This window comes from Crocodylus siamensis, chromosome 6 (genome assembly GCF_052110815.1).
Source record: "Crocodylus siamensis isolate JL-2025a chromosome 6, ASM5211081v1, whole genome shotgun sequence".
NCBI lineage: Eukaryota > Metazoa > Chordata > Crocodylia > Crocodylidae > Crocodylus > Crocodylus siamensis.
The window spans coordinates 28,989,462-29,259,477 of record NC_143400.1 but is presented as its reverse complement, the minus strand read 5'-3'; the positions used below and the strand labels follow the sequence as shown (position 1 = coordinate 29,259,477).

General features: G+C 55.0%; 7 protein-coding genes and 1 pseudogene across 39 annotated transcripts; 3 read left to right on the top strand and 5 right to left on the bottom strand.

The window, feature by feature from the left end:
- Window positions 1–12,388: 12,388 nt before the first annotated feature.
- LOC149862077 (interleukin-1 beta-like) lies at window positions 12,389–20,634 on the bottom strand (annotated as a pseudogene). Its single transcript, XR_016443187.1, has 7 exons — window positions 20,587–20,634; window positions 17,624–17,679; window positions 17,118–17,164; window positions 16,429–16,632; window positions 15,914–16,002; window positions 14,516–14,744; window positions 12,389–14,138 (listed from the first exon to the last, which is right to left on the bottom strand). The product of XR_016443187.1 is annotated as an interleukin-1 beta-like (transcript).
- Window positions 20,635–22,156: 1,522 nt separating this feature from the next.
- IL36RN (interleukin 36 receptor antagonist) lies at window positions 22,157–26,183 on the bottom strand. The gene is made up of 3 exons (XM_090053860.1): window positions 26,156–26,183; window positions 23,206–23,333; window positions 22,157–22,369 (listed from the first exon to the last, which is right to left on the bottom strand). Exons 1-3 carry the CDS (start codon window positions 26,181–26,183, stop codon window positions 22,157–22,159), a joined length of 369 nt encoding a protein of 122 aa, XP_089909986.1.
- Window positions 26,184–30,165: 3,982 nt separating this feature from the next.
- On the top strand, window positions 30,166–99,006 carry OGDH (oxoglutarate dehydrogenase). 5 transcript variants are annotated; one of them, XM_090054882.1, is made up of 24 exons: window positions 30,166–30,304; window positions 39,722–39,977; window positions 55,284–55,472; window positions 61,947–62,049; window positions 67,214–67,258; window positions 71,985–72,100; window positions 74,572–74,726; window positions 75,265–75,411; window positions 76,118–76,208; window positions 83,514–83,693; window positions 86,377–86,505; window positions 88,367–88,546; window positions 89,816–89,968; window positions 90,695–90,797; window positions 91,354–91,482; window positions 91,830–91,980; window positions 92,152–92,279; window positions 92,374–92,552; window positions 94,400–94,471; window positions 94,924–95,049; window positions 95,575–95,647; window positions 97,004–97,167; window positions 97,528–97,682; window positions 98,202–99,006. In XM_090054882.1, the coding sequence occupies exons 2-24, from the start codon at window positions 39,756–39,758 to the stop codon at window positions 98,320–98,322; spliced, it is 3,111 nt and encodes a 1,036-aa protein (XP_089911008.1). In that variant the 5' UTR covers window positions 30,166–30,304; window positions 39,722–39,755; the 3' UTR covers window positions 98,323–99,006. The 5 variants fall into 5 exon arrangements, with proteins under 5 accessions (XP_089911008.1, XP_089911011.1, XP_089911009.1 ...); XM_090054885.1 differs by lacking the exon at window positions 55,284–55,472; XM_090054883.1 differs by lacking the exon at window positions 67,214–67,258.
- A 1,110-nt stretch (window positions 99,007–100,116) lies between these two features.
- ZMIZ2 (zinc finger MIZ-type containing 2) lies at window positions 100,117–114,051 on the top strand. 4 transcript variants are annotated; one of them, XM_090054888.1, is made up of 20 exons: window positions 100,138–100,272; window positions 100,802–100,887; window positions 104,610–104,710; window positions 105,105–105,219; window positions 105,442–105,644; window positions 105,973–106,165; window positions 106,376–106,615; window positions 107,063–107,236; window positions 107,381–107,446; window positions 107,597–107,756; window positions 108,165–108,309; window positions 108,428–108,638; window positions 110,193–110,298; window positions 110,457–110,614; window positions 110,733–110,800; window positions 111,055–111,123; window positions 111,391–111,641; window positions 111,790–111,965; window positions 112,069–112,296; window positions 112,663–114,051. In XM_090054888.1, exons 3-20 carry the CDS (start codon window positions 104,661–104,663, stop codon window positions 112,768–112,770), a joined length of 2,721 nt encoding a protein of 906 aa, XP_089911014.1. In that variant the 5' UTR covers window positions 100,138–100,272; window positions 100,802–100,887; window positions 104,610–104,660; the 3' UTR covers window positions 112,771–114,051. The 4 variants fall into 4 exon arrangements, with proteins under 4 accessions (XP_089911016.1, XP_089911013.1, XP_089911014.1 ...); XM_090054889.1 differs by having other exon boundaries at window positions 100,802–100,973; XM_090054890.1 differs by lacking the exon at window positions 100,802–100,887 and having other exon boundaries at window positions 100,117–100,272; window positions 108,168–108,309.
- Window positions 114,052–119,897: 5,846 nt separating this feature from the next.
- PPIA (peptidylprolyl isomerase A) lies at window positions 119,898–123,947 on the top strand. Its single transcript, XM_090053194.1, has 5 exons — window positions 119,898–120,052; window positions 122,489–122,519; window positions 122,661–122,749; window positions 123,059–123,231; window positions 123,590–123,947. Exons 1-5 carry the CDS (start codon window positions 119,984–119,986, stop codon window positions 123,723–123,725), a joined length of 498 nt encoding a protein of 165 aa, XP_089909320.1. The 5' UTR covers window positions 119,898–119,983; the 3' UTR covers window positions 123,726–123,947.
- A 26,642-nt stretch (window positions 123,948–150,589) lies between these two features.
- CAMK2B (calcium/calmodulin dependent protein kinase II beta) lies at window positions 150,590–216,159 on the bottom strand. Of its 25 annotated transcripts, none has more exons than XM_090052718.1 (24): window positions 215,873–216,159; window positions 207,481–207,575; window positions 191,054–191,113; window positions 189,718–189,772; window positions 186,719–186,784; window positions 184,397–184,469; window positions 176,787–176,889; window positions 176,621–176,704; window positions 176,011–176,105; window positions 174,119–174,241; window positions 173,696–173,779; window positions 172,811–172,853; window positions 171,803–171,877; window positions 164,796–164,836; window positions 164,443–164,514; window positions 161,702–161,746; window positions 159,384–159,432; window positions 158,235–158,342; window positions 157,166–157,294; window positions 156,070–156,198; window positions 153,267–153,342; window positions 152,792–152,886; window positions 152,109–152,343; window positions 150,590–151,546 (listed from the first exon to the last, which is right to left on the bottom strand). In XM_090052718.1, exons 1-23 carry the CDS (start codon window positions 215,935–215,937, stop codon window positions 152,111–152,113), a joined length of 1,998 nt encoding a protein of 665 aa, XP_089908844.1. In that variant the 5' UTR covers window positions 215,938–216,159; the 3' UTR covers window positions 150,590–151,546; window positions 152,109–152,110. The 25 variants fall into 25 exon arrangements, with proteins under 25 accessions (XP_089908844.1, XP_089908848.1, XP_089908843.1 ...); XM_090052722.1 differs by lacking the exon at window positions 184,397–184,469 and adding an exon at window positions 179,333–179,405 and having other exon boundaries at window positions 156,070–156,195; window positions 215,873–216,150; XM_090052717.1 differs by lacking the exon at window positions 184,397–184,469 and adding an exon at window positions 179,333–179,405 and having other exon boundaries at window positions 215,873–216,148.
- Window positions 216,160–218,433: 2,274 nt separating this feature from the next.
- Window positions 218,434–264,005, bottom strand: NUDCD3 (NudC domain containing 3). The gene is made up of 6 exons (XM_090051883.1): window positions 263,711–264,005; window positions 257,093–257,373; window positions 233,853–233,985; window positions 225,817–225,960; window positions 220,190–220,378; window positions 218,434–219,243 (listed from the first exon to the last, which is right to left on the bottom strand). Exons 1-6 carry the CDS (start codon window positions 263,906–263,908, stop codon window positions 219,133–219,135), a joined length of 1,056 nt encoding a protein of 351 aa, XP_089908009.1. The 5' UTR covers window positions 263,909–264,005; the 3' UTR covers window positions 218,434–219,132.
- A 3,123-nt stretch (window positions 264,006–267,128) lies between these two features.
- LOC149862070 (phosphoglycerate mutase 2) lies at window positions 267,129–269,165 on the bottom strand. The gene is made up of 3 exons (XM_090054397.1): window positions 268,712–269,165; window positions 268,399–268,579; window positions 267,129–267,332 (listed from the first exon to the last, which is right to left on the bottom strand). The coding sequence occupies exons 1-3, from the start codon at window positions 269,123–269,125 to the stop codon at window positions 267,163–267,165; spliced, it is 765 nt and encodes a 254-aa protein (XP_089910523.1). The 5' UTR covers window positions 269,126–269,165; the 3' UTR covers window positions 267,129–267,162.
- Window positions 269,166–270,016: the final 851 nt, after the last annotated feature.

The window sequence follows — 270,016 nt, the reverse complement described above, 5'->3', positions numbered from 1 at the left end:
CTGCCTCCCTGCTGTTTCTGAGAAGAACTGTATATTAGCAACCTCTTACAGCAGCAAGATGCTCCCTGTCATGCCCCCCCTGCTTTCCCTGGGGCAGGGTTGGGTGATGCCTGGTGCTGTGTCAGACTGACGGTAGTTTTGTTCAGAGGTTGGACAATAGGTTTGTCCAGGCTGGTTTGAACAGGGCTGATCCTGTTTCAGGAAGGGGTTTGGACTAGATGCAATCTGGAGCTCCCTGCCAGCCCCACCTGTCTAGGATGTTATAACTCACTCTGTAGCCAATCACACATCTGGATCGCCCAGGGTGAAATGCCATGTTTTGTGATCAGCTAAGGTGACTACTGGGGTGTTGGAGACAGACTCTTAATTATTTTAATGAGGGATGTTAATCCTATAAGAATCTGTCACAGTGAAAGGTGTGGTCAGCCCAATGTCTCCAACTAACTTAAGTCTACAGCCCGGCCCTAGTTAGCAAATGGGTAATTAGAAAACCCCCAAAATCCAAATGAAATTGAACAATATGGAAATATATTATTAACAACTAACAGAGACTTTGACACAGCGTCGCATCCAAGTCTTATAAATGAACTGAACAGCTGAAATGTAGATTATTACACGTCCAGTGGGTGGAAAACTGGCTTATGGGATGCATCCAGAGAGTGGTGGTGGGTGGGTTGGTTTCTACCTGGAGAAATGTGGGCAGTGGGGTTCCCCAGGGCTCTGTACTGGGACCAGTACTGTTCAGTATCTTTATTAGTGACTTGGATGAGGGAGTAGAAAGCACTCTGTCCAAGTTTGCTGACAACACCAAACTATGGGGGGAAATAAACACACTAGAGGGCAGGGAACAAATCCAGGTGGATCTGGAGAGGCTGGGGAAGTGGTGGAACAGGATAGGATGCAGTTTAACAAAGATAAGTGCCATGTGCTGCACCTGGGGAGGAAGAATCAGCAACACTCCTGCAGCCTGGGAGGTATCATTCTAAGTAGCACAACTGCAGAAAGGGATCTTGGAGTTGTAGTCGACTCCAAAATGAACATGAGTCACCAGTGTGATGAAGTAATAAGTAAAGCTAACGGCACTCTTTCTTGCATAAGTAGGTGCATCACAAATGGATCTAAAGAGGTGATACTACCCTTCTAAGCGACACTGGTCAGACCGCAGCCGGAGTACTGCATCCAGTTTTGGGCACTGCACTTCAGGAGGGATGTAGATAACCTGGAAAGTGTTCAGAGGAGAGCCACTCGTCTGGTTAAAAGCCTACAAGAAAACCCTACAAGGACCTGAATCTCTTCAGGGTCTGCAAGAGAAGGCTGAGAGGTGATCTTCTGGCTGTCTACAAACTCACTGGGGGGGTCAGCAGGAAATAGGGGATATGACGGGGCTCCCATCGGGTAACCAGAAACAATGGCCACAAACTGAAGGAGAGCAAATTCAGATTGAACGTCAGGAAAAAATTCTTTAAAGTGAGGGTTGCCAAAATATGGAATACGCTTCCAAAGGAGGTGGTGCTTTCCCCTGGAGGTATTTAAGAAGCGATTGGACAAACACCTGGCTGGGGTCATCTGACCCCAGCACTCTTTCCTGCTCCCGGGGGGGGGGGAAGGGGGGGAGGGGGGGTTGCCTTGATGATCTAATAGGTCCCTTCTGACCCTAGAATCTATTAAATCCATGAACTGAATAATATAATACAAAGTTCAATATAGAAGCTTACAGGGAAGATGAAAACACAAACAAGGAACAGTTAACAATGAACAAACATCAAATATCCCTCTCTCCTTTTGCAGGCACAGTATAACTTAAAACAGTCTCGCTCACCACCCAGGGGCAATTTTTCTCTTTAGTGCTCCCCACCGTGCACCAACTGGTCCAGATACAGAGATGGACTCAGGCACCCAGCCAATCAATCACTCGGGGGCTACATCAAACCTTTTTCAATCCAATCACTTCAAAAGATGCACTTGTCACTCAAAACTGTGAATACATACTTATCAAATTCTCAGCCATCAACTAATTGTCTTATTAATTACCACAGAGGGTGATTTACTTACTTTTGGTACCAACATTGCTCCTAATTGAGCTCTACTGGACATGTGCAAGACTAGGAAAGTGGGTCGTGGTTCAGGAGTTCACTGTTTCTATAGCTCTCCTGACCCAACCTCTACTGAGCATGTTCAAAGCTTAAGAAACTTAATTAACTTCGGAAAACTTCTTAACTTACGACAGATTACTAGCTAGGCTGGGGACACTGGCTTGTGGCCTAACAGGGGCCTGACATCCCACCAGCCTCACACGCATTTCCTTCACGTGGCCTTAATGTATGCCAGAATCCAGCCTTATGCTATGGCTGCTCCATAAACGTTTTCCTGTAGCTGTAACAACATGGTTTGTTAGCAGTCATCTCTGTCCTGGTGGTGGGGTCTAGCCTGGCATTGACTAAGACAGGAAAATCAATCTTCCCATTAGTTCTCTAGCTCTTTGATTCAGGAAATCCCCAAGTGGTTGCATCCGCCAGAGACGTGTCAGTTTGCAGGCAACAACAGGGCCTTTTGTGTTACAAAACAATGACAAGAAGTTTCCCCCTTCTAATGAACCCGAGGCAACACTCTCAGTAGAGTCGTGTCCCCCAGGGCCAGCCAGCAAGAGACTCGGATGCCCTTTAGAGGCCACAGAGGCTACTTGAATTACTTTTCTAGTCTTTCTCCCCTTAAATGGAGCATGGGAAGAGCTCCAAACTCCAAGGGGCCTGCTTTGCAAAGCAATACAGGACACTGGAGGACTGTCAAGCTTGGGACACCCACATAACAACTTTTGACTGAGACGTACCATACTAATTTCGGAGGAATTCATGCTCTCATTGCTGAAGGGCTCTGACTCAGATCCATTTGTTTGGTGCAAAGTGGATGGAGTCACGTGTGGTGGGCTTGCCAGACTTTGCCCAGCTCTCCGGGCTTAGAAGACAGCAAGCGCAATTGGTGGGGCAAAACCCGGGGGAACAGCCAGGAGGAGAGTCCACTCCCCCTCTACTCCAAAGAGGGGGCAGGAGCAGATTTAACTGGGAACTGCAGTTGCAGCCCGGACCCCCGAATTGGTTCATTTTCAATCTGGGGGGGAGCCCCGGAAGGGGATATAAACAGCTGCGTGTGCAGCGCAGTTGGTGAGGGATGAAAAAGGAAGGAGAGGTCCCAGGGCCAAGGAGAGCTGCCCAGCGGGCGTATCCAGCTGCCCAGAAGAGCCCGAAAGATTCTGCTGCTGGACAGAAGTGGTGGGCGCTGTGGGTGTCACTGCAGGGAGGGTCTGCGCGGGACCGGGACCCTGGGAGCCAGCAAGGAGGCTCAGATCCCCAATCTCAGTGTAAGGCTGGGCACAGGAGCCAGTGCTACCGTGGGGTGAATCATTGTGGGGCGTAGGGCCCTGGAGATGGAGGGAACGGGTGGTCTGGGACCCATTCCCTGCAAGGGCCCTGGGAACGGAGCAGTTCCTGAGTGCGGGGAGCAGCATTTAGAGCGGCATGGCCCTGAGTATGCACGAGGCGGCCCAGGCCCACAACTCCAAAGGATTGAGCCACTGGGGTATGTGAGCAAGTCACGTCAGTCCCCTGAGGCCTGGAAATGAGCTCTCTTGTGGAAACATTAGCCAGGCCAGGGAGCTTATGACCACTGCTCCACCCTTCTCCTTGGGGCACGTGGGTCAGTGAGGAAACGGATCTCCCGCCAGGGAGCAACACTCGGGGAAGGTAGCCTCACTAAACAGGCAGGAGGGAAAGACCCCCCTAGAAGAAGGGAACCCCTGGAGAACTCTTGCCGCTCACTTTTTGGAGCGTGTATTACTTGTTGGATGCACGCTGCATTTTGGAGTGTTTATCGACTGTTAACTGTACGCCTTGTATTTTATGAGTGCCATTTATTATTGTACTGGTCTGTTCATACCGTTTGGGACCATTATGCTTACCTGTTTGTATTTTGGTGTGTATTTAGTTACAGTTATATGTATGTGTAACCTGTAAATACTCACTTTAGTTCACTACCTTTTATATACACATATTAAATTTTGTACCTGTTTAATACATCGCTTTCTGTTCCTCCTCTATTGAAGCACGATAGGTGGGAGGGAACTGTGAGCAGACTGCAGTTTCCACCCCCAGCATGTGTTCCCTGCTGGCTTTCCCCTTCTGTTGGTGAGGGGAGACACTCACTTTGGGGACACCCGAGTTGCACATGCACGGGGCTGAGAGAGGCCAGGTTTTTTCCCATGGCTGTAACTAATCAGCAGCATGTGGGAGGGGAGAACGGCAGCTGGAAATTTTCGAGGCAGTGTTGATTGGAGGGGTTGACGCAATGAGGAAAGCAAACAGCCATCTTGATTAAAAAAGAAAAGCCCCAACATCCGGGTGAAGAGGAAGTTCAAGCAGTGAGGAATATCATCACTGCTTTCCCTGCTGGTCTTGGTTGGGGTGTCATATGCATGCCTGAAAGACAGGGATGATGCTTGCAAGAAGGGCATACAGGTAGAGTGAAGACATAGGCAATTGATAAGGGAAGCTAAAGGGCTGCAATATGGCTTCTGTGGGGCGCTGCTGTCACTTGTTGTGGAAGGAGGTGAAGCCTCTTGGAGACCCTGATCTCCAGCACAGCAGGGGCAGAGATCTACAGGGCACTAGCAGGGGGGCCCATGGGACAGTTTCATTGCCTGGCTTCTGGAATGGGTGTTTCCTGAGGGTGCTCCAGACCTATATCTGTCCCTCCCATCCTCTCCTGTTCTGCCACTGTATTGCTTGGAGACATCTGGATTTGGGGACAGGCTAATCTTTTCCCCCACAGTCACCTTGCTGTCACACCCAGCACCTTATGGATCCCAGCCACTATCTGCAAGACCTCAGCCCTGTTTGAATAGCCTCTGGAGGGAGCTCACACTCCCAGAGGACTCCCTTCTTCTGACTAGGTCTTGCAGTGGATGACTTGACTACACTAGGGCGCTGCACTTCCAGTTAGACTCCCTGGCTCATGGGGACATGCTTCACTACAGGATTCACTATCTGAGGGCTCCACCCCCCACGTCAGAGCCCAAATGGGATTTGTGCCACATTGGCATGTGGCTGATATGCAAATGAGGCCTGGTGGCAGACAGAGCTCAGATCTTGAAGTTGGAGTGGAAAGCAACCAGCGCTGGAGGGGTGGCTACAATACCCTCCTACCCCCAACTTGGATCTGTGCCTCAGCTAAACCCTCCCTGTGGAGTTGGGGCAGCAGGCATGGAGTGGGTGCTGTGGCTGAGGCCTGAGCAGAGGCATGGAAGGAAGGAAACCACCAGCTGGCACTGACCTGGGGGCAGAGACACCCTGGGTTGATATATGGCTGGTTCATATAGCACAGCTAAGGCTAGGCTCTTTACTGCTGATGGCCATAGGTTCAAACCTTGCCAGGTATATCAGGGTTGTAGGCTGGGGCCTGGGTGTGCTATCAATTTTTTAGGACGTGGTCGAGCTAAGCTGGCTGGCTGAGGGGGCTCATGATGTTTGATACCTGAGAGTCCTCTCCTTAGGTGCTCCCTGTGGCAGCACAGCCAGGGTTCATCCCCTGTGGCAGCCCACAGCCAGATTCGCCCCACAGCTCACAGCAGCAGAAGGCTGTTATCTGCAGATCAATCAGGGGATTGGCATAGATTGGCCACCAGCTGCTTCTGCTGTTACCCCTTATATTACATCCGTCCTCCTTTCCCCTTACAATGAGGACTGACATTCTCAGTTGGTCCTCTCTGATCTGTCACTGTCTCTCTCTTCCTTCCTCTCTCTCTTTCAGAGAGGTTTTCGTGGGTAGAAAGGCACTGTGGCCAAGCCATCATATGAATTGTGTGGGCCAGAGGCTGGGGCTACTTGGGTGAAGGCATGTTGAACTTCCTTCTTCCCTCTTCAGCTTGTGCATCTTCTCTCCCACCTGAGGATGGTAGGAAAGTCAGGCTGGAAGGGGCCTCATGGTGTCATATCTAGTCCAGCCCCTTGCTCAGAGCAGGACTAAACCTTCCCAATCAAGTGTCCGTCCAACCTGGTCTTGAATGCTTCTAAGGATGGAGACTCTACCACTTCGCTAGGCAGCTTGTTCCAATGCTGGGGCAGCCTCATGGGAAGCTCTTCCTCATTTCCAGTCTTAGTATCCTCTGCTGCAGCTTGAGGCCAATTCTCCCAGTCTTATCATAGGATCATAGAAAATGAGGGTGAGAGGGGACTGCAAGAGGTTCTGCTCCAACTCCCTGCTCATAGCAGCCCCAACTCTACCGCTGTCCCTGAAAGCCACACAGAAAACCTGCCTCTATCCTCTCTGGCATCGTCCTCCAGTCTTGTTTTACCTGGATTCAGTCACCCCTAGGGTGGGATCTGCTAAAAAGTAGCACCAAATGAACCTTGTTTCTTGTGTCATCTGATGCAAAAAATCCCTCATGTGGTTGGCAGCCTCTCAGTAAGATCCTTTTCCCAACAACATCCCTGGCCCCTGAGTTTCTGGAAGAGGTGGTCAGCTATTCCCAGTTAAATACCACCCCCAATCCCAAACGCTATCTCAGCCTGCCTTTGAAACCTAGAGACGCAGCTGGATGGTTTTAATTACTTTCTCCCTGGGTGGGCTGGTTACTCTGAGCTAACAATGAGCTGGAAACATGAGACGGTGTGATAGAGATTTACTGGCTTTGTGGAGGCCATCGGACACTGGTGGTTAATCAATAAATAATTTCATTGCAAAAAATAATTAAATGAATACAGTGCATTTAAATAACAACTCCTTTCTACAGAAGTAGCCAACAGGAATGTGCAGGAAACAGCATCTGGTACTGACATGACATTGAGTTTTTATATAATAAAAACACACCAGCTCCTGCGTCTCTGGACCTTTGTCTGCCTCCAGTATTTCCAAGTTTTCTTCTAAGCCTGCGTCAAATTGTAAGCAGGACCCTGAGAGGTGATGATATAGGAACTTGCTAACAAGACCATAACTAATAGTGTAGAAGTTAACTATAAAGCAGACTCAGAGCTTCAAGGACAGGCTGATAAGACACAGGCCTAGTCGCCTTGAAGTCTGAAACAATCAAGAATGCAGCCCCCTCCCTATTAGTTAGCATGCAGCCAAAAACCAGTTTGAACCAATTAAGGGTCTCTCAGACTGACCTGATATCTTGTTTTCTTTCACAGTGGAAAATTCCCACCTGTGCGTGCATCTTGTCTGTAAACTATAAAATGCCTCTAACAGTTTTATTCGGGGCCTGTGAGCTTGCTCAGGGTGCCCAGCATGCTGAATAAAATTTGAGACTGACAGCGACTCTGTGTCTTTGGGAACAGCTCTGCAAGGGGTCACGAACTCCTCAACAATTTGGGACCCCAGATGGGACCCCTTGTGTGCTGACTTGGCTGCTCGTTGTTCGGACCAACCCTCCCAGCCAGCATAGGTGAGTTTGTCACCATTCGGAGGGCTTGGTCCAGGCGTCGGGTAAGTGGGGCCCGCCGTGAGGAGTAGCTGTTCCTGGGAATTTATAGACCAGAGTGCTTAAGTCTCGGGAGAATGGGACAATTGGCTTCAAATGTCCCACCGGGATCTCCTTTAGGGAGGCTTCTCCAGGTCTGGGGAGAAGGGAATCTGCCAGTGCAGTCTGGCATGGGCAGGAAGCGCACTTGTATTTTGTGTACACAGGAGTGGCCTGCCTTAACTGAACAAGGTGCTCTGGATAAATGGTGGCCGAAATCTGGCTCATTTGATCGGTCTCATTTGGCATTCCTTCGAATGGAATTGGTAGCTTTAAAACCTCAGCAGATGGATTATTGGTACCTGTGGGCTGAATTGGCCGAAAAAACCCCCAAACCGGATATACTCTACCACTCCGCCCCCTTATGATCCTCCGATTTCAGTCTCTGTGGAGTCTGAAGACAGACCTGAGCCTCTACCCTGCTCTCCCTGTCCCCGGTCAACCCCTGCCCCCTGATGAGAGCACTGCAGCTCCCGTGGTGTCAGCGCCAGCTCTGAGCTCCGAGCTCTGGACCCCCTGCCTCCAGAAGCTTTTCTTTGGTCTGGACCTGGAGCCGAGGTCCCGTGGGAGAGGCATTTCCACCCAGCCAGGGGAAGGAGCACCTGAATGCGGTGGTTCAGGCTCCTTTGTGAAACTACCCAGTCCCGTCTGTGGATGGCTGGGGCAGCTGCCAGGTTCACCCTACTCTAATTCATGTGCCTTTCACCCGAGGGGACCTCCTCATTTTGCAACAACAGACCCCCTCTTTTCGGGAAAAGCCTGATGAAGTAGGACGGACTATTCGGCACATAGTCCATACTTATGACCCTTCTTGGTCAGACATGCAGGAACTCATGGATACCCTGCTGACCCCAGACGAGTGGACTAAAGTTTTAGACCGCGCCAGGGCTGTTGCCTCAGCAGCAAACAAAGATCCTTGGCCTTCTAATGAACCTAATGGGGATTACAACACCCCTGGGGAAAGGGCATCCCTGAGGGAAGCCTGGAATGATTTACTAGCAGGTTTTGATGAAGCGAGTAAAAAGCGCGTGAATTGCATGCAAACAGGGACCCGAGGAGCATCTGGATGCCTTCTTTACCCATTTGTGTGAGGCACACGTTTGTCTTGATGTAGATAAACCAGAGCATGTGCCTTCGCTGGTATCAGCCTTTGTCAACCAGAGTGCTCCCAATATCAAGGAGCATTTCTGCAAGTATACTCCAGGGTGGGAAGGAAAGAGTATGTTAGAGATAAGAAACATAGCAAGCTATGTGTTTGATGAGAGAAAGGAGAGGGAAAGAAAGAAGGAGGGAAAGGAAGATTTTAAGCTAGTAGCCGCAATGGTTGAGGGAACTGTGCACAGCATGTCAGGAAGAGGACGGGACAGGGGAAGGGGCCAGGGAGGGTTTCAACGAAAGGGATTAGGTCAGAGAAATCAGGGCGAGGGGTGGTCCACAGTTCAAAAGGCCAGCGAGGTATGTTACTACTGTAAACAACCTGGACACTTCAAACGAGAGTGTCCCCAGAGGAAGGGGATAAACATCGGAGCCATCTCAGAACGGGGGCCCCCTCCGGACCAGTGACGCGAGGAGCTGGTGTCAAAAACTACTCACAGGAAAGAAGGACTTAATCACCCGACCAACCACCCTCACCCAGTCTGCCCTGCGGTAACTATAAATTGTAATAAGAGCGACCGACCCTGTTGCCTCAATTCAGGTAGGAGAGCAACTATATGATTGTTTAATTGACACCAGCGCTACTATGTCTGTGTTATCTACAACTCCTGAGTGTGGAGGTCTAATTAAAGAAGGAACTGCGAATGTGATGGGAATGGGGGGAGAATTGTTCAAAACCAGCAGAAGTGCCCCTACTCGAGTCCAAGTGGGACCCTTGTCGTGTGAACACTCCTTTTTGTTGTCTGCCCATGCTCCTATGAATTTGTTAGGACGGGACTTATTGGGTAACCTGAGGGCCACTCTACGCTGTAGTCCAGAGGGAATAACTTTAGAATTACTGATTGACAAACTGCCTTATTTCGCCGGGGCATTGGCCTCGGGGTGGGGGAGGGAGAGGGAAATTTGTCGGTGGAACTACAATTGCCAGCCACATTGTGGGGCTGGGAGTCCACCGATGTAGGACTGCTGAAGTCTGCCACTCCGGTAGTTATTCAAACCAAGGGGGGAGTCCTGTCTTGCGTGCCTCAGTACCCGCTGAATAAAGAAGCAGAAGAAGGTTTGCAGCCCCTTACAGATGAATACATCAGGAAAGGGATCTTAGTGGAGTGTCAGTCTCCTTGCAATACCCCTGTGTTACCAGTCAGGAAACCTAAATTAGCAAAGGATGGCAAGCCTGTTTATCGTTTTGTGCAAGACTTACATGCTATAAATGATTATGTGATTCCCAGAGCTGCCACTATTGTTACCTCCATCCCGCGGTGGGCCACCCAATTCATAGTAATTGATTTGTGTGCTGCCTTCTTTTCAATTCCAGTTGCAGCCCAGTCTCAATACCTTTTTGCCTTCACTTGGAAGAGAAAACAACGCGACTTTCCCAAGGATACACCAAGAGTCCTACTATCTTCAGCCAAATCCTGATGAGAGACTTACAAGGTATCATACTTACCTTGGATACAGTGCTCGTACAGGATGTAGATGACCTACTACTAGCATCATGGACTCAGGTAAGCTGTCGGACGGACACTTTAAGACTATTAGAAGGATTAGCTGAAAGAGGACATAAAGTATCCCCGGGAAAGTTACAGTATTGCCAAAGAAAGGTTACATACCTGGGGCATGTGATCTCAGAGGGACTGCGGGAATTGTCTGATGAAAGGGTGAAGGCTATAAAAGACTTGCTAAAGCCTACCACCAAAAGACATATGTGAGCCTTTTTAGGAGCAGCCGGATTTTGCCAGCCGTGGATCCCTGCTTACGGAGAGATGGTTAAGCCTCTGGTAGAGATCACTCGGAAGGGAGAACCTGAAGTGGTTCAATGGACCCCCGAGCTAGACCATACTTTTCACCACATTAAACACCAGCTATCGCAAGCCCCTGCTCTAGGACTCCCCAACTATGAGAAGCCGTTTGTGTTGTTTGTCCACGAGAGACGGGAAGCAGCTTCAGGAGTCCTAACCCAGAAACTGGGACCTCAGCTACGCCCGATCGCTTATTACTCTGCCACTTTAAATCCAGTGGCAAAAGGGGTAGTTAGCTGTCTGTGTGCCATTGCAGCGGCAGCACTGCTTGCTGACCGATCGAAAGAGCTAGTCATGGGGTACCGCCTCGAAGTCAGGGTTCCTCATGAAGTTGAAGCCCTAATGACTGAAGAAAAGACTCAAGCCTTCTCTCACCAGCGTTTAGCCCGGTACGAAGTGACTCTTCTAGCTGCCGAGAACGTGCGCATCTCACGCTGTATTAGCCTCAACCTGGCCTCGCTTTTGCCTCATCCAAGGATGGAGAGCCATATCACGACTGCTGCACCGTTGTTCGCATGATGGAAAAGCCCCGAGACGACCTCACTGATGTGCCCCTGAACAATCCTGACTTAGTCTCCTATGTGGATGGGTCCTCCTACATAGAAGCTGGAGTTTGTTGGACTGGGTATGTGGTCGTCACTGACTTCAATGTCGTTGAAGCAAAGCCCTTATCTCCCCGGCTGAGTGCACAAGCAGCTGAACTGATTGCTTTAACTCGTGCATGTGAACTGGCAACCAGGATGACTTTAAACGTATACACTGACAGTCGGTATGTGTTTGGGATTTGCCACTCCACCAGGCAATTATGAAGACAGCGAGGCTTCATTACTTCCTCCGGAGCAAAGATTACAAACTCCACTCAGGTTTCTGAGCTCCTGGACGCCATCCAGAAACCCAGACAGATAGCCGTAATACATGTCGCCGCACACACCGGCAGGAGCACATCTGAGGCTAAAGGAAACAAGCAGGCAGATGCTGCTGCCAAAGCCGCCGCTCAGCAACCCCTAAGTCTCAAAGCCCTTGCTCCTGTGTGGGAGACACCCAGAGCCTTGGAAGGATATGAGCAAGCATGCAAAGGAGAAGAAGACTGGAAACGTCTCTATGGGGATTATTCAAAGGATGGACTGTGGTACACTAGTAATAACCGCCCCATCTTACCTAAAGCACTACAGCGGCCCCTGTGCCAAATAGTCCATGGGCAAGGTCATTATGGGGCAACTGCCATAGCTGAAACCATTCTCCAAGTTTGGTTTGCCCCTGGGATCCATGCAGTGGCTAAACAAGTGACCAGCGTCTGCCCCACTTGCCCAGCGTTCAACTCTGGCCCAGAGAGAAAAGCCCCACCTGGGGGCTGACCTTGGGCATATCAACCATTTGAGAGACTGCAATTAGACTTCGTGGAACTTCCCTCGTGCAGAGGATACTGATATGCCTTAGTAGTGCGAGATCAGCTCACCCATTGGGTGGAGGCGTTTCCTGCCACCCATGCCTCTCATCAGCAAGTCGCTCACGCACTTCTAAAGGACATTATTCTGTGGTTTGGCATACCCCAAGTCATTGACTCAGATCAAGGAGGTCACTTCACCTCCCAGGTCTTACAAACAATTTACACATGGCTGGGAATCACTAGGCAGCTTCACACCCCTTATCACCCTCAATCATCTAGAGGGGTGGAAAGGGAAAATCCGACTCTAAAAACCCTTCTAGGCAAGGCAAAGTTTGTTTGGAAATTCAGCTTAAGTGGCCTGAGGCATTGCCCCTTGCACTGTTTGCTATGCGAAAGGTGCCTAGAGCTGATGTTAAGATATCTCCCTATGAGCTTTTGTTTGGTCATCCACCCCCCATTACCCGTGGTTTCCTTCCGCCAGCTACAGGATTGCTAGCAGGGGATGAGAATTTAACCCATTATGTGATTTCTTTGCAGAAGCAGCTTACTACTTTACAGCGCCGTGCTGCCGTTCAGCAACTTGTACACTTTGATTGAGAGATACACCCCTTCAGTCCTGGTGACGACGTGTGGGTCTGTGTTCCACGACAGAAAAGTTGCCTAGAGCCAACGTGGGAAGGACCATACCAAGTCCTACTAACCACCCACTCTGCAATCAAAATCGCCAAAAGCAATTCGTGGATCCATCACACACACCTGAAACCTGCTGTATTTACCCCAACAAAACCTCATCGTGTACCTCCCCTTTGGCTGTGGAGATCCAACAGTCAATGGACAATATGTGCCTTGCAAGTACTGTCATAACTATATTTGTATTAGTGGTCTGTCTGCCCACATTAATCAGGTGCCCCTGCAGTCTCACTCAGTTTGCAGGCGTCTATCCTGGCACCCAACTAAAGTATTCTAATACCAAACAAGTTCAAGTGCTCTCAGATGTTTTTTTTATTTTAACCTGTTGTTGTATTCAGTGTATTGGAACCTTACCTTCTGTATTATCCACATGTTGTAGATGTACTATGCATAACATAAAAGGATGTGTTGAAATGTCTAAAGCTGAAGTGCTGGAGTGCCAGAAGTGTTTAGATGCTAAGTATGGTAGAAAGTGATCCTGGCCTTTGAAGGCCAGGATCAAAGGGGGGAATTGTAGGAACTTGCTAACAAGACCATAAATAATAGTGTAGAAGTTAACTATAAAGCAGACTCAGAGCTTCAAGGACAGGCTGATAAGACGCAGGCCTAGTCACCTTGAAGTCTGAAACAATCAAGAATGCAGTCCCCTCCCTATTAGTTAGCATGCAGCCAAAAACCAGTTTGAAACAATTAAGAGTTTTCTCACACTGACCTGATATCTTGTTTCTGGTCTCACAAAGGAACTGTCAAGTCTGTCCCTAGAATCTGTCATCAAACGGCAGAAGGCACCTGTTCTTGAGAGTTAGACTTTCTAATGCAATATAACTAATAATATATAGTAATAAGGAATGCAGCCATAGCATGGATGTGTCACGGTCATGTGACTATTCACATAAAACACATCTGAATTTTGGGGGGCATCAGGAACGGGAAGAGATTCTGTCTGCAGTGTATCACCCAGGGTATAGATCCCCGCCAGCTGTTTTCAGGCCAGTTTGCTCATGTGTTGCTTTGCAACTGGTCTGGAAGGAGCGAATTCCCTCTGCCTGCTGCAGCCAGATGGGGCTGTGAGCTGGTAGGCTGGAAAGGTGGGGGTGTCTACACTGCCTGGCTGGGCTGATTTAAATGTAACATCAAGTGTTAGCAGTCCAGAGTTTTTTGGCAATGAGTGAACTCTAATATAGAGCTCACTAGCTGCTAGAAGGTTTCACAGGATCGGGTGTGGATCATACTGCCTGGGGAGAGGACACACAGCATGGATAGGGGGAACCAGACACACATGGGAGACACACCTGGTCACATAACTCGGTGGGGGAGGGGATGGATGTACATAGTACATACAACGCTGTTGCCTGAAACAAGTGACTGCTGGTTTGGGTTGGGAGGGGGCTCAGTGCTTGGGCCTGGTGAGGTAGTAGTCAGTGATGAGGTCCTTGCTGAGGTGGTTGGTGATTCCCACAGGCTGGCTGGGTTCCTGGAAAGTGCAGATGTACCATCTGGGGTGAGAAGTGAACTCAAACTTGGTCATGTTGTCCACCGGGATGCAGTAGATGAAGCACCGGAGGTCATCTCCAGAGACGTCCCTTTTGACTTCTGCTTCCTATGGCCAGAGGAAAAAGAAAAATGGTGAGAGGGAGCTCAGATCTGCAGGTGCTGGTGACCATTGGGAGGTCAGGGGTGGGGAGGGGTAGTCCATCTCCTCCCCTGGCACTGGCTCTCCTGGGTGACCCTGGTCATGTCACATAGCCATTCTGCCCTTCTGTGGCATGACCTAGCATGATCCACTTTGAGCACTAGTTGCTTGGTCCCTTATACACTGGTTTGAGGAGAGAGAGAGAGAGAGAGAGAGAGAAACAACTCCCTCCTTCTCATATAACCTCAGGCATGGCACTTAGCTACTCTGATCCCAGCTGGGCTGAGCTATCAGAGAGCCTACACCCTGCTCCCCATAGGGGGATGGAAATGTACACCACTTACCTCCAGCTGCAGCATGGGCTGGTCACCACACAGGTATGCAGGAGAGATAGAGGCCCTTGTCATCGGTGCCCAAGGCAATGGGCAGCTTGACAAGGAACTGGCTCTGTGCCACGCTCTGCGGTCTGTTGATTGTTCATGCATGTTCATGATGATTGCAAGGCAACAAGGACTGCAAGTCAGGGAGGTGGCAAGAGGCAGGGGTGGGGAGCTAGACACAGGAAAATTCCAGCTAATTCCTGCTAATCTCTCAGTCATCACTCAACCGGTAAGAATGACTGTCCTCTCATTTCTAATGGCCTTCCCTTTCTCTTAATCAACCTAGCCTTTCTCTGGCAATGTTGCTGCCTGCTAGCTATTCCTGGTAATATCTCTCTTCTATCTCCAAGCTCTACAGCCTATATCTGTATATCTAGTGTATATATATCAATATCCAATATATATCTATATCATACCTATTTTAAGCCTAGCTGGTTTTGTTATTTAAACCTAATATATAAGATGCTGAATTAGTGCATGTTCCAATATATTTATATAGTGTGTGTAAGTGCGTGCATGTGTGTATACATAAATATATATATGTATGAAACTATGAAACTATGAATGTATTATATATATTATATAAGTAAGATATATTATATGTATATTTTATGTTATATATTATGCATATATAGCTATATAGGTCTATAATCTAGATATCATATCTATATTGATAGATAGAAAGATAGAATAAATTTATTTGTGCTTTGATCTTGAACTGATTTATAGAAATCCTGGAGAGGAGGGGCTGGAAGGAACCTTCAGGGGTCACGTCTAGTCCAACCCCCTGCCTGAGGCAGGATAACCTCTATCCAAACCAGGGGCGGACAATTATTTTGGGCAGAGGGCCACTTACTGAGTTTTGGCAAGCCATCGAGGGCTGCATGACAGGCAGCCCAGGGCATATTAATATTAATTTTGTAAATTTTTTAGGGGCCTCACGGGCCAGATAGAATGGCCTGGTGGGCGGCATCCAGCCCCCAGGCCACATTGTGCCCACCCGTGGTCCAAACCATCCCAGGCATATCCATCATCTAAACTCTTCATAGAACTACTATTAGCCCTGACTTAACATGTCACAACCAACCCTGGCACAGGGAAATCAGGGGGGACCTCAGTGGCCAACGCCCTGCTGTGGTAAAAGGTTGCTCACATACACTAGAGAGATCCCAGGCAGAGGCCATGCTCCCACTACAGAAGAAGGCAAAACCCTCAAGTCCAAACCAATCTGACTAGGAAGGGAAATTCCTTCCTGACCCCAAATGCAGTGTTAATCTGAGCTGGAGTGGAGGGGCAAAACACCAGCCAGGGAGGGTTTCTGTCCCAGTAGGACAGAAACGGGGCCGCATCTTCCTTGGCCGCATCCTGGATGTCAAAGGACAGGCACTGATGGAAGCAGAAGCTGGTGTCGGACCCATAGGCCGGTTGGCAGTTTGTGAAAGGCACCGGTTCTGAAAGAAGAAGCATCTCGCAGTGTCAGGTGCATGCCACAGACCCGATCTGGCTGCAGGGCTCCAGTGGGGATTCTCCTGCCTTTCCAGCAGCAGAGGGCTGTGGGAGTGTGTGCATGTAGTAGGGGTGAGGGTTAAGTCCTGCCCCACGTGCCTTGGCCAGCAGGATGGATGCAGCTTCCATGCACCGTTATATCAGGGCCCTAATGGGAGCTGGATGGGAGTTGGATGGTAACACACACAGAGAAACCCCCAAGGCATAGGGGCCTGGATGCTGCTATTGGAGGCTGTGACTTGACTTATCCCAGCCCTCGGGTGGCCACTTGATAGGGAAACTGAGGCATGGAGGGAAGGGATGTAGCCTGGAAGGGGAGTGTGGCCTAGAGATTATGTCCTCGCCCCCTCACAAAGCCGCTGTGTCCATACCGAAGACTGCATTGAACAGGTTCAGCAGGTCGCAGTCACTGAAGAGCTGGGGGCTCCACGGCATCCTCTGCATCTTTTCCACTGCCACCACCAGCACCACAGCTGTGCGGAAGCCACTGTGGGTCTTGGGCTCTGTGAACTGGAGCTGGACATTCAGCCCACAGCCAGAGCCCCCCGGGGATAAGGGCACCGCACTGTAGCCCTGGGCACAAAGAAGATGCCATGAGATCCACTGGCTTCTCTGAACGTCTCCAGCCCCGATGCCCTCCCGCCCCAGCACTGGAATGATGCTAGAGGCAGTCACTACCACTCTCTGTCCCCAGCCCCGCCCACAAGCCAGTCTGATCCCTGCCCTCTGTAGTGGTGGATCCCAGCTGGGATCTACCCGGGATGGAAGAGGGGAAGCAGACAGGATCCTTACCTTCCCCTTGCCCCCCGGGGATAAGGGCGCCCCACTGTAGCCCTGGGCACAAAGAAGATGCCGTGGGATCCACTGGTTTCTCTGAACGTCTCCAGCCCTGATGCCCTCCCGCCCCAGAACCCATTGCATCCTAGCCTGGGATGATGCTAGATGCAACTGCTTACACTCTCTGTCCCCAGCCCTGCCCGAAAGCCAGTCTGATCCCCGCCCTCTGTAGTGGTGGATCCCAGCTGGGAACTACCCAGGGTGGAAGAGGGGATCATTATCTTTACTATGCTGGGGTAATCTACCTAATGGAAGCCTTCCTCATTCATGCTGCAAAGAGCAAGCAAGGCCGTTTGGAGCAGGGCCAGAGAGTGATCAGGTGTGATCTCCTGGATTGCATGACATGAGGAACCCCTGGGAAAATCAGTGGCTTTGTGGTACTGGTGAGGACTGGAGGGGGCTGGTGGAGGGATTGCATCTATACTGGAATAGTTAATGCAGATTAAGTCATGCTGGGGCGGTTACTAGGAAGTGTGCTAAGTCCTACCCTAATCAGAGCATAGGCAGCATCACTGCTGATGATTAGTGTGCAAGGGGTTCAGGTCCAGCTACCCTGGTTGGGGCTTTAAACACCCCAGCCCATTTCAGTCCCCAGAGGAGCACTACAATGGCAACTTTGCTTTAAAGATACATGCTGCCTGAATGTAAATGGGTTGCGAAGGCACCCATCGGCTGGGGAAGGCCTGCCTGCTTTGTATCTGGAACAGCCGCAGCGCCCATAGACCCCACCAGCCTTGGAAGATGCCCGGCCAGCCATGCTCTGTGCTGTTGGATCCCCTGGAGATCTGTGGGTTAGAGCCACCATCACAGACTTATAGGGTGAATTTCACCCATGCCTCCCAGTCCCTCCCGTGATCCCACTGCAGACAACCATGTTATCAGGGACCTCAACCATGGTACTTCCAACCAGGGAACCTAAGTGGGAAGAGAAATGCCAGCTTTTTCCTCTCCCATCCCTTGGGGCCATTGGCAGCCAGGAAGGAAGACAGCAGAGCTGGAAGGGAGCAGCCCCTGGAGGAGCTGAGCCAAGCAGCGGTAGCCGAAGCCTGGCAAAGTCTTTTGGCTGTGATGGGGCAGCATCTACTGGTGCTGGGTGGGCAGAGGTTGGGAAAAGTAGAGGGAGAATAGCAGAAATGAGAGGGGTTCTTGTGAGAGCAGTGGAAGATAGATAGATAGATAGATAGAGGGAGGGAGTATGGATGGACAGCAGCCCCCCTGCATCCTGGGGAAGCAGGCAAGCGAGACCCCTGTGCTGACAGCCAGTGCAGAAGCAGCTGGCTCATGGCTGGTTCCCCAGATCATGGTGCCTAGGACTGGTGGGGGTCTCACAGGATCAACCCCCCAACTGGCACACCTTGCCCAGCCCGCGTCCCAGGCCCATGCCCGCCCCCATCCCACCCGCCCAGCAGCTCCCGGGCTGTACCTGTCTCTCTGCCTCCAGGGGCTGACTGACTCCTGAGACCTGCCCTGTGCCCTTATATGCAGGAGAGGCAGGAAGAATCAGTTCTTCCTTTCCTCCCCCTTGGGAATATCTCCACAAATGAGAGGAACTGATGTCACAGGGACAATTTCATAGCCCCAAATGGAGAAAAGTTGCTTCAGGCCCCTTTCTTAGCCTGGGCGATTTCTTCTTTTAACAGGCAGGTGAAATCATGCTCAGACCTGGCAGGGAGCAGGTTGCTTCCTGGCTCAGCAGGTGCCGTGCAGCTGATCTGAGACAGACCCAGAGCAGGGTCAGGCTCCTTGGCAGATGCCCTCCTATGAATCGAAGCTTCTGGTTAGGCTTAAGGCGGCCCTGGGAAATCTCCGCTTGGTTCTTGGCCTTGGAAACAAATCCCAGAGGTTCTTCTGTGGCCAAGAGAGTGGCAGGACCCCAGCAGGCCACGCTGGACTGCATAAGCAGAGAGATCGGAGAGCTCTGAGCTTCGCTTGGGAATCACGGCCTTTTTGAAAGCAGCGGGCGCCAGGCTTTTTTGGCTTTCGGGCAGCCAGTTACAGACAGTGATCCTCTTCCCCTGCCCAGTCTGTTTCTCTGCTTTCTGCTCCCTGCCCCTTCTGCCTGTCTCCTCCCCACCTTCCTCATACTGCACATAGAGGCGCCCCAAAGGATCTCACAGCATACAGTGCTTAGAGCCAAAGAGTGATCCATTCGCTCCTCCTTTTGGAGACGGACACAGGGAGTGTATGGGGACAGACAGACAGAGAGCAGATGGATCCTGATCCTGAGAATGGGAGATCACCCTGTTGCTACGCGGCTTTCCCAGCAGCCTGCTTTTCACCGAAATGTCTGAGCTCCTTCTGGATGACTTGTGGAGATATCAGACTGGATATGGGGCTGCTTGAATCAGGAGACTGGATCAGAAACGCTTCATCAGATCCTGGTGTTGTCTGCAGGCTGAAATTTGGGCAGAAATTCCAGGCCGCAGGCAGAGATGTCCGGGGAACAGGCTTCAGCAACCTAATATAAGCCCTGGTCTCGGCCGTAGTGTACAAGAGGCTCAGAAACCAGAGGTCAGGCACTGCCCAAGGGAGTTGCTTTGAACATCAGAGCTGCCAAAGACTGGGGCAGACCCTCGGTCCCTCCTGCTCAGGCTCCTGTGTCATGCTGGCAAAGAGCGGAGTGGGGAAGGGAGAGTGAGCTGGGTCTGAGTCGAGTTTGTTGCCCTGCTCCTCTCTCACTTGTAGCCTCTAGCGTTTAGGGTCTGGGAAGCTCTGATTCAAAGGCCATCCATCCATCCATCTCACTCCCGTGTTCATTAGCAACTGCTGTCCCTTTCCTCGCAGAAAGTGTTCAGTCCCTCAGTGAATCTGGCTGAAGTTTCACCTTCCCCTACATCTGGGAGCAACAAGTCCCAACCCCAAATGACCGATTGGGTGAAAAAGAGCTGCCTCATGTTGCTTTAAATTGATGGCCTGCTCATTTTGTCATGACCAACAGTTCTTATTTGCAGAAAGACAGTCAGTAATAAATCGCTATTGATATTCTCTTCACCATTTAGTAGCTTGGAAACATTTCTCATGTTTCACCCCAAGCACCCGCCAAGCTAAATAGGCCTGGCTGTCCGTGCACCCACCCCACACTCTATCTGCCCAGTATCCATCTACCCCACTCACTATCCTTCTCTCCATCCAATCACCCCACACTCTATTTATCTACCTATCCATCTCTCCAGCCCACAGAGATGCATAGATACTAGGGTCGGAAGGCACCTCAAGAGAGCATCGAGTTCAACGCCCTGCCCTGGGGCAGGAAAGAGTGCTGGGGTCAGATGACCCCAGGCAGGTGCCCATGCGGCCTTCTCTGAAAGACCCCCAAGGCAGGGGAGAGCACCACCTCCCTTGGGAGCCCGTTCCAGCTTCTGGCCACCCTTACCGTGAAGAAGTTCTTCCTGATGTCTTCTAACCTGAATCTGCTCTGTCAGTTTGTGACCATTGTTCCTTGTTACCCCAGGAGGTGCCCTGGTGAGCAGAGCATCTCCAATGCCTCGTTGCTCCCCGCTAATGAATTTGTAGGTGGCCACACGATCACCCCTCAGCCTTCTCTTGCGGAGGCTGAAGTGGTCCAGGTCCAGGTCCCTATGTGTCCATCTAACCTCCCCACACTCTATCTAGCCATCTACCCATCCACCCCCCACAATCTCTGTCTACCTATCCATCCACCCACCCCACACTCACTCTCTCTCTCTCATTACCTTGGTTAGTCTCTCCTCATAGCGAAGCTCCTCCATACCACTCATCATCTTTGTTGCCCTTTTCTGCACCTTCTCTACTTCTTCTACCTCCTTCTGGCGACGCAGGGCCCAGAGCTGGGCACAGGACTGAAGGTGTGGCCACCCCAGGGATTTATAAAGCAGCATCAGGTGCTTCCTGTGTTATTCACAAGTCCATTCTCCATCACCCCTAACATTGCGTTTGCCTTTTCAACGGCTACCGAGCACAGAGCAGAATGCTTTTAGCCAACAGTCCACAGTGACTCTCAGATCTCTCTCCTGTGTGGTAACGGCTCGTGCAGAGCCCTTCACCCTGCAGGTTTAGCCTGGGTTATGTTTGCCCAACACGGATAGCCAACGAGATAGTGCATCTCTTTACACAATCCTGCTGTGTCTGCTATGTAGTTGCCCGTTTGCTCCATGGTGCCAGCCCCTTCTGCATTCCTCACAGTCTCCCCCGCTCTACCACTTTGAATACCCATTTGAGGGGGGATCTCAGAGCTTTTGAGAGGCTGAGAAGTAACACTGCATCTCTTCGGTGCTGGGGAGAGCTGGCTGATCCCACAAGCGGGCAGGGAAGCAGGAGGCAGGGGGCAGGCTGGGGAAGCCCCAGCGCAGGCAGATTGGTGACTTCTCTGTGCCGCTGACTCAGATCCACTTCCTTCCCCTTCAGCAGGTCCCGAAACAGTTGGACCCCCTTGTGCAAGCCCGGCAACCCGAGCCCTGCAGCTTCTCCCCTTCTTGCCTACATGGGAGGCAGTGCCCCCTGGTCGTGGGACACCGAAACCACAGGGCGTCCGCCTATCGATGGTTGTATTCAACTCATACTGCAGCTAGGCCCAGGTCTGTGCTAACTGAGTCAGCTCAGGGGGGTTAGCCTAGAAGTCCCATGTCCCCAATGCCTGCTGATCCCCTCTGACTAGTTTATAATTTGTTCTGCCTTTCAAAAAGCACCTTTCCCCTCTCCAAAACCAGGTTTGTTGTATGCCGGGGCATGTTGTATTTGAGAAATTAGAGTAGCTATGCAGATGGAGGTATTCACTCAGATACCAGAGACACTGTGGTATTGAGGTATGTCCCAGCCTCAAAACCCAGCCCTCTAATATTGAGGTGTGGCCAGGGTGTGTCTTAAGTGGGGAAGCTGATTTTCTTTATCGGAATAGAAGCATGGAGACACTGGGTTTCCTTCCCAGCCAGCAAGCAGCAGGGTTTAGTGCCTACTTTTAATCCTCTTGCAGCTATTGCCCAATGCATCATCCCTTTGGGCTGAGCTGCTGAACACTGTCTCCAGTGCAGCCAATGAGGGTTAACCCTGTGACTTCCACCCAAGTACCCAAGCACCCAATGAGCTGGTGAAGGCTGATCATGCTGCCATTCACTGTCTCAGACTCTGGAGAAAGCTGTTTTGCCTCAGTTCTGCTTTCCAGAAAATAAGGTTTATGTCTTATGGAGGGAGGGCGTGAGGTATGTGAGGGAATTGGGTAATTTGGGGGCTATGCTGGGGGAGCATTGGGGCTACTTTGGCTGGGCAGGCGCGAGCTTCTCTTGGTGCCTAGTTTTTGTGGCCGAAGTAGAAGTCAGTGATGTTGACCTGGCCCAGCTGGTTGGTGAGGCTCACAGGGTCGTTGCTTTTCTGGGAGGTGCAGAGGAACCAGCCGGGGTAGGCGGCTGACTGGAAGCGGTTGGTGTTGCCCTGAGGGGTGTTGAAGAAGGTGAAGCATAGTGCATCACTTTGGCTCCCAGAAATCATTGTAATCTCCTGGTCCTGGAGGGGGATAGAGAAATCAAGAGGAGGCGGCACCAGAGTCAGGAAGATGGGCCTATGGCAAGGGCCATGAAACAGGCAGAAGCACTGAGGGCTGGCTAGTTATGACTCATTATCCGTTCATTTGTCTATCCAGCTACCTAGCTGTCTATCCATCCATGCATGTATTTATGTATTGATCCATCTATCTACTATCTATCCATCGATCCATATGTCCATCTATCTGTACATCTATGTATTGACCTAGCTATCTATCTATACATCTATCTAGTTGGCTATCCATGTGGTATATATCAGGCAATTCATCCATCCGTTCATCTGCCTATCTGTCTATTTATTTATCCATCTGTCTGTCTGTCTAGCTCTCGAGCTAATTATATATCCATCCATCCAACTGTCTGTCTGTCTGTTTCCCTGTGTCCATCCATCCATACTTCCACCCTATGACCCACGCTTTTCTGTCTCACATTATCTATCTATCTATCTATCTAGCTAGCTAGCTAGCTATCTACCTGTCCAGGTGGCTGGGCACCAGCTGGACAGGGGCACTCAAGCCTCCAGCAATTATAGCCACTGGCTGGGGCTGGAAGCTGGTGGTCCGGGGGTGGGGTGGGGGCGGGTCAAGGTTCTGGAGCCAGTGGTGAGGGGTGGGGAGGTTGAGTCTGCTTCTGGCTCACCTGATTGGAGATTTGGAGGGTGCCTACCTGATTAACCCCTGTCTGCCCCACCCTCCAGCTCCCAAAGATGCCCAGCTTGCAGGGTGCCTATGCTCAATTTCTGCCCCTGCCCCATACAGCCACCACAGGGGGCAGGGGCCTTCACAGGCCTGTGCTCACCTCTAGCTGCAACTGGGGCTCTGATGCCATCCCACACGACAGGCAGTTCTTCCCTCCCTTGATGCCCATGGTGATGGGGTAGTTCTCCTCTTCCAAGAATTGGCTGGGTACCATGCTGATCGTATCTGCTGTGGGTGGGGGGCAGATAACCTAGAGGTCACCAGGTTATTTAATTGCCTCCCACTACATGGAATTAACAGTCATAGGTAGTATTGCCTACTGTAAATGATGGTAGCAGGCAAACCTGATCTGGCAGTAAATGGTGAGGCGCATCCTCCCATAGAATACAACACCTGTTTTTTGCCCACCAAAAAGAAAATAGAAGTTTTACTAAGACATTAGGAGCCTGGGGCTTTACTATTCAGTTTAAAATCTGAACAAAAGTCAAAGAGCAGGACAGAAGCCTGCAGGTGCAGGTTACCATGGCAACAGGCTAATGAGCAAATTAGCCTGCACCTGCACCTGGTCAGCTGACTGGAAGAGGCAGGGCAAGGGCCCATATAAACCCCAGGGCTGGGACTGGAGGACGAGTTCGCTGCCAGCAGCCGAGGGGGACGAGCTCTCCTAGGAAGAGGCCTGACTGTCTGTTCAGCTTCTGGTAACACTAAGGAACTTCAGGAGCCTAGGCGGCCTGTAGTGCTGGGCAAGAGTGTTTCTTTTAAAGGGACAGAGCACCCCCTGAGCTGCCCAGGGGCTCGTGTTTTGCTTTCTGGTTGTAAGGAAGGTGGATTGGGCTGAGGCTACTAGGGAAGGAGGAGGCCTTATTGGGGGCCCACTACAGTGTGGGGACCCCAGTGCCAGTGTGTGGTCGCAGTGACAAAGGGGGTGAGCAGACCCCAGCACCGAGGGGTGCAGAGAGAAAGAGGGCTGTGGAGAGCCCAGTGATGACCAGAGGCCAAGAGAAACTAAGGCCTCGGAGGCGCAGTGTGTCAATGCCATCTGGGAGGCCTGGGGCATGGTCAAGGGGTGGTTTGGAGCCATGCATCTAGCCCATAAGGCTGAGGGTGTCTGGAGACATCCATTTTGGAGTGGGACCCAAAAGGGGGTCCGAGAACCCATGGGGTCCAGCAGGACTGTGTCCAAACAAACTCGAGGGCAGCCTCCCTATTTATTATAGTTATACCAAGATATGGCAGGCGAGAGAGGGTACCTGTTGGGCAGGACTGGTACGGTCAGGGAGCCCTAGGGGTATCATGGCCATCCTCGGGGACCCCATCCTGTGACAACTAGATTTAAATGTAAGAGTTTTTCAGATCCATAAAACAACATCTAGCCTTCTTGGGCCTCTCAGCAGTGCCTCCAATGCTTCCCTCAGTTATTTCTGCCTGTGAGTTCATGTTCACCTGAGTTAAGGTTTCCACCCCTGAGTTAACGTTTTTAGAAGATCAAGAGCATTTAAAAAGGAGAGCAGGTCATTAACATCTGTGGATTGAAGAGTTTAGAAGGAAAGTGGTTGAGGTCCTTTCCAGCCTCACTTCTCTATGATTTATGAGCCATGGAGTCGAATGACTCCCTCACTGCTGCCTAACTAGAAATGCTGCTGCTACTGACAGGCACTTGGTTTTAAATTTGTGGGGGACCAGGAATCAAGCTTGGTAGAAAGCTGCCCCCTGGATCTGCCCCTCCTGGCCAGAAGGCTGCATCAGCTGCAGGATGGTGATACAGAACAAGGCCAGTCCTTTCAGATCCACTTTGTCCCCCAACTTCACTGCAGCTTCCCGGAAGCTTTGATCTGGCTTGGATCTCTTCCCCTGCAAAGGGGCATTGAACATAGGGTGACAGTCAGGATAGTAGGGCCTGGCATAAGGGACCCTTGGCAGCTTTGGCTGGTTTCCAGGAAGCTCTTGCATCTGAGGGTGGTGACTTCCCAATATCTGGGTTTCCCTGCCTCTAGATGCTCTGGGATATGAGCTTGGGCTGTTGGCAGACACAGCAATGAAATATCCATTGCCTTGTATGACTCTAGGATGATTCCCTGCCCTGCCTGCTTCTAAACCTGTGGAACCTGCCTGGGTGGTGGCTTTTGCTGCCTCTTGCTTTCTTTTCCTGAGCCTAGACATGGGAAGAGTGACAAGCCCCATGTATCACTGGGGACAAGTTTTTATCTGCTGAGATCGAACCTTGGTATTCTTTCTCATGCTAGAAGCTAGTTCAAGTCCTCTGACATTATCTGAGATACCTGTAGCTTTTTCACTGGGTACTATTGCCACAGTCAGGGCTGCCCCGGGCCCTGCGCTTTTGGGGGGGCCCACGGAGCTTGGCGGAGAGGCTGCAGCCCTCCTGCAGGGCCTGCTTGGAGCTGGCCGCTCAGCCCTGTGCCACAGAAGAAGCATGGTGCCCCCCCACCCCCCACTTTGTGGGGGTACCACTGCCCCATGTAGCGTTAAGGGGACCCGGCACAGGCTGATTTGCCCGGGGTCCCACACCCTGCTAGGGTCGGCTATGGCCACAGTCTCTATTGCTCTGATAGATTTCAATCAGGCTAAATAAAGGAGCGCTCAAATGCCCCTTGGGTGAGTGCTTCTACTGGGACACCACCCAAAGCACTAACCAACATGCTCTGAGTAGAGTGGGTTTATGGATTTCCCTTGGAGACTGATGGTGATCAAGTTAATGTGTAGAGAAATAACAATAACCACAGTCATCATTATAAGAATTTTAATTAGAGTAATAATAATAATACCGGGAGTTTTTAAGGGTCACCCTCTGGTCTGTTCTGGGGGTTTCACTCCCTCCTCAGCTGTGACATCAGAATCCTCCTGCTTTCCCAGGGATCTGTAGACAGGCTGGACAAGACCTGGTTTCTGCTCCTGCCTCTCTGTTCAGCAGATAATTGGCCTCTGGTTGTAAGGTCTAACGCTTTCCAGGACATCTTACTGTCCCAATAAGCCTCTTCCCATCCCATAAAAAACTCCCCAAGTCCGAGTGCCCCATTCAAGTCTGTGCTTACCTCCTGGCGCCCCCTGGGGATCACCCATAGCCACTGCACTCACCCTTTTCCCCACTAGTTGGGACTCCAGTCCTTCTGGATACTGTGGGGTGTTTGCTAGCCCCTGGGGCTCAGCCAACTTGTAAGGCTTCATGCAACAACATAGAGAACTAAAGGCTGGTGGAAATCCCCAGGCTACAAATGGTGATTTTTATTTTATTTTTATTTTATTTCCCTCTGGACTCTCCCCATCTCTTTCCAGAAACCATGGCTGAGAACGAAGGGTCCAGCCCTGCCGGGTGCCCTGCATGCCCATCACTTCCCAAACCTCCTGGAGCAACTTCCAGTCCCACACAGGGCAAAGAGCGGAAGGGGCATGATCATGCCTCTGATTGCTGTAGGTTGTGCACTCTGCCCCTCAGTTGTGTTCCTACACACCAGGTGCTGTGTGGGGCCTGCTGATAGCTCAGACAACAGACCCCTTCTTTCCCAGTGGGTCTGTGCTGCCTGGGAGGGTCAGACTTCACACACCACAGTATTGTTAGAGACAGACAGATGGACAGCTATAGATGGATGTGGTATATGAGGATATACTTGGAGTGGGTAAGGGGATGGATTGATGGATGGAGAGAGAGACAGAGGGGGTACATGGGGATGGATAGATAGATAGGGTCTATGAAGATAGGGTTAATGGATGGATGAACAGATGGAAGGGTGGATAGGTAAATAAACAGATAGACAGGGTGTATGCTTGGATGGATGGATGGATAGGTATGAAGGCAGACAGATAGCTAAGGTGTACTGGGCAGGCTGGAGCTGGGGGTATCCAGGCCTGAGGCACTGCCAGTGCCTGCGGGAACTCCTCTGTCCCCAAATCCCTTGGGCAGACACCCATGGGTGCAGGCAGGCCTGGTGCTGACCATGGAGCTTGAGCCCTGCTGAATTGTGCAAAAGAGGAAGCAAGTGATATCACAGGAAGTCTGTGACACAGATATCAGGCAGCCTGGACCAGTGGGGGCAGTGATTGCAGGGGAACTGATGTCAGGATGGGCTCCCCACTGGCGTCATGGCCACAGATGCTGGCAGCTCCTGGGGGCCTCCTTTGCAGCCTGGAAAGTGGGAAACTCCGTGCTGATGGAAGCTGGTTCCCTGCCTCTTGCCTGCTGCAGGGCTGTGGTTGAGCTTGAAACCAGGACCACACTCAAGCCCAGGGTGGACATTGGGGGAATATCCCACCCAGAGTTTTGGCTTTCAGTGCTGACATTGAGGTGATACTGAGATCATAAAGAAGGCATCTAGGTCATCAAGAAGGTTCTGAGGTCATGAAGGCAGTGCTGAGGGCATCAAGCCAGCATCCTGGTGCCCATGGCACTGCCAGGCCAGACAGAACCTGGCAGCAGCCTCAGTGCCCTGCTGGCACCTCTCTCAGTGCCCCACAGCCTGCTGTCCATCTCCTTATGGGTCCTGCCCCATGCCCAGGTCTTAATTCCTGCAGGGTGGCTGTAGCTCACGGGTGCGTAGCATCGTGCCAGTGGACCAGGCCATGCCTTCTCTATTGGCACTCTCAGTCACCCTTGCCAGAGCTTTTTAACTGCTTTTTTCCAGCCACAGATCAGTCCCAGAGATGGCATTCCAGCTTCTCTGGGTTGGGTGATCCTTGGCTCTGGAGAACCAGAAGCCCCTTGATATGTCCAAAGGCATCCAGCCTCCTCGCAGCCAAAGGAGAGGAAAGAAAAGTAGAAGAGAGAGATGGCAAGTGGAAGAGCAGGGTTTGTGGGAATCAGATGGAACCAGAAGGCCAGTGGGGGTCTTGGGGTTATATCTAGTCCAGGAATGATTGTCCCCAGTTTAGTCCTGCTGATATGTCAACCCAGAGAAGCTTTTGGATAGGCACCCACTGGTGCAGGGGGATCTTAGACTCCCAGCTCCTCCTAATACCACAGACCAGCCCCATGCACAAGCTGGGAGCCTCTGCCACAGGGAAGGAGGGCTGGCTGGGGGGGTCCATTGCCCATTGCTGCAGTGGAAAGCAATCCCTCCACCTTCTCCCATCTATGTCTGTCTAAGCAGAGGGTGGGGAGATCCTTTCCTGATACTCACCGCAGCTCAAATCTGGTGAACAATGCCTAGCATCTGAAATCTTACCTACATTCAGTAACTATCAGAAAGGGAGGATGAAAACGGGAACTACAAATAATACAGGAAGTATCCTGTTGCCTGGTACCTGCACCTTAAGAAGGAGACAGAAGAATTAGAGAAGGTGCAGAGAAGGGCAAAGGGATGATAACTGAAATGGAGGGCCTTCCCCTATGAGGTGAGTCTATGGAGGCTAGTGTGAGAGAGAGAGAGAAAGAGAGACAGAGAGTGAGAGGGAGTGTGGAGTGGATAGACGGATAGATAAATAGTGTGGGTTGGATAGACAGACGGGTAGATTGTGTGAGGTGAATAAATGGATAAAAGGACAGATAGCATGGGCTGGGTAGACAGATAGATGGATAGATAGAGTGTGGGGTGGGTGGATGGATAGATATTCAGTTTGGAAATGAGACACTTGAGGGGGGCAGGATCAGGGTTTCCAAAAAACTAAATGGCGAAGAGAAAATCAATAGGGATTTATTACTGACTGTCTCTTCCCAAACAAGACCAAGGGGTCACAACATGAAAGGCGCAGGTATTCGGTTTAGAACAGACGTGAGGCAGTTCTTTCTCCCCCAGAGGGTCATTCAAGGGTGGGACTTGTTGCCAGCAGATATGGGGGAAGCCGAGAGTCCAGCCAGATTCATGGAGGGGTTGGATTTGTTCATGGAAGAAACCACGGCAGTGAGATGCGCACAGCCTCTGAATTGGAGCTTTGCAGATCCTAACTGCTGGAGGCTGCAAATGAGAGAGGAATGAAGCCTGCTCAGACCCAGCTCAGTCTCCCTTCTAGCCTTCACTCTCTGCCGCCCTGTGACACAGGAGTTTGAGCAGGATGGACTGATGGTCTTCCCCCCAGTCCCTGGCAGCTCTGATGTCCTTAACTCTACCCCAGTGTGTGGTAGAGATCCCCTGAAAACATCCCCGCTCCTCAGCACTGAGAAACCAAGCGCTAGAGATAAGGATGAGGCCTCTGTGGGCTGCCAAACCCCAAAAAGGAAGTTCCAGTTCTGGTGATTTGGGGTGAAGCCCTGGCGTCCCTGGCTGGATTTTCTACCCCTCCCTCAATAAAACTCCCTTTCTTTCTTCCCAGACCTGGCTTCAATGGGTTAGCCCCACTGAAAGGGACCCCCACACTGACTCCTGCCCCTCCTGGTGTAGGAGCTGGGTGTAGGGACATAGCAGCAGCAGCAGTCAGGGATTTGGAGTCCCCTGGGCCAGAGAAGACAGAGCCCTGCTGTCAGGGGCAGAGGTTGCAGGAATGTGGGAATGAGGGCTAGGAGGGTCCCCAGCAACAGCCGCTTCTCTCCCATCTAGGGGACACAGGCCAGGACATACCGTCCCCTGCCCAGACTCTGCTCCTGCCTCACTTGCCATCTCCTCTGTGCTGAACAGCATTGAGGATAATAAGTGGCTCTGTTACTGGGGGTGGTCATGTGAGCTCCCAACCTCCACCCCCTTAACATGGGTTAAGGTGACATCTGTCCGTGCCTCCAGGTTGGGGGACTGAGGTGCCAGGGTGGGAGCCCAGTCTCCTGTGCAGGGGCTGCCCACAGGTGCCTGGCGTGGCCATCATGGATATGTCACATGTCATAGGGAGGTCGCACACCGCATGGGGAAACAGGCAGGCCAACATTCAGCAGGATCAAGAGGGAGGGGCTACTGGACATCAGAAAAGCTATTGCCACGCAGGCAGTGTCCAGGCCCCGCCCCTCCCGCGGTAGCCCCGACCACTTACTCATTGGCCACGCCCATCGCGGTCTCCCCGCCCAGTCACGGTGAGTGGGCGGGGCAGCATGTAGGGGGCGGTGCAAGCTAGCGTGTAGGGCGGGGCTTGGATGGTGACGCATTGCGTGGGGGCCGTGGCCTACACGGTGACGCAAAGATAGGGGCGGGGCCCCGTCAGTGACGCGAAAGCGTAAAGGGCGGGGCTGGGCGGTAACGCAGGCGCAGGGCGGTCGCGCGGGCTGCAGTTGGCAGTGACCGGGAGCTCCTGTCAGAGTGGAGCTACGAGAGGGACGCGTGTGACGCCAGGTACCGTAGCGGCGGGGCGCGGGGGGGGACCCGCGACGGCGGCCGTATGCGCACCCCTTTCCTCCCTCCGTCCCCGGCTTCGAGTTGCCCTTGTCCGGGGAGCGGGAGAGTGGGTGGGGCCTGGCGCACCGAGCGACAGCCGCTCGGGCCAATGGGGAGTCGGCGTGGCGCACGTCTGCTCGTTTACTGGTTGCCCCGGTTGGCGGGCCGCGCGGGTTGGACGCCGGCGCCCGGGGGGGCGGGCGGGGCCGATCCCAGATCGCCCAGCCGCGCCCGCCTGCTGGCCTCCTGGGTTCCCTGCCCATCCCCCACACCCCACTCCCCTGGACTCCTGGGTTCCTTCCTTCCTTCCCCCCCCCCCCCCACACACTGCATGGGTTGGGAGGGGACTTGGGGGGGCTGTCGGCCTCCTAGGTTCCCTGCCCCTCCCTCCATTGTCCCCCCACTGGGGCATCCCCCACATTCCCGGTTTCCCTGGCCTCCCTGCCCTGGCTCCCCCTGTGGGGTTCCGCTTGCAGGCAGGGCTGCCGCTGCACTGGGCTTGGGCAGACCTTGGTGCTCTCAGCTGTGGGGCAAGAGAGCAAGTGTTCCCCAGTCATGGAGCCTGGGGTGAAGTTGGCAGAGTTCAGCCCCCTGCTCTGTGCAGCGTCTGCCTGTCAGACCCTCCCGCTCCTGCTTTTGGACACTTCCAGGGATGGAGACTTGGGGGGAGGACTTGGGCAGCCTGGACTGCCTCTCAGCCAGGAAGTCCCTTCTTGATGCCAGCCTTAGTTTCTCCTGCTGCTGTTGAAGGCTGTTTGCTCCTTGTCTTGTCCCCACCCCCATCCGTTCTGTCATTGCCCTTTGGGGGCTTGAGGTCTGGGATCCAATCCCCCGCCCCCCCGGGGCATCTCTTAACTTGACTTGGTCACCCCAGTTCTTCCAGCCACCCTTATCAGTCCTGTGTCCTGGGCCCCTGATCTTTTCTGTTGCGCTGTGCTGGACTCTTTCCCGCCTGTCCACCTCCTCCATGATGTGCAGGGCCCAGAACTGGCTGCAGGACTCCAGGCAATACCACCTCATCCTGGGCCCTGCTTTTACCCCTGTTCTTGTGAGTAAAGCTGGGGGGGCTTAATCTCACAATAGGTGTTGAGATCCCCAGTGCTGGATGGAGCTGTTTGAGCTTGTCAGGCCTCTTGGGGTGACAGTGGAGGATGATTGCAGTGAGGAAAAACCTGGGCTCTTTCCCCCAGGCTGGACCCCACAAACAGGCCCTTAGGGAGCTCCCTCCTGTGCCCTTGCTTTGGTATCGGTCCCAGCTGGTGCTTTCTCTGTCTCTGTAGATTTTATTTAGTCCATCTATAAGGTGTGTCTTTACTCTGGCTTCAGACTAGCAGGACTAACTGCCTCTTAGGGTTTAGCTCTGCCCTTGATGGAGCTGCCTGGCTGGGACCTCTGCTTCATGTCAACACTGTGTGACCTCCCAGGAATGTCACTCCCTGCCTGGCACCTCTGAGACAGGGTGGGAGAGGGGTGTTTCAAAGGCAAAGCAAGGAAGTTGCCAGCCCAGCCCTTTTGTTGCCATAACAGCAGATGCCCAGTTGTTGGTGCCTTGTTCCTCCCTACCCTTGCTCTTCTGCTGGTAGGGAGTCCATACTACAGCGTTGAAGGCACTCTGGGGTACACTGCACCCTAATCAGGGGTGCCACGCTAGCCCTGTGAGGTGTGCAGGCATGAGCTTCCCCTCCCTTGTCTTTCCTGTTCTGATCTCTATTCTATGCTTCTTCTTGTAGGTCCTTTCACAGCAATTGGTGAAAAGAGCTTAGGCTCGCAACAGTTTGTGGTGCATGTGTAATGTACACATGCAAGCACATGTGCACACACTACATATGTCCTTACTTCTGTGTATGTGTACATATGTGATCTACATAGTTACTATGTACGTATATATGCATGCCATGAGGTGGCAGGTTCTAGAGGAGAAATGGAACCCCTGTAAATGTGTGCAAGGCATGTATTTTTTTGTAGTGGTATCTTTTTATTGAATTGGGGCCTATGCATGGCATGGCTGGAGTAGCTTTCAAATGCCAGGCATTCTTCTTCAGGACAGGTGTGGCCAGATATAACATTTATCATAGCTGAGGAGGTCATTGGGTGGCTAATACAAGACCTTATCGCTTTGTAACTTTGGTCTTTGCAGTACTTTATATAACCCTGGATGGGACTGGGATAACCCAAGAACTTTAGAGCAGAGGTAGCATATAGATATGGCCCACAGGCCCAGTCTAGCCTACTGGATTTATGTGGTTGCCATGCAATTCCTAAAGAGCTGCCATGTCCTGGGTCAGACCCTAAGTCCATCTTGTCCAGTCACCTGTGTCACAGTGGCAGAGAGTAGATGTCAAAAGGGGGAGTGATCTGGGTATGACAAGAGGCTTTTCCATTCTTCCTCTCACTTATAGTCCCTGGCATTTAGGGTCTAGGAAGCTCTGATTTGGAGGCTGTGCCACTCACTCTTGTACTTGTTAGCTACTGATGCCCCTTTCCTCCAAGCATATGTCCAATCCCTTGGTGAATCTGGCTAATCTCTCAGCTTCTCCTACATCTGGTGACAATGAGTCCCCACTCTTGAATGACCCGCTTGGTAAAGAACTGCCTTGTATTGGTTTTGAAATGATCAAGGTGTTGGTTTATGTTGTGACCTCATACTTGAGTGGTGAGAGACAGTTGATAATAAATCCCTGTTGACTTTTTGCCAGTTAGCATTTTGTGAAACCCTGATCCTGCCTCCCCTTCGAGCTTCTCTTGTCTAAACTGAGCAGACTTAACCTTATTAGTGTCTCCTCAAAATTAAGCCCCTCCACAAAAGGATTTTTATCTGGCCTGGTGTGAGGAAGTGATGTTGAGGGGGAGTCATGAGTGGTTAGGATTGTCTGGGCTGGCAGCATGTGGCATGGAGAGCTGGCAGCCTAACTCAGCGTGGTGGGGCTGGGAGGTTAAGATCTGGCCCAAGGGTCCCAGGCTGGCAGATGTTTGGCAGGAAGTGGGCAAGGGCTGCCGTGGCATTGGAGAGTCTGACGTGGCACTGACAACCTGGCAGGGACTTGGCAGTGTCCTATCTACCTGGGCATCAGGACAACCCTGTTTGTTTCAACCAGGCCAGGATGCAGGGTAGCTTTTTGCCTTGGAACAGAGATGTGCTAATCTAGCCTGTGGTCTGGAAGCTACACCATGAAAACTTTAGGCCCTTAACTTTTGACCTTGAGGTTGTTTCTGGATCTTCCTTTTGGATACTAGAAGGTACCGTGGCTTTGGCCTCTTAAATGTTTCCTGGTACTTGGACAGCAGCATGCAAAACCTCAGCACCAAGGCAAACCTGACCAGGCCTCTGCTGTGTCTCTGGCTTTCAGTGTTTTCTGTATGGACCTGTTCAGGTTGGCTGTTTTCAAACTTGAAACAGGCTGAGAAGGGCTGGAGAAATCAGTTCTCTCAGTGATCAGATAGATTGAAGGCAGCAAATTGAAAAAATGCACATGGACCTTCCTATTCTTTTTACAAGTGCAGCTTTATAATCCAGTGGTCATCTGACAGCTCGGGGTATGCTGAAGTTTCTGCTGGTTTGATGGCTGTCTTAACACCTGAAAATCATTAAGACTAAGGCATTTGACACTTTTTTTTTTTTTTTTCTTTTTTCTTATTCAAAACCCCTGCCCCCACCTCCCCAAATAACTAGATTCTGTTTGTGGGAAACTTTAGAAACTTGTTTAGATTCTACACACAGAAAACTTTATATTATACTGAGGTAATCTTGAGTCCATTCCTCCCACCATTGCAGTGGGACAGGTATTTGGGGGCAGGTGATATGTGGAGGTAAAACAGCTTGCTCCCTGCTTGGGTCTGCCCCTCTTCTCCTCCAGCCTCTGCCTCCCCCAACTCCAGCCTTTGCTCCCCATTTTACCCCACCTTCTTATTCTTATGTTATGAAGTAGGCTTCATCCACCTTCTAGCCAGGAACACTAAATACAGCCCTAGCCCAGCCCTGCAGCTGCCTGCATGGCTGATACAGGAGCTGGGCTGGGACCATGTTCTGTTCCCCAGGCTGCATTGTGCACAGAGCGTGTCACCTCCTTAAATTCAGGGTAGTGCCTTGGATTTCAGTAAATACAGCATTTCCTATCACAATCCACCAACCCCTGCTCTTGATTGCTAAGTGACCCTGACTCGGAGCCTGAGTTGCCTGACCCTACACTGCCCTTGTACTTGATTCTAAGATGTGGGGCTTCTTCTCTCTGTTAAACGGGAAGGGGACGTTGTCTTGGAATGGAGTAAATATGGTACTTGGCACTTAAGACTGACCCCCCCCCCCCCACTGTGACACTAGCAAGCTGCAGTTTTAATCCCGCTGAAGTTATTTCCTGTTTGCCTTTCTTGAGACAGTGACTTTCCCATCTCCTTCAGCTGAGGGCTTTTTTTTAAATGAACTGCTCTATGGCAGGGGCTGGTTGCTCTAAGCCTGCCTACCTGTGTCTCTGCAGCCAGGCCCTTCACTTTTACACTGAGCTCCTGCTGAGTGCTTTGAGGGGATGCAGTTCACTTATGGACTAGATTTCGGGTGTTGCCTATGGCTAATAAAGCAAGCTGAAGCCCAGAGGCCATGGTTACAATATATTTGTAACTTCATGCACATAATGCACTCCCAAATATCAAAAACAGGTTGCATATTATAGCTTAAAGGGGGGAAGAAAAATTCCCATGTTGTGGTATGGATAAGTAATTGATCTGGCTAGCTGGGGCTACATACTGCTTTGATCTGAGGCATGGGGCCATGCCATCCAGCTGGGAGGTTCCCTAGGGGTCTGGAAGCAGTGGCAGAATTAAGTGTCACAGCTCCCAGAGCCTCTGCAGGGAATACTGCCATCACTACCCCACTGCCAAACTTCCAGGCCATAGTTCTCATGTATAATATGTACCTCAATCTGCAGCTGGTTTGTGGTGTGGGGGATAGGGTGCATGTTGTATGCAAGACAATATGGTATTCTTTGATAGGTCACTGTGGAAGAAAATGCAAATGGGCAATTGATCAGGACAAAAAATAACTGACACTTGCAGTTGATTGGGTAGCTTCCAAGAGAGAGCTGAGCTATAAACTTCAGGAAAGCTTCACCTGAGAGAGCTTGTTAGGGTCCACCTTTCATTAAAGACATGTCTGATTAATTAACCTGGCAATCAGGTGGGGAGAAATTGCAGGTCTGCTCTTATCTTGGATTGGGTAGCTGAGGGCCAGCCAGTATCTGTGACATGGGTTTTGTGTCTGTACAGCATGGTGGGAATAGCTGGCAGCTTCCCTCTGCTCAGGTTGGCCATGAGACAATTGACATGTTTCTTTACGGGGAAGACTGGCTCTGAGGTCTTGTCCTGGGTGGTCAGAGGAAGGGGAAAATAAGATTTTTCTATCAACACCTTTCTTTCTTTGGTATCCATTGAGCTGATGGAGGCAATAAGAGCCTGTTGCCTGCTGTATTGCTACCCTTAACTTCCAGTATTCAAATAACAGCTGGTAGGTTTTTAATTTGCTTTACATTGGGAGCTGATGGACTGTCCTTTTTATGCAGTGGAGCTGCTTTTAGTTGCATGGGAATGTAACAGCATAGACCCTAGCGGATGTGGGGGGGTGAAAAGCTGGAGAGAGCATCCAGGAAGGGCAACAGATAGCTCTAATTCAGAGGCTGGCAGTTATTTTGGGCGGAGAGCCACTTACCCAGTTTTGGCAAGCTGTCGAGGGTCGCATGGGGTGCCCTGCCCCTTGATGGGTGCCCTGCCCCCTGGTCACCATCTTGGGATCAGTGTCCCAGGGTCAGCACTGGTGGGGCCCAGAGTGGGGCACAGGCTGGCAAGGGTCTGTGGAGCTGGGCTGGGCTGCACCAGCAAGGAGAGGGGGGAGCTGGCCTGGCTTCATAGAGCCTCTGTCAGCTGGGATCCCTGTACCCCTGCTCTGGACCCTGCTGGTGCTGGCACCAGGACACTGGTGCAGGCTCTGTGCTCCCACGCCTGCTTACTCTCGGTGCCCCCCAGCCCTGCAGTACAGGTGGGGAGCTGTGTGCAGCTCCAACACACTGCTCCCTAGCAGGGAACCAGCTGATGTGGAGAAAAGCAGCCTCTCACCTGCCCTGTGGCCAGTGCTCCCTGCTGCAGCCACCTGCAGTCTGCACAGGGCTGTCTGGAGCAGGCACAGGCAGCCCCAGGCAGGCTGTGAGTGGCTGCAGTGTGAGGTGCCAGCCATGAAGCAGGTGAGGGGCTGCTTTTTTCCCCATGCTCTGCATCAGCTTGTAACCTGCCCCTGCTGCCAGCCTAGGCCCTGCATGGCTCTGGGCTTGCCTGTCAGGGCTGTGCTGCAGCGGCAGCAGCTGTGGCCCCCTTCCCCAGCTTGCTGCACGGGGCAGTGTTTACTGCTGCCTGCCTGGAGCTTGCATGATGGGCAGCCCTGAAGCAGTGCAGGCAAATGCTACCTGGCGCGTGGCAAGCAGGGGACAGCAGCTGCTGCTGCCACACACAGCCCTGACAGGTGAGCGGGGAGCTGGCACAGGGCCCAGGCTGGCAGCAGGGGCGGGTTACAAGCTGGTGCTGAGCACTAGGAAAAGCAGCCCCTCGCCTGCCCTGTGGCCGACACTCTCTGCTGCAGCTGCTTGCAGCCTGCCTGAGACTGCCTGTGTCTGCTCTGGACAGTTCTGTGCGGCTGCAAACAGCTGCAGCAAGAAGGGCCAACTGCAGGGGGGGGGAGGGGCCACTTTTTTTCCCCAGGCTTCTCCCTGCCCCCCCCCCCCCCCTTGGTCCCACTGGGCTTCCCCTGGGTCCTACTGCCCCTTGTTCTTGTCATTTTGACAGGAACCAAAGATGGATGAATATTAATTTTCTAAATTTTTTTTTTCTGTGGCCCGCCTCTCCTGTTTCTGGGCTAACAGCCTGCCTTCTTGCCCGCCACACCTTGTTGGTAATTAATTAATAGATGTTAATCAAGTGGGAGGCTGCCTGTTACTCTGCCCCAATGCCAGAGTGCGCTATCTGCAGCTCCTATCCTCCCCTACACTGCAGCCCAAGCCTCGCGGATGTTCTCACCATCGCTGGGCCCTGTAATCCTAGTGTTGAACCCCTCTATGATCCCTCCATTCCGGCGGCCTTGTCTACCTTCACCCCGGGCAGCATAGCTCCCTGAACTGCTTTCCCTTTGGGTGTGGTTCCCTCGGGGACCTTTGCCTCACTAGCCCAGGCCCACCTCCTGGCCAGTTGCAACCCCAGGCCCTCAGCTCTTAGGTGTTGTTCGTGGTGGGCCCCCGGCTCTTCCAGTCCTGGCCCCAGCATGGGCCAGTCAGAGGAAGTCCAGACAGGCGTGAGTCTATGGCCTTACTCTCACTGTCTGGGGGTCCACCCTCCAGACCCTACGAAAAGGGTAACCCACCCAGTTGTGGGGGCTAGGGGTTAATGTGCCCTGATCCACCTTTCACCAGGGTGGTAACTGGCCTGGCATTTCCTGGGGGCTCCCATGCCACAGAGCTCCTCCAAGCCACCCACTCCTTGCAGGGTGAAGTTTTAGGTCATGCCCAGGACCAGGAGCCTCCTTACTATCCCCTACAGCTCCTCCCTTACCTCCAGATGATACCAGCAGCCCTACAACCAGGCAGTGTTGTTGCCTGGCCTTCCAGCAGCAAAATGCCCCGTTTTATATGGGCAGCCCTGAATCTAAAATGGTTGCCTTAATTGGGTACCTGCTGGCTGCTGTCTTCTGCTGGAAGATGCTGTGCTCATGTCTGGCCCCTGTACCTGCAAAAGGATCTAGAAGTGCTTGAGAAGGTCTGGAGAAGGGTAGCAGGGATGAGTGGTATGGAGGAACTAATGATGCCAAGCCTATTCAGTTCAGGAGAGAGAGAGAGAGAGAGGAGTAGGACAGGATCAGAGTCCAACAAAATGCTAATGGTGAAGAGAGAGTCCATAAATCCATAGGGATTTTTTTTTTTTTTTTATTGACAGTCTTTCACCAGACAAGTGTGAGGGACCACAACATGAAACGAGCAGGCTGTTGGTTTCAAGTAAAAAGGAGCGCCTTGTGTTCCTTTCACCCAGTGGGTCATTCAGTGGTGAAACGTGTTCCCACCAGATATGGACGGAAGCTGAGAAGTCAGCCAGATTCACAAAGGGACTGGACACGTCCTCGGAGGAAAGGAGCATCGGTAGCTGAGCACAGGAATGAGGGGCACAGCCTCCGATCCGGAACATCTTAAACCTTAAATGCTGGAGGCTGCAAGTGAAAGAGGAACAGGGGAAGAAAAGTATGCTCAGACCTAGTTCACTGTCCCTTCCAGCATCCTCTTTGCTGTCATGTAACACGGAAGACTGGGCATGGTGGACTTAGGATCTGGTTCAGGATGTGGCAGTTCTTGTGCTCTTGTGTTCTGAGGCTAATCCTGTCTTGGCTAGATGTGACCTGGTGAGGTCACTTACAGCCCTGTTTTCCCCTGACCCTATAACGCTGAAAGATCCCACTGAAAACTAGAGCTGCAGAATTTGACCTGAAGCTGGTTCGAGTCAAATCTTTGGCTCAAAGGTGAACATGCCAGTTAGTCGACTTTTTTTTCTTTTCGTCACCCTTTTGGTTCCTTTCTGGCTTGGATTTGACTCTCCCTTGGTAATAACAAGGCTGACAGAACTTTGCTTGAATTACTGGAAAGTGCCTGCACTTGCATTTCCAGGGTAGAAATCTTATTAAAGGAGGCAGAGAAGTGACAGACATGGAGAGCCCTGGCCCAAGACTTAGTGCCATTGTTGCTGGATGACCTCAGCTACGTGGCTTTGCCCCATGTCTGCCTTGGTTTCTCATCTCTTTTGACTAGTTGTAGCCAAAGGTTTTTTTTTTTTTCTGGCAAGCTGGGCCCAAAGGATGTTAATGACACCACTGGGATGTGGTGACAGTGGATTCCATAGCAGGTACCCCCACAGTCTCCAGGGGGATCTCCAACCCCTACCCTGCCCCCTGGGTGCCTCTCGGACTCCTACAGTCTCCTTTTTAACTGTGCTCTCGAGGCCCGCATGCTAGTCACACTGGCTGCCTGTGCCACTGGTTTTGGTGGAGAGACTCTTCTCTTCTGTTAGGCTGGGCGGGGGGGTGGGAAGTTTAATCCAGAGTTGATCCCAGGTTTTGGGACAGTTGCTTCCTGGCAATTAACTCCAATTAGCCTTGTTTGTCCCATTCTTTTGGTTACTTTAGGGGTACTTCTGTTGAGCCAACAGGCTTGTAAAATACATGGATTTTTGGGGGGTGGGGAGAAATCCAAGTCCATTTTCAGCCCCAAAGTGCTTTGGGATGGGCGGGGGGAGGGGTTGATCTAAAGGGCAGATTCAGGAAGGCTTCCCTTGATCTGAATCTCTTCTCTGCTCTTATCCCAACAGGACTCTTTAGGAGGCTGAGGCTGCAGGACAAACCATGTTTCACTTAAGGACTTGTGCCACTAAATTGAGGCCGTTGACGGCTTCACAGACTATTAAGACAGTTTCCCAACACAGGCCGGCAGCCCCAAGGACGTTTCAACCCATCAGGTGCTACAGTGCGCCTGTGGCTGCCGAGCCCTTCTTGAGTGGGACTAGTTCAAACTATGTGGAGGAAATGTACTATGCCTGGCTGGAAAATCCCAAAAGTGTACATAAGGTAAGGAGCAGCTCTACCAGGTCTCCACCTCCCACTGCCATGGTGGTGGGAGCCGGGTGGGGCATCCGGGTAAGTGAGGGTAGATTCCTGTCTGAAGAACCCTGTGAAGAATGGACTGTCTACTCACTAGCAGCACATGGCTGAGCTGAAGCCCAATGAGAAGATCCCTTCCCACTCCAAAATGCATTGGACTTTGGAGTTTCTCCAGGACGCACCTCTTCCTGAACAGAACCAGGATACGAGTGGGAATAGTGGAGTTTCCCACCTTCTCTAAGAAGCTGCTGGTTTTTTGTTTTTGTTTTTTTCCTCCTAATAAAATCTTGGGAGGAAGGGAGAGGGAGGATTTCTCGGGATGGGAGGAGAAACTGTGTTCAAGCCCCCACTTGTCTCCTACCCAGAGCTGAGAGAAGGGGCACATTGCCTTGAGGCTTGTTGCTTTAAAACTCATATGAAGCTTTGTGGCTCTGTGGCAGGCAGTGGTACCCTGCTTTGATTGACTGTGTACTGAAATGCTTGGCATCATGAGAAGGCCACATGCTCCTGTGCACCAGTCTTGGTTGCTGACTCGTTCAGCATTCAGAAAACAGCCTTGCTTATGAGGCGAGCAAATAATCACTCTAGTCCAGTGGTAGTCAATGTTTTGGTTCTGTGGGTCAGGTGGATGGCAGGGTGGTCTGTCTGGGCTAGATCAGACCCCACATGCCAGGATCAGGGCCCCATGCTGCCCACGCCCATCCCTGTGTGCCATGATGGGCGTTCTAGAGCCTGGCATTACCTCCACCCAGCTTGACATGCCAGGCCTTATGCTACCTCTGCCTGGCCCCACATGCGAAGATTGGGGCCCTGCTCCATCTCTGCCCAACCCTGAATGCCAGGATTTGGGACCCATGCTGCCTCTGCCTAGCTCCATTCAGCAGGATCAGGACCTGCATACCTGACCTAGTGCACATGGCCACAGCTCACAGGCCAGATTATTCGGTATTGAGGCCCTGATCTAGCCTGCATGCTAGGAGTTGAGCACTTCTGCTCTAGCCCTTTTCTACCCCTTGTCAGTACCCTGCAGTTAGCTGTCCTGAAATGAATGGCCACCAGTTTTCAGGTGACTGGGGGACAAGTCTCTCTGTAAAAATATACCCTGTATTGGGGATATAAAGGTGAGTGGGAGGTTCCCATGGGAAGATTCTGCCATATTTTCTGGTGTAGAACATCGAAGGTGCTTCACCCCACTGTACAAAATCATTGGGGGTGGGGGAGAGTGGAGGGGCACAAGCTGTTTGGATCCAGATTTAAATTTGGGCTGACAGTTCTTTATTTTAGTAGCTGTAATGTATTCCTTGATGTAACTAGTATATAAGGAGGCCTGCCTGATAACCTAGTTTCATAGTTTCTAGGGCCTGAAGGGACCTGAGCAGATCATTGAGTCCGACCCCCTGCCATGGCAGGAAAGAATACTGGGGTCAAACGACCCCAGCAAGATGTTCATCTAACCTCTTCTTAAAGACCCCCAGGGTAGGAGCCTGCACCACTTCTCTTGGAAGCTGGTTCCAGACCCTAGCCGCCCTGACCGTGAAGTAGCACCTCCTGATATCTAACCTGAACCTACCCTCTGCCAGTTTGTGACCGTTATTCCTAGTCACTCCTGGCAGTGCTCAGGGGAACAGTGACTCCCCCAATGCCTGCTGATTTTTTCCCCCCCCCCCCCCCCGGACTAGTTTATAACAGGCCACAAGATCCCCCCTCAGCCTTCTCTTTTGGAGGCTGAACAGGTTCAGGTCCTGTAGCCTCTCCTCATAGGGCCTGCTCTGTTGTCCCCTGATCATATGAGTGGCCCTCCTCTGGACCCTCTCCATGCTGTCGACATCCCTCTTGAAGTGCGGCGCCCAGAACTGGACACAGTACTCCAACTGCGGCCTGACCAGTGCCGCATAGAGGGGGAGGATCACCTCTTTGGACCTGCTCGCAATGCATCTGTGGATGCATGACAAGGTGTGGTTGGCCTTCCTAACCCTCCCCACACTGCCGGCCCATGTTCATCTTGGAGTCAGTAATGACCCCAAGATCCTTCTCCGCCTCCGTGCTGACAAGAGGGGAGTTACCTTACCTGTAGGTATGGTGCCGGTTGTTCCTCCCGAGGTGCATCACCTTGCACTTGTCTGTGTTGAAACCCATCCTATTCTTGTCTGCCCACCCTTGTAACCTGTCTAGGTCTGATTGTAGCATGTGCCTTCATCCCCCCACATCTTGGTGTCATCAGCAAATTTGAACAGGGTGCTTTTTACCCCCTCGTCCAAGTCACTGATGAAGATATTGAACAGTGCGGGCCCGAGGACCAAGCCCTGGGGGACCCCACTGCCCAGGTCCTTCCAGGTTGAGAAGGACCCATCCACCACCACCCTCTGGGTGCAGCCCTCCAGCCAGTTGGTGACCCATTTGACTGTGGGTGTCTACAGCCCCCCAGTTTCTTAATGAGCACAGGGTGAGAGACGGTGTCAAAAGCCTTCTGGAAGTCCAGGAAGACTATATCCACTGCTATCCCTGCATCTAATGATCTGGTGATCTGATCGTAAAAGGCTACCAGGTTGGTCTTGCAGGACCTGCCACTGATGAACCCGTGTTGGTTGCCCCTAAGCGAGCAGTCCCCTGCTGGCCCCTCCTGGATGTGTGCCAGCATAATTTTCTCGAACAGCTTGCCTAGGATTGAGGTAAGACTAACCGGCCTGTAATTTCCCGGGTCTTCCTGCCTGCCTTTTTTGAAGATGGGGACCACGTTGGCCCTCTTCCAGTCCTCTGGTACCTCACCAGAGCACCATGAGTGCTTGTAAAGCCGTGCCAGGGGACTTGCAGTGACCTCGGCCAGTTCCTCTAGAACTCTAGGGTGGAGATCAGCCGGGCCAGCTGACTTGAATACGTCCAACCCCTCCAGAAGCTCCCTAACTAAATCCTCGCTAACCCGTGGCCCTGAGTCCTCCATTTCTTGGGTGACTGCATCTTGCACAGCAGAAAAATAGCAAATCTACTTCAAGCAGTTCTTTGTTTAATATTAAAAGAAAATGTTTGGCCAATTGCCCCACTTGCGCTCTTGAAGGCTCTCTCTACCCCCTTCTCTCTGGCTTTATACCATATATTTTGACTTTTCTGTGTAGCCTTTGAGCTTTTTTTCACATTGGGTGACTTTGGTTTACAGGAAGCTGATGTCTGGATGGTGCATGCTTGAGCCATTCTAAAGGCAGGTCCTGCTGGGGGAGCTGGAAAGCCCTCTTGTGAGGCTAAACTGAGGCACCTGTGGTACATTGTAGATGGTCTTAGCTGTAGAAATAGTGTCATTTTGGAAGAATGGGTGGGTGGGGCCAGGACAAAAATGTCCAGTTTGTGGCACAGGCAGCCACTGCAGGTGGCACACCGCTGATCTGGCTGGGGATGGGCAGCAGAGCAGCAGATTTTGGAAGGGAGCACAGGCAGGGGAATAGAAAGCACAGCAGCAGACTGTAACTGAAGCACAGCGGGAAGTAGAAAGCAGAACTCCTGACTTATTTTTTGCTGTGTGGAGCTGGCTAAGATGCTTTTCCCTATCTGTGAAGGGACCTCACAGGGAGAGCAAAGATCAGCTCGTGCTACTGGCACTAAGGAGCAAAGTGCCAAGCATGTTACGTGGCTGAGTTACAAAGTCCTACAGGCCCATATACGACCAGGACACTGGCTTGGCTTATCTGACTGAACAGGCCCTGCTGCCTCAAAGCTGAAACGTCATGACTTGCTCGTTAGTGGGTGTACCTACTGCTGGTAATTGGAACTCATGGGTGTCAGGCACCTGCTTGGGTGAAATACTCCTTTTGAGGATGGGGAAATTCCAGTGTGCTTCCAATTTCTCAGGTCACTTCCAGATGACAGGGTGGCTTGGCTTTCCCTGCCTCTTGATGTCAGCTTCTGTCTAAACCTTCCTATTTTGGGAGCTGTTTTAACTGATTTTAATCCCCCTTTCCAGTGGCAGCTCTTTGTTACAAGTGGAAGTTTAGAGAGTGGTGTGTGCATTATGGAACTAACCAGAGGTCCAGGCCACAGGCTTGAGGCCTGGCTGAGTCCATGTATCTATCCCAAGTACTTCACTTTCCCCCAGGTGCTAAGAGCCTTAGGACTCTTCGTTTAGCATTTCTGTCTGCTGATGCCTTTTATTTGTGCCAGGACAAGAAATGACTGGCTTGCAGCATGGATGTCAGTGGGATATACAGCAGAGTCAGTGAGGATATATAGTCACCATATCACCTTGCATATGCATGCTGCCTGCTGTCTTCCTCCCCCCCCCGAATCCAGCTGTCAAGAATTTGGGGTGCACATAAGTGAAGAAACACAGTACCAGCCAGGGGAAAATAAAAGCAAAGCTGTAGGTGGTTCTCTTTTGTTCTCTTCCCTACTCTGCCCCAGCTGGAGTTCTCAAGAAAAGATGTCTTCCCCCTTTTATTTCTCTCTCTTCACCTCCCTCCTTCATTCTATGTTTCAAAAACCAAGCACGGGGCTTATTTGGTGGGGAGTGTGTGATTCATATAATGTGGTGGGTTAGACCATAGGTCCATCTTGCTCAGTCTCCTGAGTTGCTTGGCAGCAGAGAACAGATCTTGTCAAGAAGAGTGAGCTGGGTCTGAGTAGGGCTTTTTCCCCCCTGTTCCTGTCTTGCAGCCTCAAAGCATTTTAAGGTCTAGGATGTTCTGATTTAGAGGCTGCTCCCCTCATGCCTGTGCTCAATAGCTCCTGATGCTCCTTTCCTCCAAGAACGTGTTCAATCCCTTAGTGAATCTGGCTGAAATCCATTTCCACATCCTACATGAATGTCAAACCCAATTGCATTGTTGTTACTATTGCAGTAATGCTTACTGTTTTGCACTATCTTGTGCACTGTTTTTAGGATTAGGTCAAGAATGACCTTTCCTCTTGTCACTTTCAGGATTAACTGCTCCAGGAAGCGGTCTTCTATTGTGTCAGAAAACTTGCTCTCTGTATCCTGGCCTGAATGTTTGGTTGATCCAGTCTGTTTGTGGATAATTGAAGTCCCTTGTTTTTACTGTTTTGCTGTCTCAGCCTCTCATCTCCCTTAACACTTCTTGTTTGCTGCTGCCATCCCCGGACTTTTTTTCTTTTGAAACCTGGGCTTTATCCACCAAGATTTTTATAGTACCTCTCTTACCAGTTAATCTGCTATATTTGTTTTGCTGGCATCTTTTGATGGGGAGTATGACCATGCATTAGTATGCATTAGAAAAAGGGGGAGGGGGGAAACATGAATCTCCCTAAAGGAGAATTGGCTCCTTTAGGGACTGGGAGTCCAGGGCATTGGAGCCTGCCACTGGAAAGCTGGGGGATGGGTGTCCCTGCCTTAGCCTATGGGGGTACAAAGAGCTTCCAGGTGAGATTTAACCTTGGAGTTGGACTTAATTGCAGTATAGTTGATGCCTTGTGACATGCCTGCTCTTACTTTGGGGTGGAAACCCAGTTGGCCACCTCCTTCTCATTCCCTGAGGGGTTTGTTACCTGCCAATTATGGCAGGGTAAAGGCATAAGCAGCTAGGAGGTCCCCACCTCCCTCCCCTGTGGTGTGTTTTTTCTGCCCCATATCTGACTGATTTGTGATGTCATTCTCTTCCTGGATAGGCTCTTGCCCTGCTAAGGTGCACAGATCTGCTGGTTTGGTGGGGCCAGGATCTGCTAGCTGCAGCTTAAGGAGGCGAAAAGTGAGGGTGAAACTTTTTTCTCTTGGGGGTTTAACTGCTTGTTGCAGTCATTTGCACTCATTAACACAACAGGTTTTTATTGCTCACTGTTCCAGCACAGTGTGTTCTGAGCTCTTCTGGGAAGCACTGGGCACTAGTGTCCCTAGTAGGCTGAAATGCCCCTCCAGCTGTGGGATGGGTACACCAGATTTCCCCCCCACAGCTGATCGGTTAAATGTGGCTGGCAGAGAATAGTGCAGGCACCAAAGAAAACCTAATTCTCCAGTCTCCCACTGGCCACAGCTCGTCCTGCCTGTGACTGGGGCTTCCTCAAAGTCTCGGGGGCTAATTTGCATTGAAATATTTTGTTTCCCAGGGAGTTCTCTCAGTCTCCTTACCCATAGAATAATATCTTGGACACTCCTGCGGGCAATTAATAACCCTACTCTGGGCTTTCAAAGCCTGGCAGTCATGTTTCACTCGAGCTGGAGTAGATCTTGAGGATGAGGATCTTCAAGGTGACTGGCATGGAGTCCAGTGTCTGCTTGGATTCAGGGATGTCTTATTCTATATGGGACATTTTAGTGGATGTGGGTGCTTCACTTATAAAGAATGAAGCCCCTCAGTGCTGGGTTTCCGATTGGGGAGATTGTATGGCTATGTGGCTTCTGTCTCTAACCCAGGGATTCTCAGCTGGGGCTTCAAGTGACTTGGTAACAAGTCTCCACTGACTCTGTCCTTAAGATGCTGGATAGAAGCCAGACAAGATCTCTGTATAGGCCCCAGTTCTCCCGTGGTGCTGGTGGGGTGTCTTGTATCCTTTGAACTGGACTCATCTGTGTAACACCCTTCCTTTTGAAGGCAAGGGCATATGGGTTCATCACACCATGGGGTGTTTTTGGCTGTCTGCCCCTGTATTGTCCCATCTTGCATGCACAGCCAGTAAATAGCTGTAACGCTGACTCCAGTTTGTCAGAGCCCATACCTAGTCCTGTATCTCTCGCGTGTTATGCAGCAGCTGTGTGCTGTGTTCTGCCCTTTGAGTTCAGGAAACCAGAATCCCCCTGGAGTTAACTTGCATCTAGACTTGCTTGGGGAATCTCACTTCCCCGAGCAACGGCATTATGGGCTGTTCTATTTATCTTCAGACATGCAATTGCTTTCATGCTAATTTCCAAGTCGCCCTGTAATCCGTCTTTCTACCACCATCTTGCCACTATTAAAACTAGTGCTTGGGGAAGTGAGGGAAGAGCACAGGCTGGGATAAATCATAGGGTGTGTCCTATCTTCCTGCCACTACGCCGCTGCCCCCACCCCAGATCAGGTCTCAGTGGCTTTTTGCACAGTACAGTTGCACCTGTGGAAAGGAATTCTTTTAAAGCCTTCACTCCTCCATAATGGATGTAGTAACACTTACAGCTTGATTCCCTTTCTGCTTTATAAGCACCTTCACATTTGTGATGCTTCTTACTAAGGTACAGTGTGCTTTGTCACAGCCCAGCCTTGTGGCTGACAAAAGGGGAGCGAATACCATAGAATAACACCCATAAACTGCAGGAGTGGCCTGCGCTAAGCTTCTTCCACTCCGTGGAAGGTGCCTCGCCTTTGGGCTGAAGGATGCCAGGCACTGAAGTGAGTTAGCAGTAGGGTACCTGTGGATGGCGTAGCTTTGGAGGAGAAGACTGAGACTTGCAGTGAGTTCTAGTTAAGGGCACCATGCACGGATTGGGTATGTGCTGAAATGGCAAAGGCTATGGGGAAAGCAGTGCAGCTTTTCTTTGCCTAGATCAGGGGTGTTGAACAACTGCCACTGCATCAGGCCGGGTATAAATTCGGATCTGCAAGGCTAGTGGCAGCTGTGGCAGGTCCAGGGCTACAGTAGGCCTCGAACCTCGAATTCTGTGCTGGGCCTACTAGCCTCCACCCCCACCAACTTCTGATAGATACTGGACTACTGGTGGAACAGCCAGTTCTAGCTCACAGGCCATATATTTGACACCACTGGAATGGACAAAAGTCTTTGTTGCTAGCGAGCTCAGTGGAATTGTGGTCTCTGTGTCCCTTGGCAAAGACTGCTTCCCCCGGCATTTTAGGTCCTGAGGTGTGCCTCAGAGCATGGGGTCCATACATGCTTCTCTCTTTTGGTGGGCAAGCTGTTTGCAGCTCCCTGGATGTCTTGTGGTCTCCCTTTCAAGCAATCTGACCGGAGGTTGACACCAGGGAACTTCAGCTCAGACAACCTGTGTAATGGCTGCAGTGTAACCAGTGCTTAGTTAACCAGTATTTGGTTAAAACAAACAATGTTGTGCCCCAAGACCAGTTAGAGGATCCTGGGTTGAGGGTCTTGCCCCTCTGCTCAGCATCATCCTGAGGATATTTTTGGGGTCAGGAAGGAATCTTACCCCAGTCAGTTTGGTATAGAGTGGGGTGGGGATTGCCTTCCTCTGTAGCAGGGGCATGGCCTCAGCCTGGAATCTCTCTAGTATATATTAACAGCCTTTTCTCTACAGCAACAGGATGCTGGCTGCTGTGGTCCCCCTGCTTTCCCTGTGGTAGGGTTGGGTGTGATGTCTGGCACTTAAGGCTTGGCAGTGTAGTTTTACTAAGAGGTTAGTTGATGGATCTGTTTGGGCAGGGGGGATCCTGCCTCAGGCAGGGGTTGGATTAGATGACTGCTGGAGGTCCCTTCTAGCTCCTCTTCTCTTTGATTTCTAAATTCTTGTAAGCCCCTATGGCATGTGTATAGTGAAAATATCTGGGTGCCGTTACCTTGTTAGACTTGGGTGTGTGACACATACCCAGAGCAGACTTTTTCTTTTAATCAAGTCCTGCTGAGTGATCTGTAGGAGTACACCCAATGGAGTCGTAAGCACTGATGTCCTCATCCTGCGTAGCTTAGTTTCACTTGGCTAGAGTCAGTGCTGGGATCCACCCTGCTCCATGAGCTAGGGGTGCAAGTCAGTGCAGTGCTGCAGTGGACTGTGGGGTTGAGTGGAGCATCCTAGTGCTTAGCTATAGAATCAGAGAGAGAGAGAGAGAGCTGGAAGGGACCTCCAGAGAATACATCTCGTTCAACCCCACTGCAGAACACAGGAACAGCTTTGAACTCTTCTGGTGTGGAGATTGAGATAGCAGCATGGCTCCATGTTCAGGCAGCAAACGACTAACTTTAGTCCTGGGATTCCGGAGGCTGGGTTCCTACTTGAGCTGCCTAGCTGGGTTGCATTGGTGTGCAAGTGGGGCAAGTGAGGTTTTGAATCAATTTAGCTAACTGATAGAAGCCCCAGAGCAGACAGCTTGGCTTTGATTGCCTTCTGCTTTCCCCATTCCATTACCATCCCACTACGGTATCCTAGAACTGTAATGGTTTCACTGCATCAATCATACGGCTGCAAAATCCTGGCAGGGTCTGGAATGAATCTCTCAATATCCACTGTTCAGTTTCTCTTCTGAACCACGTCATGAGAGATGCTGATTTCTGAATTAAGCGCCTAGGTCACTTGTCCCTTGAAGGGTCTGATTTCTGAATGGAAATGGGCCTGTGTCCTTGTTGTGAAAGGCTGACAGCATACTGGGCTGCATTAGTAGGAGTGTTGTCAGCAGGTTGGGGGAAGACATGAATGACTCATGCCCCTGGTGGCTGGCAGTAAGCAGAAGAGCTCCCACAGATGCCACCAGCAGTAGCGGGGGTAGTGATGGGTGGGGGTGGTGAGCACCGACCAAGGGTTGGTGACCACCCACAGTCACCATTGGCAGCGGCTAATGGGTGTCACAGGCCATCCATGGAAGCCCCCAGCACTGTCGGTGGCAGGGTGGTGAGCGGCAACCATCCACAGGCACCGCAACCACTGTCAGCGGTGTCTTTTTGTAGGGGGTGCACCACTATGCTCAGGGGGTCCATGTGTACCCCCTATACCTCTCCCCTGAGGGAAGTGGTTGTTCCCCTCTATTTGGCACTAGTGAGGCCACATCTGGAGTCCTGTGTCCAGTTTTGGACCCCTCACTACAGAAAGGGTGTGGCTGAATTGGAGGGAGTCTGGCAGACTGCAACAAAAATGGTCCAAGGGCTGGAGGACATGACTTAGAAGCTGAGGGAACTGGGCTTATTAAGTCTGGAGTAGAGAAGACTGAGAGGGGATTTAACTGCAGCCTTCCAATACCTGAAAGGGGGTTGGAGCTGGACTGTTCTCCATGATGGCAGATGACAGAACAAGGAGCACCAGTCTCATGTTGCAGCAAGAGAAGTTGAGGTTAAATATTAGGAGAACCTTTTTCATGAGGACGGTAGTAAAAACACTGAAGCAAATTTATTCAGAGAGGTGGAGGAATCACCATCCTTGGAATTGTTTAAGACCTGGCTAGACAAAGCCTTGATGATCTAGTTGGAAATGGTCCTGCTTTGAGCATGGGGTTGGACTAGATGTGACCTCCCCTTTTGAACCCTCACTTTCTAGGATTTTTTTTTTTTTTTTTTTTTAATTTCTATGGGATGACTTAAATTTGCTGATGATACCAAAATTTGGGGTGAGCACACTAGTAGGGAGGGAAAGACTGCAACAAGACCTGGATAGGTTACAGGGGTGGGCTGACATAAACAGGATGTGTTTCAATACTGACAAGTGCAGGGTGCTGCACTTAGGCAGTAGAAACCAGCAGCACACTGATGGAATGAGAAACTCCCTTCTTGAGAGCACCGAGGCAGAAAGGGATCTCGGAGTCATTATTGACTCCAAGATGAACATGGGCTGACAATGTGAGGTCATGGTTGGCAGGGCTAACTGGACCTTGTCGTGCATCTCAAGTAGAGCCAGGGAGGTGATCCTCCCCCTCTATGCGATGCTGATCAGGCCACAGCTGGAGTACTGTGTCCAGTTCTGTGCGCCCCATTTTGGGAGGGATGTGGACAACATGAAAGGGTCCAGAGGAGTTCCACCTGCATGATCCGGGGACTACAGGGCAGACCCTACATTGAAAGACTGCGGGACCTGAACCTGTTCAGCCTTCACAAGAGAAGGCTGAGGGGGGACCTGGTGACTGTCTATAAACTCACTAGGGGGGACCAGAAGGGTTTAGGGGAGATGCTGTTTCCCTTAGCATCCCCTGGTATGACGAGGGACAATGAACACAAGTTATTAGAGAGTAGATTTAGATTAGACATCTGCAAGAACTACTTCACAGTTAGGGTGGCTAGGAGCTGGAACCAACTTCCTAGAGAAGTGGTGCTAGCTCCTACCCTGAGGGTCTTTAAGAAGAGGCTTGATGACAAATGAGTCCAGCCAGGTAGAGTCCAGTCTTTTCTCCTGCCCAGGCTGGGGGTCGGACTTGAAGATCTACAAAATTCCTTCTGACCCGACTTCTATGATTCTGTGACTTCTTAATTAAGATCTTAAGGACCAAAAAGCCTCATTCATGGCCCTTTCTGCTTGGCTCAGTTCTAAAGGCAGAACGGGCGGTCATTGTAGAACAGCGGCTCTGTCTCATTAGACTACAGTCCTCCTCCTTCCCCCCAAGTAAAATGCTAGTTCTTGAGATTTGACTCTGGGTTTTGTCTGTGGGGAAAAATATTAGAGCCTGCAGAGAACTCAATAAGCCCATGACAGGACCAGAGGGTTTGGCTACTCCTAGATTTCTATTGGAAATGCCTGGGTTTCTCTTGTTCAGGCCACTGAAAAACGTTGGCACATCCAGCACTGCTAATGTTGCTTGGTGCCCTTAGAAGAACCTTGCAGAAGTGCTGTGGCACCCTGGTTTTGACTCACCAGCCTTGAAGCTGCATATGAATCCTTCAGGAGCTGCTGACTGGCCTGTCTCTCTTCTCCCATGCTGTCTTCAGCATTCAGCTGGATGCCATCAATCCAGGAGGAAGTCTTTCCTGTTAGGTTTCCCTCCTCGGTATTTGGTGTTTCCTGTGCTGATTCATATTTCCCTCTTCTCTGAGGGAGCAGAGCCTGAAATGCCCTTTCCCATCCCTAACGGCTCAAATGCTTTTGTATTGGTTTTCATCCAGTTGGGTAGGGACTGGTGCTTTCGGGGTTGTTGGTATAGTTTTGCTCAGAGGTTGGACAGTGGACTTGTCTGGGATGGTTTGGACAATGGTGATCCTTCCTCAGGCAGGGGCTTGAACTAGATGTTACCTCTGGAGCCCCACTTCTCTGTCTCTTGGTCTAGTCCTTCCTTTCCTCCAACAGTGAGGAGCCCTTCTTAGGTTCCTTCTGGATGCATGGGATTGAAATCTGGGTAGAACCCATGTGTTGCTCTTGGCTTGTGTCACTGCTATGTGACTCGCTTCTAAATTTAATCACCTTGTGACCAACAGGCCTGGAAGTTGAACATGCTGGAAATAACTTCCCAGTAGTACAAGATCAGAGCAGCGTCAGGTGAGCAGCAGATCCTGGAATAGTCCTGCTAGTGGGGAAGGGGTATCTGCTGTCTGCAGGGGCTGGGTTGGGCTGGCAGAGGTGCACTCAGGCTTCTGGATCATGGGAAAGTCAGACTGGGAGATCTCAGAGTCATTTAGTCCAGCCCCTTGCTTGGGGCAGGACTAAACTCTGCAGCCTGTCTGCCCTACCCTCAGAAACTTTCCAGGGATGGAGCTCCCACAACTTTTTCTGCTCTTTCAGTGTATTCTGCATCTTTGAATAGGGAGCACCCTGTACTAACCTGTTTCTCCAGCAGCCAAAGATGGAGTCTTTTTGGACTGTCCTATGAGATGAGGAGGTGACATGTACTCTCCCCTTCAGGCTTGGGTTGGGGCTGGATGCTGTTGAGATGTCAACAAGCTGTTTAACCCTTAAAGAAGGGAGGGTGAGGGACACAGGTGCCAAGGATGATGGATCCAGGCTGCCATTGAGTCACTGAGGCTATTGTTATGAGTTGGGCTGCTACCTTATGATTTTGATGGAGAGAGAACAGCTGGCCAGCCTTGGCTCCCTCTGAAAGTGCTTAGTTTTAAAGGTCACAGTCTCAAGTGAACAGTAGGATAGCCTGAGAAGAGGTGAAACGTTCATGGACCTGACCCCCTTAGGAATTTCTCTCTACTGACTGAATGCCTGTAGGACTCCGCTCTTGCTTCCCAGCCACTGGCCTGAGTGCTCTAGCATTGGCCTTGGATACTGACAGCTCCTGAGACTAACTGGCAAAAGGCAGTAGGTCAGAAAGGGTTCATTGAGCACAGCCAGGATCTCTGGTGGGTCCAGGTCAGAGCTGCGGGCAGTCCTTCCTCTGGATTGCACGAAATAACATAGAAGGGTGTATGAGGCACGGGATATGCAGTATGGGCCTGAGCAGAGGCAGATGTGCGGAACTATGGTGTCATTTTTTAGAGGAGGAAATCAAAGGAGGAGAGCCTGGTCTCTCTTCTACAGAACTAGGGTGATTTGTGGGCTCTGAACCACATCCTACAGTAATGCAGTAAGTGCTTGTAGAGATGGAGACTGCTGATACAGGACAGTCCAGAACACCCCTCTTGGCCAGAGCCAGGTCCATGTGTCTTGAGAAGAACATGCCATCTCCACCCAAATGCACCTTTGTCCCTCAGACTCTGGCCCTGCTCTCTGGTCAGGGGAGCCTTCTAGCTGCATCCCATACCCTTTTATCACCCCTCTCAAAACTGACTATGTCAACCTCTTCCCCTCCCTGCACCCATAATTTGGTGGATCTGCTTGGGGGAGGGAGCAAGAGCTTTTCAAGGCAGAGTCTGGGTTACCAGCTCAGTGCTTGAGGCAGTGTTGATTTGCTTATTCCCTATCTTTTTATTTTTTTTTTTATTTTTTTGTGGTGTGTCTAACTTTGCTGGCTGTTCAGGCCTGAACTGCAAACTCAGCCCCTTTAAGGCGCTTTTAGCTCTCAAAATCCTGTTCTCCTCTGGTTCCTAGCCTTGGAGATGGGAGGCCTGGTTTTATTGATTGCTAGGTAGATGACAGCTGAGCAGAGAGGAAGTTTTTTAAACTAGCGTCAGCAGGGAAACCCTTTAAGCTGAGGGAGGCTTTTTAATAATGCTGGAGTCAGCAGGCTTTGTGCCTGACTCGCTTGGCTTTGGTCTCCTTTTGGTTTCTGGTTTCTCTAGCAGGGTTTCCAACACTGCGCCCCCCCCCCCCCATTGCCCACATCTGGGCAGACGTCTGTCAGCTTTTTCCACTGGGGACACATGTGGCATGGCTCCATAACTGACAGTGCTGCAAGCCAATGCTTGCTCTCCTGCAGTATCCATAAGACTTTCCAGTGCTCCCACAGGTTGTTAGTCTTGCTGAAGTCCCTGATGCCTGTGTGACAGTGCTGTGAAAGACAGGTATTGGTAATATCACAGTGAACCCCACCCTCTTGTATTTATTGGCATACTACATGCCCCCTTGGAAAATGCCAGTTTCCATTCTTTTTATTGACTTTCTTATACAGAAAAAATACCAGAGCAATTCATTTGTGGCAAAAAACCTCCAAAGACCCTGGCAGGTCAGAACAGTTTGAATGCTCCAGATTCATATTGGAAATCACTGGGTTTCTCTTGGCCACTGTGCATGAATATCTAACCATGCCAATATTGTGTGGTGCTCTTCAAAGGGTCTCGTGGCATCCTTGGGCACCACAGCATAATATATAAAAATGTAAGGTACGGGATCATGTACTGGGTCTGACTTGTATTTTGGCTGCTATGTGGAGCAGGCAGGATATGGTAGCTGTGCCCCTTTTATAGATGACCCCTTATAAGCTACCAGCTGTATCTGTGTGGAGCAGATGAACTGAAGATGTATAAAGAGCATAAGAACTATCGTGGCCTGGGTCGCTCCATAGTTCCATCTTTCCCAGTCTCCTGCGTCACAGTGGGCAGATGTTGGACGGGAGACCTGACCCTGGGAATGACCAGGCTTTTTCCCCATTTGTCTTTCACTTGCAGCCTTCAGCATTTAAGGCCTAGGATGTTCTGGTTTTTTTTGTTTTTTTTTTTAAGAGGCTGTGCCCCTCACTCCTGTGTTCAATAGCCACTGATGCCCCTTTCCTCCAAGAACATGTCCAATCCTTTAGTGAATCTGGTTGAGTGCTCAGATTCCCCTGTGTCTGGTGGCAATGAGTTAAATGACTTCCTGGTTGAAAAAGAACTGCCTTATGTTGGTTTTAAACTGACTGCCTACTAGTTTCATGTTGTGACCCCTGTTCTTGTATGGGAAGAGACCATCAGTAATAAATCCCTATTGACTTCCTCTTCACCACTTAATATTTTAGAAGCCCTACTCATTTCTCTGTTCAAGCATTTCTTCTAAAATGAGCAGGCCTGGCCTCATTAGTTTCTCTTCATAGGGAAACCCCTTCATACCAGTCATCCTGTTGCGCTTAACTGTACCCTCTCTAGTTCCTGTCACTGGCTAGTGAATTGTGGTGATAGATGGTTGGGGAGTGGGGCCAGCTGTCTCTCCAGTTACGTCCTGCCCTCTTTAAGCTGTCCCTGGTGTCATGTAGGCTACATACAAATTGTAGTTGTGTGGAGCAGCTCCCAACAGCTGGGTTATCCACTGAGTCAGAGGAACTTGTACAGCTATGGCATTGGGCGGATCCATGCATTTGAATAATCCATGCAGCAGATGGACTCATTCTGCTCTCCCTTCTATCTCTGCAGTCATGGGACATATTCTTTCGCAACGCCAATGCTGGAGCTGCTCCAGGCACTGCTTACCAAAGCCCCCCTCCACTGAGTGCCAGCCTGTCTGCACTGACCCACGCCCAGGCCCTTGTCCAAGCACAGCCTAATGTTGATAAGCTGGTGGAAGACCATCTCGCCGTACAGTCGCTCGTCAGGGCCTATCAGGTAAGAGGTGGTAGTGATGAGAGGCTGGTTCCTCTTTGCCTGGACCTGGCTCAGGGCAGCAGGGAATCCAGCCTGGCACTGTACAGTCGGTCTTGGGTCCTGGGCTATGCTTTAAGTAACTTGGCGAAAGCAAACTCTGTGCTCTGTTGTGTTGGAGAGATCCATCCAGGTCAACCTGTGAACTGAGGCAGCTGTGTCCTTTCTGACTGTTCTGTGTCAGTTGATGAGCAAGCTGCTAACCTTGGCGGGGGGGCAGGAGGAAAAAATCAGCTGATCCTTGCTAGACAATAGTAACATTTTTAAAGACATTGTCAGCTGACAAGGCAGTTGGCAGAGTTATTAACTCTACCCTTGCAGCTACCACTTTGCTCCATTCAAGCCCCCTGGTGAGGTTGTTCTCTGTCCCATTTTCTCTCTTTTCCTGCCCCCCCCTGCTTTGTCACCCATCTCCTAAAACTCCAAGTTACACCCCAGGGAATTATGTGCATTAAAAACTCAAAATGACAGACAGGAAAACTCAAAATTATGCTAAATTACTTTTAGTTTAATTTGTAAAAAATATATAGATCTATAACACTATTTGAACTTTCTTTAGAAAAATATATGCAGGTACTTTGTATGGTTGGCAGGTGGATGGGGAGTTGCAAAGGGGGTGTGTGTGGATTCTGTGGGATGTATACTTATTCAATTATGCACCTGTGCACATAATTATACAATTCCCCAGGGTGTATCAAGTGCAGGAAATATACCTCTATCTCCCTGATGGCAAGGGGCTGGGGACCATGTCCTTGCTGGCTTCTCCGATGTAATGGTTGGATTAGCGTAGACCTGGCTGTCAAAATCTTCCTTTCAAGAGGTGTGTGTCCCTAGCTGCAGAAGTCTGTGCACACTTTAAGTTCCATTGTCAAGGAAGCAACAGGGGACAAAAAGCTCCTCTTGCTCAGATCTTCCATTCAGCTGTCTCTAATTGCTATCTGCTTTGCAGTGACTCTTCAAAAAGGGCTAACAACTACTGTATTTGTTTTCATACAACACATCCACAGACTATAACACACACCTTGTTTTTGAAGTGGGGGGCGGAGATCTTTCCTTGTAAGGAGGGAGCAGAGCCTGCTTCTTGTCCTGCTTCCAGCGGGTTGCTGCAGATCTTTCTTTCGGTTTGAACTAACAAGTGGTAAAACCTGCATATAAGACTCTTCGATTTCTAGCAGCTGTTTTTTTGGGTGGAAAAGGCATGTTACATGCAAGAATATACAGACTTCTTATCCCTTTGTGGGCAGCCTATGCAGTAGGTTAACAAGTGCTGATTACCCTCTTATATCTCTTGCCACCTGTAGTAGGTGTCTGGCACTGTTGCTCAAGGGGAAACTCATCAGAAGTTATCTACAAGGTGGGATCAACCTTGTGCTGTTGATAATGGCCAGCTTTACTTCCTCAACTTTTCATAGATTTTCATAGACATTAAGGCTAGAACAGACCTCAGATGATCATAGAGTCCAGCCCCTCTGCCCCTGGGGCAGGAAGTTGGCTGGGATCACAGGATCCCAGCAAGATAAACATCCAATTGACTCTTAAAGGAGTCCAGAGCAGGTGATTTGGACCACTTCTGGTGGCAGTCTGTTCTGGGCGTTGGGGGCTTGGACAGTAAAGAAGTTCTTCCTTGTGTCCAGTCTGAAACGGTCTTGGAGGAATTTGTGACTTTTTGACCTTGTCATCCCATGAGGCGCTCTGGTGAACAGGCATTCCCTGATATCTTGATGTACACCCCTTGTATACTTGTAGGCAGTCACCAGGTCCCCCCAGTGGCTTCTTTGCAGTCTTCCTCCTGAAGACAAGCCAGGTAACATGCAATGATCTCCTTCTTGCCATGAGGCAATGCAATTCTTCTGCAACACGTTTGAGTCTTTTGGTTTTGCAGCATGAGAGACCGAGTCCAAACTACCAGCCTTGTCCTGCTTAGTGATAGATGAGCAGAAAAACAGGCTGCCGCTTGAATCTTCTGAGTCCATTTAGAATCTGTTTCCAGTGTCTTGTATGGCATCTCATCGCCATGCAGTTCCCTGCCATCCCTGGCTTGAGGAATGACCAAGCACATTTGCTATTTAGAAAAGAAGCCTCATTGGAGTCCTTTAGAATGAATGACTCATGTTTCTCAGCCCTCTCTCTCTTTTTTTTTTTTCTTCCTGGTCCTGATGACAATGCTGGGGAGGAAATCCAATAGAAGAAGGGCCAAGATTAGAGGTTTTAAGGTCCTCTATGTGTAAGTGGCTTGGTTTGTAGAGGTTTACTTTTAGCTTGGTAAAATCCATATTAGCAATGTTCCCATGGTTTTTCCAACCTTGTAATTCTATACAGACAGCCTTAAAAGCTATGGAGGTCTGTGCAACCAAACGTATGGGATGGTTGCCACTTTCAAGCACCTGGCAATTAATTGCTTTGACTGGATGGAGCTGGGGTGCCTCAAGTTTTAATCTTCCCTTAGTCTGAATATGCTTATTCATGGCTTCTGCATCACCACAGAGCAAAGTGCTAGTTCTTCAAGGGCAGGGAAACAATCCTAACCCCAAGAGGGCAAATGTCACGTCCTCCACCTTGGTGAAATGTTACACTTTGTCTGCCTGCAGATTGAAGTGTGCCTACTGGGGATAAGAAGAGGCCCATCTCCTCCTTCCTCTTGCTCTGAGCTGCTGAAGAGCTTCCTCCAGCTAAGCCAGGGGTGGGCAAAATGCTGCCTGCAGGGCCCTTAAATATAGAAAATTAAATATTTATCTGCCCCTGGCTGCCTGTCATATGGCCCCTGATGGCTTGCCAAAACTCAGTAAGCGGCCCTCCACCTGAAATAATTGCCCATCCCTGAGCTAAGCCAACCCTCCTTGGATTTGTGGCTACCACAGAACAGGACTGCTTCCATGGGGACCCAAGACCACATGGGGTTTGGCCAGCTGAGCTTATTGCCTCTTTGCAGGTTTGGTTTCATATAGCCTCTTACTTTGCTGCTGAAATCCAAAATTCGGTGGCAGTGCTTCTCAAGCTATTTAGACTTGAGGCTTCCCCCTTGTTAAACTCCAGAGCTCCAGCTCCCCCAGAGGGTGCCTGCTCTTGGCTTTTACGTGTTTCTTGACTACAGAAAAATATTAGAGCAATGCTTCTATTGCAGAGAACGTAGGTCATAAGAGGGCAGAATGGTCTTTAATACTCTGGGTTCCTATTTGAGACTTCTACAGATGATTCATTAGAAACCCAGGTGTTGGCAGGTTTAAAAGGGCTGGTAATTCATACACCCTTTAAAAAGCTCTCTCAGCACCCCATGGGGGGGCCCCCAGTTGAGAATCACCACTTTGGAGGCTTGTCAGCTTTAACTGGGGTTCATGTACCACTTAGTGAGTTCCCCTCACTTCATCGAAGAGCCAAAACAAATCAGCCCTTGAACCAAATTGTGACTAGGGCTCCCTGAATGCTCCTTTGGGCACTTTACATGTTCTCCAATGCGTTCTGATTGGAATACCCCTGTATGCTGCAATGCCTCATGTATTCAGTGTCCCCATGTTTCAGAAGGGTGGCAGAGGTGCTTAAACTAAACCTCATTGAACAAGCTTTAGTTAAAGTGTCTTGCTGTCACTTTGAAACGCCGGTTGCTGAATACACAAGATGCTGCAGGAGTTTTTAATTAGAGCAGCTCCCAAGAGCCAGTAAAATTAAAAAAACAAAAACAAACCCCTCTTTTTTTTTCCCCCCCCCCCTGCACATTTGTGGGTGCCCTTTATATATATATATATATATATATATATATATATATATATATATATATATATATATATATATATATATATACAAGTTGTCCCCCTTCCACTCACCCAGGATAAAGCAATATATAACCCCCATTACTGGGGGGGTGGTTTTGTGTGTGACTTCCATAGAGGAAAGGCAACAAATGCTTCTGGTATAAATCCCTCTTAGGCCCATATTTCACTGCTTTCATACCAGAAGCAGCTGTGCTGTTTTAAGGTTTAAACAATCACATCCCAGAAGCCAAGTAGAATGAGCTGCAGGGACTGAAGCAGAATGAGCTGCTAATGAGACATGAGGGCCACAGCTCTTAGAACTGCAGTCTCATTGGGGAATCGGTGCAATGGTTTGCAGAGTGTGGCTACCTAAATAGGACTAGAGAACTCTTTGGCAATGCAGACACTACTCCAGAGTCCCTGAGCTTGCTTCAAAATCAGCTGACAGCAGTTCAGTAAAAAGTGGTAGCATCCAAAACCTTAGTCGGGCACCCCTCCATCCCCTCTGGCTCTGTAGCTTCTAGAAGCTATCTTCTCTGTTGGGTAAAATGGCAGACCCAGAAAATTAAAAGCTTCTGACTCCGGTTGTAGAGGAGCAGCTGAGGAAGCATATGGGTGTGGCCACCACCTAATAGGAAGCTGTGGGCATGGGGAGTGGGAAACCACTCGCTTCTGATTTGGTGGGAGAGGAAGTGACATTGCTGATGATGTAGGCCAGGTGTTGGGTTGCCTCTGACCTTTGCAGCCCCCTTGTAGGTAATAACTGCACCATAGTCCCAAGTACAAGTGAGACGCTCAACTCAAAGCCTTAACAGCCTTAAGAGACTGATCTGTGTTGTGGTTCTTGCTATATTGGTACCTATTGCTTGGTGGCTTTTAGCTTGGCATGAAGGTCCAAGCTGATGTGAAATATTTTCCCTTTGTGGGTATCCTGATTCACTTGGAACAGGGCTTCTTGCTTCATGCTGTTTAGGAAGAAGAAGCTTATGAAACTTGCAGTGGGACCATCCTGAGTGCTTGAGGACACCAGTCCTGTTCTGCTTCCCCAGCTGGAACCTCTTGAATGCCCAGAGGCCTAGCTCCTTTCTTCCAAGACCTTGACTCCTGACCCAAATCTCCCTGCCAACTCCAGCAACTCCTGCCACAGCTTATCCCATCCCTCTTTGTCCTGTTCTTTGTATCATCCTTAGATCAACATTGAAAGACACAAGGTTGCTTGAGTTGCCAGCTCAGAGAGAGGCAGATGCATGGGGATCTACGGTGACTTTTCATTGACTTTGCTAATATGGGACAGGTATACTTCGACTTGATGTTTCCCATATGCTCTGTGCCTGCCAGTCTGAGAGCACTCTTTCCTACACCCCTGGCTGCAGTCTTTCATTTTATGAAGGCCCCAGGACAAACAGAATAGCAGCTAGTACTCTTGTCCTAGGAGCTGGTCCAGAAAGGGCTTTGGCCCTTTGAAGAATGCTTGTTTTTAGCTCAGGGCTGTGTGAAACAGGTGCCTCTCTTCTCTTGCTCCAGGCTGATAGTGGTAGTGCCACCTTTATCTCAGAGCTGATTTCTTTGAGAATTTTCCACAGGTCTTAGTTTCTGTACAAAGCCCCCAGTGCTGCATATTTCTCCTCTGCAAACCAAGTAGATGCAGGTCTAGTTGGAGCCAGAGACCTTATTTGTCCTAGATGGCATGTGTTTGATTCATGCTTCCTCCTTTCCTCCCAGCTTATGAAAAAAGGAGTTGGAACTGTATTACTTTGGGGGATCAACCCTGTCTTGGCATTCAAGCTCAGCTAGAGTGGCCTGAAAAAGACTGGGAGTGGCTAATAGAAGCCTTGAAGAGTTGCCAGTCAACATACCATACTGTCTCGCATACAGCACACCCTGGAATATAATAAGCACCTTTGTTTTTGAAAGGCAGAAGGAAGTGGGGCAGGCAAGATCTTTCCTTATAGTAAGTAACTGAGTAGCATCAGGGCAGGAGCCCAGCCTGGTAGGTATTCTGCTCCCTAGGGATTGTGTGCAAAGTTGCTTTCACTTTGCCCAGCAGAACTGGTGGTTACTATACATATTCTCACAGTACACACTCCAGTTTCCAGCCATTGATTACTTTGTGGGGGAAAGAAAGATGTGTGTGGGGAAAAATACAGTAACTCCATCTGCATTTTGCTTCCAGCTGTTAATGGGATTACTTGCCCCTGGACAGGAGAGAGGGGTCGTATCTGAAAAATTTGTGTCAGATGATTTCAGATCCTTGCCAAAGATGCACCATAACAGTGATTTGTGATAGTCTTATGACTCATTTATGCTAGCGATTTGACCAAGTTGGGACCTTCTTATTATACAATAGACAAATTGGTTTGACAAAGCAGGGGGGAGTGTGTGTGTGTGTCTCTTCTGTTACCATGGCTTTAAAATAATTACTAATGTATGTTGTTGCTTCCAGGTCAGGGGTCATCACATTGCAAAACTTGATCCTCTTGGCATTAGCTGTGTAAATTTTGATGATTCGCCAGTAACTGTTTCTCCAAACGTCGGTGAGAATTGATCTGCCAATTTAATTTGAATGTAACTTAACTTTTTTACCCCTCCCCTCCCCCTGCCCTTCCCCACCCCTCTTTTTTTTGTTTCTCCTGTCCCTTTTGGTCTCCACTCTCCTCTCCTTTCCTTCTTCCATTCCCGGCTCATTTCATAGATTCGAGGGCACCATGTAGCACAGCTCGATCCACTGGGAATCTTGGATGCTGATTTGGACTCGTCTGTTCCAGCTGATATAATCACATCCGCTGACAAACTGGGTGAGGGCTTCTCGAGAGCAGTTTGTGCTGCATCGCTTGAGCTCCTCTCTCACTTCTCAAGGCTTTGTAGGTAGAATGCTTCACCAGGGCTGGCCGGGGGGAAAGGTCTCAAGTTTCCTTAGAAATGATCACTCTCCAAATTGTCTAAGTCTGAAACCTTGGCTTTACCACATGGCTGCCAGGGAAGCCTAGTGACCCCTTCTTGCCTCAGGGAATGCTCCTCTTCCCCAGATGGAGAAGCTGGTTGTGTGCTTCCTTCACTGCAGTCATTAAGCGGATTGACTAATCAACCCAGTGGGACCAAAGCTTGCATTTCCATGGAAATGCCAAGTGGTTCCATGATGATGGTTCTCTGGGATTCTTCCCGTTGCTACTCGGTTCCAAGGCAGTGCAGCTACTGTCTTGCCGATGGGCTGATTGCCCCTGCAAGAAGAAGCCCATGGTGGTTGAAGAAGATGGGAGCTTTGCTGGGGTCCTCTATGCCAGGAGAGTGTAGTCAAAAGACACCTTTCCTTGATGTTGCATTCTCTAGTTTCATTCAGATGCCCGGCTCTGACTCCTTATCTGCCAGTGATCATGACAAGGAAGCTTTGGAAGGCATTTCCAGATTGACAAGAGAGGGTTAAAATGGCAGTGCCTCTAGATGGGAGATGCATGCATGTGGCACAGATGGATGTGTGGTGCCTGGTGCTGGCAAGTCTGTTCAGAAGGTGCCTCTCACCATGCTCTGTAACCTGCTGCCCTTCTAGCCTAACATGGGCTCTGGTGCCTGAGCGCTCTATCCACTCGCTGGTATTTTCTAATGGTTCATGGACCAGGTTCTGTAAGCACTTCTAAACGGCATGCTTTTAACTTAGACTAGAACTACCATAATGACTACTAACCTTTGATGTAATCAAAATATGCCTTAAGACTATAGCATGCATGTAAATGAGTTTGATCACCTAACCAGGGCACACCTAGAATCGCTTCCTCCTGGAATCTACTGGGGAATGGGCAGATGGGGGGAGATTTATTGGACTGTTTGGTGTGTAAGAGATCACTTCAGGGGTAGTTGTATTGTGGTATTGACGGTAATACAGCGTGTCTGAGATTTGACTATTTATTTTTGGAGCTACAGTGGGCAAGAGTGATATTGGAGTCATGTTACTGTATTCACTAGCATACCATATGCCTTACCCTCTTCCCCCCCAAAAAAAAAATGCTCTAAAGTTGGGGTCCATGTTTCAGGTGGGGGAAGTTGATTTCCTTTGCCGGAATAGGAGGACAAAGATGCCGTGTTGTAAAATGGTTGCTGGCTTCTCTCCCTTTCTCTGTCAGCAGGGAATTTAATTACTAACCCTGTCACAGCCACACTCTGCTTGCTTGGGGGCGGGGGAAGTGTACTGTATGCAAGAGAATATGGTATGCCGGCTGTTCCTGATCCTCCCAAGGTGAAAGCTTAGCTCTGGGAGAACTAGGCTTGCTCAAGTTGATCCCTTTTGAAAGGAAAGCACACATAATGACAGGTGAATTTAGGAAAACTTGTTGAGTTGGTGTACAAGCTGTAGGGTTCTGGACATCAGGAGGTTAGGACTTAGGGCCGTCCTTTTCCCCCAGGAAAAACAACTAACAGGCAAATTCTTAAGATGAAGCTTAGCATTAAATTAAGCTGGTGGCTATCATATGCAGCCACCTGTGGAAATGCACTTGATGTAATCAGTATAGTGTGAGTGTTCTGCATTCCCAGAACAGGAGATTTGCCTTTTAGGTCAAAGGCAGGTGACCGCTTGGTGAGCTTCTGGCACCTGGAAGCCTTGGACTGAAGCAGATGAGTGCTCAGTATTGGGAGGGTCAGTGCTGGAGACAAACCCAGAGCTATTAGAAGCCTTTAAGGGTACAGTGCTGCTAGCATAACAGCACAGAAAGCTGGCAATCTTGGATAAAGTGGCTGGTTTGGGCATCTCTTAGTTGCTGGCTCCCTCCCTGCTCCCCACATGTCTTCAGCTCCATTTTGGGTGAATCCAGGCTTGTTGCAGTAGAAATGGGATCTGTTGGCTTGGGTTATTGCCTGCCTGCCAAGACTCCCAAGGAAGAAGTCATCTTGCCTTTGAGGGGTGGTAGTTGTATACCCCTCTTGTCTGTCCCCTTCTCTGACTGGTAGCTATGGGGCTGGGGCTGGTGGGGGGGGGGGGGCAAACATTATCTCCCCTGACCAAACAAAGGGTCTAAGAACCCCCTGTAGTGGGTATGTGGCAAGGAAAGCCAGTTTCTAAGCTAATCCCTCTGGCTTTCTGCTTGGAAAAGTGATTTCCTAACAAAGTGGGGGGTGCTTGCAGGAGGCTATAGTTAATTGGCAGGCTGGATAATGACTTGGTCTTTAATTTCTCCTAAAGGCATGAGAGATCAGCTTGGAGATGACAGAACAATCTGCTTGGGCAGAGCTGCCATTAAGAAAAGAATTGCTGTGATCTCTTGCTGCTTGCTTGGTTTTTGTTTAGCTGATGGGCTGTTCCCACACTTACCCTCTGATCATGTTAAGGCTGAACTCTTGGAGCCTGTCTGAGAGTGTCTTGGCGGGTTTCTGGCACTTGAATTCCAGCCTACCTTTAGCAGGCTTTTTTTTTTTTTCCTTTTGGAAATTCCACCTCAATTCCTGATTTAGGAATGGTAAGTGGTGTGAGAGGGAGTGTCAGCTGGACCTATTGCTCTGCATGCTGTGGCTTTTTCTCCCAGAGTACAGTAAAGCATTAGGGCTGGAGGAACTCTGGATGGAATTGGTGTGGCTTGCGGGATCCAGAGGTGCAAATACATTTCCTTGCCCTGCGTTAACTGAGATACATTGGTGTCCCAACCCATGCTATGCAGCTTGTCTTCTCCATGATGGCTCTGATACCTCCAGGCCAGGCCTCAGCGGTTGCTGCTTTTAGCAGTTCCTATGCATCTGGAAATTGGGTCCCCTCCTGGTGGCTAAGCTGTGGAGAAATTCCTTTTATCTGCAAATAAGGTGCCTGAGTAAATGGAGGTGACTTCCTCACTGTTCATTGCTCAAAACCTGCAGGTGCTGACTTCTGGCCTGCTCATTGATTTGGACGAAGCGACCAGGATGGCAATCCTCTCAGCTCTTGGGAGATGTTGAGGTGGCCAGGATGAGTGGACAGGCTGCTTGTGGGAAGTGTGTCTGGAGGGGTGGACTGGAAAGAGGGGTGGGGAGTGAAAGCCACTTCTCTGCAGAAACCGTGTTACATGAAGATACATTTTCCCCCCCCCCCCCCCGAAATCTGGGGCAGGATCAGCCCTGCATAAACCATCCCAAACAAATCCATTGTCCTACCTCTTGGCCAAACTACCATCAACACTACATGAGGCATCACACCTGAGCCTGCTACAGAGAAAGCAAGGGACCATAGTGGCCAACGTCTTGCTGCTGTGATAGAAGAGATCCCTCCCCTGCAACGCTGGCCGAGTAAAGCAGACCATGCTGCCCCTTCCCCATACCAATCTGACCAAGGTGTAAAAGTCTTTTCTGACCACAAATCTGATGTTGGTCTGATCTTGAGCAGAGGTGCCAGGCCTCTAATGAGGACCCTCTAGGTTTGGTCCAAGCAGGAGCACTGTCATAGCCTAATCACTGTCCCCAACCTGGGATGCAGCCAGCACCCAGGAAGCTGACGGAAGTTGTTTGTCACGTGATTTGGCCCCTTGAAAGCACTCTACCCTGACAGAAGTACGTAGCTGCAGAGCACTTTAAAAGTGCCTGATTATGGGACAAATTAGCCCTCATTTAATGAGGGTTCAGCTGAAGATACTCCAAAGCAGAGCACCTTCACTAAGTTCTGTTTGTCCCTGTCTGGGAGCAGGGCTGGGCTGCATCAGTCCAGCCCCACCTCTGGTGCTGTCTTCAGGATGAGAGGGGAGGGAGCTGTCTGGGGTTTGCCCAGCCTGTGCTGGCAGGTGGATCAGAGCCCTGTCCCCATCTCAGGAGCTCCAGTCTACCCACCCTACTCTCTCCAGCACAGGCTGGGCAAACCCCAGATGGAGCCCCCTCCCTTCATTTATTCCTCCCCACCTCCTGCCCATCCTGAAGACTGTATGGGTGGGGCTAGCGGATCCAGGGTCACCTAGATGTCCCCTGGATTGCCCCTCCCCCACCGACTAAACGGGGACCATCTGTTTGGGGGGGGGGGTTGCTGTAACTCGTGCTTTCTGCATGTCTGTTAGCATCCCCAGTGCCTCTGAGGGAGGCTTGAAAACAAGAACACACCTGATGCAATGACCTAGTTTCTATTGCTTGTACTAGTGACAGGCTTATGATGTCCTGAGCACTTCCTCAGAGCTGGCTCTACAGAGAGCTGCATGTTGGGGGCTTTAGTAACATGGTACCAGCCAGAAATGAGGAGACCCAGCATGAATACACAGCCCGCTTCCTTTTTCCAGTGTCTAGCTGTCTTGGTGTTTGTGGCATAGTCCTTAGCAGAGGTATCTGAAAACTTTTAGAGATGGAGACCCCTGAGGTACCTTGTCCAGGACTGGAGTTAAGGTGCAAGGGTCACTTAATTGCCCTTCCCATCTCTGTCCATAGCTGTACTGGAGTCCGTTGCTCTTAGCAGCCTGCTGTCCGCAGATTCCCCGCCCCCCCCCCTTCCTCTTCAGGGGTGACCATCTAAACTTCCCCTAGAGCTAAACTACCCAGGGACATTGTTTTCTGTAGCATGATTCCTGGCTCGATCAACTTCTCCCTGAAATGCTTGATACCTCACCACAAAACTCCAGGGTGACTTGGCAGGGGACAGCGATGGTCTCTCTCAGGGGCCCTAGTCAGATGGTTGTCTTCAGCTGTCACACTTTGTTCCCTCAACAAGATGTGCAGCCAAGAGGAGACTTCAAACCATGCAGCTCAATTGCTACCCAGTGTCAATGCCGCCCTGGGCTCTTCCCCTCTCTGGCTGGCTGTCTGAAGTATATTCACCTGGATCTTTTTTCCCACCCCCTCTGTAGTGTGTAGTCATCCTCCATTCTAACCCTTTCTCCTGTGCCGGTTTGAATTGTATGTAACTTTTTTTTTTTACTTGTGCCTTCCATGGCTACTTTTTCACAGTTCCAGTGTTGTTTTTAAACTAACTTTGACTGCTGTATCTCTGTCTTCCTCCCTTCTGCAACCCACCTCTTCCCTTCCCCCACCCAGATCTGGCAGTGTTCAAGGAGCGGCTGAGAGTGCTAACAGTAGGAGGTACGCAAATCATGAGCCTCTAACCCCTTCTGGAGCTCAGGACTCCTTGAATAGGTGATTCGGGGCATGAACAAATCGGGTGCAGCAGATAACTCTCTCAAGTGGCTGCTGTGATAACTGTCACACATTTGTCTGGGATCTCTGTCTTGGGAGATGCTATACAGTTGGCCAGCAGTGCCCATAGCGCAGATAGATGTCTACTGAGTCCCCATGTCTTGCTTGCTAGAGAAGTTTTCACTGTAGTTCCTGTAACCCAGATAAATGTTTGAGTCTTGGGAAGTCCAAGTCCCCATGTCTAGCTTGCTTGGGAAGTTTCTTTGTAGTTTATTGTTCTGAGGCCTCCATCTTCCTAGTTTTTGTTGCTAGAAGCTCTGACTAGGTTGAATTGGCTGCAATACCCAAGTGTTCCTAGCACCCCTCTCTGGGTTTCCTTGATCGGTCATATAATTAGTTATGTTTTTTTCTGTCACTAGAAAAATCCTCTGTCCCCAGAAGCCAATTTTTCTACCTTGGCTGCTTCCTGTTAAGCCTCTACCTCAGTCCCCTAGGGTTTAAACTATTGGCTTACTTGTGAGGACTTGCTATTCTCACTGTTTTTTCCTGAGCTCAGCATGCTGGAACAGACCGGCTGCTGTGGGGCTCCTTTGAGACGCCCAAGGTGGGAAACCTGTGATCTCCTACTATTGCAGAAGGTGAATCTCAGACGTAGGAACATTCCCAGTGACACCTTTGTAGCTAATCCCTGTCTCAGCTGTCTGGCTGTATTAATTGCTCCCTGTTTTGTGTGGGTGGAGGCAGTGAGGGAGCAGAGGAGGAAGGATCTCTGACCAGCTGCCCTTTAAACCTGCCCCTAAGTGAGAAGGCAGCTTGAGCCTGGAGAAACCTAGACCTGTAACTGCAGCCCTGATGTGTCCAGGCACCTCCTAGGGCATGAAGCTACCCTCCAACCAGCTGCCCAGAAGCCTAGAGAAGTATTTCTCTGTCTTTAGTTTGCCTGTCTCCCTCCCCAAAGCAACAGGGTCCTGGCTAGTGCCAGTCAGTTCCCCAGTGGCTGGCAACTTTTCTCTATTTGCCTACGTGTTGAAGAGAACCCACTGGTTTTAAGTGCCATCTTCTTTCCCAATGGCCTGTCTGGAAACCTTCCCATGCCTATGGTCTCAGCTCCTACCAGTGGCCTTGGTACTTCCTGCCACCTGGGCTTCTTGTCTACAGAGTGGTGCTGGTTGAAGAGAGCCAGCTTGGGTTCATGCATCTTTGCCTTTTCGAGGCCTTGCCTACACAGAGAAGACCTTCCAGAGAAGGTAAGGGTTAAATGTAATGCATGATAGTATTCCAGACAAACACTACCCCCCCGCCCCCGATAGAGACCGAACCTAGAATAATAGTAGCTGGTTTGGTCAGCTTTCCCCATGGATGTTCCCCCTACTCAGCTTTTTGCCTGAGAGAGAAGTTTCCCCAGGGTGGTTGGTAACTATATGTTACTTCAGGTCCAACCATTTTAATTGGCATCAGAAACCCCTTGGCCTAGTACTGTGTTCATACCTGCCTGAGCCATGTGGACAGAGTGTACTTACCTCCTAGTACCAACCGCACACCTTTTCCATATTTTGCCCAGAGACTGTCCCAGCTACCACATGTTGCATAGCTTGGATGTCAGTGGCCACTTGACTTGAACTATGTTTTTTAATTTAATTCCCTCCACCAAAATGCACGCTACCTCTGTTCCCTTGGATGACCCAGATCTGAGAGATTTAAGTAGCATGCTCTTCTGTGTAGCCTCAAGCAATAGGACTCTAGGAAGTCCACTGGATTGTGTCAGTTCCTAGCCATCTTCCCTACATAAAATGACAGCTGTGCTCACCCCAGGGCGACCCTTCTCCTGGCACAGCTCTCCATAAGGCTCTGTGGCTGTGCTTCTTGTCTCTCCAAGCCTAGCTTGCTCAACAGAGTTGCGGAGATCGTAGCAGACTGTCTTCCAAAGGACAGGCCGCTGCCTCAAGCAAACTTACCCATGAGATAAGGCTGCCATTGTGTGACAAGGCTGAAATTTCTGTACATTTAAGTCTCACCTTTGTCCTCGGGTTGTGAAATGCCAAACAGCACTCCTCCATTGAGCCTTTTGATCCCTGCACGTAGCATCTGGCGCACGTGCCACAAAGCGAACTTCAGACCCAGACAAGGCTGTAGCTGTGCTCCTTCCAGAAGAAGAGGTGATCCAAGATGCTCTCCTGATTTGGGGGCAGGCTGCCATCTCTGCATATGGTAGATATTGACCTGAAGTTCTTAGTCCTCCTTCCTGTGGAAGCCCTCGATTTGTGTTATGAAGACCTAATTAACCACATTGCAGTCTTATCCCATGACCTTGCTAGGCTTCGAGCATTGGGCAGATGCCAGTGTAGAGCTCTGATCAGAGTGCCCCACCGCCAAGCCCAGCAGAAACCCTGCTTACTGGTTCTGACTGGTCCTGGCCACTGCCAGTCTCCATGTGACATACTGGTTAGACTGGGCGTTGGGTTTTCAGCATTGATTGAGGAAAGCCCTTTTTTTCTTTTGAGATTTTGGTTTCTCTACCTATTTTAAAAGATAACATTGGCCTCAGAGGCACATTTTAACATTCATTTGCATTCTTCCTATACCATTTATTGCAAAATCATTTAGTTGGATTTAAAACTACCCTATAGCCACTTAACTCCACAAAAGCAGCTCCTGCTTTGTTCTGTGGGCCACTTATTGCAGTGCCAGTGAGGTTGGTTACTTGGATGGATATGCCTCCAGGACACTCAAACTCAAGAACTTCTCAGTGCAGTTTGAGCAAAACCTTCCACACCAATTTGCTCCCAAGCCCTGGTGCTGGGAGACCCTTCTGCTTTCAGAGTGGATATTGGAGGCCACTCTACAAAGACAGGTAACACTTAAGGTCCTGCCCCACATTCAGGTAAAAGTGCTAGATAGGTAAAAGCTAGATAGAAACCAGTTATAAAATTGGTACATGTTTATGAGCCCTATGTAGCTGGTTGGTTCTCTTGTAGCTGAATGGCCTTTTTATGGTATGATAATTACTTTGCACATGTGGCTGGTATTGCACAATTAATCAGTTCATTGCATGATAATTCCTTTGCACATGTGGCTGGTGAAAATGTATTGTGCAATTCACTGGTGAATCATGGAATATGTAACATGTGGCAGGGGGTCCAGTGACCTAGTGGAGAGGTGATTTGGAGGGCAAGATAGCTCCTATCACTAGAGCTAGTTTTGGTAGACGGGTCAAAGAAGCTCATGCTGTCTACCCACAGTGGTTGTCCCCAAAGGAGATTACACAGCGGCTCAAAATTGGACTGAAAATACCAAACAGAGCAGTCTTTCATTGAGCCTTTTGATCCCATGTAGTGTCTAGCAGCAAATGCCACAAAGGGGACTTGAGACCCAGGCAAGGATGTAGCCATGCTCCTTCCGGAAGGAGAGGTGATCTAAGATGTTGGTATTCTCTGCTGATTCGGGAGCAGGCTGCTGTCTGAATGTATGGCAGATATTGCCGTGAAGTTATGTGAATATAGGCTGAGGGAGTGACATAACCAAAGACTTTTTGCTTCCAATCATCCTGCCAGAGTGAGGGGTGTTTTTAAATGGATCCTGTGGAATTTAGTGGCAGCTGGAGGAGGATAGATTCCATGACATTATTGGCCTGGTTGGCAGATACAGAGCCCAGAGTTTGTCAATAGTCCCCATCTGATAGGTCTCAGATCATGGTTGATTATTGTCTCGGATCACGTAGACCTTGGTAGGCAGCCCTTTGCCTTGGTTCCCTCGGAGTTTAGCAGATTGTCCTTTCATACAAGCCAAATCTAGTGAGAGTTAAGCTGGAAACTTCCCCTCCTGTATCATGAGGTTGTAAGGCCACCCCAACACCACTGTGCTGGACATAGCCATAAGCTTCTGTTCCAGAGGAGAGAGATTTTAAGATCTCTGAGATCAGCCAGCGAGTCCCATGCAGGTTACAAAGGGAAGTCCAGTTGTCTTTGCTGGCCAAACCCAGCGGAGGTTGTGTTGCACTGCAAATGCTCCTCTCCCTGGGTGAGCTATTCAGGGGAGTCCACTGCAGAATCTGGACGCTGATGCAATTTTTTTTCTTTCTTTTCCTTTGTCTCACTTCCCTTTCTTTCCTTTTGGGTTTGGGTCTGTTTTAACCCCTTGTTTCCTGCTTTGTCTTCCGTTTCATTCTTGACGTGCGGTGAAATCTGATTTTGTTTATTTCTTCCTCGCGTGCTCAATGCCTTTGTTTTATTCCCCTTCCCTTGACGTTCTCTGGAACACGTCTCGTTTGCGGGGCTCCTATCGTGGTCTGATTCCAATGCTGGATTTTAATTTGCCAATTGATGTGCCTGTGTATTGCCCTGTGTGTTTTTTGTATTCTGCATAAATAACAATCCCCCTGGTTTTTTTGGTGGTTGTTAATTCTGTGCTGACATCTTCTGTTTAATTACTGCCTGGTTTTTTGGTTTGTTTTTTTGTACCCATATAAACCTCCTTCATGCTTATTTTTTGGTTTTGCGCTGCTTTCTTTTGTCCTTTTCCCCTCCCCTCCAAAAAAAAAAAAAAAAAATCCCTCTGGCTCCTGTTGTGACCGTCCTTGTCCAATGACCCCATTCCCTTGCCCCCCCCCCCTTCCAACTCTCTTTCCCCTTCCACCCCCCGCTTTGGCTTTTCCCAACCACTGAAAATCCTACAGGGTTTTACGGGCTGGATGAATCGGATCTTGACAAGGTCTTCCACTTGCCCACGACCACCTTCATCGGAGGGAATGAATCAGCTCTCCCGCTCCGTGAGATCATCCGGCGCTTGGAGGTAAGATGTCTTTGAGTTGCCTATTGCCCGATTATTCTCCTTCCATCATTCCCTATAGGTCAGGTCTGCCTGATAGATTTACTGTACCCAGTGACACCAAGCAGGGCATATGTCTGTCTGGGCAGTTACCTACCCCCACGCCCAGAGTAACATTAGCTGGCTCACAGTGGTATGTGGATGTGGCCATGCTGCGTCTAGTGGAAGAGGAAGCCTGTCCAGAGTTGGGGGGCATGGTGGAAGTGAGTTTGTCGTGCAGGCATAGGCTGGCACCTGGTATTGGAGAAGAGTCGGGCTGGAAAAGGACCTTTAGGAGGTTGTATCTAATCCAATCTCAAGGCGGGATCAGCCCATCCAAACCATTCCATAAACCTCTTAGTAGGGGGGAAGTGGGGTGGTCTTGTCGTCTTTGCCTTCAGCAATCCTGCTTCTCCAGTTGCTTTCTTTGGGGGCTATAAGCTTCACCTCAGCCAAGGAGCCATTGTAGGCTGACTAAGATGTTGTAGTGGTGGGTCCCAGCCCAGCTTGGGCATTGGGAGAAATGGGGCCCCCGGTCAGGGGATGAGGGCAGAGAAAGCTGCTTCTAAGGAGCTGGGTAGAAAACCTTGGGGAGTTGCCTTGCATGGGTTGGTTGGCCACCCACACCCCTTAGAAAACACTTGATGTCATGTCCTGTGGTAACCAAGGGATGGAGCACAATCATGCATCACCCTATGGACAGCCTGGTGGCCTTGAGTATGAAAATGTCTTGTGGTCACCATCCCTAGCCTGCAGGCCCTTTTTGCCAAGTGTAATCGGTGCCTCGGACATGACCTGCTTCTTAGCACTGAAATGGCTGCCCTAGCTAAGAAACAAGGCAGCACCCAGCTGGAACCAGCTTGGCATCGCTGCATCTCTCTTGGGGGTTGGGCTCCTTTTTAGGGATAGATCTGAATGTTTGTGTTTCATCATTGGCTACAAAGCTTGCTAGGGCTGGCATCCTTGCCTTTTAATATTTGGGTCTCCAACGGTGTTCATTTGCACCTCATCTGAGGGGAACCCCTCTTCTTCGCCCCCCCCTTCCCTGAGAGAGACAATAGACAATCTTGCATGAAAAAATTTGCCAAACACTTTGCTTGAGGCAGCATGAAGGGCTGGGTTGGGCTTAACCTAGGAGTTGAGCCTCCTCATCTTGTTCTATAACATCCAAGGGCAGATCTTGTTATGGTAAGAAACCTGTTGGGAACTAAGTGCTCTTGGAAAGAGCTGGTTCTAGCTATGAGTCTGTAGCACTGAATAAGGGATTGTAATGGGTTGGTTCCAGGCACTGTTGCTCCAGCCTCACCCTGCAGAGCTTCTAGTTTTTGTCTTGAACTCCCTCGCCTGCCAGGGTGTTGGGAATGGGGCACTGCCTGCTCCACCCCACTGCAGCTGTTGTATGGGGTGTGATCTTCAGCCAGGGAATATTTCAGAACAGGGAGCACCACTGTGTGAGCCTGGCTTCCCGAAAAGTGGACAGGTGGTGGCAACTTGGAATAGATGCCCAAGGAAGGGGTGGATTCTCCATCGCTGGAGGAGTTCAAGGAGAGGTTGGACAGCTACTGGACCGGGATGATCTAGGTAGCAATGTCTGTTCTGCTATGGAGACTTCCCAAGCCTCTGGGCTTGACTGGTTGCTCCTTTTCTCCCTGCTTGCTGTTCCATGGGGCTGGGGATTTGTAAGCCTCTTTCAGACATGGGGCTGTAGCCCAGGCTGGGGATGGTGACTGGGCTGTGCCAATGCTCCTGCTGGGACTAAATCTGGAGATTGCTGGCTTGAGGATCTTACGTCTTCACTTGGGACCAGACCAGTGGTGCATTTGGGGTCGTGAAAATTTTTTTCCCTCATTCAGATTGGTATGGACTGAGGTGAGGGGGAAGTGGGTTGCTACCTTCTGGAATGGGGGCACAGCCTCTGCTTGGTATCTCAAGCATCTATTAACAATCTTTTTCATAGAAGCAGGATATTGGCCTCTGTGGTCTTCCTGCTTTTACCTGTGGCAGGTTCGGGTGTGATGTTTGGTGTTGTCAGACTTGACAGTAGTTTTACAAAGAGGTTGGACAATGAATTTGTCTAGGATGGTTTGGACAGGGCTGATCCTACCTTGGACCTCTGGAGGTCCCTTCCAGCCCTGCTTCTCTAGGATACCTTCTGAACCCATCTTAGCCTAGTTCTAGGGGTACCAGGGTCTCATTGCAGTATGATTGGGCCATCTACCAGCTGTGCTTAATTCCAGGCAGTAAGTGAAGTCAGTGGGAATGCTATTCAGGCCCTGATCATTTCAGTCTTGGTAACACAGGCAACATTGACCTACAAGGCAATGAGGTGGATGTTTTCTAGTCCCACTATAATTTAATGTCTTAAGGAAGTTTCTAGTCGCATATGCTTTTCCAAGGTGGAGAAAAACCAGCCTTGGGTCTGCTTTATCTGACACCTCTTTGCTGTGTTTGCCTAGATGGCTTACTGCCAGCACATCGGGGTGGAGTTCATGTTCATTAATGACCTGGAGCAGTGTCAATGGATACGGCAGAAATTTGAGACCCCAGGAATCATGCAGTTTACCAGTGAGGAAAAACGCACCCTGCTGGCCAGGCTGGTGCGATCAACCAGGTACTCCACTGTCCTTGAATGACATTACCCTGCAGCCTTATAGTGAATAGGTTGGGGGTGTCCTCTTCCAGCCATGGGATGTCCTGTTAGAGCCACCAGCTCTCCTGTCTAAAGTAACATTCTGGTCCCCCTAGTTGGAATGCTGTGGGAGTCCCATCTAGGTGGTCTGATGGTCTCAAAGTGCTTTCCAGCCCTCTTCTGAAGTTGGCTGTTTGGTGATGCATGAATCCACGTGTAGAGCATCTCTGTATGTGCATGTACATACTTTCCATACAGTGTTGATTTTTTTTTTTGTAAGGAAGATCCCTAAAATGTAAACTCATTTGGTCCTTTTTTTCTTTGGTCTGGATCTTGGACTTGTTGTGTTGCCATGTTCTCCAGAACAAAACTTTGGGAGCTGCCCTCGAACAGGTTTTCACTGTCCAGAAGAGAAGAATTTGATGTATATCCTCCATCAGCACTATCCTATGGAGTTGTTTATTCCCCATCCTGTAAGCTGTAGCCTTTTGAGTGACTTCTCTCTGCTTCTGCCCTTCAGGTTTGAGGAGTTCCTACATCGGAAATGGTCCTCAGAAAAGCGCTTTGGCTTGGAAGGCTGCGAGGTGCTGATCCCCGCTCTGAAAACTATCATTGACAAGTCGAGCGAGAAGGGGGTGGACTATGTTATTATGGGCATGCCCCACAGGTAATACACAACCCCATAAACTAGCTGGGTTTCAGGTCGGAGGGGTTGAAGACTTAGCTTTCTCTAGCTCTGGTCAGTGGGCCTTTTTCCAAAGACAGTTGCATTGTTTTAAGGGATTTTACTCGGTTGATCAAGGGTAAGAAATCGAATTGTCCATCACCCAGTCCTTGGTCATGAATTTACACTCGCTGGTGGCTGCTCTCAAGCTATGTTACATAATCGTGGTATCCACTTACAGAAGGTCTCTAGGTATCTTGCACAAACTGGCCAGCTTGCAAAGCTTTTATTGCCTGGATATTCCTGGGCTGCAATGGATGGGAGAGGAGCATCCCCACAATTTGTGGTTCCAAGGTGGATGTAGCAGCTTCTGCTAAAGAGATCCTGTCACTTAGGTGCGCTGCATGGAGCAGCTTGGAGATGTGGCCTTATGATGAGGATGTCATTGGCCAGTTGCATCCAGGTTGCTTAAGAAATGTGTAGTATGCAAGTTCCTTGGTGTATCTTTGCTGGATTCTGGCTGGGCTGGCAGTAATTAGACAGGCTTGAGAGAGGAGCTCTTTGTGGAACCAACCATGGGAAGGCACCCTACCTCTGCCCTCTTCAGGCACTGAGTCCTAGGTAGGGCCTGGAGGATGAGGGATGGAGGGTCCATCTCTGGGCAGGCTGTATGAGATCTCAGTAATACTAACTCTGGTTGCTCTCACAGGGGGCGTCTCAATGTTCTGGCCAATGTCATCCGCAAGGAGCTGGAGCAGATCTTCTGCCAGTTTGACTCCAAGCTGGAGGCTGCTGACGAGGTGAGTGGCTCTCCTCCCGAGAGTGCTAGTGAGCCTGGAGCTGATCAAGGACATGACTAGGGTTCTTGGGAGGGTGAGGAAGGCAGGAAGCAAATTGGATTAGCATGCCAGGCCTCACAGGAACTTCTGTCCCAAGCTTTTTCTATTGTGTCCTTCATATAAGCTGGCTGGGAGGTGATCTTTTTTTTGGCAGACATACCACAAATGAAGCCTAGTGCCCTCCTCTTCCCCTGTCCAATCTGCTGATGGAATCTCAGGAGAAATTTCTGTAGCTCAAGAAGCTCTGATTAACCACAGCTGAATATAGGGGCAGACCTGGAACATGGAGGTGGAAGGCAGAAAACATGTAGCAAGACACTTCCCCATTCTGCTGGCAGTATATGGTGGTTTCAGTCCTGGCAAAATCCTGCCTGAGAATGTGGTTTCATAGACATTGGGGCTGGAAGGCACCTTGGAAGATTGAGTCCAGCCCCCTGCCCAAAGGGCAGGAAGTCAGCTGGGGTCATAGGATCCCAGCAAGATAAGCATCCAATTTGCTCTTGAAGGTGTTCAATGTAGGTGCTTGAACCACCTCCGATGGCAGGCTGCTTCAGAACTTGGGGGCTCGGACAGTAAAGAAATTCTTCTTTATATCCAGCCTGAAACGGTCTTGCAGTAGTTCATGACCGTTTGACCTTGTCATCCCTTGGGGCACTCTGAACAAACATTCCCCCCAGATCCTGGTGGTCACCCCTGATAAACTTATAGGTGGCCATCAGATCACCCCTGAGCCTGTGCTTTTTCCAGGCTACAGAGCCCCATGGCTCTTGGCCTGTCGTCATAAGGTCTGTTTTCCTGACCTCTGATCATGCGCGTGGCTCTTCTCTGGACTCCCCCTCAAGCTTCTCTACATCCTTCTTGAATTGTGGAGCCCAAAACTGGATGTAGAACTCCAGCTGCGGCCTCACCAAGGCCGAGTACAAGGGGAGAATGACCACAAGATGAACATAAGCCTGCAATGCGATGCTGTGGCTAGTAAAGCGACCAAAATGCTGGTTTGCATCCATAGATGCTTCTCAAGCAGATCCCGGGATGTCAATCATGACCCCCAAGTCTCTTTCTTCCGTAGTGCTAGCCAGTGTAACACTGCTGAGCCTATAAGGATGCTACAGGTTTTTCCTCCGGAGGTTGTGAACCTTGCATTTACCAGTGTTAAACACCATCAGGTTCTCATCCACCCATTTGCTGAGCCTGTCCAGGTCAGCCTGGATCACCCTCCCGTCTTCTGGTGTGGATGCTTCGCCCCAAAGTTTGGTGTCATTGAACTTGGCCAGTCCGCTTCTGACTCCAGTGTCCACATCTTTATTAAAGATGTTGAACAATATGGGTCCAAGGATAGAGCGTCGGGGGACCTCACTGGTCACAGGGCACCATGATGAGCAACTTCCATCAATTACTACCCTCTAGGTCTGACCATGGAGCCAATTTCCCAGCCAGTGGATCATGGTGGACCCAAGGCCACAATTATCCAGTTTTGCCAAGAGGTGATCATGGGATACCAGATTGAAGACTTTTTGATGTCGTATATCTTGACTTCAAATCTCTTCTCCCTTGTCCAGGTGATAGGTCACCTGGTCGTAGAAGGAAATGAGCTTGGTCAAGCAAGACCTACCTGCAACAAACCCGTGCTGGCTATCCCTTAGGATGTTGGCGTCAGCCAGTCCATTAAGGATGGCTTCTTTTAATAAAGTTTTCTAAGATCTTCCCCAGGATAGAAGTCAGGCTGATGGGTCTATAGTTGGCTGGATCCACTTTCCCCCCTTTCTTGAAGATCAGCACCACATTGGCCTTCTTCCAGTCTTCGGGCACTTCACCAGAGCGCCAGGAATTTTCAAATATCTGTGCCAGAGGCTGGGCTATGATGCTCGCCAGCTCCTTTAGTACTCTGGGGTGTAGATTGTCAGAGCTGGCTGACTTGAAGGTATCCAGCTTCTCAAGGTGTTCCTTCATAAGGTCAGCATTAATGGAGGGCAGGGGATCTCCCTCACCCGGACCTCTTCTGTCCCGTAGCGGGCATGGGCATCCCATGGGACTGATGAAAGAGCGATGTAAAGTACCCATTTAATAGGTTGGCTGTTTCCTGGGCGTCAGTTGTCCCATCTGGTTCAGCAGGGGTCCAATGTTGCCCTTGCCTTTCCTCTGGCTCCCCACATATCTGAAAAAGTACTTTTTATTGTCCTTGATGCTCAAAGCTAGTTGGAGTTCAGTTGCAGCCTTGGCTTTCCTGGTTTGCTCCCTGCAGGACTGGATCAGTGCAGAATAATCCTCCTTGGAGGTGAATCCCATCCTCCATTCTTTGTAGGCCTTTCTTTTTAGCCTTAGGAGGTCTGCTAGGTCCCTGGAGAGCAAGGGGGGCTGCTGTGCCCTCTTGCTGCCTTTCCTTTTGAGATGGAATAGAGTTAGCTTGTGCATTTAAGGATCGCTCCCTTGAGGAGCAACCACTCTTCTTGAACTCCCCTCTCCCTGGGGCCATGGTCCCTTAGGGTCTCACTGACAAGCCTCCTGAGCTTGTCAAAGTCGGCTTTCCTGAAGTCAAGGACTTCTGTGTTGCTGGCTGACTTGCTTGCCAGCTTTATGGCAGATGGTTAAGGTGATCAGCTCATGGTCGCTGTCACCCAGCTTCCCATCAATCACTAGGTCGCCGATTTAGGTCATCCCCGGTAGCTAGTACCAGGTCGAGCAGTGCTTTACCTTTCGTTGGCCCATAGACTTCTTGAGTCTGGTAGAGGTCATCCACACATGAGAGGAAGCTTTGCGACTGCTTGGATTTTGTTGAGTGATCCTCCCACGAGATGTCCGGGTAGTTGAAATCACCCATGACAGCCATGGTCCTGGAGCATGTGGCCTCGGCCAGTTCCTGGGCGAAATCCTGGTCAAGCTTAGACTTTTTGAGTGGGAGGTCTGTAGGAGACTCCCACCCTTGTGTCCCCTGTGCTGTGTTCCCCACAGATTTTAACCCAGAGGGTCTCCAGTCATCCACCCTGATCGCCAGCATCAGTTTGCAGGGATGTGTAGCTTTCCTTAACAGAGAGAGCTATACCCCTGTCCCTTTTTTATCTACTCGATCCCTCCTGTACAGGGTATAGCCATCTAGACCTGAGGTCTAGTTATGGGTGGAGCCCCACCAGGTCTCCGTTATCCCTGTGACGTCATAATTATTTGCATTTAAGCAGGAGGATGAGTTCCTCCTGCTTATTCCCCAAGCTCCTGGCATTTGTGTACAGGTAGGCAGGTGTCCCCTTTGTGGGCTCTTGCCCTGCCCACAGATTGTACCAGGGCTGGGGTTGGCTCCCTTAAGTATCTTGGCCTGCTGGCTTTGCAAGGGTTGCTCAGCGGGCCAGCAGTGGCACTAGTTCCCCCCCCGCTCCCCCAGCAGGCTTAGTTTTAAAGCCCGGTGGAGCAGTCAGCCAGTCTGGCTGAGAAGAGCCTCTTCCCCAGGGGAGAGAGATGGAGGCCGTCCCTTCCCAGCAGCTCACTGCCTCTCTCCCCAGAGAGCGGGCTGTGGTCATGGAAGCCAAAGCCTTCCCTGTGACACCATGTCATATTTTTGGCATGGAGGAACAGGCAGGGATCCCTCCAGTGGTCAATGCTGGAATAAATCACTGAGATGGGGACTTATTCCAGACTCCAGGCACCTGGGCCAGGGACAGAAGTTGCGCATATTAAACTGGTTTAAGTGATCCGAAACTGGCTTAAACCTGTAACGGAACTAAGGGGATTTGTACACGTGCATGTGCTGCAGCACCAGGCACTTTTAAAAGTGCCCGGCACTGCGGTGCATACATTTGTATAAATGGCAAAATACGCATCAGTGCGCATAAAATGGCAGCGGCATGTTTTTGAACTAAAAGACACTGAAGGTATTGGTTCAAAAGCACACCGCCATTTTCTGCGTGCTGATGCACATTTTGCCATTTTATACAAGTGCATGAGACATGGCACTGGGCGCGTCAGACTTGCCCCCACCCTTTTGACTCCAGTGGGGATATGGGACAGCAGACCCAGGCAGAGGAGGATTAAGCCCCCTGCCTCCCCTCTGCCACTGGGTCTCCCCAGCTTTTTTTCCCCCTTGCTTGTGGCTCAGCATGGCCTGGGACCCCCAGAGCACCCCCCTCCCAGCCATGGGTGATCCTGCTGCACCTTCCCAGTCACTGGGGCCAGGGTTTTGTTTGGTGCAGCCCAGGAACAAAGGCCAGATGGGTGTGGGGTGGAGCAGAAGGGCAGCAAGCCCAGGTGGGGACAGGCACAGAGGAATCGCAGCAGTGGCAGCCCCATCCTGGACTTGGGTCCCCCTGCTCGGCGAAGCTCAAGCTGGGGGTGGGGACTGGGAAGGGGCTCAAGTGTGTGTCTGCTCAAGCCCTGGGCAGAGCTGAGGTAAGCATGCAGCTGGGGGAGCAGCTTCTGCTCAGTGGCCCCTTCTGCCCACTGGAGAGTTGTGCCTGGGCTGGCCCCAGACTCCACAGCAGCGCACACTGTATGGGCTCATCCCCTTAGCCCTGAGTGCTATTAGCTGTGTCCTTTGGCCTGCCAGGCACCTAGCTGGGTGCACATGCTCTCTTCCCCTACCTGGTGGTGATGGCAGTGCAGCCAGGCATGGGGCACTATCCCTATGGCTTCCCTGCCCTTGCTGTCAGGGGGGCCCACCCTGGCCATAGTGGTAGGCGTGCATGTCTGAACCACTCCATAGTGCTTCTCTCTTTCCTCTCCTCTCCCAAGGTGTCTAAAGCTATGCAGGGATCTGATGCTCTTGTAACCCTGCTTGGCTCCTGACCTGTATCTTGTGGCAAGAAGACTGGTAGGGAATAGATTGGAAAGGACCTCCATGAGGTCACATCTAGTCCAGCCCCCAGTTCTAATGGCCCTGAGTAAACCATCCCAACCCATTGTCCATCTAACCTGCTCTTGGAAACCTCCAACAGCGGAGCCCCCACCTCTTCTTCCCTGGGCAGCCTCTTCCAATGCTGGATGGACATCCCCCAAAGTCAGGAAGTTCTTCCAATCTCCGTTTCCCTTGCTGCAGCTTGAGGCTGTTGCTCCTAGTCTGGTCACCTGCGGCCACAGGGAAAAGCCTGTGTCCATCCTCTCTGTCATTTGCCGTTTTTGATCAAATCAGTCTCTTCTTCTCCAGATTCGGTAACCTCAGTTCTTTCAGCCTTTCCTCATCAGTCTTGCTTCTCAGGCTCTTGATCATTTTTGGTACTCAGCACTGGACTCTCTCCAGTCCACCCATGTCCTTCTTGAAGTGTAGGGCGCAGAGTTAGACATACAACTCCAGATGAGGCCTCTATGGTGCCTCACCAATGCCAAGCAATGTGCAAAGTGTTCACAGCCTTTGAACTGGCTGCCTCTTCATCCCAGTTCCCATGTTGCGGTATAGATGATATTATCAGTAGATCAAGAGGCTTATTATCTGCTTGAAGGCTTTCTGAATCCAAGATGAGTAATCCCCTGGGTTCTTTTGTACCTGTTGCTGACTTCTCTCCCTTTTACCATGCTCTTCTAAAGTCCAACTTTTCTTCCTTGCAAAAATATGTAGACATCTTCCCCTCCAAAGCATGCTGAATTGCTATAGCACAGTATGCAGCTAGTAGCAACTCAAGTGCCTTGTTGGGAGGTGTCTGTCAAAGAGAAACCACAAACTTTCCATTCACCCATCTCAGAACTTGCCACATATGCAGCTATCTGTCATCTCTGGGTTGTGTGTGGGGAGGGGGCCAGTACTCTCAGCAGCTTCTTATTCTCTCTCCTCTATGGAGAAGGGTGACCAAAAATGATCAGACAGTTGCCAGACCAGGGGAAACTGAAAAGGCTGGGACTCTCCAGTTTGGAAAGGAGGCGACAGTAGGGACTAGGATGGAGGTCTACAAATCATGAAGGGTGTGGACCAAGTGACCAGAGAACTGCTCTTTGCCAAGTCCCAGGATACTAGAATGAAGGAGCACCTGGTGAAGGAGCAGGAGATCAGTTTAAACTGAACAAGAGGAGAGTCACTTTTTGTGCAGTGTATTGTTAATATGTGGAACTTAAGTGACAGGCAGAGAGTACAGCCAGGTCCAACAAGGGACTAGATGGATTCATGGATGATGGATCCACTGAGAGCTGCTTAAGCGGAGCAGTTGATATTTCCACTGTCTCTGAACCAGAGATGGTGGATGCAGAGAGGGTGTTGAGTAGAGCATGGATCACTCCTGTATCTGGTTTGCTGCTCTCCATCTGAAACATTCACTCCATCCATTGTTGGAGATGGGATGCTGGGCTGGACAGACTATGGGTCTGATCCAGTCTAGGGCTCCTTAGCTGTGTTCCTTCTCCACCCACCTATATCCCATGACTTTATCATTAGGATGTAAGCGGTTCAGATTCTTAAGAACTGCCATTTACTGGGTCAAACCAGAGACCTGAGGCCTGGGGTCACCCAACTTCCAGCATCTCCATGGCAGTCGCTCAGGGGGATAGATAGGTCTGTCTCACCCAGTCTCCTGTGTTGTACAGTGGCAGAGGCTGGAAGGGAGAGTGAACTGGGAATGACCAGGGTTTTTTCCTTTGTTCGTTTCTTACCTGCAGCCTCCAAAACTTAAGGTTTAGGGCATTCTGATTCGGAGGCTGTACCCCTTGCTCCCATGCTCAATAGCTACTGATGCCCCTTTTCCTCCAACAACATGTCCGATCCCTTGGTGAATCTGGACGAACTCTCAGCTCCCCCCCGCCTTGTCTGGTGGCAACGAGTTCCAAACCTTAATAACATGTTGAATGAAAAAGAACTTCCTGATTGTTTTAAACTTGCAGCCTCTTAGCTTCATGCTGTGGCTCTTGTCCAGGGAGAGACTATCAATAATAAATCCCTAATGACTTTCTCTCTTGCCATTTAATGTTTTTGTAAAACCTTCTCCTGTCCCTCTTCAAGTGTCTCCTTCCAAGCTGAACAAGCCTGGCTTCACTAGTCTCTCCATACCACTAATCATCCTTGTTGCATCCTTCTCTGGACCTTCTCTAGGTCTTCTAGCTCCTTTTGAAGGTGCAGGGACCAGAACTGGGCACAAGATTCAAGGTGTGGACACCCTGTTGGTGTTTTTTTAAATAAAAGTGGGGGGGGGGGGCTTCATGATACTTGCAGAGAAAGTAATGGATTCTTTAGGTAGCTCCAGTATTTTGGATATTTCTGAGCAGTTGAGAAGACCATCAGAGCCCCCTGTCTGCATCCCAGGCCAGCTGGAGCCTTTTACTGCTCACTGTCTTCCTCCTCTTTTTCTCTCTCCCTGCCTCCAGGGCTCTGGTGATGTGAAGTATCACTTGGGCATGTACCATCGCCGCATCAACCGTGTCACTGACCGCAACATCACACTCTCTTTGGTTGCCAACCCTTCTCACTTGGAAGCTGTGGACCCTGTGGTTCAGGGCAAGACTAAGGCGGAGCAGTTCTACTGTGGGGACATAGAAGGGAAGAAGGTAAGTGCCTCTGGGATAGGAGTGGATGCCCTTGTTGGCATGCCCACAAGCTGGCTGTACTCTGGTGACTGACTGGGAGTGAGGGATGGGGGAAGGGATGAACATCTCTAGCCACATATGGCTTTTAGTCCACACTGGTGAGGAGAGGATCTTTGTCATCAATGACCAACAAAGGTAGCTGGAGGAGCTAGGTATGTTCAGCCTGAAGAAAAGGTGCCTAAGAGGGGACATGATGGTAGTCTTCAAAGACTTGAAGGGCTGCCATAAAGAAGAAAAGCACTTCTGCTGCAGACTAGGGCATGGGCCAGCAAAGTTGGTTCAGATTGGATCTGTGGGGGGGATGTCTTCCCTGGTGGAACAGGGAGGCTGCAGCATAGATGCTCAGGGGGTGGTGGTCTCTCCATCACAAAGTGTTCAGGGAGAGGTTGGACAGCTATTGGTTGGGGGTGATCTAGATGTAGCAGTGCCTGTGTTATGCTAAGGGGATTTTCCAGGCTTCTGGGCTTAACTGGTTGTCCACGAGGCTGGGAGGGAATTCCTGTGTCGTCGTCGCTGCCGCCACCCCCCCCCCCCCAATGCTACGTTGGTGGGGGTGTTAAACTTCCCTCCAAGGCATCAGGTGTGGACTGCAGCCTAGGCTGGGGATGGTGACTGGGCTGTGCCAGTGCTTCTGCTGGGACCCAAGCCATTGGGTCCTGGCTAGAGGGTCTTGTCCCTCTGCTCAGGCTCAGTCCAATGCTGTATTTGGGGTCAGGAAGGAACTCTTCCGCCCCCCCCCCCCCCCCCGGTCAGACTGGTATGGACTTAGGGGGTTTTGTCCCTCTCTTTGTAGCAGGGGCACGGCCTCTGCCTGGGCTTTCTGGAGTGTATGTTAACCTTTTTAGAGCAGCAGGATGCTGGCCACCATGGTGCCCCTGTGTGATGTCTGCTGTTGTGTGAGGCTGACTAGTTTTTGCCCAGTTTGGAAAAGGGTTTTGTATAGGGTGGTTTGGCCAGGGCTGATCTTGCCTCAGGTAGGGGGTTGGATTGGATGCGACCTCTGGAGGTCCCTTCCAGCACCGCTTCTGTGATTTTTTTTTTTTTTTTTTTTTTTTTTTTTTTTTTTTTTTTTTTTATGGATTTCTCACTTGAGACCACCCGCTTTCTTGGAGCTGGATGAGCAAGTGAGACATCAGCTGCTGCTTCGTGAAGTTCAGTCACCACCCTGACTCCAATGTGACAGCTGGTAGGCAGCTGATGAAATGGCACATCCCACTCTTTGCACGGAGGGTTCCTCTGTAACTAGAGATGAGTTCTTTCTGCCCTCAGCATCTCCCAGAATGACTGACTGCAGTGGAGACACCTGGTGTGGGAAAAGTGTCTGGTAATCCCAGGCCTCAGGACTTTGGTTGGACACCAGTTAGGGTCAGAAAGAGTTATCCCCCCCCCCCCCCCCCCCACACCTTACTGTGAATGCTGCTGGTTTCTGGGGCAGTTTGCCTTCCTCTGAGGCACTGGGCCATTGGCCACAGCCAAGGCTGGGGTTTTAGACTTGGGAGTGCTCATACCCCCACTAGCCAAGTCCCGAAGTGACTTGCTCTTCCTCGCAGGATAGCCAGGCTCGGGTGCAGGGAGGGATATCTCCCCTAGGTCTGGCTGGCACAAACCACAGAGTTTTGCCTTCCTCTTGCTCCTCTTCCTAGGAGCTTCTAAGCATCTAGGAACCTATGGCTTCCTGATGCAGCAGCACGGTGTTGGCAATGCCCTTCTCTCCTTGCTTCTGTGCAGGGGATAGGGTTCTCCTAGCTATGGAGTGAGGTTTAAAGTATTATTTTGGGGGATAGCTTTTGTGGGTGCAGGGAACTACTTGGCACTGAGATGGCAGCTGGAGTACTGTGTCCAGTTTTGGGCACCACACCTTCTCAAGCTTGTCCACGTCCTTGTTGGAGTCTAAGGAAGGGCCACCCATATAATCAGAGTTTTAGAAGACAAGTCATACGAGAAAAGGTTGAGGGATCTGGGACTCTTCAGCCAGAAGAAAAGAAGGCTGAGAAGGGGACGTGGTAGCAGCTTACCACTACACTAGGAGAGCGCATGAAGGTGAGCAACTGTTCACCAGGGCACACAAGGGGAAAACCAGGAGTAATGGTGGCCAATCCTGGAAAATCGATTTCAGGCTCAACATAAGGAAAAACTTCTTCACAGTCAGGGTGTCCAGACTGTGGAATAAGCTTCCTCCAGAAGTGATGGAATCGCCTACCCTGGAAATCTTCAAGAGGAGACTAGGCAGTCACCTTCCTGGGGTCACCTGACCCCTGGTTATCTTTCCTGCTTGGTGCAGGGGGCTGGACCTGATGATCTTCCAAGGTCCCTTCCAGACTTACAGTCTATGAATTGGAGCCCTGCCCAGCCTGACATTCCCCTTGTCTACTCAAATCCCACCTCCCAAAGCCAGACCTTATTGGTACCTGAAGCCATCAGCCTGAGGCCCTCCCCACTAGTATAGTTGTCCATGGGTTAAGAGTCAGGTTGTGCAGATGATGGGTCCAAGGAGGCATCTCATGACTTTCTGTGGGCTCTCAGTCAATGCCCCATGCCAGCTGATAACCCTTCCCCTGCTCCTAACTTGAGGGACTTCCATGCTATAGGGAGGTCATCAGGCCACCTTCATTGATTCTGCTCCCTTTGTCTCCTCCCCTCACAGGTGATGTCCATCCTCTTGCACGGAGATGCAGCATTCGCTGGGCAGGGCATAGTGTATGAGACCTTCCATTTGAGTGACCTACCATCCTACACCACTCATGGGACTGTGCACGTGGTGGTGAACAACCAGGTAATGGTGAGGCCATGGAGGAAGGAGAAGCTGGTGACTGGAGCATGGTGACACCGTGCCGTAAGCGGCCTCATGCCAGGCTGTTCTCCCCTTTAATGCCTGGGCTCTATTATGTGAGCCAAGGTGGAGGCAGTGGTGGCTGGGAGGAGGGTAGGGGTGGAACCAGAGGGATGGGAACTTCTAGGACTCCGATTCGTCTCCTCAGAAAAATCTTACCATAGTCCTAGAGCAGTGGGGGTGGAAGGGACCTCTGGAGATCACATCTAGTGCAACCACCTGCCTGAGGCAGGATCAGCCCTGTCCAAATCATCCCAAATGCATCCATCATCTAAACACTTGGTAAAACTACCGTCAGCCCTGGTGGAGCACAACATCACAACTGAGCTGGCCACTAGTCAAGCAGGGTGGTGGTGGGGCAGTACCCTACTCCTATAAAAGGTTGTTAATATATTCTCAAGTAGAGGCTGTGCCCCCACTACAGAGGCAGGTGAAACCCCTCCAGCCCTTTACCTGTATGACCAGGGGGTCAGGTTCCTTCCTGACTCCAAATGTATCAGAAACCCAGGGAGGGCTAGGGAGGTGGACCAGCCCCAATCCTCTCCCCTGCTTTGGGCAGGGGGGTGGGACTAGATGACCTCCTGAGGTCCCTTCCAGCCCTCATTTTATATGATTTCTGTGTGGCATCAGTCTGGGCTTGAATGGGGAGGCAAGAGGCTGTAGCCAGGACCCTCTGGCTTTGAGAGAGCAGGAGCACTGGGACACTTGTCAACTCCTGACCCAACCATGGTTCCCCAAGGGATCATAGCTTCCTCGTGACACCTTTCAAAAGGGCTGCGAGTCCTTTGGGGAGCCAGTTACCCCAGCCAGGCTCATGCCAGCGGAGGCTGTGCCTCTGAAAATGGCCACTCTAGTGTGCCCTGGTCTTGCTTGGAGCTGGGAGGAATTTGTTGGATATGACTGTTCCTTGGTGCCTTTATACTGGGGGGGCGGGTGTCTGAGCAGAGACTGATGGGACAGGAAATGGAATTTTTTGATCTCTTGGTGAACAAGTCTTTCTCCAATCTCCCCTCTTGCATACACAGCCTTTCCTGTGGACTCTGTTTTAATCCTCTTCCCACCTCCCCAGCTTTCACTTCCTTCTTTTTGTAGCAGTTCCAAACTCAGCTCAGTTGCTGTATTTTCTCATATCTCATGTACCACCCAAATCAGCCACTCTTGGAAAGCAGAATGAAGAAGTCTTTACTTCTTTCAGAGTTATGGCCGCACAGAGTGGACAGGGCCTAATCTTAGCCCCCTGCTCCCCACCCCCCACCTTTTCTCATGCTAAAGCTACAGTTTTAACTCTGTTTTGCAGCTCAGTTACCTTGAAGGTGAGGCTCTGTCCATCAGTTCAGCTGTGAAAGGGGTCAAAACTGTAGCTCCAGCTGCAGACAGGACTCCATCCCTTTCTCTGTGTGGCCACAGGCAGTGGGGGAGAGAAGGGGAAGAAGCCCTGGCCACCTGACAGTCTCCACACTTCTATTCTTGGCACAGAAGGCTAGTGCCTTTAGCTCAAGGAGCTGGCAGGCAGAAGGAGCTTGTCTGGCAGCTTCTTGGCCTGGCCTGCCATAGTACCTCCATGTCCAGTAGCTAGGTGAGGGGAAGTATTCAGTAAGGAACCCCCAAGACTTGCCTTTTTCGTTGTGCCAGTGACTGGCCTGGAGGTTGCCCCCAACACCAAAGCCGCCATGTCCATTTTTCCCCCCCTGCCACCTTCCAATATCTGATACGTGGAGGTACCTCCTTGCCCACCCCTGACTGACCTGAGCCCCTCATGTGCCTCCCTTCTCCGAGCCCTTCTTTATCCACCCTCTCGCCTCAGATTGGCTTCACCACGGACCCACGCATGGCCCGTTCCTCACCTTACCCCACCGATGTGGCCCGTGTGGTTAACGCACCTATCTTCCACGTCAACGCTGATGACCCTGAGGCTGTGGTGTATGTGTGCAACGTGGCAGCTGAGTGGAGGAGCACCTTTCACAAGGATGTTGTTGTGGACCTGGTAGGTGGCTGGGGTTGAGCCAGGGCCCTCGCCAGTGGGGAAGTAGCAACTTTGGGTCTTTATCCCATTTGCAGGGGATTTTGGTCCATGGCCATGTCTGTTTAACCCTTTGTTTTAAGACTATGTTGAGGGGGTGCTGAGACTCCAAACCCCTCAGTTCTAGGTGTCAGTCCTGGGATCGGCCTACCTTCAAGGAGGAAAGAAGCCATCTGTTCCCCTCCCAGGTAGACCAAGACCACAAGTGATTTTTTGTCTGAGCTGTATCTGGGTGTAGCTGCTCTTGGTGACGTATCCAATTTGCCAGTATCCCCATAAACCAATCTCTAGTCACTTTGGCTTGTCTTGGACTTCCTCAGATAAAATAAAAGCCCCTAGAGTCATTTGTGGATGTAACAGCTGATAAGGCCAGTCTACAACACCTCTGCTAGCTCTGATCAGGGGCCACAACAGGCCATAGGTAGCAAACCAATGACAGAGCACACATTACCAGCCTGCATGGGGATGTGAATGAATGTGCTCAGCCCTTGACCTCCGCAATCCCTTTTATAGCTAGTTTTATTTGCAACCCATAATCCTCCCAGATTAGCTTTTTCACGTGGGTTTATTTGGAAAGGAAAAGTTTTCCCCAACATACCACAATGCTGGGCACACAAATAGCTCCTGCAGGAAACCATCTGGCTGCCTTGAGGTGGGAAACAGAATGGAAGATGCTCTCGATCCAGTGTAGAGGGGAAGAGACTTGTAGACACGGATGAAAATAAGGAATAGGTGAAAGGTCTCACCGCCTTGTCTTGGCTTGCAAGGTGTTGTGTGTTGGCAGAGCAGTATAAAAGCTATATCCAAGCAAGCTATGATAGATGTGCTGTACATGTTTGGTGGCTTGTTCAAGTCCCTCTTCTCTGGATCTCAGTGGGAAGTGAAGGCATGCCAGAAGAAGTAGTAATGGAAGGAAAGCCGCAGAACAGGCTGTCCTGAGAATCCCCAGCCTTGGCGCTGGGCTGGGCTGGTTTAGTAAAAGGCAGTGCTGTTTGGAGGTTGGGGTGGCACTAGTGTAACCCTCTTGAGGACCCTGATGGTCTGCTGGGTATTGATAGTCAATGGCAGACTGTCTTCTGGTTTTGCCCTGTGTCCACTACAACACGGCTCTGCAGAAACTAAGTGCAGGACCTCATGAGTGAGGCTTCCTTCCTAGCCAGTGCATTGTGTGCAGCTCTGGGCACGCAGGGCAGCATTGGCTGGCAACTTCTAATGGCCCCTTTGCCTTGTTAGGTATGTTACAGGCGCAACGGCCACAATGAGATGGATGAGCCCATGTTCACCCAGCCACTGATGTACAAACAGATCCGGAAGCAGAAGCCTGTGCTGCAGAAATATGCTGAGCTGCTGATTTCCCAGGGCGTGGTGAATCAGCCAGAGTATGAGGTACAGGCACTTGGGAATCCTCCCAAGGGATCACCTGCTTCCCTGAGAGCAAGATCTGCTTCCTCTCACGCACTTAGAGTCACAGAGAAGCGGGGACTTCCAGAGGTCACGTCTAGTCCAGCCCCCTGCCTGAGGCAGGATCACCCATAGGAAGGGGGTTGGAATAGATCATTGGTTCTCAACCTTTCTAGAATTGAGATGCCCCTCAGTAGACTCAAAGCTCCCTCTTGGAAAATGCTAGGTCTACAATGGGGGGTGCCCTCTTCACCACCCCCTTATGGGATGGCAGCAACAGCTGGCGAGAGGATGGTGGCCAGTTGGGCACAGCCATGTTTTGTGGCATTTCTTGGGCCTGGGGGCAAACTTTCATAGACCTGGCTGGTGCCCTGGGGGTGCTGGAGCTTGCAGTGGTGGGCGCCATGTAGGAGTAACATGCTTGATTGCATCTCTGAAGTCGGTGTGATCAGACTGGCTTGAGGCTGGGGTTGGGTAGGCCAGGCAGCTGTCAGATAAGCCAGTCCTTCCATGGTACTGGGCAGTGCTGCCAGCTTGGCCCTTGCGTCCATGCTGCTGAAGGCCATCTTTCACTCCTTCTGGAGTTTTCTTTGCTTGCTGGGAGCTGGCAATTGAAACCAGGGCTGGGGACAGCTTTGTCTCTGGGGCTGGGTGATATGTGGGTGGGTGGATGCCAGAAGTGGCCCTCACCCCCAGCCTTCTGTCTCCCAGGAGGAGATTGCCAAGTATGACAAGATCTGTGAAGAAGCCCATGCCAGGTCCAAGGATGAGAAGATCCTACACATCAAGCACTGGCTGGACTCTCCCTGGCCTGGTGAGTAGCTTCCCCTTCTTGATGGCCCCTCACAGCTGTGGGGCAGGCAACAACGCACAGGTCGTTCCTGTGTCCACAGAGTTGTGGCCTCAGCTCAGAAATGGACAGCCACCCCTTTTGCAGACTTGGGGTTCTGTATGGCCTTGGCATCTCTAAACCCGGGGGCAACACATAAGGGGTGCATGCAGGTGCACATGCACCCCCTGAGTGTGGCGGTGCATCCCCTACAAAAAGGCACTGCTGACACAGTTGGTGGTCACCACTTGCCCTCCTGACACTGACACTGCCAGCAGCATCTACGGGTGGTCAGTGATCCCTGCTGGCCTCTGACGCTGCCAGTGGTGGCTGCAGGTGGTTGCCAACCCTTGATTTTGGTGCCCCCCCCCCCCCCCCCCAACAGCACCAGCGGCATCTGCGGGAACTCCCCCACTTGCTGCTGCTGCTGCTGCTTCTGCTGCTCCCCCATCAGCTGCCAGGGGCATGAGTTGCTGTTCATACCTAAACCCGCATCTTTGTTGGACATAGGTTCTGAACTTTGTCTCCTTTTCCCCTCCAGGCTTTTTTACCTTGGATGGGCAGCCCCGGAGCATGACCTGCCCTTCCACAGGCCTGAGTGAGGAAGACCTGACCCATATTGGCAGCGTGGCCAGCTCGGTGCCTGTGGAGGACTTCACTATCCACGGAGGTGGGGGCTCTATGATGTGTCGGGGTGGAAGCTCCACAAAGCAGCCTCGATGCTGGTGTGGCCTGCAGGGTGATGCCATGTACTGGTCTGTGGGGGAACAGAGGGGCCCTACACAGCACAGGGAAGGCAGTGAGGAAACTGACAGAGCTTCTGCAGCCCAGGGCACTCGGGTTGGGCCATGATCTGATGTTCCATCTACAAGGAATCCAGGTGGCTCAGTGACTTGGCCTAATGACTGCAAATCAAGCCCCTTGTGACTAATTAATTATGGCCCTGTATGGTGCCTCCATCGGCTTCCCCCCCACCCCTCCCCCCAAGCAGACAACAACTGGTATCTTGTCTGACAGGCCTGAGCCGCATCCTGAAGACTCGTGGGGAGATGGTGAAGACTAGGACGGTGGACTGGGCCCTGGCAGAGTACATGGCCTTTGGCTCCCTCCTCAAGGAGGGCATCCATGTGCGTCTCAGTGGCCAGGATGTTGAGAGGGGCACATTCAGGTACGTCCCTCTGGCTGACAGGTGCAGGGGATAGAGTCCTCTTGGAAGGCCCATGAAGAGGTCCCCATTGCAGCACCTAACCCATGGGTGCCATCTTGGAGCTGCCCAGCCCTGGCACCTCCTGGTAGAGGGGAACGTGCTAGTGATTGCCCCCTCTGCCTCTCCCCACAGCCACCGCCACCACATCCTCCATGACCAGAACGTGGATAAGAGGACCTGCATCCCAATGAACCACTTATGGCCCAACCAAGCCTCCTATACAGTCTGTAACAGCTCCCTCTCAGAGTATGGTGTTCTGGGTGAGTGGGCACCAAGCTGCAGGAGGGGGCTGACAACTGAGCTTGGTATTGCCCTGTAGCATGAGTGTCCTGCTAACCTCCACATCTTCCACAGGCTTCGAGTTGGGCTTTGCCATGGCCAGCCCCAACTCCTTGGTCCTCTGGGAAGCCCAGTTTGGTGACTTCCACAACACAGCCCAGTGCATCATCGACCAGTTCATCTGCCCTGGGCAGGCCAAATGGGTCCGGCAAAATGGCATTGTCTTGCTGCTGCCCCATGGCATGGAGGGCATGGTAAGGACCCCTCCCCTGGACAGCTAGAGCCAGGCGTTTCCTGGAAGTACCATATTCACTCGGAGAAGGGACATAATAGCAGTCTTCAAAGACTTGTAGGGCTGCCATGAAGAAGAAAAGCACCTGTTCTCTTGCTGCAATGAGCAGGACATGGAGCAATGGCTTGAAGTTTCAGTAAAGCAAATTTAGGTTGGATTTCAGGAAAAACTTCTTCCCTGGTAGAGCAAGGAGTGTGTAGAATGGACATGCAGAGAAGGGGTGGACTCTCCATAACTAGAGGTGTTCAAGGAGAAGTTGGACAGGCACTGGTCAGGAATTATCTAGGCATAGTGATGCCTATGTTCTATCATGGGAATTTCCCAGGCTTCTGGGCTATGCTGGTTACCCCCTGCTTTCTGTTCCATGTGTCTGGGGGTTTGTAAACCTCCATTGAAGACATTGGGTGTTTGCTGTAGCCCAGGCTGGGGGTAGTGACTGGGCTGTGCCAGTGTTTCTGCTGGGACCAAAGCTGGAGGTTTTCTGGCTAGAGGGTCTTGCTCCTTCAGTCAGGCTGAGACTGCTGCATGTAGGGTCAGGAAGGAATTTTTCTCCCTGGTCAGACTGGGGTGTAGGGGGAGCCTGCCTTTCTCCATAGTGTGAGGCATGGCCTTGGCCTGGGATCCTGAGTGTCCTTTTACAGCAGCAGGGCATCGGCCACAGTAGTCCCCCTGCTTTCCCTGTGGCAGAGTCAGGTGTGATGTCTTGTGCTCTGTCAGGGCTGATGGTAGTTTTTACAAAGAGTTGTTTAGATGATAGATGTGCCTGGGATGGTTTGGACAGGGCTGATCCTGCCTCCAGGAAGGGGGTTGAACTAGATGAAAACCCCTGCAGGTCACTTCCAGCCCTATTGCTCTAATAATCTTATATACCATGTGTACCTTTTTACCCCTGCCCCCTCTCCCCCCAAAAAATTGGCCTCCATCTCTCAAATTCTCCTTAACCAGGGAAGCTTCTTTGCTTCCCAGAATCAAATCAGCCTCCTTTGATTCCTGTTCTGTCGGCATTTCTGTTCATACAACTGAGGAAGTCATTTCACTTCCTGGCCCGTTACACTTTGCCTCATGGATGTTAACTATCTCTCCTTTTTTTTAAATGGCCTTGATGTTCCTTTAATCAAGCTAACCTTTCTCTTGGCAGTTCTACTGGCTGGTAGCCTGTCTCTTCTCCTATTTCTTTGAGCAGGAGGGTGGACAAAATGACCTCCCAAGGTCCCTGGCAACCCTAATTTTCTGTGCTTCTATAATTTCACAGCCTTACAGACTTGTCTTTAGCTCTTTTCAGAATCACAGATTTGCCCATGGAGGTCTAGTCTCCTGCAGCAGCTAGGGTTTCAGCTTCTGGCTGACCAGTGGAGGGGGGTGAGCAAATGAGCTGAAGGTTAGGCTGTATCCACGCTCTATGCAGCTATAACTTGGCAGGTGGGGAGGGGGGAATTTGTCTCGCCAAAAACAAGGCATGTGCTTTTGGGGGTGGGGCGGGGGGCAGAGTGTGATATGTGAGAAGATAAGGCATCAGGCCAAGGATGTGGATGTCTGTTGTGTACCATGGGTTGGTGCCAGCTGTGTCATGTCTAGCCATTTATAAGCAGCCAGCAATGGGGTTCAGGCCCTGTGTCACTGGGACATGGAGCTATCCTAGTCCCTCTTCTGACGGCCAGGATGGGAAGATATCAAGCTCTTGAAGCCCATGCTGATGGCACGTGACATTTGACTGGCTGCACTGCAAGAGAAGGGAAGTGCTTAGGGGTACATTCTGGCACCCCTCTACCCCGACCTCACCCCCCCCATGCCTTCTGACCCCATTTCCAGGGCCCTGAGCATTCATCAGCAAGGCCAGAGCGGTTCCTCCAGATGTGCAACGATGACCCAGATGTGCTGCCTGTAAGTGTCGGGCTGCATCAGCCTTGGGGAGAAAGGTGGGCCTAGGGCATAGCCTCCCTACTTTACTTAATGCGGATAGGATGTTATCCCTCTGCCACTTCTCACAGGACAGTTAGAGTCTGATGCTGCCCTAGTGGGGAGCAAAGCAGAGGTGGTCAGTAGATGAGGCTCGGGAGTTGTGTTCGCCCAGAGCTGGGGATTCCTCTCTTAGTCTTGCTATCACCTAAGGGATGGGAAAGCCAACCTTTTTTAAATTCATACCCCAGTGGGGAGATCCAGCCTTGGAGGTTCCGTGTGCCCCTGACAGACCCCTGGTATGAGCCCCACACTGATGCCCAGGGCTACCACAGCCCAGCCTAGCCCTGGCCTAGGGGTCATCTCCATGCTGGATGGAAAGATTACAAACATTCCAGGCTGGGTCTCATCCCCCAACCCTGCTCCCTTTGCTATAGAAACTGGAGGACTTCAGTGATGTGCGTCAGCTGTACGACTGCAACTGGATCGTGGTCAACTGCTCCACGCCAGCCAATTTCTTCCATGTCCTGCGCAGACAGATCCTCCTGCCCTTCCGCAAGCCGGTGAGTGGGGCCCTGGCCTGCCCTCCACCTCCAAGCCTGGCTGTGACTCAGCCAGCCATGCCCAAATCCCTGTTGCCAGTGGGCTGGTGGATATGTCTGGGCTTTCTGCAAAGTGGTGTCTACACTGGAGGTAAAACCCACTGTGGAGGCGGGGCAGGTAGGAGGAGGGCTCAAATGCTGTGGGATGGTTTAGAACATCATCTGGAAGAGAGTGAAGCAAAACAAGGGTATGTCCCAAATTCTTCCTGCCCTGCTTCTCTCCATTGGAGATCGGAGAAGCTCTGATGTCAAGACTTCCCTCTCCATCAACCACACTCTATTACACCCCCCTCCAATGGCTCCACTCCCCTCTTTGAAGCTGGTTTTGGCTGTCAGCATCCAGAATCCGGGGGGTGGGGGGAGATGCGGTGTCCCTGGGGTGAAGCTGCCTTAGGGCCCTGGCAAGGGGCTGGGGCCTTAATGGTGCCCAGGCCTGACACCACCTTACTTGGGTGCACTCTGACAGCTTTGCTTATGACTTTCCAGCTCATTATCTTCACTCCCAAGTCCCTCCTGCGTCACCCTGAGGCTCGCTCTGGCTTTGATGAGATGCTATCAGGTATGAAGGGTGCATGAAGCAATGCGGGGGGGGGGAGCTGGGGGCGTGGATCCTGTGGGGCTGGTGCTGGGTAGAGCAACTTACATGCTGGGAAATAAGAACATTGTTCCTTGAGAGCCCTGCTCTTGCCTGGTCCCCTGGAGGTAGGGACATTTTTTTTGCGGGGGGAGGTTGGGAACAGGGAAGGGTTCTTATTCACTGGGAAATATGGTAATACCACTGCTTTCCCAGCTCTGCCCTTGTCTGGTTGGGAAATTAAAGCAACATGGAGGTATGCCCAGTTCATGCCACAGGGGGGCAGTCTACTCCCAAACATGGCTGCCCTTGGTAGAGCCTGATTATACTCCTGTTCAGAGATCTCCCTGCTGAGCCACTTCAGACTGGCTCTGGGTCAACAGGGCCTTCCCAGGGGTCTGCCTATGCCCCCCTGAAGCCCCAGCCAGTTCTAGCTCTGGTGCCTGCCTGATCCTGCTGCCCCTGAGCCACTGGGCCCATGAGGCTGAGGGCAGAGTACCCCAGGGAGCCTGCAAGGTGGCTGAATGAGTGCCAGGGTTGGGCTGGGCTCCCCAGCCAGTGCGAGGGCTCCAGGGCCCAGCTGGAGATCCTCATGGAGAGGGGGGTGCTTGTGGGGTAACATACTTCATGGTGTATCGCCAGGGTTCCTAACTCCTGGGCCATGGCCCGGTACTGGTCCGCAGAAGGGCTGGCTGCTGGTCCGCAGAAGGCTTGGCTGCTTGACCAGAAGTCCGGAAGTAACCGGCATACTGTGGACTGGCAGCCAACCCTTTTGTATATTCGGGGGGGTGGGGTGTGTCCAGTCTGTGGTTTGCCAGTCTGCAGCATAAAAAGGTTGGGACCCCCTGGTGTATGACATCATCCTTCCCCCTGTGACTGCCCTACAAAAGGTGTGTCTTATACACCAAAGTAAACAAAAATAGCTGAAACCCTTGAATTTTGGTCGCTTTTTTAAATAAATGGAATAAAAACTGGATTGCTGCACTTTTATCTTCTGCTTTCACCCCTTTCCAGGTTTCTCAGGGTGGGGACAGTCTTATAGAGGGGGGTGTCTTATGTTGGAGATTTATGGTAACCCCATGTTCTTGTTGCCCTGTTCTTTGGAGGGGGTGGGGGTGGGGTGTATCTTGTACATGGGAAGTAAAGTAACAGTGTTCTTGAACAGCCCTGCTCTAGCCAGTTCTGCTGGAGATGGGGATAGTCCTGTGGGGGCATGTTACACATTGGGAAAACATTATAATGTCCCTACTTTCTCACTTCTCCTTTTACCATATTTTCCAAAGTATAAGATGCCCCCCCTACCTCCAAACAGGCAATGTCATGCTTTGGCTCTCCTCCCAGGCACCCACTTCCAGCGTGTGATCCCAGAGGCCGGTGCGGCAGCCCAGGACCCAATGGGCGTGCGGCGGGTGCTGTTCTGCACAGGCAAGGTGTACTATGACCTCACGCGGGAGCGCAAGGCTCGTCACATGGAGGCTGAGGTGGCCATCACCCGGGTGGAGCAGGTGAGCGTGCCTCAAACCTAGGCATCTGGGGACCCCCTTGCTCTGCTATCGTGGCTTCCCTCATCCTATCACAGCTTCTCTTGCCCCTCCCCCTTCCCAGTGCCCCAGCTGACCCTGGGCACCAAAGCCAAGGTGATTTTTAGGCCCAAGCTAGAGGCCATGGTGTAGCAGAGACTCTAGAGAGGCAGCAGGGCTGATGCTGTGCATATTGGACTCCAGGATGGGGTGCCCATGGGTTCTCTATCCCTTCTGAGCAGCCTCAGCATAATGTTGCCCATCCAAGCTGTCGGGGAGCCCTGACTTCCATCCTCTAACCCCAGTGCCAGGCCGCTGTATCCATGCCCATCTCTCCTTCCACAGCTGTCCCCCTTCCCCTTCGACCTGCTCCAGCAGGAAGCTGAGAAGTACCCCAACGCTGAGCTGGCCTGGTGCCAGGAGGAGCACAAGAACCAGGGCTACTATGACTATGTCAAGCCACGCCTACGCACCACCATCAACCGAGCCAAGCCTGTGTGGTACGAGCCCCTCCCCACTCCTTGGTTGGGGGAGGGGATGGTTTGTGGGATCAAGGATGGGGGCAAGGTGCCTCCTCTGCCAAGGCACAGAAACTCTGGGCACAGCTGAGTCCAGAAATTGGGGGTCTTGTACATTGGGAAATACGGTGACATCACTGCTTTCTCACTCCCGCCTCTGCTTGTGGTTGGGGGTGGGGCAAGGGGGATCTTATACATTGAAAAACAAAGTAGCATCAGGCTTTCCTATTCCTGCCCTTGCCTGTTCTGATACAGTGGGAAATACGGTACTCTCATTGCTTTCTCAGTCTCCCCATAGGCAAGGGTGGGAAAGCAATTAAACAATTACTGTATTTCCCAGAGCATGATGTGCCCTCCCCCTTCGAACATGAATGTGTGCGCCAGCTTGCAGTGGCAACCTGGGGGACAGACCTGGGGGGGGATCCCAGCTGGCCTCTCAGTCTTGTCTCCATCTGGAGTCCTGGCACTGTGGAGCTGACAGACACCTCTCTTGCCACCCAGGTACGCTGGGCGTGATCCTGCAGCTGCCCCAGCCACAGGTAACAAGAAGACGCACGTTACAGAGCTGCAGCGCCTCCTGGACACAGCCTTCAACCTGGATGCCTACAAGGCCTTGGCCTAGGCCCCATGCTCTCCAATGGACCCTGCCTGCCGCTGAAGGAAGCTTGGGTTGAAACCTCACCCCCACACACATCCATGTACTCTTCCTCCCTCCCCCTCCCCTGGCACTGCCCTTGCCCCTCTGTGCCATGGAAGCTCCTAGCTATCCACTGCTGGCTCTTGCCATGGCCCAGGTTGGCGGGAGTCCTGGCCAGGCTCCACTTGAGCCTTAGAGGGGATGCGGGGTCCTCCCTCCTGTCCTGCCACTCCTGGGTGGCTCCTGGCATCCCTGCCTGGCTGTAAATGGTGCTATCTGTGCCCTTCTTGGCCCATGGAGGGGCTGGACTCTGCTAGCACCAGAACAGCGGCGCCTCTACCTTTTTTCCTAGTGTTGTGGTGGCCCTGGCCTGGGTTGGAAGTAGCTCTATTTCCTAACTCCCCAGCTATCCTGGCACCTGGTGCCACCTGCTGCTCCCTTCAGTTTGGGGATCTGGGCTCAGCCCTGATTTCCCTTGTGTGGCAGTGAGGTCTCCCAGACCTGCACAATGTTCAGATCTCACTTGTACCAAAGCTGGGTGGAGTGGTAGGGGGCACCGTGGGCAGCGCTGGCTCTTGCCCTTATTGCCTGACTTATTTATTTGGGGTATTTTCAGTTCTGATTTCTCTCTGGCTTCACCAATAAAACCTCCAAGGCTCTTCCAGGTCATGCTGTCTCCTGCCTTTAGCTTTCCTGCCTGTCCTATGCCAACCAGGCACCAAGGGGGTTAGGTCACTTACTTCCCCGTCTCCCAGTTTCCCCCTTGCCTGCTGGGTGAAGCTAGGCCTGGCTCCTCTGAGCCTGGCAGCTCCTTTTCAAAGGCCCAGGGCTCAATTGTGGGCCGGGGAGGACTGGGGGTTTATGGGGCAGTGCTGTGGGGAGGAAGACAATCCGGGTAGTAAAAGGATCCCAGGGGGCTTGTGGTGGCTGGGGGGCTGCGGCAGGCAGCAGTTCTGTGGCATGGGGAAGCTTGGTGATGGTGCTGAAAACCAAAAGCACTGGCTTGAAGGATCACAGGGGCCTGCAACGCTGGACCAGGGCCCATGGGCTCTAGGTGGCCGCTCCCAGAGCTGGGTGCTGCTGCCAGAAAGGCATTCTCTACAAGTGGGGCTAGGGAACAGGAGGTGCCAGGTTCGCTGGCAGTGCCAGGGCAGAGCTTCTGGGAGCCTGCAGTAGAGGATACAGCTCCCTGCAGAGCTAACACCATCCTTGGAGGAACAGAGGGAGGTGGTAGGACTCTGCTCTGGGCCAGGCCTTGGTTAGGGTATGCTGGCAGGGCAGGCTGGGGAGCAGGTGAAGAGGGACAAGTGGTGGCTGTGGGGAGTGGGGGCAGAGCTGCATCTGCCCATCCTCGTGCCCCAGTGTGGTGTCAGGGTGTTCACTCTGAAACCTACTGATGGCCGCCGCCCCCAGGCCTCCTAAGGGGCCAGGCCACAGGTGGTTAAGGGGGGGGTACGCTGTTCCTATAGCAACCGGAGAAGTTGGGGAGGAAGGAAAAGACCGCCTTTAGGACAGGAAGTGCAGCCTGAGGCTCAGCCCTAATTGGTTGCTCGGGCGGGGCTGCCCTTGGTCCAGAGGCGCTGGGCAGAGGAGGGGCCAACGGGAGAAGCGGAGCCGGCCGGGCCCAGGGTGCGGGCAGGAGTGGTGCGTTCTAGCAAATCGGGGGGCTGAATGCAAATGAGATGCAAATGTAGCCCGGCCGAGGCGGGGGCGGCAGGCCAGGAGGAAACTCAGGCCGGGCGGGGGAGCGGCGCTCGGCGCTCGGCTGCTCAGGCCTGGGCGGAGCGGGGCGGGGCGGGGCGGGGCGTGCGGGGATCGGCTCCATTGTGCAATCGCCGCGGCGGGGATCGGGCGGGATCGAGCGGGACCGGCGCTGCAATGTCCGTGGCCCCGGGCTGAGCCCGCGCCTCCCCCGCACCCGGCGCCGCGGGCAAGGTGAGCGCGGGGCGCTGGGTCTCTCGGGAAGGGCGGGGCCGATCCCCGCGTCGGATCTCCCGGGGCCGTCCGGACCCCGCAGCGCGCGGCGGGGACCGAGGCCCGAGCGCGCGGAGGACCCGGGCAGCTCCGCCGCTGTCGGGGCTCGAACCCGCGGCGCCGCCATTGTCCCGCGGCGCCCCCCAGCGTCGGGGCCGCCCCGCCGCCATCTTGGGGATGGGGGTACCCGAGGGGAGCTGTCGCCATGGCAACGCGGGCCTCGTCCCCGGGCCGGGGCCGCCAGCCTGCCCCACGCCGGCTTCTCCGGTGGGGAAAGCGAGGCGGGCCGGGCCCCTTGGCGAGCTCCGACCCGCCCGGCGGGGAAGCCGAGGCAGGCTCGTGGAGATCCCAGGTGTTCAGGGGGGCTTCCTTAACCTCGCCCCGCACCCATTTCTCAGGTGGGGAAACAGAGTCAGAGCGGGGGAGCAGCTAGCAGAGAACCCAGGTGGCTGGGGGGCTCTGTTAATCTCACCCTGTGCCTGTTTCTCAGGTGAGGCAGTGGCTTGGCAGAGGAGAGCCCAGGCGTCCAGGGGACCCCATGGGGGCTGAAGAGGCCCAGAGTGACCGAGCCTGCAGGCAAGGCCGGCCAGCCGGCTAGGGCAGGGGGATGGGGAGCCCGGGCGCCTGGGTTCTGGGACCAGCAGCGTGGGAGAGCAGTTAGAGTAAGTGGGCAACTGCTTGGGGTCTGTTGGGCCAGGCCAGGCCTGTGTCTCAGTGTCAGGTGCTGTACATGTCGTGGCAAGCAAATCCCGGCCTGCAGGAGCCTGGTGCAGAGCCGAGCTGAAGTCATTGCCCCACTCACTAGCTATTGGCCGGCTGGATCCCGGCCCAGCTGCGCTCGGTGCTGTACTGTCCTGGAGGGTCTGGCAGGTGTCCTGGACACCTGGGGGGAGGACGGATGCTTGGCTTCCCTGTGTGTGCCCTGGTCACTCGGGTCCTACATGCGCATGCATCCCAGTTGCGGGGGGCGCACATGCGATAATTTTTGTCCCCCAGAGGCCTGGGTTCTACGTGCGTGTGTGTGCATGCATGCGAGCGTGTCGAATGCCTGGGTTCAGTATATGTGTCTGAGTGTGCGCGCACGTGCGTGTGTCCCAGACACCTGGGTTCTACATGCGCTCTCCTGGGGCTGGGGGCTGTGTGTGTGTGTGTGCATCCTGGACACCTGGGTCCTGACCTTGTGTGTGTGTGTGTGTGTTTTTGCATGCTCACTAGGGGGCATGGTCTTGGCCTCGATGCATGCATATGTCAGGCTCGTCTGGATTTCCCAGGCAGGGCAGGCCCCGGAAATCCCCCCAGGGCTGCGCCATGGCCTGCTGGGGGGAGGGAGGGCACACTTCTTCCTGGCAGTGTCCTTAGTGTGACTTCCCCCACACACACAGAGGCAGTGGCTGGGATGTGTCATCCCCACCCCCATGCGTGGGCCGTCGCAGAGCTGCCAGCAAGAGGGGGGTTGGGGGGGGGGGCCGTGTGTCACGGCAGCATGTGTCAGTGGTGGTGCCAGCCCTGCATGTGTCATGGTAGCCCACAGGTCAGCCATCCTGTGAGCTTCACGTGTGGCACAGTAGCGCATGGGTTAGCAACAGTGCAAGCCTGGCGTGCATCACAGCAGTGTGTATAAGTGCTGGTATGACCCTGGTGTGTGACATGCCAGTGAATGGGTCAGTAGTGGTGTGAGCCCCATGCATGTCATGGTAACACACAGGTCAGCAGTGGTGTGAGCCCCGCATGTGTCATTGTAGTTCATGGGTCAACAATGGTGTGAACACTGCGTGTATCATGGTAGTGCACAAGTCAGAAACTGTGTGAGCCCCACATGTGTTACGGTAGCACACAGGTCAGCAATGGTGTGAGCTCCATGTGTGTCATTGTAGTACGCTGGTCAACATGTGTGTCATGGTAGCATGTTAGTCAGCAACAGTATGAGCCCCATGTATGTCATGGTAGTGCACGGGTCAGCAATGGTGTGAGCCCCATGTGTCATGGTAGCACATGGGTCAGCAACAGTATGTGTTGTTGTAGTACATGGGTCAGCGATGGTGTGAGCCCCTCGTGTGTCATTGTAGCTCACGGGTCAGCAATGGTGTGAAAAATGCATGTCATGTTAGGGCACGGATCAGCAGTGCTGTGAGCCTTGTGTGTCACAGTAGTGCATGGGTCAGCAATAGCACAAGCCTGGCATGCGTCACAGTGGCATGTATCAACAATGGTGCAAGCCTGGTGTGTCATGGCAATGCATGGGTCAGCAGTCATGTGAGGCCCACGTCTTTCATGGTAGTGCACAGGTCAGCAATGGTGTGAGTCCTGCATGTGTCATGGTAGCAAGTATCAGTGACTGATAATCTATGCACTGCTGTGACACACCAGGCTTGCACAGTCACACTGGCCCCATGTGTGTCATGGTAGCACATGGGTCAGCAGTCATACGAGTCTGGGTCATGGTAGCATATGGGTTGGCAGTCATGCAAGCCACGTGCATGTCATGATATCACGGGTCAGCAGTCGTGAGCCTCACATGTCATGGTAGTACATGGGTCAATGCTTGTGCAAGCTGGTTGCACATGGCAGCAATGCTCATATGAGCTGGAGGTCACCTCCAGCTTCGTGTCTTGCTCCTTCCTGGGCCAGTGCCATGGGGCAGGGTCTGTGCCCCCCAGTCATCTGTATGCCAGGGCAGTGCCCCAACCTGCCCTGTGGTGAAGGAGCCCAAGGGCATGTATGGCACTGTGCAGGGCACAGATTCCCCCCAGCCACAGGGCCACGGCCAGAGTTACCTCCACACTCTGGCCACTATCCTCTTGCTCACGCAGGTCAGCCATAGTGCTCCCATGTGGGCATCACACCATGCAGCATGCCCAGTCCTGGTGCCCACATAGCTGGCAGCGGGGCTGGCTGGGCCAGTCCATCCCCATGGCAGACATGTTCTGGGTGCCCTTCTGTGCCTGTCCCAGCCCCTAGTCCTGGGAATATACTAGGACCAGTTGGATGCTGCGCCCTGCTCTCCTGCTGCAGCTGGGAGGGTTAAGTGCATGGGGAGGGGTGTCAGAGCAGCTTGGCTACCTAATGATTATAGCAGGCTGGGAGTGCAGGGTCTATTCCCCCCGACCTTCCCCCTGTGCCTCAGTTTCCCCCTCCCAGCAGGCATCTGGGATGTCTCCATTCTCTGCCCTCTGGAGCTAGGGGGTTAAATGTGGGGCGGGTGGGGGAGAGGGAATAGCAAAGCAGCCTGGCTGCCTAATGGTTCGAGTGGGGTGGGGCAGGGGGTCTGGTCTCCCATGCCTCAGTTTCCCCCTCCCAGCAGGCCTTCAGTGGAACCTGAAGTGACACTGTCCCTTTAAGGGAGCTGGTTTGGACTGCTGAGACTAGGAGCGGCTCCAGGAGAACGCTGTGTTCTGCCTGCCCAGGGGAGTGGTGCTGGGGCCTGCCAGGAGCTGGGGCCCCTGGGTGGGGGCCCAGACACAGCCAGCTCTGGGGTAGAGCAGTGCCTAGCCTATGGGCCCCCTGCTCTTCTGCCTCTTAACCCCTTCCTGCTCCCCCCCAGCCAGCTCAGCACCAAGAGGCTGTAGTTGAACCATGCCTCAGTTTCCCTCAGCCCGTGCTGGATTCCAGCCCCATCCACCAGCCACAGTCTGGCTGAGATCTACCCAGTGAGCTGCCTGTGACCCACCATGGTAGGGCAGCAGGTTGGCCTGAGCCCTTGGGAATCCCCCCAGGACTCCTGGTTCTCTTTAGGCTCTGGGTGGGGGAGGGGAGGTTGTTGTCAGGAAGTCAGAGGCCTGGGTTCTCTCCAGCTGTGGGAGGGGAGTGGGGTTAGTGGGGTGTAGGGGGGTGGGGATGCCTGGGTTCTCCAGCTGTGGGAGGGGAGTGGGGTTAGAGGGGTGTAGGGGGGTGGGGAGGCCTGGGTTCTCTCCAGCTGTGGGAGGGGAGTGGGGCTGGGGGGTGAGAGGAGGGGCCCTGGGAGCCCAGACTCCTGGGTTCTCCCCAGCCAACACCAGCATGGGGGCACAGGGGGGTCCTTTACCCCATGCCAGGGTTTGGGGGGACAGGAGGGTTCCCTGGTGAGGCAGAGGCGAACGGGAGACGCGTGCCAAGGCCGCCGCGGCTGGGCCGGGCAGGACGCCAAGTTCTCTCCCAGGTTGATGTCGGCGCTGCCAGGAGCGAGAGTGAACACTCCCCCGGCACAGCGGGTCCTGCTGTAGGTGGGGCCTGCTCAGCCCTGCCCAGCTGGGGACTGCCCCCCTGTCCCCCAGCACCCCCTCCTGAAAGAGACTTCCAGCTGATGCCTGCTTGCTCCCCAGAACTCTCTGGAGCTGCCACCACCCCTGTGGGTGCCCCGGGACACGCCGCCGATGAGCTCCATGAACCCAATGAAACCTTCTCTGCCACCCACACCGCATGGGTGAGTGCTGGGGGGCCTGGCCAGGGCTGGCCACATGGCCAACAGGCATGGGGACATACCTGAGCCACATGGGCCTGGGTCAGTGCCTTCTCCCCAGACACGAACCCCCCTCAGCATCTTCCCCCCTTCCTCCACAGATCCCCCGTTGTCTCTTGACCTGGCCACAGATCCGCCCGCCTGTCCTCTTTGCTCAGGCCATGGATCCCCCCACCCCCTCCAGTATGGCCACAGACCCCTCTCCAGCCAAGGATTCAAATCCTTGGCCCCACAACTCCTGGCCAGCCCCCACGTGCACATGTGTGTTCACTGCCACACTGGTCATGTGTGACCTGTGTTCCCTGTTTTCCCCCCACAATCTTCCTGTCTGTTAATGAAGTTGTTTTTCATTTCCTAGTGATGGTTCATTTGCATACGAGTCGGTTCCTTGGCAACAGAACACCAATCAGCCGGCCGGATCTCTCTCCGTGGTAACCACCGTGTGGGGAGTCAGCAACACGTCCCAGAGCCAGGTACCAGTGCCTGGAAGCTGGCATTGGGAGCACGGGGGATCCCTGCCCCCAGACCCCTCCCCTCCCCCCCGCCCCAGTGGATGGGGGTGCCCAGTCCATGCAAAATAGTGCCATGGAGAAGCCCATGGGCCTGATTCCCACCTGCTGGGCCTACCCCAGGTACCATGCAAGTGTCATGTGGGTTTTGACGGGACCTATCTCGGACTCTGCTCACTCCCCTAGGTGTTCGGAAATCCCATGGGCCCCGGTGGGAACACATCTGGTACCTCCATGATGCCCGGTCTGGCTAGCAGTGGCTCAGGCATGAGCTCGCCCCCGTTCCTGGCTCAGCAGCCATTTGCTGAGGGCGCTGCAAGCAAGAGCTACGTCCAGCAGGGTGTCTATGGGCGCGGCACCTATGCTGGTGGGCCCAGCTTTGCAGCTAGGTAAGGACAGGAACAGCACCAGGCCCATGGGGGCACCCTCCCTCCATGCCTGCCCCCTGTTCCTGGGCACTTGGCAGCAGGCAGCGATTTCAGCTGGGTGCCCTGGTGTTAAGGGGCTGGGGGAGCTAGGGATTGGGTGGAAACATGGGGACCTACATGGCTTGTCCCCTTTATGCCAAGGGTCACCCTGGGCACACAAGCTGCTGTTCCAGGCTGGTTGGGTGTGGAGTCTGCCATGTGCCTACCATGGGACAAGGGACTAGAGCAGGGAAACGGATGGCTGCACTAGGATGTTTGCCCCAACACCCTTCTTGTCCCCGCCCTGCAGCTATGCAGGCAGTCCCAATGGCCCCGGGGGCCTGGCACTCCCCTCCCACGCTGCGCGGCCACCTACTGACTTCACCCAGGCGGCTGCTGCTGCTGCTGTTGCTGCTGCTGCTGCCACAGCCACGGCCACGGCCACAGCCACGGTGGCCGCCCTGCAGGAGAAGCAAAGTCAGGAGCTGAGCCAGTATGGAGCAGTACGTGTCTCTTTGTGGCTGGGTGCCCCACAAGCACCACCTGCCTGGGGCTAGGAGCCTAGGGAGGGGGGGCTGGGTGCCTGGGCAGTGGAAGGGGTGCAGGTGGGTGTTGGGTGGGGGTAGGAGTGGGTGCCCAGTGCCAGGGTAATGCCCTGCCCTTGGGATGAACCCTGACCTGCCCCCACCCCCTCCTGCCCCCTGTCTCTGCAGATGGGGGCCGGGCAGACCTTTGGCGGGCAGTTCGTGCCACACTCAGTGCCGCGTGGCCCCGCTGCCTTGGGGACTGTTATGGGTCCGTCGGGCATGGCTCCCATGACTCTGAACCCTGCCCGGGCCCCTGGCTTGAGCCCCCTGTACGGTGGGCAGCGGTTGCCTCAGCATGGCTACCCTGGCCCCCCTCAGACCCAGCAGCTGCCCCGCCAGGGCGTCAAGAGGGCCTACCCCAGCGACGTGAGTATGGGCTGTGAGTGGGTGGGCACCAGGGGGTGATGCACCAGCCCCCAATTCAGGGCCCAGGGTGGGGTGTCAGGAAGGTGCTGCCAGACCTGTGTTGGTGCCAGCTGCCAGGCTTCCAGCCCTTGCCCAGATCAAGCCCAACCAGGGCTGGTTCAGCTGAGTGACCTAGGTCTGGGAGCTAGGGGCTGGGTGCCCGGGCACTAGAAGACTGGAGACTGGGTGCTTGGGCATTGGGTCCTGGGCAGGGCTGGGTGCTCTGAGAGGGGGGTAAGGGTTGCCCAGCCCAGCCTGTGCCCCTGCACTAGCTCCACCCCGGAAGCAGCCGCATTCTTCCCATTGGACATCAAACCTTGATTCAGGGCTCTGGTTCCTTTCTGTGCATCAGGTGGGGGCTGGCGCTGCTCAGTTCCCCTCATAACACCCTCTTACCCCTTGCCTCAGGGCTACCCAGGCCAGCAGTACCTGCAGGGGGGGCAGTACCCAAGCCAGGCTGTGCAGTACACCCCCAGCGCCCCCCAGCCATCGGCCCCCTCCCCCTCCTACCCCGGGCACAGGATGCAGCAGAGCATGGGCCAGTATCTCACTGCTTCGGGGTCCACTGGACCCTACTACAAGGTAAGTGCTTGGCTGGCAGGCGTCTCCACAGCTTGCTTGGAGGGAGGGAGTAACGCAGGAAGGGAACCCAGGAGCCCTGGCCGTGAGCTGGAGCACCGGGGCTGGGCTAGGATCCCTGGTTAATTCCATCTCTTGGCTTGCCAGCCCAACGATCAGTTCAATGGGCAGAACGCCAGCTTCGGCACCTACAGCCAAGCTACCATGAATGGGGTGAGTCCTGGCAGCGGGCATGGGGCAGCTGAACGAGCCCCTCCCCGAGAGTACAGTGGGGCTGCGGGCCCCTTCCAGTTTCCCCTGTACCCTGGCTGGTCCCTTGGTGCTGGGGGCGAGACTTATGCTGCTTGGGATTCGCCCTTGCAGCCCGGCAGGTCCATGCCCAGCTACCCCAGCTCGCCTGGGAACCCCACGCCCCCTGTGACACCTGGCAGTGCCCTGCCGCCCTATGGCTCACCCGGGCAGGACGTCAAGTCACCCTTCCTGCCAGACATCAAGCCCAGCATCCTGCACCCGTCCCCCTCAGGTAAGGAATCCCCACACTGCCTTGGTGCCCCCCCCCATGGCTTCTGATGTGGTGGGCTGGGGCCTGCCGGGGGGGCTGGGAGGTAAGCCCCCCCTCCCTTGACACCTCCCGTGGCTTTTTGGGCCGCCCCCTGAGGCCTGGGGCTGTTGGAGTGGGGATAGAGGGGGTAAGACCCCCTCCTTTGGTGGCTGCCATGGCTTTTGGGGGTATCCTGGCACCCCAGGACCCTGTGGGTGGTGGTCCTGAGCTTTGCAGAGGTGGGCAGCCCCTTTAAGAGCCAGACTCCAGTTGTTAGAGTTCAGAGGGGTTGTGGCCTTTATGGGCAGGGCTTGTTCAGGGGCAGAGTCGAGGCCCCCAGGCTCTGCCTACCAAGGGGGCGATGTGAGGGGTTGACGGGATGCCCCCCAGCAGGTGGGCCATGCGAGGAGCTGCGCCTCACCTTCCCGGTGCGTGATGGCGTGGTGCTGGAGCCCTTCCGCCTGCAGCACAACCTGGCCGTCAGCAACCACGTCTTCCAGCTGCGTGACTCTGTCTACAAGACCCTCATGATGCGGTGGGGGCTCCCCATCACTCCCCCTTCCTTCCCTCAAGCTGGAGGGATCCCAGGGGATCAGCCCTGGAGACCCTCCAGCCCCCCAGGGCTCACTGGGATGCTCTCCCCCTGCCCCCAGGCCTGATCTGGAGCTGCAGTTCAAATGCTACCACCACGAGGACAGGCAGATGAACACCAACTGGCCGGCTTCGGTGCAAGTGAGTGTCAATGCCACGCCGCTGACCATCGAGCGCGGGGACAACAAGACCTCTCACAAGCCCCTCTACCTGAAGCATGTGTGCCAGCCGGGCCGCAACACCATCCAGATCACTGTCACTGCCTGCTGCTGCGTGAGTGCCTTCTCCCCAGAACCCCCTAACTTGGCTTGGGGTGTGAGTGCCATGGGGTGGAACTGTGTGGCTGTGTGTCCTCGCTCAGGGGCCATGTGGGTAGCCCAGGACCATGGCAGGTTGGGGTGGGAGCAGAGTAGCAGATGGGGCAGGGAGCACAGGATAGGAAGCAGAAGCAGAGCAGCTGATAGGGCAGGGATTGGAAAGCAGAGCAGCTGATGGGGCCTGCAGATGCCCCCCCACCTGATGGGGCAGAGAGCACAGGACAGGGAGCCAAACATGGATCAGCTGATGGGGCAGGATGCTGAATGCAGAGCAGCCGATGGGGCCTGCAGCTATCCCCCCACTTGAGGCATCCCCCACAACATAACTGGGCCCAGTCCAGCTCAGGGCCAAGGGGAAGGAAGGAGCTGGTTTCCCTCCACACCAAGCCCCCAGATACTGAGGAAGGCCAAGCCCCTTCAGCATGTGCTGAGCCGGCCAGCCAAGCCTGAGAGCACAGGAGAGAGGAGCTGACTTGCTTTTTTGATGGGTTTTGGATCTCCAGATTGGAAAAGTGTTGATTTCCACTCCCCTGGCCAAAAAGCCCCCAGAACTGTCACATTTGGGCCCAGAACTCAGGTGTTTTGCCTGGCAAGTCACAGACTGGCTTGCTTGTAGCCTCTGGTGTGGCCATGTTGCATATACCTCCATGGGCTGCTGTGGGAGTTTTGAAGGGTGGGCTGGGAGCAGAAGGGCCTGGACTACATTTCCCGGACTACATTGCAGCACTCCAGCCTTTATCCCCATTTTCTGTTTTGCCTCTCTCTTTCTGGCAACTCCAATGAGATGCTCAGAGGTTCCCATCTAGAACAGGGCTCTGGGAAGGCCTGGCTGCTGGGGGGAGGGTGGCCTAGTAGTGAGTCGGGCAGTGGGGCCAACTCCTTGGAGCAGCCAGCGGGAGGTGCTGGGAGCCCAGATGCTTGGGTTTCAGCTCTTGCTGCATGCCATAGGCCGTCGATGCTGCCCATTGGCAGCTGGATGAATTGAAATCCTTCACTGGGGCCAGAGATGGCAAGATCTGTCCTCCCATGCCCTTGAGCATGAGCCCAGATCTAAGCCAGACCCCTGAGGCATCTGAGGTCTTGGTTTCAACCATCCCATAACCGTCAGCAGCTACATTTCTCCCACAACCCCTCACTGGACTGGGCTGTGGAGACCAGGGAGGATCTGTGTGAGGCATCAGTGCAACTGGGGGCAGAGCTGAGGTCCCGTAGCTAGAAGTGGGTTAATAGCAGATCACAGGGTCTTTGCATGGTGCACAGGGAGAGAATCCAGGAGTTATGTGGGCCCCCTCCAGAAGGGAGTTTGGAGACAGCTCTTCTGTACCCAGGGGGGAGTGCATTGGAGATCTTGAGCTCTTGTACTGGACCCAGTCAACCAGGAGACTGGGGTGGCTGTGCAAAGGGACAGCCAGGCATGTGCCCCCCAGAGCTCAGAACTGGGGATCTCTGTGGGCAGAGCTCCCATGGGAAGCCCTGTCCCCTCTCTGAACCCTGGCCCCATCCTTTGCAGTCTCACCTCTTCGTGCTGCAGCTGGTTCACCGCCCCTCTGTGCGCTCCGTGCTGCAAGGTCTCATCAAGAAGCGGCTGCTGCCAGCTGAACACTGCATCACCAAGAGTGAGTGCCTGGGGGAGCTGGGAGCCGGGAGCTTGGCTGGAGCAGGGGGTGGGAGCCCAGTCCCTGAAGGGCTGCACCTGGTGAGCTGCTCCCAGTTTGGGGTCCTGCAACCAGTAAGAGCCATGACCCTGCCCTGTGGCCTCTCCCTCCCTGCCCAGTCAAGCGCAATTTCAGCAGCGGCACCATCCCAGGCACACCGGGTCCCAATGGAGAGGATGGGGTGGAGCAGACAGCCATCAAGGTGTCCCTCAAATGCCCCATCACCTTCCGGAGGATCCAGCTGCCCGCCAGGGGCCACGACTGCCGGCACATCCAGGTGAGACCCACTTCCCTTGCTCCTGATCCCTGGGCCTGGTGGAGCGGGGTGCCTCCCTCAGAGCACGGTGCCTGCTGGGGTAGCACAACCTGGCTCACCTGCTGTCTCCCATGCCCAGTGCTTTGACCTGGAGTCCTACCTGCAGCTGAACTGTGAGAGGGGGACCTGGCGATGCCCTGTCTGCAAGTGAGTGGCTGATTCAGGGCAGCAAGGTGCAGCAGTTAGAACCAGGCTCTGCTGGGGAATTTCCAGTCCTACAATGCCTCAGTTTCCCCATGTGTATGACAGGCATCAGGATGGGGGCATCTGTCCTGATCTCTGCTGGCAGGACATAGGGTATCCAGGCCGGGAGGGGTTGTGGTGGGGGTGTGGGCTGCTATGGGGTGCTGAGCCCACGCTTACTCAGCCTCCTTCTCACCCCTGCCATACCTTGCCTGCAGCAAGACAGCCCTGCTGGAGGGACTGGAGGTGGACCAGTACATGCTGGGCATCCTCATCTACATCCAAAAGTAAGTGCCCCCCTGCCTTGCCCCATACCACACTGTAATGCTAGAACCAGCTCTCACCACCAGGGGGCAGGGCAAGCCAGAGGTGCGCCAGCTGCCCTGGAGACCTGCTGCCAAGGGCCATGTCCTGGAGACTCCCCTAGCCTGACACACCATGGGTAGCTGAGTGGCCTTGGTGCTGTGAGCTGTGTTTAGCACAGAAAAAGCACTGGGCACAGCCTGCTAGACTCAGCAAGGGCTAATCAGCCCTGTGGTACTCTGCCTCCTCAGCTCCGACTACGAGGAGATCACCATCGACCCAACGTGCAGCTGGAAGCCAGTGCCCGTCAAGCCTGACGTGCATGTCAAGGAGGACCCAGACGGCCCTGTGCTAAAGCGCTGCCGTACCCTGAGCCCCAGTCACATGGTGCTGCCCAACGTCATGGAGATGATCGCGGCCCTGGGTCCTGGCTCCTCACCCTTTGCTCCCCTGCAGCCTCCACCCGCTGCAGGTGGCACTGCTGCGGACTACAGTAGCCAGGGTGAGTGTTCCTCACATTCCTTTGCATTGGGTGCTGTACAGGGGGGTCAGGGCATGAGGTATCCCAGCCTGGGGGGCCATGGGGGTAGGGCAAAGGGTATCCAGGCAGTGGGGCTGTGGGCAGGGCATGACATGCATCTCCCCTGCAGGCTCCACATTCCCTGGCCCTGGGAGCTTCCCGGACTCCTTCCCCCCCACCAACCCCGGCACGCCAACGCTGCCTGACTTTCCGCCAGCACCGCCTCCTGTCTCCTACCCACCCGATGTGCCTGGTGGCCTCCTAACTCCTGAGAAGCCGCCTGCATCCTCTGGCACCACCACACAGGTCAGCTCAGGGAGCCAGTACAGGCTGTGTGGCCCTGAGGCCTGCCACGGCTATCCCCTGACTGGTGCTGCCTTCACCGTTGGCTTTTCTTTTCCCTCTGCAGATGCCCCCAGCGGGCCGAATGGACCCTTCCCACAATGCCGTGCAGCAAGGGCTCCATGCTCCCGGCCTGGGCAGCCACCGTGCCACGCCACAGGCCCGACCACCACTGGCACAGGGAGGATCGGGGCCACCGGGCCACACTGGGGACCTGACCTTCACTCCCGGGCCAGGAATGGTGGGGCAGACAGGCATGCCAGGGGCCACAGACGGCTCGGAGCCTTCCCTGGACGTAAGTGATCCCCCTTCCCTCCCCATCTCCCTGTAGCCTCATGCCAGCTGGTGCCCAGGGCGCAGCCCCTGGCTGGCCAGGCTGGAGTAAGCCAGCTGGGATTCCTGGGTTTGGAGTAGGGGTGGATGAGCCAGACCCCTGGGTTCACTTGCCAGTAGGGTTGGAGCTGAAGCAGGAAAGCCTGGGCTCTTTTCCCAGCGGGGCTGGATCTGGGGAGCCCAGATTTCTGGGTTCTTTTCTCTGTGGGACTGGAGCAGGGGTGGGTGAGCCCAGATTCTTGGGTTCTTTTCTCAGCAGGGCTGGATGGGGGAGCCCAGATTCCTGGGTTCTTTCCCGCCCAGCTGACGGCCTCCCCTCTGTCTGCAGCTGCTGCCTGAGCTGACCAACCCCGACGAGCTGCTGTCTTACCTGGGCCCCCCCGACCTGCCCACCAACAGCAACGATGACCTCCTGTCCCTCTTCGAGACCAACTGAACTTCTCTCTCCCCTCCATGGACCTCTCCCCACGCCCAGTGTTTGGGCCTGAAGCTTCTGCTGCTGCCATGGGGAACCGTGGTGACTCTGGGCAGGGAGGACCCAGGGGTCCAGGATGTGGGCCGGGAGATCTGTGGCTGGAAAAGAGCCCTACTGACCCTGTGGCTGGGTGCCTGGACATGGTATCTGTCCCACAGTGAAACATCCCGTGTCCTTTCCCACCCCCATCCCCCGCCAGTGCCCTCAGGATCCCTTGCCGCCTCTATGCCCTGGATGTGTGTGGGCAGCTGTGCGAGGCGAGAGCGGCCGGATCCCGGCCCCACAAGCACAAGGATGTACATAGTGTAGAAACACTAACCCCTCCCCAGCCCATGACATATTTAAAGGCAAGTGCATCGCCCCAGCCCCCCTGTATATACATGTGCATACGCTGCCCCATCTGTAACATAGCCCCTGCTGTGTGGCGCGCCCCCCCCCCCCCAGCCCGCCAGCTGCACCCTGTGGCCTGTCTGCCTCTGCCCCGAGCTGTGGCGGAAAGAATCAAGGCTGTTTCCAGCCCCTGAGCACGCCCAGATCAGCCCGGGGGGTGAATAAAAAATTGGAGTGATAAGGAAAGGAACACACCTCCCAGCACACGCATGCACGCACACGGATACATGCAGGCATGTACATAGACGTTAAGAGAGGGAAGTAGGGCTGGAAGGGGTCTCCAGAGGTTATCTAGTCCAACCCTGACTTGCATACATATATGCGCATGCACATGGATAGACACATGGACATGCATGCATAGCCATGTACATGCACAGATGTGCATACCGCTATGCACATACACACATGCAGACCCGTGCACACAAGCACATACAGGCATGCATGTGCACACGTGCTTGTATACACACAGACGTGCGCACATGCAGCTGTGGGCTCACATGCACACACTTGCAGAGACACGCTCAGACTTGAGCACACAGACATGTGCACACAAGACGTATGCACACCCTGCACAGGCGTGCAAGCATATGCCCACAAACACACAGACGTGCACACTTGCAAGGAAGGGGGAGTAGGAGTATGCACTTCCCTTCCCCACGCATGTGCGTGCACACACTTCTCCCCATCCCAGCCTGACCTCAGCAGAAGCTGGGGTCCTGGGAGGGGCCTGCTACCCCCAGTTGGCCCCCCCACCCTGTCCCGCCTGTTTCCAAGCGCCGCGGCTGCGGCCCCAGTTGGTGTTGGTGTACCTGGGTGTCCTTGCTCTCCATTAAAGGATTTCTTTTGATCATGGGCCCTGTGTTGCCCACCAGGGGTTTGGCTCTGGGGTCGAAGGGGTTAATGCCAGCCAGAGGAGGGGAGGGGTATGGGACTGGCAGGGTGGCATTTGTGTGTTGGCATGTGTTGGGGTACACAGCTGTGCCCCTATCTGTCACATGTATGTGTGTCCCAGACGCCTGGATTCTTCATGTGTGCGTCTTGTGTGTGTCTCCATATTGGGGTATGTAGGGGTACACAGCTGTGCCTCCATCCATCACGTGTGTATCCTGCATGCCTGGGCTGTATGCATTTGTGTCCATGTTGAGATGGGGAGGGGTACACACCTATTGCCCCATCTGTCACACATTTGTGTGTGTGTGTGTCTCACCTAATTGCCAGGGTTCTTTGTATGTTGGAAGACTGTATAGTTACATATCTGTGCCTGCCAGCCCTTGTGTGTGTGTGTGCCCCCAGTGGGATGTGGAGGGGTACACAGCTGCCCTATCCATCGTGCATGCATGAATGCATACCAGTGTTGTGCGTATGCCTGTGTTTGGAGGGGGAATGGTTGCTCTTTTTATGCCCCATCCCTCACTAGTGTGTTTGTGTGCATGTCTGTGCATGTGTGGCTGCGTGTAAGTGTGCATAGGCATGGCCGTGTGTGTGTGCACCTGTATTGGGAGGGGGTGCAGTTTACTCCCCTTATTCCCCCTCCCTCACTAGTATGTGTGTGTGTCTGTGTGCATGCATGGCTGCATGTATGTGTGTGTATGTGTGCGCATGTCTGCATGCTTGTGTTCCAGTGATGGGGTAAGTCCAGGGGCATTGTGGGGTGGTAACAGGCCTGCCCCCCGGCCCCCATATGACTGGTGGGGAGGGGGGATGCCTAGCATCTCATCAGTCCCTAGCTCCCAGAGTCCCAGGGTCATACAAGAAGCTTGGGCATGAGGGCCATGCCCCCTTCTCTCTCATTCTCCTTCCAGACATGGATACCCACACCACCCTCAGTTTTTATGGCACCTAGTGCCCAGATGTTCCACAGACCTCTGTTGCCCTAGCAACTGGTACCCACACTACCCTCAGTTGCTGACAGCTGGTACCCACACCAGCTTTGGTTGCCATGGCCCCTGATGTCCACACCTCTCAGGAGTGGCTCTGCGCAAGGGAGCACTCATTCCCAGGGAGACCTTGACAGGCTCCATGGCCATGGCCTTGACCATCCCAGCTTCCCCCTGTGCCAGGAAAGGAGTCCAGATCACCAGGCACCCCCTTCCCATCTGTATCTGGGGCCCATATTGTCTCCATCATGGGCTCCTGGTGGCCCTGGGGGTTTGGAAGTGATTCTAAGGACCCTGGAGTCCTGCAGGGAGGTGTGAGGCCCCCTGGGCAGGTGCAGCTGCTCTCCCTCCCCCCCGGGGCTGTGGGGCGGACACTCAGGGTCAACCAATGGCAGCAGCTTCGCAGGCAGGCAGGGGGCTGGGGCTGCGCCAGCCATAGTCTGGCTCCCAGGTGAGACTAAACACAGATGCCAGATGCACTTGGCCCAGAGAGAGGCCAGAGCACGCATGCGCGTGGAAGGATGCATCCCAGAACACACAAGTGCACATGGAGAGACAGCCAGAGTGCACACTTGCACACAGAGATACAGCCCAGAACACACAAGTGTACACGGACAAATAGCCAGACCACATGTTTACACCAAGAGGGACACAGCCCAGAACATGAGCACATGAGGCAATAGCCAGAACGTATGCTGGCCCATGGAGGGATACAGCCCAGAACATATCCATGAACATGGAGAAATAGCCAGAGTGCACATGTGCACACAGAGAGACAGCTTGCTTGCATGTGAAAGGATACAGGCCAGAACACGAATGTGCACACAGAAAGGCAGCCAGAACACGCACTTGCACATGGAGGGATATAGCCCAGAACATGCATACGCATGCAGACAGCCTGGAGCACAACCAGAAGCAGCCTGGAGCACGTCTGCACATGCAGATGGCTCAGGGTACACCCATGCACATGCCCACACATGGGAGCACATGCATGGCAATGCAAGCCCAACCTACTAGCATCTGCGCTCTTTCCCCAGGGCTGCTCTTGAGCCATGTCCTGGAGCTGTCCCAGCCAAGGGGCTTGGCACCTGCACCTACCCAGGGTAGAGGGGGGTCTCCTGCCTGTCCCCACTATCCAGGACCTCCAGCATGGGCAGGACCTCCCCTGTTGCAGCTGGGAGTGGGGGATGGAGACTGATGGCTTCACACCTGGCCCCAGCACTAGGGGGGGTATAAGGCAGGTGGGAATCAGCAGCCTGTCCTTGCAAGAATGCCGCAGGCCACGACCAGCTCAGCCCGTGGGCACTACATGTCCCATAAACTAAAGCACCTTCCCCTGCCCCCCCAGCCCACACTTGGCCCGGAAGCTACCGGGATAGTCCCCCCACCCCAAACTTTCCCCAGGTTTCTCCTTGGGGATTGCTGGTTCCCCTGAGATCTCTGTCCCTGTATTTCAGCACAGCTCCACAACTCTCTGCCGGCTCCAGGCTTCCAGCCTGCACCCAGATGCCCTCAGCCTTTGCAAAACCTGATCTCTGCCTGTTGGGATTCGCATCCTGCCCAAGCTTCTCTCTCCAGCACTCTTGCTCCCAACCCGCCCCCCTGGCTCCCACAACACTAGGCTTGATGTATTGCATTGTAGGTCCTAGCCCCCCCACCCACTCTGTGATACAGCCTGGTCCCCCGCAGCCTGATTTCCACAGCAGGCAAGGGCAGCTGGGCGCTGTGACTCATTGCCTGGGGAGGAGCAAAGCTTTCTGGGCATGGCTGGGTTTGCTCCCTGGTCACCGCCCAGAGATACGGGTCTGCGGTGGTGCTTTTTTGAAACTCTGGGCAATCTGGAGGCAGCTTTCTGCATCCAGCCACTTGCAAAGACTTCAGCCCCCGTGCTCCACCTCTGGGGGATGGCGGTCATTAATAAGGCAGCATGATTAAACCAGCCCGCCTAACACAGACGAATCGGGGTTGCCACAGCTCCCCTGCCGCCACCCGCCAGCAGCCTGATTTAGACATAACAGTGTGTGGGCAGGCTTCTGCTCCATCCCCAAACACAGGAGCTGACTCAGATTCCAGAGGTGAAGAAACCAAAGCTGGTGAGGAGAAGTGGAAAAAGCCAGGTCGCTTTGCAGAGATCCCAGCAGCAGTGGCAGGGGAGGCTGTGGATGGGGGAAAGAGGCACCTCAGATGGCTCCAGGTAGCAAAGACTGATGAAGAAGGGCTGTGGGAAGGCTGGGAAGCGTCCATTTTGGACCAGGGCCAGGGGATCAGCTCTCTTGGGAATGTCTGGGCATTGCAGGTCTGGCAGCAGGGGAGCCTGTAACCCCTCTGGCTGCCTCTCGGCAGATCACTGAGAGGCCCTGTCTGTGCCCCTGCTGATGTGGATTTACACTGGGCTGAAACTGGGCAGGAGGGGAAGGTACAATCACCAGGGAGTAGGGATCTGATGCAGGGGGAACCTCTGGATTTGGCCTCCACCCTGATGGCCTGTGGCTGGACTAGGTGACCTTGTGAGGCCCCTTCAGCCCTGCTTTCTTCTTGTTCCTATGACCCCTGCTTTCAGTGACCAGGTGCATCGGGGGATTTGCACTCAGGGGGATGTGAACACCAGGCCAGGCATGAGGCACAGGACACACAGAGCCCAGGGCTGGAAAGGGATCTCTGGGGTGATTGAGGAAACACCTGCTCAGGTGTATCCAAGGATCACGTCTGCCTTTCTCATAGCTGCATCATAGCAGTGGCTAGCAACCTGGCTGAGATCAAGCACGCCAGATCTTTCTCTTACTCCGTCTGAGTGAAGCAGAAATGCCTGTGGTTCATCTCCACCTGTGTGATATTCCGATCCTCCTCCCAGTGGGCCCTGCCTCCTGGCTGTGTCTTCAGCAGTATTTAGTAGCACACAAGCAAGATCATCCATAAATATATATGATGAGATCCACCCCCAAGACTGATCCTTGAGTAATTCCAGCCCGGATCTCCCATCCCCCAGGGACTTCTTTCGGCAGACTGTTTTTGTCTCCCCTTTCACTACTGCTGCACCTTGTCTGCCTTGCAGTTCACGTGCTAGCCACCCTTTTTTCCAGTTGATCGAGTCACTCCCTCACCAGCTGTGGCACTGTGTCAAATGGATTGTAGATAGATTAGATCTGCCATGGCTAGAAAATCAGCCATGTCAAACCCAGTGAGTCGGTTAGCTTGGCTCAAGACGCCTTGGCTAAAACCATGTGGATTTTGTTCTCCACATTCCTCTGTGTCTTTAAATCGCTCCAAGCAGCCCCTGGCAGGCTGGGCTTCTGCCAGCTTGCAAGGGAAAAGCCATGATGTCCCATGTTTTTCTCCTTTAAAGGAAAATCCATTTTTAAAACTTGTTTGCGGCCCTTCCATATGTTCTTGTGACCCATTTCTGGGTTGTAACCCACGGGTTGAGAAACCCTGGTCTAAACTCTGTGTAAGCCTGTTGCCAACCCTGACACAACACAGACCTGCCACCCAAACCTGCCACAGGGAAAGCAGGGGAACCAGTTCTATGAAACACTGTTGAGATATGCTCAAGAGATCCTTTCTGAATGATCCTTTGGAAAGTGCATGAAGATCCAAAAGTTGCAAAGAGCTATGACGGAGCACAAGTACAAAAAGCACCAGTACCCCCATTCTACAGATGAGAAAACTAGCTTAGGTACATGCTTGAGAGTTTCCAGATGGCAGCTCTTAGCAGCATGGGGAATCAGGGGTTGGGAAATGAATGCCAGCAGGGTTAAATCAGAAGTGGGGAGGTTTGGGGACAGACAGCTCCTATTTTTTTTACATGGCGAATAGGCAGATGAAACAACCAATGGGCCTTTCCAGTGTAATGAACGCTGGTTTCAAGTGAGATGTAGTGGGTAAGGAACAGTTGCTTCTGCTGATATTATAACCAAAAAATGTGAAGCGAGGAAGCTAGATCTGCCCTAGCTTTGCTGGAGGGCTTGTGAGCAGGCTTCTGAGACGGGAAGGAACATGTTTTTCTCTGCCCATCACCGAAGGGAAAAGGATGCTGGATTTTTTAGCAGAGAGTTTTTCTCCCCACTGTTGTCCGGGCATTGGAGCTGAATGCAAGATGGTGATTTCGAAGCACAGAGGCATGCTGCTAAGGTGGCCCAGGGGAAGGAAATCTCCCTGCACGATTTTCCTGCATGAGGGTACCCCTGTTGCAAGCAAAACAGGGTGGAGCAGAGCAGGCCTGTGCAAGTGTCCAGGGTGGAAAGGAAATGCATCTAATATGGGAATGTGGGATGCCACGTGGGGTGGGGTGAAGACGCCAGTGAGCTGGCCTGGGCTCCTGGCTCCCTGCTCCCCAGGGCCTGCTGGGCACTGGGGAAGGCCACAACCGCCCCTGAACAAGGGCAAGGGAGCAAACAGGACGGCGCTGGGGCGTCTTTGGGTGCTAGACGCAGCACCCGGACTCCGGGCTTCTCCCCGGGTGGGGGCCCTGCCCTGCCCTGCCTGTCCAATGTGTGGGGGTGGCAGGCGGAGACATGAGGGCACTGAGGCATCCTCCGGTAGCGCCTGCCCCACTTCCAGGGGAAGCCCTGCCACCTGGGCTCAGCCGATATGAAGGCCCCTGGCGCCATACTGCAGCCCCACTGCCCTCCCCCTCCCCCCATCACTCCCCATCCCCTCCATCACCCCCCCCTTTCTTTCCCCACTCCGCGCAGGCGCCCTGGGGCCCGCCTCGCTCTGCCGCCAGTTGAGTCCCGCCTCCCCGGCCGCCCATTGGCCTCGTGCGGCATCACTCCGGGGTGCCTCTGGCGACCATTGGTCGGGGGCGGGCGCGGCGCCACTATATAAGGCGAGGGGCCGGCCGCTCTGCCTTCCGCTGTCTGCTGCTGCCTGCCGCTGAGGAGATCAGGCCGCTGCCGCCCGCCGTCGCCATGCCCAACCACGTGGTCTTCTTCGACCTCGCTGCTGACGGCGAGCCCCTGGGCCGCGTCACCTTCGAGGTGCCGGTTGTGCGGGGGGTAGGGTGGGGGGGGGTGCGGCGCCATTTTGGGCCGGGAGTGCCGCCATTTTGGGCGCCGGACGGGAGGGGCGCGGGGCTGCGCGCGCAGCCGGAAGGCGGGAACGGGGTGCGGGAGCGGCCCCACGTGGCCGGGCCGTGGTGTCCCAGTATCGCACCCTGTGTGGGGTCCCATGTAGGATTACTTATGTGTCCACTGCCTTGTGGATCTGCAGCGCGTTTTCCCACGACTGGGTGTGGCATCCCGCATGGTGCTGCTGTTGCCTAGTCTCCCAGTTGCGTTGCATTGCTGTAGAGGCTCTGCTGTGTATCGCCCCAGCCCAGGGTGTGGTATTGTTACGGGTTTCGAGCCTATTCTGGTCTGGGTGCCTTGCATGTCTTCAGCATATTTCTGTGCCGCCCCCTCCCCCCCCCCGCCCTCCCCTTGGCTTTGCTGCTTCACACCCCTGACATCCTCTGTAGAGGGGAAACCCTGTATCTCTCCTGCCTGGGAGGGAGGGCACTGCGGATGGGTTTGGCAGGGAGAGGAACAATTATGATAGGCAGGATGCAACTCACCCTTGTAGCAGTGCCCCTCTGCTCCCCCCAACCTGCACCAAGGGCAGGCTATGCACAGCTAAGCCTTTGTCCAAGCAGGAGCACCCAGGTTTTGATTTGTGCTCTAGACCGTTGAAGCCTCAGGCTGCATGTGTCTGGTAGAGGCATGACTGGAATGTGTGGCCATGTGCAGCCACGGCCTGTTGGGCCCCTGCTGGGAGACCTGGGCTGCAAAGTGCCTCTTTGCTGGCAGGATCCTCTCCTAAAGGTGCCTGCAAGTCCCATGCAGTAACTTTCCTGTCCCCCAGTCTGTGTTGCTTCTATCTTGGATTACGTTGTATTTTAAAAAGATTTGCGATGTCTTAAAGCAGAATCCCTGGCAGAAAACAGATGGCCTGGGGCCATAAAGAAGGGTTGGAGGAAACAATGCTGTTGCAGCCAGAGATTCTGCAGAGAGGATCCCTTTTGTGAATCATGATTCACAAAGGCTAGATTAGCGTTAATCCCAAAGATAAATGCACATCTGTCCCGTGGCTTCATTTCCCCATCTGATTGAATGGGAAAGAATAACAGCCATTGCATAGAAGAGATGCACACCCATAGACCCCAAATGAGAAGTCTTCTGCATCTTGTGTGTGGCAAAATTGGGGTTTGGCAGAGGAGGAGTTTCTAAGGCTGTAAACTTCCCTGCCCCAGCATTGAGGCTGCAGAGGATGTGTTTTTTTCTGTACCTGGGGGGGGGGTGGGGGCAGGGTGTCAGCTTGCAGATGTTAGTTACACCTGCCAGGCAGAAAACTGCTCCCTAAGTCTTTGGAGTCTGACTCCCCTTGAGGTGAATTTCCTTGTCTTAAATGGGAGGCTTGCCTCTGGAGGGCCTGACAAGCCCTGGTGATGTCCCTTGAGCTGTATCTTCCAGTTTAATATCTAGCTGACTGATGCTGGAGCCGAAGGCCCTTGTGAGTAGGTATAAAGCTCAAACGGCTGAGCTATGCGGCCAGCAGGGTGGTGCATCTTCTGCTGAGGGACTCCATTTTGTCTGTGGAACATCTAATAAGGTCATCAACTCTAGCCTGCCAAAGTAGGAAACTCCTCTGTCTTTCTCTCTAGCAGATGGTTGTGGTAAAAAAATGCCTACAAAAGCATCAGTTGTGTGAAGGGAGATCAGATCTTATGAATGAACATTGAAACCCTCACATCGGGTCGGGTCCTTCTGGCGGCAAGGTTCTACTCTTAAACAGGGGCAGGTGGTCAAAGCCTGGAACATGATCTAGCCAGCTGGGATTTCATTGTACAAGCATTTTGCACCCTGCTAAATGGGAGCTGAGGCATGCTAACATAATCCTAGCTTGCAGTTGAAGAGGCTTTTCTGTTGTAAGGGCTTCCTTCTGAGGGGAAGGGTGTCTGTGTTTTTTTTTTTTGTGTGTGTGGTTTTTTTTGTTTTGTGGGGGGGGGAGAGTGTAGTTGTCCTGACTTCTCTGCTGCCTAGATGGCCTGAAGCCAGAGCTTAATTTAACTGTAAACCTGTAAATCCATGCAGTGGAGTGCTTATCTTAAAACATGTCTCTAGAGCACTGGCTCTTCTTCCCTTCACCTTTGCCTCTGCAGCACATACACTGATTTGTCTGGGAAGTGCTACATTAAAATGCACGTCCACCACCCTGGGAATAAGCATGTAGGCCTCACTCATGCTGAGGCATGAAGTAACAATATGAAAAACCTACACCTTTGTTCAGATGGGGACAGCTTTATGGCAACTGAACTGTGATCTGCACACTCCCAGCTTTTTGCTGCTTGATGCATGCATTGGCAAGCACTTCTCAGGCTGAGATGTAACTGACTCTTGCCTTCTCTTTTTTTTTTTTTTTCTCTCTCTCTCTCTCAGCTGTTCGGAGATACGGTTCCAAAGACTGCAGGTCTGTACACCCCCTCTCCAGATGAGACTGCAATGCAGTCTCATTAAGCTGATTTTATTGACTGTGTGTGACATGCTCATTGTGTGCTTGCCCTGAGGTTGGGTGACATGAGGTCTGACTACTTTCTCTTCTAATTGGCAGAGAACTTCCGTGCCCTGAGCACTGGGGAAAAAGGATTTGGATACAAGGGGTCCTGTTTTCACAGAGTCATTCCTGGCTTCATGTGTCAGGTAGGCAGCCTGCTTTTGCCTTGAATTTTGGCCTTGTAGAAGATTCTATTTTAAAAAAAAAAAAAAACAGTTGATGAGGCAGTTGGCACTGGTAGAAACTAGGTTAAAGTACCATATGCCTTCAGTGACCCATTGGAGGTTTATTCTGTGCTGTAGCTAGCACAGAACAATGATAAAGGGCATGGGTTTGCTTTCTGCCACCAGCCTTCTCTTTGCTTTTGGACTGATTGGCTCTTGGGTAGATCTGAGGCCTGTGACTTGAGGGTTTGTGGGTTTGCCCTGTCTGACCCACATTGTGCTTCCTTGTAGGGTGGTGACTTCACACGCCATAATGGAACTGGTGGCAAATCCATTTACGGGGAAAAGTTTGAGGATGAGAACTTTATCCTGAAGCACACTGGCCCTGGCATCTTGTCTATGGCAAATGCAGGTCCCAACACGAATGGATCCCAGTTTTTCATCTGCACTGCCAAGACTGACTGGTAAGGACTGGGTTGTTCAGGGAGATGGACCAGTACAATAAGAGGCAGCTGCTTTGCTATAGTTTTGCGTTGCCTGTCCACAGCTGTTATTAACACAGCTCTGTAATTGATCAGTGAACATAAGCCTTTTAGACCAGAGTAGCTCTAGAGTTCTTTGCACTGAGAGTTCACTGAAGCCTAAATCACTACAGTGATACCCAAGAAAGTGTATAATCCCTTAATTCTTGGCATACCAGGAAGAGTGGACTGTATTGTCTGTCTGTTTGGCACAGCAAGCCATTTAGACTAGGTGGCTTTAGGCTATACCTAGATTACATTGGACAGGTTCATTTGGGTACCTCGATCCCTCTGCTCCTAGGTTGGATGGTAAGCATGTTGTCTTCGGCCGTGTCAAAGAGGGCATGGACCTTGTGAAAGAAATAGAGAAGTTTGGCTCCAGGAATGGCAAGACAGCCAAGAAGATCACCATCTCTGACTGTGGGCAGCTGTCATAATTCCTGTCTTAGCCAGCCAGTCTGCCAGCCAGCCAACCATTCCTTCTGAAACCTGGGCTGGTGCCTTTCTTCCTAGGTGACACAACCTCCTCTTGTAATCCTTGTGCTCCTGAATTACTGCTGCATTTCTATTGGGTTTCATTCCCTTTACTGTCATGAGTCCAGCTGGACTTCAGAGTTAAGTTTATGATTATGACCTGAAATAAAACAAGTTCAACCACATATGAGTCTCACATTTTGTTTTAAAGTCTCCAGTGGGTGTGAGGGCACCTTCTTGACTTCATAGCGCTTGGATGTGGGAGGGCAGCAGTATCTGAGACTTGGCAGCCCTGGGGGGGGGGGGTGTTTTGTTTTTTTTACAAAGGCCAGCAGCAAGGAAGTCGGTAGACTTCAGTGGCACTGCTTTCAAGGCGACCACATTGCGAATAAGCAGCTTCAGCTTGCCCTAACACACCCACCTAAAGAGTCTGTCTCCACTTGCAGGTATGCAGTGTGCTGTAGATGCACATAGTAGCTCACTTGGAAGCACTGCCTCTAGTTCAGTAGTACCCACCTTTGGGAGGTTTGAAATACTATGCTACCCCAGGTAGTGAGGTAGTGTGGCTGCTACAGTCCAGGAATCATGTGAGAAGTAAGGGTACAGTGCGTGATGCCTCTTACTGGATCAACTAGTAGCTGAGTGACAGGTGAGCTTGAGAATCCTGATGACATGTAAATGATCACCCATGAGCTTCAGCTCTCTAGAGTATTGGTCTAGAAGTAGATGGGATTGATCTATGTAGGCAATTTCACCTTACTACTTAACTCCTTCTGGCTTTTGAATCCAAATGTTAAAAGAAGAAAAACTGTAACGCTCTGTACCTTAACTGCAAGGCTCTAAAAATCCAGTCAGTATCCCAGCCCTCTGCTAATACCTGCAAAGTAAACAGCATGCCTGCTAATGGCTTGTATCCCAACCCCTGGGCAGTTGCTCTTGGCATGTGTCAACAGTGACTTGGGTCTGACACTGCTGCTTCTGAAGAAATCTGCTGGTGGTAGCTCAAAATGGCTCTGGTGCTGTGATCATGCAGATCTGGACTTAAAGTAGCCTGTTTTGGGGTTGAAAAATAGGCTCATAAGTCCGGTCCAGCTTTCCTTGGCTTGTTTTGTACCCCTGTGTGAGTACATTGAGGTAATGCAGCCTACGTACAGCTGCTATGTAACATTTGAGGTGGGACAGCTGGGTTTCACTTGTTCTGGGGAGTGAGACCGCTTCAACTCCAGTGAGTGCCTCTTGAGAGGGAAGCTGGCCAGGCCTCTGCTACAGTCATCTGTAGCTTTGGGGAGCTAGCTGTATTCTGTGCTTATGGGCAATAAGACCCCTGACTTCTGGCTCAAGTGTAGCCCTCAACTTGCCTCAGGGCTTTTCTTGTTTTCCCTGCAGAAGTGAAACTAGTTGGGGGAAGAAAGAAGCAAGCACTCAAAGGAACTGGGGAAGTGGTCTGGGTGTGGGCATCAGTGGCCTCAGCTAGGAGGGCTGAGTCCAGATGTCCCCTGAAAGATCAGGAGGAAAGTTTCCTGTTAGCAGTGACAATAGACATTCTTCCTCCCTTTCTCCCCCTCCCCCCATACTGGGCCTGGTCTGGTTTGTGGCCCTCACTTTTAATTTGGGGAGCTGGTGGAGCTCTAGCTGCTAACAGGCTTCCCTCAAGTGTGAGGATCCCAATGCCTTTAAGAAGACTTCAGGTGGAACAGCAGAAGCTGGCTACAGCTCAACTCAGTCTTTGCTTAAATGCTGCCAAGATGGAGCTGATCTGTCTGTGGGTCTGATGGAGGGGGGAATCAATGATCTGGTTGCTGGTTGTGACCTGCTGTTACACCCCAGCTTTTATTTGACCTGGGTAAGTACAAGAGAAGCCAAAGCAAGTTCCTCTAAACTAGGCCCTGATGTACTGGGATATTAGCAATCGGGCAACATTCCCCAAAGCGGCTACATATAGCAGAGAAGCCATAGGGCTCCTTGCTACTGAACTCGGGTCCCAACAAATCCATCCTCATGGTTTGAGGCAAGTTCTAGACTCCTGCCCCTCTCCCTTCATGTGCAGGAGCAGGATGCAGTCCTGGTTTTGATGTCTATATTCCCATCCATTTCTCACAGAATGAGTACCTGGCCAGTGGAGCAGGAAAACTGAATCGCAACCTATGCCCCTTATTAGCATGGGGCATGATGGCTGACCTATGCATCTCAGCTCCTGTGAAACTGTGCCTCACCATTTGCTGCCTTTGATGCATTACTTTTTGGTTCAGAGTGAACTTCTGGAAGCAGAGTAAGAGGGAGGTAGTGACACCGACACCCCCACCCCCAGCGGAGCCACAAGAGGTGTGGGGTGTTTGGGAGTCCGCAGCATAGCCTGGTAGCTTCCCTGCTTCTGTTCCCACAGGCAAGTGCTTACCTATGCCCACTTCTGCACTGGTGGCCTGGCATAATATAGTGAGTCATTGTGTCAGCTCTTAGTGGGTACAGAATGTACCTTCCTGACCCCACACGCTGCCTGTTGCAGTAAGCTGGGTTGCTGTGATCCCTTGCATGAAGTTAAAGCCCAGCATAGGAACTAGAAGTTAGCATGCTTCTTCCTGGGTGGCTACCCAGCTCACAGGCCTGAGGCCCAGCTGCTAGATCTCAAACTTGAATGGAAACGGGGGAGCTGTAAGGCAACAAGGTGGCCGGTAGCAGAGTTCTCTTGTTCTCAGCTCTGCTTCATTCAATGTCTTTCCCAGCAACCTGGAGAGGAAGGTTCCCAATGGGATGCATTTGCTGGTGATGAGCACTGATGGATCAGGCTCATGGGGTGCTCTCAAGGCTCGCTGGGCTGACGTGTGCTGTGGCAGGGAAGGCAAAGCAGGATAAAGAGGTGACCTAGAAGAGGACTTGAGCTAACAAGACAGTGTGATGGCCAAGAGACCTACTGTATTGGTGCTGTAAGCAAGGGAGATGGCAGAGGTGGACTGTGGCATCACCAGCTGCAGTATTGCCAGCCCCACTGTACCAAAAATCATGAGACAAAAAGATCTGGAATGTAAATCATGAGAGACATGTTCTGAAGTGTGTGTGTGTTGGGGGGGTGTTATTTGTGAAGGTTTGGGGAGGGAAGTCTCTGCACACCCTGGCAGGATGCATGGTATTGTGGGTCAGGAGTGAGGGGCTGCAGCAGGGCTGGGGGGACGGTTCTGGTTTTGGAGTGAGGGGCAAACACACGATACACATGCGCACAGACAGTGCCCATGGCTCTGTTGGATGACTTACCCTGATCCTGGGGCCCCATTCACCCCAGCCCCTGCCCCCTCCCTCCCTCACTGTGGGGCCTCAATCTGCCACCCCTTCCCTCTCCCCCTGCCCCTTTCCCTCCATGGACTTAACTAGTTTAGCACTTTCTACATGCACCAGAAGAAAAAATTCCTGAGATTTGATCTCTCTATCAGGAGATCATGAGTCAGAGTTAATTTGACTTGAAAATCAGGAGTTTCATGATTTTTTTTCATGGGAGTTGGCATTACTGAGCCAGTCTTCCCCAGGAAGAGGGGGGTGAGGCTGATGCTCCATCAGGATAGCTTTCCCTGGTTCTCTGCTTAAGCAGTTGAGGCAAGATCCTTGCTCCCAGGAAGGGCAAGGCCTTGTATTCCTGGAGCTGTGCTGGGCTTTGCTCCTTGAATAGACTGTCAGCAGGGGTTGGGAGAGCAGACACTGCATCTGGGAAGGCCACTTGCTGGGGATTGTGGGGAGCAGTCAGACATGACCCAGCCCCTGGCTGGACCAGACTGCTTTGCAAAGCAAAGTCAGCCTTTCTCTCAAGGATCTAGCTTGACAGGTCTCTTTGCAGAGGCTTCTTTTCTTTGCAGAGGCATTGGAGTCCCATAGTGGAGGGAGCCCAAGTGAGAAGGCTGTCTGCTTGCCATGTGGGCAAAGGGCCTGCTTTGGACTGGATGATGGAGGTACGTTCTTATTGCCAGGGCAGCTGGGGTCCTCTCGCCCCTCTCTAGAGATGCACACGGACTCTCCTGTTTGATGGATCTCCCTCATTAATGGCTAGAGGCCTGGTCTGCAGGCCATTGACCTGTATCTCTGCCAAGAGTATTAGCAGTGGCACTAGGATTTAGGAACTGCCTGGTGGAGCAGCTGAAGAGGGAGCCCCAGATTCAGAAAGATGCCCTACATGGATTGCCTTGCTTGGAGACCATGCCTCTGCTAACACCCTCATGTCTCCAGGCTTCTGTCCTGCATGGCCCTGAGCCCTGCAGAAGCAGGGGGGAGGAGAGCAAGGAAGCCAGAGCGCAGAGGAGCACCCAGAAGGGAGGTTTCCATGAGTTTTTTGGCTCCCAGCACCCAGCCCAGGGGAGGCATAGGATGGTTCCCTTAGTAGCTCTGGGGACAATCAGCAGCTCCTGCTGTGATTCCCTGGGCCCAGGGCCTGGCCTGCTCCCCTCCCTGCCTAACATCTCTGTCCTCCCCACTGACTACAAAGATGCCTGGGGAATTTGTGCCAGCTGGACCACACCCCAGCTTCAGATCCCGCTCCAAATCCGGGAGAGCACAGTCTGCAATCCTTATATAGCTTCCTGCAGCCTGGCTCTCCACCCTCGCTGCTCCGTCCCAGTCCCAGGGGCTCTGAGAACAGCCAGTTGCTTGCCATAAACAGGATGTACGTGGTCTTCCAGCCACCGGGATCCCACCAGCCACGCCTCCCCAGCTCTCCTCTGCCCCATGACTGTGGCTAGGACCGAGGAGGTGAAGCGATGGGCCTGAGATCACACAGGGATATAGTAGCGAAGCGGGAAGAGAGCCTCAGTTTCCTAGGTTGGATCCCAACAGATTTGCAGGCCCGCCCAGGAGTCTGGGGAACAGGCTGGCTGGTGGTCAGGTTTGCTCTGCCCCGAGCAGGTGCCCCTGGCAGCTGGAGTGCCTGGCTTTGACCTCCCAGGAAGGTCTGCCATGTTCCCAGGCTGGTTGGGCCCATGCCTTCTCTGCCTCTGCAACTGGCCAGGTGTCTCCCTTCAGTTCTGGTCCTAGGGGACCCGGGCTGGGGCTGGAATTGATTTCCACAGCCATGTGTGGCTGGCTTTATTCATTTATTCCTCACTGCAGGAGGCTGCAGGCCTGGTTTCTCCTTGCCCTTGCCAGCAGCCTGGGTGATGGGGGGGGGGGTGTATGTGCGCTGACATCATCCTCCACTAAGCTCCTGTCCCCAAGTGCTAGTGTCTGCAGCCGCAGCAGATGCCCAGCCCTGCCACTGCAGTGGGCATGGCATCTATGCCTGTGGGGTACCGCCCCTGCCAGGGGGATCATTGGGGTTAGTCTGGCCAGCCCTGGTGTCCCACGGTGCCGGGGGGGGCTGCATCCTCGGTAGGGCTGAATCTGACATCGCTCCCCTCTGCAGTGCAGATGTTGGAGCCTGGTAGGGAGGGAGGGGGTGTCGGAGCTGCTGCAAATGGTGAGCAGGGGGGTGTTCCCACCCCTTCAGCACAGATCTGTGCCAGGCCTTGTTCTTGCCTCCCTGCTGGGATGCAGGGGGGGTTGTGGGGGGGAAACTGCTCCCTGCACCTGGCTTCTGCTGGGGGAAGTGGAAAATTACACCTTCCCTGTGCTGGCAGGGAGAAGGCGGGAACTAGGAGTGGAGAAGGGGGGCCCTGGGCTGCCAGAGCTCCTCCTCTGCTCCTGCCACACCTAGGGAGACAAAGCAGGCAGAGCCAGGAGGGGGAACACGGTCACGGTTTTCCCCACATCTCCGGCCCTGGATCCAGCTCAGGGAGGCACCTAGGCTGGGGCAGGGCCCCCCCCATGGCCCCCTGCTGCAGCAATAGAGGGCCTAGCACAGATCTGGCCTCCCGCAGGTCCCCGGCACTGCCACTGGGGCAGGGGCTCGCGGTTGGGGTTGGGATCTATGGCTGCTGGAGGGTGGGGGTCTGAGCTGCCTTGGGAGCTGAGGGAGGCTTGATGCAGCCCTGAGATGGGGGCAGGCTCTGGGGCAGCGGTGCATTGTGTGCATGGGTGGGAGCCTGGGAAGGAGCCTAGGGCTAAGGGCTGGCAGGCTGATGGGGGGATGGGGGTCCCCAGGGACGATTTAAGCTTCTGTCCCTGTGGCCCCGAGCCAGGCTGGAGTAATGCCAGGACCCTCAACCTCACAGCTGCTGCCTGTAGGTAGTGCCTGTTGCCTTGCCACTTTTTGGAAGCAAGAAGACCCCCAGGTCCTGACTGCCATGGGCTGGCCAGTGTCCTCCACCTGGGCCTGGCCTGGCTTTGCCGTGATGGGAGCCAGCCGCAGCCAGCGGTGCTTGCATCCGGCTGGGGGTGGGGTGGCTGTTGCTGCGCCCTGGCACCAAGCCCCAGCCCCGCCAGTGGAAATGTACTGCTTCCTCCCCCGCCCTGGGCCTGCTGGGGCCCTGCCTCTTGCCGCAGCCACCGGCAGGTGGAGCGGTGGTGCCATCCACTGGCCAAAGCAGAGAGGCGACAGTGACGGGCAGGGCTGAGGTCTGCGGCATGCAACCGGGGGTGGTTCTCTAGCAAAGGCCCCCCCCCCCTTCCTGCCTTGGGTTCCCCAGCCAGGCTGGTCCAGCCGGGCCTCGCCATCCATCCTTCCTGTCTCAGGGCAGGGCCATGAGCCCCGGAGCCATAGATGCTTGCCCCTGGTGCATGGGGCCGGGGGCCGGGGGCTTGTGGGGCCATTCTCCCGGGAGTCTCGGCTGAGCGCTCTGCAGCACCCCCTGAGCCATTTTATTTTTTTTTTAAGGAAATTTTTTTTCCCCAAGTCAAATTAGCTCTATCAATTCCAAATCCGTGAGTCATTCAAGAGCCATATGTGGCCCTGCTATTGGCACGCATCCTCCACCCCCGCCTGGGGCTTCAGATACTTCCAAATCCTTTGGTGGGCATCCTGCATGCAGGCCCCAGCCCGGAGGTTTGGGGTTTAGATGGCCCTGAGTTTCACTTGCCCTCAGCTGTATGGCTGCAGGAGCAGGCTAGGGAGGAGGCTCTCATTTCCATAAAGTCAGCATATAGCTGAGATCTTCCCACTGGAAGTGAAAGTGGGAGGCATCTGAGTCATTATTATTATTATTGCAAAAAAAAATGTATATCTATCTCTCTATCGCTCCACCTCCAACACTTAGCCAAGTGGCCCCTGTGGTTCACTTGGCAGCTTAAAGCACACTAAAACCAATTACAGTTTGCACTGCGCAACTGTGTGCCCATGCACCCATCCCCATACCTGTACCCCCACCCACTGCCCTCTTCAGAGGGTCTACTGCAAAAGTCTATGCCAGGCCCTTCTCCAGATGAGGTCTGCCATTTCTTTCCCTTCTGTCTTCCTGTTGTATCAGTACATTGATTATATTTGAGCCATTAGGGAACTCCCCTCTACCATGGCTGTAGATGGAGCAGGTGCCTCTGGGCATCCCAGCAGAGCCTCCACTGATGCCTCTCTGGGTTTCCCTGCTTAGCTGAAGTCCAAGTGACCTGGGGTCTGGTGTTTCCCAGGCCTCTGGGCTTTGTTGTGGGTCAGAGTAAGTGTTGCCCCCTCTTCTGTTTCTTCAGCGGGGGTGGGGGGGCAGCAGAGGGAGCACATTCCCCTTTCCTTAGTAGTGTTAGCTGCTGGCTTCAAGTTCAGGATGTGCCAGTGTCCCCACTGAGACTCAGTCCTGGAGGGTCCCACCTAGAGAGTCCTGCCCTTCCGCTCAGGGTCCGGTTGATGCTGCAGTGGGGATGAGGGAGGGATCTCTGCCCTGCTCAGACTTGCATGGCCTGGAGTGGGGGCTCCCTTCCTCTACAGCAGGAGTATGGCCTCTACCTGGGATCACTTGAGTGAATTTAACCCCCTCGCAGTGGTAGGGCATGCATGGACTGCCCTTGTCCCCTGGCAGGGTCATGGGGCTCTCAGGGTCTGTGGGTCTGGTCACTATGCACAGGGCTGCTGTGCTGTGTTAGGAACGTGTCTTGGTGGGAGGTGGTTTGGATGGTGCTTGACCCTGCCTGGAGCAGGGGACTGGGCTGGATGGGACCACCCAGAGGGTGCTCTCAGCACCCACTCCCCAATGTTTCCACCTGCTCTCAGCCCCAGCTCGGTAACCAGTGGTGAATGCCACCTCACTCTCACGCATCCAGGCCCCGGGGTGCTAGGAGAAAGCCAAGCCAAGTGTATCAGCTGCCAGACTCTCTCCTGTTGCTCAGGGGCAGAGGATTGATCCACTGGCAACAATGAATAGCTGAGATGGATGGAAAAATCCCACTAGGGACTTTGCTACTTGATGGTTATTTAGCCAGGTCTTTTGGAGATCTAGAAGTTAGCTAGCTTCCATCCGGGGTATGTTGATGGTGCTGGGGGCTGATTTTTAGGCTGTGGTTTGCAATCAAACCTAGGTTTATTACAATTCCCTTTGCCAAAAAATACCCTCCATACTCAAAGAAAGCCATGGGATTAGATTGGATCTCAGGAAAAACTTCTTCCCTGGTAGACAAGTGAGGCAGTGGTATAGATGCCCAGGGGAGTTGTGGACTCTCCATCACTGGAGGTGTTCAAGGAGAGGCTGGATGGGCGCTGGTCAGGGATGATCTAGGCATAGTGATGCCTGTGCTTTGCTATGGGGATTCCCTAGGCTTCTGGGATTTTCTGGTTGCCCTCTCCCTGCATGTATTCAGCAGGGTCTAAGCCTCTCTGTGACACACTGGGTGCTGGCTGCAGCCCAGGCTGGGGGTGGTGACTGGGCTGTGCCAATGCTCCTGCTGGGACCAAAGCCAGAGGGTCCTGGCTAGAGGGTCTTGCCTCTCCACTCAGGCTCAGACTGATGCTGCATTTGGGGTCAGGAAGGAATTTCCCCCCGGTCGGATGGGGGCAGACTGGGGGGTGTTTGCCGTCCTCTGTAGCAGGGTCACGGCCCCTGCCTGGGATCTCTCGAGCGTATGTTAACCTTTTCCAGCAGCAGGACATTGGCTGCCATGGTCCCCCTGCTTTCCATGCAGCAGGTTCAGGCATTACTGTATTGGAGTAGTGGGGGGTGAACTGACAAGCTAAGGCCCATGCCTCCCCCAACACCGCTCTGCTCCCCTTTCCCTGCCTGCTCGGATGCTTTGCTTTCTACTTCCTGTCCCAAGCTCCTTGCCCCATCTACTGCTCTCTCCCAGGCTTTCCCGGCTTGAGGTACATGTCACAAGCTGGCGACTTCTGCACTAAAGAGCTTGTGCTCAGCCAGCCCCGAAGTCACGGTGACAGCATTCAGTTCAGTCCTTGAGGGTTAAAAACCAATGCCTTCCCACGGGAGCACCTCACTGCCACATTTGGGGGGGCATTGCTCCCTGTTGCATTTCATCCCCCTTACTTAAGCCAATTTGCATATCCATACCTGTACAAAAAGCAAGCCTCTGATTATGAGAGAGACTTGAGGTGGAAAGCACTGGTGGGGTGTAGCATAGAGCTGCATGGGACAGGGTGACTGGCCTGAGGAAGCTGAGGGCAGCCAGGGCAGGGGTCCCTTGGGTGTGGGGTAGCTGGAGCTGTGGGGTGGGCATAGCTGGGGGGGTTGCAGGGATGCCTTGGATGTGAGTGGGTGGCTGAGGGACTGCAGAGGTGCTCTGTAGTGAGTGCTCGGGTCCTCCTATGAAGGAAAGGTGACTTTTAATACTAGGTTGTTATTAAGCCACTAATTAGCAGCAGACCCTTCTGACACCCACAGACTGGTCCCCCAGGCTCAGGGGACCCAAGCTCCTTCTCGTTCCCTCAGGTGTTCCCTGCAGGGGTGCTCCGGGCCGGCTAGCGCTCTTCTCCTGGCTGCTGCAGTTGTTCTTGGGCCGGCCCCTGTCCAACTGGCCTGCTGCTCCGGAGGCAGCTACCAGGTAGCTCTTGGCAGCTTTTTAGCTATTCTGCCGCAGCTAGCCCAGGTTCAGTTGCCTACTTCTGCCCTTGAGTCTTAGCTGATGCAGCTTCTCTCCTTAAAGTAAGAGGTGCCTCTGGCTCGCTGTTATGGGGGGGAGCGGGTGCAGGCTTCAGTCTCAGCTCTGCACAACCTGCGGGCCACTTCCCACTGGCTCTTCTGCAGTGTTGGCTGAGACAACTGGAAACACAATGGAGAGCACAACACTGCTCTGCTTCCCAGGCTGGCGAGGGACAGGGCCCAGGGGTCTCTGGAACGGGGAGAGAGAGCTCTCCTAGTGCCTCCTCCTTTCCCATGGCCTGTCCCTGCCAGGCAAGCCCTCGGTGGGAGCGTTTTCAGGGCATATGAAGCTCCCATGGCAAATACAGCCTGGGAGCAGGAGCAGGCAGGGAAAGAGAGCTTACGACAGCAATGTCAGCTTGGTTTCTGGAGCTGTAATGACATAGAGACTCAGCCGCGGTGACAAGCCCCATGGGCTGAATCCAGCCTCATAGTGGGTCATCCAGGCCCTGCAGACTAGATGACCCACTTTCACAGGCCAGATCTGGCTGCTGGGTTATACCTCTAGCCTGGACCCTCCAGCCTCTAGCCTGGACCCTCTGGGGCTGAGTCCCAGCAGAAGCATTGGCACAGCTCAGTCACCAGCCCCAGCCTTTGCCGAAATTTAAGGCAGAATCAGAGGTTAAAGTCCTAGCGGGGGGGTCAGCAAGGGGTGGTGAGATCTGGCATCTGGGCACAAAGGCAGAGACACAACAGAGCCCAAGGACAGCGGGGAGCTGTGCTTCCCCCGGAAACAGGAGGTGGGCGAAGCCCGTCAGGGTCCAGAAGTAGAAGGCCTTTTCCCAGCAGGGCAAGGGGAAAAAAGGCAGTAGAGTTGTGTCTGTGTACCAGAGGAGCCAGTTAAAGCTAAGGAGGGGGTGAGAAGCAATGCAGTGTGGGATGCCTGGACAACCCACCAGGCCCATCCACACCTACCACTAACCTGGATCAAAACAGCACCTGGTTTTGCCCTGCTGAACCAACCCAGGCAGCTTTAAATTGGTGCAACAGGCCTGCACGTCTGTTCAGTTTGGGGCTAAAGCAGTCCGTGCCCTCTGGCTGACACTCGTCTCCCCCTTGGAGCCGTTGTGACTTTGGAGCCTGCCGTGGCCCACCCCACCCGGTCCTGTCTGCTGACCTGAGGAGCGTCAGGCAGGCAGGCGCGGAGCAGAAGGGCTTCAGCACGGTGGAGTGGGCCGTGGGAGTCATCGAGGGCATCTGGGCCACGGGGCATGCAGATGCTCACTTCGAGGCTCTTAGCTCCTCAGTGACCCCCTGGCCCCAAACCAGGCGCCCGGGCAGGTGTGGGTGTGCCTGGACTATGATGACACCCAGCTGCCCACGTTCGCTTTCCCTCTTGCGGCCTTTGTGGGGGAGCTGCATGCGGAGGCCGGGAGGACCCAGCTCTGGCTGTGCCCCTGAGCCCCAGGGTCGCTGGACGCTGGAAACTGGGGCCTTTCCTGCTCATTGGAGGTGCCTCTTGGCTTGGCTGCAGCCTGCTCCTTGCTTTCCCCACATGCTGGGGATGGCAAGCAGCTCCTGCCTTGCTCCGCTCTCATCGGGGTCCATCTCTGTCTCCTGGGCCAGGTGCATTGTGCACACACCCAGCACAGCTCAGAGCTGGGGGCTGTATGGGACAGTCCAGGTCAGGAGTAAGGCTGGAAGCCTGGCTGGGGGCAGGAAGCTGCTGCGGGGCGCTCGGAGGGCCCTTGCTTTGGAGCCCAGGCTCGGGCTGGACTGCATGGAGCAGGACACACCTCACATACCCTAAAACCAGGGCTGTGGGCTGTTTATCATGGGAGGGCAGGGGATAGGGTGGGCCGGGTGGGGAGGAGGCTGGGCATTAAGCTTGGTGGCAAGATTTGCTATTCAGGGAGTCTATTAAATTTACAGCTCATTATCATCTACCTAATTCCTGCTGATTTCTCTCTGCTCCACAGGTGTGAACACCCCTCTCTCCTTTTCTCATCCTCTGGAGGGTCCTTTCATCAAGATTTCTGTTCTTCTGCAATGTTGCTGGCCTTTCGCTCTTCCCAGCTCCCTTCTAGTCCACAGCCCTGCAAGACTGGTTTAGTCCTAGCTAAAAGACTTCACTCGGGTGTATTGATGTGAACTTGGGAGAACATTAACTCAGATGCGGATGCCCTGTCAAGAAGGCTAGAGTTTGAAAGAAGGCTCGATTTTGACTTGGACTGAGAACTACCTTTCTTACTGGAGGGGTGAATAAATAAAGCAGTATCTTTGGCCTGTTTTTTGCCTAGTTTGTGGGGGGGTTTTCAGCTTCACATAGAAGCTACCAAATTAGTGCCCCTTCCAATCAAGTCATATTTGGTTTTGCTTTGATTGTAAACTCAGTAACCGAGTGCTGGGGCCCTAGCACATAAGTAAATCTCTCAGTCTAACTGGGTGATGGTCTATGTGATGCTGCCACGCTGTCTGCAGCCCCCTTGTTGAAGTCCTGGATCCACCCGGGAGCCCAGGGCCCTGCCTATTCTGCTGCCCCCTGTCTCTAGGCGCTTGGAGGCCTCCGTTTGCCCTGCACAGATACTGGCAGGAGACCATTCGTCCAAGGCCAGGCTTTCTCTTTGCCGATTGTGGGCACTTGTGCTCCAAGCTCACATGCCCCCAGGACGCAGCCCTTGGCGAGAGGTGAGGCATCCAGGCCTCCCAGCCAGGGGGACGGAGAGCAAGAGAGCAGCAAGAGTCATGGGATGTAGAAGTATCCTCCCTGGCTCCGACTGGGAGATGACGGAAACAAGGACCCAGGCTCCAAGCTACTTTCCCTCAGCTGCAGCTGGGTGCTTTTGCTCTATGGCAGGTGATGAAATGGCCACATGATGGCACCAAAACCCACAGCAGGGACTGAGCAAGCTCATGGCCTCCAAGAAGGGAGGAGGCTACAGGAGGAGCCAGGCACAGACCTCCTGGGCTGAAAGCCCTTTATGCTGGGATCCCTCAGAGGCATAAGCCCATTGTCCATTTTAAGGACCTGTAAAATACCTGGGGGAGTTTCGGTTCTGCTAGGCCTTAGTGATGCTAAACTCTAGTTTAGGTAAGGCACTGCAAAGGCCCTTGGGAGTAGCAGGCTTCCCTGACTGCTGGATGACCTGATAAGATGCAATGAGCCAAAGCACTGATTCACCCTGAGAAACAGGAGCCGAACAAGCTGAGGAGTAAAACATTACTCACTGGTAAAGATAGCCAGGGGCCAGCTGGACTCAGCAGGCGGGGAGCGGGAGATGCCCAGTCTCTGCAGCGAGTGAGCTCTAGGTGCCCCACATTGGCAGGGGAGAGCTGCAGGTGTGTAGCTTTGGCAAAGAGCTGAGTAAAAAGGGAACATCTTGATGGCCTGGAGTGGGGCATCTCAGCTACTAATACAGAGGTTATGATGCTCACCCTTTCATTGAGACTTAGCGTATGTAATGCATTGCTTAACACTGCTTGGGGGGTGTTGCTGAGCCAGGCTGATGGCAGTGCAGCCCCACTAGCAACTGTCCTAGGAGTAGGACAGAAGATAATCAACCCCTCTGAGCTTTTGCCACCGGACATGAATGTGAGTTGTTCTTTCTGCTGAACGCACAGGCTGCAGGAGGCTGGCTGTGGGCGGTGGACTCTGAGAGCCCCCCGACCCACGCAGCCTGAACCCCAAGAGCGACAGGAGGCAGGAGTGTGAGCTGAGCCTGTGGGAGGTGGCGGGTGCCCGGGTGTGATTTTGCTGGCAGCTTCTCTTTCTCTCTGCCTAGTGACTCAGAGCCAAACTGGCCTGTGAAGGAGGGTCCGTGGGCCATCGGCATGAACCTCAGCATTGGCGGTGTTAGTGACTCAGCATGCCTGGCTCCTGGCAGGGAGTGGCACATGAAGGGCAGTGCCCTTCCTGGCAGCCTGTCATGACCCCACATCCCCTCTCCCACCCCTCTCCGCTGGCGAGATAAGTTCTGCAGGCCCCACAGCCACAGACCAGACACTCCTGCTTCCCCTCCCTTCGCCTTGCACAGAAATGCATGGGGCAGGCCGACCCAAAACACCCCTGCCCAGAGCACAGGAGCCCCCACGATCCCACATGACCTAGGCCAAAGGATACATGCCGGCTGCATCACCTAGAACGACTGTACCCCTTCTGCTGAGGGGGGGCCAGTACTGTACTGAGATGCCTCAACCCTAAGGCCAACAGCTCCCAGTCCATCCAGGGCCCAGCAGGGTCCCATCAGGACAAGGCAGCACACTCCACTATCATGAGACATGTGGCTGCCAGGATATACCCTCCCCTGACTTCCTCCATAGCTGCCCACAGAGCTAGTCACACAGCACACATGAGACTCACATGGATGGCAGGCACACCTGCCAAAGCCCCTTCTGACCGCAAACAACAGGCCAGCCGCTACACACTCACAAGGATGTTACAGGACTTGATGTCACTGCTCCCTACTTGTTCCCCAACGCTGGCCCCACACAGCCTCCATCTCTTTTACCCACTGGTCTTCGTGCCGTGTAGTTCAGAGCAAATCACCCCAGGTGAGAGCTCCATGCACAGTTGACTGCCATCCACTGCAACTCATCATTCTTGCTGGGACATGCCATACCCCTCCATGGACCCTCCTGCCACCTGTCATCTAATAGAGTTATACAGAACTCAGGCTGGGCAGGACCTCCAGGGTCATCCAGTCCAACCTCATGCCATACAGCAGCACTCAAGCCCAGCCACCTTCCAGCTGGGGGACAACTTCCAACTGCTATCACCCCCCCACCAACGCACTTGAAACCCTTGGCTACGCTCAACCCCGCAAGGTGCAATAGGCTTCAGCCAGCACATGCAACACTGCTGCTGCTACTCTGAAACCCCTCAGGCAACATGCCCAGCACAACACAGGGGGATCCACCGGCAGCTAACAGGCACCAGACACACGCCAGGCGGGGGCTACTGGCAATGACGACCCTACATAGACACTCACCAACAGGCAAGAGCCCCCTAAAGCTTCCCACACACAAACTACCAGCCCAGCTCTCCCCTCAGCCACCTCCTACCTCTCTTCATCTCCATCTCGGCCACCCACACCTGCCCAAGACGTCTCCTGTCCCGATGCTGGCCTCTCACAGAATCCCACCACACCCTTGCCTTGAACCTCTCCAGCTTTCCAAGCAGGCCGTCATGGCCACGCTGCACCACAACCAGGGTGTATCCAGGGGGATTGCACTGGTGCCCCTGTTCCACCCAACATTTACAACCAATTGCCTGGCAGTGGTAGTGACATTTCTATTCAGGCAGCTGTGAGGGAGTCGCTTCACTTTGTGACTCACTCTCATCTACCAGATCCAGTCTAAACTCTTCACTCCACAGGTTCACAACCGCTCTTCTTTTGAGTGGTCATGCTGTTCTGCTCGTCCAATGAGCCTGGGCTCTGCCATGCTGCTATCTGTTGGCTGCTCCAGGGAACGAAGCTCCTATTTTGCAGCTCCGCAGATCAGCTTCAGCTCACTACAATGACAGTGTATCTGGTTTTGCTTCAATCTTGAATGGACTGGTCCAGCCCTAGGCCCCCAGCCTTCTTCCTAGCTAGGATGTCCCCTCAGGCCAGCACCACCGCACTCACACCATGCTAGGCAGCCTGCACACTACTCCAGGACACTCTCTGCCCTCTCTCTTAATGACCAGCTCTCCCTATGCTGGAATGATGTCCTGGGGAGATGGCACTGCCATGTGCTGGGATTGGTTGCCAGATTTGGTGTGGTGCCCTGCCATCAAATCTCTGGACCCATGGAGAGCCATGGGCTGGGTGTCACAGGATGTGGCCTGTGGGCTGGAGGTTCAACACCCAGGTCTAGGATGTGCTATTACCTGCCCCCACCCCGAAACTGTTGACCAGGCCCTCCACGACCACACCCACAGCTGCACCCCCAGCAGATCCCAGAGATAAGCACATAGCAGAGCCTGGACAAGGCAGCACCCTGTCCCATGACACCACCCTATAACCGCCTCTTCAGACCCCACCAGCACATCCCGAAGCCACCACCACTGCCCAGCACATACCTGCTTGTTGAGGAGACCCTCTGGACACAACCCCCCATCTGCACATTGTACCACACATACCACCAGCCACCCCTGCAATACCAAGCCTCCCATGGGACAGACATAAGCAGAGCTACCCAAGACCAAAGGCTGAGCCTTCAGAGGGGCTGGCTCTCCAGCAAAGGATACAAACCACAACACATGCTTACCCATGTGGCAGGTGCCCTGACGCCTACAGACAGCAACACATTAGCCATAGACCTCATCTAGGCACAGATCCACAATGCTTTCCACCAGGAAGTTCATGTCACCTGGACCCTGCACTGATCTCACCAGGTGTACTCACCCCTGCAGAGCTCAGACCTCCAGGCAATTACAGGACAGCTGCACTAGGACTACTCCGTCCACCACAAACACACATGCATGCCTTTCCTGTTCCCAGGTTGCCATCAAATACCTACTTGGAACTTGCACACGGCACAAGACACTGCATTCACCCCGGGAATCCTTCCTCCAACCAGCCACATTACCCCGGATGCAACGTGGTACTCTGGGAACCAGGCAACGCATTTAAGACAATGTGAGGGCCACAAACACCCTGACATGCACCGTACTCAGGTTCCCCTGTATCACCCAAGCTGACACAGTGGCACAGACCTACAGACACAGCACACAGCAAGCCAGGGATCTCTTTGCGCTCCACATCGAGACTCCAGAGACAGCTGGTGGGTCCTCATGAACACAGTGATCCTTGGTTAGATGCTCTCTAGGGGCAACTACATGACTCCACCACCTCTCCCAGGACTGGAGGCCTATCCTTGGGGACATGAAGCCCCTGCAAGGTCACAGGCTCCTCTTGAGGAGGGCCTTGTTGCGCTCTGCCTGCCAGATATGGACTGTCCCCAGCACTTCCCAGCCTGGCACATGACACCAGGAGATGCTCAGGACAGAGTCCCTCAACACCCCCATGCAGGGAGCTTCCAGCCAGGCCCCAGGTAGGCTGCTCCCTTAGGGATACTGGGAGCACTGCCCCATGCCCCACCAACACATGGAGCCTGACCCCAGCGTCTTAGCATGGACAACAAGGAGCCAGGAAAGGACTCTTATGAGCAAACACGCCAATGCTGCTTGCAAAATGCTGGAGCCTGCAGTCCAGGCACGAGGACCCCACACAGCTGTGAGCCATCATGACGCCTTGAACTGGCCCTCACTCCTGGCACCTCTGACTGCAACACACTGGATTTCACATGTATGATACATGGAGGCAAACCCCTCAGCCAAAGCTCCCGTGCCAGTTCCACACCTTCACCCACACCGTGACAGTGACCAACAAATGCCAGCATATTCAGAGAGCAGGACTGTCCTCTGAGCCCAGAAACATCCAGAGCCACAATCCTCACAGCTGCTTCATGTGACACCATGTGGCTTCCCCTGCTCAGCTGATATGTGGCTCACACCAGCAGCCTGCTCCACATCACTGTCACACTGCCTAGCACCGACCACACAAGACACATGGGCCTCATGCAGTGCCCTCCAGGGCAGTGCTGGGCCAGGACCAGTGATAGCCAATGCCCTGTTTCATACAGGGATGCTACACTGACATCAAGGGCTCATGGGCCAGCAAAGACCTTTCAGGGGGTGTCTCCTGGGAGAGGAGGCAACAGAGCTCCTTTCCAAATATGGACAAGGATCCAGGGTCTGTAATGGGCTGAAGTGTCTCTTCCTGCTCCAACCCATTTTCCTGGCTCTGCTGTGAAAGCACAGGATGCTCATGAGGCGCAGTGCCATGCTTGGAGTGTCCATGAAAAGACACAGAGTAGGGGGCCCAGCTCCATGCCTAAGGTGCAAAGCACGCCCCATGCACAGCTTACCAACCCAACCCAACCCACTGCACCTAGGAGCCCCCAGCTCAGCCCATAGCCCCAGCCAGCCCAGGCCCAGCACCCCAGTCACCTGACCTGGCCAGGACAACTGCTCTCAGACATCACCTGCACCATGAGGCAGGAGGAGCCTCCAGATCATGCACACACTGCCCTGAGCTTGCCAGTAGCCAAAGGAGCCTCTACAAAAGAGGGAGGTTGAGGCATGAGTCCCATTCCTTGCCAACAATGTTGGCCACTGACAAGCAGGACCCTATGGCCTTGGCTGAGTGTCTCCAAGTCTCCCTGTGCCCAGGCCTCCATGTCTCCAGGCTGCTGAGCCCACAGCTGTAACCATCGCTAGGGGTAGTAAGTCACATGCACCCACTGACCCGAGGAAGCCACAACCCCAACCATCAGCGGGCCAGGCACCTGGCATACATGCCATCCTTCATCACCTCCTCCCCCATATGTCTCTCCTCCAAGCTCCAGTTTGATGTGCAGCAGCCGGAAGCCACAGGGCCCACCTGCAAAAAGGATACAGCTCAGCACCACCAGGCCAACAGCCCCACTCCATGTTCCCTGCAGCTTGGGATCTCCAGCCAGGGATGCTCAGGTGACTTCTTCCTCTTACAGGGCTCCTCCAGCCAGCCCACACCTGGAAGACTCCACAGTCCTCCCTACAGCCCTTATGTGCATGACACAACCCCTGGCACCCCCCCGCCCAAGAGGTCCCCCTCACACTCAGCCCCTTCCAAGCTGGCCCTTGCACCCCCCACCTCCCCACCCCAGCACAGCAGGGCTCCTCTGACCCCAGCACCCTCCTCCATGACTGACAGCCAGCCGGATCTGCACAGTCCTAGGCAGGCAGCAGGGCTGGAAAGGCTCAGGAAAGAGCAAGGTACTCAAAGGGCCAAGGTGGGACTTGAACAATCAGGTCACAAAATCCTTGGATGTAGGTGTTGTGGTGAACGTAGTCTTTCTGGACTTTAGGAAGGCCTTTGACACTCTCCCAACCCATTCTCATTAAAAAGCTAGGTGACTGTGGCATTGATGCCTACACAGTCAGGTGGGTCACAAGTGGCTGAGGGGGCTGCACCCAGAGAGTAGTGGTGGATGGGTCCTGGCGGGATGTGGGCAGTGGGGTCCCCCAGGGCTTGGTCCTCAGGCCCGCACTGTTCAATCTCTTTATTAGCGACTTGGGCAAGGGGGTAAAAAGCCCCCTGTTCAAATTTGCTGATGACACCAAGATTTGGGGCAAGGTGGGCATGCTAGAAGGGACAGGATACAGCTGGACCTGAAAAGGTTACAGGGGTTGGTGGGTGAGAATAAGATGGGATTCAGTATTGACAACTTGGGCAGTAAGAACCAGAGGCATACCGACAAGCTGGGGAACTCCCTTCTTGAAAGCACAGTGGCAGAAAGGGATCTTGGAGCCATTATTGACTTCAAAATGAACGTGGGCTGCCAATGTGAGGGCACAGTCAGTAAGGCTAACTGTACCTTGTCATGCATCCACAGATCCATCTCAAGCAGGTCCAGGGAGGTGATCCTCCCCACCTATGCGGCACTGGTCAGGCCGCAGCTGGAGTACTGCGTCCAGTTCTGGGTGCCGCGCTTGAAGAGGGGTGTGGACAGCATGGAGAGTGTCCAGAGGAGGCCACTCGCATGATTAGGGGCAGCAGGGCAAGCCCTACGAGGAGAGGCTACCGGACCTGAACCTGTTCAGCCTCCACAAGAGAAGGCTGAGGGGGATCTTGTGGCTGTCTATAAACTTATCAGTGGGGACCAGCAGGGAATGGGAGAGACCCTGTTCTCCCAAGCACCTCCCGGAGTAACAAGCAATAACGGCCATAAGTTGATTGACAGTAAGTTCAGGCTGGACATTAAAAGACGCTATTTCACTGTCAGGGCGGCTGGGATCTGGAACCAACTTCCAAGAGAAGTGGTGCTGGCTCCTACCCTGAAGGTCTTTAAGAGGAGGCTGGTTGAACACCTAGCTGGGGTCTACTACAGACCACACAACCAGGGGAAGAGCTAGACCAGGAACTCTTAAGTCAGCTCATGGAGGCAGTTAGGTCAAAGGACAGGGTTGTCATGGGGGACCTGAACTTTCCAGACACCTGCTGGGAGGAGCAGTCGCGAGGTCTGATGGCTCACGCAGGCTCCTAGCCCAAACGCAGGACCCCCATTGAACCCGGGAAGTGCACAGCCTCACCGGGGGGCCGCCCTGTTGGACCCGTGCTGGCCACGGGCGACGACCTGGTGCGGGGGCTGCGGGGGCGCGACCACCTGGGCGACAGCGGTCATTGCCTGCTGGGATTCACCATCCAGCGCAAGGCGGCAGAGGCCGGCAGCAAGGCAGCAGCCCTGGGCTTCAGGAGGGCGGACTTCAATGAGCTAAGGAGACATGTCGGGGAGGCACTGAGGCCCCGGAGGGGAGGGGAGCCGGGTGTCCAGGAAGAGTGGTCGCTCCTTAAGGAGACGATCCTCCAGGCCCAAAGGGAGGTAATCCCAACACGGATCAAAGGGGGCAGGAGGGCGCAAAGGCCCCCATGGCTCACCAAAAGCATCTGGGAACGTCTCCTAGCTAAAAGGGAGGCACGCACCCAGGGGCAGGGAGGGGCCATCCCCAGGGAGGACTACGCTGCGGTTGCTCGGGGATGCAGCGGGGCAGGAAGGCCAAGGCAGAGATGGGACTGGGAAGAGCTTCCTGGATCAAGGACAACAAGAAGTCCTTTTTTAAATACACAGGGGCAAAAAGAAGGTACCGGGTAGCGTGGGGCCCCTGCAGGACACACTAGAAAATCTGTTCGTCACACCAGACAACAAAGCTAACCTATTTAATGACTTCTTTGCCTCTGTTTTCCTGAGCAGGGACCGGGTCACCCCCCGACCGGGCCCCCCCCAGGCCCCAGGGGAGGTGCACCCAGGTCAGGGAGGATCTAGTCAGGGAACGTCTGGCGGGACGGGATGTATTCATGTCAGCCGGTCCGGATGATCTCCACCCCCGAGTGCTGAGGGAATTAGCTGCGGTCATTGCGGGCCCCCTGGCACGGCTGTACGAGCACTCGTGGTGCTCTGGTGTGGTGTCAGAGGACTGGAAGAGGGCCAACGTGGTTCCCGTCTTCAAAATGGGGAAGAAAGAGGACCCGGGAACTATAGGCCAGTCAGTCTTACCTCGATCCTGGGTAAGCTTTTTGAGAGTTATCCCAGCACATGTCCGCGAGGGGCCAGCAGGGGAGATTATGCTCAGGGGCAACCAACACAGGTTCATTAGTGGCAGGTCCTGTCAGACCAACCTGGTGGCCTTTTACGATCAGATCACCAGATCATTAGACGCAGGGGTAGCAGTGGACATAGTTTTCCTGGACTTTCGGAAGGCCTTCGACACTGTCTCTCACCCCCTTCTCATTAAGAAACTGGGGGGCTGTGGTGTCGACATCCACACAGTCAGATGGGTCACCAACTGGCTGGAGGGCCGCACCCAGAGAGCGGTGGTGGACGGGTCATTTTCGACCTGGAGGGATGTGGGCAGTGGGGTCCCCCAGGGCTGGGTCCTCAGGCCTGCACTCTTCAACATCTTCATCAGTGCAGAGGCAGAAAAGGATCTTGGAGTCATTATTGATGCCAAGATGAACATGGGCCGGCAGTGTGGGGACGTGGTTGGGGGCAGCAGGGCAGGCCCTGCGAGGAGAGGCGACGGGACCTGAACCTGTTCAGCCTCCAAAAGAGAAGGCCGAGGGGGGATCTTGTGGCCTGTTATAAACTAGTCAGGGGGGATCAGCAGGCATTGGGGGAGTCACTGTTCCCCCGAGCACCGCCAGGAGTGACCAGGAATAACGGTCACAAGCTGGCAGAGGGTAGGTTTAGGTTAGATATCAGGAGGCGCTACTTCACGGTCAGGGTGGCTAGGGCCTGGAACCAGCTTCCAAGAGAAGTGGTGCAGGCTCCTACCCTGGGGGTCTTTAAGAGGAGGCTGGATGAACACCTTGCTGGGGTTGTTTGACCCCAGCAGTCTTTCCTGCCATGGCAGGGGGTCGGACTCGATGATCTGCTCAGGTCCCTTCCGACCCGACCAACTATGAATCTCTGATTCTATGAACCCAGTCCTGGTTCTCTGACTAAGGGAATGTAGCACTCTGCTGCCTCAGTGTCAAAGACCTCCTACCCTCTCGCATCGTGACTGCTACCCAAGGCACCAGGTCACCTCTGGGCTCCCTCCAACATGGGCTGATGAATGCTGCAGGCAGTAAGAGGGTATAACAAGGCGGGGACAATCCACACTGCAGGCAGGGATTCACGGCATGGTGAGATTCTTGCCAGGATGCCGGGACGTGGGCACCTACATGGGACACAGTAAACCCAGAGTCTTCAGCTGGGGCCTTTCTCTGTTCTTTCCATCAGGAAAAAACCCACTTTTGCTATTTTCCAATAGCCTGGGAAGTCTGCTGCTCCCCAGGGGCCCGCATCCAAGACATTGTGGAGAAGATCCCCTAAGTTCCTCTGGCCCACAGACCACTATCCCATGCTCCTTATTCTTCTGTGCACCAATGACATGGTTCAGAGCGCTCCCAGCCAGGTCATGAGGTGCTGTAGGGATTTGGGAGCGGGGCTAAAGGGTCTGAGTGCCTCCCAGTCTCAGGCTATGGGCTGAGGGAGAGGAGGATCCAGGTAGTGAACCAAAGACTGTGGCGCTGGTGTCATTGGGAAGGCTTCGGCTTCCATGACCACAGCCCGCTCTTTGGCGAGAGAGGCAGCAAGCCGCTGGGAAGAGATGGCCTCCACCTCTCTCCCCTGGGGAGGAGTCTCTTCTCAGCCAGGCTGGCTGACCTGCTCCACTGGGCTTTAAACTGAGCCTGCTGGGGGATGGGGGGACTACCGCCATTGCTGGCCCGCTGAGCAACCCTTGCAAAGCCAGCGGGCCAAGGCACTTAAGGGAGCCTACCTCAGCCCTGGTACAATCTGTGGGCAGGGCAAGAGCCCCCAAGGGGACTCTTGCCTGCCTGTACACAAATGCCAGGAGCTTGGGGAATAAGCAGGAGGAACTCGTCCTCCTGCTTAATGCAAATAATTATGACGTTACAGGGATAAAGGAGACCTGGTGGGACTCCACCCATGACTAGACCTCAGGTCTAGATGGCTACGCCCTGTACAGGAGGGATCAAGTAGATAAAAGGGGTGGGGGTGTAGCTCTCCATGTTAAGGAAAGCTATGCATCCTTACACCACAAGATGAACATAAGCCTGCAATGCGATGCTGCGGCTAGTGAAGCGACCAAAATGCTGGTTTGCATCCATAGATGCTTCTCAAGCAGATCCCGGGACGTCATTCTCCCCTTGTACTCGGCCCTGGTGAGGCCGCAGCTGGAGTACTGTGTCCAGTTTTGGGCTCCGCAATTCAAGAAGGATGTGGAGAAGCTTGAGAGAGTCCAGAGGAGAGCCACGCGCATGATCAGAGGTCAGGAAAACAGACCTTACAATGACAGGCTGAGAGCCATGGGGCGATTTAGCCTGGAAAAGTGCAGGCTCAGGGGTAATCTGGTGGCCACCTATAAGTTTATCAGGGGTGACCACCAGAGTGCCCCAAGGGATGACAAGGTCGAACGGTCATAAACTACTACAAGACCGTTTCAGGCTGGACATAAGGAAGAATTTCTTTACTGTCCGAGCCCCCAAGGTCTGGAACAGTCTGCCATTGGAGGTGGTTCAAGCACCTACATTGAACACCTTCAAGAGCAAATTGGATGCTTATCTTGCTGGGATCCTATGACCCCAGCTGACTTCCTGCCCTTCGGGTGGGGGGCTGGACTCAATGATCTTCTGAGGTCCCTTCCAGCCCCAATGTCTATGAAATCTATGAAATAGGCCAAAAACAAAAAAAAAAGGCTGAAACTTTGGTGAGCGGATCTGTAGCTCAAGGTGGTAGAGCTTGTCCTTGTAGAGCAAATCAAGGGACAGCTGCTACTGTCAAAGCAAAAAAAGCAGCGAAAGCTAAGAGCCAGTGTTGTCAGAGGGTACCCCAGGTTTATCCATGCCTGCCTTATGTCTATCAGTTTTAATGAGAGCCAGGACTGGGCTCTCTTCAGCCTCACTTCCTGCCTAGCCCCAGAAGCCAGGCTCTCAAGGGGAAGGCTGAAACTGTTATTCACTGCTTGGGATTTAGGGTGCTTTTCTACTGGTGCAAGCCCAGCTCCAGCAACAGCTGTGGGGACCCACAGCCTTGCCCTCACCTCCACTGGAAGGACGGGAGCCAGCCGGGCAGCACGGGGAGAATTAGCCAACTCTGCTGGCAGTGGGCCAGCACCATGGGCCCCCCCCACAAAGAATAAGACGCGGCTGGTTCACATCATCCTGAGTTTTTTTTTTAAACACTATTTTTCTTTTTTTTCTGTTTAATTTATTTGCAGTTTCCCGAGACAAAAACAAAACCCGAGTCGTCATTGACACTTACAAGGCTCATAAAGAAAAGACAGTGAGATGCCAAGGAATGGAAAGGGCAAGAAGGGGATTCAACACCCGCATGCAGCGGGCACAGGGTGGGTGCGTGGTGAGGCTCAGCGAGATGGGGTGGCCAGGCAAAACTGGGGCACCTGGAAGGGCAGGTCCCATGATTGCAGGAACCCCCACTCCCTGGACACGAGGCAGGGCAGCAGTGCCGGGGGCACCCACATGGTGTGGGCAACCAAGAGCTGCTTCCTTTCTGGTCCATGTCATCCCTGCAGGCATGAGAGCCCACCCGTTCCTGCTCCTCCGGCAGGGCCAACTTCCTCCCTGAAAAGAGCCCCCAGACACACACTATTGACTGGAGGGTGAGCCAGGCCAGAGCCTGCCCAGAACCACCCAGCTGGCCCCTATCCTGCCCCAGCTCCCACCTCCTCTGTGCAGGTGGATGTGGGGCTGTCCAACAGTGCATGGAGAGGACCCAAGGCCCGGAGCAGACCCTGGAGCCTCATGTAAGGCAGCTGCCTTGGCCGGGGGCTTGGCAGGCCCCCCTCCCACCCCACCTAAGAGACCCATTCTCTTAGTCTAAAGTGCTTTATGGCTGTGTCTGGGAACAGCTCCTGCTCCTTGGCCTCCAAACCACCCCCAGCCCAGCCTACCTCTGTGCCTGGGTGCACAGTGCCCTCACCCCCTCCAGGCAAGCTGCCAGCTCTCGTGGCTGCAGTGCCCACCATGCCCCGGTCCCATGGGTTGGAGGCCGGGCGGGGGGGGGGGCACACTAACCCCTAGCCCATGTTACCATCCAGCCTAGCTTGATCTCAGGCCCTGTTGCAATTCTTCCATAGGTTCTGGACACACTCCCCAACCCCTGAAGGACCAGAGCCCTGCCACTACAGCTAGCGAGCTGCATCACTAGAGTATGCCCCCCACATGCACACGATGTACACCTCCACCTGGAGATGGTCACTCACACTCCCAAACCAAGGACCCTAGGCATCTAGTTGATACACTGCAGCACTCCCCACTCAGCTCCTTGGACCACATCTTGGCCACAGGCCTTTGAGACCAGCCCAACTTTGGTCATCCTCTCCCTGCCTCCATGATGAAGTCCCTCTCTGTTCCCTGCCAGGCTCCAGGAAAACTTAGCTCGACGCACCAGTCCGGCCACCAGGGTGGATAGCTCCCACAGGGACTCTGCCTGCATCCACACGGACTGCAGCTGAGACTGCTGAGAGCCCCAGACTCTGCCCAGCCTGGCCCTGCCTACTCCCCACCTGGGCCACCTGGCATGGCAGGACCCCAGCTGGGGAGAGCCAGAGCCCTCTGCTAGAGCACACTATCTCTCCAATGGCATCCACTCAATGGTGGACCAGCCAGGTCATAGCAGCAAGCCTCTAGTCTTGACAAGGAGCCCCCCTGTGCCCCTACACCTACCTGGCTCCAACCCAAGGGCACCCACCCAATGCCTGCCCAAGCCTAGGGAGAAGTGGGTGCAACCTTCATCATCCCAGGGCATACAACCACTGCCTGCTGTGGAAGGACCCCCCTCAGCCTCCAGCTTCCTTGCCACCTTCACTCCCAGTTTCCCCATGTCTGCACACCTAACACCAGCTTAGCCACCCAGCACCATATTGGGAGGCGAAGCTACAGCCAGAAGGCCAGGGGCTCAGCTCCACAGGGAGCATGACATGTGGCACATGCCATGTTCCCACACAGCAAAGCAGGTGACACCCCACCAGCTCTGATTCGGGGCAGGGGGTTTGAGTAAATCCAGACACACAGAGCTGCTGTCACACTCCCCACAGACACAACGGCAAAGTCACAAGCCCTCTGTTTGGGCATAGACTTGGCACAACCTGAGCCTCGTGCTGCTCTCCAGCCACATAGGCCAACAGCATTTGATTTGAAGCTTCAGGGCCTGCCATGCTGCACCCAGGATGGCTGTAGAGCCACCCTGACACCCTTTCCAGGGCCTTTTGTCCCCGTGGAAATACCAGGCCTCATGGCCAACACAGGCTGTTTTTCATTCTCCCAGCTCCACACACCTCCCTCCCCTAGGGACAGCACTATGGCCACAGGGAAACTGCCCCACAGCCCAGCATGCCTCACTGGGGGCACATTCATCCACCTGCTATCCTATTCCCTCCCAAACTAGGATGAGAGGAGACCATGGCCTAGGCCCGTCACCCCCATACCCTAGCTGTTGGCACAGGCACTGACAACCTGGGTGGCTCACAGCCTGGCCCCACACCTCTGTTCTGTAATCAGGAGCCCACAATCTGGCTGGAGAAGAAGCAGGAAACTCTCACACAACATTAGACCAAACCCCCGCCTGCCTGCCCGCAGCACTCACTCCCTTCCCTCTAAGGCTATTTCACAGGGAACTCATAGACTATGAGGGTTGGAAGGACCTCAGGCGGTCATCAAGTCCAACGCCAAAGCAGGACCATTCCCAACTAGATCATTCCAGCCAGGGCTTTGTCTACCTGCATCTTAAAAACCTTAAAAACCTCCAAAACCTTCTGGATCCTGAACCCCTCTGTACCTCTCTAACTTGAGGTTTCCCGGGATCCCCTGACTATGGGACCCAGCACAGAACAAGGAGCCTGCCACAAGCCCCACCAGCTTTGCCCCCACCACACTGCTTCCACGCCAGCCCAATCAGCTGGGAGGGAAAGGACTGCAAACCCCGCTCTCAAAACCCCCCAAATCCCAAATATATATATATATATATATATATAAAGAGAGAGAGAGAGATTAAACAAGGAGAGAGGGCAACTGAATCTGAGGAGCATCCAAAGAAAAACATGACAACCCGTCGGCGCGCAAAGGAAAGAGTCCGAAGAAGAAGTAACAACCATCATCATCATAATAATCCACAAGCACAAGTAGAAGGGCAAAGAAAAGAGGGGGCCTGAGCGTCCGCAGGGGCAGGGGGGGCCACAAGTCCTCCAGAGAACGAATGGTTGAAGCGCACACGACCACGGGAGCAGGCCCATGCTTTGGCAGAGAATGCAAGTCGCCTTGGGGGTGGGTGGGCGATTTTTTTTCAGGCTTTTTTTGTTTTTCTTTTGTTTGTAAACCACCTAACAAACTAGACCATTGTTCCACATGGGGCATGTTGGGACGGGGAAGGGGGAGGTAGACACAGGGTGCGGCAGCCACGGAGCCTCGGGACATCCCCCCTCGGGCTTCGGTCTGGTCCACGATCGCTGGTGTCCTTCTCCCCTTTCATACGTTCGGGTCGCAACACCTAGTCACCAGGACAGACGGACATGGGGACAGGATGGGAAGGGGACGCTCGGCTAGGATGGAGCCACTGGAGAGGTCACGTCTGGCCTGGGGTGGGTTTTTTTTTTAATTTTTTTTTTTTGTACTTTTTCGGATTTTTTTTTTTAAGATCCTTAGTTTTTTTTTTTCCCATTTTTTTTTTTCTGCAAACACAGGCACTGGAGATGGGAGGGGTGGGGGGAGGGGGACACGAGCATGCGGGCGCGTGCTGGCCACTGCTGCTCCTGGCTAGCGGCTCGGCGCGAAACACCGTCTCCGTCGGGGATGAAACCACAACAGTCGGCATGAGCTCTGCAGAGACACAAGGACAAGGCCCCGTCACTGTCCGCCTGGCGCTGGACAGGGCACAGGGGTGCCATCCCTCTGCACATCAGGCTACAGAAGCTCTGACCTTGTTGTATGGAGGGAGGGAGCTCTTCTCTGCATCACCAGAGACCTTCACCTGGCTGCAGGGAATGGGGAAACTGAGGCCCACCCAGGACATGGGATGCCTCTGCGTATGGGGGTAACAGGGCATGATTAAGAACATAAGAGCTGCCATAGACTGGGTCAGACCTTAGCTCTGTCTTGCCCACCCTCCTATGCTGGGAGGGAGAGTGAGCTGGGCATGACCCAGGTTGCTTCCCCTGCTCCTCTCTCACTTGCCTCTAGCATTTAGGGTCTGGGACATTCAGATTTAGAGGCCCTTCCCCTCATGCCCAATACCCCTTTACAGGGAAGCTGGTTCGCGCACTGCAGGGGTTCAGACTCTGCCAGGGGCTGCTTCCAGGCTCTTCCTCCTGGCACTGCCGGGTGCAGGGGGACCCAAGCTAGGACCCCCGGAGGGGGCAGGGGATGAGTGTCCTAGCCTCACCTTCACTGGAGTGGCGCCACGGGTGCCCCCGAGCAGTGGAAGTGGACGTTCTGCCACTTGCCGTCGCGGCGGTGCCACACACGGGTTTCCTCAGACTGGCTGGTGCGGGGTCGGCCCTGGCCGTCGATGTACTGCGTCAGGCGGATGTAAGCGATGCAGGCTGCGTCGTCCCCAATAACGTGCACGTGTGGGTTCAGGATGGTTGTGTGGATGGGCTTGTTGTTTTTCGATAACACTACGGGGGCACCGGGGAATCACTGATCAGGACTTGGGGGCAACCACACCACAGCGGGGGTTGGCAGCAGCCCCCACTGCCCAGGCCCCTCCACACAGCCCCAGAGGGAGACGGGAGCCCCTTGGGCAACACCTGAGGGGAGAATTCTCTTCATCCACCCCTGGAAGGGGCACCATTCCCCTCCCTCTGCCCTCCAGATTGGCATTGCTCCCCGCACACAACCCTGGGGTGGGGGGGTGGGAGGGAGCTCTCATGCCACCCCAGGCTACTCCACATCCCTCAGGGTCTCCCTGAGGTCCACACACAGATGGAGGAGCTGCCGATGGCTGCTTGCCTGGGGCATATGGTTTTCAGGAGGGTCAGGAACATTGCCCGGGGTCCCGCTGACAGCCACTTGGCCAGGGGGCCAGGGCCAGGGCCAGGACTGGGGCTGCCGTGGGACACTCACAGTTCTCGAAGTAGAATCTGTGGAAGTCCATGCCCTCAACCAGGTTGCCCAGGGCTTCGGGCTCGAATGAGGTGAGACCTGGGTCACAGATCTTTCTGGAGGAGGACAGGTGGAGGGTGAGAAGCCTGCCCTGGCCCTGGCTATTTGCACCTCTCTCTGTAGAGGCAGTTTCCCGTGCCTGCCCCTCACCCCCGCAAATCCTCCCTCCCCACACTTCCCCACACAAGGCTTCCCAAAGGCTTGCACCCACGACTGCTGAGGACACAAGGGCAGGCAAGATTCGCCCTACAAAGTCCGAGGCCCCTTCCCAGGACAGCCCTCTAGTTCATGGGTGATTGGAGCCTGCTGCGTGAGGCTGAGGCTCCCACTCGACTTGTTACTGACCCTCCCAGAAGGTGGCTGCATTGCAGCTGCAACCCAGGCACCCGCCCGCTGTGCACACACCACCGCCAGCCTGCTGGGCCCCTGCACTCACGCGTAGGCCTCAAAGTCCCCGTTATTCACTGCCTCAATCAGCTGCTCTGTGATCTTGATGATCTCCTGCTTCCTTGCTGCGGGCATGAAAAAGGCAGAGAATCACCAAGCTGCCCATGGAGGGCCTGCCCCACTGCTTGGCAGCTCCCCACGTCCCACACCCTTACACCCCTGGCTGAGCACAAAGCTCAAGCACCAACCAGGTAATCCACAGAGTGCGCATGCCCCAACACGCTACCCAGACCGGAAGCCACAGAATCCCAAAAGCCCAGACTCCAAGTCCGGAGTTACCCCCCGTGCTCCACAAACAGCCCAGGCCACCCTCTGGCTGCACCCCAACAGCCCCGCTCCATACTCCTCCGGCGCCCCGTGCCTAGCCCCCAGCTGCAGCCACCATGGGCACGGAGCCCCATGCCCAGCCCGGCTCTTCCCCAGAGCTGAGAGCCAGCACTGGGCACCAGCGCAGCATGCTGATGACCCAGTTAGCTCCAGCCCCATGCATTATGCAGGGAGGCACTGCTCCGCGCTCTGCTGAGGCCATGACCTCAGAGCGGTGCACGGAAACTTCTGGCCTGCCATGCAGCATCTGTTTCACGCTCCGCTGAGATTCCCAGGCCTGCCCTGGATCCCTGGGCTGCACGGCCGGGAGGAGGGGAGCCTATGCAGACGCCTGGGGGGCTCAGAATCAGGCCACAGTCCCTCCCTTGCCAGCTCAAGCTCCAGCACAGCCACCCCATCTCCTTGCCGTGCCCAGCTCTAGCTTCCTCAAGCCCTGACTTCTCAAGGCTCTTCCCCCTGTAGGCCTGAAGGCCACCCTAGCCAAATGCTTAGCATCAGCAACGTCGTTTTGTGCCCTGACATAACTAATGCCACTACCTAAAAGCAAAGCCACCGGGTTGCTGTGTAGGGTGACATCAGCAACAAAGTTAAAAGAGGATGTGGTTTAACAGCCTGTCTGAGATAACAGCCTGACCGGAAAATGAGCCCTGTGAAGGATGACTGGTGAATATTTATGGCATACATACAGAAGAGAACTGTAAAAAAGGTATATAAAAACCTAGGAAAAAAACTTAAAGTTGGTGAGAGGAAAAGAAACAACTACTCGAACCCTGGCACGGTCATGGACGCCTGGCCAGCTGAAATGCCTGCACCCATCAGCAGGCTTGCGGAAGAATATTTATATAGACTGTTAGGGCTTGTTTGAAAGCAGAGCGCTGTATTTAAAGCTTTGCTTGAATATTGGTATTATCTGTGTGTTCAGTCAGTTAGGATGTGGGACCAGAATAGTCTCACTGATTAGTTCATTTTCATTCACCCCATTCCTTAACTAAATTTAGTACAACACCCACACACCCTGATTTCCACATGGATGGCAGACAAGCCGCTCTGATACTGTGGGGAGGCTGCTGGAGCCTGGAGGTGGCCCAGGGCCATCACTGGTCAGCCCCACAATGCTGCTGCACCTCCATGGGTGCCTGTACTCAGGGTGGATGGCCACACGGACAGTTATTTGCACACCAGACTGGGCGATGTGGGAGTAGGGCTCACCTCCCCTGGCAGCTCCTCACCTCCGCAGGCAGAAAGCAGGCTCCGCATGGGTACTTAGGTCATCTGTCTGCTCAGCCTGGGCTGCACTGACCTAGCCACTGCTGCTCGTTCACAACACGGGCCCTCAAATGCATGCCAGACACCCTGGCACCTGGGCCCCCAGCTGCTCTCCAGAGCTGCCCTGCCTCATGAGCTCTCCCAGTGATGCCGGGGACCCAGCTCTGTGACCAGCAGAGAAGGGGAAAGCCAGGTAAGTCAACCTTCCTCCACACAAGGGATGCCCGCAGCAGCAGAGGGCAAGGACACGTGCAGCTGTTCTTTGCTCACACTGGCAGGATCAGACCTGGACCCCCAAGCTGGCAGAGGCAGAGCCCCATGGAGCGAGCTCTGGCATCACATAGCTCCTAAGCAACACACTTCAGCTCTGTAGCATCTGCCATGGCCCAGGTACCCTGAAGCCACTGACCTCCCCTCCCAGAGCCCTCTGCCTGCAGCACCTGTGAGTCCCAATGTAGTACATCTGATCTGGCTCCACTCTCATGGAGGAGGCACAAAGCATGACCCCTGCTCTCCCTGCTGCTTGGAGGGAGCCCGTCCTCACATCCCCAGTCCACGCAAAGTCCCTCCGTACATGGCAGCCGGCTGGTCATGTGTGGCACTCAGTTCCCCCTGGCCCCCAGCCTGATACTATCTCCAAGGCATCTCAGCTCACATTCCCTGGTGTCTCCCGGGCTGACACCCAGCTCTGTAAGTGATCTGCCAGTCTGCGGCCCTCTGGGCAAGAAATACCCCTGGCCCTCTCTGCCGGGAAGGGGGCCACCACTGGCACCCACCCAGCTGATGGGGGGCTGAAAGGGCTAACAAGCACTGGCACCCAAGACACGAGACATCCCTGGGCTCCCAGCATCTACCTCTATTAACATTGCTGCAACCCCAGCACTCAGGTCCCCGATCCCTGCCAGCACCCAACCCACAGCCACTGGCTAGTGTGGCCCAGACCTGACCCCCAGCCCAAAGCTCCTTTCCCCGCTGCTGGTGCCACCTCCTTCCAGCCCTGGCACTGCTTCTCACTTCTACCCCACACCCCTTGCCAGCTCCACTGATGCCCCCTGACACTGAACGCTAAGCTCCAGCTTGCTGTTCTGCCTCAGGACATTACTGCTGTCCCTCACCTGTGCTGTACCTCCAGCTTGCTCACACCACCACAGCACGCCCCAGACCCCAAGCTGCCCAGAGGCAAGGCCCCAGCTACTTACACTGGAGAGCTGGAGGGTTGGTGGCAGCCGGAGGCAGGCAGGGCTGGCTGGCAGCAGGGAGAGGCCCCTCGGCATCTGGGGAGCCTGTGCCCCTTTTCACAGTGCTTAAAAGGTCAGAGAACCGGGCTGCTATGGGGATTGATGACAGAGCAGAAAGGAGAGAGAGGGATGAGACAGGGGATGGGATGGAGGAGACAACAGAGGAGCACAGGCTGCACCAGGGGAGAGCAGGATGGAAAGGGACCAGAGGAACTGGGATACATCTCAGCAGGACCTGGCCAGCGCCAGAGCCACACCCAGCCCCTGGCCCATGTCTGCCTTCACCACAGAATAGGGACAGGGCAGGGGGCAAATCCCTCATAATTGTTGCTCTGACCTTGTCCAGCTCTGGCAGGGGCCTGGCCTCCAGACTGGCCACAACAGTGCTCAGAGCACTAGCCAGGGCCTCCCATGCTCGGGTCTCTCCCCTGCTACCAAGCCCTGATGAAGGGTCACTTTGCCCAGCCAAGCCTCCTACAGCACTAGCCTGAGAGCCTGGCCTGATCAGCTGAGGCACAGGCAGGTCCGAGTGCCAGCGGGGAGAGGGGTCCTTCCTTCCCACATCTGTCCAACCCCAGGAGCTGTGCCGAGCCTGCAGGGAGCCCTGAGCTCACAGACTAACTCTGTGGGTTGGTAGGGAGGAGCTAGAGCCCGGCTAATGGAGGGCAGGGGGGCCTGGAGATGCTGCAGCATCTCTCTGAGGGGTGCCTGCCTCACAGCTGCAATGCTTGAGGGGCCATGGCCAGGGGCAAGCACTTGCCGGGTGCCCCAGCCCAACACCAGCTGGAGAGACTGGGGAGAACTCCCCATCGTGGCCTAGGGAGCTCGCCGGGACTTGCCCATGCACATGGCTTCACATCTGCTGGGATCGGGGCAGAGACAGTAACAGAGCCGGGAGCTCGTGCCCTACCCTCCTGCAGGAATCCCAGGGACTAGAGACAGGCGAGCCGTGCTGCAGCTACCTGGGGTCTCGGGCAACAGGCCCCAGCTGCACCAGGGAAGGCTCTGAGCTCCTCGGGGGCCTGGCTGCTGCCCATGACCAGGCCCTGCTACTTACACGGGGGAGACAGTGGGTTGGTGGTGGCCGGAGGCGGGCAGGGCTGGCTGGCGGCCGGCTGTGGCCCCTCGGTGTCTGGGGAGCCTGAGCTCCTTTTCACAGTGCTTAAAAGGTCAGAGAACCGGGTGGCTATGGGGGGAAAGGGAGAACAGACAAGAGAGTGGAGAGGGCAGAGAGCAATGAGAGGCGGAGGGGAATGGAGGCGTCACAGAGCAGGGCGCGACTGAGCAGCTGTAGTGGGGCAGAGACAGCTGGGGCTTCTCTGCCGCGGTGAAGGAGCGCAGCCAGACTGCTACCGGCAGAGCCCTCCTGCACGCCAGACACCCACCCCTCGTCCCTCCTCTGGGCTTTTCTTGGCACCCACATGCCCAGGCCTACTGCTGGCTGCTTGACAGCCCAGGGTGTCAGAGTCTCTGGTGAGGCAACCCCCACTCTACTGCTATCACCACTGTTTTTCCTGGAGCTGCCCCTCTCTAACCATCCCAGCTACCACCAGAGCAGCTGGACACCTGTCTCCTCTATTAGAGCAGTCTAATTGACATGTCACCAATGCCAATTATGCAGATCACAGGCCTCAGGGGCTAAGGTCCAGGAGTTGCCTGTGGTGTTGTCCAGCCCAGGGACTGGGGGGGCCCTGGAGCTGCCAGGAAAGGGGCATGGGGAGTTGTGTGGCCCTTCTCCACATGGCTGCCTCTAGGATGGAGCTGGGTAGGAGCTCTGCATGGGGAAGGAGGAGGTCTTTGGCTCTAGCCAGTCCACGGGTTGCTGGGACAGGGGCACAGGGAGACATAGGTGTGCAGAGAGAGCAAGACGGGGAGATAGGAACATATGAAGATGGCCAGGCAGAGGTATGGACAGAGAGAGGGGGTGCATGGAGAGCTGGGCACAGGGATAGACAGAAGGCTGGGGAGACCTATTTGCTTCTCCTGACATCCTAGAAGGGGCTCCTAGGTTTCCCCGCATGTGCCAGGCTCTGTGGTGACCCAGCCCTTCCATCTTGCCCTCCGCCATAGGGCCAGAGAGGTGCCACTCATGACCCAGGGCACTTACACGCACGGAGGTGACTTACATACAGCAGCGGCAGCAGCAGCAGCAGCAGTGGGAGCTGGAGGAGGAGGGCTGGGCACCTTGGTAGTGGGTCCCAGCTCCATCGGGCTCTCACTGTTGGGGCTCTTGGCTGGGGCGCAGGGGGTGGGCATGAGGGAGAAATGGAAATAGACAGAGAGAGAGAGAGGAGAGAAAAGAGACAGCAATGGCACAGAGACATGACTGGTGGGAGAAACAGATGCCCAGAGCCCACCCAGGGCTGGGAGGGAGTGAGGTGATGGAGCTGGGGAGATGATGACAGAGAGGAGACAGGACTAGCAAAGGGGCCGGGAACCAGGACTCCCTGCCTGGCTGAGTCCCTTCACTAAGTGTCTCTTTGGGAGGCCCAGCCTGGGACATGTCCTCCAGTAGGCTTTATGCTGCCTGGGACCTGCCTGGCCCACACCATGTCCCCTAACACACACGCAACACAGCCCAGACACAGCACACCAAGCCTTGGCCCCCTGGCAGCCCCGGGACAGGCTCCAGCCCCCTGGCACCCTACACAGCAAGTCTGACTCCCTCCTCCACCCCCTGAGACCCTTCAACACTGGCTGAGCAAGCAACAACCTACCCCTACTGCACACACGGCACCCACAGCTCGACCCCACCCAAGGCAGCAAGCTCTGCCCCAGGGCTGCTCAGACTCGGCCAGTGGGCATCTGGCCCCTGGGCCTACCTCTGCCACTTCGCATCTACTCCCTGGTCTCTGCCTGACAGCAGATGTTGCTCCACAGCCCCAGGATGGCACCAGTCGCCATCTCTGAGCTCCTGCCCTGGCAGGCCCCATAGGCTCCACCACTGTGGCGTGACGGGCCAGCCCCCAGTTCCTCTGGGTGTCTGCTCTCTGGCTAGCTCAACCAGCCTGAGGCCAAGAGAGCTCTGGGGGTGCAACAATGCCTAGGGCCTGGCTGCAGGTGTGCTGATGTCCCCATTTCATGAGGTCCCAGCACCACTCCTGGGGCCCACGGCACTGCCAGCACCTGGCTGGCACAGACCCCCAGGCAGTCACCAAGTCTTCTCCTTGCCTCCAGGCTCATCCCCTCCTGGCCTGTGGCCCCCAAAGCCGAGTGCTCCATGCATGCCAAGCCCGGCTCCACTCACTGCACCACCAACCCCAGCTGCAGGTTACCTTTGGTGTCCTCGTCTTCGATGGTGGTGTTGGTGCTGTCCGATGACTCCTACAGGAACCAGTGGGGAGAGGGGTGGGGAGAGACAGGAGGAATGTGTTAGTTCAGGCTGGCCCAGGCTGGAGGGGCCAGGACAGGTCTCTGGCCTCTCTGGCAGCCCCAGCCACGGCCAACTGAGGGGAAGATACCTTTTTCCCCAGGACCTTTTTCCCCTGTCTCCCCAGCCCCCACCTCTCAGAGGTCCATTTAGATGCCTCTTGGATTCAAATGAATGACCTGAATGGCACCATATGACTGAATCCCAGCTTCACACTGGCTTCTGGTGACCAGGAACTCTGTTACCAATGCTCCTGGGTGCCTGACAGACAACTGGACACCAGATCCTGACACTTCTCCTGCCACCCTGGGCCTGACATCAGAGGCCCAGCTCCTACAGGCTTTCCTTGCTTTCTCCAGCTGCAAGAGGACAGACACCGTCACCCAGCAGTCAGCATGTGCAGGTGAAGCATGCTGGACCAAGCACCTGCAGTGCTGTGCTGTGCTGAAGAAAGTACCCTCCCTCTCTTTCCAGCTGCCTGGAGACCCTGACCTTTTTAGATCCAGCTTCTCTGCTCTTCGCTTTGGGCCTCCAATGGTGATGGTGCACAGCAAGGAGTGCTGGCAGCTAAGCACAAAGTTGTGGCCTTTTCCATGGGCAGCAGAGAAGACTATCTACAGCTCAGACCCTTCAGCCGGCACATGGAAACTCCACTTACTATCCAAAACACCTCTAACTATCCCGTGACTGAGGAGACATTAGGGACCAGACAACACACACCCTGGCCCCCTTTCCCTGCACATGCTTCACTCACTGCAGAGACAAAACAGGCTCCAGCTCAGACATCAAAGAACTCCCTTTCTCTAACAGGCATCATGTCACCCAAGCACAAGTTACTGCTGCTGTCCTATTCCAGGCCCTCCCAAGGGACCCTGGGAGTGCAACCAGCCCAGCATAGACATTCTAGGTGAGGCTCCAGGCCTCAGTCTCTTGCCTTGAGGGGAGCTGGTTTGGCCTGCACCATGCTCTGGCAGTCCCCAGCAGGCAGAAAGGCCTTGGGCAGGTGGGGGGTGGAGGGCTGGACCCAGCTGTTTGGGCCTGGCAGAGGCTCTGGGCCACACTGCTCTGTGCACCAACACCTTGAGACAGCACTGAGCGCAAGTGCTGGAGAACTCTTTTTCACCAGGCTTCATCTCCTGGTTATCTCAGCTTGGACAATGTGCCTGAAACTTGCAGCTGCCTCTGCCCAGAGCAGTCTTCTGCTCTCGCAAACCCTGGTGACCATCTGACATAGCTAATGAAGATACAGCACAGCCACCACAAGACTCTACTCTGGGGCAGGTTATTCCCAGATGTCAGCAGCCCGATATCTGCCATCCTGTGGGGAATGCTGGGGCTGCTGACATCTGGGAATAAGCTGTCCCAGAGTGGAGGGGCAGAGAGGCTACAGAGCCTGCAGCTGGCTATCAATCCCCTCCCATAGGTGCAAGAGGGAAGATCAAGTAGCAACCTGGAACCTGGAAGAGAGCCCATCCACCCGCCTGGGCTGCAGGGAGGGGACTGTGCCAGTTGCCAAGGTTTGTGGAGTCACAGGCAAATAATCCTATCCAGTACTGAGAATCGGGACATAGAAGATGCAGATCAGAGTGAGAAGAGCTGCAGCAGGATGGATGAAGGCAGTGTGGAGTCAGCAGTCTAGTCCCATCCTCTTTGTAATCACCTTCAGATACTTGAAGGCTGCTACATGCTCAGTTTAAGGTACCGTAAAAATCAGACACAAAGATGTTCTACATTGCACATGGAACATCTTTGTGGATGGTTTGCATTTTATAGCACCATAAATTGGCTGAACTTGTGGCATCAGGTCCCTGAGGTCCGGTGTGACAGTACCACCACATTGAGGAGAAACCCAAGTACCTTGGAAGCTGAGAGTGACACCCCACAGACCTCAAGGACCCCAGTGCCCTGCTTTGGCGCATCCCTTCATAGGCCCTAGGACTAGCTCCACCTCCTTCCACCAACCCTCTCTGTCCTTTGGAGATCAGAAGCTCTGAAACTCAGCATGTAGACCTTGATAGAGACACTCTGTATCCAAGCTCATGGGGTCCCCCCCAGCCTGGGGAACTCCCACCCCTTTGTCTGGAGAGAGACTGACATGTGTTACAGAGCCACAGCCCAGCCCCAGGTCTGGTGCCAAAGGCAGGAGAACATAGCTGCATGGGGGACAGAGAGAGTCACATGTATTGGAGGCTGCACAGGGGGTGGAAAGCCGGAGAGCAGTACCTTAATGCCGTCCACGGGGTTATGGATAACGGTGGTTTGAGGCTCCTATAGAAGAGGGGGGAGAGACAGAGAGGAAGGAAGAGAGAACGAGGTGGCATTGAAGAGAGGGAGAGATGGACCGGAAAGACGGCGGTGAGAACATGGGGGTGGGGGGTGGACGAGACCCAGAGGAAGGGGAAGGATGGAGGGAGAAAAGCAAAAAGTGATTAGTCCCGCAAGAGGGCAAAAAATGGTTAAAGACAGAGGAGCAGCAGAGTGATTTAGGGGGGCGGGGGAAGAGAAAGAGAGAGAGAGAAAGAGAGAGTGCGTGTGTATGGAGAGTGCTGGGAATGGACTGGAGGAGGCACTGGAGCCATGGCGAGGTGCTGGGACGGAGATGGAGCTGGAGGGAGAGTGCTGCGGGAGGGGCAGAAGGAAGGGACCCCCTCCTGTGGACCCCGCCACCCAGGGGCCGTGAAGAGAGCAGTCACTGGCCAAAGGATGGCTCCCAGAGTTAACCCATGCCTTTGTCATGGGGGCTGGGGGTCCAGGGGGATCACTTGCCTGGGGGCTGCTTGTTGGCTCCCAACACAGGGCTGGGAGCAGAAGCCTGCCAGACACTCCTCCCCCCACCGCCCGCCCCTGGGCTGCAACAGGGGGAGGTCTCTTACCTTCCTCTGCCGAACAGTGCTGGAGCTGGCATTTTGCCCTAGGAGACTGTCAGCCTGAGCACTTACCTGGAGGGCACACGGGACTACAGACATGCTGACTGGTCTGTCCCCTGGGCTGCTGGTGCCTCCAGCCCATCCTGTGTCCAAGGCCTACAACCCACCTCCCTTAATGGCTGCCACAAGGGTGGGTTGGAAGCAGATCAATGCCTCACCCTGCCCTAGGACAGGCGTGCAAGCCAAGGTGTCCAAGGCACGGGGCAGCACTTTCCTCTGAGGCAGGTTGGCAGGGGACTGGTGAGGCCTATGCTGCCTTGCCAAGGTGCCCCTCATGGGTGGCTCTCCCTTGGCTGCTTGACAGGACACTCAGATGCTCCGTGCATGTCTTTGACCTTCCTAGGAGCAACAAGTAGGCTCTGGACTCAGGGTCCCCTCCAGATAGGTCCAGACCCCCCTCCCCTAAAATAACCAGTAGCTGCTCTCTGAGACCCAGGAGCTGTACCTAAGTTCACACCACCATCTGACAAGGCTGTGTTGGGCTCATACGGGAGGCATGGCTGTCTGGCCCTTACCTTTAGAGATGGACATGGACATCTGTCTTCTCTCCAGCCTTTGGAGAAAGCAGCACTCACCTGGGATGCCAAGGGATGCTGCCCAGAGGGCCTGTCTCTGCAAGGAGAGCCTGGGACTGGTATACCCTGGGCTCCAGATGGAGCTGGCTGCATGGGAGTCCACTGAAAGGAGAACTTCCCATCGTTTCCTGGCAAGACCCCAATCAGGGAGGTCCATGCCCCAGGACTGAGCAGATCAGGAATGAAGGCAGATGGAGTCAGGTGAAGGAGAGAGGGAGAGCCCCCTTGACACTTCGGAGCACCCTGGTGAGCTTGGCTTGGTGGGCACCTGGGGTGGGCATGTAGATGGATGGGATGGGATGGAGGCCAGAATGCACCAAGGGCTGAGAGACTGCATGACAGCGAAGGGGTGGGGGGGAAGGGGCTGGAGGACGGCAAAGTCCGAGCCAAGAGCTCCTCTCAACCTTCATGGGGATCTCTAGGTGCGCTGGCCGGCTCCTGACTCACAGCCTCTTGACTCTCTGGCTACTCCTGATGATGCCACTCGCTAGTCAGGGCTGCCCTCCAGCACCCACAGCTGCTCTCCGGCTCATTCATCTCTCTCCTGTCCCCCCACTCAGGCTGGGCACCCCCTTCCTACCTGTGTTTTCTGGCTCTCTCAGTGCTACTTTCTGGCCTCGGGGAGCCAGGTGGCTCCATCACAGCCTCGTTCATATGGTCCCCATGCCCTCATTTGCATGAGAAGAGACCCAACCTCAGCGCAGCTCCAACTGCAGCTATCTTGCTTGCCAGCCGAGCCTCTCCACAGGCATCTGGGCCACTACAGTAGGGTGCAGGGGCAGCTCATGGCCTCTGGGATGGAAACCACACAGGGAAGCTCCCATGGATAAACTTGTGTAAGGATTGATACTGTGCTGGTGACAGCAGACAGATACCAGTCACAGCCTGGCCCAGCAGAAGTGGGCTCATGCTGAGGTCTTGGGCTTCGCTTTTCTGCTCCAGGAGCCTTTCTGTGCGGAGATCCTTCAGGCAGTTGCCCCCACAGACCTCTCCTCGCATGTGCCCTGCCACGTGTTACCGCGCACTTACCCTGGCCAAGATGCGGTCTGCCCCATGGCGGCGTTCACCGACCGCAACTCACCATGTGCCAGGGGAGCTCTGCTCTGAGGTGCTGGCACGGCCAGGCCGGGGAAGGAGACCCAGCATGGGACAGTCTCTTGGCAGGAGGGCCTAGGGGAATTCCACCCCACTGCTGGCTATGCTGTGGGGTGTGTGGAGAGCCAGGCTAGCCTTGGGGCCAGGCTAAAATGGCCCCTGTGTCTGGAAGGGCATTGTGGATACAGGCCTTGTGCCCATGAAGCAGCATGGCCAGGCTTTGCTGGGCAGGTTGAAGCTGGTGTGAGAGGCGGGGGTCTGCCAGCTGGCTATGCAGCAGTCCCAGCCACGTGCCAGGCTGCTATCGGCAGTGTATGCTGTTCCATGGGCCCAGAGACCCTGCCTTGTGCCAAAGAAAGAGCCATACCAGTGCTGCAGGTGGGAGCGTCCCCTTCGGGCTGGTGACACCGGCACTGCCTTTGGTGCTGTTCGTCTGTGGCTGCAAAAGACAAGGCACAGAGGGGGGGAGAGATCTGTGAGTACCCCCCTGCTGGTGCCTGCCTGGGATCAGCAAGCCAGCACTGAGTGCACTTCTGTGCCAAGCACCCATGCCCTCAACAGGCGTCTTCAGGGAACCAAGTAGATGCCCAGACCCCCAGCTCCAAACACACTGCCCCGGGCTGAGCCCAGGCACCTCCAGCCCTGCCCGAAGCCCTCTGGAAGTGGTGGGCCCCACTAGCTGGCAGGAGACGGCTCCACTTTCCCCCAAGCGCCTCTCACCTTGACTCCGTCGGCTTTCTTGTTCAGCAAGCTCTTAGCTGCTGCAGGGGGAGGGAAAGGATGGGTTTAGTACTGGCTCCATGCCCCTGGAAGCCACCCTCGAGCCTAAATCCCTCCTGGCCTGCCCCACAGCCATCAGGTGACAGGTCCCAGCTGGGCAGCACTTCCGCCCGCATCCATACCACACATGGCACTGTCTCCCCTCTTGCTGGGCCAGCCCTGGCCTCTCCTCTCCTGTCTGGTCCCAGAAGTGACGCTGAGACCCCACTGCCTCGTGACTGAACCTATTCCCAGCACCAGAAGGCAGAGAGGTATCTCCTTGCCCTGGCCCAGGGGGCAGTGTGCCAACAGGCCACTCCAGCACCCTGCCCAGCCACTACTGGCTGAGCTCTCTCTGGCTATCCTGCTAGTGACCAGGGCCCCTACACCTCCCTCGCTGGCCCCTATGCCAGCCAGCCCCACCTGCCCTCAGTCTTGCTACCTAGTGAGAGGCTACTCTGGGATCTTCCTGCACATCTGAGCTATGCTGAGGGGAGACACGAAGTATGGGGAAGCCTGGATCTCAAAGCAACAAATGCAACCCCATCAGGGCACTCACCTCTGCAGGCCACAGCCTCCCCCCAGCAGGGACCATGAAGCCATACACTCTGCTCTCTACCTGCCACCGCCCAGAGCCAGACACTAGGCCCCCTGCATCCCATCATCCCACTCTCCAGATCCCGCCAGCTTCGGGCTTCTCTTGGCTCAGATCTGGCATCCAACCCACTCTAGAGTCGTCCCACTTCAGATCACCGGCAGCCCCAGACCCCTGGAGCAGCTTGGCCCTGGGGCTGGAAGGATGGCCAATAGCAGGGCCGCGGGGACCCTGGGCCGGACCCAGCAGTCAGCTGGTCGGGAGTGAGCGGCACCACCTGCCTCAGGAGCCCGGGGGGGCTGCGGCCCAGAACTGAGCAACATCAGCAGAGCTACATGTGGGGGAGCCTGGGCTGGAGGGGGCTGCGGATCGGGACGGTGGGGCATCTCCAGTGCACCAGCCTGGGAGCCCAACACTGTGGTGCCAAGCAGGGCTGGATTAACACATAGGAAAACTAGGCACATGTCTAGGGCCTTAAGTGAAGAAGGGGCCCAGTTGTGCTTATTTTACATAGCATACATATGAGTTTGTTTGCCTAGAGCCCACTAAAGGGTTAATCTGGCCCTAGTGCCAAAGGGCTCAGGCTGGTACAGGGGAAGCTGCAGGGACTTGGGTAGCTTGAGCTTTGCTTGGCTCAGCCCTGGCCCAGAGAAGGAGGCCAGCTCCCACCTCCACTGGGGACCCACAGACACACCTGGCCCGGGCCCTGCTCCTGCCCCCTGGCAGAGCCTAGTGAGAGAGAAAACCTGTGAAAAGTTTGCTTACCTTAGAGAAAGGAGGAAAGCGAGAGAGACAGGCAGGAGGAGGAGGAGGAGGTGGAGGAAGGGGGTGGACAGGAAGGCGGGGTGTGATGAGGGGAGGAAAAAAAGAAAGGAGAAGAAAAAGATGTGTTGAGTTAGGGAGAGGAAATAAATCTGAGCTGCCGGGAACCCGGCTCAGACTATTGCTCACATGGTGAGACAACCCGCACCACAAGCATCGTAGGGAGCCTGGGCTGTGCTGTGGCCCTCGGAGGAGAGATGTGGTGGAGGTCAACTCACCCAGGCCACTGCGGCCACATCCCTCTTGTTTGCGCCTCTCCCCGACAGCTGTTAAGACCTGCACCCCCATCCCCACCCCAATCTCCCTGTCCTGCGGCTACCGCTGGTTTCCTGTGTATGCAGCGCCATGCCGGCAGCTTTGACCTTCCACGGCGTCTGCCCCAGTTCTGGGGCTCCAGGTCCCTGTGGACCCAAGCACATGGGATCTGGCTCTGTGCCATCCTGCTGGCACCCGGCAGGCAGTCGGGAGGGGGGTGCCGGCACTTCCACAGCGCTGGTAGCTCCGTCTGCTTGCAGTCTTCTGGGAGGTGGGAGTTTCTGCACCCGTGAGGAGGGCAAGTCACATCCAGTCCAAGCCAGGCAGGATCAGCCCTGTCCAAACCCTCCCAGAGATGTCCTTGTCTGGCCTGGTCCTGACACCACACAACAGCCCTGTGTACCAGGCCTGTTGGTTCCAGGACAGAAAAAGCTCCCAGCTCTGCCCCAGGTAATACAGGGGGAAAGACGGCTGGCTGTGCCCTGTCACTGCAAGTGTTAACGGGCACTTGAGAGAGCCAAGCTACGGGCACAAAGACCAAAGGGAAAAGTCAGGTGCTTGAGGCTCAGAGGCTGCCCAGCCTGGAGGGCTCTCTCCAAAACACCTCCCTTAGCTCACAGTCAGGCAACTGGGATGTGCCACAATGTCTCCAGCCTGCCTTCCAGAAGGCGTCTCAGGGCAGTCTGGTTGGGAGCTGCCACCCCTTGCTGAGGGACACGAGCTGGCGAGCCCAGCAGGAAGTGACCCTGAGAAGTCAGGCCCCCTTGGCTCCATATGCAGATCCAAGAAGCAAGGCACCACCACAGAACAGGATGCCTTCTGCCTTCCCATCCCTGCAGCAGCTCTCCCCCCAACACAGGGTCTACGCAAGCCCAGGCCCATGGCACACAGCAACACACGGGTCCTCGGGGTGATAACAGGACTGTGGGGCACCTCCAGGAGAATCTCCTGAAGGAAACTCCCTCTCCTGGAGGGAACTTGGGCTCTGCTGCAGGGAGCCTGGCCTAAGCCAGTAGCTAGGAGGAGGCTCCAGGGACCAAGCAGGGCAGGCGGGTGACGAAGTGCACATGCTCTGGAGACACAAGACTCTGGTTCTTTTACTAGAGGTTGAGAGAAGCTGGCAGTGCTGCTGAAGAAAAGACACCAATGCCCGGAAAATGCTCCTTTCTGGAAGCACTGGGAAGATGACAGCAGAGCTGGCCTGGGCCTGCTGGACTTATTGACTTCAGGGCATGAACGGTGCGTGCCCCGGTGGCTGGGTGGGCATGACTGCCGGTGGGAGCCCAGCAGCAGTGAGCGGGGAGCTCCCACAGATGCTGCCGGCAGTGTGGTGGTGGTGGGGTGGTGAGCGCTGACCATGAGTCGGTGACCACTTGCAGGTGCCACCAACAGCGGCGGCCAAGGAAGATCATGGACCACCTGCAGATGCCCACAGGTGCTGCCAATAGTGTTGGCAACCCCTTTTTGCAGGGGGTGCACCCATGTGCACCCCCTACACATTGCCCCTGGGCTTCAGGACAGCATGGATGACCCCAAAGATGGGGATGGCTGCAAGAAGGGATGCCTGTCACACCCTGGGGGGAGTGGCAAAGACTGAAAGGCCAAGCCCAGAGCCATCCAGAGAGAGCAAGAGGAGCCTGCAGGGACAAAGCTGGAAGCAGGAAGAAGACAGGTGCCAGGGACAGAGAGGCCACAGCTGCTTGGAAAGGAAACTTCAGACCTTATCCTGGCTTCCAACTAAGGCCCCTACAAGGACCTTCAGAAACAGGTCCCAGGAAGGGCCAGGAGTGGAGGAAATTGATGAGCAGGGGGAGATGTACACTCAGCAGCATGTGCTTTCCACTGGCCTGTAGCTCCCACGATCTCCGGAACTGTGGTGCCTTGCTCACTGCTCTGGGCATCACATCCAGAGCCAGCTGTGCTCTTCAGAGACAGGAACTGTCCCTTCCATATGGAGGCACTGATCCCAGTCCTTCAGCCGCCACATCCGGGCTGTATGCTCCCCACAGAGTGATCCTGGCACCAGGGGGATGAAGCAGCATCTTCTTGGCTCTGTCAAGTCCAGGTGCATCCCTGGCCACAGAGGACATGGGCCCCTGCGTTGGGGCAGCTTCCCCCATCTGGTAGGGAATGGTCCTGAATGACTCACTGGGGAGCCAACATGGGGTAGCACATCCCAGGTTCGGCCCCTGCTCCTCCACCAAGGTCACTACTGCCATCAGTTGCTCCCAGGACCCCTCTGCTGCCTGCCTTGGACAGATCCCTATGTGGCAGAGCAAATGGAAGCCCATCTGCCATCAGACATAAAAGCCCATGGCAGGCATTAAAATCTCCCTGGACATCCCAGAACTGACCTTGGTCTGGCTACTCTTAACCAAGAGGGCTTGGAAAAAACAACTTGAAAGCAAACTGGCATGCGCCAGGATGTCATCTCCAGGCTGGCCTTGCCAGGAATTGAGGATTCTTATGGCATGACCTGGAGTAACTTCTGAGATCCCCTCCATCCCTATGCATCAATAGCCTTTCTGCTGTGCTCAGTGCTGCCCTTTCTCCTCCTTTCCCCACTTCTCTGTCCAGCATTTATATCATAGAAATTAGAGAGAAGTGGGACCTGCAGAAGTCACATCTAGCCCAAACCCTGGCTGAGGCAGGAGCAGCCCTGTCCAAACCATTCCAGACAAACCCATCATCTGACTTCTTATCAAAACAACACAGTCGACCCTGACACAGCACCGTGCATCACACCCAGAAGTCCATGAAGGGACCACAGCTACCAATGTCCTGCACCTGCACAGGCTAATATATACTGGAGAGATACCAAAGAGAGGTCGTGTCCCTGCTACAGAGGAAGGAAAACCTCCCCAGTCTGTAACATCTGAGCAGGGTGGAAAATTCCTTCCAGATACACTGGCTATGCAAATGCTGGCTCCTTGCAAGCCCTCTTGTAGCCTCAGAGGCAGGGAGCTGCTGCTCATGATGGCTTGTGTATGTCTGCTAGAGTTGGCCTGTAAGGTGCACCACTGCCCTGCTTTCCGCTGCTCTGTCTGCATCCACCACTACTGCTCTCTTGCTGTTTAGGGACCACGGTAGCAGCAGCAGGGACTGAGTGTGACTGATGTACATGTGCAACCTCAACACACGCAGCCTCAAGAAATGTGGCCGCCCGTGTGTAGACTGGACTCTGTCCAGCAAGCATCTGGTGCCTCAGGTACCATGTCACTCCTCTCAGCCACGCCACAGTCCCTGCCTCCTCACAGGTGTGTCCTCACCCAGCCCCACAGGGAATCCAGTGGGCTGGGGCCGCCCAAGGGATTCAACCTCTCCTCTGAAAGCGAGGCCGGGAAGCTGGCAGGGCAGACACTGCCACGCCTGGCGTGGGAAGCCAGTCACTCGCCAGTTGCTGCTCTGGCGGCGGGGAGGTTCCAACCATGCTGCGCATCCCGGGCTGCTGCCGCTGGGCCCAGCCTCAGCCACCGCGGCCATGCACTTCTTACTGTGCCCCCATGCAGCACCAGAGCACGCAAAGCAGCAAGCGGCCCCTGCCTCCAGCCTGCATCTTGGAGGATGGTTGCACCAGCATGCAAGGGGGCCTCTGACACCTCATGCACTGGTCGCCACAGTCACCTGGCAGGCAAGGAGGAGGGAGCAGACAGGCTGTGGCAAGCAAACAGACAGCATTCATGGGGACCCCGGGCAGGACAAGGGCACAGGAGGTGGCTGCTTGTCACCCCACAGTGACTCCTGCCTCCATGACTGGGCATGGCCAGCTCTGGAGACTGCCAAGCCCTTGGGAAACAGGCACAGGCTGAGGGGTAAGGCCATGAAAGGGCTCCAAGGGGGAACAAACCCTTGTATGCGACCTTGGAGATGGGCTGAAAGAAACCCCCCCCCAGTAAAACAAGGATGAGTGGAGAACAAGAGCCCCCTCCCTGCCAGTTGGCCTGTCCCAGCATGGAGAGGGACAGATGGACAATTTGCTGTTGGGTAAAAGAAGTGGAGCTTTACCACCGCAAAGGACCTGCCCAGGTATCTGCTCTGACTGGGGGAACCATGGGCACTAGACTCCACTTCCTCATTGCCTGGTGTGCCCTGAGGACTATGGGCAGCACACAGGCATGTACCCACAGGAAATTATCCCTGTGTTTTCTATGGTTTCCCTCAGCTCCATCCTCCAAACTTGAACCAAACGCAGTTTTAGGATTGGTTTGACCCTGCCACAGAGGGAGGCAGCTCTTCAGCCACAGAGGTGCCCAGGCAAGGCTGTTTTACAGTGGGGAAGCCTGGCAGTGCGAGGGGAGCTAGGCTGCGTCCCCTGCCTGGCATGGTCAGAGCTGATCTCCTGATGTGTGTGCAGGCAAGGCCCTGGCTCCTTGGCACCAAGGTAGCAAAGAGGCAGAGGATTTAGGCTCCACAAATGACTCGGGCACCTTTGGAAATGGGCTCTGTCCAGATATGCTGGTCCTAGGGATGCTGGCAGCCTGGCCAGGACCCATGTAGCTTGAGTGGGATCTGCTAGCTCTGTGATCTGGGGTGCGTGCCCTTCTTGGGGGATGCCACAGCTGGATGGGAGGGGCACAAGGAGAGGGACCATTTCCAAATGTGCCTGAGGCTGGGTTTTTAAAGGCTGGCAGGTGCCCTGCCAGTTGCAACCTCCCACCAGGCACTGCCTGACCACCTTTAGAAACCAGGTGCCTAAACTCAGTTCCGGAAAGAGCACTGGAAAATTGGATGCCAGCTCCTCAATCACTAAGGCCCTTGGGGGCTTTGCTTCCCATTGATTCAGGTGCTTGCCAACATTTTCCTCTGGCCTTGCAGTACCCAGATCTGACCATGGGAGAGCCTCTGCTGTGCTTCCCAAGGGGACCACTGGCATGTAGCTCTCACCTGTGAGCGCAGCAAAGGCTTGCCGTGCCAGGGGGAGGGGCATTGGCAGAGCTCAGTCCCCCCAGTGCAGCCCCACCCCTCTGTGCCTAGGGATCCAGTTTCCCTGGATCCAGCACTGAGACCCCCTGCAGGGTGGTCCTCATAGACATGATGCTCCGCTTCAGTAGCTCTGGGCATCTCTCTTGCCTTCTTCTCTCCCAGCCTCTGCTGCCAATATGCCCTGCTAGCAGGCCTCTGACTGGCCTCCCACCTGTGCCCTGGCTCGGCAGCTGTGTTGGGTCATGAACAGCCTCATCCCACTGATGGGGCAGGGGTCCTGGGATGGGGCATGTGCGACATGCACTGGGACGGCTGAGGAGGGTGAGGCGGGGTGGGGGGAACACAGGCCAGGCCCCTCTCAAGACACGTCTACCTTGTTCCACCAACCCCATGGTGGCACCGGAAGCTGCTGCCGACATGGTGGCGGGCGCGGTGGTCTGTCTGCCCACTGTGAGCACCAGGGGGCGGAGGGAAGCCAACAGAGCGGGACAGCAGACGGGAAGGGGTGGGGTGGGGGCAGGAGACAGTGAAAGACAGAGAGAGGGAGCCAGACAGACAGACAGAGGGGGAGAGAGGAGACAAGGGAAGCAGAAACCAGATTAGCGTTCCAGTCTAGATGCTGGAGATGGGGCCCAGAGGCATGGGGATGTCAACACCATCCTCCTGCCCTCCTGCCTAGCCCCACTGGCCCGCAGGGGAGCTGGGGGCCCTCCTGACACCAGGCAAGCCCCACGGTGCCCTGGCACCAAATGGGAATGGCCCCATTGTGCTTCTCTTTGGCAGGCCTCAGCCCCTCAGTGCCTGGAAAGCCCGTGCCCCATAGCTCAGGGCTACCTGCACCCAGCCTTGCTCTCTGATGCCTCCCCTCCTGACTGCTGCTCCAGCCCCCCAGTATGCAGAGGGGTGGGGGCAGGGAGGAGGAAGCCTTAGGCTGCACGGGGCTGGAGGATCCAGCTCCCAGGAGAGAGGGGGACACAGATCAGGGGTGGCAGGGGCTGGGAAATGAGCTTTCCTGGTCCCCGGCCTGGTACTCTCCTGGGGGCAACACACTGCTGACCCCCAAACTCAGTTGGAGAATGGCAGCTCAGAGAGAAAGACGGGGAAGAAAACCTGCGGCAGCAACTCCCCTGCAACACAAACTCCCCCAGGACCCCCAGGCAGAGGCCCCAACAGGGCCTCATCTCCAGAGCAGACATCTGGGGCAGCTGCCTAGAGGAGAGACGAGCTCGCGTGTTCTCAGTTCTGGGCCCTGCTGGTGCCCCCGTCACCACCGCCCGTGGGGCTAGGGCCATGGCTGCCACCTACTCCTTGCTCCCGCGGCCGCACCCACCTCGGAGGGGCCCCGTCTCTGGGGTAGGGTCAGCCGTGGTGAGACGCTCACCTGAGAAGTTGCGTGTGGCCAGCATGGTGGTAAGGATGGCGCCCTGGAAGAGAATATGGTGATGGTGGGTCAGGGCAGGCAGCCACCTACTCCCAGCAGATCCCATCACCTCCTTCCCCCACTCTGTTTTCTCCTGCCAGGGAGGTCACCCAGCTCTTATCTTCCCCCTGGCTCTTAGGCTTTCCCCAGGCTCCATTCTCTCTTCCCTTGCAGCTGGGGCCCTTTGAAAGGTTCCCAGCTGGGAATTCGCTCAGCCACCTGATCCCCTGAAACTGAAATGGCTTCCAGGGGAAGCCACAGCCCAGTGCATAGATCTGGGCGTAAATCTGAGTATAGGACACCTTCACCCAGGTAGAACTGCTGCCACTTCTGCTCACGGGTTACACACACCAAGGCTGGGAGCAGACAGATAGGCAACTATCCCAGGAGAAATCCCTGCCACCCTGGGTAGCACTATGTTGGCCTGGAGCCCACAGCTACCCCAGGGTCAGGTGCAGACACACACCACTTATGTCAGGGAAGTTACCACTTCCCCCTGCACTAGACTGGCAGGACTTCCACCAGGGCCGAGCTGTGCGGGGTCCACCTTTTCTTTGCCCAGGCTGGCACCAGGGCTGAAGACAGTGGCATGATGGGTCTGAGACCCCAGTGAGGCAGGCAGCTGTGGGACAGACATGGACCCTCACACCAGCCTGGGAATGATGTGGGCTCCTCTGATTAGCTGGAAGTCCCTGGGAGTTTACCCAGAGCCTCTGATGGGGTGAGATCTCTGCCCTGGATCACCAAGAGGGTGCAGGGCATGGTGTGGGGGGGAGGGGGGCACTGCCACAAATCTGACACAAGGACCCATTTGGCTGAGATTCCCACCCCAGCACCAGGACCCACCTTGAGCTTCCTCCGGGCATTGAACTTCTTCAGACACTCTACAGTCTCCTGCCTGTGCATCATGGAGGCCACAGTCGAGCGTTGCTGGAAAAAGGAAGAACAGGCAGCAAAGTGAGGGGCTGGCTGGCAGGAGGGGGCACAAGGAGCCCCGATGAGGAGGGAACAGTATGGAGACCACCCACCTGTCCCCACTATCCCTGCAGGGCAGCAGGGGGCACAGCCACCTGGGGACAATGCCAGTCACTGCTGGGTGAGACCCCCTGCATTATTCAAGGCAGTTCTCCAAAGACTGTGCATGGCCTGGACTCATTGGTGTGGCCTGGGGCAGGGCTGGGGGCTGTGGGGAATGCCCAGTCAGCCCCAACTCAGACTGAGGAGAACAGCGAGTGAGCAGGGGGAGAAGAGGGTGGCAGCAATACTCACGCAGACCCATGGGTGCTTCAGAGCTTCGTGGGCTGTGATGCGTTTGGCTGGGTTGATGGTGAGCATCTGGTTGATGAGGTTCTTGGCTTCTGGGGTGACCGTGTCCCACTCGGGGGATGGGAACTGTGGGAGAGAAATGTGGTGGTGGGGCAGGTGCCACTGTCCAGGGGCAGCAGGAGAGGGGCTGGCCATGTCCAGCAGCCCCCTTAGACCCAGGTGCCCCCTGCCTTTTTTCATGCCAACGCCCAGCTTGCCGTGCTGCTTGGGCACAGCAGTGGCTGTTATTTTGGTGGTGGATTCAGGGAGCAGAGGGAGATGAAGGGGATACTTCTGGCTCCCCCCTGAAAAGCAACCCTCAGCTCTGTTGCCTGCTCTCCTTGGCCCCTGCATCACTGTGGCACCCCATGCTGGACAGGCTGGATGTGCTGAGAGCTGGTGACAAAGTTGCAGGGGCTTGGGCCAACTGGGGGCAGTGGAGTGGGGAGCCTCTGTGCTGGATGGTGCTAGCTGGGGATGACGGCATGGCATGGGGGTCTCCTTCCAGAAGCTGCTCTCCACCTCACAGCCAGCTGTGGAGACTGAGGACCCAGGGTCTGCGGTAGGATACCCCTAGGAAGCAGCCAGAAGGAACTGGGCAGTGGAACTGGGGAAGACCCCATGGTCCGGCCAACAGAACCTGGGGGAGAGGAGCCGTGGTAGCAGAGATGAGCAAGAGGGGAAGAAAGAGCTAGAAGGAGAGGGGGACAGAGGCAGGAGAGAAGGGGCTGGTTTCCCCAAGCGGCTGGGAGCAGAGAGATACCCACTGGCTCCTGAGGGACTCCCACATGCTCCCTCTGCACCATCGGGGGGGTCTCGGCTCTGTCCCCTGAGCCGCTGCCCTGCCTGGTGTCTGCAAGGGAGCCAGGATGCCATGTTACCACCCTTGCCAGCTCCCTGGGCCATGGCGGGACCTGGCACAGCTCCCACCCTGCTCTGGCTTCACTCTAGGGACCTGGCATCACTTCACACCTGGCTTCCAGTTCCACAGGTACCTGTGCCTTGCCTCCCACCAGCCTCCGAGCACCAGGGTCCTGGGTGCCAGGCATGGCACTGGCAGGCACCATGGAGGCACTGGGTGAGCCGGTGGGGGAGTCACTGTGTGCTGGGGCGGTGCTGGGGGGAGTGTCTGTGCAGCAGTCTTCCAGGCTGCCTATGCTGGGGATAGTCGGCATCAATCCCGCTCCCCGAGGGCCCCAGGACAACTTGCCAGCTCTGGACGGAGCAGGAGGCTTCAGGGTGTGAGGAGGCTGAATCACACAGGCTCCTTCAGGAAGCCCAGGCTGGATCGCTAGACAGAGAGCTGCCAAACCCCTGAATCCTGTGGGACACTCTGAAGTGGCTCTGTCTGAGCAGGCCAGGGGGGCAGCTTTCCCCACTGGCACAGCAGTGAAGGATGCAACGCAGATTGTGCTTCATCTTGTGCCAAAAAACAGAATCACCCCTGGGCACCAGAGAAGCTCTGACGGGACAGACTTGCCATGGGCACTGCCCGCCCCAACTCTCGAGCTGCAGGCCCTGGCACAGTTCGCTCTGTGTTACCTAGTCATGCCCCCCCCTCCCCGCAGAAAGTCTCAAGGTGGGTCCCTCACTGCCACCAGGCCCAACCCACACGGGCACCGAGATCACACTGAGCCTCCAAAGGCTCTAGGTGGGCCTGTGTGCGCGTAGGGGCCCCCATTCCACAGGGCAGCTCCCAGGACACGTGGCTGTGAAATGGGGTGTGAGGCTGGGGCTGGACAGCAGCCACCCCTGGAGATCAGTGTGGGCCCATGGCCCGTCACCGCAGCCACCAGAGATTTGGGAGGGACTTCCATGCGGAGGGCAGCTGGGGAGAGCATCTACTGGGGACTCACATCGTAGGCACCGGCTTTGATCTGCTGGTACAGCTTGTGCTGGTCTTCATCCCAGAAGGGTGGGTAGCCCACCAGCAGAATATACAGGATCACGCCTGGGGAGAGAGCAAGGCACCAGCATCAGGACGGGGATGTCCAAACTGTGTTACCCCTTTAGCAGGGCTGCCAGAGCCCTCCCTCCCCAAAGCAGAGACACCCCTCCACCAAAGGCCAGGCCCTGGCTTCAGCCCTGCACCAAGCCGGCTCCCATCATGGGAAAACCCCAGCTGCACTGCTGGTGCTCTGTTGCTGGCACTGCCCTGGGAAGCCTTTGTGTACCAGAGTCAGATCCTTGCAGTGGCCTCCAAGGTACCAGCAGAGAACAGAGGAGTTGGTTCAGCACTGAGGGGATCAAGGTGCCCAGCTCCTGTGGAAAGCCCAGGACAGGCTCCTCAACCCTACTCAGCCCCTGGCATATTGAGGGAGGGTGCCTAAACCCCTTAGCACACCTGTTCCTGGGAGCCTGGAACTAAATCCCTGGCTTCCCACACCCAGGCCAGGCCCTGACCAGCAGATGAGCCAGCCCCACCTTCACAGCACCCGAAGAACCAGGGTCCAGGTTGGTACTTACCACATGCCCAGATGTCCACGGGTTTTCCGTAGGCTTCTTTACGCAGCACTTCAGGGGACAGGTAGCCAGGGGTGCCTGCAAACCCTGGGGAAAGAGCACAAAGTGTGCTGGCACTGCCAGTCTGGGCACAGGAAGACAGGGGGAGACAAGGGTGTCCATCACTCACCAAACCAGGCCTGCTGATCCCCCTGCACCTCGATGGCCAACCCAAAGTCTGCCAGCTTCACTGCCGCCCCCTTGCACTTGCTGGCCAGAAGCAGGTTCTCCGGCTGTGGGGTACACCCAGGTGCCAACATCAGGAGGAGAGGAAAGGTGGGGGAGGAGCGGGGGAGAGAAAAGGAAAGGAAGGGACAAAGAGAGAGAGACAAGGACATCTGGTTTGCAGCTGAGGGTCAGAGACTGCTGGCCAGCCTGAGCAGGGAGAACAAGGAACTCGGAGCAGGGTGGTAGAGATGTGCGTGTGGGGGGAGTCACCCCAGTGCCACTGCGGGCACTGCCGGTCTGTCCCTGGCAGGCCAGACCCCTCCCCTCCCAAGCAGGGACCAGCAGCTCCTACCAGCCCTGCAGCTTTGTACCAGCAGCCTGGGCTATACAGATCCCTCCAGGCTGGCCTGGCCCAGCCTCTAACCACTGCAGCCTCTGGGCACATCCCTGCTCTAGCCCAGGCACCTCCTAGGCTTGGGGCACTGGCCACCATCACACTGTGCTTGGGGCCTGCAGCTGGGAGGAGCTAATACCATGTACGCCTTCCCGAGGTGACACATACCATGAACCATGTGAGCTAGGAACCCACAGTGCCCTTTGGCCATAGGCTGCCCCAGCCCATGGCCTCACCACACAGCTGCAACACTGCTCTACCCCCATGGGGCTGCTTGGAGCCCAGTACTCAGAGCTACCCAGTCACCTAGCTCTTCTGTGGACCCCTGGAAACGTTTCCCAAAAGGGCCAGTGCCAGCCCAGGCTGCAGGGAGCTTGGCCACCAGCCCTCTTGGCTTGGCCATGGTCCCGGCAAAGCGGGCCAGGATCACTGCCTCTCTGCCAGGGCAGCCACCTCCTTCCAGGTCCAGGCTGCCAGGACATGGTGCGCAAAGGCAGGAAGGTCTCTGGACTTTTCCCTGCCCTTGCCCAGCCAGCCACACAGCCGGACTGGGCCCAGACTTGCACCAGTGCCTCCCATGAGGCTGTGGCTCTGCTAATGCACTCCTCCTGAGATGCTGCCAGAGGCACAGACCCTCGCTGCCTTGACCCAGCTCCTGCCTGCTCTGGGCAGGCTTTTCCAGTTGCTCTGTGGCCTCTGTCTCCCTGCCCAATACCACAGTGCCCCTGGAGCTGTGTGGAATAGATACAAGCCACAGTGGAGCTGACCCAGGCAAGGCCGCAGCTCCTGCAGAATCCCCCAGGCCTTCCCCCACGGTGCCAGGCTGCTCCACCTGCCCCCTCCAGCACAGCCCAGCTCCCATGGTTCTGTCCTACACCCAGCCTCACCCACCAGGAAGCCGTGGGAGCCCAGCTTGGCCACCTCCCCCCAGCACTGGGAACCAAAGGCCCAGTCCTTTGATGCTCTGATGGTCCCAGCATGGCCATGGGCTCTGTGGCCTGGTGACAGCATGCCTTCCCAGGCTGCTAGCTCCCCCGACAGTCCAGCTCTCTGCATGGCAGCACTAGTTCCAAGGACAACATGGCCCTGACAAGACAACCACAGGCCACTTCCCGGCCAATACATGCACCACACACAGACGCACATGGAGGCTGGGACGCTCCCCTGGGCTCGCAGCCACAGAGGATGGGCCATCCTACCCCCTCTCAGGCTCACAGAGAGGAGGAAACCAGGACCAGAGAGCCTTGCTGTGCACCACGGAGCACAGAAAGCTGCCACAAGGGGCCACCAGACATGGGACATGCACACATGTGGAGACAGACCCTCAGTAAGTAGAGCTACCCCCTGCCGCGGCATGGAAGAGAAGCGATGGTGGGGATGGTTTGGGAGGGTGAGTGGCTCAGGGAAGGGGTGGGAGGAAGCCAGCAGAATGCGTTGGGGGTCTCCTCGTGCCTCAGGTCCTGGCCCAGCTCAGCCCTCATATCCCTCCAGCCAGGCAGTGAGACCCCTTCCCAATCCCATGAGTCCTGAGATGCTCCAGGGTGGCCTCAAACCTTAGGAGAGCCAGACAGCAATCCCAGGCAGCGGCACAAGAGCTGGATCTCAGGGGATGCGGGCTTGGGCAGTGAGTCCAGCATGGACTCTGGTTAATGGGCAGCTTCCCTCTCCCTGTTGCACCCTCAGCTCACCCCTGAGGCCATGGGAGCACCGTGGGATGCCAACCACCCACCAATGCCCCCTGCCAAGGCAGGGGGCGGGGGGGCAGGGCTGGCTCTTGCAAGCTGTGCCAGGAACAGCACCCATGTTGGTGGTGGCACAGCCCCCTCTATGAGCATGTGGGCATGGCTACGAGGCTCTCTGACCCTTGCTGGCAGAGGAGGGTTCACCCAGTCACCTCAGGCCCCAGCCCAGCTGTGCACAGCGGCCACCTGGCCGGCTTGGTGAGAGTAGCGTCCCCCGTTGCTGTCCGCTCTCTTGGGCCAAACCCAAATGGGTGCCTGGCCTCGCGCCTCTTTCCCATGAGCCTTTGCAACGGCGGGACGGGCACCCCCATGCACAGGGAATGCGGACGGACGGACGGACAGACGGACAGAGCAGTGGGACAGGCAACTCACCTTGAGGTCCCTGTGGACGACCCCCATTTGGTGGCAATGGAGAACAGCCTCCAGGATCTGCTGGATGCAATGACTGCATGCAAACACCACGGGGCGTGTTAGTTCACGGGGACTGGCACCGACCACGCGGGGGGTGGGAGCAGGGGCAGGAAGGGGGCGATGGGGGGAATGGGGCCAGGAGGAAGAGGAGAGGAGGATGGAGAGGACAGGAGTCACGCTCCCTCTCGACCTGGCCTAGCTGCCCAGGAGCTGGCCCGAGCTACAGTTGGGGGCAGCAAGTGGGGTCACCACTGGGCACTGACCCCATCCAACATATCTCCCCAGGCAGCCCTTTGCTGGATGCAGTGTCAGGGTCAGGTTCACACCCTGCTAATCCCAACAGCTTTGGCAAGTGGGGGCTGAGACTTGGCCCTTGAATCCAGCTGTGCCTGTGCTGGGAGGGGCCCAGGCAGCTTGCGGTTCCAGCCTCCTCCTTCTGCCTGGGCCTGCAGCCCCTGCACAGAGCTCCTTCCCTCCTGCTTGCCCTGCCAGCCCCAGCTTGTTCCACAGCACAGTTCCCAGGTAGGGAAATGGCCACTGCTCACCTCCATGTTCATACAGCCCCTAGTGTGCCAGCTCTCTTCCCCCCCAGTGAAGCCTCCCCAACTCTGTGGGAGAGATCACAGGCACTGGCTGGCTCTGCTAGGTATGCCCTAATGGCAGGGAAGCATGGGCTCCCTCCTGGGCAGGGCTGGCATGGCTAACCCCCTTGCAGAGAGAGAATGGAGGCAGTCTGGAACGGAAACCCCCAGAGTAGCCTGCCTCCTGCTCCACCTCCCTTCAGCTGAAGCCAGGGAAAGATGCCTCTTCGGCTTTGCCAGCGTCCTTTATGTCCAGTCCTACCTCAGCAATGCATGCAAAGCCCTGAGCTCCCACGGCCTGGCCTTCTCATTCTTCACCATCTGCACCTACTGGGTAGGAGGAACTCAGACCCCAGATCCTTTCCGCACAGCAAGGCCAAGCCTCCTGCTCTGGGCTCTGCTCCCCATGGACTCCAGCTGGGATGGGGTGCATGAAGGGAGGAAGAACTATGGAGGAACCCTGCATTACTTGCAAGCTAGGCTCCTGCGAAGTAGCAAGTATTTGATTCGGTTTTGGATTTGGCTGATTTGGAGGGACAGTGATTCGATTTGGTGATTCAAATCACTGTCCTGATTCAATTCGGCCAATCTGGCCACCAAATCGAGACGAATCTTCTCTGAATTGAACAGGCAGCGTTGGCAGTACGGGTGTGGCGGTGGTCAACGGGGCCCCAACCCCAGCCCACTCCCCCAGCCCCTGTCATGGCTGCCCTGCTTGGCCCCAGCACTTAAAAAAAAAAAGCAAAAAACATGGGTGCCGCATGGGTGCCAGGTGGGGGGGGTGCAATCCCCACTGCCCCACACTACACAGGGGGGCTCTGCCACGAGTGCCCAGAGTCCCCGATTGCCACTACTGCAGCCAGTGAGTGCAGGGCTTTTTTTTTTAAGTGCCAGGATGCTGGGCCTGGGTGGGGCAGCCATGGGGGGGAAGGCTCGGGTGGGGCTGGGGGAGCCAGCAGGGAGGGGGCCAGGTGGGGGTCCCCCCATGGTCCCCTCCCCACTCCTCCAGTCCCCAAGCTCCCTACTTACCAGTATGGAGCATGGGTCCAGCTCCCTGTGGCAGTGAGCGGGGACCACCTGAATCTCCAAATCGATTCAGAGGCTTCTGATTCGATTTGGAGGTTTCCAATTCAATATGAACCTTTTAATGGGTCTCCTGATTTGATTTGGAGTTGGAGATTTCACCCTCAAATCAGGCCATTTCTCCTCCAAATCGAATCGGCTGCCGAAGCTTTGCACAGCCCTAACGCCAGCACCTCCTTTCTCACCGACTGTGGGACATTGGGATGCCTCACCCCATGGAGAGATGCCTGGCTGAGCTTCACGCATGCACACAGGGCCTCAGCTGGTGTCGCCATTCCAGAAACAAGGCTCAGCAAATGAAATGAGCAGGGGGCTGGGACTCTGGCTCAGCTCCTTTGCCTGGCTTCAAGGGGGCTGAAGGTGTGTCCAGAGTCATGGTAAGACTGCAAAGATTGGGAAGAACCTGCTAAGGAGAACAGAAGACTTGAGTGTTGTGCCCAGGGAGGCAGGTTTCAGCTGAAAGCCCGGCGGCTCTTCCCGGCATGTGGAGCCTGGAAGGACTCCAAGACTGGTCCTACAGTTGTCTTGCTGGGAGACGAGGAAGCTGAAGCACTTCATGGATGGGGGAACTCTGACCAGTGGGCCATGGGTTGCCTCTCGCTAGCCAACATTGTGCAGAGGGTGCAAAGGGTGGCCACCCCTGGCACCGACTTGAGGCCCAGACTGAAGAGGAGGCTGAGGTGGCTGGCATCAACTGCGTTCTTTGAGCTGGGGGGGAATAGGGACCCTGGGAAGACATGCCCAAAGGATCCTCCGGCTGGGCCTGGCCAGCCAAGGGCCACCGCAGGCATCACCGGCCACTATGCAAATGGAAAGGACCCAGAGGCGAGAGATGGGGATGATCAGTCAGTTCCAATACAGTTAGGAATGGCTGAAGGAACCAGGTCCCTTAAGCCTGGAGGAAAGGAGACTGAGGGAAGATAGGGGAGGAGAGGTCAGGTATTAAAAAGGCCACCATAAAGAGCAAGGAGAACGGGGGTTCCCCCTTGCTCCGGAGCTGAGATGGCAGCAAGGTGGCCTGAGGTTGGAGCCTCTGGCAACACTTCTGAAGGGTCAGTGCGGGAGGGCAGCGAACAAGCCGCCCAGGGAGGCAGGAAAAGCTCTTTCCTTTGAAGCTCAAGGGGTATCCATCTGGGAGCACTGTGTCCCACCTCTGTGTCAGGGGCTGAACTGGCTGACCTGTGAGGGGCCTGGGTGTTGATGACAGAGCCCTTGGGCCCACATGAAATGCTGGTGTTCAAGGAGTGGAGGAGGGAGGTGACTTCTTACTCCTAGAAGCCAGGGTGCTGGAGCCAGACATTTCATGACTCGGGGCTCTATCCTGGCCATAAGGCTGACCCTGCCACCTTTTGCAAGGGTCTGGGCAGGCTGCTTTGGCTTCCCACAGGCAGAGAGGAGGCGCTGGGTCCACCTTGCCTACTTGCTCTCTCTGGGGGTGAACAGCGCACCCCCTACACTGCCCTGTGCCTTTCCAGGGGCCATGGTCTGTCCCCTGTCCTCATCATGCTGGTGATGGCTCTGCTGCCTCTACGGCCTGACAGTCGTGCTCAGTTTTCCTAATTAGTATGTATTAGGTTTCCTGGTGCAGCAGTTCCCATTGCCAGGCTCCGGCCTCAGTCGCTATGCTGATGTGTGCGCCATGTGACAATGGGCTTCAGCAACTGGGCCTGCCTGATGCGGTCCATTAGGGGCCAGGCCACGACAGGCTGGGGAGCTCAGGCCATGTCCCAGCCTGCATGGCCCTGGATCCTCTCTCTGCTCCGGTCCAGGGCATTGTGCTGGTGACTGCATTCCCTCCCCTTGTGTGCAGGGAGTGGAGACCATTCGGAGGCAAGACAGGTCTTGGTCCCAAGAGCAGAGCCTGGATGCATCTGCTCTGCTTACCTGCACTGCACCTGCCTGGGCTGGGGGGCCTCAGCACCTGCTCCCAGCAGGGATTCCTCTATCTGCTAACGCCCCTTCACTTTACCCCCAGGGGCTGTTTTCTGCCCCCAGTCTCAACCTGCCTCTGCCGGGGCCTCTAAGAAATGCAGCTCAGTGGCAGGCTGGGCTTTCTGTTCCCCTGTCCCTGGCTGCAGCCCTGGGCCATCACACACTCAGGGGCCCTTCTAGCTCTGTGAGGGCACAGACAACCACTCTCATGGGCAGTGTCTGTGCAACCCACAGGGACCCCAGACCCGGCCTACAGAGGCAGCTGGGCAACCCCCAGGGACGCCGTGTCTGACCCACAGATGCAGCCAGTGGGTCACGGACCTGGCCTGGAGCTGGATCCCCTGGCGCCACCTGATTCATGTTGTGAGAGGGCACCTGGAGGGACGGCTGTGAGGTACTGGAGGCCCCAGTCCATAATATCATAGAAAATGAGGGTTGGAAGGAGCCTCAGGGGGTCAGCTAGTCCAACCCCCTGCTCAAAGCAGGGCCAGCCCTGACTAGATCATCTCAGCCAGGGCTTTGTCTAGCTAGGTCTTAAATAACCTCCATAGTGCAACAGGGCCCCTCCATCATGGGGGGAGGGTGGGGCATCTTGTGAGTCCTCCTGCACCCCGTGCTCAGACACAGCCCCATGCAGAAGGCTGGGTGGGCTGGGAACAGCCTCACGGTACTCCACAAGAAGACCGAACCCCCAGCCCTCCAGTGTCCAAGAGGATCCCCGCATGGGGCCCCTCTGCCCCAGATCCAGCCAGGCTTGCTCCTCTCTGGGGCCTTGGCAGCCCCTTCCCAGGCCGGTGCCAGAGTGTGCCTGGGGTGGGGAGTGCTGCCTCTGGCCTTGGAGCCAGTGGTCCATCCTTGGTCCGGGAGACAGGACTCGTAGCCATGCAGGGCTTGGGGTAGGGGAGGAGAGCGAGGGTGGCTAACGAGACAAGAGACGCCAAAACAGCAGAGGACAGAGAGTGAGAGAGAAAGAAAGGAGGGGGTGAGGGGTGGGAGGAGAGGGGTGATGGGGGGGGATGAGATAGTGAAATGCACCTCAACTCCAGCCGCCCCAGTACCGTTCTGTGTCTGAAGGAGGGGAGATGAACCCGAGCAGGTCAGGTCCCAGGTGGCGGGGCAGGGCGGGGTAGGGAGGGGAGGTATCTGCATCCTGGCGCTACCACAGCTCTCAGCCCTGCCTGCCCTGCCTCGCCCCAGGGGTGCTAGGCAGACCTGCATGCGAGCTGAGCCTGGCATTTCAGAGAAAAGTGCCCCCGCACCAGATCCCTGGATGTTGCCTCTGCCCCACCCCCCACCACCACCGAGAAGTCGCGGGGGGAAGGGACCTGGGCACTGGCTGGGGGGGCACTACCAGGGGGCCCCAGCCGGGGCAGCACCGGCACCCCCAAGCCCGGCGCTGGGAGAGGAATGGGGATAGGTGTATACTGACCTTCAGGTCCCTGTGCACAATGGCATAGTGGTGAATGTAAGTAACGCTTTCTAATATCTGATGGATACAGTGACTGCAAAACAAAACGGGGAGGAAGGGAGAGAGAGAGCGGGTCAGGGAGGGGGGGTTGGGGAGAGGCAGAGAAGTCAGACATGGTGGTGGGGGGGACACAGGTGGGCATGGAGGCCGGGACAGTCGGATGCAGGGACACAGGCACGTGCCGAGGCCCCAGACCAGGGTGGACGGTGCAGGGAGCGACAGAGAGAGGCACCGCAATGCACAGAGAGAAACCAGGCACGGTGGGACATGAGGCAGGGCGCAGAGGGGAAGGGGATTGGGGTGGAGGGAGGGCAGGAATAGACAGATGGACAGAGGGGCACGGGGGACAGGGCGGAGATGGGGGGGGACAAGAGAAGGAGAGAAACAAAATGTTGTGAAAGCGCCGACAGGTTGCCCTAATGGGCGGCTATTGATGGCACTGGGAGCTGTGGGTGGCTGGGGGGGTTGCTCGGGGGGACGCACAGGCAAGGTAGCACGCCCCAGAGACCAAGTGGCCGGAGACACCTGGACCGTAAGGACAGAGCTGAGGGTGCGCTGGGGGGCCTGTGACAGCAGGCACAGAAAGGGGGGATGTGCCAGGGAGGGAAGGCTCCGTGGGCTGGCAACAGCACAGGGACTAATGTGGCCTGGCTGACTGGGCAGGAAGACCGTGGGCTGGGGCTGGATCAACTCCCAGCCACCAGCAGATGTCTGAGAGCAGCCTCCACAGGCCCCTAGTGTGCCATGGTCCTGCTGCGCCCCACTCCACTACAGGCCTGGAACAGCCACGGACAATGCCACACTGGACTCACCCGCTCCGGGGTGTTACATGGTGGCCTGGCCTCTCTCCAGCCAGCCGGGACCAAGGCAGAGCCGACATCAGCCTTCCTCAGCCTCTCTCCCTGGCTTGGCCTCTGTGTCTCAGCTGCGCAGGGGACTGAGACCCGCCTGGCACTGGTGGTCACCATGGCGGAAACACCTGCCTTGCACACCTGAGCCAGGATAACGGGCAGAGGGCCTTAGCTCCACAGGCACTGGGGACCAGGATGTGTGTGGAAGTGAGGGACACAGCCAAATCCCCTCCCTGCCCTGCCAGGTCTGGGCTCCCCACAAGTTCAGTTCTGCTTGGTGCCCTCCAAATCAGGCCCCAGCCCCAGCCCAGATCCCACCCCCAGCCCTCTGCCAGCCCAGCCCCCTCATCTGGGACTCCACCTCCCTCTCAGCCTTTCAGGCCAGGCTGGGTCATCCCCAGATGCTCAGGGTGTGACAGGGGCCGAGGGGATGTCAGAGGGGTCCCAGAGAGGGGGTGACACTGGGGCACAACAGCCTGGCCCCTTCATGAAGAAGCCAGGCAGAGCCTGGTCACACCAATGGCTAAAGCCCAGATCCCCTGCCCATGTGAAGTGGGGCCAGGAGACGGAAAAAGAGAGAAAAAGAGACCAAGAGACAGGTGAGACACGACAGGCAGCGGGAAGCGAGGAGGGCAGAAACTGCATGCAGGGAGCCCTGGGGGCACAGCAGGACAGAGACGCTGTCTGAGGAGCAGCTACTGGGCTGGGGCACCTTGTCCCCCACTGCCCTGCCTTTGCTCCCAGCTTGCAGAGTCCCTGTGCAGCTGAGAGGAGGCATGCCAGCGCCCCACAGCCAGGTCCTAGCCACATCCATCCAAGCCCTCTTGCTTGGCCCAGAAGCCAGGCAACCCCTGGTACAGCCCTGTCAGTGCTCACACCCCACCTGCATCAGTGCAGCTTGCCCTGGCATCCCCCGTTCCGACCCGCTACCCCTCTGTGCCTGTCTGGCTCTGTTGCCTGGCTCTTGCCCAGGCCCCTGCCCTTCCGTCTGCCAGGCCCAGCCGAGATCCCTCTAACCCAACCTGCCCTGCTGCCTTTTGTGAGCACTGGGTTGTGACCCAGCTCAATCCCCCAGTGAACTGCATCTGGCGTTGCCACCCCTCTGAGCTGGCAAGAGGCAGCAGGGACCCCCCAGGTCCTTCACAGGCCCTCCTCCAAGCCCCAGGGCTAGGCCTGAGAAACTCTGACCCCACTTTGCCACCTGCCCCCACACCTGAAGCCCCTTTCCCAGGATGGGGCTGTGTGCAGAGGTGGGACTCTGGGCCCAGGGGTGCTGGAAGGGACAAGGACTCAGATGCTTTGAGAGATCTCTGCCTGGGTCATGAATGGGTTAATGGTGCAGGATTTGGGGTGGACAGAGATAAGCAGGGGTGGGGGTGAGGAGGTGAGAGGGGCAAGGGAAGGAGTGGGGGGCTGGGAGGGTGGCGCTCACCTGGCATCGGCTTCACTGTAATATTCCCGGGCAACGATGTCCTCAAAGAGCTCCCCACCGGTGACCCTGCAACCAGAGCAGGCAGGGGTCAGCTCCCCGCAGCACCCACCCCGACACACTGCTGTCAGGCTAGGTAAGGGGTGGAGTGAGAAAGCCAGGCCCCGGAGGTGCCCTGCCCACTCCCTTCAGCTCCAGCAAGTGGCTGCTTGATCCCATGGGAGAAGCCTCTACGGGCAGCCAGACACCTGGGTCCCAGCCCCTGCTGTCTCCGGTCCCGATGCTTTGGGTCTTGGTGCGTGGCTGGAGGAGTGGGGCTCACCCTCCCCTACTCAGACCTGTGGTCAGAGACTGAAGTGCCCAGACACTGTGACTAGGACATGGTCAGCAAAGACAGATTTTGGGGACCCGGATGCCCAGGGAATGTCAACTTGGAGGGCACCAGCTGCCAAGCTGAGTTTCATAGTTGGTAGGGTCGGAAGGGACCTGAACAGATCATCAAGTCCGACCCCTGCCCTGGGCAGGAATGAGAGCTGGGGTCATAACACCCCAGCCAGATATCTATCCAGCCTCCTCTTGAAGACTCCCAAGGGAGGGGAGAGCACCACCTCCCTTGGGAGTCCATTTCAGAGCCTGGCAGCCCTAACCATAAAGTAATGCCTCCTGATATCTGGCCTGAATCTGTTCTCAATCAATTTGTGGGTTGTAGGTTCTAGCCACATCCTTGTCACATCCATGCAGTCATTCTGCTTCTCAACTACTGAGATATGGGGCAGCTAGCACAATCTGAATTTCTGTGGGGCAGGAACTGACTGCTCCTGGATCCCCCAATGGGTGCTCCAGGGGCTGGTTGTGGGGCAGTTTCCTAGCCTGGCCTGAGACCCAGGGTGGAAACAGCTGTGAAGCAGCAGGGTGCCCCCAGCCCCCTGGATCCAGTGGCCCCCACTGTCTGGGCCCAGCCCCCCAGTGCAACAGGAGCAGGCGACACCAGGGCACCTACGTCTCTCAGGCCAGGGACGTGCCAAGATTTGTGTGGCTCAGGAGGCTTGGAGGGGAGGGGGACCTGGAACTGCACTGACTCAGAGGAGAGCTAAATATAGCCCGGTGCTTCGGCAGAGCTGTCAGGGAGCAGGAGGGATGAGATCACTCGCTGCTATATCGGGAAAAAGGCGCGAGGCAGCTGAGCCCAGCATGCTGCATCTCCCCAAGCCTGGGGAGAGTACGGCTTCTCTGCCTGCCCAGCCTGGACCCTCTAAGCTAATTCATGGAGGATACCCTGGAGCTGGGTTCAGAGGTTCGGTATTTCTGGTTTGGGGATGAACAGGGTTCAAGACCATTGCAAATAGGCAGTTTTGGAGGGCGACGGTGGCATTTCTTGGGTGGTACTTGGGGCCCAAAGGAAATATTTCCCTCCGAGTTGATCCATACCCTCTTGCTCACCCCAGAGCAGCGTGCTTGGCTGCTTTGTGGGTTCCAAACAAAAGCCAACCAAACCCCACTTTCTCCCTTGACCTCAGGCAGGTTTCCCATGGACAGGAAGTTTAACAGTTTCCTTTAAAAAGACAGCCCACCAAACCAACCTCCAAAGGAAATATTTCTCCCTGTGCCAACTTCCCTCCTCCAGACCAGCCAACAGCTTCGTACCTCCCAGCACCTGCCTTGGAAAATGGATCATACACCCCAACTACTGCACCCAGCTCAGACTCAGGCACCAAATGCCCAGCTGGGCACATGCCAATGGCGCCCAGGAGCTAAGGACTTAAAGGCTTGGCACTGACCTCCTGCTTTGGCGCTGTCACTGGACGAGTTCCCCCCACATTGGACCTCAGCCCCTGCCTCTTGGAGGCACAAGTGGCTGGGCAGGCAAGGCTGCACTGGAGAGGGCAGAGAAGGTCCTAGGACAGCTGCTGTCCTGCACAGAAAAATCTTTCCCCCAGCAAATACCACAGACAGCTGCCTTCCACCCCAGTTTCAACATATGGTCCATTTGGGGGAAGCCACAAATCCTTAGCACTCACACACATGGGAGCACACCCTGATTCTCAACCACTGCATGCCCTGATTCTGCCACTACGGCACTCTGCGATGCCTCCAGCACCTTACAAGGGTATTGTATGATGCTAGTCCTGACTCATGAGACAAGCCCAGAGATCTCAGATCCCCACAGTGTTAAAAACATCCTGCTCTGCTGGGGTTTTCCAGAGAACAAGAGAAAAAAATCATTCTGTTCCTTTTCCAGAGTCAAACTGAGGGAAAACCAAGAGCTGAAGGGTACCTCGAGTCTGCAGAGGCTGGGAGCCACTGACCTACGGCATGCTGGATCTGACACCTATGAGCCCTGGGGACCTTTGGGATGCAGCACTGCAATTTTTTGCTTGGGAATTCAGCAATTCCCATTCGTTTTGGCAAACTGCAACTGGAACAGGTCATGTCTCTCATGAGCCACAGGGCAGCTCAGAGCAGCCGCTCCCCACCTACTGCCCCTCTCCCAGTTTTCACATCTGCCCCCTAAGGAAAGAGTCTCCAGCTGTAGTCTCTCAGGATCTGTTGTGGAAAGTCCATAGCTCCCCCATGCACAATTGTCCAGGAACACAGACCTCCATACTACAGTCAATACATGCTAAGACACAGTGTTCATCAGAAGACACGGGGTACAGCGTGTTCCCAAACTGCAGGACCCTTGCTGGCCTAGTAACAGGCAGTGTGGGAGCACACCAGAGTTTCTGAGTTCCCCATGAGCAGGGACGGTACCTGCTGCTTGACTGATAGAAAGCCAAGGTAGGGCCCAGACCTACTGCTGCCATACAAAGAACCACCTCCCCAGTGAGTCCTGGAGGAAAAGCAACACCCCACGATGGAAGAGGGGATTCTGTGCTCCCTGCCTCTCGCAGCTCGCTGCCCCGCTGCAAGCCACCCTCACTCTGACTAATGCTGCCTGGCAGCCAGGAGTGACCCAGAGACATGAAGGTCATGTGCAGAGGTCTGGCATGCGCTGTACTCACAGGTCAAAGACGAGGTAGTGGAAGCCCTCTTCGGATATGCTGTCATGGAGACGCACTGTGAAAGGAACAGACGGGGCACGTCAGAACTGCCTCCAGGACCCTCTGGCTCGTCTCCTGGGGGGATGCTGCTGGGCCGCAGGCACCTTCGGGGGCTTCCTGAGCCTGTGCCAGATGCCAGATCAGAAGGCAGAGAAAGGCTGTGGCCACGTCCTGGGGGAGCTCCATGCCAGACACCGTGTGGCCTGTGGCAGCCCATCCATTTCCTGCTGCTGGGGCCTGCCAATACAGACCAGCTTCCATGCCTGCCTGTCTGATACCAGGACCAGCTTCTGTGGTGATGGCACCAAGCTAGGAGCACTAGGCTTCTGCCCTAACACCACCACGGGCTTCTCAAAAGCTGAGGTAGCCTGGGCAGTGCAGGGGGGCCACACCAGCCAGTGCAGGAGCTCCCTAGCACTGTCCGAGGAGGAGTGTGGTTCCCCTGGCCACACCAGAAGCACCTCTACCTGTGGGACACACATGGGGCTTTCTGGAGCAATGCCTGCCACATGGCCTCTTTGTTCAGTGCTGCCAAGTCATGGGGGCATCTGTGCCATCCTGACATGGGCTCCCGAGCTATGAGGACTTGAGAGCCAGTGTTCAGCAACAGGACATGCCTACTGCCAACTTCTGGGGATTTGCATGGAGCCAGTTGGCAGCACCCCATGCTCTAGGTGTGCCGTGGCCCCCCAGCCCTCCTGGATGTCCCCATCAGGGCTTGGGAGGGGCTCGAGGGAGCTTGCCTGCTCTGTCTCCCTGCCCCCTGTCCATCCATCAGGGCAGGGTCCTGCCTGCCTGGCTGCCTACTCCGTGGCCCTTTACATAAACCAGCTGCAGCCCACACTCCTGGCTGTATTCAAACACCACCTTGGAGGGAGTCCTGACGACACTGTTTCTATAGTAACTAATGAGCGGGGGGGTTAGGGTACAGAGAGGGGCTAAAAAAAGGACAAAAACCCAAGGAAAAATAAATAGCATCAACAGTCTGGGAGCTGCCACCAGGAAAGGTGTGACAGCTCCCTGGCCAGCTGATGGATGTGCTGATGCCATGGGCCATGCCATGCCCAGCTGCACGCAGGTCCTTTGTGGTCTCTGTGCCCCAGCCACGGGGGTGACATGTTCTGCAAGCTGGGGTTGGACCCAGAGAGGACCACGGCAGGCAGCATCCTCCTCCACAGAGGCACAGGCAGCATCCTCCTCCACCAGACCCACTGTAGCTCCCCTACCTCCCTCCTTCCCAACCCCCAAATCTCTCCAACCATCACAGCCCCTCTCCATGACAGCAGGAGCCCCTCACCGATGTTGGAATGCTTCAGGAGACGGCAAATCCGGGCCTCACGCTCCAGCTTCTGATGATCTGGGGAGAGAAGGAGCAAGCCCAGTTAGTTAGGTCACCTTGATTGCCTTGACCATGGATCCAGCCTGGTGACTGAAAGGGTGAGGAGGCAGCAGGACACCTGGACTTGAGCCCCATGGTCCAGCCTAGCCACAGTGCGTCAGGCAAGGAGGAGAGGACATAAGACATCACCTTAGCCCATGGAGATACTTCCTTTTGTGCCCCGACATGGCCTGGATGGGACCCCGAGAAGTCACTGCATCCAACCCCTGGCCCCAGGCAGCACAGGCTGCAGCCACAATTGCCACCAGAGATCCCCCAGCTCCCTGAGCTGTTGTCAGGGCTGAGCTCTCCTCGCAGGGGGTAAGTTTCCTTAACGTCTGCTCTGATTTGCCCTGGCTCCAATTGGAAGCCACCATCTACCCTCCCTCCCTGCCATCTCCAGGCTAAACACACCCAGCTCTTTCAGTATCACCTCATGGGCCGAGTTGCTATCTGTTGCTCCCCCATTTGCTTTCATCCTCCATATAGGGCTTCTCCTTCATTGATTTTGGGCCAAGTCTTCCACTGGTGGGAGAGCTGTGCAATCTCACTCCAGCAGCCTCCACCATGCCAGGAACCCCCTCCCCCCCGACCAGTATGATGAACCCATGTGCCCTTTAACAACGAGACCAGGACCTGACAAAGGACTGACCCCCAGGAAAGCCGCTGGATACTGCCTTCCAGTTACAGGTGTCCCCCCCACAAGCTTCCCGGAGACAGGCAGGCAGGGTCAGACACCTTTCTACAGCCCAGAGACATCATGTTGCCTTTCCTCCATCCCCTAGGAGGCAAGGGCATTGGGTTCATGATCTTCCGTTCTCCACAAATCTATGTTGTTCATGCAGTGTATTATCTCCTACGTGAGGGCTTCCGGACACTCAGGCTGGCTGTCTCTTCCCTCTTTTGTTCCCCGTCCATAGATTAATGTCACACCAGCCCTCTCCCATCTCCTGGAGCCTCACCTGCCTTCCCCTGTTCTCCACCATTGCCATTAGCAGCTCTGAAATTGTTCCTTTGAATCCACTGGAGGGGGTGGTGGGGGAGCAGGCCCAGCTCATTGCCAGGCAGCTACCTTCTCTAGGTAGCCTCTAACCAGTTTTTTCCTGACAGTAGCTGGGTTTTTTTCCCTGCCCCCCCTGCCCCAGCTGCTAATTGCATTAGTCAGCTGATCAGCTAATCTTTTTAGCACAGGCTGAAGCAAAACAGGCATGAGATGCTCCAACCCTCTGGTCTCAGCCCATGAACTGCCTCATCTCTCACAGGACTGCCATTGCCAACGATGTTTGCTGTCCAGCTGCATCTTGTCCCTGGGACCTACGAACAAGACCCCAGAGTGAGACAGATCCTCCATCAGGGAGAGGCCTGGGGGTCTCTGCTGTCTCAGCTCAGGGTTATGAGCGGGATGCTATGGCCCCTGGGCAAGGGTCTCTGGCTTGTTGGATCCTAGAGGGCAGAAATAACCACCACGATCCTACCAGCCATCCAAACCAGGGCTCTGAGATACCCCGTGGGCAGAGCCCCCCACTGTTCCCCTGCGGCATGCTTGCTGCTCTCCTGGCTGCATGACCCCTCGGCCCCCGGCCCCAGAACCATGCCAGGCCATATCACATCACCAGGCTCAGCTCCTTTCCCAGGGGTGGCTGGAGCACAGGCAGCAAAGGGCACCCTGCACTCGGACAGGGGCCTGGGAGGGTGCTGCTACTCAAGATACATCATCCGCCCAGTCCAGCCCATTGGGTGCTTTGCTTCCCTATGGGCAGGGGGTTCCTCTCCTTTCCATCCCAACTCCACCTTGTGCCTCTCCCACATGGTCCCGGGCCCTGTAAGAGCCTGCCTGTCATCGCGTCCATGACCCAGATTCCCCAACATGTCTTGGGGCCCTGCTCCCCAAGAGGCATCATGGGTGACCTGGTTTGGAAGTGAGTGTGAGAACAAGCAGGGACATTCAGACCTCAATCTCCTCCCTTGCTCTGTCAGGGAAAGGGAATTGTGAACAAAACTGAAAGTGTCATGATGTCTCTTTATAAATCCCTGGGGCATCCACACCTTGAATGCTGTGCTCATCTCTGGTTGCCGCAACTCTGAAAGGAGACAGGGGAACTAGAGAAGGTACAGAGAAAGGCAACAAGGATGATGAGTGGTGTGGAGGGGCTTCCCCATGAGAAAAGACTAACAAGGTCAGGCCTGTTCAGACTGGGCAAGACTGGGTCTGCCCCAGTAAATGGCAGCTCTGGTGTTCTGTTCACTGCTGACAAGCTCCTGGCAACAGGCATCCCCTCCAGCTTTGCCAAGGGTGGTGCAGGAAAATCTGGCTGGAGGGGACTCCATCAAGGCCAAGTCCCTGTTCCCAGCGTGCTCAGCCTTGTCTGACCCTCCTGGGGCAGCTCTCTGCCTGCTGCCACCTCCTTGTTCTCACAGCCAGTGGCAGTAACACCCCCCCAAACCTTCCTGAGAGCGGTTCCAGGCTCTGCTCCACCAGCCGCCCCCAGCAGTGGCTGGAAGTGTGACTCAGAGTAGCTCCACTGGCAGCCAGGCACTGCCGTCCCTGGGCCCTGGGGTGATGGGGGAACCCAGGAATAGGAGGAGATGTCCCACTCCTTCTCAGCACGGGCACCCGGGGGCCTGGCCTGGCAGCCTGCTCACCCCAGGCACTGACTGAGACAGGGTTTGGCTCTCTCAGGGAAGAGGTGCAAGGGGCTCAGAGCTCCCAGCCCAGGGGATAGGAACAGGGCCTTTATGGCAGCCAGGCTGCTGACACACTTGGGCGCTGAGGAGAGGCAGCTCCTGCCTTCCACCAGCTGCAGCGAGAGAGGGCACAAGGGAGACATCCCAGCCCTAGAGATCCAGGCGCCTCTGCAGCTGTGGATGGAGCCTGTGCTAAGGCTGTGGGGTATGCAGGAAACCCCCAGGCTCCAGAGGCAGCAGCACGTCCCCCTGAGGCCTACACCAGCTGGGGGGTGCTGACCAGAGCAGGCTGGCAGTCCCTGTGAGAGCTGAGCCAAGCCTTGCTGGATCTCCCGGGCTCAGCTCAGCAGAGAGGACCTGCATCACGGCATAGTGGTGGGAGCCTACCAAGGAACTCCCTGGCCGGCAGGGTGGGCAGTGGTGCCAATCACTCGAGGCTGTGGAGCCAGGTGGTTGGCTGCAGCTGCCAGGCTCTTTGCAGAGCTGAGGGCTTCACCGCCTGCTGCCCTGAGGCTCTCAGTGAGACTGTCCTCCTCCCAGCACTCAAGATCCCACAGGACAAAGCCCCCCTCAGTAAGACCTGTCAGCTGCTCCCTGCCCACCCCAGACAGATGCCTGCCTGGTCCCTGTCACAGGGGGATCCTACGTCCTCCCCAGGCAGCTCATCCCACTGCCACGGGGCTGGATGACACTGGCTTGGCCTGTGAGCCTGGCCTGGGGTGTTCACTGCTGGCAAGGGAGTGCTGGGGGTAGACTTGACCTCGGACCCACCAGGCAGGGCAGAGCAGGGGCTGCTTCCTCCATCCTATTGCTCCTGAATATGCTATGTCCTTACCCTCATACCCACAGCCCCAGACATGACTGTGCCCACAGTGCAGGGGGCGGCGGGTCCCTGCACTGTGCTGTCTGCCCCTGCACAGGACAGGAAGGGAACGGTGCCACCCCCATGGTGCCTGGATGCTGGAAGAGTGGGGCAGGCTGGGCTGGGCTGGGGTGGCAGGCATTCGCAGAGCCACACAGGGAGATCAAAGACTGCCAGTCCCCCAGCATGGCTGCCCCCAGGCCTGGCGTCCCACGCACACTTGCCAATCACATCCCACCCCAGTGCCTCTGCCAGGGCCGCTACCTTGGCAGCCCCAGCCTCCCGCCTCCGTGAGCAGCTGCACCATATCCCATCCCCCCACACCAGAGGCGGGTGAACCAGGCTTTCTCTACCCGCCTCTGTGCCCCACAGCTGGCACCGGTGGCCCAGACTTCCCTGCTCCCCTTGGGCACTGGCACAGCTAGGAAACTGTGGCAAGTAAAGGGAAGCTGGCTGCCGGTCTTGGTGCCATGGCTGTCCCTGTCTCTGCCCCCCTGGAGGGACCGGAGGAAGCGGGTGCCTGAGGAGCCGCATCCCCATGGCAGAAGGAGAGGCAGAGCAGGGTGCTTGGAGCCAGTGGGCTCCCTACACCAGCACGGCGAGCCTGCCCCAGGGCTTCTCTAAATGGCTCTTGCACTGGTGGGAACAGGACAGCCCCAGAGCAGGCACCGCCTCATGTCTAAGGGCAGGCTCCTTGCCTTCCCAGCTCTGGGCATGGGCACAACACCCTCCCACAGAGGCTGGGATTGCTGCTGCCCTGCCCTGCCTGGGCTGTGTGTATGGGCCGGGTGCCAGGAGATGGCCATGCCCAGTGCTCCAGGCTGAGGGGAAACCCTCACTGGGAGCATGTATGCAACTATGCTAATAGTGAGCACAGCATCTTTAAAAAGGATGATTCGCCTGGCCTGCCCAGTCACAGCAGAGCAAAGGCATTGGTGCCACCCAGCCCTTTGCTCTCTCCCCATCCCCAGCCTTGTCCTTTCAGCTCCAGCAGCCTCTGACTCTCTCCATGCAGCCCCCACCCCAGCAATAGAGCCCCCACCCGCAATACAGAGGCACCAACAGATCCAGCCTGACTCCAGCTCCATCACACTGCAGCAACTCCCCCCCACCCCCCAGCCCTGGGCACTGTGCCAGCCTGACACCCCCACAGTCACAGCTCTAACAAGCCTGCCTCAGCGCCATGGAAACAGCCCTGATGAGTGGCGCTAGCCCAGCCCAGCCCTTTGGGCTCCTTGCCTGCGTGGATGCTTTGCCAATCCGACCAAATGCCCCTCTGCCTCTCTGTGCCAAGCCTCTGGCTCTGAGACCTAGCTATGGAGCATGGCTCCATGGCACCAACCCAACCAACACCCTGCCCCACTGCGCTTGCCAACTCTGCATGCTGCCACCATTGGGCTGACAAGAGCAAGCCCGAGCCCTGTTTTTTTTCTGAACGCCTCCTAGCAGTGGGCCAATGCTAGAAAGAGGGACATCACGCAGGCAGGAAGATGCTGAGTCCTAGGCAGTGCCCTGCTGATCATGGGGGTGGAAGATGTGGCCTCTGGACCCTCCATGGGGCAGGGCTTGGCCTCCAGACTTTCCCAGCTGCCGTTCAGAGAGCCCATGACTGCTGACACACACGGGGTCCAGTGACCTTTGGGGGATGGATGCAGGGAGTATTCAAGGGGTGCAAAGTGGGACATGCTCCCCAGGCTGCAGCAAGGGAAGGGTAGTGTGGCGGGGCATCTCCTCCAGGCTCTATTGTACCCAGTAAGGCCTTCTCCCTGGAGCTGGTGCCTGGGCAGGTTTGACTTTGGGGCAGGGGGAACCCTCTCCCCATGCCCCATTCCCTTCCTCTCCAGGATCCACAACTTGTGACTGCCAGGATCCCTCTGCTGAGCCCAGCCTGGCAGGCAAGGCTAGCTCAGTTGCAGTAGTAGCCAGACAACAGGCCCAGCATGCCTGAAGGACCTGGTATGTGCTCAACCCCGGCTGCTGCCTCTTCGCCATCTTGGCCGGATGGACACTGTGCTGCCCCCAGCCTCAGCCAGCCTCAGGCAACAGCAGGACTGGTGCTGCCATTGCAGGATTTCATAGGACGTTACACAGAGGAGAGAGTATCAACATCCACCCATGGTAGGGATGGGGAAACTCAGGCACAGAGCAGCCCTGCCATCCCACCCTGCCACCTTTGAGCCCTCTGCAACCCTAACTGGGTACCTGAGGGTCAGCATGAGCTAGGCACAAGGCACAATCCCATGCCTGAGAAGCCAGAGCAGAGCACGCAGCAAGCCCAGAGCTGCATGCTCAGTGTTCACCAGCCACAAGGCGCCTTGTCCAGGTGGGTGCATGAGAGTCTGAGAACAAGCCTTAGGTCTCTCCCACAAAACAGCTCTGGTCGAGGGGTTCACTTGTCAATGTGCGAAGTAATCAACAAGGCTAACCACACTTTCTCGCGCATTAGCAGATGCATGACAAACAGGTCCAGGGAGGTGATGCTTCCCCTCTATGTGGCAGTGGTCAGGCCGCAGTTGGAGTACTGAATCCAGTTTTGGGTGCCGCACTGCAGGAGGTATGTGGAGACTCTTGAAAGGGTTCAGAGAAGGCCGCTCGTATGGTCAGAGGCCTGCAGGCAAGACCACTGGCAACGTGTAGGGGGTGTATGCAGGTGCATGTGCACCCCCTATGAAAAGTCACTGCCAACACTGCTGCATGCTCAGTGTTAACCAGCCAGAGCTGCATGCTGCATGCGCCTGCGGGTGGTTGTTGACCCCTGGTCAGCGCTTGCCACCCCCCCACTGCTGACAGTGCCAATGCCATCTGCGGGAGCTCCCAGCTTACCACTGTCATGCACCCCCAGCTGCTGGGGGCACGCGTCATTCATGGGCAAGGCCCTACAAGGAGAGACTGAGGGGCCTAGATCTCTTCAGCCTTCACAAGAGAAGGCTGAGCAGCTATCTTGCGGCTGTCTATACATTCATCAGGGGAGGGCAGCAGGGAATCAGAGATGCTCTATTTACTAGGGCACCCTCTGGAGTAACTAGGAACAATGGCCACAAATTGTCAGAGAGCAGATTTAGGTTGAACATTAGAAAAAATTCCTTCACAGTAAGGGTTGCCAAATTCTAGAATGGGCTCCAAGGGAGGCAGTGCTCTCCCCTACCTTGGGGGTGTTCAAGAGGAGACTGGACAAGCACCTACCTGGGGTCGTCTGACCCCAGCACTCTTTCCTGCCCAGGGCAGGGGGTCAAACTCAGCGACCTACTGAGGTCCCTTCCAACCCTAACATCCATGAATCTATGAATCTATGCCCGTGGTGTTCAATCTGGGCGGCCTGCACACCTGGGGAAGATCTTGCACCGTCTCCTTACCCAGTGTGGGAGTACCTGTGCCTCACCTTACCCAGTGTGGGAGTACCTGTGCCTCACATTGCTACAGTGTGTAGACCTGGCAAGGCTGAGGAAAGCTGAGTCAAATGGCCTGAGCTCTGACTGACGGGTGTTGCCCCCCACTTAGCAAGTCTTTTCCCACCCCACCCCTTCCTGGGGGAGGCACCTCCTGGGCTTCTCCGTAAAAAAAACAAAAAAACAAACTGGGAAAACTTAACCCTGAGATTGGATCCCATGAGAAACTTCTTCCCTTTTAGAGCAGGGAGGCAGTGGAATAGATGCCTGGGGGAGTTGGGGACTCTCCATTCCTGGAGATGTTTAAGGAGAGGCTGGACAGTCACTGGTTGGGGATGATCTAGGCATAGTGATGCCTGTGCTCTGCTACGGGGATTTCCCAGGCTTCTGGGCTTTGCTAGTAGTCTCCTTCCCCACTTTCTGCTACATGTCTTGTGGGGGGGTTTAAGCCTCTCTCAGAGGCACTGGGTGTTGGCTGCAGCCCAGGCTGGGGGTGGTGACTGGGCTGTGCCAGTGTTGCTGCTGGGACCAAAGTCAGAGGATCCTGGCTAGAGGGTCTTGCCTCTCTGCTAAGGGTCAGACCAATGATGAATTGGGGTCAGGAAGTATTTTTTCCCCCTGGTCAGACTGGGATGGACTGGGGGGGGTGGGTTGTCTTCCTCTGTAGTAAGGGCACGGCCTCTGCCTGGGATCTCTCAAGCATCCCTTTATACCCTTTATAGCAGCAGGATGCTGGCCATTGCAGTCCCCTGCTTTCCTTGTGGCAGGGTGTGATGCTGAATGCTGTGTCAGGGCTGACAGTGGTTTTACTAAGATGTAGGACAATGGGTTTGTCTGAGCTGGCTGGGACAAGGCTGATCCTGCCTCAGGAAGGGGGCTGAATTAGATGTAACCTCTGGAGGTCCCTGCCAGCCACACATCTTGGGTTTCTGATTCTCTTCATGATGTGGCACTGGCTAGATCCCCCCGTGGGGCACGGGCAAGGCCGAAACCCCCAGATCTGCTGCATGAGCCAGCAGCAGGGGTCATGTCCACAGTGGGTCAGCACTATGTGGCCACGAGAGGCATGCTTTGCTGGCAAGTTTCCCAGACAGAGGCTCAGAGCAGTTTGGAAACAGGGTGTTGGAACAGCATGTTAAGAGGCAACCTCATCCCCAGGTATAGCTGGCTAGATCCCCCAGCCTTCCGGGTGGCCATGCTGAGCATTGGACCTAGGACTCCTGGGTTCTGCCCCAGCTACAGGGACACAGAAGCCAGGATGGGCCCAGAGGGAAGTCACCCTGCTGCTCTCTACAGCCCAGGAGCTCCTTGGATAGTTCAATACTGCAACGCCAAGCAGCCTGGGTTGAGGTGGGAATAGTTGGTAGAAGCCTGAGCATGCAAAGCTGAAGCTCTGGGCCAGGGGTGGGCAATTATTTTGGGCAGAGGGCCGCTTACTGAGTTTTGGCAAACCATTGAGGGATGCATGACAGGCAGCCCAGGGCAGATAAATATTAATTTTCTACATTTTTTAGGGGCCCCACGGGCCAGATAGAATGGCCTGGCAGGCCGCGTTTGGCCCACGGGCTGCATTTTGTCCATTCCTGCTCTGGGCAGAGCATGGTTTCTCCATGGTTGGGGCTGGTTCAGGAGATGCAGCCAGCACACAGCAAGTGGCTTCCAGTCATACTTGCTCAATAGGAGTCCCAGGAAGTTGCTGTCAAATAGAGACATCCAGACTCAGCCCTGCTCCATCCACCTGAGCTCCTCACCCAGGCTGAACCCCTGCCCCAGGCTGGGGTCTCCCCTGCCCTGAAGGGCTGGGACATGGCTTGAACCAGAGTGGGGAGGCTGTGAAGGCGGCGGGGGGGCTAGAGGCTGTATAGATCTGCACAGTCTGGCTCGGCTGTCTGAGCTGCTCTGCTCCAGCTGCCAAGCTGAGACAGTGGGGCCAGGCTCTGGGCACCCATGTCACTGGGGACAGAGATGTCTAGAAGATAAGGGGCACTTCCCCAGTGCTGCCCGGTGCGGGGCGGGGGGGGCAGGCAGCCATGGCCCAGCCATGTAGAGCCTGGCTGGGGAGGGGAGTGGTGTGACTGAGCATGCTCCATTCTACCTGCAATGCAGTGGCTGCAAGTGTCCTCTACTAACCCAGCTGTATGCTAATCCTGTCATGCCACCCAGGACACTGATTAGCACAGCAGCAGCAGAGCTGGGGGGGGGGGGGGGACCACGGCCTGGAAGATGGTGTGGGGAGGACAGGGTGGGGGTGGGGGGCAGGAAAGCTGCTATTTTTAACTGGAACCAAATGCAAATGATAAGCAGAGTCCTCTGCAGCAGGCAGGCAGCCGGGGCCTATGTTGGAAGCTGAGAGCTGGGAGCTGGGATTTGGGAGTTGGGGCTTGAAAGCTGGGCCAGGGCAGGCTGCTGGCTGAGAGCTGGGGCCCCTGGAAGGAAGGAAAGGAAGGAGGCAGCAGGGAGAAGTGTGACAAACAAAGGCAGAGGCCCCAGGCGCTGTTACAGGCATGGTGCCAGGTCTCACATGTGCTGAGAGAGAGCTCGGGGCCACATGCCCCCGCGGTGGGGGGAGAAATCAGCAGGGATCCCTGGACCTAGAGATACACAGCTCCATGTGCACAAGAGGACATGGCCCCGTAGCCTACATGTGTGCTGAGCCAGCTGTTCCAGGCAGCCAGAATTATGCCAGCTCTCCCGGGCATGCCCCGCGCCATCAATCTGAGCAGCCCTTGTACCATTTCTGCCTAGCTCCTGGGGCAGGCACTGCAGCACAGAGTTGGACAACGTGGTATGGGAACAAAGGTCTTCACTGTTCCCTCCCGGGACTATTCTTCCCCTCCAAATTGCCCTCATGACTCCAAGGGGTAAGGTCCAGTGATAGGACATCCATGGTGCGATCACCACTGAAGCCAGGCTCTCAACCCACTTGGGGTCAAACCCTATGTCACCTGGTCACCTGATGGAGTAGGGCAGGGGTTGTCAACCAAAGTATGCGTATCCCTGGGGCATGTAAGGTAGGTGGCTGAGGGGAGGTCCCTGGGGGCCTGGTTAGTAGGGGACCCTCCCTTGTGTGTCACAAGGAAGAGAAAACCCTGATGGACAGCACAGGCATGGGCTATAAAGGCTGGATTATGGCTCTGGTCAGTGACTAGGGGAGCTCCAAAGAGCCCCGTGAAGGGCTGTGACAGTTTGGAGGGGCCAGCCACATTCCTGCCACATCTCTGAGTATTGTTTCTCAACCTGTGGTACACTTACCCCTGGGGGTACGCGATATACAGGCAGAGGGTACGCGGGTACCCCAACACTCTCTCTCTCGCCCTCTTTTTCTCTCTCTCTCTTTCCCTCTTTTCCTCTCAAAACTATGGCAAAAAATTTGGTGCACTGCATATTGTGCGGCACTTTAAATTCCCCAGGAATAATTTGGCGTGCCCTCCTAGCTTTAGCCTACATCACCTCTAGCCCAGGTACATGCTTGTGCACCCCTGGTGTAAAAGGTGGCAACCCTATCCACACCAGATGAGACATCTGTCATATCACAGCCTTATATACACAGCCCTCCTTCCAACATATGGCACACATTAGTCTGTAAATATACAATCCCCTGGAAAATTGAGTGTTGGGGTAATTATTACAAATTTCAGAAGTTAGGGGGTACTTGCTACTTAAAAGGTCAAGAAACACTGTCAGAGAACACTGTATCTGAACGTAGAGTCAGGAGGCTCAGGGCTTAAGCCCCATCAGGGACAGACACTAGGAGGCCGAGCTGAGGCCATTGTACCAGCCAGAGCCAACTGAACCTCCCTGAGGATGGTGCGGAGGGTTATTTGGGCCATGCAGAACAAATACCCAGGCTCTTTCCCAGCACTGCCCCAGCCTACCAACACTGGAGGAGGGGGGAGAGAGCAGTTGTGTGAGGGGGTCATGCTGTCCTGGGTCTACCCCATGCCAAGGGCAGACAGTGACTCCCTTCCCTGCATGGGGCAAAGGCAGCAGGTCCAGTTTGAGCCCCGTGGCACCCACCTCCCCCTTCCCAGCTGATCCACCATCCTGATCAAATCCTTCTTCCCTGCTCAAGCTGCAGGCATTGCAGCCTGGCTGTTCGCTCCACCACATGATGCCAAGCCAAGCTGCATGAAGAGCTGCTGCCTGGCCACATCCTGGAGACAGATTGCACCTACATTCATCACGGGCCTTAGTGCATGGCCAAATATAAATGGGCCCTGGCAAAGGAGGCATGGGCCAGCAAACTGCACTAATCATTTCTATCTTGATTTTCCACATAAGCTGCGTGTGGCACAGTTGGCTCCATCCCAGCCCGACCACAGTGCATTTGCTGTGGTGCCACAGCATTGGGTGTCCATACTCCCAGAGAAACTGAGGCGGGCAGAGAAGGGGAGAGTGTCGGCTTGTCCTGGGTGCCTGGCTGCTCTAAGCCCTTTCAAGGCTCTGGGGACTGTTCTTCTTGCCTCTGAGAAGTCAGTGCTTAACAACCCCGGCAGTCTTTCCTGCCCATGGCATGGGGTCGGACTTGAAGATTTGCTCAGGTCCCTTCTGACCCGACCAACTATGAAACTATGAAACAGTCTCTAGCACTTTCCTTAAGCCACTGGCCCAACATCCCAAACTGCTCTGTGACACTGGCTGGGCATAGAAACAAACACTCAGCCCTCACTACCTCCTGTGGATGCGTGAGGGGTCTCTAGACTTTCCCACATGACCACAAATGCCTGATATCAGGGGAAGGGGCCCAGCAGTGCAGGCTGCAGGGGTAGGGACCAAACATTCCCCTCCTATTCTGGGCTCTATGCCGCATGCCTGGGGCATGCACTAGGTGCCTCTCTTCCTCAGCTTCGACCCAGGGCTCCAGGCCCAGAGCTAGGGTCATCTTGAATGAGGCCACTGGGCTCTACCATGCTTCCTACCTCAGATGCAGTCCAGCCTCTCCCAGCCAGGCCAGGAAGAGGTATAGATGTCACTCCTCTGACTTCTACCAGCCAACTGCTATTGGGCATGCTAACATCCACAGCAAGGGGAGGATTCAAACTCAGGAAACCACAGATCACCTTGGTGTGACGCAATGAAGTCCAGGAGAGCCACAGCTGGGTTTCCAGGCTCCTAGACTGCTAAGCTCAGTCAGGCCAGCACTGTACAGTTTAGGAGGGTCCAGGGGGTTGCCACAGCTCTGTGCATGCTGTCTCCAAGACATTCTGCCAGTAGGCTGCTCTCAGGAGCCCTGGGGACACGATCAGCTGGCCCCACTGCAGACCCCACTCATGGCATGCTGGCTTTCACCCATCCCACCAAAATGCATCAATTTTCCAGCTCTCTGCGTGGTGTAAGAATAATCAGCTGTTCAAGGGAAAGCTCTATGGGCAAGGCTGAACAGCAGGAGGGCCTTAGTTGCCAGCAAAAGCAAGGCAAAGATGAGATCGGTGGTTTTTAACCTTTTTTAGACTCCAGGCCCCACTCAAAAATGTCAGCTCTGAGCTTTCATTCATTTCTCAGCTACAGAAAAACATGAGAGCCATTCTCCCCTGGTGAGGAATTCAGAAAGGCCCTGACAGGCCAGAATGGTTTTCAATTTGAAATCTACGGAGCTATTTTGTAAAGTGCATTCACACACCTGACCTTGTGCCAGCCTCTGAAAGGCTCTCTAGGCACCCTGGCTGAGAAGCACTAGAGAGTATGTCAATACTCTCTACACTGCACAGAGCTGCAGCCAGGGGCAGCCTGTGAGAGCTGTGAGGTGTTGCTTGGGTTCGAGGCCTTCTGCCCTGTGCTCGTTGAGTGGGTAGCCACCACACAGAGGGCACGAGATAACACAACGGCAAAGCGTTTCTCCTGGCTCATGGCCCAAATTCGCCCCCACTTTGTGACACCAGACCTGTCTTATCTAACTGCTTTTTTAACTATAGCTTCTCCCCACATGGAGCGGGATCCCAGACGTTGGTGGCGGTCAGATCCAAGCAAATTAACTTGGCGAGGCATGCCTCAATGCCTTAGTTAGAGTTGCAGGCCAGAACTGAAAGAAACATGGGCCATGATGGGTCCACACTCGCATCTCATCATGGACATGGTGTTTCTGGGGCCCGTCAGTTTTTAGGACAATCAGACTAGGGAAGCTGTTCTCTCATCAGGTTGCAGAGGGGAAAAGTAATTTGGCAAGGATACTGAGACCTCATCCCATTCCCCAAGCTAGAAATACCCGCAAGGCTGGAGAGTGGGAACTAGGAGGCGAGGAAAGGCCAGATTCAAGTGCAAGTCCATAGGCTGTGTGCCTGAGCCCATCACCCCCTCAGGGGAACATTGCCAGGAATAGCATGCAGCTCACTAGTGTCATAGCCCAGATCTTGCCTTGCAAGGGAATGTCTCCTCTGACACTGCAGACTTCCACTGTACTTGGCCTGGGCCCCAAGCAAGGCAGAGAGCCTACCAAGCCCTGCTGCACGAGATCCCATGGCATGGAGACTACCCCAGACACTTGGATTTGCTGCCATCCTGGTAACACGCACAGGACCTCTGGTGTCACCCACCAGCCTCGCACTCCTGGCCTCTGCAATGGGCAGTGTGCATGCTCCAGAGCTTGGCGAGATGGGCACGTGCCCAGTGACATATAAGCGGTGAGCCAACTACCAGTGACTACTACTCCAGCCAAATTGTAGAGGAATGTTGTGGGGATGGCCAGTGGCACCTTCCTGACTCCAAAGACTATCCCCTGGTAAACCTCATGCCCCTGATCCAAAGGGAAGAAGCCCCCCTCCCCCCCCAACTTCTATCTAGGCCAGCTGGCATTGTCCTGCCCGACCGAGATCCTCAGCTTCATGCATGAACCTCATGGCTGTGGTTCTCCTCTAGGTGAGGCCTTGGTGTCTCCACCCCACAGAGAGCATGAAGGCCAGAGTCACTGACAGAGAGACTGGCTCCTGAGGGATTGCTGTTGGTAACAGGGTGAAGCCCAGTAGAGGAAAGTTGGGGCTGGAGAGCTAAGAGACATCTGAGGTGGTGGACACATTTGCCCATTAGGAGATTTAGACAATTTATGAGTGGTGGGTCCCCAGAAAGCCCCAGGAGACAGGTGAGACTAGGACCGATCCCCTTCCCCTACAATGTCCCCGCACTGACCTCTTGCTCATGCAACCCAGAACAACCCCGGGCACTGGCCTACATCCCTGGGTGCTGCCTGCCTCCCCCACCTGCAGTGATCCCTGCTCACAAGGTCACTGACATACCAGACAGTGGGTGCCTTATCAACTTGACCAGACTGCCTCAGGCTCTGATCCTCCATCAGCCCTGCAGGTGCTGATCTGGTTTAAACATTTCTGCCATGGCACCTCTTAAGTGTCTTTATCCTTCCAATCTCGTCAACCTCTTACACCTAAAACCCTGCTAATCCGTATTGCAAAGCTGGCTGTCCCCTCCAGGCTGAACTGAAGCCAGGGCTGCTGGCTAGCAGGGTCCAACCAGAGATTAGCCAAGCCTGATCACACATGTCCCACCTCTGGCAGCCTCTTTCTCCTTCCTCCATGCCACAAGCAAAACACACACAACTTCCCTTTCCCCTCTGCTCGGCCTTGTCACCCACCCCCAGACATTGCTCAAAACCCATGGGGTCAGAGCAGTGCCAACCATCCCTCTCCATGGGCCAGGACTTCACAGTGCTAGGAGCTGCACAGACCACAACCTTCCCTTACTGAAACTAGCCCTTCCAGCATGAGATCACGAGCTCTAGAGGAGCACCAGCAGGCCCGCAGCAGCAGATGGAGTTAAGGTGCTGCATACAGCCTTAGCTTTTGGCTTCCTTGCATGAGCCACAGTATCCCAACCCAGTGCTACAAAATAGCTCTGAGGGGTTGATTGACAGTGGAGAGACCTCACATGATTTTTATCAGGCCCAGGAATAAATCCAGGTTATCCCAGGGCTGTATTTTATTCTAACAACAGATTTCCCCTTGAGGGTTTCCACTAGCTGGGCCAAGCCCTCCTGAGCTCTTTTTTATATTTCATATCAGTGGCTTCTTCCAAAAATTTAGCTGAGTGGGTGAGAAGAAGCACCCTTGATGCTTAACATAGGACCTACACAAACACACTGGCCTGGCAGCTGGCTCTGACTGGGCTGATACACATGGACATGAAGATGAGGGAAGGTGGGATTATCTCCCTGACCTGAAAAGCCGTGGGTATTTGCTGGCATGGAAGGGCAGCCCCAGGGCCAGAGCACTGGACATCGCTGGCCCATGCCTGAGTTCCCCCTATCTGTAACATAGGTAAGCAGCCCTGCTTTGGCTCTGAGGGGAGGGTAAGCCCCCCATAACTCTGTTTCTACCCCTGTTTTAACGCCAGGCAGTTTCTTCCCCAGGTAACATTGCCTCTCTTGGGGCAGCTGGGGAAGTGGTGCCTCTAGGACAGTGGCTTTCCATGTCTCCTCCACTGCAGCCAGAGGCATTCATCACCCTGATGAGTGAGGATCTTTGGCTGCCATGACATGACGTCGTGTGCGTCAGGTGGTGATGTTGCCATTGGTCGCCTTGGAGACAAGCATGAGATCACCCATGACGTTGCAAGCATGGAGCAGTAGATCCAGCATGCCTGAGGTGGGGTATGGACCCCCTCATCCTGCGCCCATCACCGTGGTGTCTAGGCTCCTTGCTGTGTCTTCACTTCCCCAAGGAACGGGAGAGCTGTCCTACATCATTCAGCAGCTGGCAGCCAGAGGCACAAACCTGGTGAACACAGTGACTGTCTCTTGTGCCCCTGCAGTTCTCTCATGGATGCCCCCATAGCAAAGACGATTCCCCATTTACTATGAAGCCACCATCAGCCAGTGCTAACTCTGCCAGACACCTGTTGCAACTGTCACGTTAAATCCCTACTTTCCCTGGGGAGAAGGCTGAGCTACAGGCACTCACATCCATACCACCCTGCATCACCCAGCCGGGGTGTGAGATGCCACCAGAAACCCTTGACCGGTTCTCTCAGTCTGTTCCCAGGGCTCGGCCGTCGTGGCATCAGTGAGCCCAGGTTCGTGAAAGCTTATGCTGTCAGTATCTATTCTTGACTACTCTGCAAAGGGAACTGAATACTTGACCACAAAGCAATCAGCACCAATGTGGAGCCCTGTGCTGCGGGGCGCCAAGCAAAGCTGTGCAGCAGGGTCTGTGCCCCAGCTGGGATTGATCATATGGGCATTTGCAGAGCCAGCTGCCAGCTCCCTCCACACCAGCCGCAGCAGACAGGGCCCTCTCTGCAGCCCCTGATGCTCTGAACGAGTTGCATGAGGACACCGGTTCCTCTTGGCAAAGGTAAGGGGAGCTAGAACCACTGGGTACACCACAACAACCTTGATGCCCTCTCCCCTCCATCATGAGGGCCATGCCCACCTCTTCCCCCACCAGCAGCCAGGCTGGGCACACACCTACCTCTCGCAGACAGCTTCTTGGTGTTGATAATCTTGGCTGCGTACTCATGGCCACTGCAGAGTTTGACACAGCGCCGCACCACCGAGAAGGCCCCCCTAGAGAGAGGAGAGGAGAGCGAGACAGGACACTCACTGTCCAGACTCCAGCAAACCTGCACCAGCCCAGATGAGGTGGGGGGGGGGTAGGGACCTGCCAGGCATGGACTTGGGGACAAAGAGATCCTTGATGGCTCCCTCTCCTGGCCGCCTCTGAAACCACATCTTCTTGAGAGCCCCCTGCCAGGTCCATGCCAGGCCCCAGGGAGGATGGATTTGCTTACCGAGGCCATAAGGGACCCCTGAGGTGGCTTTGGCCGCACCCAGGCCTCTGCTGTCTCCTAACGCCATGGAGCAGGAGAGGCAGGAAGAGCTTTGACCCCTGGCCCTGTCAGGCACCCTTCAGCTCCCTAACAACAAGGCTGAGAGTTTGCAGAGTCTCCCTGGGGTGAGGGGGCATGCATGAGACTTGCAATGGTGGCTTGAGGCTGAGCTTGAGGTGGCTGCCCTCAGGCCTTGACGGGGTTGAGAGCACATGGCGGGGGCTGTGGTTTCCAGACGTGAGGGCACTGTGCAGCCAAGGGCACTGTGCAAGCATGTAACACTTCTGGCCCTTTTCACCACAGAGCATCAGGGCAGGGACAGGACAGACCAGGACCTGCCAGAGCCCAGGCCCTACTGCCAGCCCCACAAGGCCCATCTCCATCTCTCCAGCCTCCAGAATCACCTCAGGGAACATGAGGGGCTCTCTGTCCCCACCTCACTCTTGTCCTTGGGGCTTTGCTGCTTGGCAAACCCAGGGGTTTCATTCCCCCGCCTTGAGAATTTTCCCCTCCCAGTGATACCTCCCTGCTCATTAAAGCAGCATCTAATTTCCTCCCCCATGCCCTTGCAAGGGGACAGGACCCAGAGGAAGGCTGTCAGGGGCTGGGGGGGCAAGGGTGTTCTCCAAGGACAAGATGGGGGGTGAATGGCTCTGGGGGGCTTAATTGCTCCTGACCCTCGTTATCCACCAGCAGCCAGGGGACAGCTCAGGGTGCAGGAGATTCTGGAAGAGCCTTCCTCACACTGGGAAACCCACCCCATCACCACGTGCCAGCCAGATGCACCTGGCAACCAATCATCCCTGGAGCCACACCATGTTCCCTTCCACCCCATAGTTTCATAGTTGGTCGGGTCAGAAGGGACCTGAGCAGATCATCGAGTCCGACCTCCTGCTATGGCAGGAAAGAGTATTGGGGTCAAATGACCCCAGCAAGGTGATTGTCAAGCCTTGTCTTAAACACCCCCAGGGTAGGAGCCAGCACCACTTCTCTTGGAAGCTGGTTCCAGACGCTAGCCGCCCTCACAGTGAAGTCGCGCCTCCTGATATCTAGCCTGAATCTCCCCTCTGCCAGCTTGTGACCTCTATTCCTGGTCACTCCTGGCAGTGCTCGGGGGAACAGGGACTCCCCCAATGCCTGCTGGTCCCCTCTGACGAGTTTGTAACAGGCCACAAGATCCCCCCTCAGCCTTCTCTTGTGGAGGCTGAACAGGTTCAGGTCCCTCAGCCTCTCCTCATAGGGCCTGCCCTGCTGTCCCCGATCATGCGAGTGGCCTCCTCTGGACCCTCTCCATGCTATCCACATCCCTCCTGCAGTGCGGCGCCCAGAACTGGACGCAGTACTCCAACTGCGGCCTGACCAGTGCTGTATAGAGGGGGAGGATCACCTCCCTGGACCGGCTCGAGATGCATCTGTGGATGCATGACAAGGTACGGTTGGCCTTCCTGATTGCGCCCCCACACTGCCGGCCCATGTTCATCTTGGCATCAGTGATGCCTCCAAGATCCTTTTCTGCCTCTGCACTGACGAGAAGGGAGTTCCCCAGCCTGTAGGTATGGTGCCGTTGTTCCTCCCCAGGTGCAGCACCTTGCACTCGTCTGTGTTGAATCCCATCCTGTTCTCATCTGTCCACCCCTGTAACCTGTCTAGGTATGATTGTAGCCTATTCCTCCCTTCTAGCATGCCCACATCCCCCCACATCTTAGTGTCATCAGCAAATGTGAACAAGGTGCTTTTTGCCCCCTCGTCCAAGTCACTGATGAAGATGTTGAACAGTGCAGGCCCGAGGACCCAGTCCTGGGGGACCCCGCTGCCCACATCCCTCCAGGTCGAAAATGACCCGTCCACCACCGCTCTCTGGGTGCGGCCCTCCAGCCAGTTGGTGACCCATCTGACTGTGTGGGTGTCTACACCACAGCCCCCCCAGTTTCTTAATGAGAAGGGGGTGAGAGACAGTGTCGAAGGCCTTCCGAAAGTCCAGGAAAACTATGTCCACTGCTACCCCTGCATCTAATGATCTGGTGATCTGATCGTAAAAGGCCACCAGGTTGGTCTGACAGGACCTGCCACTAATGAACCTGTGTTGGTTGCCCCCGAGCATAATCTCCCCTGCTGGCCCCTCGTGGACATGTGCTGGGATAACTCTCAAAAAGCTTACCCAGGATCGAGGTAAGACTGACTGGCCTATAGTTCCCGGGTCCTCCTTCTTCCCCATTTTGAAGACGGGAACCACGCTGGCCCTCTTCCAGTCCTCTGACACCACACCAGAGCACCACGAGTGCTCGTACAGCCGTGCCAGGGGGCCCGCAATGACCGCAGCTAATTCCCTCAGCACTTGGGGGTGGAGATCATCCGGACCGGCTGATTTGAATACATCCCGTCCCGCCAGACGTTCCCTGACCAGATCCTCCCTGACCTGGGTGCACCTCCCCTGGGGCCTGGGGGGGGACCGGTCGGGGGGTGACCCGGTCCCTGCTCAGGAAAACAGAGGCAAAGAAGTCATTAAATAGGTTAGCTTTGTCGTCTGGTGTGACGACCAGATTTCCTAGTGTGTCCTGCAGGGGCCCCACGTTACCCGGTACCTTCTTTTTGCCCCCTATGCATTTAAAAAAGGACTTCTTGTTGTCTTTGATCTGGGAAGCTCTTCCCAGTCCCATCTCCACCTTGGCCTTCCTGCCCCCCTGCATCCCCGAGCAACCGCAGTGTAGTCCTCCCTGGGGATGGCCCCTCCCTGCCCCTGGGTGCGTGCCTCCCTTTTAGCTAGGAGACATTCCTGGATGCTTTTGGTGAGCTATGGGGGCCTTTGTGCCCTCCTGCCCGCTTTGATCCGTGTTGGGATTACCTCCCTTTGGGCTTGGAGGATCGTCTCCTTAAGGAACAACCACTCTCCTTGGACACCCGGCTCCTCTCCCCTCCGGGGCCTCAGTGGCTCCCCAACATGTCTCCTTAGCTCATTGAAGTCCGCCCTCCTGAAGCCCAGGGCTGCTGCCTTGCTGCCGGCCTCTGCCGCCTTGCGCTGGATGGTGAATCCCAGCAGGCGATGACCGCTGTCGCCCAGGTGGTCGCGCCCCCGCAGCCCCTGCACCAGGTCGTCGCCCGTGGCCAGCATGGGTCCAACAGGGCGGCCCCCCGGTGGGGCTGTGCACCTCCTGGGTTCGATGGGGGTCCTGCGTTTGGGCTAGGAGCCTGCGTGAGCGGTCAGACCTCGCGACTGCTCCTCCCAGCAGGTGTCTGGAAAGTTCCATGGGCAGCCCCTCTCCCCTCCCCCACAACACGTGCACACACAGGCGCGGGGTCCATCAATTAATTCCCCATCCTGTGGCTGCCTTTACTGCTGTCCTTCAACCCCAACAGTACGGCTTCCCTGGGGTCCCACCACAATTTCCACTGTTACCAGCTCTGCATGGCCTGACTCAGAGAGCAAGGGCTTTCCTGAGCCTGGCCCCTGCCTGCAGTATCTGTGTCTGGGGGTCCTGGCATCCAGGAGCTTGGTGTTACCCGGCTTGGGCAGTTTTCTAGCACCCGGGAGCCTCTGGGGGGTTGGGAACAGCACGGAGGGCTGCTCTGTGGGGTTGGGAGTCAGCTTGCTCGCTCTCGAAGCGCCAAGTGCCCCAGGAAGTCAAGGGGGCAGGGGGAGCCCAAGCCAGAGGGGAAGGGGTACCTGGAGACCCGGCCATGTGGGGACATGACTACCAGGGGGGTTCAGGGACACCCGAATGGCTGTCACCACCTCCCTGGAGCAAAGCAGCTTTCTGCTCCCTCTGGCTTTAGGGAAAGCAGCCTGGCAAACTGCAGATGCTCGAAGGCAGCCATCACGGGAAGCTGGGCCTTGCACTATCTGGCAGGGTGGGGGCTGCCGAAATGGGGTCAGGGCAGCTGCAGTCTGGACCTGCTCCTGAGAGACTCACAGCGCTGTCCCATGGCCAGCGGAGACAGCAGCATGCTGGGCTCTTGCGGGCCCGTGATCCCAGCTGGCAGGGACAGCAAAGGGCTTGAAACTGGGCTGGAGGCTTCCAGAGCACCGTGATTTCCATACCCACATCTCAGCCTCTCCTGGAGGCGTCTGGTGGGCACCCTGGTGGGCACAGGGAACTCCATGCACCTTCAAAGTTTGGGAGCAGCAAGGGGCTCCTTCAAAGAGACACTGGTTTGGCAGAGGCTTTCTCCTGGGCTTCCCCTGCACTCCAGGCAAGGCTCAGTGAGAGGGCCTGGGCTGGGGTGCAGCCAGCGTGGGTGGGGGAAAGGAAATCCCACACCTCCACTATGCACAATGAGCCTCTACCCCATGTTGGTGTGGGCTGTGTGTCTTTGATAGCAACACCCGGGCTGGAAGACCCATGATGACAGGAATAGCCTTTCCTGGCTTCCATGGCCTTTGCAAAGCCAAGGATGACAGGATCAGAGGTGCCAGGCCCCTCCCAAACTGGCAAGCCCTGGAGCTGTTCCCTCCTGTCCCCCAGGCCTTGCCAGCTCCTGAGCCCTGTCTACACTACACTGTTCCAGTGGGTTGTGCACCAGCCCCGAAGTCCTGTCTACACTACAGCACCCACCAGCTGCCCTCCAATGGACACCTAAGATTCACCGTGTTACTGCTGCTTCCACCCCAAAAAAATGCACCACCAGAACAGCACGGGTCCCATGTGATGAGCACTGAGGGAAGGGGAAAGGACATAGGCCCTGGGAAGCGAGAAATGGGGCATGGCTCTGCGTCTACTAGGGACATGGCCCTTGGAGCAAGGCCCCATCACCTGGTGTCTCTACTAGGCAAAGTGAGGCAGGTCCCTCTCCCCCAGTGTCCAGCTGGGGCCAGAAAGGCAAGGGGACTTGATCATGGCCACATGGAGAATCTGTGGTGGGGGGGGGGTCTCCCAAAAAGCCAGCTAATGCCATAACCGTCTACCCTCCTGGTGTCCTTCTCCCTTGTGCCAAACAGAAGGAAATATAGCCTCCAGGCTGCTAACACCCATCCCCATCCTGAGGATAGCCGTCATCCTACACTAGGGGTAGGCAACGTTTTTTGGCTGGAGTGCCAAAAAACCCACAATGTCTACCTTGGAAGGTGCTGGAGTGCCGACATGCCGGAGCCCGGAGCAGCTGTTTGCAGCCAGCCCACAGAGCCTAGTCTGCTTGGAGCCTCCCAGCCGCCTGCTGGGAGCAGCCTGGGCTCTGTGGCTGGCAGCACCTGCTTAGAGCCCGGGCTGGCGGTAGTGTGCTGAGCAAAATGGCCTTGCGTGCCATGCTCGGCACATGTGCTAGGGGTTGCTGACCCCTGTCCTACACACAGGCACTGTCATCACTGCAGAGCTAGAAAGAAGGGCAGGATGATCCAGCCCAAAAGACACCTTGGCTTATCCTGGCAGAAGAAGGTGAGGGGTCTGGACTCGCTGAAAGATGGAGCCTGGCCCTAGTAGCGTGCTTCACTTCTCTCAAGGGTGCAAACCTGTGCTTCATCCTTCCTTTGACAGTCTCTTTTCACCCTCCTGCACCTAGTGCACCTGCCTCTACTGTCCTGGTGGCACGGAGCAGCCCCGGGTCTGTACAGCACCACGTACCAGAGATATAGTGACCCTGAGGGCAAGGAGGAGGGGAGCCACGACTGTGCCAGCCTGCTGGGAGGAGACAAGGCTCCCCTCTCCCCGCAGCCACACTTTTCCCCTCCAGCACCAGGCTCCTAGCCTCGACACCATCCAGCCCACGTCCGCCCACCCAGGCATGGGGCCAATGCAGCCCGCAGGGGGAAGCCCCAGCCACGCCCCAGAGCTGCCAAGTCCTGCTCAGTGCTCTGGAGACTTTCAAAGCCCCCCCACGCTGCAAGGAGGTCTACGGCAGGAGTCCCCAAACTGCAGCTGCCAGGTTTTGCTCCCTGCCTCCACCTCTCTTGAGTCCTGTGTGGCCACAAGCTCCAAAGCAGGGGGGTCTCCCAGATATCAGCATACAGGACCCTGCCACGATGTCTGGGTCCCCCAGCCTGCTTGGCACCACACTGGAGACTCCTGGGCTGTGGAATGCCTTTGCTGTGCATCAGAGACCCTGTACTGTGGGCGATCCATGGGTAGGGGGGACTTGCTGGGGACCCTGTGGTGAGTCTCCCCCCTAGCCAGGGCACCCTGGGTTTACTGTAGGGGGTCCAAACCCCTCCCGGAGAGCAGATCGCAGCAATCCGCCCCCGCCCGCCTGGCCTCTCTCTGCTGCCGAGGCATGCTGCAGTGTTTGCCACCGCAGCAGTCTGTTACCATGGAAACACCGGGTACCCCGCACTGGATGCAGGGTGGGGGGATGCCTGGAAAGGGAAAGGGAAGACGAGGCTCTGGGTGGCCTGGGATGGAGGCCTTGGAGGCTGGTGCAGCTCCAGGCCCCCTGGGAAGGCTGAGACCCGGTGGCAAGGGGGTCTCTGGGGCCTCTGCGCCAATCTGTGGCCCTGTGGCTCACTACACTGGCCCAGCAGGATCCTGTGGCAGCCAGCTCCTCCTGACATGCCCTGGAAACTGTCCCCAACAGGACAGCTCCTAACCCTCCGCAGAGCCCTGGAGCAGCTGATCCACTGCCTGGGGCCGGGCCCTAAATCTCTTGGATCTCCCCCTCTGTCCACAATGGGACCACCGACCCCCACCCCCACCCCCAGCCAAGCCCCAGCTCTGTTGCCACCAGACCTGCCAGCCTTGAGAATGTGCCATCATCCTGAGGCTTGCACCCAGTGGCCACCAGTGTCAGGCCCTGCCGGCTGTGGGGGAACCGTCCGGCCTGATCCTGGCTTGTGGACAGGCAAATCCGGAGGGAGGATTAAGGGAGAAGCCATCTGCTCTGGAGCTGGCAGGGCTCAGACTCGCGTGGAGGGGTGGCACCTCATGGCAGGGCGGCAGGAGCCGACGAGAGGCCCCCATAGATGCCCCCAGCCCTGGGGACATGAGAAGGGAGCGCGGCTGTCAGGGCGCCGGCAGCTGGAGCCTCCACAAACATGGACACCCACTGCAGGGAGGCACTGGGAGTCCCCCAGCCCCAAGGCCTTGCCTCCAGGCTCTGTATCTCCTTGGCACGAGCAAACATGACGCGCCTGGGGGCAGGGAGTTTCTCCAGGTGTCTCTAAGAGGAGGGAACCCTGGCAGGTGTCCCTGGGTCTTGGGGGGCGGGGGAGCCTGTGTCCAGCAGCCTCTGTGACCCTCCCTGTGCTCCCCACAGCCGGGAGGGCCTAGCCGATGCAACAGCCTGGGGCCCTGCTTTGTGCCTTAGCTTCCCCCCTCCTGGCTGCATCCAGGCATTCAACCCGCTTCAGGGCTGCTTGGACCCTGCAGCTTGACCATCGGCCCCAACAGCACGCTCAGGTCCTAGCCATGACCTCAGTCAGTCCTGCCTCAGCACCCCCGGGCCCTCCCGCCGAGCCACATACCCCCACCAGAGGCAGGCTTCCCTCCCCGCCAAGCATGACAGCAGCTGGTGGGTGGGGGCGCCCCAACCCCCGCACCCCCCATCTCCACAGGCAGGCAGGCCCTGGCGTGTCACAGCACCCCACCCCGGGATGTCTGAGGGGAACCCACCAGGCCCTGATGGGCAAGAGGGACCCGGGTCCCAAGCAGGGGCAGCACTGGACAGCAACACCAAGTGGGGGTTAAGGGTCTTGCCAAGGGCTGGTGCCGGCCATCAGTGGCAGGGCCAGCCCTAGGTCCAGGGCAGGTGCAGGGACCCTCATGCACGTCTCTGCTTGGAGACCCAGGGGAGCCATGCCAGGCTGGGGCGGGGGGTAGGCAGAGGGCTGGCGCAGGCACGGCCACGTCAGCCTACCTGCCCGGCACCTCTGACAGAGTACCCTCCCACCCGCTGTGCCTCGGTTTCCCCATCTGGGCAGCAGCCCCCGGCGTGGCCGGGCTGGGGGCCAGGGGCAGCACAGGCCGGAGGCAGTCGGGGGGGCAGCGGGCCCGATCCTGCGGCCCCGGGGCACGGGGCAAGGCGAGGCCGGTGGGGGCTCTGGCTGGGCCCGGCCCCCCGGCCGGTGCTCGGCGCTGCAGCCCGCGCAGGGCGGCCCCGCGGCCCGCTGCTTACTTGCCGATTTCCTCGTACAGCTGGTACTCGTCGGTGAAGCGGGTACAGGGCACGGTGGTGGCCATCGCGGCTGCGCTGCGCTCCGCACTCAGCCGCCGGCTCGGCTCGGCTCCGGCTGCGGTGCGGCGCGGCGCGGTGCGGTGCGGCTCCGCCCGGCAGCGGCGGGGGAGGAGCCGGAGGCGGGAGGCGCTGGGCGGGGCCCGGGCGGCCCTGGCTCTGCCCCCAGCCCTCCGAGCCCCCACCCGCGCCCGGGGGCCGCCCCCCGCCCTCGCCAGCGAGGACTGTGCGGCGGGGGCTCCCCAGGGCCCAGCCCGTGAGGGGAGCATCTAGGACCGCCCAGCCACGGCCCGAGCGAGGCAGGGACCCTCAGCCTGCCTGCCCCAACTTGCCCTCCGCCCCGTGGGAGCGCAGGATGGAGCCACAGGCCAGGCTGTGCCCGCTTGGCTCACAGGGCTTGGGCTGAAGGAGGGGGCCGCCCAGACGTGCACGGGACACTGAACGCCCCCACCAGGCCAGGTCCACTCTGGTCTCCAGGACAGCCTGGACCTCTTTCGGGCGCCCTCATCGCACCTCTGCTCCCAAGCGCTGGCCTGGCTGGCTTTTCTGCCCTGCTCTGGCTGCGAGAAGGGGCCTGGTGGTCGGTCCCACCACAGGACCTCCCGCAGCCGCTGGTGCCGGCTTGTGACTGCCGCACAAAGCACAGCTGTAGTAGAGGCCAGAGCTCCTGCCACTCCCCCGCCTCTTGAGAGGCGCTCCCTGGCCTTTCCAGTGCTGGGACAAGCCCCAGCTGGCTGCCGGTCTCGCCCCATCACCCGATTCCTGGAGCTGGGGCTTTAAGAAAAGCAGGCCGGAGGCCTAGGAGGAAGCCAGCAGACCGGGGGGCAGTGGGAGAGCTGGGACTGCAGTGCTTGATGCCAGGGGCCCCGATCTTACCTGCTTTGCCAGCAGTGGGGAGGGAAACGGTCATCCCTGACCCAGCTGGGCCTCAGGTCTGGTTCCTTCCAGTGCGGAGATGAGACCCCGGGCAGCTGTGAGCATTGGACGGAGGGGTTCGGTGTGGCCTTGTCTCCCTGAACTCAGGGATCTCCACTGACTGGGAAAGGGGGTTGACTGCAGGTCATCCAAGAGCGGGAAGGCTTTGTCCCAGAGAGGCCTGAGAACGTGCAGACACAGCATGGTGCCCACCTCCCTGCTGGCAGCCCGCACAGGCACTCTCAGGTTTGAGTGGCATAGGGCTGCTTTTTTCCTCAGTGCACCAAACACCCACACCACCAGCCTTAGGGGCTGCCTGCCTGGCGGGGAATCTCTGTGTCCCCAGCCCTTGACTGCATGCCGGGCCACATGTGCCTCCAGCCTCTAGGATTGGGATCACTGGAACCAGAGACTGTGTGTGGGGAGGGAGCACTGTGCAGCCCTGGGACTCAGAGATTGACTGGAGTAGATGGGGGCCACTCAGCATGGCCCCCAGCCCCGCTATGCTAGGCATAGACCCAGGCACAGCCCCAGTGTCTCTGCCAACAGGGAGACACATCTCTGCCCTCCCCGGCTTGTCCAGCCCAGGCTCGGCAGTTTGTCCTACTCACAGTGCCAACTCCCTGGGAGCCCTGTTCCCTTTCAAAACCAGGGTTTCTGCTCTCACCATAGCACTGGGGTCACCAAACCTTCTCCTGGAGGCAGGTCCTGAGAAGCAGGTGTGGCCATGGCCTAGCCTGGGTTGCCCCTGAGGCCACGTGTTCATTTTTCCCTGTTGGGTGCCACCATGTCTCATGGAGTCACCCCCATGTAGCCCTGGGGTTGGGGGCAGCCAGAGTGGGGGTGAGGAGAGAGGGGAAGAGGGGGATGGCTCCTACCCTGGGCAGCTAGGACCACAACATCTGCCCCCACAAGGCAGGCTCCCACAGGGAAGTGACTTCGCACTCAGCCATCCAGGAGCAGGGATCATGCCACAGGGTGTGGCTTTGGGCTAGCTGGGGGCTGGGTATTTTGGGGCTACTGGGTGTGGAGGGCAGGAGGATTTCACATCTTGGCTTAGCTTAAGTTGTGTGTCCTGTCCCTTTAAATCTTCAAAGTTGGGGGTAGGTGCCTGAGACAGCAGCCTTGGGGTGACGCTGGATGCCAACCACTGTCAGGGCAGGCTAGGGCACGGAGGAGGGTGCCCCCCACCCTACTACCTGCTGTCTGTGTGAGCCAGGAGCCCTGCCAGGCCAGGGGCGGGCAGGCAGCTGGCACTGCGGTTGATATGCGTGCTGCAGGCAGCTATGAGGCTGCATAGCGCCCACTCCCATGAGTGCTGGGTTCCCAGGAGTTGTGGGCAGCTGCAGGCTCTGCCTTGTAGGCTGTGCTTGCTTCAGGGCACAGCCTCAGGGCCTGGTCACCCCCAAGATGTGGGGCAGCGAGTCTCCAGATCCCCCCACACCCAGATGTCTAGGAGGAGCATGGCCTCCCCACCTTGCCCAAGCGAAACCCAACACTGCAGGCACTTCAGACAGGGCAAGTGGCAGTGTCCTACGGCCACCTAACCCTGGCCTGAGTGCTCCAGCAGGGAATCACAGAGGCAGTGGCTCCGACAAACACATTTATTGCGAACCCCAGCAGATGGGTGGGACTCACGGGCACAAGGCACTGGCAGCTGGCTTGGGGTGATATGGGACGTGAGGTGGGAAGAAGACAAGCCGGCAGAAGTCCCTTGCGGAAGTGCCAGGGGTCAGGACAGTATGGCAGGGCCACAGGGATACTGCCAGCACCCATCCCATCTCGCAGCCCCTGTGGGGCTGGGGGACGGAGCAGAGACAAAATGACCAGGACATGTCTAGTGCTGACAGCTGTGCCCCTTGCTAGTGCTGGGAGAGCTGTGCCCATCCCCTAGGCAGTAGGGCCCTCTGCACTCAGTGTGAAGGGGCTGCTGAGGCCAGCCACAGCCCCCAGGTCATGACGGGCTGCCTGTCACGGCATGTGGCAGGCAATGGGGCTCTGTAGAAGGCAGTGGCCATGGGGCATGGAGGGAGGGGTCCTGGGGCCAAGCCGCAGCTCCGAGATGGCATCCCCTGGCCTCCGCTCTCCCTAGAAGATCAAAACAACCCTGGTGCTGGTTGCCATGGTGACAGAGGACGTCAATCTGCATTGGCAAGGCTTCGCCTGTGCTCGGGTGCTGGGCTGGGGGGGGCAAGGGGGCGCCCACCCACGCTCCCCCTCATGCCCCATGCTGCTTGAAACCAATCCGGAGGCTGAAGCCAGAGCAGGAGCTGGAGCCTGCTCCTCCATCAAAACTGCACAGCACCGGGGGAGATGTTGAACATGGAAGGGTCAAACTTCTGGCCACGGAAGGGGGAGCCCTCAGCGTCCCAGCCCTTCTTCAGCATCTCGTGCACCTTCTGTGGGAAGCAACAGGCTCTGCTCAACCCCATGGGCTTCACCCCACCCCCAACTCCAGCCTGGCCAGGGCATCCCACATCTACTTGCAGCCTCTAGCCCTGGGGAACCCCAATGCAACCCCTTATTCTGGGCTTTCCCATATGTTACCTCTCAGGGGCCAAGATCCCGCCATGCTGGGAGGCAGAACAATGCCAGGCTGACTCTGGTGCCCCTTGGGGGAGGGAGATGGCATGTGCCCACTCCAGCAGTCCCCAAATTGTCCCCTAGTGGACCAGGCTCCCCCTTGGGATCTCTACCAGGCTTTGGCTTATGGGGCACTGTCCTCAGGGCTGGCCTGGGGAACTGCAGCTGGTGCATCTCCTGGCTGTGAGCCAACCTCTTGGGGGCTGCAACCCTCCCAAGATGGACAACATGGCTCTTCCTGCCAGCCACGGGGTGCTGGCTGGGGCAGCCCTGGGTCTGGGAGGCACATGCCACACCTTCAATTTAAGGTGCCACACACCAGCCCCAAAGCTGCTCTGCATTGCACATGGAATGTCTTTGTGGCTGGCTGGCCATTGTGTGGCACTGTAAATTGGACACACAGCATATTGCTATTTATGACATGGCAGGCATAGTGCCATAAATGCAACACCCGTAAGAAGCCTGTACAGGCATGCATGCTGTGAGGAGAATCATGGAGTTGGCACTACCACACTGGATGCCCAATGCCCATGCACCATAAGGTGCCCATACAACCAGGCTTGATGTTTAAACCTAGGGACATCGGGTTCTCACAGAGATGGCATCCCCAGTAGGACCTATTAGCAGTGTTCCCTGTAAGCTGCGCAGCACATGCAGCTTAGAGGGAACGCTGCCTATTAGGGCAAGTGAAGAGCCCCTAGCACTCCCTTGGGGTCTGGACCCCACAAGGGCAGGCAGAAGCCTGCACCACATGAGACCTACCAGCTCGTGGCTCTGAGGTTTGCCCTGCAGCTTCTGGTGGTAGTCAAAGGTGAGGCGGTCCAGCACGGCATGTTCCTCTTCATCCACCGTGGCCATGGAGCGCTCCTTGTTGATCTTGTCTATATCGATGGGCTCCTCCCCTTCCAGGATGGCATTCCACCAGTATTCGTCCCCCTTGCTCAGGTTGATCTGATGGCAACAGGCATTGTTAGCTGTGGAAACTGCTCCTGGTGAGGGAGGCAGGGAAGAAAGGAGGGGGGGCATGTCCCAGCTCTGGGAAGAGCAGAGTGAGGTAGATCCACTCTCCCCATAGGTGCCTGGAGGGAGGGAGGGGGCCGTTACTAGAACCTCACCTTTCACCCAAGGGATCCACCCCCCCCCCCGCCATTTCCACCTGGTGGGGATCCATATCCTAGCCCAGACTCCCAGGGGGAAATGCTTGGTGGGGCTGGGCTGTCCTCAAAAAGCCAAGGGTATAGAGGCTGGCAGCTCCCAGACCAGTGCTGCTGTGGGTAGGCTGCAACTTCAGTGGCCACAGATGGGAATGGAAGTACAGCAGCACCTGGGGAACCCTCTGGCTCCCCCCAACCTTACAGCTACATCATCAGCTGGGTCCATCACATCCCTCTGCTCCCTTCTAGCCCCCCACACCTCTGAGCAGACACAGGCCAGACCCAGTCTCCGCCGGAGAGTCCAGTTCCTCTCTTCTACCTGTGGGACTTCCATCCCAGGGCCAGGCTCCCAGGTGGAAAGGCCTGGCCAGGCCAGGATGACTGGAGCTGGAAGTCCCTACAGCTAGATGTGGGGAGTGAGCCCCAGCATTTTGGCAGGGTCACTGAGTGATGGTTTCCACAGTAACAGACATTACTGCCATGGTACTGGGTTATGCTGAATGGCAGCTGGGGGAAGCTACAGCATCTAACAATCCGGGCACGGCCTAGAGTTTTGGGTATCACTCTGGGCATATCCTTTTATACCCAGGCCTAGGACTAACCCCTGGAACCCCACCACATGGGATAGCAGCATGGAGTGGGCAGAGCTGGGTCAGCCTAGCACATGGTGGCATCCAGCCAGCTTGGCTCTACCCACTCCATACTGCTACCCCAGGCAGTGGGTTGCTTTGGCATGGGGCTAATGTTTCTTACTCCACTCCTGCCCCTGGCCAGAAGCAAAGGCCCAACTGGCTCCCACTGGAATGATTGGTTTTGGGGGCTGCAAAGAGAGCTGGGTCAGCCTAGCACATGGTGGCATCCAGCCAGCTTGGCTCTACCCACTCCATGCTGCTACCCCAGGCAGTGGGTTGCTTTGGCATGGGGCTAATGTTTCTTACTCCACTCCTGCCCCTGGCCAGAAGCAAAGGCCCAACTGGCTCCCACTGGAATGATTGGTTTTGGGGGCTGCAAAGAGACCCTGGGACTGCAGAAGACGTGAAGTGAAAAGACTCTTCAGGATTTCTAAGCCCCAAGTGCACGGTATTTTGGCTAACCCCCTAGTGAACCAGCTGGGCTCTGCCCCCCACCAGGCCCAGGTCACCATGGGCCCGAACTTTTGGGGCAAGCTGCTGGGGAGCTCTGATTTGCCAGTGGTGATGTCACCATTAAGGGGTAGTCACCTCAGCCTGGCCCCTGGCTTCCGTCTGTGCCCCTGTGTTTGCCCTGGGCAGCCTGGGCAGGCTGTGACGTGCCCAGAAACAGGGAGTTGTGGCTTACAGCTGAGCCAGTGCGAGGCTGGGGCAGCTGCATGCTCTCAGGGCTACAAGGGAATGTGGAGAAAATGGGGGGTCCCTGGCTGAAGCTGGCTACAGCTTCACAGCCACAGGACCCATAAGCAGCACTGCATGATTAGGACATTGAGAGCGTCTCTGAACAAGTGGCTGGGTCTGGGAACCCATGTGCAGCTCTAAGCATCACAGCGTGTCCATTTTGCTCACCTTCAGCCAGGTGGGAAGGAGCCAAGGTCTTCACCACAGGCTTCCAGGCCTCTTTCCCTGGGAGGCAGCCTGGAGATCTCAGTGCTGGTGGGTGAAACCAACAGCTGGCTGGAGGTGGCTGAGGTCTAGGGACAAGGCACCTGGCATGGGGTTTAGGGTTTCTTTCCTTATCATTCAGTGGGGAAGACAGTATCCCAAATCTGAGCCAGGCAATAAGCAACCAGGGCCACCATGCTGGTTGTGGCTCTATGACAACACCAACACTAGCTTTAAGGGAAGCAAAATCCAGCTAGAAGCAACTGCAGAGACACTGCACAGGATTGTGGAGATACCTGGCCTCACTATAACTGTGCTAGCACAGCATGAAGCCTGGCAAGGGCTGGCTTGTGCCAAGCTGCCTCTGGTGCCCTGAATAATGCCAGCTCAGGTGTCTCTCTGCTGAGCTCTGGCATGTCTTTATGCCTGGAACTGGCGTGTGTTGGGAGTGCTGGGGCTAACGCCATCTGGCCTGGAATATGCCATCACTACAAATCAGTAAGGATGTCACGGAAGGGAAAGGGCAGACCCATGACTGCAGAGGCCAGAACTTCAGGGAAGAGGATGGGTATGAAGCAGATGGGAGAGAAAGAGTGTACCTGCTGCCCTAGTATCAGGTGGGAGGTTTCAAGCAGAGAGGGGTGGGGCGGGGGCTGCACAGTGAGGAGGGTGAGAAGCTATGTGCTGCTGAGATGAGCCAGGGGTGGCCAACCCAAGGCATGTGTTCTATGAGTGGCAAGGGGACAAGCAACAGTGATGAGACAGGCAGCATGACAGCAGCTAGGGCAGGGAGCACAAACAGAGCAGCAGATGGGGCAGGGAGCACAAAGTGGAAAAGCAAATGGGACAGTGGTTCAGAGCATGAAGCAGAAAGAGCAGCAGATGGGACAGGGGGCACAGGCAAGGAGCATAAAGCAGAGCAGCAGACAGGGCAGGGGGTAGAACACAGAGCAGCAGATGGGGCAGTGAGCACAAAGCAGAGCAGTGTATGGGCCAGGGAGCCCAGGGCAGGGAACACAAAGCAGAGCAGCAGACATGGCAGGGGAAGAGGATCAGAGTGACACCTGTGGAAGGTGCATGGCTTCATTCAGGGCACACCTGCCTGAAGGGCTGGCCCCCGCTCGGATAAAGAACAGGGAAATGGAAGGGATGGGAGAAGAGACAGGAACAGCAGGACAGGCAAGCTGGGATCTCCAATGACAGCAAGTCATCAAAAATCTCCATGAAAGTCCCACTCCAAAGACATTATTCCACCCCCTTGGCAGTGATCCAGTGCCAACACCACTGACCAAGCCACCCCATTTCCCCCCACCACAACAGGGTGTCCCTGGGAAGCCTGGCTGGGCCAGACAGCCTGGCATTCATGTAGCACAGAAGGTGACTGGCAAGGAAAAGAGGTGGCAAGTTGGGTCACAAAGGGGGAAAAGGGGTTCGGGGGGGGCGGCAGCAGAATCAAGGAGGCACTCTTAAGATCACAGAAGGCATCAGCTCTGATCCATGGGGCTCAGGGTCAGAGCTGGGAAATGCAGGGAGAAAAAGAGTGCTGCATGATGATTACCAGCGCCCTGGTAGCCAGGTAGGTGCCAGACAAGTGCTTTGCTAGTCAGTCTAGGCTGGACTCAGCTCCACCGAGGGGCGGGGGAGGGGAACGTGTTGTGTGCGGCACCCGGCACGTTGCTAAAAACAGCTCACGGGGAACTATTTTCAGCATAGTCTTTGACAGGCCAACCGGTGTAACAGAGAAGGCTAAATGCATTCACAGGGCTTGGGGCTGGCAGCCGCCTGTCTTCTTAGGAGGGTCTTGGTTGGGATACGAAGCCAGCTTGTGGGGGTTGGTGGAGCACCTGTCCCTGCAATGCCAAGGCATCTCAAGGCCTGCAGAGCTTGGTGGGACAGCACTGGTGTGGGGATTAAGGAACATGTGCCAAGTTTCCCCCATGGCTGGCCAAAGATCCCGACACCCTTTGTGAATGCTTTGGGGAAGGAGATGGAAATAGACCTGTTCAAGCCGTGCTCTGGAGGGGATCTAGTTACGGTGGCAGATTCTGCAGCCACCATGGCTGAGCTGGTCCTGGTAGACAAAGGGGAATGAAAGAAGCCAAGAGGGTAGAGGCAGAGCAATGCATAGTGGACATGAATGTGAGCACTGGAAGATCAACCAGATGGATCCGGCTGAGGGGGATGAATACTGTATTGTCTGGCATACAACACGCACCCCTCCCTACAAACCAGCAGTAAGTAACTGGATAGGGAGCCCATCCAGCTCATTGCTCTGGTCCCTGTGAGTTGCCTGCAGATTTTACTTTTGCTTTTGCCTGTAAGGGGCAGAAACTGCTCTCACCATATTTCTCCAATATAATGCATGCTGCCATTGCTTGCAGCTTTTTTGGGGGGGTGGGTGGGTGGGGGGTGTACTATGTGCCAATAAAGACAGTAGACACAAATTAAAAGAAACCAGTTGGAACTGCAGAAACCAGCACTCCCAACATGAAGCAGAACACATCATGCCCTCTGGAGGAACTGATCCAGCCTCAGTTGAGGGCCACCCAGAGCCACGGCATAGTTCCAAACTGTCCTGCTCACAGCAAGACAGTGGTAGGGAAGTGTTGGCCCTGTGCCCAGGTGCACACAGAGCAAGGAGGCGTGAAGGGTTCACCTGATGTGTGCTCAGCTCAGTGGATACAGATGCAACAGGGATCCCAGGCAGCTGGATCCCAGTAGGCTGAGGGGAATGGATGGATCTAATGCACTCAGTGGCTTAAAGAGCAGCTCAGAGTACAGGGCAGGCGCTGAGCAGGTTCTTTGCTCTTCCTCACCTCGGTTCCCCAGAGCAGCATGCCAGGGAAGTCAAGACCAAAGCCATCTCCTAAGCCCAGCTGTCACAGCTCTCCCAGAGAGATAGCGGTGCCTTGTGGTTCCACCAGCTGAAGATGCCCACAGCTCTACTAGTGTGTGGCACAGTCAAGAGCTGAATGGTGCCCATGAGAGAAACACCTGCCACAGGAAGTAGACAATGTCCCTTGGGTCCTCCAATCGCCAGCTTGCAGACCCCTTCCTCCAAAGGGATGCTATTTACCATGCACCTGTATTTTTGTTGACATGGGGACATCCAACATGCCTCATGGTGAGAACTACCACACTCACCACGCCTTCAGGAACAGCCAGGCTGGCAGGGCCCTTGGGAGGCCACATCTAGTCTAAACAAGATCAGCCCATGTGAAACCAGCTGTAGGTTCTGGAGGAAGAGACCAGGTGTGCACAGAACAGAGGTGGAGGAATTCCAGAGGGTATGGTTGCTACAGCTAAGCCAGGCCCATGCACTGGGCCCAAGATCCAAATGCCTTGACCTTTCCAGAGAAAGCTGGCAGCAGAGACCCATAGGCAAATGTGTGAGTGTGTGTGTACATGTGTACACAGGTCTGACAGATAGTACCATGGGTGTGTGTATGTTTGCACCCATGTACAAAGGGCTGACAGACAATGCTTTGTGTGCATATTTGCATGTGTACAGGCCTACCAGACAGGGCACTCTGTGTAGGTGTGGTGTGTGGGTGCAGAAGCTTGGCAGACAGAGTTCTCTGCAGACATGGTATGCATACATGCTGTGTGTGTAAACCAGGGCCCTCTGCATGTGTGCGCATGCGTGTGCGTATATTCTTACCAGCACACACTTCCCCGGCTCCAGGCTCCAGAGGGAGTTCTCTGTGTTAATCCTGTGGGTGAGTTTCCCTTCCACCAGAACGCGCTGTCCGTTGCCCTCTTGAAGGGCTACACGCACCCAGCTACTGCCAATCTCCACAGCTACCTGCAAGCACACAGAGGGGATGGCATCAGCAACATACTCCCTCCTGGTGCTCCTCCTCCCTCCTCTGTGCAGCCCAGAGAAGGAGTTGCAGTTTCAGGGCATGAGGGGTCAACCAACAAAGGACACTCAGTCATTCAGCATGGGGCAAGGCAGCTCACAAATAGGGCCTGGCTCCATCCCAGTCAAAGCAGGGGGGAAATTTGCTCCCCTTTTCCATACTGTGGATTCCTTCCTTGTGTAACAGCTGCAGGTCCCCCCCATCTGGCATGAAACATCTTGGGAACCTATGGATCACTATGTAGAAGGGACCAAGCCCGGTTATTGAAAGCAGTGCTGGGCAGTAGAGGTAGAAAGATGTAGAGCCCCAGATAACAAACAGCTGGCAGCTAATTAGATCAGGGCCTGCTGAGGTGTCCTCAGCTCAGAAGCAGGAAGAACCAGGGGCTATGAACTCCTTGCACCCGAGGCAGGGAAGGTGACCTGGACAGAGGTGGAAGGAGCTCACTGTGGGGAGCAGAGCAAAGCACCCACAGTGAGACTGACCCTGACTATGCTAAGTGAAGGAGATCTCTATGAAGGAAGCTGAGAAGAGGTACCAGAGACTGAAGAGGGAACTGGGAGTAGGCCCAGGAGGGTCCAAGCTGGGAGAAGCCAGAAAAGCAGAGGAGAAGCCTGTGGGACAGCTTGGAGAAAGGCCCCCCCAGCTGCAACTGACTGCTTTTGCAGTTGGCTTTATGTTTGCTGTTTGAGCTGTGAGGCCTGGGAGTGGCAGTAGGGGAGCAAAGGAGGCCACTGAAGATACCCCACAGAGAGGCCTAGCTTATAGCAGGATTAGCAGGCTGATAGAGGCACAGTGAATGGCAGACCAGGCAGTCAGAGCCTTGACAGACAGGGCAGAGGGGCAGGAGCTCTGAGACACTGGATGGCCCAAACAGCTAGCGAGAAGGAGGGGAAAATGGGGATGCCTATTCTCATCTCATGCGAGGGGAATCGTGTTACACCTGCACCCTTTGAGGTGTGCGTGTGTGTGCAGGAGGGGGTATATCTCTAGAAGGGGTGTGGGGACTGTGGCACCCACCCCTCTCCAGCTTGCACAGGAGCCAGGGGCTGGCTCATGGGGAAATGACAAGACAGACAAGACAGACAGGATTCCCAGCCTGCTACCTCCCAGCAGGGCCACCATATGGGATGACTACCTGGAACCGACCCGCTGTGGAGACAACGTCCTTCTTCCCCACGGAGGTGGCAGCAGTGGCTGCCTCAGGCCAAGGAGCAGCATCGCTTTTGATCTCCAGAGACACCATATGTTTCCCTTTCCACCTGATCTCAAGCAGCAGTCGACGCCAAAGGCCTCTGCAGTGAGCACAAGGTGCGAAATTTGCTCTCCTCTCCACCCCCCCTTCCACTCCCCTCAGCTGCAAAGAAGAATTTGGGAACATATTGGAGACACCAGCCTTGAATTTGGAGGTGAGACAAGATTTTGCTCCCCTGGCTTCAGCTCCAGCTTTGTGGTTCTCATTGGAACCGTTATTGCGTTATCTGTTACCCAGACGATTGCGGGTGACTCACTGCCACCCCACACGGGGACTGCATAGCAGCTGTGCTTGAGAGATACTGGAGATGAGACCAATGTACCAAGTGCTCCTGACAGGCACCTGGTGAGGGGCAGAGCCAAGGTGAAGGGCCCAAGAACATAGAGCTGATGGGGAGAGGAGATGTTGGGGCTTCCACCATTTCCACGCTGCTCTGTGAAGGCAAACCAGGAAGAGGCAGCGATGAGACTCAAGTACAAGAGAAATGGAAAGTCTCTACATCAGTGGTTCTCAACTGGGGCCCCATGAGATCTTTTTCAGGGTGTTGTGGGACGTTGCACAGTATGACCCCATTAGGTGCATGGACATCTTCACATGATCCATGGGAGTCCAGAGTGTCCACACCATCCAGCCTTGCTGAGCTCTCTGCAACAGAAGACTTGCTGTTTTTCTTTTGCACAGTTAAGAACTAAGAGAAAGCAAAAAGCCAGCCTTTTCTGCAGAGGACCTTGACTCTAACAAGGGAACCATGGCTCCAAGCTAATAAGCTACTTGATGGGAGATGCCCAAAGGGAAATCCAAAGAACCAAAAGAGAACAGTGGGGTAGAACTGCCTGGCCTAGCAATGATCTGAGGAGCCTGACATATCCTAGTTCAAGGCAATGCTATGAGCCAAGCAGGAAATACGCAGGAACCTCCACTGGGGATCTCAGTGCCCGCTGCTCTTTGGTCTGCAGGCAGGGGCCTTGTGTCCCAGTGGCTCCGTCCGGGTCTCCTTTTGTCTACAGGGTGAGCTAAGGGAAGAAAGAAGCTGCTCAAAATTTACCCTAGGCTGGTCTCTCCAGGGGCTTCCTCCTAGGAAAAAGGCAGCCTGCTCCTTCAGCAAAACCTGGAAGCCACAGGTGGTTCAGTCAAATACTGGAGCCACAGAGCATTTAGCCAATGAGTGAATAATTCATTAAACCCAACTTGTGATGCATTTTATGAGGCAGTTAAGAGAAGAGCTGTTTGGGGCTGGGTCAGCACCTCCAAGGATTCTTCTGGGAATAATGCGACAGTATCAGCATGGAGGCCCAGATAACGTGTGTGGCCAGGAGCAGAGGGAGTTTAGTGCAACCTTTCAAATGAGATTAGAGAAGGCACAAGAAGATGCCAGGAGATAAGAGAGCACCCAGGCAGGGCTTATTATTTTCAATCAAGTCAACAAAGGATACAGCTATTTGTATTTGAAATGGCACCGGTGAAGGACCGTAGGGCAATGTATCAATGAAGGGAGAAGCTAGCGAGAGGATGGAACACCCCAGATGGGGTTGAAGAGGAGATGGAAAGGTGTTTCATGCAAGTCCATCTCAACTGGAATGACCTGATATGACAGGAGGCTCATTAGCAGAGCTCTGGTTCTAGAAGGTCCTGTCCAGAAGATGAGATGGGTCCTGATGTAAGATAACCAGGTTCCCTGGATGAGGAAAAATTGACTGTGGCTTGTTAAAAATGTCCTCTCTCTGAGTTACAAGGTCCACAGATCCACTGACTAAGGGCCTCTCCACCTGCACCTGAGGCCAACAGACAAAACCAGACATGTTCATTAGTAGTATGGGAAGGGGTGGCCAGTTGCACTGCATGGTCCACCAGTCAGGATGGGTTCCCCTCATGAAGAATATCCACCGGCAGCTGAAATGGGCTATTTCCAGCTGCAGTTTGTTACTCCATGACCTAAAGAAATGCCCCAGAGCAGGGAGAAGTGGATCTCTGGACCCTACCTCAGGATAAGGAAGTTTTCAGTAAGATGTTTGGGGTTCCCTATTCTCTCCAGGGCTGAAGGTAGTTTTATGTAGAGTTTAGACTGTTTATATGGGATGGTTTGGATAGGGCTGATCCTGCCTCTGGCAGGGGGTTGGACTAGATGAACTCTGGAAGTACCTTCCAGCCCCACTTCTCTATGACTATGACTCTCCTAAGATGGCTCTTGTAGATGCATTAACCACTGAAGTTTTCATCACAGCTTCTAAAGTAGTGCTGAACCAAAACAGGTCTATGTGCAAGGCCTGACATTTCTTTCCTGCCATCATCCACTCAGGCTGTAAGCACATGTTCCAGCTCAAATTCCATTGTTGATTATCCAGGAGCTGGACACTAGGTTGTCTTTGATGGCCTGCCTCAGAAGAAGGTCTTTGATGGCCAACATGCCCACTCTATTAGTGAGACCACAGTTTGAAGCACCCTTCTAGCAATGGCGGTAGTCACTGATGCCATGATACCCATGGAGAACCACGGCTGTTTTTCAGGACCCCGGATGTCTTGGCCTAAGAGGCTGCTACTGTTTTAAGCCATTAGGTCCTTTAACTTCTGTGTTCCACCAGATACCCAAATGGTTGCAAAGCACTCACTTTCATGACAGGCTTGAAGACTGTGTCCTGTCCTAGGAGACAGATGCTTGACCACTGAAGCCAGTCCATATGGAGACCTCTCTGCTTGATTGTTGCAGCTCCTGGCTACAATGGAAGTGACGTGCCCTGGGAAAGCTCAACCGGCACAGAGTACGGCAAAGCCTGCAGTACAGTCCAGATCACTGTGAACATGCTGTCCCCTGGCTTTACTGTGTGTGCCAGCTGGTCATTCAGTGCAGAAAGCAGTGGCTGTGGGTATAGACAGATGTGCATCCTCTCTGCCTCTCGGGAAGTGGAAGTGAAACTACTCATTTACCAGCTTTTTCATTCAGGGGTGAAATTCAGTCGTCACTAGATAGGTGTGGACAGATGACACAGTTCCAGTGGATCAGCTAATGCAAGCTTGTCCCCCCAGCTACAACATTTCAAGCCATATGACATTCACTGTATTCACAGCCCCTGATATCCACCTCCTCCATGCCATGACTCTGGCCTCCTCTTTGCCAGCTGCCATGGTTCCCCAGGACAACTACATACCACTGGATTTGTGAAGGACAGGTGTGGGAGACGGCCCCATCCCAAGAGCAGTATTCAGGGGCTACACCAGCTCCCTGCTTCCTAGGGCTCAGAGTCGTGGCAGGCCTGGGCGCTAAGTTAAAATAAGAGCTCAGCTCCGCAACACTGCTTTCCACAGCAATAATTTCTCGGCACACAAAACCGCCCACGCACACCCACGCAAATCAGGCAGGCAAACACATGCCAGCAGCTGAAAAGCCAGTGATTTCTCCTGCGTGCCATGGAGGAAGGAATGTCATCATCATTTCTAAGTGCTTGGGAATTGCTTAGACCCACGAGGGATATGTGTGGGAGTGAACCTAAGTAGATCAAAGAGGTGGCAGTGATTGAGGAAGCCCTCTGCCCACTCCATCCCCTGCTGCTCAGTGACAGTCTGCAGAGCTCCCCCCTGAGAGAGAGGGGAAGACAAAAAAAACCCCACTCTTTAGCTTGCCAGGGCTGGTTAACTTCAAAAGTTAACCATGTTTGAAGAGCAATTGTAGTCATCACTGGGTGCTGGGAAGTAGTTTTTAGTTAGGGGACCCCAATGAAGGCGATGTGGATCCTGCCTTGCTAGTTAGTGGCAAATGACTCATGGAACTTTCCAGGTGCCATCAGGCCATGAATCTCAAATCCTTTTACCTTTGGATTGGGTAGAAAAAGGTCCCATTAGCCCTCAGCCTTGGAAATCGAGGCAGATTTTCTGTAAGCAAGGCTTTATCTGTCTGGGGAGGAGACGAGTTTAACTAGGAAGTGTCCCATGATCACTCAATCTCACTGATGTGTTCAAGTGACCAGTGCCAGATGAAGACAAGGGGGATATATCACCTTTACAATTCCTCCTGCAGATGGCAAGGCTAGGAAGTTGTTGGTGCCCGTGGAGAACTCTGGTTCAGATGTGGCTTAGTGAAGAGACATGACAGCCTGGTCATGTTGCTCCCAGGGGGTTCTCCCACATCAAACAATGTGGTGCTACGGCAGTGCAGCTGCCTAGCTACACAGACCGGGGGGAGGCGGGGGGTAGGACAGGAACCAAAAGCATTGCTTCCCCTCTTCAACCATGTCTCAACCCATTGCATGATGACACCCATGTTCCAGCCAGGGGCTTGTCAGGGTCCTTCTTAAGCCCATCCAACGTTTGCCCTTCAGCACAAGATGCTGCAGCTTCCTGAGTACCAGGGAAGGAGTGAGGGCTGGGCTGGAACCGCAAAGGGAAGCCACCAGAGCAACAATGACAGACAGTGCCTCCCAAGAGCCCAGCTCTGGGAAGCCCCCTACACAGAAGGGGCCAAGAGGGGATAGTGGGATTGTATCACTACAGAAGGCAGCCGGCTCTGTGCCCTATGGTCTGCCATAACCTCTCATGCCTTCCTGGAAATGGGGTATCATTTGAAAAAAAATAAATTAAGATTCACCCCTTGTCCACCGTACAGAAGGAGCTACAAAGCACTCCCCAGGTGACCTCACCCAACACCAAAATACGGCTACTTCTAGGGTGGGACACACCACCCGTTTAACTGTGCAGAGCACCATGAAATTTCTGCTTTAGGCAAGATTGCAGGGGTCTCCAGGGATTCCCAAACACTAGCCAAGGTAGGATGCAGGGGCCGATGCTAGGAAGGTCAGGCAGGGTGGACTGTGCTATGGGAGCCTCAAAGGGCACAAAGCATCAGGACCTCCATTTCATGGTATGTGGGGAAACTAGCATCATCTACATAGCAGTGGGGAGCAGCGTGAGGCTACCACGGTGGGAACGGCACCCCGAGTCTTACACATCCTACAGAAGCTGTGTTCCCGGCTGCTTTCACTGCCACTGACGGAGCACCCGCAGGTGGAAGGGGCCAGGTCAGACTTTCCCAATGATGAAGCAGCCACAAGGCTCCGGAATATGCAAGTTGGTTTGGGGTGCAGAGACTTTCCCCGTCAGAACAATGAATCTCTTCAGGGGTTGAAATTGGGCTGATGTCCAGCACTTGCATGTAGGGAGAGGAGCAGGGAGGTTAAGTAAGGAATGCTAGGAGAGTTGGTGGGGATACCAGGGTTGTGCTGGAATGCTAGTTAAAGGGAAAGTGAGGCAGGGAGTGACTGAGACAGATCATTTACCTTCTGAGCAGCTCAAACACTGATCCCCTTCCCCATCTTGCCTACAGAGGGATCCAGTACTTCAGATCACAAGTGGGGGGGGCTCAAACCAACAGCCTGGCCACAAGCATCTCCCACAACTGGGATTCAAGTTCTGTGGCACTGTGTGCAGATCAAACCACATAGTCCCCTGCACAAGAAGTGTAGGCTATGACAGAGGCAGGGGGTCTTCTTCTAGGACAGAACCCCCATCTCTTCTTTTGCTAGATTTTATAGACCCTATAGAAACCCTGTGTGCTGTACACCCCCTGCTGGCCTCTCAGGAGTGCTGCGGCCTGGTCTCTCCACCCCCTAGCTGGCCCTGCCACCAGCAATTAGGCTTCTGTGCACCCACAGCTACTCTGGCAGGCTCTGGAGCTGTGTAGGCTGAAGTTGGTGAACAAAATCCGGCATGCTCACTTCAGCTGTCCTGATAATGCTGTGGAGGGGAGAAGGGAATCTGATCTCCCCAATGGAAAAGTACAGGGTTGGGTGGCGGCTGCTGCCAAAGGCTTCTAGGCCAGTGAGCAGTAAAAATAGCCTGCTGGGTTGGACAGAGCCTGGGCCTTGTCCCCAATCCAGCAGAGGCAAAAGGGAAGAGCTCTGACAGCCCCATGCCACCACCTGACTATGAGATGCAAACAGGGCAACTGGAGAGAAGGAAAGAGGAAAGGGGTGGGGGTTGGGGAGCTCTATTCCCCATGGGGTTTCCCTTGCAGGTATGAGCCAAGGAGAGGAAACAACAAGACTGCTGCTCACAGGAAGCCCAGGCTAAAGACTGCAGCTGCTAATCCCTGATTCTGGGATGGGCAGAACTGACCTGACACCTCAGGCCAGCTCCTTTGAGAAGAGGGCCACAAACAGGACCTCCTTGCTGTCCTCACCTGAGCCATGCTTTCTCAAACTGCCCCAGCATCTTGGTTGCAGAAGAGTCAATCCAGCAGCTGACAGAGCCAGTAGGCCCCCGGAGAAAGAAAGGGGTCAGCAAGGGAATCTGTTCCCCAGGGAAATTCAGCTGTGGGGCCATGTCTGGGGTTTCAGAGCGGACCTGCAGTAGCATTTGCCTGGGGACATGGTGGCTGGGCCTCGAGTCGATGGAAGAAGGGAGATGAGAGGCAATATAGAATGTAGCCCTCTGATAAAGCAGCAAGTGTGGGCTAGAGAGTTGGGGCTGGGATGGGGAATGCAGCCACAAGCCCCTAGCCCTGAGCCAGACACTTGGTGCCGCTGGGGATGAAGGGCTGAGAAGCCTTGGGCTGCAGAGGGGGGAGAGGGAAAGGGGAAACATACATGTTACCTGCTTGCCTTTCACAATGTGCTCGGGCACAGGCACTTTGATCTCCAGGTCACTGTAGTCTTGGGACCAGGCATAGTTCTCCCGCACAGCTCCATTGTAGCTGTCAGGGTCAGTCTGGAACTGTTCCTGCCTCCTGTGGGGGAGAGAGAGAATGGGAGGTGTCACACAGGGAACAGGGTGCATGGTACCAAGAGCTGCCTCCTTGAGGCCCAGCATGGAGCCACCTTGCAGGTGGAATAGATGCCCAGGGAAGGGGTGGACTTGCCATCACTGGAGGTGTTCAGGAAGAGTTTGGACAGGCACTGGTCAGGGATGATCTAGGCATAGTGATGTCTGTGCTCTGCTATGGGGATTTCCCTGGCTTCTGGACTCTGCTAGTTGCTGCATGGAGCCAGGAAGGAATTTTTCCCCTGCTGCTGCTAAGTGTTAGGGGTTTTTTGGAGGGTTTTTTTGAACCTTAAGCCCAGGCTAGGAATAGTGACTGGGCTGTACCTATTCCCCTCCTGGGACTTGAACCCAGAAGGTCCTGGCTAGAGGGTCTTACTTCTCAGCTCAGGCTAAGGCTAATGCTACCTTGGGGTCAGGAAAGAATTTTACCCCATGGTCAGGTTGGTACAGATTGGGGCGGGGGAGGGAGGGGTCCCTTTCTTTGTAGCACGGTCATGGCCTCTGCCTGGGATCTCTGGAGTGTGTGGTGCTTGGTGTTGTGTCAGAATTGACAGTGTCATTTTACTATGAGGCTGGACAGTGGATTTGGCTAGCATGGTTTGGATAGGAATAGAGCTGCTCAGGCAGAGGTCTGGACTAGATGTGACCTCTGACTGCTCTATGATTCTATGCCCCAGTGCCCTTTCTCCTGGATATTCTCTACACAGGCTCAGAACAGCTACAGGGCTCAGCCCGCGCCCCAGCCCTGTCCTGTAGGACCCCTTGTGTGGGGAGGGGTTCTGGCACACTTATAATTTGCTCCCAATTCCTCCCTCTGTGGTACCAATGCAATTCAGCTGTGCCATCAGCACCGTCTCCTCAGCCCAGTGAAGACTTGCTGACAGTGTGCAGAATGCCCTACATCCACCCTCCCACTGCCTCCAGGCAAAGACCCCCAGAAGCCCAGGCACTGGGGTTGCTATGCCCATCAGCACCAGGTGACATGGGGATAGAATCACAGAATTGAAGGACCAGAAGGGACCTGCAAGATCAAGTCTGGGTCCCCTGCCATGGGCAGGAAGTTATTGGGCTCAGATGAGCTCAACAAGATGCTTGTCCAGCCTCATTTTGAATACCACCAAGGATGGCAACTGCACCACCTCTACTGGGAGTGTGTTCCAGATTCTGGTGACCCTTACAGAGAAAAAGTTTTTTTTTTCATTATGTTCAGCCTAAATTTACCCTCTATTAGCTTGGGCCCATTGGTCACTGTCCTTCCTTGAGGTGCCCTCCTGAAGAGTTGCTCCCCTAGATCTTGATGCTCAACCCTGACAAACTTGTAGGCAGCTAGCAAGTCACCTCTCAGTCTTCTCTTACTTAAAATGAACAGGCCCAGTTCCTGGAGTCTCTCCTCATACGGCCAACCCTCCACGCCCCTAATCATACACGTGGCCCTTTGTACCTTCTTGAGCTTATCCACATTCTTCTTGAAGAGCGGTGCCCAGAACTGAACACAGTACTCCACCTGGGGCCTCAACAACACTGAACAGAGGGAGAAGCACCTCCCTGGATCTACTGGCAACACATCGGCTGATGCATGCCAGAGTTTTGTTTGCCCTTTCGGCAATCTCATTGCACTGTTGGCTCACATTCATCTTCTGGTTGATCGTGACCCCCATTGTGTAGTTATGGTAAAAGTTCTTCCTACCCAGATGAAGAACCCTGCACTTCTTCCTGTTAAACCTCATCTGATTCTGTTCTGTCCATAAAAGCAGTCTCCCAAGGTCATGATGAGCACCCATCATGACAGACTGGTGAAACTGCGGGAAGAAGGCAGGCTGTATGCTCTGGAGCTTTCTAGGTAGCTTTTTCACCTTCATCTGGGTCTCCTTTGCTGCTTCCGAGGCATACTGCCTTCCCTGACCTGAAGGAACATGGCAAAGCAGGGCTGGAAAGGATCTCAGCCCCCTGCTCAAGGCAGGACTGTCCCCAATTCCACCCTCCTAGCTGAGTGCCTGGGCAACCTGCTCTTGAAAACTTCCACGGATGGGATGGGTACATCAGCTCTCACAGCCACTGAAAGGAGATAGAAAGTTCTTAAGTGGCAGGCAGACAGCACCAAAAGCAACTCTGATTCACTTTTTTGGAATTGCTGGGATGGGGGTGGGGAAGTTACGAACTAGTCAGGGGCAACCAGCAGGCACTGGGGGAGTCCCTGTTCCCCCAAGCACTGCCAGGAGTGACTAGAAATAAGAGTCACAAGCTGGCAGAGGGTAAATTCAGATTAGACATCAGGAGGCGCTACTTCACTTTCAGGACGGCTAGGATCTGGAACCAACTTCCAAGAGAAGTGGTGCTGGCTCCTACCCTGGGGTCTTTAAGACAAGGCCAGACAATCACCTTGCTGGGGTCGTTTGACCCCAGTACTCTTTCCTGCTATGGCAGGGGGTCGGACTTGATGATCTGCTCAGGTCCCTTCTGACCCTTACCAATTATGAAACTATAAGGGGTGGTCAACATCCCAGAATGCTTTGCTCCAATGGCATTCAGGCCACAGAACAGAGATATGCCCCATCTGGGTCGTCACCCTTTCTGAGACACCTCTGCTGAGTGAGGAAGTACTAGGAAGACCATCTCTTGGGAGGGAAGGGGGTCTTCAGGCTAAAGGGGTCCAGTCCCCTGGTACCCTGCCAGGCAGGCAGGAACGTTGATGCTGGAATCTAGGTTATGCTTTGGTCTCTTGTCTTTTGCAGTTCACCTCTACAAGAAACTCATTTCCTCCCATGGTATTTATTAGGTTTATGAAAAGAACCCAAACTACCTTGACCCAGATAGGCTTGAAACGCAGAGACCACAGAACTTGGAGCCTTCCAAAGATACTTCAAGAGTCCTCACGGTCTCATCTAATGGCACAATTCAGCTTGGAGGGAGTGGGGGGTGGTTAACAAACCTTTGAGTCAGGCATTGCACGGCACAGACAGGGGGCTTGTGGCCCAGAACTGGCCTGTTTAAAGGGGAGATGCGGAAACCTGAAAAAAAAAAAATCATTCCTCAAGGTTGTGGCATCTGCTGAAGCTGTCTTTTGAAAGAGCATGGAAAGGTTTTACATTCAGTGATGCACACGGGGATTTCTGCTCCCCTGGGATATTTATGAGGCTCTGTCCCACAATGAAGGGAAGTAGCATTCCCTTTCCTCTCTACACTTTCTTGCCTCTTTGCTGATTTTGTGGTTGCTCCCACCCAGATGTGAGCTTTAGGGATGCAGACTCTCCCTCCCAACCCCAACCTGCTGGAGGGCAACATGGGCACATGAGCTCTGAGAGCTGTGCCAGAGAGAGAAATCATGCCCAGAAGTGTCACCGATCAATGCTGTGGCAGAGGAGAAACCCTCAGGGGTCTGATCTGATGGCTTTCAGGCAGGAAGGGGGTAGATTTCTAACAAGAATCAATATAAGGCAGATAAGCCAGCTGGAAGGGAGATTCCCAACCTGGCGGTGTCCCTCTATAAAACCGCTGATGGGCTCCACACCCTCGTGCGTTCCAATCTTGTAGTGAGGGCTTTTCCCCCTCCCCCCATCATATCTAAACTTAGTGACAGCGTTAACAGGAGTCGGGAGTTATTTTAAAAATGTTTTGACACATCCCTCATCTCTCTCCGCACCAACAAGGGGCTGGGGGGAGGTGAGGACATGGGGAACCAAGGGGCAGCCAGCTCTGCCAGGGGTAGGGGAACCTGTCGCCCCCCACCCTCTGCCATGTGCGCACCCACACACCAACAGGCCTGCAGCCAATGCAGGAGCATGGGTGATTTCCAGCCCAGCCACATCCTGGAAATTACATAAGAGACGAAGATTTGAATTCAACATTGTCACCTCAAGGATGCTTTGAAATGTTGGGGGAGAATCTCCTGGGCTTTCAAAGGGGCTGGAGGGGGCCAGGAAGATATCACTGGTCTCCTTAAAGCCCTGTTTTCTGGGAGGGAGAGTGGGAGCTGCTTGTTGAATGAGCATCAGGTGCGACAGAGGCAGGTCTGGGCACAGTGGCAGAGGCAGCAACTGACTGCCATTCCCTGCTCCTAGGAAGAAAGCAGCCAGGACCGGGGCTGAGATTTTGGGGATGGTGGGAGGTGTGGGTGGACAAGGGGTACAAAGCAGTTGTGTAAAGTTGGGCTTGCCCGGCATGTTTGCCCATTGGGCTTTCATTTCCATGGAGACAGGGGGTTGGCATGGCAGCACACAAACGGCTTGCTTTGCTGGTTGGTTCCAGCTGTCAGCTTCCAAAACCGCCTACAGATTGCAGGAGTCAACTGGGCCGACGGAGGGGGGAGGAGGATTAAAAAAAACAAAACAAAAAAAGGGAGAAAGAGAGGATGGAAGTGCAAGGGAAGGTTTTTGGGAGGCTTCTGATACCCTCCCCCACGATGCAGGGAGGGGAGGCATTTCAGAGGGCAAGCCAAGATGATAGTTCCCCCAGGCCCTGAGGAAAAAACAGTCCCAAGCTCAGCATCCTGGCATCATCATCATCAGACGCAAAGCTTCCCCACCATCCAGAGCGATGGCTGGGGCCCGTGCCTGAGGAGTCAATGTGGCAGCTTTCCCAGTGGCTGGCACTGCCGTGTCCCACCCAGGTCTCCAGACACGATGCCATGGGGCCACATCTGTCTGGCTTCTCCCAATAGCAAGGATCTAGCCTGCAACTGGTTGGTAATTGAGCACAAAGATGGAGCATGGGCAATCGGGGCTGGAAGGAGCCTCAGGAGATCACAATGAGTCAGTGGCAACGCATAGGGAGTGCATGTGCAGCCCCTGAGAGTGCTGACACACCCCACTGGCCAGTGTTCCCGGGCGGGGAAGGCAGGTGAGAGCACCGGTGCCCGCTCAGAGTGCCAGGTGGGGAGTGTGTCAGGAGAAGCAGTCCCCCTGAAGTCAATCCTATCTAACCCGGAAGTGCCAATAGCGCACTGCTGCCAGTTGTGGGTCGGCAGGATCGGCCGTGGGGGACCCCCCCAGCCTGCAGGATCAGCTTGTGACTCAGGAGGTACCAGCTGCCCACGCACTGAGCCCAGCTCTCTGCTCCAGGCAGGATCAGCCCTCACTAAATCACCCCAGCTGAGGCATTCATCCAACCGGTTAGGAATAAATCCTCCTTCTGCAGCAAGTAGTTACCAAGCCCCTGGTGTGCAGGGTGTCCCTCCTACCTACAGGGCCATGATCTGTGTTCAAGTCAATTCTTTCCTTCTTTAGGCTTTTTATAAGAGTGGGGGGGCTAGCGAGGAGGAAAAGGGCATCAGGTTTAAGGTTTTGCTGCTCTCTGGCAGAAAGGCAGCCTTGGAGTTTTAGGATGTTAACAAAGCTGGGGCTCCTTTGGCCAATTTACAGCTGAACTCAGCAGCTATCAAAAGCTGCAGCTTTGCCAGAGGTCTCCTTGGAAGGGGCAGGAGGGAGAGCGGGGTGAGGATACTCCACAAGCTATTTTTAAGCCTAGCCATTTCGAATTTTAGCTGGGGGAGGGGGTCCTCTGTGCTTTGCATCTGTAACTCCCAACCTTGGGCAGGCTGCAGAGAAAGGCCCCTGCTCCTTCCACACATGGCAGCACAAGCTCTAACTTGGTCCTTGATGCTCCCACGCAAGACCTCTCCGATCACCAATGTCCACTGTCCTGGAGGTGAGGGGGACACCTGAATTTTTGCCCCTATGGTTGATGGCCTTAGGAAGGCAATGTTCCCTTTTACTGGCGCTTCCCTTTCAGCCATCATGCTTTGGGGTTATTTGGGAATGCAGGAGCTACCTTGGTGAGCGACACAGAGGTTACTGCCACAGGGAACACAAACCAGCAGGAAGACGGGACAGCCAGATAGAAGGACCATTATTATGGGGTCCCAACACATCAAGACTCCACGGCTGGCTGGAGAGGAGTCTGTGGCCCCTTCAGGCTCCCACCACTGTCATGTACCATGCTGTAGGCATGAGAGAGCTTTGCTACAGAATAGCATGCAAGCCCCAAGTGTGGCCTAGCTGTGCTATCTCTGTGTGCAGAACCTTTTTTTGGCTTTGTGCTTCTCCGCTGGGAGGAGAATGGAGCAAAGGAAACACCTAGCTCATGCCAAAAATGCTGCCCCAGAGCCTAACCGAGCTGGGGAAGGAAGGAAGCTCTCTAGACCAGGGGTCTCCAAACTTTTTTGATCGTACACCCCTATCAGTAAAAAATTTTTGAGCACGCACCCCCGATATATTTATATTTGCACACCCCATCAGTAAAAAATTTTTGAGCACACACCCCCAATATATGTATGTTTATAGAAATATAAATAGAAGTTCTAATATTTTCTTCCTGCACCCCAATGGATCATCTTGCACACCCCACTTTGGAGACCACTGCTCTAGACATCCCAGCTCTGCACAGCGATGGTAGGAAAACACCAGCATTGCTCATGGTGGGGGTGGAAAGGACGGCACACATTGAGGCCTGGGGCACTCCATCATGCTTGTACTGCCTTCCCTAGAGCAACACAGACTGAGCCACTCACAGAGTGACTGTGTCCTCCGGCCCATGCTGCATACCACAAGAGCTGTTCCTGGGGCCCCAGCCACACAATGGTCCTTGCCCTGAACAGCTCCAAGCCTCCCGAGAGGCTGCCATGCGGGTAATTCATAGCGTCCACACAGAGTCACAGAAGTATACGAAAGCAGGGTTGGAAGGGTCCTCACAAGGTTCCATCTAGTCCAGCCCCCTGCTCCAGACAAGATCAGCCCTCTCAAAATCCTCCCAGCCCAGTGTCCATCCAACCTGCTCCTGGAAACTTCCAAGGATGGAGACTCCACCATGTCTCTGGGCAACCTGTTCCAATGCTGGACCCCCCCTGAGTCAGGAAGTTCCTCATCATCTCCAACCTGTTTCCCCTGCTAGTTTGAGGTCATCACAGCCACAGAAAAAAGCCTGTCTTCATCCTCTCTGTCATTGCCCTTTGGGTATTTGAAGGCTGTGATCAAATCCTCCCTCAGTCTTCTCTTCTCCAGACTCAATCACCCTGGTTCTTTCACAGCCTGTCCTCATCAGTCCTCCTTCTCAGGGCCCTGATCATTTTTGTCACTCTGGGCTGGACTCCTTCCAATCTGTCCACCTCCATCTTGAAGTGTGCAGCCTAGAACTGGACACAGGAGTCTAGGGGAGGCCTCCCAGGGCTGAACAGAACAGGAGAATCATCGCCCTTGATTTGCAAGTGACGCCGCTGGTAATACAGTTCAAGAGGCTGTTGGCTTTTTTTGGTGCGAGGCATGGAGCAGACATTTCATAGCACACGACACAGCCCTTCAGTCAAGGCATTATGAACACACCACAGAGGAATGAAATGGTGCAGGGCAATTCTGTGAGGCCAAAGGGAACTGAACTTACCGAGGCCTTGAGGCTAATGCCCTGAGCGCACCATTAGCACTGAAGTCCACATCTCAAAGTCTAGCTCTTGTCTGCACCCACGTAGAGCAGGGCCCCAGCCTTGGTACTGAGTGATAGGGATGGGAACTGTCCACACCATTCTCAGCTGCCATCTGAGGCTTTCCTTAGAGACCACCCATCCAAATACCAGCCTGAGCTGCCCTGCTTGGTTTATAGGGTCCCTCATATCACAACACAAAGTAATACGGCTGTAGCAGGAGGTGAGGATGGAGATAGACCACTTCCTAATTTCACAGACACTGTGACCATAATAACCACAGGATAACCAGGGCAAAGAGTGCCAGGAAAAGCAGCTTCTCCTGCCTTGCCAGGACTTTGGCCCAGCCTACATTACCTGGGCCTGCCAATGGCACTCAAAACAACTGTGAGTTGGCAGAGCCCTGCTCTCTGTTGGGCAGAACAGCCCCTGCTCCAAGGTGATAAGAGTTTTCTGCCCCCACCCAGCAAATGGCAGAACAAACAGAAGGATGTCCCTGTGCTTTCTGCTGGATGCCTTCCCAGAGGGCAGAGCTGGGGAAGTGACATGGCATGGGCACGTACCCTGTACCCTGGTGGCATTTCCACAGCATCTACTGTTTGTCCAGACAAGTCCCTCCAGCAGACAAGGCCTTGAGATATTCGGGTAAAGATGGTCAAACATGCTGTTTGTGATGCTTCCCCAGTGCTGCCAATAAGAAAGATTTCTTGGCATGGCAAGTAGAAACTCACTCTAGCAGCCACTGCCTTCTTATCTAGCAAGGACAAGCACCCCGGATATTTGAGGCGCGAACCCAAAAGCACCTAAATCTGGAAGGTCACATCCCACAAGCCACTGGTCTGCTCCCAGACAGGTACCAAGGGCAAACAGTCACTGGGCAGCTTGGCAGGGCACAGCAGGCCCTGACAGCCAATGGCAGTGGGCTGGGGGGGAAGGAGGGTGACAGCAGGCCTCAGTTTTTAAACTCAGGGGGGTGGCATGGCTCACAAGCAGTGGCTGCCTGGCTGTGGGTGGGTCTGTGTGTTCTGCCTTGCTCTATTTTTGCTTGCAATGTGTCACTTTGGGGGAGGTGAAACCTCACAGGAGACAGCGCTCCGAAGCAGCCGATCTGGCTTGGCGCAGAGCTGCAAGCTGGTGCTGGGCTCTGGTAACGTATGAGTGTAGGCCTGCTCCCAGGTCTACACACCGTGCAGCTGGTGGGGAGAGGGGGGCAACAGACTCATCCAGGCTGAAAGTACAGGCTGCCAAGGGGTGGAAAGTGGGGAGAGAGTGCTTGGAGAATCACAAGAGAAGTAAAGCTGGAAAGGGACCTTTACATCTAGTCCAAACTCCTGCCTCAGGCAGGATCAGCCCTGTCCAGACCACCCCAGACAAACCCACTGCCCAACCTCTTAGCAAAACTACTGTCAGCCCTGGCACAATACCAGACATCACACCCGACTCTGCCACAGGGAAAGCAGGGGAACCACAGTGGCCAACATCCTGCTGCTGTAACGGATTGTTAATGTATGCTCAAGAGAACCCAGGATCCTGCTAGAGAGGAAGCAAAAACAACCTGCCCAGTCTATACCAATCTGACCAGGGGGTCAAATTCCTATCTGACCCCAAATGCAGCAAATGGGCTGAGCCTGCGTGGAGGAGACATCCTTTGACACCCCCCCCCCCAGCCCCCACCCTCCCGAAGCCCACCTCTAAGCTTGGCCTGTAGCTGCTGGAATGGCTCTGCAGTGACAGACAAGGGCAGCAGCAGGCAGGCGTGAGGAGGTGAATGTGAAGAGTCTTCTATAACACAGAGCAGTGAGAGAGTTTGAGAGCTCAGATGATGAGCTCAGAGCTTCAATCAGGAAGCAGAAGGTTTTAATCAGGGATGCTGCAATTTGCCAATTAACCCAATGATGCCAAATGAAGCAGACTCTTGGCCTGCTTTCGATGCACTCTGCCCAGCCTATGCTTGCGTGGATGACTCGTCAAAGGTGACTATGGGATTTGGATGCCCAGTGCCCAAATCCTTTGGGCAACTCTGAACATCTTAGCTGGAAGCCCTCTGCTTCCCAGTCTTTGCCTTCTTTACCAAGTCAGGCAGATAGGGATTGCACACACAGAGATGCCTAGGTCCTACACAATCAATCGGTCAAGGTCACCCCTCTGCTGGGACTCTGTCCCCCAAGAGCTCCTAGAACAACACTGGGTACAGCTAATGAAAGGCCACTGAGATCATGGTTACTTTGCCTCTCCTGAGATCCATCATAGCAGATAGTCATGAAGGATCTGAACCCAGGCTGAATTGGATGTCTAGTGCATGTCAAATACCAGGAGTCTCATGGTATCATGCAGTGCTGAGACACCAGTGCTCTGGCTAGCATCACACAGCAATGCTAGACCCTGCTGTGCTCCATTGCATGGCCTCTTCAAGAGCTTTGCTTTGGCATTGACTTTTCTGCTTGTTCTTTGCCCAAACGTGAAGGACTGAGGAAGATTTAAGGGGAAAGCAGTGAGTCACGTGAACCCTGCACATGTGAAGGCTGATGGGAAGTGGAAGGACTGAAATGAACCACTGTGTTTGAAGGAGAATGGGATGTAAAACCTAGGTGTGACCTGAACTGGGTGACAATGGTTTGGAGACCTCAGTTAAGGAACAGAACACTAACGAACACCACATGAACACATCCGAGAGCAGTCTGACTGAGACACCAACCCCCAACAAGACAGCTGGATGCTGCAGACACCATGAGACCAACCTGGGGAGTAATGAGCAACCTGTGAACATGTACAGATGGAAGCACTGTACTTCTTGTCTACAAAGGGGCTCTGGGTTTGACCAAAACGAGCGCAAAGGATACATTTAAGACCTCTCATCCTCTCCAAATGCACTGGCAAGTATATGCCTTGCTGGAGTATGTTTTAGTACAACCACTGCGGTTCAATGCTACCATCGTGAACCAGAGCAGTCCTCAACAAAATCAGAACCAGGCATACCACATGGAAGTGCTGGAAAAGTCAGAATGCAAGTGCTTAGGGGTCCTTCGTATGGCCAATGGTAAGACTGGTATGAAACGCAAAAGATCAGGATGACCAAGACAACATGCTGTATTGACTGGTGGATGCTAGGAAGTGAACAATGTCCCCTAAAGAAGTTGGAGTATTCAGTGAAAACTCAGATATGTCTGTGGTGAACATGAAAGGTCCTGGGACCCACTGTGGACAACACTGTGCTCTGGTGCTAGGAACTGAAGCCCTATGCAGTCATTAGGGGGTACAGCATCAGATGGCCCATGGACCATAAAGGGAGAGCCCAACATGACCCCCTGCTGATGCTGACAGTCAGGGGACAATGTGGTAACTCTCTAAGGTTATCACATGACCCCCCCAGCCAAAGAACTCAACCTCCTTGTCTGAGCTCAAGAAACACAAGAGGCAAACTGCTTCCCAAGGTCAAGGCAAGCGTGTGACAGAGGAAAAGGAAAAGCCCACCCCCAGCCTCCAATTCCAGGCCCTTTTGACTTGAAACTTCAAAGCAACCAAGTGACAAGTGAGTGGGGAAACTGCAGAAGACGCACCTGAAGTGCATCGGCTGGTGCAGACTGGAGACCCATGCCACGTCCAGTCAAACTGGCCAGTGCTTATTGCAAAGATTGGAGGTCCAAATAGAGGCCACATCTTTCTGACAGTGGCCTGGAGCCAAAGGCACCCATCAAAGCAATGAACCACGAGTCTCCAGATGCAGCTTTGTGATAAGGGAGAGTAGGTCTGACAGGCGACGGCTGAGAAGAGCCCCAGCTCCTTGGATTCTGCTGTGGTGAAGGGCATGGCTATCTGCTCAGATGGCACTGACCCTGCTAGTTCCCTCTCCACAGCCCATGGTCATACTAGCTACAGCAGGGGTGTGAAGCACATGAGCTGTGGGCCCAATTCAGCCCATGGGGTTCCTGACAAGCCTGGGAGTTTATAGACACAGTGAGTGGAGCCTGGGACCAGGCACAGACCTCAGAGACCTTTTGTGGCAGCTATACTGATACTGTGCCTCTTGCCCTGCACTGTGGATCCAGCCCTGGGGGGCTGGGGAGACTGAGGCACCTCTGAGCTGGATGTTTCCTCTATGAACCTGGCCTGCTCTTCCCACAGCACTAAAGACTTTCTATAGGGCTGTTAACTCCCCCAGCACCAGTGGTGCTCAACCTTTCTATCCTGCAAGCTGGATGGGTGGTGCCTAGTCCAGATCCCGCCAATGGTCCCAATCTAGTACCTGGGCTTGGCGAGGCACCATCTGGCCACATGGAGACAGGGCACAGCCCAACTCTGATCCAGCTGTGTGGGGGAAGGGGCCCTGGGGGAGAAAGGACATGACCAGGCCCTGATCCACCCCCATGGGGGAAAGGGGCCTGGAAGCTGAGTGCTAGGTGCTAACTGGAGATCTCGTGGCAGGCTTCCCTGAAAGCATGGGAGCCCACAACTTGAAGCCTCATCAAACACCGCTGCCCTGGTCCCATTTACTAGGGGCAGCCTGGGAACCAAGCTGCTCCGAGTGCTGCATTATGAAACAGATTTTAAGGGCAGAACGGCTCCCTTGTTTTAAAGCCTTCAAATGAGCTGGCTGGATCCCTCCCCTGATTGCCACTGCTCCTCCAGCTCTGGGCCTGGGAAAACCATCCAACCTGCTCTTGGCCAGCCTATTCTGCTACTCAAGACGTGATGATTCCGGATGCTAGCAGCACTCGGCATCCAGGGGAGCTGGGTGCCACATCTCTGAGAATGTCAAGGAGTCTAATTGGCAGGAGGTCATTAGGATGTGTGCCAGCACCTCTCTCCAAAAGCTCTGAACAAGTGACTAGATAGAGCAGCCCTAGTTCGGAGTCTCTGCCAAGAGCCACCTCCTTTGTAACCCCCCACTGCTAAAGAGACTGGCCGGAGAATTATCTGAGCTGGATTGAACAGAGGGAGAAGCACAGGAGGTGGGGAAGCTGGAGAGGCAGGGGATTCTTTGTATAGTTCTGTCCAGGCCACATTCATGGTACAGCAGATGCTAGTTACGCATCTACCCACACTGGGCACCTACCAGAAGAGAAGTGTGGCCACCATCAAAGCTCTGACATGCAGAGACTGACCCTGCAGCCTCCCCTTCTCCCCTGGGGAGCCAGCCCAGCTCCCAGATTGACTCAGGAACCAGCCCACTCTGCCCTTACAGCATTAGGCCTCGTCTATGCTAGCAAGCTACTGAGCTGCACCTCACCACCAGAACGCTATCAGAGACAGAAGCTCCACAGTGACCAGCACTGGGGCATTTGAATGTATAATTCAGGTTAGATGATGTGGTAGAAAGGTGTTGGAGGCCCCTCTAGGTTAACACTAAGGCAGTGCTCTGTCTATCTTAACAAATGCCATCAAGGTCAGCTACAAAGCTTCTAACATCTACCTGAGAAAACCAGACAATTGAGCTCGGCAGTTGCCTAAGCCAACAGTATGTCATATGCCCATGAAAGTGGGTAGTCTTCCTACCAACCTTGACCTTTGGCCTGAAGATGCATATTCACACTTTTAGGATCACGAGAGAGAACTTTTCCCAGCGCCTTTTTGCTACAGCCTTCAAGAACAAAGAACCTTCTTCTCTCCCGACATATCCTGCCAGCTGCCTCTCTTCAGGCAGGATCGTCTCACTCTTCTGCTTTGGCTTCCCTCATTTCTGGAGCAGCTGGGTTGACACTGCCTTGCCCAACATGGAAGTGGTTAGAACAGCGCTGCTGGCTTGTAGCAAAGCTCCGCAGCCTTGTCACCAGAGGCCTGTGCCTCGCTTCTGCTGGGAAATGTAGGTCAAAGACATGCTACTTTTAGGAAAAGGTCCCCTGGGATCTCCTTGTTCACATGGCACTGACAACCTTGGCTACGGACAAGGTCTCCCAGAGACCTGCCTAAGATAAATCTGCACCAGATTCCAGCTGAATTACCCTGACCGGGTGATCTCTGACTGGATTCAAACCCAGGAGCTTCTGGTCCCCAACTTTGCCACACAAACACAACCCATACTGAATTTCACCTGCGCCTGAAACCGTCATGGCGCCTGACAGATCCTGATTCTCCCAAGTCATTTTCCAGCCAAACTCTCTCTCCCTTTGTCACAAGGAATCATTGTAATACAAAGCACCTGCAACCCCTTTGCCTCTAGCTGGAGGGGATTCTGGTCCTGAAGGGAAACAGAAGGAAACCTTGATGGGTTCAGCTGAGTGAGCTTTGTTTTGGGGGCCTCAACTTGTGGCCCTGAGTGCCTGGGGCACTCCCCAACCCCAACCCCATGAGCTGTGTAGTGGGGGAAGGGATGGCCAGGCATGGGTTCCCAGGTAGAAATCTGGACCCTGATGATGATTTTCCAGCAGCTGGGAGGGGCTCATGACTGATAAGAGAGGGAGAGAGAGGGAGCTCAGGCAGGCAAGAGTACAGAGCAGGACCTCATCTTCAACCTGTCAAAAAGATGCTTTGCTTGCAGGAAGCCTTTCATGAGCTCCTTTAACAACAATCTTCCAATTAGCTAGGAAGACTGCAATTTTCCCCTCACCCGCTGGTCACTGCTGCAGGGAGAAGGTGGCTCCTACTGCTGGGAGCCCTGGGCAGAGCAGGAGGCAAGTACATCTGTCTCAGGGCACTGGGCCAGAGGGGACTTTTACCCAGGCAGCCCGTGGCAAGAGGTAGAGGGGCAGGGGCCTCAAAGCTTGCTGTTTCTCTGCTCCAGTCCATTACAGGTCTATGGCCATGACCTGACCGGACCTCCTCTCCAAGGGGAGCCTGCCTTAGGTAGGATCATCCCATCTGGGGAAGCCCCCTTTAGAGCTGGACCAGCCCTGCCTAGCTGGGAGGAGGGGGGTAAGAAACTCTCAGTCTTTTGGTGGCAAATCTCAAGGCACTTCCTAGATGACAGATCCTTGTGCAGGAAGTGGGAGACTGTCACAGCCTCCAAAGTGAAATGATACCTTCTAGCCCACAGCCTGGCTGCCCCATAGTCCCCATTTGCCCTGCCCAGCTACTGCTTAACCTGGGACTGAGCTCCCAGCTTGAGCCCCAAGTTATGGCCCACATAGGGACCTCTGGGAGCCCCAAGGAACTCTGCCAGAGTGTGGAGGAGAGTGGGGGCTAGCTTCCACACCCTGTCCTCAGCCACCAATGCTGTCATGCGGTGGGCCTGAAATTTGCTTCCTCTAGCCCCCGTTCCCTTGAGGCACTGCAACAGCCTTGAACACAACCAGCCTGCTCTGCCAGCCCCTTTCAAGGTGCGGGGGCATCTTTCCAGGAACCCCTTCCTGCCCAGATGCAATGCAGCAGAGCCCCTCATCCTCCCCCCAACCTCCCTCCCACTGCCCTTGGCCTGGGGGAGCATCTCACTCCAGATGCCTTCCCTGGGCTGTGGCTCCCAGCTCCCAGAGCAAAGCTGTCACAAATGGGCCACACTCTAGAGAGCAAGGGGAACCTGAGGCTGTGGGGGCAAGAGAGGTGTGAGAGCAGGAGCTGCCTGTTACAGACCACCCCCTCAACAGTCAGGCTGGATAAGATCCCCACTAGTCCTATTCTCCTGGTACCAGAGAGGATCAGGCCTGAACCAAACCATTAGATGTCCTGCTCTGGGCATGTCATTTCACAGACTTTGAGCTGGGGCTTGTGAGAGCTCATGCTGTCTCTCTGAGTTAGTCTATAAGGTGCAAATTTTGTTCACCTTAAACTGTCCTAGGCAAGCATCTGCCTAGCCTGGGCCAACCAGCCTGTAGCACGGGTGCCACAAATGGCATGGGTGGCATCTGTGTGGTAAGTGACATGAATGAGGGGACAGAGAGCACAGAAGTGGGCAGGGCAGAGGGGAGAAAGAAGAACAAGTCAGACATAGAGCACAGGGCAGTAGTAGACAGCAGAACGGGCCGGGGACACAGGGCAGAAAACAGAGCGGCCAGTGGGGCAGGGGTAGAGGATTTCCTTTCTGCTGCTGTTTGGTCTGCTGTTTTCTGCTCCTGGCTTTATCTGCTGCCTGGCTCTCCAATTTGCCATGTGCTACACACAGAGGCTGCCTATGCCACTTATGACACCCATATTGGCCACCCCTGCCCTAGCTAATGAGGGGAGGGTCTTCAGGGCTGCAAACTGGGCTAGCAGTGGCCAGTCATGCCTTGGTCCCTTGTGAGGCTGGGGGCAGTCTGCTAAAACAGCCAGGCTACAGCTGTTCTGGAGCGCATCAGTGTGTTTACCCAGAAGCCTCTTCACGGGGCAGGGGAAGGGTCACATTCTTGTTATGGAGAGGGAAATTGAAGCACAGAGCACTGCCTTGACCAGCATCCAGGACAACACCCTGGCTCAAACCCTTCTCAGTGCTCTGCCCTACTGCATGGGCCGATGCAAGCCAGCTCTTGCATGCACTGTCCTGAGGTCCTCCAAGATACCCAGCAAGTTAACCAAGCCCCCAGTGGCAGCTGGAGGAACTGAGCCATGCTCTGACCTATACTTATTCTGCCCTTGAGGATGGGGGAGATGACCGATTCTGGGGTTAAAAGGAGAGGGAAATAACACAGCGGCTCCAGTGCCTTCACATGGAGATTTGCCATGGGAATTAACCCACTTGGTAAATGATTCCCAGACATTAACAGACAGGTCTTAATGCTAGATCCAGCAGCCAGATCCTTGTCAGGGTGGGGCCTGCAGCACCACCCAGAGGCAGAGAGTATGCACTGAGCCATCCTCTGGGGAACTGGCCCAGGCAGGGGTTCTTGGCCCCAAACCCTAGAGCAGAGTGCAAGCTCTTCCCCTGGGCAGCATGATGGCACCAAGGGACAAGAGGGGTCCCACTGTGCCCTTCTAGGGCTGGACACAAGTCTGGTGGAGGCAGGCTGCTAAGAGAACTTCAGACTTCAGAAATCTCTTGCCTTGCAACCATGGGAAATCCCTGGGTTTGATCTGGCTCAGCCACTGCAGCAATGCTAACTACAGACCTCAAGAGGCCATGCAGGGTTCAACTCCCTTCTCCAGCCAGAATCTAACCTGCTGCAGATATGGGCCCATCTCCATTGCCAAAGTGAATGAGACTCCACAAATGTCTCTGGGTAACCAATTCCAGTGCCCAAGCCCCCTTGGACAGAACTTGGTTCTAGAGGATGTCATACTGAGTTGCCTGTCTGGGACAGGCACCAGTGAATCTCAAATCAGCTAAGGAGCAATTAATGGATCCACGGGCTTCATGCACTGGGCACCCTAGATCCAGTGATACTGAAATAGTGTCATCCACCAAGAGAGCTTCACTAGCACTAGCACAGGTGGTTTTCTCTTCTATCCTGCCAGTGAGTGGATGAGGCAGACGGCATGAAACGTGCATCACGGAGACCAACTGGCGGTTACAGGAATGGTGCTTCGAGGAGGGCTTTGGCTTCCTCAGCCATGACCAGCACATCACGACAAGAGACATGCTGGGATGGGATGGGCTCCACCTTTCCCCTAAAGGTAAGTGTGTGTTCTCTTCTAGGTTGGCAGACCTCCTCCGGCGGGCTTTAAACTAGGCTTGTCGGGGGAAGGGGAAGATGAGGGCGGAGGAAACATCGGACTGCCAGACCAAACAGCACCCACAACTACAGCCCAGCCCAGCCCAACAAGCGAAGTGAATAAACAGGTAAGAGATAGGGGCCAGGGTAACGCTGGGACTGGGGGGTCAGTACACACATCCACAGGAGGCCTCAAATGCCTCTACACAAATGCTCGCAGTATGGGTAACAAGCAGGAGGAACTCACCCTCCTGCTGGCTGACACCAGCCCGGACATATTGGGGATTACAGAAACATGGTGGGACAAAACGCATGATTGGGCAGTGAATGTCAAGGGCTATAGGCTGTACAGGAGGGACAGGATAGGAGAGAGAGGTAGGGGTGTGGCACTCTATATTAAGGAGGAATACACATCCTGGTCAATTAGCAAGGAGTCAGGGGAGGGGCACCCTGAAGTGCTTTGGGTTAGAGTACAAGGCAGTCGAGGGGAAGAGACTTAACGGTGGGGGTCTACTACAGACCTCCCAACCAGGGAGAAGAGCTCCACCAGGAATTCTTGGGTCAGCTCACAGAGGTAGTGAAGGCTAAGGATGTGGTAGTCATGGGGGACCTGAATTTCCCGGACATCTGCTGGGAAGAGCAGTCAGCCAGGTCTGAACTCTCACGTAGGTTCTTGGCCAGAGTGCGGGACCTCCATCTAACCCAGGAGGTGCACAGCCCCACCAGGGGAGACACCTTGCTGGACCTAGTGCTGCCACGGGTGATGACCTGGTGAGGGGGCTGCAGATGCTCGACCACCTGGGTGACAGCGGTCATCGCCTGCTGGGATTCACCATCCAGCGCAAGGTGGCAAAGGCATGCAGTAAGGCAGCGGCCCTAGATTTTAGGAGGGCAGACTTCAATGAGCTAAGGAGGATAGTTGGAGAAGCGCTGAGGTCCCGGGGGGGAGGGGAGCCAGGTGTCCAAGGAGAGTGGTCGCTCCTTAAGGAGATGATCCTCCAAGCCCAAAGGAAGGTAATCCCAACGAGGATCAAAGGGAGCAGGACAGCACACAAGCCTCCGTGGCTCACCAAAAGCATTGGGGAATGTCTCCTTGCTAAAAAGGAGGCTTACACCCAATGGAAGGAAGGGGTCATCACCAGGGAGGACTATTCTGTAGTTGCTCAGAGGTGTAGGGGGTTAGTTAGGAAGGCCAAGGCAGAGATGGAACTGGGACTAGCTTCCCAGATTAAGGACAATAAGAAGTCCTTTTTTAAATGCATAGGGGGTAAAAAGAAGGTCCCGGGTAATGTGGGGCCCTTGCAGGACGCGATGGGAAACTTGGTCGTCACACCAGACGGCAAAGCTAACATGTTCAACGATTTCTTCGCCTCTGTCTTCCTAAGTAGGGACTGGAACAGCCACCTCCCTGCTGGGCCCCCCTCGGGCCCCGGGGGAGGCACACCTGGGCCACGGGTTAGCGAGGATTTAGTTGGGGAGCTTCTGGAGGGGTTGGATGTATTCAAGTCAGCCGGCCCGGATGATCTCCACCCTAGAGTTCTAAAGGAACTGGCCGAGGTCATTGCAAGTCCCTTGGCACGGCTTTACGAGCACTCGTGGTGCTCTGGTGAGGTACTGGAGGACTGGAAGAGGGCCAACGTGGTCCCCATCTTCAAAAAAGGCAGGAAGGAGGACCCGGGAAACTATAGGCCGGTTAGTCTTACCTCGATCCTAGGCAAGCTGTTCAAGAAAATTATGCTGGCACACATCCAGGTGGGGCCAGCAGGGAACTGCATGCTTAGGGGCAACCAACACGGGTTCATCAGTGGCAGGTCCTGTCAGACCAGCCTGGTGGCTTTCTATGATCAGATCACCAGATGCAGGGGTAGCAGTCAATATAGTCTTCCTGGACTTCCAGAAGGCTTTCGACACTGTCTCTCACCCCGTTCTCATTAAGAAACTGGGGGGCTGTGGTGTAGACACCCACACAGTCAAATGGGTCGGCAACTGGCTGGAGGGCCGCACCCAGAGGGTGGTAGTGGATGGGCCCTTCTCAGCCTGGAAGGACGTGGGCAGTGGGGTTCTGCAGGGCTCGGTCCTCGGGCCTGCACTGTTCAACATCTTCATCAGTGATTTGGACGAGGGGGTAAAAAGCACCCTGTTCAAATTTGCTGATGACACTAAGATGTGGGGGGACGTGGGCACACTGGAAGGATGCAACAGGCTACAATCAGACCTAGACAGGTTACAAGGGTGGGCGGACAAGAACAGGATGGGTTTCAACACAGACAAGTGCCAGGTAATGCACTTCAGGAGGAACAACCGGCACCATACCTACAGGTTAGGGAACTCCCCTCTTGTCAGCACGGAGGCGGAAATGGATCTGGGGGGGGTCATCATTGACTCCAAGATGAACATGGGCTGGCAGTGTGGGGAGGCAGTTAGGAAGGCCAACCGCACCTTGTCATGCATCCACAGATGCATTGCGAGCAGGTCCAAAGAGGTGATCCTCCCCCTCTATGTGGCACTGGTCAGGCCGCAGTTGGGGTACTGCGTCCAGTTCTGGGCGCCACACTTCAAGAGGGATGTCGACAGCATGGAGAGGGTCCAGAAGAGGAGAAGCTATGGGACCTGAACCTGTTCAGCCTCCACAAGAGAAGGCTGAGGGGGGGATCTTGTGGCCTGTTATAAACTAGTCAGGGGGGATCAGGAGGCACTGGGGGAGTCCCTGTTCCCCCGAGCACTGCCAGGAGTGACCAGGAATAACGGTCACAAGCTGGCAGAGGGTAGGTTTAGGCTAGATATCAGGAGGCGCTACTTCACGGTCAGGGCGGCTAGGGTCTGGAACCAACTTCCAAGAGAAGTGGTGCAGGCTTCTGCCCTGGGGGTGTTTAAGAGGAGGTTAGATGAACATCTTGCTGGGGTCATTTGACCCCAGTATTCTTTCCTGCCATGGCAGGGGGTCGGACTAGATGATCTGCTCAGGTCCCTTCTGACCCTAGAAACTATGAAACTATAAGCAGGGCCTGGGCCTAAGAGCTTTGTCCCTACCCCTCCATCTAAGTAGGTGGGGACCTGTTCTTGGCAACTCCCCAGCAGCTCATGGGGCAGGCTCACTTAGCAGATGCATCCTACGTGTGTCACTTTTAACACTGCTTCTCCTTGTTTCCACAAAGCGTCTTTTGATCTGTTCAGAGGCAGTGAAGCGTCCACGGTCCCCAGCTCCTATCCTAGCAATGAAGGGCTGAAGCCTGGGGTATTGGTGCAACAGATGTGGAACCCAAGACAGCTGCTGGCAGGCTGCAGTCAGGTTGGGTTTGGGCTGTGGAGGCTTCTACTTCTATGTGTTCCCTCTATATCCACTTCAGTTTTAGAACAAAGGGAGAGGTTGAGACCTGGTGGCCCTGAGGAAGGAGGGAGACATGGGCTAGATCTTCCGGCAGGGCTGCAGGAGTTCAGTGAATCCTAGAGAAGTGGGATGGAAGGGATATCCAGCGGTCACATCTAGTCCCACCCTCTGCCTGAGGCAGGATCATCCCTATCTAAACCATTTCATACAAATCCAGTGTCTGATCTCTAGAAAAACCACCATCACCCCTGGCATAGCATCAGACATCACACCTGACTCTGCCACAGGGAAAGCAGGGGGACCATTCCAGCCAACTTTCTGCTGTTGCAAAGGTTGTTAATATACACTCAAGAGATCCCAAGTAGAGACTGTACCCCCCACTACACAAGAAGGCAAAATCCTAAGCAATCTGACTAGGGGAAAAAAATCCTTCCTGACCCCAACGTAATGTCAGTCTGAGCCCAAGCTGAGGGGCAAGATGCTCTAAATAAGACCCTCTGGGTTTGAGTCCTAGTAGAAACTCGGCACAGCCCAGTCACCAACCCCAGCCTGGGCGGAAGCCAACATTCGATGCCTTGGAGGGAGGCTTAAAACCCCCCTGACACGTAGCAGAGCCAGCAAAGCCAAGAAGCCTGGGAAATCTTGTCACTATGCCTAGATCACCCCGAACAAATGTCTGTCCAACCTCTCCTTGAACACCTCCAGTGATGGAGAGCCCATAGCTCCCCTAGGCAGTCTATTCCACTGCCTCCCTGCTCTAACAGTGAAGAAGCTTTTACTGAGATCCAATCTCCAACTACTTTGCATGAATTCTGGGGTAGGGAAAGGCAGATGGAGGACCCTGGAGATGAGCCTTTTGTGCCCAGCACCTGACCCTGCAGGCAATTTTACTCTAGGCTTCACTCTGTGCCATGGGAGCTGAGATAGGAGTCGACTTCTCCCTTGCTTAATGTGACAACTGCAATGTTTCAAGACCCCCCCTTCTACACTAGCAAAGACCACTTGCTCCCCATTCTTTTATGTACTTGCTTGTCTTTCCCATCCCATAAGATCTTCCCATTAACTGGCAGCCAAAAGCCATAGTCCCCACACTGGTTCCCCTGTGGCTGCTGAGCCCTACTGGAAGTGATATCATAAGACTTCTCCCTATCTCCTTTGTTTGCTCTGCAGTTAACAAGGAGGCAGAGCCCAGGTGCTCCATGTGCCTACAATTATCCCATGGAAAGTGAGGACTGAACTGGGATGATGGAGCCATGTTGAGAAGCTGCCTGGGGTACTGGTGGGTACAGAGTCAGTTATTGCAGAGCAGAAAGCATATGATCAAGCTGCCTGTTAAGAGAAGGTTCAGGGAAGTTCCTGGTGAAGGAGGACACATAGGTTTGTGAGTGGGTTCACCTCCATGAGCACCTGGGGAGCTGGCTTAGGGGACATGGAGTCAACCTGGTCCTCAGCTCAGATTCAGCATTAGCACCAATCTGCTGTCTTGTTGCCTCTTTCCACCAGCTTATTTGTGCCCAGCTCCCTGGTTTTGCTGATTTTTGCTGCCCTGGATAGAAGATCAGCTTCCCTGACATTTTTGGGGGGTTGATTTTTGAGGTGGGGGGAGCAGGGGGAGAGGTGAGCTTGGTATGCCAAAAAGTACAGTATATTCAGGCCTGGTCTGAGCTACTGTACGTTCACCCACACTGCCAGCTCCCCTGTGGATGCTGACGCCTACTCCAATGCCAGCAGACCAATGCCAGACCGCACCCCCCAAACCCAAAGGCCTCGGCCCTCCCTCGGCTGCTGTCAGGATGTAGGTTAAGCCGCATCCATGCTGCAGCACCTGGTACCACCAGCACCTCCTGGGATATAGCTAGAATGATGCCCTACAGCAGCTGCCATCTGCTGGCAGGAGCTTCCAATCGAGAATTTGGAGGTCTGGAATTTGTCTGGTATGTACAGCACTTAGTGCCATGGGGGCTGGGGCACCGGGGGGCGGGGGCACACATACCACGGCAATACAAACAAACTAGCCAGGTGATGGCTCCAGTACCTGTTGCTCACCTACCCTTGATTCCAATTTAGATGCAAAAGAGCCCCAAACCAGCCACACTGTTGTCCCTGCAATCTCAGGGACCAGCGTGGCCTGGGCAGGCCAGCCATGTCCCAGTGAATGCTACTAGCCATCTCCAAACACTCCAGATCCCAGTACAACCATGGGAAGCCAGAAGGGTCAGGAGCAGTGCCCAGAAGCCCCCACCCCAGGTCACCCCCAGCAAAACCTCTGTGGAAAAAGAGGGGGCATCACGACTTGGTACTGCAACAAGCCCCACCAACAACCTGCCATATCTTGAATTTCCAGGCCCTGGACAAATGGGTTAATCAGGTCTGTGCCAACCCAGATGCACAAATAGCAGACATTGGGGAGTGGGTTCAGTACTTTACAGCTCTGAAGAACCTCTCAGCTAGGCAATGGACTCAGCATCACATGTCAGCGCACCCATCCCATGTCTGCAGCCTGGGTTGGCACAAACACCTCTGTCTTGTCTCTCCAGCAAAACTAACCAAACCAGTGGAGCGCGCTCCCTGGGAGGACCCCTGGGAGATGGGAACACTGTGGAAGAGCTACCTCCATTTTCCCAAAATGCACTGGAAATAGCAGCACTAGAAGCATGAAGACACAGGTGCAGCTGCAGGCAAGGAAGAGGAGAGGCTGTGTGGCCTAACCCAGGCCCCAGAGACAGATACCCAGCCTGGTCAAACACATTGCCTAGGCACTATGCAGGTGGGCCTCTGGGCTAGACCCAGCTCAGACTGCAGGCAGCTGGGAGGATGGGCCCGTAGTGCAGGAACTTACATGGGGAGCTGCGGTGGCTGGGGCTCTGTGGGGACCATGGCTCCGGGAAGCTCAGAGGCTGCAGTGCTGGGGGCTGTCTCAGCTGTCTCCTCTGGGGTGCAGGGCCCCTGCCTGGGGGCCGAGGCCTGCTCAGCCGTGGACTCAATCTCAACCTCTTGTGCGGCTGGGGGCACCTTAGTCCTCTCGGCTGCTGCCTCCTCCTCCTCCTTCATTTTCTCCTCCATCTCCCGCTGGCGCCTCTCCTCATCCTGCTGGGCCATGTGTTCGAAGGTTTTGAATGCCTGGAAGAGAGAGAGCAAGTCATACTGGAGCCAGGAAGGGAATAAGTCCCACCTCCCCGGGAAAAACCATGGGTAATGGGAGGATCTTCCTCTAGACCTGTATCTCCTGTCTCTCCCCAGGTGCCAGGCCTCACTGAGGCCACAAGCTCCCAGCCAGCCCAGCACTGGGCTTTTCAGTGGGATGGAGACCTGGGTAAGCTGTTAATTCTTACTCCCACAGTGTTCTGCTATTAGCCCTCAAAGAGATGAGTATGGAGGGAAGCTGTGCATTTGGGGGCAAAGGTATCTCAGCTCCACTCCAGGGCAGCCCCACAGAAGTCCTCTGCAGTTCTGGCAAAGCCCCCTCAAGATTTCTGGCTGGTCTGAGGTATGGAGGTGGGGGTGGAGTGGGGAATGGGATGTGAAAGGACCCTACACCAGGAACCTCTGGCCAGGATTTCCCAGGGGAACCCTGGGTGCTGGTGGCTGGATTCTGTGTGACCCCTTTAACCCCCCCTCAGCTGGTACATTATGAAGGATCGGGCCAGATTTCCCCCCAATGCACTGGAACAGATGGCACTTGGGGCTCCCAGTGCCAAGCTCTCCCTTGGAAGGAGCCCTAAGAATACTGGCACCTTGGCTCCCACTGTCCCACAGCTGAGGGTGCTAGTCTTGGGTAGGAAGCTAGAGTGACTGGGATCACACATAAGATGCTGAGCAGAAGCAGCAAGCTTGGACCCTGGCCATGACACATAACAGCTGTCAGCCTAGACAGCAGTGGTCTGTCCAATCTCCTGGCAGCTCCAGGGGACAGCAAGGACAAGGAGCCTAGCACCACGAGAAGGGAGGGTACATGGGTGCCGCACTGCTAGAAATATGCCAGGCACTCCCATCTGCTGGCAGGGCCAAAGGGCTCTAGGAATACAGCCAAGAATGCAGGCTGAGGGCCCTTCTCAATTGCTGTATTTACTGGCCTACCACCCGCTCTCCAAGATGCCACCTCCTTGTTCTGGGGATGCAAAAAATGAAGGGTGGGGGGAGGGTATATTTTTTTCCTTTTAACCCAACTGCTTGGAACCAATTTGTGGGGGAAAAGGGGAGCCTGCTATGTGAAAGAAACAGTAAGCCTGCTACTGGATGCTGTCTTGAGCTCTGCTGAGGTAGCAGAAACTCCTTAGAGGCTCGAGGCATCTCTGTGCCTGTAGCCTCCGAGGTATTTCAGGGGCTGGCACCACCCCTAGCCTAAGCTACAGGAGTCCCAGGGGCTGTTCTACCTTATGGCACCTGCCTAGATTCCCAAGGGGGGAGGTGGCAACAACAGGCCCCCTGCTTCAGTTCTGTGCCAGGGCACTCCCCAAGATTTCATAGATTTCATAGACATTAGGGCTAGAAGGAACCTCAGAAGATCATCAAGTCCAGCCCCCTACCCGAAGGGCAGGAAGTCAGCTGGGGTCACAGGATCCCAGCAAGATAAGCATCCAATTTTCTCTTGAAGGTGTTCAGTGTAGGTGCTTGAACCACATCTGATGGCAGGGTATTCCAGGCCTTGGGCGTTCTGACAGTAAAGAAATTCTTCCTTATGTCCAGCCTGAAACCATCTTGCAGTAGTTTATAACCGTTCAACCTCACCATCCCTTGGGGCGCTCTGGTGAACAAACATTCCCCCAGATACTGGTATCTATGAAATCTACTTGTGGAGTGCCCTGGCACAGAACTGAAGCAGGGGGGCCTGTTGTTGCCACCAAGTACCAAGGCAATGCCCAGTTGCAAGCCCCACAGATCTCATCACCGTGTCAAGAGCTGTGTTGTACGGAGACCTGGGGCAGTAGCTGAGAGAGGCACAGGAGTGACAGTCTAAGCTTTCAGGCAACACTGAGGCTGTGATTATATAAATCAGTGTCTGTGCCAGCGTGGGAGGTTTATGCTCTAGTGCAAACTCCAGGCTAAAGGGGCTGTGTTTATCTCCCCCTCAGTAACATCAGCTTGCCTCTGCCTCTCCTTGCTGTGACTCAGTGCCAGCTGAAGATCAGCATGCACATGGAATACTTCATTCCCCTTTTCTTCTGGCTTCATTGTAAAAAGAAACCCTCCTGGGGCCTGCTATGTGCCCCAACCCCTCGGCAAACACAGACTGAAACTAAGCAGCAGCCACTGCAAAACAAGGTATTAAGATCCTTTTACTAGGGACAGGTTTAGAGTAGAAAAGCCAGAAATACAACTCCTGGCATAGCTTCTTCCCTGCCCATAATGACAAGCTCCAGCTAGAATCCTTTCATTATTGGCTTTTACGACACCAGGCACATTCCTTTGGGGCTGCATAAATTATCCTTCAACCCAGCTGGAGCTACTGACATCTCACTAACTGTGTATGACACAAGCATGACTTGAAGATCATATAATCATAGAAAAATGAGGGCTGGAAGGGACCTCAGAAGTTCATCTAGTCCAGCATTTCTAAACCCGTGTGTCATGACCCAAAAGTGGGTCACAAGAATAGATGAAAGGGTCACAAACAAACAAACCTTAAAAAAAAAATGATCAACAAACTTTTAAAATGGTTTCTCCTTTAAAAGAGAAAAACACTGGACACTGGCTTTTCCTTTGAAGGCTGTCAGAGTTCCAGCCGGCAAGAGGCTGGTTGGGGTACCTTCTGCCCCTCTTACCAGGGGGCTGAGGCCTGGGGTGTGGGACAGTGGGTTGGCACTGGCCACAGATGCTTACAAGTGGGTCCTGGTACAAAAAAGGTTGAAAACCACTGATCTAGCCCAACCACCTGCTCAAAGGAGGATGATCCCCAACTATCTCATGCCAGCCAAGGCTTTACCTATCCACGTCTTCAAAACCTTGAGGGATGAAGACTCCACAACCTCTCTGGGTAACCTGCTCCAGTGCTTTACTGGCCTCCTAGTGTGAAAGTTTTTCCTAATATCTAACCTCAACTTCCCTTGCTGCAACTTGAGACAATTGCTCCTTGTTCTGTCATCTGCCACCACTGAGAACAGTCCAGCTCTGTCCTCTTTGAACCCCCCTTCAGGGGTTATTTAGTCTGGAGAAGAAAAAACTGAGGGGGGATTTAATAAGCCGAGTTCCTTCAGTCTCTCATCGTAGTCATGTGCCCCAGCCTCCTCACCATTTTTGTTGTCCTCCACTGAACTCTCTCCAATTTGTCTACGACCTTTCGGTAGTGGGGGCCCCAAAACTGGACACAGGACTCCAAATATGGCCTCACCAGTACTGAATAGAGGGGAATAATCACTTCCCTCAGTCTGCTGGCAATGCTACTACTAATGCCATTAGTCTTCTTTGCAACAACGGAACACTGTTTACTTAAATTCAGCTTACTGTCTGCTGTAACCTACAGGTCCTTTGCTGCAGATCTGTTTAGCTAGTCAGCCCCCTGACTGTAGCAGTGCATGGGATTGTTCTGCCCTGAGTGGAGGACTTTGCACTTGCCCTTACTGAACTTCACAAGATTCCTTTTGGCCCAATCCTCCAATTTGCCTAGGTCTCTCTAATCCTAGCTCCACTATTCCTTACAGCTGATGCAGATGTAAATGACTGGGTATTTAAGCACAAAACAACTGGAACAGGAAGACCTTAAATCAGCCAGTGCTTCCCCTGACACCCTGCTGACATGAACCACTGGACTGCCTTTGGGATGAAACTTTGCTTGGAAAGCTTCAAACATCATGCAAGTGTCACCCAAGGAAATAGGCCGAGATGTCCACAACAAATCACAGAAAAACAGGGCTGAAAGGAACCTCCAGAGGTCACATCTAGTCCCACTCGCTGCCTAAGGCAGAATCATCCCTGTTCAAACTAACCAAGACAAATCCACCATCTAAGTTATGCCCACTGCCTAGTGAGATTGAGGCACCCTGCTCCTTTGGGGTCTCTATTAACAATGAAGCAGGCAGGGGAGTGGTGTCAGGTTGCAGCCCACCTTGACCCGACCCTGCATGGTGCCTCCCCAAAACAGAGGCACGTGGGGCAAGTGGAACATTTATGTTTCTGGGAGGAGTGCAAGGGTGCCTATGCAGAGAGGAGGGGAGATGAGGAGAGCTGTGGCATGAGTGGACTCTCCTGGCTGCTCTAAGCTTCACAGAGACCCCAAGGAGACAGGACAGCACACTAGCCTGGCTGAGCAGAAAGTACCTGGGGACCTTTATCTGGCCTGAAAGAGCTCGGGTGCTATGTCACCCAGCTGAGAAGCACTGGGTCAGAATCAGAACACAAGATGGGAAATTTGGAGGAAGACTCTATTTGCACCTCCTACCCCTCTGTGGCAATATCTAGTTGCTTTTTTCTCTGATGCGTTTTAAGAGTAATTTGCATTCACCTGGGGGTTTGGATCAGGTGACCCCTGCCAACCCCAGGGCTCTAGCATCCACCTGGTCCTTTGAATCTCATGGTGAATCATGATTACTGCAGTCCCCCCCTGCAAGCACCTCAACTCTCCCCTTCACCACTTCCAAACCACTGCTGTCAAATCCCCCTCCAACACCTCTCCCCAGACTTGACTGCCACAACACCTGTCATCTTCCTCCAATCCCTACCAAAACCACCCTGCCAACAGGAATGCTTTTGTACCAACCTAGCTGCAGCCAGATATCATGGGGTGGGTGAGATGGTTGCCATGCTGGCCAGCACTGAGCATATTCTGAATGTAAAGCAACAGGAGCAATCAATTCCCTTCAGGAGATTCCATATGCAACATTTCCACTTGGATTCCCAGGCACAGATTCAATGCATGTATTCAGTCATTTCACTCATGTGGGAACCCCACTGTAAGCAACGCAAGTGCTGATCTGGGAGCTGCCTCCCAGAGCATTTTTACCAGTTTTCCCTGCCTCCCTGTCTTCCCCCAACCCCCCTAACTCCAACTCAAGGGCATGGCCATGAATAGGATGCTCAGGATGCAGCTGGAGAAGTTACCTGGTTCTGTTGGCAGCAAAAATTACTCGAAGAATGTGGCGGGGAAAAGGAATAAATGCAGTCACTAGGTATAAATGATAGGATCAGGGGGAAGCAAGGTTGGAAGGAACTTCATAAGGTTCATAATTATAGAGTACAAATACACAATAATAAACACATGCTCGATACCTGTCTGGCGACAGGTTCTGCTGATACTGCGTGACCCATACAGGCACCACTGTGAGAGAGTTACTAAGTGCATTTGTATACAAGGCAAGGGCAGCTGATGACACCTACACAAGCCCTGGGGCTGATAGTGCTGTGAATACTGTTCCCCAAGACCAGCCAGGCCTGCCCCTGCCAACTCCTCTCTGCTGTGGGGGTCTCAAGATGGCCATGCTGGATATTTTGGCAATGGGGGCAGCTGGGAGAAAGGAAGTTAAGGGCCCTGGTATCAGCCTTTAGCCAAGATATGATTGTTCTGACCCATGAAACAGCTCATGACTCTGCTGTTTGCTGTGCCAGGCTGGAAAGAAATTAAATACGCTCCCTCCTTTTACTGCTACACGTGTCGGGGGGTTTCTAAGCCTTCCTAAGGCTCAGAAGCACTGGGTGCTGGCTGCAGCCTGGGCTGGGGATGGCGCTGTGCCAACAGTCCTGCTGGGACCAAACCTGGAAGGTCCTGGCTTGAGGGTCTTGCCGCTCCACTCAGGGCCAGAAGGACGCTGCATTTGGGGTCAAGTAGGAATTCCCCCCTGTGAGACTGGTATAGACTGAGGGGGTTTTGCCCTCCTTTGAAGTGGGGGCACAGCCTCTGCCTGGGGTCTCTTGAGTATCGATTAACACCGTTTGCAGCAGCAGAACACTGGCTCCTGCAGCCCCCTGCTTTACCAGCGGCAGAGTCAGGTGTGAGGTCTGGTGCTGTGTCGGAGGTGGCTGTGTTGGGTGCTCAGCGGAGATAATCTGGGTTCACTTGAGCTGGTTTGGTCAGGGCTGATCCTGCCTCAGGCTGGGGGTTAGACTGGATGTGACCTCCAGACATCCCTCCAAGCCACCTCCCTGTAACTCTATAGGGTCATGGATAGTTTTCATAGTTAACATCCCTTTATGTCTGAGACCAGGGAGGAAGGGAGTGGGGGTGGGTCATCGGTACCTTCCAGTGTCAACACCTCTCCATTAACATGCACGGGGAGGTGAAGCCAGACACCAGGGAGGGAGGGGACCAGAGTCAACACCCCTCCATTAACATGGAAAATCAGGTCTGAGAAAGGAGGCGGGGGGTGAGGGCGCAAGTCGTCGACAGATTCCAGAGCCAACAGCCCTCCATTAATGCACGAGAGACCAGGGCTGAGGCCGGGGGGAGGACGCAGGAGCGAGTCATCGATAGGTTGCCAGGGTTAACAGGGCTCCAGGCCTGGGGGGCCGGGCCGAGGCCGGGGGTTACCTGTCCGACCATGGCGCGCGCGGCGCCGGGCGGGAAGCCGAGTCGGTCGGCGGGCCGGCGCAGCAGGCGGTAGAAGTCGGTGCGGCGGTAAAGGAAGCCGAAGAGCACGTGCAGGAACTGGCGTACGCCGCCCGCGTGCTGCAGGATGCCGAGCAGCGCCTGGTCGTACGCATCGGTCAGCGCCGCACCCGGCTCCATGGCAACGGCGACGGCGGCTCCCGCGGCCCAGCGCTTCCGGTCCGCCCGGGCACGCGCCCAATAGCTGCCCCGCAACACCCACACTTCCGGCCGTGAGGCACTCCACTTCCGGTGGGTACAACCCTTCCCTCACCTTACACCGTCCCCTATTTCCGGCACACCCTGGTCCCTTAACGAATGGCTTCCCCCTCTTCCGGTCTCCCAGTCCCTTCACCCAATGATTCCCCCCACTGTCGGTTGCTTCCAGTTCTTTACCCAGTGGTATCCCTCCACTTCCGGTCTCTCACAGTCCCTTGCCCGTTGGTTCTCTCCACTTCCAGTCTTCCCTGCCCCTCACCTAATGGTTCCTCCATTTCCGGTCACTTCCAGCTCCTTACCCGAGAGTTTCCTCAAGCTTCCGCCCGTTAAGTGTTCCGGCCATCCCTGAGCGGGTGAGGAGGTGGCATAGGTCAACCAGAGTGGGCTGGTCGTGAAACACCTGGTGCCTCATCCAGATTTACCGTATTTACAGTTTCAAAAAAGAGGACGTTGGGGGGGGGAGGGGGAAGAGCGGTGTTATATGATTGTAGGGGACAGTGCCTGTGCCCTACACCTGCCCTTCATTCCCAAGCCACAGCCCCCAGCTGTGCTGCTGCCCCTCACTCCCAACTTCCAGCCCCCTGGCACAACCTGTTCCCTGCACTTGTGATCCATAGTCCACAGTCACCCTGGTGCCACTTGCTCCCAAACCACAGCCCCCCAGCTCTGCTGGTGCCACTCACTCCTGACCTGCAGCCCCCTGCTCCCCCCAGCCCTGCAAGCATCTCCCAGCTGCCTCACCCCTGTGAGCACAGGCACTGGTGTAGCGCTGCCAGGTGGTTCCATGCTGCCCGCCCCCCCCCCGCAGCTCTCTTCCACCACTGGAGGAGCAGGTGCCTCTCTCTCCCCCCAGCTGCAGTTTAGCCTGGGGCAGGTGAGGGAGGAACACTTCCATCCTAAGCGGAGAAAGGGGGGCTCAAAGGCTGCAAAAAGCCCAAATCCTGGACATTTGTTGATATTTAAAAAAAAAACCCTGGACAGAGATGGGAGGACCCAAAAAGAGGGCATGTCCAGGAAAACCTAGACATATGGTAGCCCTCATTTGTCCTGACTGTAGTAATGGGCATGCAGGTTGGAAATCCTTGGTCAGGGTGTCCCCACATGGGAGCCCCAGGGTATGACCTGGTCACCACAGATGGATGCACGGACACATGGATGAAGGGATGCAGCCCCCCTGCCCTTTGGCCAGATCTTCCCCATGACCTTGGCAGCACCCAGTCCCCTGCAGGAGGTCAGGTCCCCCCCAGACACCATGGTGAAGCTGCTTTGTGGCACCCCGTCACCTGGTGGGCCCACCCCCTGCAGTCCCTGGCAACATGGGATGCTGGAACCCGGGAGACAGATGCCACCAGCCTATGATAGCAGAGAGGGAACTCAGTGTCTTGCAAGGAGGTGGATTGCAAGACCCATGCCTCCACCACATACCTCTTCTTGCCTCGCCTTGCCAGATGCCTCCACTTGCCTTATCTCAGTCCTACTCTGTGCCTGGCCAGAGGCTGATTCTGCTGTCCCCGTGGTTCTCACAGGGGGGTCTGCAGCATGTAGAGGGATCCCTGAGACCCTCTCCAGGGTGTTGTGTCATCTTAGCACAGTTAGGGTTGCAAACACCGATGCCTGAGTTGCAAGAGAAACTCAGGGATTTCACACAGGAATCCGGAGTGCTCAGCCCCCCTCCTGCCCTGCCAAGGGCTGGCGGAGTTCTTTGCCACATGAGACTGGCTGGCTCCATAGGAGTGGTTGTCAACCTGGTGTCAACCAGGACCCAACCTGCTGGCCCCCACCCCCAGTGTGTGGGGCAAGGGGAGGGACATGTGGGGGCCCCAAGCAGCCCCTTGCAGGCTGGAACTCTGAAAGGGAAAGCCCACAGTTTCCCAAGTTTTTCTCCTTGAAAGGAGAATCTGTTTTTATAGTTTGTTCGTGACCCTTTCATATATTCTTGCAATCTACTTTTGGGTTGTGATCCATGGATTGAGAAATGCTGCACTATAGGGTTCTTCCCTAGTCAATGATAAGAGGTTGAAAGCCACTGTCCTATACCACACATACACACAGAACCCAGATTGAGAATCGTCTTACACACCAACACCCTGCCTCCCACCCCCCCCCCAGTGTCTGGGACACACATACATAGAGAACTCAGGGTCCAGGATACACACACACACACACACGCAGAGAGAGCCCCCTACCCCCGCCCCACCCCACATACAGAACCAGGGTTGAGAATCATTGTCTTACACACACACACACACATCAGGGTTTTTCTGGACATGTCCGCTTTTTTGGCCACCTGTCCTCATGTCTGGGTAGGTTTTGAAAATGAGAGCAAATGTTTGGGTTTTTGCTCTTCCTTTGCTCTCTCAGGTTGGCTGCTTAGGGCTGGAAGCGGCAGGCAAGTTGATTGGCTGTCAGAGGACATGTGCTCCCCATGCAGGCTGGCCAAGAAAAGAGACATTGTGTATGTGTGGGTGTATGTGTACAACGCGGGAACTGCTTGGGGAGCAGGGCTGGGGGGGCAGGGGGCTGTGGGCTAGGGGTGAGTGGTGGGGCTGGCAGGGCTGGGGGGCAGGGGCTTAGGAGTGTGGGGCAGAGACAGGGCACAGGTGTATCACTGCCCCCCCATAATCATGTGCTCCTCCCTCCTCTCCTCCCCTCTTTTTTGATACTGGAAATATGGTAAACCTACACAGGACACTCCCCACAGCCCCCCAGATGTCTGGGACACACGCACGCACGCATGCACAGCATGTGAACTGTCTGCAGGCATTTTGCCCCCATGGTGCGGGACTGTGGGGATGACATGGCCACCACAGAACCTGTCTCCTGGCACCTGGCCCTGGTGGCACATATGGGGCAGGTCCATGGAGCAGCTGGAGCTTGGGTAACAACTTCCCATAGCTGCTCCCACCAAGTCTGTCTCAGGAAGACCCTCCCCCCACACACAACTCTTAGAAGCACTCAACTTGCCCCAGAACTGCTGCCCAGAGGGACTGACACCCAGAGATGATTACCAGAACCCAGACCCCTACAGTAGCAGCTTGGAAGCCCCACTGGAGCAGGGGGGCTAGGCACTGTTACATCTTCCTCTGCCAGTCGAGCCATGCCCAACCATCCCTCCTTGCTCACAGAGGCTTGGGCACTGGTGGGTGGTTTCAGGGGTTTATTCCATGGCCCCTCCCTCACTTCTTGACCTTTCCCTGAGCAGCGACTGCCTCCATGGCTTTGCGAACCGTTTCTTCATCTCCCAGGAACTGCATGGGCTTGGTGGGCTTGAGGTTGTCGTCCAGCTCATAGACGATGGGGATGCCTGTGGGCAGGTTTAGCTCCATGATGGCAGCGTCCGATAGGCCTGTGGGAAAGAAAGGGTCATGGGCTGGGGGTGAGGTCTGGTCTTGGGGTGGGAAACTTATGCCAGCCACCTCCTGCTGGAGTGCATGATGGGCCCCCAGCTCTGGGAGGAGTGGGGTGGTAGGGAGGGTGTCTTGGGGGCAGGAGCTGCCTGGTGGGGGCAGAATCTGGGTGCCCTGGGGGCTGTGGGGCAGGATCTAGGTGTGGGGGTGTTCCCAGGCCCCCAACAGGGGGCTCTGTGGGGACAGGAACCAGCTGGGGGGGGCAGAATCTGGGTGCCTAGGGGGGTGGGCAGGAGCCAGCTGTGGGGGCAGCTCCTGGGGGTCCCCACAGGTCCTGTCCCTTTCCACCTCCTCAGAATCCTGGTGACCTTTAGGCCCAGGGAAAGGAAACCAGATCCCCTGTTGGGGTGTGTGTGGCTGCTGGATAGGGTAGGGGTGGGGGCAGGGGGGCTCAGCAGCAAAACCTGCCCCTTCCTGCTGAGCCTTGAAATGCGAAGCCCGCCTGGAAATAGCAATGACCTTCAGCAAGGGTCATGGAGCTGCTGGCTTCAGCTCCCAGCCCTTCCCTGGGGAAACTGAGGCACAGGGCAGGATATGCCACCCAAGGAAAGGGAAACTGAGGCATGAGGTGGGGCAAGGCCTGGGCCTGGGCTCTCTTCATCCAGTGCTAGGTGGCAGCCTCCTTGGCCTCATGGCACCTCTAGCTTTCGCTCTGCCAACTCCTCCCGGACCCCTCCAGCTATTCCCAGTACAGTGGGAGCCCAGCACTGAGCAGGCTGGGTCATGGGGATTCTGTGCCTGCTCCCAGTCAGCCTGGGGGTTAGAACGGATGCCCTGCAGGAGGTCCAGCAGCTGCTGATCCTGGTGCTGGCTGCTGGGGATGTGCTCCCAGGAACAGCCCTAAAGGTCAAAGGTCAGGGTGCAGCCCATAGCAGGGAGGGCAGAGTGCTGGCGCAGGGCCCAGTCAAAGGTTACCAGTAAGTGATAGCCCTGGACACGGCCCAGCTGCCTGCACCCCCCATGCCAGGGCCCAAGGCAGGCTGGGCTGGAGCCAGGGCTGCCTACCTTCTAGATGTTTGACAATGCCACGCAAGCTGTTGCCATGGGCAGCAATGAGGACCCGCTTGCCGGCCTTGATCTGGGGGGCAATGTGGTCGTTCCAGAAGGGCAGCGCCCGGGCAATGGTGTCCTTGAGGCTCTCGCACAGTGGCAGCTCTCCAGGCTTCAGATCTGCATAGCGCCGCGCCTGGGGACACATGCAGACACCCCATTCAAGCACCAAAGCCTTCCTCAGCTGCCTGACCCAGCCTGAGATCCCCCACGGGGCACTGAGATCAACCCCCGGCCCCCTATCCACCACTGGGGGGACCTGGCTCACCTTGCTGATGATCTGGTGGAAGGAGTGTTGCTCATCCATGGGGGGTGGGGGCACATCATAGGAGCGGCGCCATACCTTGACCTGCTCCTCGCCGTGCTTGGCAGCTGTCTCGGCCTTGTTGAGGCCGGTGAGGCCACCATAGTGGCGCTCATTGAGGCGCCAGGTTCTGACCACGGGCAGCCACATCTGGTCAATGCCATCCAGGATGAACCAGAGGGTGCGGATGGCTCGCTTGAGAACTGAGGTGAAGCAGATGTCAAACTCATAGCCAGCCTCCTTCAGGGCCTGGGCCCCCCGTACCGCCTCCTCGGTCCCCTTGGCACTCAGGTCGGCGTCGAACCAGCCACAGAAGCGGTTCTCCTGGTTCCACGTGCTCTCGCCATGCCTCACAATCACAAGCCGGTGGGTTGGCATCTTTAGGCCTTGTGAGGGGGGACCTCTGGGCGGCTGGTGGCAGCTTTTATATACCTGTCTGCCCAGCCAATCCATGCTAACATGGGGTAGAGGGACAGGGGAAGTACCAATTGCAGCATAGGAGCATAGTGGTGTCTGCTGTCTGAGTGACAGCCAGATGCCAGGACAGAATTAGAAGCATGGAGTCACGGGGGTGCAGGACAGAAATAGCCCTATGTGGTTGGCACTGTGACCTTCTCCAGGACACAGCAGAGGGGCTGAGGCTGGGGCTGTGGCTGACAGGCCAGGGGCTTCTGCTAGGGACCGGGGAGTAGGGGGCCTACCGGGTGTGTTCAATCAGGAGCTTAGAGAAGCCAAAGACCCTGTCCCAGCTGCAACTGGGTGGATGGAACCTCTGCTGCCAGCGGGGCTAGGTATCTATTGGCAGGGCAAGTCAGGCAAGTTTCCAGCCAGAAGCACAAGAGACACCATCAGGATTCTCTTCCTGGGGAAGGGACCTGGGACATTATCCTGCCTTGTCTTAGCTCCCAAGGACTCCATGGCCTGTTTGGATTCTCCTCTTTCCTTCCCCAGCTCCACCCCACCCTGGCGTTTATGAACCAGTCACTCACTGCAGGGTAAGGGCACACCCATAGGGACTGACTTAGCAGGGCCTGGCTTATGGGTCCCTGCATGCAGCATATTAATACTATTTTCTCACATATCACGTGCATGCAAACAAGGTACATGTTTCAGAGAAGCATAGAAATCATGCAAAAGTGGGGCTGGAAGGGACTTCTGAAGGTCACAGCTAGTCCAACCCCCTGCCTGAGGCAGTATCAGCCCTGTCCAAACCAGCCCAGACAACCCCATTGTCTGACCTCTCAGTAAGACTACTGTCAGGCCTGACAC

Bases quoted from the DNA above. Each gene is read 5' to 3' on its own strand.
- CAMK2B (XM_090052718.1), bottom strand. From the start codon at position 215,937: ATGGCCACCACCGTGCCCTGTACCCGCTTCACCGACGAGTACCAGCTG. The intron at 171,878-172,810 runs GTGAGCGTCTCA...TGGTGCTCACAG, and splicing joins GGCCACACGCAACTTCTCAG to TGGGCAGACAGACCACCGCG. The intron at 159,433-161,701 runs GTACTGCTCTCC...TGGTTCCTGTAG, and splicing joins ACCCCGTGGACGGCATTAAG to GAGTCATCGGACAGCACCAA.
- ZMIZ2 (XM_090054887.1), top strand. From the start codon at position 104,661: ATGAGCTCCATGAACCCAATGAAACCTTCTCTGCCACCCACACCGCAT. The intron at 104,711-105,104 runs GTGAGTGCTGGG...TTCATTTCCTAG, and splicing joins CTGCCACCCACACCGCATGG to TGATGGTTCATTTGCATACG. The intron at 105,220-105,441 runs GTACCAGTGCCT...TCACTCCCCTAG, and splicing joins GCAACACGTCCCAGAGCCAG to GTGTTCGGAAATCCCATGGG.
- NUDCD3 (XM_090051883.1), bottom strand. From the start codon at position 263,908: ATGGAGCCGGGTGCGGCGCTGACCGATGCGTACGACCAGGCGCTGCTC. The intron at 257,374-263,710 runs GTAACCCCCGGC...TCTCTCTTCCAG, and splicing joins CGCGCGCCATGGTCGGACAG to GCATTCAAAACCTTCGAACA. The intron at 219,244-220,189 runs GTAGGTCTCATG...TGCTTCCCACAG, and splicing joins AACCTCAGAGCCACGAGCTG to AAGGTGCACGAGATGCTGAA.
- LOC149862070 (XM_090054397.1), bottom strand. From the start codon at position 269,125: ATGCCAACCCACCGGCTTGTGATTGTGAGGCATGGCGAGAGCACGTGG. The intron at 268,580-268,711 runs GTGAGCCAGGTC...ATGTGTCCCCAG, and splicing joins TCCACCAGATCATCAGCAAG to GCGCGGCGCTATGCAGATCT. The intron at 267,333-268,398 runs GTAGGCAGCCCT...TCTTTCCCACAG, and splicing joins CATTGTCAAACATCTAGAAG to GCCTATCGGACGCTGCCATC.
- OGDH (XM_090054882.1), top strand. From the start codon at position 39,756: ATGTTTCACTTAAGGACTTGTGCCACTAAATTGAGGCCGTTGACGGCT. The intron at 86,506-88,366 runs GTAATGGTGAGG...CTCTCGCCTCAG, and splicing joins ACGTGGTGGTGAACAACCAG to ATTGGCTTCACCACGGACCC. The intron at 95,648-97,003 runs GTATGAAGGGTG...CTCTCCTCCCAG, and splicing joins CTTTGATGAGATGCTATCAG to GCACCCACTTCCAGCGTGTG.
- IL36RN (XM_090053860.1), bottom strand. From the start codon at position 26,183: ATGGGTGATCCCCAGGGGGCGCCAGGAG. The intron at 23,334-26,155 runs GTAAGCACAGAC...CCCCACCCACAG, and splicing joins TCCCCAGGGGGCGCCAGGAG to CAGATACGATCAGCATGGTA. The intron at 22,370-23,205 runs GTGAGCACAGGC...ATCCCCCTCCAG, and splicing joins AGCCCCAGTTGCAGCTAGAG to GACCAGGAGATTACAATGAT.
- PPIA (XM_090053194.1), top strand. From the start codon at position 119,984: ATGCCCAACCACGTGGTCTTCTTCGACCTCGCTGCTGACGGCGAGCCC. The intron at 122,750-123,058 runs GTAGGCAGCCTG...GCTTCCTTGTAG, and splicing joins TTCCTGGCTTCATGTGTCAG to GGTGGTGACTTCACACGCCA. The intron at 123,232-123,589 runs GTAAGGACTGGG...CTCTGCTCCTAG, and splicing joins TGCACTGCCAAGACTGACTG to GTTGGATGGTAAGCATGTTG.